The sequence below is a fragment of the Sinohyriopsis cumingii genome, unplaced genomic scaffold (genome assembly GCF_028554795.1).
Source record: "Sinohyriopsis cumingii isolate HCF-2022 unplaced genomic scaffold, ASM2855479v2 utg001182l, whole genome shotgun sequence".
In the NCBI taxonomy this organism is placed as follows: Eukaryota; Metazoa; Mollusca; class Bivalvia; order Unionida; family Unionidae; genus Sinohyriopsis; species Sinohyriopsis cumingii.
In genome coordinates this window covers 210,836-484,920 of record NW_028315970.1, presented here as the reverse complement: position 1 = coordinate 484,920, position 274,085 = coordinate 210,836, and the positions used below count along the sequence as shown (strand labels likewise).

Here is a 274,085-nt window from a genome sequence, read left to right as displayed (position 1 = left end):
TGAAAATTTATTTAAATCGAAGCTCTAAAGATTGTGTCTCTCCGCACCATATTACAGTCACGAGGTGACGAAGTAGTTTGATAACAAGCATCGTTACCTCTGCTTACATATGGAGAGGCTGACGTCTTTTAAGGTGCCTGAGAAGGAGTAGTGAGAAGTTTCGAGGTCTGGCACTGAGAAAACTCGTGTAGCGACATGGAGTGGAAACATTAATTTATAATCGGTCATCGATTAAAGAATCTCTTCTATTGACCAGGGGTTAAGAAACGTCATATGTGGCTTTCGTCGGAAGTTGAGGTACTAAGCTCCGCATCGTAAACAGAGAGTGCATTGAGGCCCTATGTCTATTAGACTGGTTTCAATAAATGTCCGTATACACTAATTCAACAGAATGAACGACACATTGACTTCCGGTAACTTATCGTGTATGTTTTGAAGTCTTTGTTCAATATGATCCCTTGTAACAGGCACAGGTCACTCGAAGCGGAAGTATACCCTCTTTGTAGGAAAGACATCTTCCAAGTCATAATATTGAGACGGGTTACGTAATGTTTAATCCAAGTGACTGTTCCTAGAATTAGCTATGCGAGCAGAGACATTGTTTTTCTTGTTCTCTCGCTGATCATGAAGAGATATAGAGTCGAACCCGTATGAGGCTACGCCTATATTTGTCGCCAACAAACGAGGAGTCCTGTGTTGATGACGTACGTGACGGTGCTGTATCCTATCATGCAGCTATCTGGCGTTTAGCAAATGGGGGTCCATTGATGATTTATCTCCCTTATCCGCCAAATATGTCAGCGCTAAAAACATGTCAGCATGTAGGCCTAATGTGTCTTTGTCCTTAGCCGTTAGATTCAAATGATTTGGGAATATACAATACATTGATGTGGACATAAAAATTAGCAGGACTTTTCTACAATCAAAGTACATTTTATTCAAACGGACTCCTCAGTCTTTTATATGATTTCAGAAGAGTTATTTTTATACAGTCTTAACTTGTCTTCTTCTTAAAGAATTATACATTTAGCCTGAAAGTCTTACTATTTGGAAAAGGAAACGTATTATGCAATGCCACGGTCGTTTTGCTAGACCTGTTTTATTACACCAAAAGAAGCAGTACAAGGTTGTAAAAGAAAAACAACCAGAGGTACATGCAAAATATGCTTTTCATTTTTGTGATTCACTGTCAAGACATAGTTCGGTTAGACGCCGATAGAAAGACATATGTTGGTTCGAAATGTATATATATATATATATTTCTCTTACCCGTCCTTCTTTATGTCGATTCCTACTTTAGGTGCTTGGGTCTCATTTAGTTCTTCCCTTCTGTAATATAAGAGATACGCATGGAAAGGTGAAAGTTATCGATGAATCAAAAATTCGTACCCTTTGGAACAATGAAACGTAGTTTCTACTGTCACAGTTCAAGGTAATAGATTCATTTTATCATACTAGGAGAAGCTATAAAAGGTTTCAAAAATAAACAACCTTTGATACACCCAAACTATGTTTTTATTATTTACTGAACGAACTGCAAAGTTAAATGCTTAGAGAATGACAGCATTTGAGGGATCAATGAAAATGTATGCCTTGAACAAATACTACTTAATTAACATGTATTCCTTTTACCCGTCCGTCTTCGTCTGGATTCCTACGCTTTCAGTTATTCCTGTTTTAGGAGGATGAGGCGCATTTTTGTCGTCTTCTCTGTAATATTGAAATAATTGCGCAGATGGCAAAATATAAATAGAATACTTAAGTCGATTGAAATACACTGCAAAATATGATTGACGTATTATGTGTCATGATACCAACAATATTGTTAACTTGCCTTTATATAAACATAAATATGGGTGAATGCATATGAATTATTCATTGCATTTGACATCAAAAGTAGCAGGACATTTGCACAGTCAAGGTTCATTTTATTGAAAGATGTCTCGTCATTTAAATATATTATTTACGAAGGGTGATTTTGATTTCGTTACAAATGGTCTTCTTGCTTTTTGTTTGAAATTCTTACCCTTTGGAAAAACTATATGGTGTAGTAAAATATATTTTTTTGAAAAGACTTAACCCCTCATAATACCTTATTATAACTACTGCTACCTCACAAATCCTGCCTACTCAGAGAAAACTGTTAAGGGAGCTAAAGATTTTCCGCCCACCGAGATGGCGGTTGAACATATTAATCTCCCCTTAATACTGCGATTGCGTCAAAGCCCGTGTATATCAGTTATTACTGGTGCGTAAGGCACGCTCTCTAAACGGAGTTAACTGTGGGAAGGTTGGGGTTGTGTTTCATGATCGGGTAAATATTCGTGAAGACACATAGTTTGCTAGCAACAAATTAGTTTCTTCTTTATATATGTTACCCAATAATAATACCTTCCGAGTATAAGTAAGAGGTAGAGGCAGGCACATCCCTTTACCCCAAAGAGGATATCTCTGGTCCTCTAACCTATTTGAGACAGCTTCTTGGTAACACACCTGGAGAATATTACATCTATCGTGGAGCCTCTTTGAAAAGTTACTATTTTCCCTTCCGCAAATCCAGCGAAAGTCGTGAAGCCGCGTGTTATGAAAGTGTCAAACGACCTGGAAGGATGACCTGTTGCGCCACCGCAACAGGTTATCCTTCCAGGTCGTATATCCCACTGGATCCAACTGAGCCCTTTGGGAGAGTGTGGACTTCGATCTCAATCCCATGGCATGCGTAATGTCAGTTAGAGAACAGTTCCGGTCAAAGGCTATTCTTTTCGTAACTGTTCTAACCTCATGAGACGAAATGCGTAACAAACTCATCCAAGCTAGAGTTATGTATTGATACGCAGAGCGAATAAAAAACTTAGTCCATAACGAAAGAGTGTGATTTGTTATATCGTTCTTTCGATGTTTGAAAGGAAGAATAGGCGTCATCTACTTGGACGCAACATTTCTGTCTTTTCAAGATTACGTTTTAAAGCGCATACTGGGTCCTGTAGATGACCTTGAATGGAGGTGTCAATAGAAGACAATGCTTTCAGTACAAGGGTTTGGTTACACATGGACGGCAGCTTCTTTTTGGCGATGAAAGAGGGATCCGTCATAAATGAAACTAATTGGTCTTGTCGGAACTACATATTATTCGGGTACATTGATACGGCTTGTATTTCGCTTATCCTGCCTGCCGTCAATAATGTGATGAGGAAGCATGTTTTGTATAAAATTGTGCCAGTTAGTCATTTGAAAGCGGATAAGCGGATGCTTTGTTTAACCAGGCTTGTACCCGTGATATATTCCACTCTGAGCAAAGAGGCAAAACGTTTTAGACCGTGTATAATGAAAGTTGAAGACGAGGTAGGATAAGTCTTTGTTTGACACATAACCTCTTTTTCATGACGATCAATGGTGTCTGCGATCATGTTGCTGTAAAGTTTGACTGTGTTTAATGCTGACATTTCTTCGTCGAAGAGCCAGAGGAGGTAGTTAGCTTTCTCAGGTATAGATGAATGTAGAGGTATAGTGTGTTCCTCTATACTCCAATGTGTAAATAAATTCCATTTGCCTTCCCAAGCTTTCAGAGTCCAGCGCATTCTTGCTTCAGCGATTGTCTCCACGACTGTTTATGTCTAAGGGCCTGTTTAGTATGATCCAGACGTGCAGGTTCAGTAGGTCTGTATTTGGGAGAAACAAGAACCGTTGTGTTTTTTTAAGTAGATGAGAGAAAGTCTTTAGTTTCTGGGAAATTTCCGTTGTAAGATTGATGAAGTGGTTGATATACGAAAACTCCCATCTGAGTGGTGAAATGAAGACGACGAGATACTCCGGTTCTCTTGCATTCTTGTATCACCTGCGTCTTATGATGTGTTGGACGCTAGGTTTATGCGTCCAGGCCGTTGCAACCTATGGATAGCGCGTCGAAAGCCCAGGATTTCGGAAGAGGGACTGGTGAGACATAGGTTGGGAGCTTGGTGTTCCATCATGTCGCAAAGAGGTCCACAAGTGATGGGTACTATCGTGTAAAGATCGGAGGGAAATTCGAGTGATCGAAGGGTCATTCCGTCTGTATAAGTTGGATATACCCGGATACATAATTTTCAGTACTTTATCAGTCAAGGAATATGATGAACTTAGACACGGACTTGTTGTTGAGGTCACCAGCAGAGAAAGTCGCAAAACAATTATATAAAAGTATGTGGACTTTGTTTGGCCTTTCCGTTTGAGATATGTCGCCACCGAAGAGTTGTCGGTTAGAATGAGGACTCCCTTTCCATTTAGAAATTCCGGCCACCAGTGAAAGGGTGTCTACAAGGCCTTCATCTCTAGCATAATGATAAGCATACGTCGGTGCTTGGGAGACCACATCCAACTGACTTTGCCAAAAGACGATAGAAGCTGAGCTCTCAGCCTTCTGTACTTGCATCCGTACCTATTGTAAACTTCTACGGTTGTATTTGCAGACGTATACCCGCTATGAGCCAAATTAGATTAATCTACGTCTGCTTACAAAACCTCACAGTTATACAAATGGCGAGATGTTGGGCCAGCGAGCAAATATTTGCATCCATTGCGATAAACTAAGCATTTATATAGGGCGCAAATGAAGGCTAGCTAGGGTGATGAGGTCTACTGCCGCGTTCAGCAAGCCTAGAAGCGAAAAATTGCACGTGCGGAGAGTTTTTTCCTTGAGAGTAACGAAGCCACCATTGTCCTGAATTTCAGTGTCAGTTCCTGAGGAAGACGTCCTATCTTTATATGGTGTGTTGAACTCCATACCTAGGTGAAGAAATTGCTGAAATGGTGCTCGGTCGGATTTGTCAATGTTGACGAGGAAACCCAGCTTTGTAAGCAGTGTAATAAGGGTTATAAAATCGTCCTCTAATATATAACTCACCTGATGATTTAGTCCAAGTAACATGATGTAGCTGCCTTAGAGCTGGTAAGACATGAGCCAAATTACAGTTGATATGTACAGTTAAGAACCTGGGACTGATGTTGAGTCCAAAATGGGAGTGTGCGGAATTAATATACGATGTTCTTGTAGGGTAATAACTGGAACTTCTTTACGCCTTATCATTAGGGACGTGAAAATGTGTGTCTTTAACGTCTATACTCATTGGGAAGTGTGCCTCTTTGATGGCATTCAAAATGTACCATGGGGTTTTCCTTGAGAACCAAGGAGCGTGAAGGAATTGATTGAGGGCGCTTATGTCGAGGATAGAGTGCTGTTTGCCTTTGGAACCAACAAATTGTTTCTATCGTCCTTTTTTGGAGAGGTCGTTCACTTCGTGCTGCAAGGTGATGGTTTTGTATGGGACCATTTCAATATATTTAGCTGATGGGACTCTTGTCAGAGGAGGACGTGTTTTGAAATCGATACAGAGTCAATTGGAAACCAGTTGTCGGGTCCACTGATAATCGTTCCCTACCTTCTGCCATACGAAAGCAAAGTATTTGTAGCCTCTCTTCTGTCGGGATCATTATTACTGGTGGTTTGGAGATGATGTCATGCATTAAGATATGGTGGCGATCATGTAGAAAAACGGTGGCGTAAGCGATCGATGCCTTCTAATCCTTGGTCCAACTTGGTTCGCGAGAACTCGTCCTCGACGAGAGGAACTAAGATGGGACAGCTTGTCAGAGATTTGTGTTCGAATTGTGCGACTTGGATCCTTTTGTTGATTTCCCGAAATGTTCTGTATCGGTTTTCCGGTTGTGGCGGAGGACCTTTGGTATCCTTAGTAGTTTGTTTGCGTACTTCATCAATCTGGCAGTTCAAAAGTAAATTATAATATAACGAATATTCTCGCAGTTTGCCCGGATGGTGATCCTTAATGAAAGCGGTGGTAGAGTTTAGTGTGTCTAATTCGGCCAATAGTAATTGATCAGCTACATTGACAGCATTAGCTAAGGTATGTTCGGTAGCTCTGTTCAAGATCCCGGCTATTATAGTGATCGACTCCCGTGCATCTAGTGTGGAAATCAGAGTAGAAGAAGATGAGCTCTATTCAACACGTTGGAAAATAGCTGTAGATACCAATATCAACATAAATCCCAAGGCTAATACATTGAGGACCAAGTGTTGAGTGTCTTCAAAATAATGTCAATCCCTCCGAATATAATATGGCTTTGTCAACCCTGTAGCTGCGATGTCAAAGTTAATTGCTGGGGTGTCCAAATGAAAATCTGGTGTATGACAACAGTACAACCGACGATGAAAACTTGATGGAATGCGCTTTTGTGTGAATACAATACGTTTGATGTTGAGATCTTGTAATAGATGAAGTAAACTATTCAACTATCTGTGATTCTGCTAGACCAAGGAGGCAATCTGACGTTGGATGGTTCCGTGTTCATCATAAAATCAACAGATGATGGATCTCTGGTCCAAGTGCTTGATAAGGTAGGAAGAAGAGGGCAGAGCAATATGTTAACAAGCGGAAAATTTATTTAAATCGAAGCTCTAAAGATTGTGTCTCTCCGCACCATATTACAGTCACGAGGTGACGAAGTAGTTTGATAACAAGCATCGTTACCTCTGCTTACATATGGAGAGGCTGACGTCTTTTAAGGTGCCTGAGAAGGAGTAGTGAGAAGTTTCGAGGTCTGGCACTGAGAAAACTCGTGTAGCGACATGGAGTGGAAACATTAATTTATAATCGGTCATCGATTAAAGAATCTCTTCTATTGACCAGGGGTTAAGAAACGTCATATGTGGCTTTCGTCGGAAGTTGAGGTACTAAGCTCCGCATCGTAAACAGAGAGTGCATTGAGGCCCTATGTCTATTAGACTGGTTTCAATAAATGTCCGTATACACTAATTCAACAGAATGAACGACACATTGACTTCCGGTAACTTATCGTGTATGTTTTGAAGTCTTTGTTCAATATGATCCCTTGTAACAGGCACAGGTCACTCGAAGCGGAAGTATACCCTCTTTGTAGGAAAGACGTCTTCCAAGTCATAATATTGAGACGGGTTACGTAATGTTTAATCCAAGTGACTGTTCCTAGAATTAGCTATGCGAGCAGAGACATTGTTTTTCTTGTTCTCTCGCTGATCATGAAGAGATATAGAGTCGAACCCGTATGAGGCTACGCCTATATTTGTCGCCAACAAACGAGGAGTCCTGTGTTGATGACGTACGTGACGGTGCTGTATCCTATCATGCAGCTATCTGGCGTTTAGCAAATGGGGGTCCATTGATGATTTATCTCCCTTATCCGCCAAATATGTCAGCGCTAAAAACATGTCAGCATGTAGGCCTAATGTGTCTTTGTCCTTAGCCGTTAGATTCAAATGATTTGGGAATATACAATACATTGATGTGGACATAAAAATTAGCAGGACTTTTCTACAATCAAAGTACATTTTATTCAAACGGACTCCTCAGTCTTTTATATGATTTCAGAAGAGTTATTTTTATACAGTCTTAACTTGTCTTCTTCTTAAAGAATTATACATTTAGCCTGAAAGTCTTACTATTTGGAAAAGGAAACGTATTATGCAATGCCACGGTCGTTTTGCTAGACCTGTTTTATTACACCAAAAGAAGCAGTACAAGGTTGTAAAAGAAAAACAACCAGAGGTACATGCAAAATATGCTTTTCATTTTTGTGATTCACTGTCAAGACATAGTTCGGTTAGACGCCGATAGAAAGACATATGTTGGTTCGAAATGTATATATATATATATATTTCTCTTACCCGTCCTTCTTTATGTCGATTCCTACTTTAGGTGCTTGGGTCTCATTTAGTTCTTCCCTTCTGTAATATAAGAGATACGCATGGAAAGGTGAAAGTTATCGATGAATCAAAAATTCGTACCCTTTGGAACAATGAAACGTAGTTTCTACTGTCACAGTTCAAGGTAATAGATTCATTTTATCATACTAGGAGAAGCTATAAAAGGTTTCAAAAATAAACAACCTTTGATACACCCAAACTATGTTTTTATTATTTACTGAACGAACTGCAAAGTTAGATGCTTAGAGAATGACAGCATTTGAGGGATCAATGAAAATGTATGCCTTGAACAAATACTACTTAATTAACATGTATTCCTTTTACCCGTCCGTCTTCGTCTGGATTCCTACGCTTTCAGTTATTCCTGTTTTAGGAGGATGAGGCGCATTTTTGTCGTCTTCTCTGTAATATTGAAATAATTGCGCAGATGGCAAAATATAAATAGAATACTTAAGTCGATTGAAATACACTGCAAAATATGATTGACGTATTATGTGTCATGATACCAACAATATTGTTAACTTGCCTTTATATAAACATAAATATGGGTGAATGCATATGAATTATTCATTGCATTTGACATTAAAAGTAGCAGGACATTTGCACAGTCAAGGTTCATTTTATTGAAAGATGTCTCGTCATTTAAATATATTATTTACGAAGGGTGATTTTGATTTCGTTACAAATGGTCTTCTTGCTTTTTGTTTGAAATTCTTACCCTTTGGAAAAACTATATGGTGTAGTAAAATATATTTTTTTGAAAAGACTTAACCCCTCATAATACCTTATTATAACTACTGCTACCTCACAAATCCTGCCTACTCAGAGAAAACTGTTAAGGGAGCTAAAGATTTTCCGCCCACCGAGATGGCGGTTGAACATATTAATCTCCCCTTAATACTGCGATTGCGTCAAAGCCCGTGTATATCAGTTATTACTGGTGCGTAAGGCACGCTCTCTAAACGGAGTTAACTGTGGGAAGGTTGGGGTTGTGTTTCATGATCGGGTAAATATTCGTGAAGACACATAGTTTGCTAGCAACAAATTAGTTTCTTCTTTATATATGTTACCCAATAATAATACCTTCCGAGTATAAGTAAGAGGTAGAGGCAGGCACATCCCTTTACCCCAAAGAGGATATCTCTGGTCCTCTAACCTATTTGAGACAGCTTCTTGGTAACACACCTGGAGAATATTACATCTATCGTGGAGCCTCTTTGAAAAGTTACTATTTTCCCTTCCGCAAATCCAGCGAAAGTCGTGAAGCCGCGTGTTATGAAAGTGTCAAACGACCTGGAAGGATGACCTGTTGCGCCACCGCAACAGGTTATCCTTCCAGGTCGTATATCCCACTGGATCCAACTGAGCCCTTTGGGAGAGTGTGGACTTCGATCTCAATCCCATGGCATGCGTAATGTCAGTTAGAGAACAGTTCCGGTCAAAGGCTATTCTTTTCGTAACTGTTCTAACCTCATGAGACGAAATGCGTAACAAACTCATCCAAGCTAGAGTTATGTATTGATACGCAGAGCGAATAAAAAACTTAGTCCATAACGAAAGAGTGTGATTTGTTATATCGTTCTTTCGATGTTTGAAAGGAAGAATAGGCGTCATCTACTTGGACGCAACATTTCTGTCTTTTCAAGATTACGTTTTAAAGCGCATACTGGGTCCTGTAGATGACCTTGAATGGAGGTGTCAATAGAAGACAATGCTTTCAGTACAAGGGTTTGGTTACACATGGACGGCAGCTTCTTTTTGGCGATGAAAGAGGGATCCGTCATAAATGAAACTAATTGGTCTTGTCGGAACTACATATTATTCGGGTACATTGATACGGCTTGTATTTCGCTTATCCTGCCTGCCGTCAATAATGTGATGAGGAAGCATGTTTTGTATAAAATTGTGCCAGTTAGTCATTTGAAAGCGGATAAGCGGATGCTTTGTTTAACCAGGCTTGTACCCGTGATATATTCCACTCTGAGCAAAGAGGCAAAACGTTTTAGACCGTGTATAATGAAAGTTGAAGACGAGGTAGGATAAGTCTTTGTTTGACACATAACCTCTTTTTCATGACGATCAATGGTGTCTGCGATCATGTTGCTGTAAAGTTTGACTGTGTTTAATGCTGACATTTCTTCGTCGAAGAGCCAGAGGAGGTAGTTAGCTTTCTCAGGTATAGATGAATGTAGAGGTATAGTGTGTTCCTCTATACTCCAATGTGTAAATAAATTCCATTTGCCTTCCCAAGCTTTCAGAGTCCAGCGCATTCTTGCTTCAGCGATTGTCTCCATGACTGTTTATGTCTAAGGGCCTGTTTAGTATGATCCAGACGTGCAGGTTCAGTAGGTCTGTATTTGGGAGAAACAAGAACCGTTGTGTTTTTTTAAGTAGATGAGAGAAAGTCTTTAGTTTCTGGGAAATTTCCGTTGTAAGATTGATGAAGTGGTTGATATACGAAAACTCCCATCTGAGTGGTGAAATGAAGACGACGAGATACTCCGGTTCTCTTGCATTCTTGTATCACCTGCGTCTTATGATGTGTTGGACGCTAGGTTTATGCGTCCAGGCCGTTGCAACCTATGGATAGCGCGTCGAAAGCCCAGGATTTCGGAAGAGGGACTGGTGAGACATAGGTTGGGAGCTTGGTGTTCCATCATGTCGCAAAGAGGTCCACAAGTGATGGGTACTATCGTGTAAAGATCGGAGGGAAATTCGAGTGATCGAAGGGTCATTCCGTCTGTATAAGTTGGATATACCCGGATACATAATTTTCAGTACTTTATCAGTCAAGGAATATGATGAACTTAGACACGGACTTGTTGTTGAGGTCACCAGCAGAGAAAGTCGCAAAACAATTATATAAAAGTATGTGGACTTTGTTTGGCCTTTCCGTTTGAGATATGTCGCCACCGAAGAGTTGTCGGTTAGAATGAGGACTCCCTTTCCATTTAGAAATTCCGGCCACCAGTGAAAGGGTGTCTACAAGGCCTTCATCTCTAGCATAATGATAAGCATACGTCGGTGCTTGGGAGACCACATCCAACTGACTTTGCCAAAAGACGATAGAAGCTGAGCTCTCAGCCTTCTGTACTTGCATCCGTACCTATTGTAAACTTCTACGGTTGTATTTGCAGACGTATACCCGCTATGAGCCAAATTAGATTAATCTACGTCTGCTTACAAAACCTCACAGTTATACAAATGGCGAGATGTTGGGCCAGCGAGCAAATATTTGCATCCATTGCGATAAACTAAGCATTTATATAGGGCGCAAATGAAGGCTAGCTAGGGTGATGAGGTCTACTACCGCGTTCAGCAAGCCTAGAAGCGAAAAATTGCACGTGCGGAGAGTTTTTTCCTTGAGAGTAACGAAGCCACCATTGTCCTGAATTTCAGTGTCAGTTCCTGAGGAAGACGTCCTATCTTTATATGGTGTGTTGAACTCCATACCTAGGTGAAGAAATTGCTGAAATGGTGCTCGGTCGGATTTGTCAATGTTGACGAGGAAACCCAGCTTTGTAAGCAGTGTAATAAGGGTTATAAAATCGTCCTCTAATATATAACTCACCTGATGATTTAGTCCAAGTAACATGATGTAGCTGCCTTAGAGCTGGTAAGACATGAGCCAAATTACAGTTGATATGTACAGTTAAGAACCTGGGACTGATGTTGAGTCCAAAATGGGAGTGTGCGGAATTAATATACGATGTTCTTGTAGGGTAATAACTGGAACTTCTTTACGCCTTATCATTAGGGACGTGAAAATGTGTGTCTTTAACGTCTATACTCATTGGGAAGTGTGCCTCTTTGATGGCATTCAAAATGTACCATGGGGTTTTCCTTGAGAACCAAGGAGCGTGAAGGAATTGATTGAGGGCGCTTATGTCGAGGATAGAGTGCTGTTTGCCTTTGGAACCAACAAATTGTTTCTATCGTCCTTTTTTGGAGAGGTCGTTCACTTCGTGCTGCAAGGTGATGGTTTTGTATGGGACCATTTCAATATATTTAGCTGATGGGACTCTTGTCAGAGGAGGACGTGTTTTGAAATCGATACAGAGTCAATTGGAAACCAGTTGTCGGGTCCACTGATAATCGTTCCCTACCTTCTGCCATACGAAAGCAAAGTATTTGTAGCCTCTCTTCTGTCGGGATCATTATTACTGGTGGTTTGGAGATGATGTCATGCATTAAGATATGGTGGCGATCATGTAGAAAAACGGTGGCGTAAGCGATCGATGCCTTCTAATCCTTGGTCCAACTTGGTTCGCGAGAACTCGTCCTCGACGAGAGGAACTAAGATGGGACAGCTTGTCAGAGATTTGTGTTCGAATTGTGCGACTTGGATCCTTTTGTTGATTTCCCGAAATGTTCTGTATCGGTTTTCCGGTTGTGGCGGAGGACCTTTGGTATCCTTAGTAGTTTGTTTGCGTACTTCATCAATCTGGCAGTTCAAAAGTAAATTATAATATAACGAATATTCTCGCAGTTTGCCCGGATGGTGATCCTTAATGAAAGCGGTGGTAGAGTTTAGTGTGTCTAATTCGGCCAATAGTAATTGATCAGCTACATTGACAGCATTAGCTAAGGTATGTTCGGTAGCTCTGTTCAAGATCCCGGCTATTATAGTGATCGACTCCCGTGCATCTAGTGTGGAAATCAGAGTAGAAGAAGATGAGCTCTATTCAACACGTTGGAAAATAGCTGTAGATACCAATATCAACATAAATCCCAAGGCTAATACATTGAGGACCAAGTGTTGAGTGTCTTCAAAATAATGTCAATCCCTCCGAATATAATATGGCTTTGTCAACCCTGTAGCTGCGATGTCAAAGTTAATTGCTGGGGTGTCCAAATGAAAATCTGGTGTATGACAACAGTACAACCGACGATGAAAACTTGATGGAATGCGCTTTTGTGTGAATACAATACGTTTGATGTTGAGATCTTGTAATAGATGAAGTAAACTATTCAACTATCTGTGATTCTGCTAGACCAAGGAGGCAATCTGACGTTGGATGGTTCCGTGTTCATCATAAAATCAACAGATGATGGATCTCTGGTCCAAGTGCTTGATAAGGTAGGAAGAAGAGGGCAGAGCAATATGTTAACAAGCGGAAAATTTATTTAAATCGAAGCTCTAAAGATTGTGTCTCTCCGCACCATATTACAGTCACGAGGTGACGAAGTAGTTTGATAACAAGCATCGTTACCTCTGCTTACATATGGAGAGGCTGACGTCTTTTAAGGTGCCTGAGAAGGAGTAGTGAGAAGTTTCGAGGTCTGGCACTGAGAAAACTCGTGTAGCGACATGGAGTGGAAACATTAATTTATAATCGGTCATCGATTAAAGAATCTCTTCTATTGACCAGGGGTTAAGAAACGTCATATGTGGCTTTCGTCGGAAGTTGAGGTACTAAGCTCCGCATCGTAAACAGAGAGTGCATTGAGGCCCTATGTCTATTAGACTGGTTTCAATAAATGTCCGTATACACTAATTCAACAGAATGAACGACACATTGACTTCCGGTAACTTATCGTGTATGTTTTGAAGTCTTTGTTCAGTATGATCCCTTGTAACAGGCACAGGTCACTCGAAGCGGAAGTATACCCTCTTTGTAGGAAAGACGTCTTCCAAGTCATAATATTGAGACGGGTTACGTAATGTTTAATCCAAGTGACTGTTCCTAGAATTAGCTATGCGAGCAGAGACATTGTTTTTCTTGTTCTCTCGCTGATCATGAAGAGATATAGAGTCGAACCCGTATGAGGCTACGCCTATATTTGTCGCCAACAAACGAGGAGTCCTGTGTTGATGACGTACGTGACGGTGCTGTATCCTATCATGCAGCTATCTGGCGTTTAGCAAATGGGGGTCCATTGATGATTTATCTCCCTTATCCGCCAAATATGTCAGCGCTAAAAACATGTCAGCATGTAGGCCTAATGTGTCTTTGTCCTTAGCCGTTAGATTCAAATGATTTGGGAATATACAATACATTGATGTGGACATAAAAATTAGCAGGACTTTTCTACAATCAAAGTACATTTTATTCAAACGGACTCCTCAGTCTTTTATATGATTTCAGAAGAGTTATTTTTATACAGTCTTAACTTGTCTTCTTCTTAAAGAATTATACATTTAGCCTGAAAGTCTTACTATTTGGAAAAGGAAACGTATTATGCAATGCCACGGTCGTTTTGCTAGACCTCTTTTATTACACCAAAAGAAGCAGTACAAGGTTGTAAAAGAAAAACAACCAGAGGTACATGCAAAATATGCTTTTCATTTTTGTGATTCACTGTCAAGACATAGTTCGGTTAGACGCCGATAGAAAGACATATGTTGGTTCGAAATGTATATATATATATATATTTCTCTTACCCGTCCTTCTTTATGTCGATTCCTACTTTAGGTGCTTGGGTCTCATTTAGTTCTTCCCTTCTGTAATATAAGAGATACGCATGGAAAGGTGAAAGTTATCGATGAATCAAAAATTCGTACCCTTTGGAACAATGAAACGTAGTTTCTACTGTCACAGTTCAAGGTAATAGATTCATTTTATCATACTAGGAGAAGCTATAAAAGGTTTCAAAAATAAACAACCTTTGATACACCCAAACTATGTTTTTATTATTTACTGAACGAACTGCAAAGTTAGATGCTTAGAGAATGACAGCATTTGAGGGATCAATGAAAATGTATGCCTTGAACAAATACTACTTAATTAACATGTATTCCTTTTACCCGTCCGTCTTCGTCTGGATTCCTACGCTTTCAGTTATTCCTGTTTTAGGAGGATGAGGCGCATTTTTGTCGTCTTCTCTGTAATATTGAAATAATTGCGCAGATGGCAAAATATAAATAGAATACTTAAGTCGATTGAAATACACTGCAAAATATGATTGACGTATTATGTGTCATGATACCAACAATATTGTTAACTTGCCTTTATATAAACATAAATATGGGTGAATGCATATGAATTATTCATTGCATTTGACATTAAAAGTAGCAGGACATTTGCACAGTCAAGGTTCATTTTATTGAAAGATGTCTCGTCATTTAAATATATTATTTACGAAGGGTGATTTTGATTTCGTTACAAATGGTCTCCTTGCTTTTTGTTTGAAATTCTTACCCTTTGGAAAAACTATATGGTGTAGTAAAATATATTTTTTTGAAAAGACTTAACCCCTCATAATACCTTATTATAACTACTGCTACCTCACAAATCCTGCCTACTCAGAGAAAACTGTTAAGGGAGCTAAAGATTTTCCGCCCACCGAGATGGCGGTTGAACATATTAATCTCCCCTTAATACTGCGATTGCGTCAAAGCCCGTGTATATCAGTTATTACTGGTGCGTAAGGCACGCTCTCTAAACGGAGTTAACTGTGGGAAGGTTGGGGTTGTGTTTCATGATCGGGTAAATATTCGTGAAGACACATAGTTTGCTAGCAACAAATTAGTTTCTTCTTTATATATGTTACCCAATAATAATACCTTCCGAGTATAAGTAAGAGGTAGAGGCAGGCACATCCCTTTACCCCAAAGAGGATATCTCTGGTCCTCTAACCTATTTGAGACAGCTTCTTGGTAACACACCTGGAGAATATTACATCTATCGTGGAGCCTCTTTGAAAAGTTACTATTTTCCCTTCCGCAAATCCAGCGAAAGTCGTGAAGCCGCGTGTTATGAAAGTGTCAAACGACCTGGAAGGATGACCTGTTGCGCCACCGCAACAGGTTATCCTTCCAGGTCGTATATCCCACTGGATCCAACTGAGCCCTTTGGGAGAGTGTGGACTTCGATCTCAATCCCATGGCATGCGTAATGTCAGTTAGAGAACAGTTCCGGTCAAAGGCTATTCTTTTCGTAACTGTTCTAACCTCATGAGACGAAATGCGTAACAAACTCATCCAAGCTAGAGTTATGTATTGATACGCAGAGCGAATAAAAAACTTAGTCCATAACGAAAGAGTGTGATTTGTTATATCGTTCTTTCGATGTTTGAAAGGAAGAATAGGCGTCATCTACTTGGACGCAACATTTCTGTCTTTTCAAGATTACGTTTTAAAGCGCATACTGGGTCCTGTAGATGACCTTGAATGGAGGTGTCAATAGAAGACAATGCTTTCAGTACAAGGGTTTGGTTACACATGGACGGCAGCTTCTTTTTGGCGATGAAAGAGGGATCCGTCATAAATGAAACTAATTGGTCTTGTCGGAACTACATATTATTCGGGTACATTGATACGGCTTGTATTTCGCTTATCCTGCCTGCCGTCAATAATGTGATGAGGAAGCATGTTTTGTATAAAATTGTGCCAGTTAGTCATTTGAAAGCGGATAAGCGGATGCTTTGTTTAACCAGGCTTGTACCCGTGATATATTCCACTCTGAGCAAAGAGGCAAAACGTTTTAGACCGTGTATAATGAAAGTTGAAGACGAGGTAGGATAAGTCTTTGTTTGACACATAACCTCTTTTTCATGACGATCAATGGTGTCTGCGATCATGTTGCTGTAAAGTTTGACTGTGTTTAATGCTGACATTTCTTCGTCGAAGAGCCAGAGGAGGTAGTTAGCTTTCTCAGGTATAGATGAATGTAGAGGTATAGTGTGTTCCTCTATACTCCAATGTGTAAATAAATTCCATTTGCCTTCCCAAGCTTTCAGAGTCCAGCGCATTCTTGCTTCAGCGATTGTCTCCACGACTGTTTATGTCTAAGGGCCTGTTTAGTATGATCCAGACGTGCAGGTTCAGTAGGTCTGTATTTGGGAGAAACAAGAACCGTTGTGTTTTTTTAAGTAGATGAGAGAAAGTCTTTAGTTTCTGGGAAATTTCCGTTGTAAGATTGATGAAGTGGTTGATATACGAAAACTCCCATCTGAGTGGTGAAATGAAGACGACGAGATACTCCGGTTCTCTTGCATTCTTGTATCACCTGCGTCTTATGATGTGTTGGACGCTAGGTTTATGCGTCCAGGCCGTTGCAACCTATGGATAGCGCGTCGAAAGCCCAGGATTTCGGAAGAGGGACTGGTGAGACATAGGTTGGGAGCTTGGTGTTCCATCATGTCGCAAAGAGGTCCACAAGTGATGGGTACTATCGTGTAAAGATCGGAGGGAAATTCGAGTGATCGAAGGGTCATTCCGTCTGTATAAGTTGGATATACCCGGATACATAATTTTCAGTACTTTATCAGTCAAGGAATATGATGAACTTAGACACGGACTTGTTGTTGAGGTCACCAGCAGAGAAAGTCGCAAAACAATTATATAAAAGTATGTGGACTTTGTTTGGCCTTTCCGTTTGAGATATGTCGCCACCGAAGAGTTGTCGGTTAGAATGAGGACTCCCTTTCCATTTAGAAATTCCGGCCACCAGTGAAAGGGTGTCTACAAGGCCTTCATCTCTAGCATAATGATAAGCATACGTCGGTGCTTGGGAGACCACATCCAACTGACTTTGCCAAAAGACGATAGAAGCTGAGCTCTCAGCCTTCTGTACTTGCATCCGTACCTATTGTAAACTTCTACGGTTGTATTTGCAGACGTATACCCGCTATGAGCCAAATTAGATTAATCTACGTCTGCTTACAAAACCTCACAGTTATACAAATGGCGAGATGTTGGGCCAGCGAGCAAATATTTGCATCCATTGCGATAAACTAAGCATTTATATAGGGCGCAAATGAAGGCTAGCTAGGGTGATGAGGTCTACTGCCGCGTTCAGCAAGCCTAGAAGCGAAAAATTGCACGTGCGGAGAGTTTTTTCCTTGAGAGTAACGAAGCCACCATTGTCCTGAATTTCAGTGTCAGTTCCTGAGGAAGACGTCCTATCTTTATATGGTGTGTTGAACTCCATACCTAGGTGAAGAAATTGCTGAAATGGTGCTCGGTCGGATTTGTCAATGTTGACGAGGAAACCCAGCTTTGTAAGCAGTGTAATAAGGGTTATAAAATCGTCCTCTAATATATAACTCACCTGATGATTTAGTCCAAGTAACATGATGTAGCTGCCTTAGAGCTGGTAAGACATGAGCCAAATTACAGTTGATATGTACAGTTAAGAACCTGGGACTGATGTTGAGTCCAAAATGGGAGTGTGCGGAATTAATATACGATGTTCTTGTAGGGGAATAACTGGAACTTCTTTACGCCTTATCATTAGGGACGTGAAAATGTGTGTCTTTAACGTCTATACTCATTGGGAAGTGTGCCTCTTTGATGGCATTCAAAATGTACCATGGGGTTTTCCTTGAGAACCAAGGAGCGTGAAGGAATTGATTGAGGGCGCTTATGTCGAGGATAGAGTGCTGTTTGCCTTTGGAACCAACAAATTGTTTCTATCGTCCTTTTTTGGAGAGGTCGTTCACTTCGTGCTGCAAGGTGATGGTTTTGTATGGGACCATTTCAATATATTTAGCTGATGGGACTCTTGTCAGAGGAGGACGTGTTTTGAAATCGATACAGAGTCAATTGGAAACCAGTTGTCGGGTCCACTGATAATCGTTCCCTACCTTCTGCCATACGAAAGCAAAGTATTTGTAGCCTCTCTTCTGTCGGGATCATTATTACTGGTGGTTTGGAGATGATGTCATGCATTAAGATATGGTGGCGATCATGTAGAAAAACGGTGGCGTAAGCGATCGATGCCTTCTAATCCTTGGTCCAACTTGGTTCGCGAGAACTCGTCCTCGACGAGAGGAACTAAGATGGGACAGCTTGTCAGAGATTTGTGTTCGAATTGTGCGACTTGGATCCTTTTGTTGATTTCCCGAAATGTTCTGTATCGGTTTTCCGGTTGTGGCGGAGGACCTTTGGTATCCTTAGTAGTTTGTTTGCGTACTTCATCAATCTGGCAGTTCAAAAGTAGATTATAATATAACGAATATTCTCGCAGTTTGCCCGGATGGTGATCCTTAATGAAAGCGGTGGTAGAGTTTAGTGTGTCTAATTCGGCCAATAGTAATTGATCAGCTACATTGACAGCATTAGCTAAGGTATGTTCGGTAGCTCTGTTCAAGATCCCGGCTATTATAGTGATCGACTCCCGTGCATCTAGTGTGGAAATCAGAGTAGAAGAAGATGAGCTCTATTCAACACGTTGGAAAATAGCTGTAGATACCAATATCAACATAAATCCCAAGGCTAATACATTGAGGACCAAGTGTTGAGTGTCTTCAAAATAATGTCAATCCCTCCGAATATAATATGGCTTTGTCAACCCTGTAGCTGCGATGTCAAAGTTAATTGCTGGGGTGTCCAAATGAAAATCTGGTGTATGACAACAGTACAACCGACGATGAAAACTTGATGGAATGCGCTTTTGTGTGAATACAATACGTTTGATGTTGAGATCTTGTAATAGATGAAGTAAACTATTCAACTATCTGTGATTCTGCTAGACCAAGGAGGCAATCTGACGTTGGATGGTTCCGTGTTCATCATAAAATCAACAGATGATGGATCTCTGGTCCAAGTGCTTGATAAGGTAGGAAGAAGAGGGCAGAGCAATATGTTAACAAGCGGAAAATTTATTTAAATCGAAGCTCTAAAGATTGTGTCTCTCCGCACCATATTACAGTCACGAGGTGACGAAGTAGTTTGATAACAAGCATCGTTACCTCTGCTTACATATGGAGAGGCTGACGTCTTTTAAGGTGCCTGAGAAGGAGTAGTGAGAAGTTTCGAGGTCTGGCACTGAGAAAACTCGTGTAGCGACATGGAGTGGAAACATTAATTTATAATCGGTCATCGATTAAAGAATCTCTTCTATTGACCAGGGGTTAAGAAACGTCATATGTGGCTTTCGTCGGAAGTTGAGGTACTAAGCTCCGCATCGTAAACAGAGAGTGCATTGAGGCCCTATGTCTATTAGACTGGTTTCAATAAATGTCCGTATACACTAATTCAACAGAATGAACGACACATTGACTTCCGGTAACTTATCGTGTATGTTTTGAAGTCTTTGTTCAATATGATCCCTTGTAACAGGCACAGGTCACTCGAAGCGGAAGTATACCCTCTTTGTAGGAAAGACGTCTTCCAAGTCATAATATTGAGACGGGTTACGTAATGTTTAATCCAAGTGACTGTTCCTAGAATTAGCTATGCGAGCAGAGACATTGTTTTTCTTGTTCTCTCGCTGATCATGAAGAGATATAGAGTCGAACCCGTATGAGGCTACGCCTATATTTGTCGCCAACAAACGAGGAGTCCTGTGTTGATGACGTACGTGACGGTGCTGTATCCTATCATGCAGCTATCTGGCGTTTAGCAAATGGGGGTCCATTGATGATTTATCTCCCTTATCCGCCAAATATGTCAGCGCTAAAAACATGTCAGCATGTAGGCCTAATGTGTCTTTGTCCTTAGGCGTTAGATTCAAATGATTTGGGAATATACAATACATTGATGTGGACATAAAAATTAGCAGGACTTTTCTACAATCAAAGTACATTTTATTCAAACGGACTCCTCAGTCTTTTATATGATTTCAGAAGAGTTATTTTTATACAGTCTTAACTTGTCTTCTTCTTAAAGAATTATACATTTAGCCTGAAAGTCTTACTATTTGGAAAAGGAAACGTATTATGCAATGCCACGGTCGTTTTGCTAGACCTGTTTTATTACACCAAAAGAAGCAGTACAAGGTTGTAAAAGAAAAACAACCAGAGGTACATGCAAAATATGCTTTTCATTTTTGTGATTCACTGTCAAGACATAGTTCGGTTAGACGCCGATAGAAAGACATATGTTGGTTCGAAATGTATATATATATATATATTTCTCTTACCCGTCCTTCTTTATGTCGATTCCTACTTTAGGTGCTTGGGTCTCATTTAGTTCTTCCCTTCTGTAATATAAGAGATACGCATGGAAAGGTGAAAGTTATCGATGAATCAAAAATTCGTACCCTTTGGAACAATGAAACGTAGTTTCTACTGTCACAGTTCAAGGTAATAGATTCATTTTATTATACTAGGAGAAGCTATAAAAGGTTTCAAAAATAAACAACCTTTGATACACCCAAACTATGTTTTTATTATTTACTGAACGAACTGCAAAGTTAGATGCTTAGAGAATGACAGCATTTGAGGGATCAATGAAAATGTATGCCTTGAACAAATACTACTTAATTAACATGTATTCCTTTTACCCGTCCGTCTTCGTCTGGATTCCTACGCTTTCAGTTATTCCTGTTTTAGGAGGATGAGGCGCATTTTTGTCGTCTTCTCTGTAATATTGAAATAATTGCGCAGATGGCAAAATATAAATAGAATACTTAAGTCGATTGAAATACACTGCAAAATATGATTGACGTATTATGTGTCATGATACCAACAATATTGTTAACTTGCCTTTATATAAACATAAATATGGGTGAATGCATATGAATTATTCATTGCATTTGACATTAAAAGTAGCAGGACATTTGCACAGTCAAGGTTCATTTTATTGAAAGATGTCTCGTCATTTAAATATATTATTTACGAAGGGTGATTTTGATTTCGTTACAAATGGTCTTCTTGCTTTTTGTTTGAAATTCTTACCCTTTGGAAAAACTATATGGTGTAGTAAAATATATTTTTTTGAAAAGACTTAACCCCTCATAATACCTTATTATAACTACTGCTACCTCACAAATCCTGCCTACTCAGAGAAAACTGTTAAGGGAGCTAAAGATTTTCCGCCCACCGAGATGGCGGTTGAACATATTAATCTCCCCTTAATACTGCGATTGCGTCAAAGCCCGTGTATATCAGTTATTACTGGTGCGTAAGGCACGCTCTCTAAACGGAGTTAACTGTGGGAAGGTTGGGGTTGTGTTTCATGATCGGGTAAATATTCGTGAAGACACATAGTTTGCTAGCAACAAATTAGTTTCTTCTTTATATATGTTACCCAATAATAATACCTTCCGAGTATAAGTAAGAGGTAGAGGCAGGCACATCCCTTTACCCCAAAGAGGATATCTCTGGTCCTCTAACCTATTTGAGACAGCTTCTTGGTAACACACCTGGAGAATATTACATCTATCGTGGAGCCTCTTTGAAAAGTTACTATTTTCCCTTCCGCAAATCCAGCGAAAGTCGTGAAGCCGCGTGTTATGAAAGTGTCAAACGACCTGGAAGGATGACCTGTTGCGCCACCGCTATATATCCCACTGGATCCAACTGAGCCCTTTGGGAGAGTGTGGACTTCGATCTCAATCCCATGGCATGCATAATGTCAGTTAGAGAACAGTTCCGGTCAAAGGCTATTCTTTTCGTAACTGTTCTAACCTCATGAGACGAAATGCGTAACAAACTCATCCAAGCTAGAGTTATGTATTGATACGCAGAGCGAATAAAAAACTTAATCCATAACGAAAGAGTGTGATTTGTTATATCGTTCTTTCGATGTTTGAAAGGAAGAATAGGCGTCATCTACTTGGACGCAACATTTCTGTCTTTTCAAGATTACATTTTAAAGCGCATACTGGGTCCTGTAGATGGCCTTGAATGGAGGTGTCAATAGAAGACAATGCTTTCAGTACAAGGGTTTGGTTACACATGGACGGCAGCTTCTTTTTGGCGATGAAAGAGGGATCCGTCATAAATGAAACTAATTGGTCTTGTCGGAACTACATATTATTCGGGTACATTGATACGGCTTGTATTTCGCTTATCCTGCCTGCCGTCAATAATGTGATGAGGAAGCATGTTTTGTATAAAATTGTGCCAGTTAGTCATTTGAAAGCGGATAAGCGGATGCTTTGTTTAACCAGGCTTGTACCCGTGATATATTCCACTCTGAGCAAAGAGGCAAAACGTTTTAGACCGTGTATAATGAAAGTTGAAGACGAGGTAGGATAAGTCTTTGTTTGACACATAACCTCTTTTTCATGACGATCAATGGTGTCTGCGATCATGTTGCTGTAAAGTTTGACTGTGTTTAATGCTGACATTTCTTCGTCGAAGAGCCAGAGGAGGTAGTTAGCTTTCTCAGGTATAGATGAATGTAGAGGTATAGTGTGTTCCTCTATACTCCAATGTGTAAATAAATTCCATTTGCCTTCCCAAGCTTTCAGAGTCCAGCGCATTCTTGCTTCAGCGATTGTCTCCACGACTGTTTATGTCTAAGGGCCTGTTTAGTATGATCCAGACGTGCAGGTTCAGTAGGTCTGTATTTGGGAGAAACAAGAACCGTTGTGTTTTTTTAAGTAGATGAGAGAAAGTCTTTTGTTTCTGGGAAATTTCCGTTGTAAGATTGATGAAGTGGTTGATATACGAAAACTCCCATCTGAGTGGTGAAATGAAGACGACGAGATACTCCGGTTCTCTTGCATTCTTGTATCACCTGCGTCTTATGATGTGTTGGACGCTAGGTTTATGCGTCCAGGCCGTTGCAACCTATGGATAGCGCGTCGAAAGCCCAGGATTTCGGAAGAGGGACTGGTGAGACATAGGTTGGGAGCTTGGTGTTCCATCATGTCGCAAAGAGGTCCACAAGTGATGGGTACTATCGTGTAAAGATCGAAGGGAAATTCGAGTGATCGAAGGGTCATTCCGTCTGTATAAGTTGGATATACCCGGATACATAATTTTCAGTACTTTATCAGTCAAGGAATATGATGAACTTAGACACGGACTTGTTGTTGAGGTCACCAGCAGAGAAAGTCGCAAAACAATTATATAAAAGTATGTGGACTTTGTTTGGCCTTTCCGTTTGAGATATGTCGCCACCGAAGAGTTGTCGGTTAGAATGAGGACTCCCTTTCCATTTAGAAATTCCGGCCACCAGTGAAAGGGTGTCTACAAGGCCTTCATCTCTAGCATAATGATAAGCATACGTCGGTGCTTGGGAGACCACATCCAACTGACTTTGCCAAAAGACGATAGAAGCTGAGCTCTCAGCCTTCTGTACTTGCATCCGTACCTATTGTAAACTTCTACGGTTGTATTTGCAGACGTATACCCGCTATGAGCCAAATTAGATTAATCTACGTCTGCTTACAAAACCTCACAGTTATACAAATGGCGAGATGTTGGGCCAGCGAGCAAATATTTGCATCCATTGCGATAAACTAAGCATTTATATAGGGCGCAAATGAAGGCTAGCTAGGGTGATGAGGTCTACTGCCGCGTTCAGCAAGCCTAGAAGCGAAAAATTGCACGTGCGGAGAGTTTTTTCCTTGAGAGTAACGAAGCCACCATTGTCCTGAATTTCAGTGTCAGTTCCTGAGGAAGACGTCCTATCTTTATATGGTGTGTTGAACTCCATACCTAGGTGAAGAAATTGCTGAAATGGTGCTCGGTCGGATTTGTCAATGTTGACGAGGAAACCCAGCTTTGTAAGCAGTGTAATAAGGGTTATAAAATCGTCCTCTAATATATAACTCACCTGATGATTTAGTCCAAGTAACATGATGTAGCTGCCTTAGAGCTGGTAAGACATGAGCCAAATTACAGTTGATATGTACAGTTAAGAACCTGGGACTGATGTTGAGTCCAAAATGGGAGTGTGCGGAATTAATATACGATGTTCTTGTAGGGTAATAACTGGAACTTCTTTACGCCTTATCATTAGGGACGTGAAAATGTGTGTCTTTAACGTCTATACTCATTGGGAAGTGTGCCTCTTTGATGGCATTCAAAATGTACCATGGGGTTTTCCTTGAGAACCAAGGAGCGTGAAGGAATTGATTGAGGGCGCTTATGTCGAGGATAGAGTGCTGTTTGCCTTTGGAACCAACAAATTGTTTCTATCGTCCTTTTTTGGAGAGGTCGTTCACTTCGTGCTGCAAGGTGATGGTTTTGTATGGGACCATTTCAATATATTTAGCTGATGGGACTCTTGTCAGAGGAGGACGTGTTTTGAAATCGATACAGAGTCAATTGGAAACCAGTTGTCGGGTCCACTGATAATCGTTCCCTACCTTCTGCCATACGAAAGCAAAGTATTTGTAGCCTCTCTTCTGTCGGGATCATTATTACTGGTGGTTTGGAGATGATGTCATGCATTAAGATATGGTGGCGATCATGTAGAAAAACGGTGGCGTAAGCGATCGATGCCTTCTAATCCTTGGTCCAACTTGGTTCGCGAGAACTCGTCCTCGACGAGAGGAACTAAGATGGGACAGCTTGTCAGAGATTTGTGTTCGAATTGTGCGACTTGGATCCTTTTGTTGATTTCCCGAAATGTTCTGTATCGGTTTTCCGGTTGTGGCGGAGGACCTTTGGTATCCTTAGTAGTTTGTTTGCGTACTTCATCAATCTGGCAGTTCAAAAGTAAATTATAATATAACGAATATTCTCGCAGTTTGCCCGGATGGTGATCCTTAATGAAAGCGGTGGTAGAGTTTAGTGTGTCTAATTCGGCCAATAGTAATTGATCAGCTACATTGACAGCATTAGCTAAGGTATGTTCGGTAGCTCTGTTCAAGATCCCGGCTATTATAGTGATCGACTCCCGTGCATCTAGTGTGGAAATCAGAGTAGAAGAAGATGAGCTCTATTCAACACGTTGGAAAATAGCTGTAGATACCAATATCAACATAAATCCCAAGGCTAATACATTGAGGACCAAGTGTTGAGTGTCTTCAAAATAATGTCAATCCCTCCGAATATAATATGGCTTTGTCAACCCTGTAGCTGCGATGTCAAAGTTAATTGCTGGGGTGTCCAAATGAAAATCTGGTGTATGACAACAGTACAACCGACGATGAAAACTTGATGGAATGCGCTTTTGTGTGAATACAATACGTTTGATGTTGAGATCTTGTAATAGATGAAGTAAACTATTCAACTATCTGTGACTCTGCTAGACCAAGGAGGCAATCTGACGTTGGATGGTTCCGTGTTCATCATAAAATCAACAGATGATGGATCTCTGGTCCAAGTGCTTGATAAGGTAGGAAGAAGAGGGCAGAGCAATATGTTAACAAGCGGAAAATTTATTTAAATCGAAGCTCTAAAGATTGTGTCTCTCCGCACCATATTACAGTCACGAGGTGACGAAGTAGTTTGATAACAAGCATCGTTACCTCTGCTTACATATGGAGAGGCTGACGTCTTTTAAGGTGCCTGAGAAGGAGTAGTGAGAAGTTTCGAGGTCTGGCACTGAGAAAACTCGTGTAGCGACATGGAGTGGAAACATTAATATATAATCGGTCATCGATTAAAGAATCTCTTCTATTGACCAGGGGTTAAGAAACGTCATATGTGGCTTTCGTCGGAAGTTGAGGTACTAAGCTCCGCATCGTAAACAGAGAGTGCATTGAGGCCCTATGTCTATTAGACTGGTTTCAATAAATGTCCGTATACACTAATTCAACAGAATGAACGACACATTGACTTCCGGTAACTTATCGTGTATGTTTTGAAGTCTTTGTTCAATATGATCCCTTGTAACAGGCACAGGTCACTCGAAGCGGAAGTATACCCTCTTTGTAGGAAAGACGTCTTCCAAGTCATAATATTGAGACGGGTTACGTAATGTTTAATCCAAGTGACTGTTCCTAGAATTAGCTATGCGAGCAGAGACATTGTTTTTCTTGTTCTCTCGCTGATCATGAAGAGATATAGAGTCGAACCCGTATGAGGCTACGCCTATATTTGTCGCCAACAAACGAGGAGTCCTGTGTTGATGACGTACGTGACGGTGCTGTATCCTATCATGCAGCTATCTGGCGTTTAGCAAATGGGGGTCCATTGATGATTTATCTCCCTTATCCGCCAAATATGTCAGCGCTAAAAACATGTCAGCATGTAGGCCTAATGTGTCTTTGTCCTTAGGCGTTAGATTCAAATGATTTGGGAATATACAATACATTGATGTGGACATAAAAATTAGCAGGACTTTTCTACAATCAAAGTACATTTTATTCAAACGGACTCCTCAGTCTTTTATATGATTTCAGAAGAGTTATTTTTATACAGTCTTAACTTGTCTTCTTCTTAAAGAATTATACATTTAGCCTGAAAGTCTTACTATTTGGAAAAGGAAACGTATTATGCAATGCCACGGTCGTTTTGCTAGACCTGTTTTATTACACCAAAAGAAGCAGTACAAGGTTGTAAAAGAAAAACAACCAGAGGTACATGCAAAATATGCTTTTCATTTTTGTGATTCACTGTCAAGACATAGTTCGGTTAGACGCCGATAGAAAGACATATGTTGGTTCGAAATGTATATATATATATATATTTCTCTTACCCGTCCTTCTTTATGTCGATTCCTACTTTAGGTGCTTGGGTCTCATTTAGTTCTTCCCTTCTGTAATATAAGAGATACGCATGGAAAGGTGAAAGTTATCGATGAATCAAAAATTCGTACCCTTTGGAACAATGAAACGTAGTTTCTACTGTCACAGTTCAAGGTAATAGATTCATTTTATCATACTAGGAGAAGCTATAAAAGGTTTCAAAAATAAACAACCTTTGATACACCCAAACTATGTTTTTATTATTTACTGAACGAACTGCAAAGTTAAATGCTTAGAGAATGACAGCATTTGAGGGATCAATGAAAATGTATGCCTTGAACAAATACTACTTAATTAACATGTATTCCTTTTACCCGTCCGTCTTCGTCTGGATTCCTACGCTTTCAGTTATTCCTGTTTTAGGAGGATGAGGCGCATTTTTGTCGTCTTCTCTGTAATATTGAAATAATTGCGCAGATGGCAAAATATAAATAGAATACTTAAGTCGATTGAAATACACTGCAAAATATGATTGACGTATTATGTGTCATGATACCAACAATATTGTTAACTTGCCTTTATATAAACATAAATATGGGTGAATGCATATGAATTATTCATTGCATTTGACATCAAAAGTAGCAGGACATTTGCACAGTCAAGGTTCATTTTATTGAAAGATGTCTCGTCATTTAAATATATTATTTACGAAGGGTGATTTTGATTTCGTTACAAATGGTCTTCTTGCTTTTTGTTTGAAATTCTTACCCTTTGGAAAAACTATATGGTGTAGTAAAATATATTTTTTTGAAAAGACTTAACCCCTCATAATACCTTATTATAACTACTGCTACCTCACAAATCCTGCCTACTCAGAGAAAACTGTTAAGGGAGCTAAAGATTTTCCGCCCACCGAGATGGCGGTTGAACATATTAATCTCCCCTTAATACTGCGATTGCGTCAAAGCCCGTGTATATCAGTTATTACTGGTGCGTAAGGCACGCTCTCTAAACGGAGTTAACTGTGGGAAGGTTGGGGTTGTGTTTCATGATCGGGTAAATATTCGTGAAGACACATAGTTTGCTAGCAACAAATTAGTTTCTTCTTTATATATGTTACCCAATAATAATACCTTCCGAGTATAAGTAAGAGGTAGAGGCAGGCACATCCCTTTACCCCAAAGAGGATATCTCTGGTCCTCTAACCTATTTGAGACAGCTTCTTGGTAACACACCTGGAGAATATTACATCTATCGTGGAGCCTCTTTGAAAAGTTACTATTTTCCCTTCCGCAAATCCAGCGAAAGTCGTGAAGCCGCGTGTTATGAAAGTGTCAAACGACCTGGAAGGATGACCTGTTGCGCCACCGCAACAGGTTATCCTTCCAGGTCGTATATCCCACTGGATCCAACTGAGCCCTTTGGGAGAGTGTGGACTTCGATCTCAATCCCATGGCATGCGTAATGTCAGTTAGAGAACAGTTCCGGTCAAAGGCTATTCTTTTCGTAACTGTTCTAACCTCATGAGACGAAATGCGTAACAAACTCATCCAAGCTAGAGTTATGTATTGATACGCAGAGCGAATAAAAAACTTAGTCCATAACGAAAGAGTGTGATTTGTTATATCGTTCTTTCGATGTTTGAAAGGAAGAATAGGCGTCATCTACTTGGACGCAACATTTCTGTCTTTTCAAGATTACGTTTTAAAGCGCATACTGGGTCCTGTAGATGACCTTGAATGGAGGTGTCAATAGAAGACAATGCTTTCAGTACAAGGGTTTGGTTACACATGGACGGCAGCTTCTTTTTGGCGATGAAAGAGGGATCCGTCATAAATGAAACTAATTGGTCTTGTCGGAACTACATATTATTCGGGTACATTGATACGGCTTGTATTTCGCTTATCCTGCCTGCCGTCAATAATGTGATGAGGAAGCATGTTTTGTATAAAATTGTGCCAGTTAGTCATTTGAAAGCGGATAAGCGGATGCTTTGTTTAACCAGGCTTGTACCCGTGATATATTCCACTCTGAGCAAAGAGGCAAAACGTTTTAGACCGTGTATAATGAAAGTTGAAGACGAGGTAGGATAAGTCTTTGTTTGACACATAACCTCTTTTTCATGACGATCAATGGTGTCTGCGATCATGTTGCTGTAAAGTTTGACTGTGTTTAATGCTGACATTTCTTCGTCGAAGAGCCAGAGGAGGTAGTTAGCTTTCTCAGGTATAGATGAATGTAGAGGTATAGTGTGTTCCTCTATACTCCAATGTGTAAATAAATTCCATTTGCCTTCCCAAGCTTTCAGAGTCCAGCGCATTCTTGCTTCAGCGATTGTCTCCACGACTGTTTATGTCTAAGGGCCTGTTTAGTATGATCCAGACGTGCAGGTTCAGTAGGTCTGTATTTGGGAGAAACAAGAACCGTTGTGTTTTTTTAAGTAGATGAGAGAAAGTCTTTAGTTTCTGGGAAATTTCCGTTGTAAGATTGATGAAGTGGTTGATATACGAAAACTCCCATCTGAGTGGTGAAATGAAGACGACGAGATACTCCGGTTCTCTTGCATTCTTGTATCACCTGCGTCTTATGATGTGTTGGACGCTAGGTTTATGCGTCCAGGCCGTTGCAACCTATGGATAGCGCGTCGAAAGCCCAGGATTTCGGAAGAGGGACTGGTGAGACATAGGTTGGGAGCTTGGTGTTCCATCATGTCGCAAAGAGGTCCACAAGTGATGGGTACTATCGTGTAAAGATCGGAGGGAAATTCGAGTGATCGAAGGGTCATTCCGTCTGTATAAGTTGGATATACCCGGATACATAATTTTCAGTACTTTATCAGTCAAGGAATATGATGAACTTAGACACGGACTTGTTGTTGAGGTCACCAGCAGAGAAAGTCGCAAAACAATTATATAAAAGTATGTGGACTTTGTTTGGCCTTTCCGTTTGAGATATGTCGCCACCGAAGAGTTGTCGGTTAGAATGAGGACTCCCTTTCCATTTAGAAATTCCGGCCACCAGTGAAAGGGTGTCTACAAGGCCTTCATCTCTAGCATAATGATAAGCATACGTCGGTGCTTGGGAGACCACATCCAACTGACTTTGCCAAAAGACGATAGAAGCTGAGCTCTCAGCCTTCTGTACTTGCATCCGTACCTATTGTAAACTTCTACGGTTGTATTTGCAGACGTATACCCGCTATGAGCCAAATTAGATTAATCTACGTCTGCTTACAAAACCTCACAGTTATACAAATGGCGAGATGTTGGGCCAGCGAGCAAATATTTGCATCCATTGCGATAAACTAAGCATTTATATAGGGCGCAAATGAAGGCTAGCTAGGGTGATGAGGTCTACTGCCGCGTTCAGCAAGCCTAGAAGCGAAAAATTGCACGTGCGGAGAGTTTTTTCCTTGAGAGTAACGAAGCCACCATTGTCCTGAATTTCAGTGTCAGTTCCTGAGGAAGACGTCCTATCTTTATATGGTGTGTTGAACTCCATACCTAGGTGAAGAAATTGCTGAAATGGTGCTCGGTCGGATTTGTCAATGTTGACGAGGAAACCCAGCTTTGTAAGCAGTGTAATAAGGGTTATAAAATCGTCCTCTAATATATAACTCACCTGATGATTTAGTCCAAGTAACATGATGTAGCTGCCTTAGAGCTGGTAAGACATGAGCCAAATTACAGTTGATATGTACAGTTAAGAACCTGGGACTGATGTTGAGTCCAAAATGGGAGTGTGCGGAATTAATATACGATGTTCTTGTAGGGGAATAACTGGAACTTCTTTACGCCTTATCATTAGGGACGTGAAAATGTGTGTCTTTAACGTCTATACTCATTGGGAAGTGTGCCTCTTTGATGGCATTCAAAATGTACCATGGGGTTTTCCTTGAGAACCAAGGAGCGTGAAGGAATTGATTGAGGGCGCTTATGTCGAGGATAGAGTGCTGTTTGCCTTTGGAACCAACAAATTGTTTCTATCGTCCTTTTTTGGAGAGGTCGTTCACTTCGTGCTGCAAGGTGATGGTTTTGTATGGGACCATTTCAATATATTTAGCTGATGGGACTCTTGTCAGAGGAGGACGTGTTTTGAAATCGATACAGAGTCAATTGGAAACCAGTTGTCGGGTCCACTGATAATCGTTCCCTACCTTCTGCCATACGAAAGCAAAGTATTTGTAGCCTCTCTTCTGTCGGGATCATTATTACTGGTGGTTTGGAGATGATGTCATGCATTAAGATATGGTGGCGATCATGTAGAAAAACGGTGGCGTAAGCGATCGATGCCTTCTAATCCTTGGTCCAACTTGGTTCGCGAGAACTCGTCCTCGACGAGAGGAACTAAGATGGGACAGCTTGTCAGAGATTTGTGTTCGAATTGTGCGACTTGGATCCTTTTGTTGATTTCCCGAAATGTTCTGTATCGGTTTTCCGGTTGTGGCGGAGGACCTTTGGTATCCTTAGTAGTTTGTTTGCGTACTTCATCAATCTGGCAGTTCAAAAGTAGATTATAATATAACGAATATTCTCGCAGTTTGCCCGGATGGTGATCCTTAATGAAAGCGGTGGTAGAGTTTAGTGTGTCTAATTCGGCCAATAGTAATTGATCAGCTACATTGACAGCATTAGCTAAGGTATGTTCGGTAGCTCTGTTCAAGATCCCGGCTATTATAGTGATCGACTCCCGTGCATCTAGTGTGGAAATCAGAGTAGAAGAAGATGAGCTCTATTCAACACGTTGGAAAATAGCTGTAGATACCAATATCAACATAAATCCCAAGGCTAATACATTGAGGACCAAGTGTTGAGTGTCTTCAAAATAATGTCAATCCCTCCGAATATAATATGGCTTTGTCAACCCTGTAGCTGCGATGTCAAAGTTAATTGCTGGGGTGTCCAAATGAAAATCTGGTGTATGACAACAGTACAACCGACGATGAAAACTTGATGGAATGCGCTTTTGTGTGAATACAATACGTTTGATGTTGAGATCTTGTAATAGATGAAGTAAACTATTCAACTATCTGTGATTCTGCTAGACCAAGGAGGCAATCTGACGTTGGATGGTTCCGTGTTCATCATAAAATCAACAGATGATGGATCTCTGGTCCAAGTGCTTGATAAGGTAGGAAGAAGAGGGCAGAGCAATATGTTAACAAGCGGAAAATTTATTTAAATCGAAGCTCTAAAGATTGTGTCTCTCCGCACCATATTACAGTCACGAGGTGACGAAGTAGTTTGATAACAAGCATCGTTACCTCTGCTTACATATGGAGAGGCTGACGTCTTTTAAGGTGCCTGAGAAGGAGTAGTGAGAAGTTTCGAGGTCTGGCACTGAGAAAACTCGTGTAGCGACATGGAGTGGAAACATTAATTTATAATCGGTCATCGATTAAAGAATCTCTTCTATTGACCAGGGGTTAAGAAACGTCATATGTGGCTTTCGTCGGAAGTTGAGGTACTAAGCTCCGCATCGTAAACAGAGAGTGCATTGAGGCCCTATGTCTATTAGACTGGTTTCAATAAATGTCCGTATACACTAATTCAACAGAATGAACGACACATTGACTTCCGGTAACTTATCGTGTATGTTTTGAAGTCTTTGTTCAATATGATCCCTTGTAACAGGCACAGGTCACTCGAAGCGGAAGTATACCCTCTTTGTAGGAAAGACGTCTTCCAAGTCATAATATTGAGACGGGTTACGTAATGTTTAATCCAAGTGACTGTTCCTAGAATTAGCTATGCGAGCAGAGACATTGTTTTTCTTGTTCTCTCGCTGATCATGAAGAGATATAGAGTCGAACCCGTATGAGGCTACGCCTATATTTGTCGCCAACAAACGAGGAGTCCTGTGTTGATGACGTACGTGACGGTGCTGTATCCTATCATGCAGCTATCTGGCGTTTAGCAAATGGGGGTCCATTGATGATTTATCTCCCTTATCCGCCAAATATGTCAGCGCTAAAAACATGTCAGCATGTAGGCCTAATGTGTCTTTGTCCTTAGGCGTTAGATTCAAATGATTTGGGAATATACAATACATTGATGTGGACATAAAAATTAGCAGGACTTTTCTACAATCAAAGTACATTTTATTCAAACGGACTCCTCAGTCTTTTATATGATTTCAGAAGAGTTATTTTTATACAGTCTTAACTTGTCTTCTTCTTAAAGAATTATACATTTAGCCTGAAAGTCTTACTATTTGGAAAAGGAAACGTATTATGCAATGCCACGGTCGTTTTGCTAGACCTGTTTTATTACACCAAAAGAAGCAGTACAAGGTTGTAAAAGAAAAACAACCAGAGGTACATGCAAAATATGCTTTTCATTTTTGTGATTCACTGTCAAGACATAGTTCGGTTAGACGCCGATAGAAAGACATATGTTGGTTCGAAATGTATATATATATATATATTTCTCTTACCCGTCCTTCTTTATGTCGATTCCTACTTTAGGTGCTTGGGTCTCATTTAGTTCTTCCCTTCTGTAATATAAGAGATACGCATGGAAAGGTGAAAGTTATCGATGAATCAAAAATTCGTACCCTTTGGAACAATGAAACGTAGTTTCTACTGTCACAGTTCAAGGTAATAGATTCATTTTATTATACTAGGAGAAGCTATAAAAGGTTTCAAAAATAAACAACCTTTGATACACCCAAACTATGTTTTTATTATTTACTGAACGAACTGCAAAGTTAGATGCTTAGAGAATGACAGCATTTGAGGGATCAATGAAAATGTATGCCTTGAACAAATACTACTTAATTAACATGTATTCCTTTTACCCGTCCGTCTTCGTCTGGATTCCTACGCTTTCAGTTATTCCTGTTTTAGGAGGATGAGGCGCATTTTTGTCGTCTTCTCTGTAATATTGAAATAATTGCGCAGATGGCAAAATATAAATAGAATACTTAAGTCGATTGAAATACACTGCAAAATATGATTGACGTATTATGTGTCATGATACCAACAATATTGTTAACTTGCCTTTATATAAACATAAATATGGGTGAATGCATATGAATTATTCATTGCATTTGACATTAAAAGTAGCAGGACATTTGCACAGTCAAGGTTCATTTTATTGAAAGATGTCTCGTCATTTAAATATATTATTTACGAAGGGTGATTTTGATTTCGTTACAAATGGTCTTCTTGCTTTTTGTTTGAAATTCTTACCCTTTGGAAAAACTATATGGTGTAGTAAAATATATTTTTTTGAAAAGACTTAACCCCTCATAATACCTTATTATAACTACTGCTACCTCACAAATCCTGCCTACTCAGAGAAAACTGTTAAGGGAGCTAAAGATTTTCCGCCCACCGAGATGGCGGTTGAACATATTAATCTCCCCTTAATACTGCGATTGCGTCAAAGCCCGTGTATATCAGTTATTACTGGTGCGTAAGGCACGCTCTCTAAACGGAGTTAACTGTGGGAAGGTTGGGGTTGTGTTTCATGATCGGGTAAATATTCGTGAAGACACATAGTTTGCTAGCAACAAATTAGTTTCTTCTTTATATATGTTACCCAATAATAATACCTTCCGAGTATAAGTAAGAGGTAGAGGCAGGCACATCCCTTTACCCCAAAGAGGATATCTCTGGTCCTCTAACCTATTTGAGACAGCTTCTTGGTAACACACCTGGAGAATATTACATCTATCGTGGAGCCTCTTTGAAAAGTTACTATTTTCCCTTCCGCAAATCCAGCGAAAGTCGTGAAGCCGCGTGTTATGAAAGTGTCAAACGACCTGGAAGGATGACCTGTTGCGCCACCGCTATATATCCCACTGGATCCAACTGAGCCCTTTGGGAGAGTGTGGACTTCGATCTCAATCCCATGGCATGCATAATGTCAGTTAGAGAACAGTTCCGGTCAAAGGCTATTCTTTTCGTAACTGTTCTAACCTCATGAGACGAAATGCGTAACAAACTCATCCAAGCTAGAGTTATGTATTGATACGCAGAGCGAATAAAAAACTTAATCCATAACGAAAGAGTGTGATTTGTTATATCGTTCTTTCGATGTTTGAAAGGAAGAATAGGCGTCATCTACTTGGACGCAACATTTCTGTCTTTTCAAGATTACATTTTAAAGCGCATACTGGGTCCTGTAGATGGCCTTGAATGGAGGTGTCAATAGAAGACAATGCTTTCAGTACAAGGGTTTGGTTACACATGGACGGCAGCTTCTTTTTGGCGATGAAAGAGGGATCCGTCATAAATGAAACTAATTGGTCTTGTCGGAACTACATATTATTCGGGTACATTGATACGGCTTGTATTTCGCTTATCCTGCCTGCCGTCAATAATGTGATGAGGAAGCATGTTTTGTATAAAATTGTGCCAGTTAGTCATTTGAAAGCGGATAAGCGGATGCTTTGTTTAACCAGGCTTGTACCCGTGATATATTCCACTCTGAGCAAAGAGGCAAAACGTTTTAGACCGTGTATAATGAAAGTTGAAGACGAGGTAGGATAAGTCTTTGTTTGACACATAACCTCTTTTTCATGACGATCAATGGTGTCTGCGATCATGTTGCTGTAAAGTTTGACTGTGTTTAATGCTGACATTTCTTCGTCGAAGAGCCAGAGGAGGTAGTTAGCTTTCTCAGGTATAGATGAATGTAGAGGTATAGTGTGTTCCTCTATACTCCAATGTGTAAATAAATTCCATTTGCCTTCCCAAGCTTTCAGAGTCCAGCGCATTCTTGCTTCAGCGATTGTCTCCACGACTGTTTATGTCTAAGGGCCTGTTTAGTATGATCCAGACGTGCAGGTTCAGTAGGTCTGTATTTGGGAGAAACAAGAACCGTTGTGTTTTTTTAAGTAGATGAGAGAAAGTCTTTTGTTTCTGGGAAATTTCCGTTGTAAGATTGATGAAGTGGTTGATATACGAAAACTCCCATCTGAGTGGTGAAATGAAGACGACGAGATACTCCGGTTCTCTTGCATTCTTGTATCACCTGCGTCTTATGATGTGTTGGACGCTAGGTTTATGCGTCCAGGCCGTTGCAACCTATGGATAGCGCGTCGAAAGCCCAGGATTTCGGAAGAGGGACTGGTGAGACATAGGTTGGGAGCTTGGTGTTCCATCATGTCGCAAAGAGGTCCACAAGTGATGGGTACTATCGTGTAAAGATCGGAGGGAAATTCGAGTGATCGAAGGGTCATTCCGTCTGTATAAGTTGGATATACCCGGATACATAATTTTCAGTACTTTATCAGTCAAGGAATATGATGAACTTAGACACGGACTTGTTGTTGAGGTCACCAGCAGAGAAAGTCGCAAAACAATTATATAAAAGTATGTGGACTTTGTTTGGCCTTTCCGTTTGAGATATGTCGCCACCGAAGAGTTGTCGGTTAGAATGAGGACTCCCTTTCCATTTAGAAATTCCGGCCACCAGTGAAAGGGTGTCTACAAGGCCTTCATCTCTAGCATAATGATAAGCATACGTCGGTGCTTGGGAGACCACATCCAACTGACTTTGCCAAAAGACGATAGAAGCTGAGCTCTCAGCCTTCTGTACTTGCATCCGTACCTATTGTAAACTTCTACGGTTGTATTTGCAGACGTATACCCGCTATGAGCCAAATTAGATTAATCTACGTCTGCTTACAAAACCTCACAGTTATACAAATGGCGAGATGTTGGGCCAGCGAGCAAATATTTGCATCCATTGCGATAAACTAAGCATTTATATAGGGCGCAAATGAAGGCTAGCTAGGGTGATGAGGTCTACTGCCGCGTTCAGCAAGCCTAGAAGCGAAAAATTGCACGTGCGGAGAGTTTTTTCCTTGAGAGTAACGAAGCCACCATTGTCCTGAATTTCAGTGTCAGTTCCTGAGGAAGACGTCCTATCTTTATATGGTGTGTTGAACTCCATACCTAGGTGAAGAAATTGCTGAAATGGTGCTCGGTCGGATTTGTCAATGTTGACGAGGAAACCCAGCTTTGTAAGCAGTGTAATAAGGGTTATAAAATCGTCCTCTAATATATAACTCACCTGATGATTTAGTCCAAGTAACATGATGTAGCTGCCTTAGAGCTGGTAAGACATGAGCCAAATTACAGTTGATATGTACAGTTAAGAACCTGGGACTGATGTTGAGTCCAAAATGGGAGTGTGCGGAATTAATATACGATGTTCTTGTAGGGTAATAACTGGAACTTCTTTACGCCTTATCATTAGGGACGTGAAAATGTGTGTCTTTAACGTCTATACTCATTGGGAAGTGTGCCTCTTTGATGGCATTCAAAATGTACCATGGGGTTTTCCTTGAGAACCAAGGAGCGTGAAGGAATTGATTGAGGGCGCTTATGTCGAGGATAGAGTGCTGTTTGCCTTTGGAACCAACAAATTGTTTCTATCGTCCTTTTTTGGAGAGGTCGTTCACTTCGTGCTGCAAGGTGATGGTTTTGTATGGGACCATTTCAATATATTTAGCTGATGGGACTCTTGTCAGAGGAGGACGTGTTTTGAAATCGATACAGAGTCAATTGGAAACCAGTTGTCGGGTCCACTGATAATCGTTCCCTACCTTCTGCCATACGAAAGCAAAGTATTTGTAGCCTCTCTTCTGTCGGGATCATTATTACTGGTGGTTTGGAGATGATGTCATGCATTAAGATATGGTGGCGATCATGTAGAAAAACGGTGGCGTAAGCGATCGATGCCTTCTAATCCTTGGTCCAACTTGGTTCGCGAGAACTCGTCCTCGACGAGAGGAACTAAGATGGGACAGCTTGTCAGAGATTTGTGTTCGAATTGTGCGACTTGGATCCTTTTGTTGATTTCCCGAAATGTTCTGTATCGGTTTTCCGGTTGTGGCGGAGGACCTTTGGTATCCTTAGTAGTTTGTTTGCGTACTTCATCAATCTGGCAGTTCAAAAGTAAATTATAATATAACGAATATTCTCGCAGTTTGCCCGGATGGTGATCCTTAATGAAAGCGGTGGTAGAGTTTAGTGTGTCTAATTCGGCCAATAGTAATTGATCAGCTACATTGACAGCATTAGCTAAGGTATGTTCGGTAGCTCTGTTCAAGATCCCGGCTATTATAGTGATCGACTCCCGTGCATCTAGTGTGGAAATCAGAGTAGAAGAAGATGAGCTCTATTCAACACGTTGGAAAATAGCTGTAGATACCAATATCAACATAAATCCCAAGGCTAATACATTGAGGACCAAGTGTTGAGTGTCTTCAAAATAATGTCAATCCCTCCGAATATAATATGGCTTTGTCAACCCTGTAGCTGCGATGTCAAAGTTAATTGCTGGGGTGTCCAAATGAAAATCTGGTGTATGACAACAGTACAACCGACGATGAAAACTTGATGGAATGCGCTTTTGTGTGAATACAATACGTTTGATGTTGAGATCTTGTAATAGATGAAGTAAACTATTCAACTATCTGTGACTCTGCTAGACCAAGGAGGCAATCTGACGTTGGATGGTTCCGTGTTCATCATAAAATCAACAGATGATGGATCTCTGGTCCAAGTGCTTGATAAGGTAGGAAGAAGAGGGCAGAGCAATATGTTAACAAGCGGAAAATTTATTTAAATCGAAGCTCTAAAGATTGTGTCTCTCCGCACCATATTACAGTCACGAGGTGACGAAGTAGTTTGATAACAAGCATCGTTACCTCTGCTTACATATGGAGAGGCTGACGTCTTTTAAGGTGCCTGAGAAGGAGTAGTGAGAAGTTTCGAGGTCTGGCACTGAGAAAACTCGTGTAGCGACATGGAGTGGAAACATTAATATATAATCGGTCATCGATTAAAGAATCTCTTCTATTGACCAGGGGTTAAGAAACGTCATATGTGGCTTTCGTCGGAAGTTGAGGTACTAAGCTCCGCATCGTAAACAGAGAGTGCATTGAGGCCCTATGTCTATTAGACTGGTTTCAATAAATGTCCGTATACACTAATTCAACAGAATGAACGACACATTGACTTCCGGTAACTTATCGTGTATGTTTTGAAGTCTTTGTTCAATATGATCCCTTGTAACAGGCACAGGTCACTCGAAGCGGAAGTATACCCTCTTTGTAGGAAAGACGTCTTCCAAGTCATAATATTGAGACGGGTTACGTAATGTTTAATCCAAGTGACTGTTCCTAGAATTAGCTATGCGAGCAGAGACATTGTTTTTCTTGTTCTCTCGCTGATCATGAAGAGATATAGAGTCGAACCCGTATGAGGCTACGCCTATATTTGTCGCCAACAAACGAGGAGTCCTGTGTTGATGACGTACGTGACGGTGCTGTATCCTATCATGCAGCTATCTGGCGTTTAGCAAATGGGGGTCCATTGATGATTTATCTCCCTTATCCGCCAAATATGTCAGCGCTAAAAACATGTCAGCATGTAGGCCTAATGTGTCTTTGTCCTTAGGCGTTAGATTCAAATGATTTGGGAATATACAATACATTGATGTGGACATAAAAATTAGCAGGACTTTTCTACAATCAAAGTACATTTTATTCAAACGGACTCCTCAGTCTTTTATATGATTTCAGAAGAGTTATTTTTATACAGTCTTAACTTGTCTTCTTCTTAAAGAATTATACATTTAGCCTGAAAGTCTTACTATTTGGAAAAGGAAACGTATTATGCAATGCCACGGTCGTTTTGCTAGACCTGTTTTATTACACCAAAAGAAGCAGTACAAGGTTGTAAAAGAAAAACAACCAGAGGTACATGCAAAATATGCTTTTCATTTTTGTGATTCACTGTCAAGACATAGTTCGGTTAGACGCCGATAGAAAGACATATGTTGGTTCGAAATGTATATATATATATATATTTCTCTTACCCGTCCTTCTTTATGTCGATTCCTACTTTAGGTGCTTGGGTCTCATTTAGTTCTTCCCTTCTGTAATATAAGAGATACGCATGGAAAGGTGAAAGTTATCGATGAATCAAAAATTCGTACCCTTTGGAACAATGAAACGTAGTTTCTACTGTCACAGTTCAAGGTAATAGATTCATTTTATCATACTAGGAGAAGCTATAAAAGGTTTCAAAAATAAACAACCTTTGATACACCCAAACTATGTTTTTATTATTTACTGAACGAACTGCAAAGTTAAATGCTTAGAGAATGACAGCATTTGAGGGATCAATGAAAATGTATGCCTTGAACAAATACTACTTAATTAACATGTATTCCTTTTACCCGTCCGTCTTCGTCTGGATTCCTACGCTTTCAGTTATTCCTGTTTTAGGAGGATGAGGCGCATTTTTGTCGTCTTCTCTGTAATATTGAAATAATTGCGCAGATGGCAAAATATAAATAGAATACTTAAGTCGATTGAAATACACTGCAAAATATGATTGACGTATTATGTGTCATGATACCAACAATATTGTTAACTTGCCTTTATATAAACATAAATATGGGTGAATGCATATGAATTATTCATTGCATTTGACATCAAAAGTAGCAGGACATTTGCACAGTCAAGGTTCATTTTATTGAAAGATGTCTCGTCATTTAAATATATTATTTACGAAGGGTGATTTTGATTTCGTTACAAATGGTCTTCTTGCTTTTTGTTTGAAATTCTTACCCTTTGGAAAAACTATATGGTGTAGTAAAATATATTTTTTTGAAAAGACTTAACCCCTCATAATACCTTATTATAACTACTGCTACCTCACAAATCCTGCCTACTCAGAGAAAACTGTTAAGGGAGCTAAAGATTTTCCGCCCACCGAGATGGCGGTTGAACATATTAATCTCCCCTTAATACTGCGATTGCGTCAAAGCCCGTGTATATCAGTTATTACTGGTGCGTAAGGCACGCTCTCTAAACGGAGTTAACTGTGGGAAGGTTGGGGTTGTGTTTCATGATCGGGTAAATATTCGTGAAGACACATAGTTTGCTAGCAACAAATTAGTTTCTTCTTTATATATGTTACCCAATAATAATACCTTCCGAGTATAAGTAAGAGGTAGAGGCAGGCACATCCCTTTACCCCAAAGAGGATATCTCTGGTCCTCTAACCTATTTGAGACAGCTTCTTGGTAACACACCTGGAGAATATTACATCTATCGTGGAGCCTCTTTGAAAAGTTACTATTTTCCCTTCCGCAAATCCAGCGAAAGTCGTGAAGCCGCGTGTTATGAAAGTGTCAAACGACCTGGAAGGATGACCTGTTGCGCCACCGCAACAGGTTATCCTTCCAGGTCGTATATCCCACTGGATCCAACTGAGCCCTTTGGGAGAGTGTGGACTTCGATCTCAATCCCATGGCATGCGTAATGTCAGTTAGAGAACAGTTCCGGTCAAAGGCTATTCTTTTCGTAACTGTTCTAACCTCATGAGACGAAATGCGTAACAAACTCATCCAAGCTAGAGTTATGTATTGATACGCAGAGCGAATAAAAAACTTAGTCCATAACGAAAGAGTGTGATTTGTTATATCGTTCTTTCGATGTTTGAAAGGAAGAATAGGCGTCATCTACTTGGACGCAACATTTCTGTCTTTTCAAGATTACGTTTTAAAGCGCATACTGGGTCCTGTAGATGACCTTGAATGGAGGTGTCAATAGAAGACAATGCTTTCAGTACAAGGGTTTGGTTACACATGGACGGCAGCTTCTTTTTGGCGATGAAAGAGGGATCCGTCATAAATGAAACTAATTGGTCTTGTCGGAACTACATATTATTCGGGTACATTGATACGGCTTGTATTTCGCTTATCCTGCCTGCCGTCAATAATGTGATGAGGAAGCATGTTTTGTATAAAATTGTGCCAGTTAGTCATTTGAAAGCGGATAAGCGGATGCTTTGTTTAACCAGGCTTGTACCCGTGATATATTCCACTCTGAGCAAAGAGGCAAAACGTTTTAGACCGTGTATAATGAAAGTTGAAGACGAGGTAGGATAAGTCTTTGTTTGACACATAACCTCTTTTTCATGACGATCAATGGTGTCTGCGATCATGTTGCTGTAAAGTTTGACTGTGTTTAATGCTGACATTTCTTCGTCGAAGAGCCAGAGGAGGTAGTTAGCTTTCTCAGGTATAGATGAATGTAGAGGTATAGTGTGTTCCTCTATACTCCAATGTGTAAATAAATTCCATTTGCCTTCCCAAGCTTTCAGAGTCCAGCGCATTCTTGCTTCAGCGATTGTCTCCACGACTGTTTATGTCTAAGGGCCTGTTTAGTATGATCCAGACGTGCAGGTTCAGTAGGTCTGTATTTGGGAGAAACAAGAACCGTTGTGTTTTTTTAAGTAGATGAGAGAAAGTCTTTAGTTTCTGGGAAATTTCCGTTGTAAGATTGATGAAGTGGTTGATATACGAAAACTCCCATCTGAGTGGTGAAATGAAGACGACGAGATACTCCGGTTCTCTTGCATTCTTGTATCACCTGCGTCTTATGATGTGTTGGACGCTAGGTTTATGCGTCCAGGCCGTTGCAACCTATGGATAGCGCGTCGAAAGCCCAGGATTTCGGAAGAGGGACTGGTGAGACATAGGTTGGGAGCTTGGTGTTCCATCATGTCGCAAAGAGGTCCACAAGTGATGGGTACTATCGTGTAAAGATCGGAGGGAAATTCGAGTGATCGAAGGGTCATTCCGTCTGTATAAGTTGGATATACCCGGATACATAATTTTCAGTACTTTATCAGTCAAGGAATATGATGAACTTAGACACGGACTTGTTGTTGAGGTCACCAGCAGAGAAAGTCGCAAAACAATTATATAAAAGTATGTGGACTTTGTTTGGCCTTTCCGTTTGAGATATGTCGCCACCGAAGAGTTGTCGGTTAGAATGAGGACTCCCTTTCCATTTAGAAATTCCGGCCACCAGTGAAAGGGTGTCTACAAGGCCTTCATCTCTAGCATAATGATAAGCATACGTCGGTGCTTGGGAGACCACATCCAACTGACTTTGCCAAAAGACGATAGAAGCTGAGCTCTCAGCCTTCTGTACTTGCATCCGTACCTATTGTAAACTTCTACGGTTGTATTTGCAGACGTATACCCGCTATGAGCCAAATTAGATTAATCTACGTCTGCTTACAAAACCTCACAGTTATACAAATGGCGAGATGTTGGGCCAGCGAGCAAATATTTGCATCCATTGCGATAAACTAAGCATTTATATAGGGCGCAAATGAAGGCTAGCTAGGGTGATGAGGTCTACTGCCGCGTTCAGCAAGCCTAGAAGCGAAAAATTGCACGTGCGGAGAGTTTTTTCCTTGAGAGTAACGAAGCCACCATTGTCCTGAATTTCAGTGTCAGTTCCTGAGGAAGACGTCCTATCTTTATATGGTGTGTTGAACTCCATACCTAGGTGAAGAAATTGCTGAAATGGTGCTCGGTCGGATTTGTCAATGTTGACGAGGAAACCCAGCTTTGTAAGCAGTGTAATAAGGGTTATAAAATCGTCCTCTAATATATAACTCACCTGATGATTTAGTCCAAGTAACATGATGTAGCTGCCTTAGAGCTGGTAAGACATGAGCCAAATTACAGTTGATATGTACAGTTAAGAACCTGGGACTGATGTTGAGTCCAAAATGGGAGTGTGCGGAATTAATATACGATGTTCTTGTAGGGGAATAACTGGAACTTCTTTACGCCTTATCATTAGGGACGTGAAAATGTGTGTCTTTAACGTCTATACTCATTGGGAAGTGTGCCTCTTTGATGGCATTCAAAATGTACCATGGGGTTTTCCTTGAGAACCAAGGAGCGTGAAGGAATTGATTGAGGGCGCTTATGTCGAGGATAGAGTGCTGTTTGCCTTTGGAACCAACAAATTGTTTCTATCGTCCTTTTTTGGAGAGGTCGTTCACTTCGTGCTGCAAGGTGATGGTTTTGTATGGGACCATTTCAATATATTTAGCTGATGGGACTCTTGTCAGAGGAGGACGTGTTTTGAAATCGATACAGAGTCAATTGGAAACCAGTTGTCGGGTCCACTGATAATCGTTCCCTACCTTCTGCCATACGAAAGCAAAGTATTTGTAGCCTCTCTTCTGTCGGGATCATTATTACTGGTGGTTTGGAGATGATGTCATGCATTAAGATATGGTGGCGATCATGTAGAAAAACGGTGGCGTAAGCGATCGATGCCTTCTAATCCTTGGTCCAACTTGGTTCGCGAGAACTCGTCCTCGACGAGAGGAACTAAGATGGGACAGCTTGTCAGAGATTTGTGTTCGAATTGTGCGACTTGGATCCTTTTGTTGATTTCCCGAAATGTTCTGTATCGGTTTTCCGGTTGTGGCGGAGGACCTTTGGTATCCTTAGTAGTTTGTTTGCGTACTTCATCAATCTGGCAGTTCAAAAGTAAATTATAATATAACGAATATTCTCGCAGTTTGCCCGGATGGTGATCCTTAATGAAAGCGGTGGTAGAGTTTAGTGTGTCTAATTCGGCCAATAGTAATTGATCAGCTACATTGACAGCATTAGCTAAGGTATGTTCGGTAGCTCTGTTCAAGATCCCGGCTATTATAGTGATCGACTCCCGTGCATCTAGTGTGGAAATCAGAGTAGAAGAAGATGAGCTCTATTCAACACGTTGGAAAATAGCTGTAGATACCAATATCAACATAAATCCCAAGGCTAATACATTGAGGACCAAGTGTTGAGTGTCTTCAAAATAATGTCAATCCCTCCGAATATAATATGGCTTTGTCAACCCTGTAGCTGCGATGTCAAAGTTAATTGCTGGGGTGTCCAAATGAAAATCTGGTGTATGACAACAGTACAACCGACGATGAAAACTTGATGGAATGCGCTTTTGTGTGAATACAATACGTTTGATGTTGAGATCTTGTAATAGATGAAGTAAACTATTCAACTATCTGTGATTCTGCTAGACCAAGGAGGCAATCTGACGTTGGATGGTTCCGTGTTCATCATAAAATCAACAGATGATGGATCTCTGGTCCAAGTGCTTGATAAGGTAGGAAGAAGAGGGCAGAGCAATATGTTAACAAGCGGAAAATTTATTTAAATCGAAGCTCTAAAGATTGTGTCTCTCCGCACCATATTACAGTCACGAGGTGACGAAGTAGTTTGATAACAAGCATCGTTACCTCTGCTTACATATGGAGAGGCTGACGTCTTTTAAGGTGCCTGAGAAGGAGTAGTGAGAAGTTTCGAGGTCTGGCACTGAGAAAACTCGTGTAGCGACATGGAGTGGAAACATTAATCTATAATCGGTCATCGATTAAAGAATCTCTTCTATTGACCAGGGGTTAAGAAACGTCATATGTGGCTTTCGTCGGAAGTTGAGGTACTAAGCTCCGCATCGTAAACAGAGAGTGCATTGAGGCCCTATGTCTATTAGACTGGTTTCAATAAATGTCCGTATACACTAATTCAACAGAATGAACGACACATTGACTTCCGGTAACTTATCGTGTATGTTTTGAAGTCTTTGTTCAATATGATCCCTTGTAACAGGCACAGGTCACTCGAAGCGGAAGTATACCCTCTTTGTAGGAAAGACGTCTTCCAAGTCATAATATTGAGACGGGTTACGTAATGTTTAATCCAAGTGACTGTTCCTAGAATTAGCTATGCGAGCAGAGACATTGTTTTTCTTGTTCTCTCGCTGATCATGAAGAGATATAGAGTCGAACCCGTATGAGGCTACGCCTATATTTGTCGCCAACAAACGAGGAGTCCTGTGTTGATGACGTACGTGACGGTGCTGTATCCTATCATGCAGCTATCTGGCGTTTAGCAAATGGGGGTCCATTGATGATTTATCTCCCTTATCCGCCAAATATGTCAGCGCTAAAAACATGTCAGCATGTAGGCCTAATGTGTCTTTGTCCTTAGGCGTTAGATTCAAATGATTTGGGAATATACAATACATTGATGTGGACATAAAAATTAGCAGGACTTTTCTACAATCAAAGTACATTTTATTCAAACGGACTCCTCAGTCTTTTATATGATTTCAGAAGAGTTATTTTTATACAGTCTTAACTTGTCTTCTTCTTAAAGAATTATACATTTAGCCTGAAAGTCTTACTATTTGGAAAAGGAAACGTATTATGCAATGCCACGGTCGTTTTGCTAGACCTCTTTTATTACACCAAAAGAAGCAGTACAAGGTTGTAAAAGAAAAACAACCAGAGGTACATGCAAAATATGCTTTTCATTTTTGTGATTCACTGTCAAGACATAGTTCGGTTAGACGCCGATAGAAAGACATATGTTGGTTCGAAATGTATATATATATATATATTTCTCTTACCCGTCCTTCTTTATGTCGATTCCTACTTTAGGTGCTTGGGTCTCATTTAGTTCTTCCCTTCTGTAATATAAGAGATACGCATGGAAAGGTGAAAGTTATCGATGAATCAAAAATTCGTACCCTTTGGAACAATGAAACGTAGTTTCTACTGTCACAGTTCAAGGTAATAGATTCATTTTATCATACTAGGAGAAGCTATAAAAGGTTTCAAAAATAAACAACCTTTGATACACCCAAACTATGTTTTTATTATTTACTGAACGAACTGCAAAGTTAGATGCTTAGAGAATGACAGCATTTGAGGGATCAATGAAAATGTATGCCTTGAACAAATACTACTTAATTAACATGTATTCCTTTTACCCGTCCGTCTTCGTCTGGATTCCTACGCTTTCAGTTATTCCTGTTTTAGGAGGATGAGGCGCATTTTTGTCGTCTTCTCTGTAATATTGAAATAATTGCGCAGATGGCAAAATATAAATAGAATACTTAAGTCGATTGAAATACACTGCAAAATATGATTGACGTATTATGTGTCATGATACCAACAATATTGTTAACTTGCCTTTATATAAACATAAATATGGGTGAATGCATATGAATTATTCATTGCATTTGACATTAAAAGTAGCAGGACATTTGCACAGTCAAGGTTCATTTTATTGAAAGATGTCTCGTCATTTAAATATATTATTTACGAAGGGTGATTTTGATTTCGTTACAAATGGTCTTCTTGCTTTTTGTTTGAAATTCTTACCCTTTGGAAAAACTATATGGTGTAGTAAAATATATTTTTTTGAAAAGACTTAACCCCTCATAATACCTTATTATAACTACTGCTACCTCACAAATCCTGCCTACTCAGAGAAAACTGTTAAGGGAGCTAAAGATTTTCCGCCCACCGAGATGGCGGTTGAACATATTAATCTCCCCTTAATACTGCGATTGCGTCAAAGCCCGTGTATATCAGTTATTACTGGTGCGTAAGGCACGCTCTCTAAACGGAGTTAACTGTGGGAAGGTTGGGGTTGTGTTTCATGATCGGGTAAATATTCGTGAAGACACATAGTTTGCTAGCAACAAATTAGTTTCTTCTTTATATATGTTACCCAATAATAATACCTTCCGAGTATAAGTAAGAGGTAGAGGCAGGCACATCCCTTTACCCCAAAGAGGATATCTCTGGTCCTCTAACCTATTTGAGACAGCTTCTTGGTAACACACCTGGAGAATATTACATCTATCGTGGAGCCTCTTTGAAAAGTTACTATTTTCCCTTCCGCAAATCCAGCGAAAGTCGTGAAGCCGCGTGTTATGAAAGTGTCAAACGACCTGGAAGGATGACCTGTTGCGCCACCGCAACAGGTTATCCTTCCAGGTCGTATATCCCACTGGATCCAACTGAGCCCTTTGGGAGAGTGTGGACTTCGATCTCAATCCCATGGCATGCGTAATGTCAGTTAGAGAACAGTTCCGGTCAAAGGCTATTCTTTTCGTAACTGTTCTAACCTCATGAGACGAAATGCGTAACAAACTCATCCAAGCTAGAGTTATGTATTGATACGCAGAGCGAATAAAAAACTTAGTCCATAACGAAAGAGTGTGATTTGTTATATCGTTCTTTCGATGTTTGAAAGGAAGAATAGGCGTCATCTACTTGGACGCAACATTTCTGTCTTTTCAAGATTACGTTTTAAAGCGCATACTGGGTCCTGTAGATGACCTTGAATGGAGGTGTCAATAGAAGACAATGCTTTCAGTACAAGGGTTTGGTTACACATGGACGGCAGCTTCTTTTTGGCGATGAAAGAGGGATCCGTCATAAATGAAACTAATTGGTCTTGTCGGAACTACATATTATTCGGGTACATTGATACGGCTTGTATTTCGCTTATCCTGCCTGCCGTCAATAATGTGATGAGGAAGCATGTTTTGTATAAAATTGTGCCAGTTAGTCATTTGAAAGCGGATAAGCGGATGCTTTGTTTAACCAGGCTTGTACCCGTGATATATTCCACTCTGAGCAAAGAGGCAAAACGTTTTAGACCGTGTATAATGAAAGTTGAAGACGAGGTAGGATAAGTCTTTGTTTGACACATAACCTCTTTTTCATGACGATCAATGGTGTCTGCGATCATGTTGCTGTAAAGTTTGACTGTGTTTAATGCTGACATTTCTTCGTCGAAGAGCCAGAGGAGGTAGTTAGCTTTCTCAGGTATAGATGAATGTAGAGGTATAGTGTGTTCCTCTATACTCCAATGTGTAAATAAATTCCATTTGCCTTCCCAAGCTTTCAGAGTCCAGCGCATTCTTGCTTCAGCGATTGTCTCCACGACTGTTTATGTCTAAGGGCCTGTTTAGTATGATCCAGACGTGCAGGTTCAGTAGGTCTGTATTTGGGAGAAACAAGAACCGTTGTGTTTTTTTAAGTAGATGAGAGAAAGTCTTTAGTTTCTGGGAAATTTCCGTTGTAAGATTGATGAAGTGGTTGATATACGAAAACTCCCATCTGAGTGGTGAAATGAAGACGACGAGATACTCCGGTTCTCTTGCATTCTTGTATCACCTGCGTCTTATGATGTGTTGGACGCTAGGTTTATGCGTCCAGGCCGTTGCAACCTATGGATAGCGCGTCGAAAGCCCAGGATTTCGGAAGAGGGACTGGTGAGACATAGGTTGGGAGCTTGGTGTTCCATCATGTCGCAAAGAGGTCCACAAGTGATGGGTACTATCGTGTAAAGATCGGAGGGAAATTCGAGTGATCGAAGGGTCATTCCGTCTGTATAAGTTGGATATACCCGGATACATAATTTTCAGTACTTTATCAGTCAAGGAATATGATGAACTTAGACACGGACTTGTTGTTGAGGTCACCAGCAGAGAAAGTCGCAAAACAATTATATAAAAGTATGTGGACTTTGTTTGGCCTTTCCGTTTGAGATATGTCGCCACCGAAGAGTTGTCGGTTAGAATGAGGACTCCCTTTCCATTTAGAAATTCCGGCCACCAGTGAAAGGGTGTCTACAAGGCCTTCATCTCTAGCATAATGATAAGCATACGTCGGTGCTTGGGAGACCACATCCAACTGACTTTGCCAAAAGACGATAGAAGCTGAGCTCTCAGCCTTCTGTACTTGCATCCGTACCTATTGTAAACTTCTACGGTTGTATTTGCAGACGTATACCCGCTATGAGCCAAATTAGATTAATCTACGTCTGCTTACAAAACCTCACAGTTATACAAATGGCGAGATGTTGGGCCAGCGAGCAAATATTTGCATCCATTGCGATAAACTAAGCATTTATATAGGGCGCAAATGAAGGCTAGCTAGGGTGATGAGGTCTACTGCCGCGTTCAGCAAGCCTAGAAGCGAAAAATTGCACGTGCGGAGAGTTTTTTCCTTGAGAGTAACGAAGCCACCATTGTCCTGAATTTCAGTGTCAGTTCCTGAGGAAGACGTCCTATCTTTATATGGTGTGTTGAACTCCATACCTAGGTGAAGAAATTGCTGAAATGGTGCTCGGTCGGATTTGTCAATGTTGACGAGGAAACCCAGCTTTGTAAGCAGTGTAATAAGGGTTATAAAATCGTCCTCTAATATATAACTCACCTGATGATTTAGTCCAAGTAACATGATGTAGCTGCCTTAGAGCTGGTAAGACATGAGCCAAATTACAGTTGATATGTACAGTTAAGAACCTGGGACTGATGTTGAGTCCAAAATGGGAGTGTGCGGAATTAATATACGATGTTCTTGTAGGGTAATAACTGGAACTTCTTTACGCCTTATCATTAGGGACGTGAAAATGTGTGTCTTTAACGTCTATACTCATTGGGAAGTGTGCCTCTTTGATGGCATTCAAAATGTACCATGGGGTTTTCCTTGAGAACCAAGGAGCGTGAAGGAATTGATTGAGGGCGCTTATGTCGAGGATAGAGTGCTGTTTGCCTTTGGAACCAACAAATTGTTTCTATCGTCCTTTTTTGGAGAGGTCGTTCACTTCGTGCTGCAAGGTGATGGTTTTGTATGGGACCATTTCAATATATTTAGCTGATGGGACTCTTGTCAGAGGAGGACGTGTTTTGAAATCGATACAGAGTCAATTGGAAACCAGTTGTCGGGTCCACTGATAATCGTTCCCTACCTTCTGCCATACGAAAGCAAAGTATTTGTAGCCTCTCTTCTGTCGGGATCATTATTACTGGTGGTTTGGAGATGATGTCATGCATTAAGATATGGTGGCGATCATGTAGAAAAACGGTGGCGTAAGCGATCGATGCCTTCTAATCCTTGGTCCAACTTGGTTCGCGAGAACTCGTCCTCGACGAGAGGAACTAAGATGGGACAGCTTGTCAGAGATTTGTGTTCGAATTGTGCGACTTGGATCCTTTTGTTGATTTCCCGAAATGTTCTGTATCGGTTTTCCGGTTGTGGCGGAGGACCTTTGGTATCCTTAGTAGTTTGTTTGCGTACTTCATCAATCTGGCAGTTCAAAAGTAAATTATAATATAACGAATATTCTCGCAGTTTGCCCGGATGGTGATCCTTAATGAAAGCGGTGGTAGAGTTTAGTGTGTCTAATTCGGCCAATAGTAATTGATCAGCTACATTGACAGCATTAGCTAAGGTATGTTCGGTAGCTCTGTTCAAGATCCCGGCTATTATAGTGATCGACTCCCGTGCATCTAGTGTGGAAATCAGAGTAGAAGAAGATGAGCTCTATTCAATACGTTGGAAAATAGCTGTAGATACCAATATCAACATAAATCCCAAGGCTAATACATTGAGGACCAAGTGTTGAGTGTCTTCAAAATAATGTCAATCCCTCCGAATATAATATGGCTTTGTCAACCCTGTAGCTGCGATGTCAAAGTTAATTGCTGGGGTGTCCAAATGAAAATCTGGTGTATGACAACAGTACAACCGACGATGAAAACTTGATGGAATGCGCTTTTGTGTGAATACAATACGTTTGATGTTGAGATCTTGTAATAGATGAAGTAAACTATTCAACTATCTGTGATTCTGCTAGACCAAGGAGGCAATCTGACGTTGGATGGTTCCGTGTTCATCATAAAATCAACAGATGATGGATCTCTGGTCCAAGTGCTTGATAAGGTAGGAAGAAGAGGGCAGAGCAATATGTTAACAAGCGGAAAATTTATTTAAATCGAAGCTCTAAAGATTGTGTCTCTCCGCACCATATTACAGTCACGAGGTGACGAAGTAGTTTGATAACAAGCATCGTTACCTCTGCTTACATATGGAGAGGCTGACGTCTTTTAAGGTGCCTGAGAAGGAGTAGTGAGAAGTTTCGAGGTCTGGCACTGAGAAAACTCGTGTAGCGACATGGAGTGGAAACATTAATTTATAATCGGTCATCGATTAAAGAATCTCTTCTATTGACCAGGGGTTAAGAAACGTCATATGTGGCTTTCGTCGGAAGTTGAGGTACTAAGCTCCGCATCGTAAACAGAGAGTGCATTGAGGCCCTATGTCTATTAGACTGGTTTCAATAAATGTCCGTATACACTAATTCAACAGAATGAACGACACATTGACTTCCGGTAACTTATCGTGTATGTTTTGAAGTCTTTGTTCAATATGATCCCTTGTAACAGGCACAGGTCACTCGAAGCGGAAGTATACCCTCTTTGTAGGAAAGACGTCTTCCAAGTCATAATATTGAGACGGGTTACGTAATGTTTAATCCAAGTGACTGTTCCTAGAATTAGCTATGCGAGCAGAGACATTGTTTTTCTTGTTCTCTCGCTGATCATGAAGAGATATAGAGTCGAACCCGTATGAGGCTACGCCTATATTTGTCGCCAACAAACGAGGAGTCCTGTGTTGATGACGTACGTGACGGTGCTGTATCCTATCATGCAGCTATCTGGCGTTTAGCAAATGGGGGTCCATTGATGATTTATCTCCCTTATCCGCCAAATATGTCAGCGCTAAAAACATGTCAGCATGTAGGCCTAATGTGTCTTTGTCCTTAGCCGTTAGATTCAAATGATTTGGGAATATACAATACATTGATGTGGACATAAAAATTAGCAGGACTTTTCTACAATCAAAGTACATTTTATTCAAACGGACTCCTCAGTCTTTTATATGATTTCAGAAGAGTTATTTTTATACAGTCTTAACTTGTCTTCTTCTTAAAGAATTATACATTTAGCCTGAAAGTCTTACTATTTGGAAAAGGAAACGTATTATGCAATGCCACGGTCGTTTTGCTAGACCTCTTTTATTACACCAAAAGAAGCAGTACAAGGTTGTAAAAGAAAAACAACCAGAGGTACATGCAAAATATGCTTTTCATTTTTGTGATTCACTGTCAAGACATAGTTCGGTTAGACGCCGATAGAAAGACATATGTTGGTTCGAAATGTATATATATATATATATATATTTCTCTTACCCGTCCTTCTTTATGTCGATTCCTACTTTAGGTGCTTGGGTCTCATTTAGTTCTTCCCTTCTGTAATATAAGAGATACGCATGGAAAGGTGAAAGTTATCGATGAATCAAAAATTCGTACCCTTTGGAACAATGAAACGTAGTTTCTACTGTCACAGTTCAAGGTAATAGATTCATTTTATTATACTAGGAGAAGCTATAAAAGGTTTCAAAAATAAACAACCTTTGATACACTCAAACTATGTTTTTATTATTTACTGAACGAACTGCAAAGTTAGATGCTTAGAGAATGACAGCATTTGAGGGATCAATGAAAATGTATGCCTTGAACAAATACTACTTAATTGACATATATTCCTTTTACCCGTCCGTCTTCGTCTGGATTCCTACGCTTTCAGTTATTCCTGTTTTAGGAGGATGAGGCGCATTTTTGTCGTCTTCTCTGTAATATTGAAATAATTGCGCAGATGGCAAAATATAAATAGAATACTTAAGTCGATTGAAATACACTGCAAAATATGATTGACGTATTATGTGTCATGATACCAACAATATTGTTAACTTGCCTTTATATAAACATAAATATGGGTGAATGCATATGAATTATTCATTGCATTTGACATTAAAAGTAGCAGGACATTTGTACAGTCAAGGTTCATTTTATTGAAAGATGTCTCGTCATTTAAATATATTATTTACGAAGGGTGATTTTGATTTCGTTACAAATGGTCTTCTTGCTTTTTGTTTGAAATTCTTACCCTTTGGAAAAACTATATGGTGTAGTAAAATATATTTTTTTGAAAAGACTTAACCCCTCATAATACCTTATTATAACTACTGCTACCTCACAAATCCTGCCTACTCAGAGAGAACTGTTAAGGGAGCTAAAGATTTTCCGCCCACCGAAATGGCGGTTGAACATATTAATCTCCCCTTAATACTGCGATTGCGTCAAAGCCCGTGTATATCAGTTATTACTGGTGCGTAAGGCACGCTCTCTAAACGGAGTTAACTGTGGAAAGGTTGGGGTTGTTTTTCATGATCGGGTAATGCTTTTCATTTTTGTGATTCACTTTCAAGACATAGTTCGGTTAGACACCGATAGAAAGACATATGTTGGTTCAATATATATATATATATATATATATATATATATATATATATATATATATATATATATATATATATATATATATATATACATACATATATATATATATATATACATATATATATATATATATATATATATATATATATATATATATATATATATATATATATATATATATATATATATATATATATATATATATATATATATATATATATATATATATATATATATATATATATATATATATATATATATATATATATATATATCTTACCCGTCCTTCTTTATTTCGATTCCTACTTTAGGTGCTTGGGTCTCATTTCGCTCTTCCCTTCTGTAATATGAGAGATGCGCATGGAAAGATTAAAGTTATAGATGAATCTAAAATTCCTACCCGTTGGAACAATGAGACGTAGTTTCTACTGACACAGTTCAAGGTAAAAGATCAATTTTATTATACTAGGAGAAGCTATAAAATGTTTCATAAAGAAATAACCTTAGACATACCCAAACTATGTTTTTTTATTTAATGAACGCTCTGCAAAGTTACATGTTTAGGAAATGACAGCATTTGAGGGATCAGAAATGTATGCCTTGAACAAATTCGACTTAATCAACATGTATTTCTCTTACCTGTCCGTTTTCGTCTGGATTCTTACGGTTTCGGTTATTACTGATTTAGGAGGATGAGGCGCATTTTTTTCGTCTTCTCTGTAATATTGAACAAGTTGTACAGATTGCAAAATATAATTGGAATACTTAAATCAATTGTAATACTCTGTAAAATATGATTGACGTATTATGTGTAATGATACCAACATTCGTGGTCAACTTACCTTTGTATAAACATACATATTGGTGAATGGAAATGAAATGTTCATTGCATTTGACATGAAAAGTAGCATGACATTTGTACAGTCAACTTTCATTGTATTGAAACATGTCTCGTCATTTAAATGTATTATTTCATAAGGGTGATTTTGATTTCGTTAGAAATGGTCTTCTTGCTTTCTGTTTGAAATTCTTACCCTTTGGAAAAACTATATGGTGTAGTAAAATATATTTCGTTGAAAATACATACCCCCTCATAATATCTTATAACTACTGCTACCTCACAAATCCTGCCTACTCAGAGAAAACTGTTAAGTAAAGGAAGCTAAAGGGTTTCCTCCAACCAAAATGGCAGTTGGACATATTACTCTCCCCTTAATATTGCGATTGCGTCAAAGCCCGTGCATATCACAGTTATTACTGGTGCGTAAGGCACCCTCTCAAAACGGAGTTAACTGAGGGGAAGTTGGGTATGTGTTTCATGATCGGGTAAATATTCGCGAAGACACATAGTTTACTAGCCAAAAATTAGTTTGTTCTTTATATAAGTTACCCAATAATAATACCTTCCGAACATAGGTAAAAGGTAGAGGCAGGTACATCCCTTTACCCGAAAGAGGATATCTCTGGTCCTCTAACTTATTTGAGACATCGTCTTGGCAACACGATTGGAGATTATTACATATATCGTGGGGTCTCTTTGAAAAGTTACTATTTTCCCTTTCGCAAATTCAGCGAAAGTCGTGAAGCCCGGTGTTATGAAGGTGTTAAACGACCTGGAAAGATGACCCGTTGCGCCACCTCTATAGATCCCACTGGATCCAACTGAGCCCTTTGGGAGAGTGTGGACTTCGATCTCAATCCCATGGCATGCACAATGTCGGTTAGAGAAATGTCCCGGTCAAAGGCTAATCTTTCCGTAACTGCTCTAACCTCATGAGACGATATGCGTAACAAACTCATCTGAGCTAGAGTTATGTATTGATACGCTGAGCGAATAACCATCTTAATCCATAACGAAAGAGTGTGATTTGTTATATCGTTCTTTCCATGCTTGAAAAGGAAGAATAGGCGTCATCATCTTGGACGCAACATTTCTGTCTTTTTAAGATTACATTTTAAAGCGCACATTGGGTCCTGTAGATGGACTTGAATGGAGGCTTCAAAAGAAGACAATGCTTTCAGTACAAAGGTGTAGTTACACATGGACTGGAGCCTCTTTTTGGCAATGAAAGAGTGGAGCCGTCATAAATGAACCTAATCGGTCTTGTCGGAACTACATATTATTCGGGTCCCTTGATATGGCTTGTATTTCGCGTATCCTGCCTGCCGTCAATAATGTGATGAGGACGCATGTTTTGTATAAAATTGTGTCAATCAGTCACTTGAAAGTGGATAAACGGATGCTTTGTTCAACCAAGCATGTAGCTGTGATATATTCCCCTCTGAGCAAAGAGGCAAAACGTTTTAGACCGTGTATAATGAAAGTTGAAGACGAGGTAAGATAAGTCTTTGTTTGACATATAACCTCTTTTTCGTGACGATGAATCGTGTCTATGATCATGTTGCTGTACATTTTGATTGTGTTTAATGCTAACATTTTCTCGTCGAAGACTCAGATGAGGAAGTTAGCTTTCTCAGGTATAGATGCATGTAGAGGTATAGTGTGTTCCTGTATACTCCAATGTGTAAATAAATTCCACTTGACTTCCTAAGGTTTCAGAGTCCAGCGCATTCTTGCTTCAGTGATTGTCTCCACGACTGTATATGTCTAAGGGCCTGTTTAGTATGATCCAGACGTGCAGGTTCAGTAGGTCTGTATTTGGGAGAAACAACAGCCGTCGTGATTGTTTAAGTAGATGAGAGAAAGTCTTTAGTTTCTGGGAAATTTCCGTTGTAAGATTGATGAAGTGGCTGATATACGACAACTCCCATCTGAGTGGAGAAATGAAGGTGACGAGATACTCTGGTTCTCTTGCTTTCTTGTATCACCTGCGGAATATAATGTGTTGGACGGTAGGTCTATGCATCTAGGCCGTTGCAACCTATGGATAGCGCGTCGAAAGCCCAGAATTTCGGAAGAGGGTCTGGTGAGACTGATAAAAAAGATTTATTGCGTATCACCAAGTTGAGTTGGACGCTAGATTATTTTGCGGAGTGTCAAGAAAAAGTTTGAAATTTTGACTAACACATCGACCAAAATCTTCAAAACTGGTAACTACAAAATGCAGACAGCCAAACCAAAATGATATATTGTTTGGAATTCGAATAATACAATTAATGTAGCAATTGAATAACCCCAAATGCTTTTTGATCTTATGCGAGTTGTAGTCGTACAAATTATGCATTATCACCGGAATAAAATTGAGCATCTTCAAATGAAGTTTGTACCGTTTAGGTTCCTCACATCAATATTTGCCCGTAAAATATCAATGATCTCCAGTTTATTCATGACTATGTTTCTCCTCACAGATCCAATGCTACTCTGATTTCATAACACTGTCTCTGTCCTCTGCTGTATAAATGATGTTTGACACAGGAACAGCTCTCACATGTTTAACTTTGCCTTGCAAATGGCGTATGGAATGTTTTAGCAGTCAGCACTGCGATACAATCACATGAGTTTGTTTAGAATGTCCTTTATGCAGATCAACTTTTACGAAAAACCGCAAGGAACGTGATGTTGGTATTTCTGTCGCAACACGAAATGTTGATGCGAAAATTCTCCAAAAATTACTCGCCGTAGACTTAATGATCCTATGTCAGGCATCCATCACACCAGACCACACATTGGGTGTGCGAGCTTGAAGCCTCACAAGGCGAGACGGGACCAGGAGACCACATCCATTGTGTGCAAAGCTCCTCTTTACCTAAATGAACTGCTCAAGTTTTTATTAACAAGGAAGCACTTCTTAGAGATCTGAAGGAAAGATTGATAGTGCGTATTCTTTTTAAAACAATTAAAGAAACTCCGATGCTGGATAACTTCATGCTAGAAATGTCTAACGAGTCTTATTTTGCAACTATTCTGTGAATATAATTCAATGCATACCTATATATTTTAGAGAGATGTAATCAAGCATGCATGCCAACGATTGATACAGTTTCTAGTTCATTCCTATTAACAACAAATAGAGAATATCAGATTAGGACTCGCATCACTTTTGAAACGTCATGGCCGATGTCAGCCGCAAGACAGTTGGTTCTCTGCAGACCGTTATGTATAAAGAAAACAGTTATTCTACACAATATATTTGAATAAATAAGAATCAAATCTATGTCAACGTGCAATTTAAATTAATCCCTCTGCTATATTGCATCAAAGCTGGCCCATAACGCTAACGAGAATATTACTTGAACGTTTCACATGTTAATATCTGTTCCTTATAATTGAAAATTGACCCGAAATAACTAACACTATACCTTATAAACATGCCAAGGCAAGCCATAAAGTGAATTTGTACATATAATCCTGCGACTACTCCTGTGTCAATGCATGTGTTTAGAAACAAAAGAAGAAAACAAAGGTAAAACAAAAATTATGTCACCCCGTAATGCCCAGTAAACATGATGATGCAATTAGGAACAGTTTAGAACTATAGTTAGACATTCCCAGAAAGGTAAACAGCGGCTGAAAAAGTTGTCGACTATGGATTACGTATCTTCTGGAAGAAAACGAATTGTACATGACACTAATATATATCAATAATAACATAAACAGAAAGAAAATGAGAGGAGGTATATATGTGCGTTTGTCTGTGTGTATGTGTGTGCGTGCTTGTGCTTATGTATGTGTGTGTGATTATGTGTGTCTTTGCATCATTAATATTTGGCTTGATATTAATGTGCTGAAAATTTCATCAAAATAAACCAATCGGTTGTGATGTATGTAATATAGATAAGGAATATGATTACAGAGTTTTGGTGCCATTACTGTCACACCAACTTCCCCGACTCAGGTATTAGTGAGTAGGAAAATAAGGGGGATTTCTTAGCCAAGCCCATATTTTGTACTTGGACGACATCATGGTTTTTACCACATCCCAGATCCCCCCAGGTTAGTAAACAAATATGAAAACAACTTTGTTGCGGAAACAGCGTCGATTTCATTATTGATTACCTTACTCGAGAACATATCTAGGAAATCATCATCCACGTCAAACAAAATATGTGTTTGACTCATAAACACCGACTTATCTTTACTACTTCGGTTTCTACATGAAATAAGCAAGCAATTTAACTTACACAGCCACTTCTTGAGACATGTCTAACGTCCCAGTGTTTGCTGTTATGTAACTCTCATCGTCATTACAAAACAAGTACAAATTAATCTTACCACTAATGAGAGAGCCAGGTTCTAGCACCTGGATAAAATTCCCATGTGAGACTATTGATTTAACGACATAAATGTTTTTTTAGCTCGTCATCAAATGTGATCTTTGTGTATTTGTCTTGTGATATTGGATTGTAAAGATTATCAATAGCATCATAAAGCAAATCTGTAACACAGGCAAGCTAACAAAAATAATCTGAATTCTCCTTGCGAACCCGAAAAAACTTTATTTTGTTTCTGCTTTTAAAATATGTACTATATTTCTCACTGTCAGGCATAATTATGATATGCTTATCTCGGAAAAAATTAGTTACATCTTTAGCATATTATCCTCTACTGTAATATCTTCCATTCATTTTCATATTTTACATAAAATGTACCGAGTACTGTTTTTTATATTTCACAGCTCTGTTCGGTATCATATCAACTTGCAAATCGTCTTTAACTCACAGTTCCTGTATCAGATCTGACATCATAAACGTCTCATCTTTGAGATAAGCTCAAAATTGACTACGAATTGTATTATAAGTCGCTATTACTATTTTACAAGATGTATTGTTTTCCTCGTATTATGGCTAGATCTGTTTATTTATTGCTGATAATACAACACCTGCCCAAGACACTATCATGAGTAAAGAATTTGCTGTTCCACATCTGATGCGATTCGAAGTGTTGTGAATACCACTGTATGTAGTTTAACACGCCTCTTATTCCGATATAATATTTCCTGGCAAGTCTGACGCAGGAAAGTTTGTATGGCAATATTTATAGTATTTTACCAGCTCGTCCCTGTCCTTGTCTGTGAGACCTGATGATATATGATTGAAATCCATAATCTTTTTTTATTATTCTCATTTCGAATCTGCTGCAGTTATTATTTCAACTGACGTAGTGAAGGTATTTTCAGCAGCAGCCTTATCAACCAGAGCACTAAAGTTATTATCAACAGAATAAGCAAGAAAATCTCTGTAGTTATCATACACTTCAAATAATATTTGATTATATCTGCTATCTGTTAACACTTTACGATCTGAGGATGAAAACGGAGGATCAAAATTTGTTGGTATTTCAGTAATATCATTGACTCTATCACGATATATATCTTCTGTTTCATCGGTGCAACTAGCAACATAACATAACTGTCCCGGTTTAAAATTTTTAAGTACTAAATACTGCCTGAGAATTTCATATGCTGTTGCAAAACTCAAAAGACCACCAACATCTGCTTGTTCTATATTTATGTCATTGACTGGTAGGATTAGGTATCTAGCAATCAACTTTGTGATACTTTTGTATTATAGTCATGTCAGCAACTTTCCAGCTTCTTTTTATAGTTTTTCAAGGCAATGTCTTTAGAACTATTATATATTTCATAGGTTTCATCAATTCTAAGTTTTCCAGTTGTAATATCGTCAAGCTCCTGATAAAATATGCCTCGTTCAACATCATCATATGACTCAATCCTTTGCTCAGCATTTTACACTGCCTTTAGTGCAGCATTAATTTGATATACGTTATGCATGTTATTGCTTGTGAGAGAGTCTATTAGAACCTGATATGCTGTTGTTGGCAGGTTATTATTAGCAATATTATCTACCATTTCCATCAACGTCTTTTATCACAATAGTCGATTCCAACCACACGAAATACTCGACGTTTAGCAAATGTGCTTCTGAGCTTACGATTTTTTTAAGACTTGTGTTTTCTTGTTTCAACTAGTTTATCAAGCTCATCATGAATCTTTTTCAGTCCTTTTTCTCTCTGGTCGCTTACCACCATGCAATTTCGTTATTACAAGGTTAGATTTATCAATCTTCAAATTGTTTTTTTTATATAGTTCAATCAACGTACCTATTAACAACATTTCAACCTTCATGCTTAACACGGGAGAGCACCATCAGCTAATAATGCAGTGGATAATGTCAGAAATGAGCTAATATCTCTTTGTAATGCTATTGGAATTACCCCACCAGGTGCGGCAGTTGACCCATCTACGATGCTCGCAAAAGCTCAATATATCGTTCCAATGAGTAGAGATCAATCTTACAACGAAGGTTATGCTAAAGGAAGAGCGTTCGTAGACATCTCAAATCGACCGTCAATGATGCTGCCGCTTAGCATAAAATTGGGATTTTGCCGCGACCAGAATAAGATATTTAGTGGGATAAAACATACACTTATACTCGACCGAGCTGATCCAGACGATTGCATAATGACAGTGCTTTGTAACGCTGCCTCTAAATTTGTAATTGTACGATTCTTGAGGATATCACGAGCCGTTATATCTATATATAAATCAAAGTAACTCAGGACAATGCTAACAGCATTCACAAAGAAGGTGTATTTTATGTAGGGCAAAGTTTATCAGATAGCAGGACCACATTCGGCTGATAACACATGGCTAATAACAACAGCGCCAAGCGAACAGTTATCAAGTCATGTACTTATTCAGCGTCAATACCGACTTAATAATCAACTACAAACCAATTCAGATTGTAAAAGTCTTGATGTCCGACGAATAGTTGTCAGGATGAATTCTAAGCAGTATCCCGAACGAGCTATCGAATGTAAATATTCAGATATTGCTATTGGATCAACATCTAATATTGAGGTTATATGGACACTAGGTGTTTCAGCTGTTCAAGCTGTTGCGTATTATGCTTATATATATATATATATATATATATATATATATATATATATATATATATATATATATATATATATATATATATATATATATATATATATATATATATATATATATATCGGAACGCAGAGGGATCCACATCCAGCAAAACTGAAGCTAACACAGACAAATCAATGCAATGCGACTGAAAAAACTTTTCTCATAAGTATGTCAGCAGCTCAGGTTACTGCAATGACTAGAAGTAAAGTAATAAGTGGAGGATTTCTGGGATCAGCACTCGCAACTATTGTAAAAACTGTACTACCAAAATTCGTGCCTCTACTACGAACATTAGGAATAGCTGCTGTGCCAGGTGCAATATCCGGAACAACAAAAAAGACTGTGTCTCGTGATGGAATCACCGGCGATGAATCAAACAGTAATCTAGTGATTTTCTTTAACTATTATAATAAAACGCAAAACAGCAAGGAAACGTAAAACAAATATCAAGAAAAGAGGACGTACAGAGGCCCAAATACGAACAGCAAAGCTGTCCAAGGCGGATTCGTAGGTCTGTTGCTAACCGGAATAGCTGCAAGTCTACTTCCCCAATCTGGTGGGCATAGCACCTGGGAGTGGACCGATGCTACATCGAACCAGTAGATAGCTTCGTTAAACAACTTTGAGATTCTAGATAAACTAAATGATATCAACGGATTAATCGGAGTATTTTCTAGTGAAGGGTTAACATCACAACCTGGAGAACTCCGCTCTCCGCTGACTAATCAAAGTTCTGCTATAAATATTCAAATTTTCAATGACTAATCTGGTAATCATTGGGCAGCGCTTTACAGCAACAACTACCTTGATTTGTTTGGTCAACCTCCGAGTGATCGTATCAAATTGCAATTTGCAAAAAACAACATAATAAACTACTCGTCTAATCAAATTCAGCTAGTTGGTACAGCAGCTTGTGGATATTGTTGTGTTACATTTATCAAACAAAGTCCCAATGCAAGCGCAGAGGTAAAAGACTCCACGGGAGATTTTCTGAAATTTATATTACACTTTACACCTAAACCAAGCCTGGAAAACGAAAACGTAACTATTACAAATTTTATTTCACAAGCAAATATAAAATATAACCACATATTGCCTCAAGTGCAGAAGTAACACATAAATTATAAACGAATCAATGAAAACAACTAAACATAATTAATGCTGAAAAGTGTTTGTCCTACCTGTGGCAGATAAAAAGGTATGTTTCTTAAACGTGACTCACTACCTGAACATTAAGGAATATAATGAATCCTGCTGTTATTGTAGTCGATGAATAAATAATAACAAAAATGCAAAGCATGTATGCAAAGCTGGCCAAGATCTGTGTATAGAAAGTAACTTAATGTCAGTGTTGTAATCAGCTAGCTGTATCCTGCTTAGATATTCACAAGCTTTTTGTGAAATTGCCGAAGTGGATGAGCATTGCCAAATCAGAGGTATATTTGTTCTTGGAAATCTCTCGATAAACAAAGTGATGAAAACGACAACCCAATTCCGGGTCAAAAACCGTATATTCAGGTCAAATCAATTGCAATGTGCCATTACATGTGTTACCTTGGCAACGAAAATGATAAATATGTTTGCGATCGCATTATGCTTGACCAGCTAAGATATATATAAAACCAAACTTAATACTAGAGCACATTGACCGTAAACTAGTGCAAGGTATTTTAGGAACAAAAAATAAACTTGGACTTGGTAAGGCGCATGCCTCAGCCCACGTTCGGAGATGTACATGAAGTTCACAAGCCAAAACAAGTTTCCTCCTAGACGGGTCGTCTTAAATGCAATAGATGACATTTAGGAGGTAGGTCTTGCTAATATGTCAAACAGTACACAGTTCAACGACAACGAAGATACCTAATGAACGCAGTTTATATTTTTAATAAATACGCGTTTAGCGTGCCTGTTGTAGATAAAATATAATAAACTATAACTAACTCGTTAAAAGCTCTTTTTATTAGCACGGAAGAAAACCAAATAAAATCTGGATTCATCACGGAGCGGAGATTTATAATAAATGTTCGAGCAGTTGCTTACGCAGAAGAATATCGTCAAGTACGTCAATGGAAACGAAGGTAAAAGTGTCAAGGTCGCGAGATTTAATCACACGTTAAAATAAAAGATATATAAGTAACTCACAACTAAAACAATAACAGGTATGTTAATGATCTGCCAATGATTGTATCGCATTACAATAACATTAAACATAAAACACTTTTCTTTTTAGCCAGATGTTATTTTACATTATACCGGGATTTTGCTGCGGCATAAACCTGTTGATCTTGAGGTACTATATCTGGTTCATCAGCAAATGTATCCTCGACTACAGGAAATATACACATTTCAAATCAAACCTGAGATTCTTAGAATCTTGACTGCTAGCAGTATTGGATTCCTCAAATCCTGATGTAATTTACACTCGATTGTTTGTACTCTACTGTATCACGATCGAGATCAGAGTAAAGATCTGACAATCTTTTCGCGAACATCTTTTTGAGACATCTCTTACAAGTAAGACTTATATCTAATTACTGTAATACAATGCCGGACAAAATAAGAAGCATCATCAGAGCTAAAATCATAAATATGAATCTGTTTTTCGAAGCTGTCAAGCTATTCATGAGCGACAAAAACAAACGATAAAAAATATGTACATTTTATTGTTAAATATGATCCTTACTCGGCGTTTAATATGTTACTAACATATTCTGAGGTATCAGAAATCAAGAAATACCAACAACTATGTGTTAGATATAACAGGCATACTCTTATGAAATGGGTTCACTGTTGTTTGACAAGGGAAGATCACAGAAACATTCTGAAAATTGATCTTTGAATAAGGTGCTAGCAACAGAGTGCAAATCACTCTAATTTTGTGTTGATTATAAAGACAATTGATAGATTTGTTACTCGAATATGCGCTGTGAGAGCAACGTTGTGAAGCATGATGGGAAATGTTTTTATCTTTCTCAGCAATGCTGTGGTCGATACAGGAAGATCCTAGTCGAATACAATAAAGACACTTTAGCAAATATACTGACTTCTGTCTGATAAACAGGGAGGTAGCAAATATTTTAAACAGCAGGTGATTCATAAGGAAAGGAGATTATATCCCCATTGTTTAGGAGAAGGCAGATTTTGCAATACCATCTGCGACAAATGTGATTGAATACGAATCAATGTTAAAATATTTTGATGCTGTATGAATTGATGGAAAAAAATGTATTTACCTGTAACAGATTTAGTTGCTACAACAGGATGGATTGGTTGTTTAAAATTAAAACCACCTTCCCTACCGGGTCTAGTATTCTCTTGTTGTGTAACATGGTCAAAGTTCTCCAGATGGTTATCGTTTTTAATATTATTAAGATGATCAATAACAAAACCACTTGAAATAATGCCATGCGATAAATCAAATACTAACCTATGACACTAGCATTTAACTTGGTTAGTATTACTTTCGCTAACACCTAGACTCAATTAACCATTATTTTTTAAATAAAAACAACAATTTTGTTTGTGTTAATATTTCGTAAAACAACACTATCATTTTCTTCATAGAGATCGTATATATTATGATGCTAAACCTCGTCTTGCAATGACAAATTATCGATATTATTATCAGTTACGTGATCAATCACATGATAAACACGCATCCCCGGAGGACTGTCATCACATAACAAGGTATAAATAAATTTGTGTAAAAACATTTCAGTGTACAGAGTATTATCAACACCTCTAACTTTTATCGTATAACAAGCTGGACTCCTAATCCCAAATAAAGCATTATTTTTAGGATTAATCACCGCTCCCAGCATATTTCCAGCATAACATTTGTTCTTGTGGTGAACGTAAAATGTCTCATGATTATTAACCGTTAGTTTAAGTTCACTAAGCATAGTTCTGCTCATCTTATAATAATGACAATTTTGCTTCTTTAATTTACATTTTCATATCAAACTCAATTGAAGAAACTTAAAACATTAGATATAGCGATGTTTAAATTGAGTGATATCGCAAGGAAAAGTTCATTCTCGACAGAAATCAATCAATCTAAAGAAATCGCAATTGCATTTTCAGGGTGCGGTAATAGCTGGAAATTTGATAATCAAATTGTTCTAACAAATATTTATGCCAAAAACTCGTACAATCTACTTCTGCCAACAATTAAATCTGAGATTGCCACGCACAACAGTCTGAAAATAATACCACAATTTCAAGTTCCGTTTTCTAAACTAAATATCTATCCAAGACTATCAAAAACAGGAACGAGATGAATTTCCTAATTCTCATATCACATCAAAATCTCGTTGAACGTTATCTGGGACAGATTTAATGTCGTTGTTAGATAATATTATTCAGGAAATATATAACAAAATTGACGATTACACAGAATCGGGAGTTGGTTGGAGAGTTGATAAAACAGCATAAAATTTATTTCACACTATGAATTATAATCCATTGCGCGGTAACCCATATGTCTAGCTGCCACTTAATATATATATATATATATATATATATATATATATATATATATATATATATATATATATATATATATATATATAAAACTCAAATTGTTGTGTGAATGCCAATAACAGTGACAACAAATGTTTTCAGTAGACTATATTATCAGCGTTATTTCCATCAAGAGATCATCCTTATCGAGTATCGAATTATATTAATCATGTTAACAATCTAAATTTTATCGGGCTTGATTTTCATGTTGCTGAGAATCAAACTCCAAAATTGTAAAAACAAAACAAACTCCTATTATCTGGCGGTATTAACAGGACTGGTGTCGATGATGAATCACGAAAGATATATCCCAGAGACATCAGCGATCGAGCATCGCAAACAACGATACATGCAATGTTTCATAAACATTATTACACGTGGATCAGAAAGAGGCTAGTCGGAGGTCAGTACAAAACGCATAAGGAAAAGAAATATGTATGTGTCAAATGCTTGACTGGCTCTAAGTCTCAGCAGGTACTTGATCGACATCTCGAATATTGCTCTGACGCACAGCGGATGTATATACATGCCTTGCAAAGATGAAAAGATATTGCAATTTACAAATTGAAGACACAAGATGACAGTTCATTTTACAATTTACACAGATTTCGAGTCTATTTTACTTCCAGTGCTAACCCTGATAAATCTTCGAGATGAAAATTTCAAGAACATATTCCATGTGGAGTAGCATATAAAGTTTTCTGTGCTGTTGTTAAAAGTTTATCAAAATCTTTAAAAAATGTGTCGTGGGGCAAATCCTGCTGTTTGGCTTCTGAAAATCTTATTAACAAGGCTGATGTCGTCCTGCTGTTACTCGCGAAGACAAAAACGATGAAACCGCTGACAATAAAATAAAAAGCTGATTTTGCTGCATCAGAAATATGTCATATTTGTGAGCAAGAGCTTTCGCCTCAAAATCGTGTAAAATATGACTGTCATATTACTGGTAAGTACCATGGTCCAGCACATGACAAATGTAATTTAAAATATACCGCACCAGATTTGGTTCCTGTTGTCTTTCACAATTTTTGGGGTTATGTTCTCATATTATCTTGAGGCGTTTGGCAACAGGGATACAATAAACCGTCTGAAAAAACCAACAACAATAAAATAAAGTGCATCCCAAATAACACTGAAAAGTATATGTCCGTGACGCTTGGCAAGTTAATATTTATTTACTGTTTGCAGTTTATGGCATCATCGTTGTACCAGCTTGTACAAGGCTGCGGCAAATTTGGTAATTTCGGTGGCAAGACAAACTTGTTGCCACGAAAAGGAATTTTTTCCTTTTAAGTATATTGATGATTGGAGCAGATTTGATGAAACTAATCTATCTGACAAACACAACTTTTATTCTCGGTTAAATTTTGAAAGTGACAGTGATGAAGATTATGCTTATGCCATATTGATAGGTGTGTGCGTGTGTGATTTGGATTTTTGACGTAGTTTTAACAATGTTTCAGTATATCGCTACGATGCCTGTAGTGTGACAGTTTATAGTGATATCTAGCACTGGGGCTATGTAAAATATATTGCTTGCGATTTCATGTAAAAACGCAGTAGTAACGATGATACGGTGTTTCGGAGACAAACCCATATTTCGTTTGATGAGGATGATTTTCTTGAAAGGTCCTTGAGTTAGGTAATCGATAATGAAATCGAATATGTCGCTTCAACAAAGTTGTTTTGATATGTGTTTAGACAAACCTTGGGGGATCGGGGAGCGCTAAAACTCATAATGTCGTCCTAGTACAAAATATGACTTTGGCTAATAAACCACCATGATATTTACTACTTCAATGAAAACGACTCTTCAATTTCAAAATTTGGCCCAAAGAAAAAATAATTAAAATATTCTGCTCCTCAAGTAACTATACGCAAAGTGATTTCATATGTTGAACATAAAATACAAGAAAACAAAATCTTGGCGGGAGGGATATTGTCATATTTGTATTTGTATACCGATTCAGTAGCTCTTCAGGTATTCAAATTAGATATCACTTTAGAAAATAAATACGAAAAAATACAAAACAATCTACATTTTCATGTACGGTCATTTTAGTTTATGTTATCTTTATTATGTGGCTATGTGTTTGCGTGCGTGATGTGCACGAGGTACTTATTATTAATCAAAGCATAACAGATGACGTGGCAAAATCAATCCTTGTAATTCACGGTTCGACGCTGGCATTACCTTTTCAGTAGTTCTGAAACTAGGTTATTTTCTTTAGACATCCTTGGATCCGTATGTTTTACTGACCTTCGTGGATTTTTGTTTTTGTTCTTAAGGTTTTCGTTTGTTCTGTAATAAATAAATAAATCAATAATACATATTAACAGCACATTTTCATAACTGTAATCTAACAAATGTTCGTCGAAAATTATGATACGAACGTGTCGTAATGTTAGATACATGGTAATAAAAACTTTTTTGGCTCAGAAGGAATGCTTATACAGAAAAATAGGCAGCAGGAATTCAGCAAAGAACATACTTCATTTGCAATATATTATTCATTTTATACGACAAATGATATAGACATAATGTGCAAATGAACAAAATAGTGAAAACAAAAAATAAGGAAAATTGTATTGCGCACAAGGATCTGTCATGGAAAACCCACATACCCGTGAAAAAGGTTACCCACATTTAAATAAATCTCTATCAATGCAAAGTCTAGAAACGTACGTGTGACAAATATGTTTTAATGTTACTGCTTCCAAAAACCCACACTCACAGATTAAAATGATGTGCAAAAGATATTGAATTAATTCCAGTTAAATAATTTAAATTACATTGGAACATGTAACTTTGAAAAACGTTGAAGCGAATCTAATAATTAGAGTTTGCGAAGCAAAACGGCGAAGACTAAATATTAATCACTTTATAATCCAATAACGAAACGAGAGGCAAACGATCATCAAAATTTAATATATATTAGGTTTTGAGAGTTTGAACAAACGTATATTCATCCAATGAACAAAATTTGAATTTGAGAATATCAGTGCCGACTATCATCAAGTTTGAAGTGTCATGTACGATGTCTACTTAAACAGTCGGTATTTGCAGACTCCATTGGAACTGACACGCTGACTCAGTACGACATCGTTGAAGAGATCATAAATACGCACATGGCAATGTGCAAGATAGATCACAGTTAGTGGTATTGCGGAGCTTGACAGGTTCATATCTCTAGTTTGAAATTAACAGTAATAGAACTTGCACTTTCAAAATATTCCAACATGTTCTTAATAATTGAACTGTAAATAAGCTGTTTAATTAACATGCTATATGGCATATATCTGGCAGACTTGCCGAGGCAAAATAATAATTTCTATTTCAACTGATATGCTATGACATAAACTTGCGACGAATGTAATAATCGATTCTAAAATCATATATATTACGTTTTAACGAACAAACCATATACTACGTGTCAATCCATGGATCATCCGTTATAGGCACTTCGAAATAGAAGACTACTTAGTACTACGAGTTTCACAAACATAATGTTAACTGCAATTTGTATTGGAGAATTTATTTTTTAAACGGAATATTTCGAAGAGATAAACTAACTATGAGGTACATAAAAGAACAAGATCCACACCAAGAAAAATAAAACAGGAAGTAGTCGTTTACGCTGTATGTGATTGAAATGGTATGTAAAAATGAATAAAGTCCCATAAGGTTTGTATTATGTCTCTTAACGATATATATTAGAACTAGGGAAACCAAGACCGTAATATGAATACTACAGTGAATAACTTATATATAAGTATGAAATCAACACTGAAGCCAGAAAAAAATCAATGTTAGTTTGGATCTTTATGTATTTGTTTCAATTTTGTGAATTATATCATGCCTTCAAATTACTGCCTGCAGACTAGATGTGGACCTACTATGTATTGTGGGCATTACATCGACTTCTCGAAGACATGCTATGTAACTTGAATGGGACTTTCACGTATCACATAGTAACAATGCCATACAACTTTCGACACAGGCTTTTATCAAAAATGGCCTTTCAATCTAATGGTCAAACATATGCTGTACAAGCTATTTAGAAAATTATTACTTCTCTTAATCAGTTTTGACATTGCTAAACAAATAGACGTTATGACTATGTGTTGTTAATATGAGTAACAAGAAATATACAAAGCCAACAAGTTATATAACATGGACAATAATATTTAGTTACTAAAATGCTAAGTGAAATAATCAAATATAACTTGCAGAATGGTGAATGAAACCTAAACGTGATAAATGTTTTATCAATTAAAAATACCGAATAATGCTAATGAACTCAAAATGTTTTCCTAACTATGGTCAATATCACAGAGGAATAACTATTACGTAATCCAAATACGGCGTTGTATAATTTCACCATATTTCCGATACCTCTATACATACAAATGTCTTTGTACAAAATCACAGTAGATCCATGACAGGTACAATTCAGATTATTCAAACATATTTCGAGCACTTTAATCCCAACAAATAATTAAAATTAAATAAATGGATTTCTCTCAATATAACCGACTAGTATCCAAGACTGGCTGTAATACTCACAATGGCTAATTCTACGAAATACTTATATTATATAGATTATTTTAACGCATTAGATAGCGTCTCATATTCATAATATGAACCACAAACAGGGTCACGTGGATAAAACCAAATAATCAAGAATACGTTACCCTAACCTTTTCGAAACACATATAACCACTATTTGCATCAAATGATGTTTACTTGTATCCAACATTGGAACTAATGAACGGACCGACACACTATTAGAACGACAGATACAAACTATTTCATTAAGAACAGCAGGATTTAAAATACTATTAACTGAAAATCCTTTACAAATTATAACCATGTATGATAATGCACATGATACTGGTAAGTATACACCTCCCACACATCGAAACGTTCGTTTCGCATATTATTCAAACATCTACTAATTAATGTTGCATTGGAATAAATTTCATAAATGATACAATCTATATACAAAAATTCAAATATTCTACTTCTAAACAAGGGAAAATTATATACAAATTCATTGTAGTCTCCGCTACATGGCGATAACATAGATTATGAATTATTTTTCTACTATTGTAAATGTAGCGTTTGAAAAAATATGTAATGGAATGCATTTGCTACACAAGCACATACTGGATTATCCCTCAAATGATTAGAATATTAATCACTACAATAATTTCTATTCCAGGTGGAAAGTAGATAATTTCATGTTTCCAACAAAACATGGGATGACATCTATTTTTTTTTTTTTTTGGGGGGGGGGTTATTTATTACGGTGATAGAATATATACTTTCAACTTTAACTGGATCTGGTGGTTCCAAACAGGGATAGAAGAGTGCAGGAATGTGTTTTGGCTTAGTTAGAATCTCGCCTTGATGCAGTTGAAAGTATTTATATTTCTCAGAATTATTCCTGTATGTCTCACCATACAGTGGTGATAGAAGGTCACCAAGATATGAGGGAGAGACTCGGTATACAATTGTATGAAAGTAAGATAGTTTATCAAATTTTCGTCTTTCGAAGATTAAGGTAGATCAATCAGTTTCTTCGTAAATCTTATAACACGAGACACTTCTCGAGTGCAATGTTACAATCCTGCTTCTTCTGATTGTAATGTGTATAATTTGATAGTTTGTGGCAACTAGCATATATAACATCAGCGTTTTCTAGAGAGGGGCTGATCTACGGTACACAAACACACGCACAGCACATACAATATATATATATATATATATATATATATATATATATATATATATATATATATATATATATATATATATATATATATATATATATATATATATACTTTCTAACGTATGTTGGTTAAATGTAAGTGTTTTCAGATATCAGTTTTGAGGTAGACATCAATAAGTTATCAATAGTTTTGGTCCAGTTTACTACGCTACTGAAAGTTACGCTAATATCTTTATGGACTCTAGAAAATAATTGATTTCGTTTAGTTCAGGGTGAACTGGTTGAAGATAACGTGAGATTAACATTGCCACATTTTTGGTTGGATTAATGTCAACTAATCACTGTATTTACCAATCGTCAACAATTTGTAAAACTGTTCAATACATATTCTAGTTCGTCAGTCCCATTAGATGAATGTGTCAGGTACCTATTATCAGTGAAGAAGCTCTTTGCACTCAAGAGGTCATTGCATACATCGTTAAGATACACAATAAGTAATTACTGTGGTACGCCAATCGCAACATATACACTCTTCGATCCGGCACTTTTTGCAAAAACTATTTGAAGTCAATTCGATAGGTAGTCCAAGAATCAATCGATGATGACACTGTCAGTGATATAGCACTGTAATTTATGTACTAAATATGTATGCCAAGATATTCAAAAGACCACACATACAGTATTGTTGTTTTCAGGCACAGCATTTATAGTATAGAATATATCTATATGTTGAAATACTGTATAATAAATGGGAAGAAAACTGGATTAATATTTAAATATAAGATCATTTGAGTGTAGGTGGCTATATATTTGCTTAACATAATTATTTCTATTACTTTTTCAACTTAACCTAAAGATGAAATATTACTAACTGGAACGATCACTACTTCATCCACTTTTAAACACAAGCATTATTAACTTTTGCGGTTTTCCATAAAGATGGGAACACCTTTTAGCAAAGGATATATTGAATATGTCGCAGAGTGGTCTTCCAATGGATGATATGGTTCCTTGGATCATATGATAACTTCATTATCCACGAAATATGTTAAGTGGGTAGGCAAAATGTTGATTTTTCAGGAGTATATCAAAAAGATTGACCGTGGTGTCATCAAATTGCGCTTTATCATAAATAATTAAAAACTTTGCTTTTACGACATCTGAAAACGCCACATGTAGCGATCCATTCGCATTAATGCTTCTTAACTGAGGTATTGATACTGACATCTTTGTCAAAATGACGCACAAGATTTCATTAATATTTAGAGTTTATATACGTATTGTCAATATTCTCCAAGAATGATTTATTTTGAGCTTATTTTAGATTATTGACTTTGTTATGTAATATTTAATATTCCCAACGGCTTGGATTATTACTATTAATAGCTATTTCTTCATGCAGTGGCACTTACAGATTTTTCTTCGCATGGTACTGTTCTGTCAATATTTGTCTTTCATCCGAAAGGTTACTGTGTGAAATTGCATATAATCCATAGCAAATTGAATATATTATGAAACACAGGTAGCATTATTTACAGCACCATAAACTCATAACTTGATTTTACAGTCTATACCTGATTTAAGGTAATAATATTTTTGGAAATCTGTTTTATTATAAAGACACACTTCCCTCTTATGGCTGGTGTTATATTTATATTGCAGTCGAGTAATTAACTAGGTGGCCTTGTGATCACTTGCATTTGCATCAACATAAAAAATTCAAAATGAAGAACATCTATGCCTGGAGTTATAATAATGGGATCTGCAGGTCTAGTCGCCTCAGTTATTATATTTTGCATGTCATTAACCAATGCAATCTCTCTGTGAGCCCTAAATTGAACACTCGTGGAAATCTCCCAGAAAATAGACGATGCATATTGGCTGAGACAGATTGCATGAGACAGTTCACACACTTTACACATATTGATATCCCTATCCATTTAAGGCAACACATCGATAGATCTATACATGGCATAAAAATCAACTTTTTGGAATATCGACCATTACCTATCCTCAACGATTTGTTCACACCAAATAGGTTTACGAAGAGTCTCCGTAATAATGTCAAAATCATCAGATTAGCTAAGAAACGTAATTTATGATGAACTGATCTTTTATATATATATATATATATATATATATATATATATATATATGCATCTACAAAATATAACGTGATATCCGTTGTTGATGTAACTCAAGTACTGTCGTTGCATGAATCGGATCAATCAGGTGTCTATCTTTCGTGTATAAATGTATAATTTTTATTTGCATACAGGGGATATCGATGTTAAATAACTCTTAAGATTATTTTATGGGTGTGTATGTGTATATATATATATATATATATATATATATATATATATATATATATATATATATATATATATATATATATATATATATATATATATATATATATATACCTATGTGTGTGAATAAATAGAGATAAACAATGTTATTAATATTTTATTATGTATCATACTCATTTTAAAAAATATAGAAACTTAAAAAAACTGAAAAAATACAAATAATATATGATATCTTGATATATTATTGACGAGTGTAATAAAAAATTATGGTGTGCATAATACTTATAATCAATTATTTTATAAATAATTAATCATAATATACTGAGAATTAATTTAAAATGCCTTTCATTTTTAAAGAATTAGTAAACTTATGATATTAGTTTATACTTTCACTAGTGACGTTATTCTGTAAATTAGAATAATATAAAAATAATCTTAACTAATTATAAGTATGGGACATAATTTTAATAAAATGATTAACGAATGTCGTATAGTGTTTTGGAATTTAGACCTTTTGTATATACCGTATTAAGACGGTGAATCCAATAGGTTTCCATTAGCAGACGTTCCATCTCAGAATCAGCTATAACAATAGGTTGAAAGGAGAAATCTTGCAAAGTATGGGAACTCTTGTAAAAATGTGCGGCAACATGACATGAAAATGATTGATCGATACAGTTATTTAAATCTGATATATTTTGGTTCATTCATTTAGATATGTATTGACTGGTATGTCCAATACATTGGGTGACACGTTTGTTTTGCATGTTATCAAATAAATAACATTTGATGTTGCACAATTAGTATCAAAACGCATATTAAAGTTTCTTTTGTATTATTACTATATAAAGAAGAATTTTCATTAATACAAGAACGATGCGAACATCTAGGTTTAGCTGATGATCCTTTATTATATGATGTTTTTCTGATTTAGAATTAATTAGGAAATGTTTAAGATTCTTAGTCCTTTAATAACCTTGTGTGGGTTTGCTATTAGTTTGCTATTAGTTAAAATTCGCTTAGAAAGTTTAACACAGTTTCTTTTCCTCTTTCGATTTCATGCTTTCTTTTCTTTTCTTTCATAGCATCTGTTCTTGTTTTGTAATCTAATACATCTCCTATTCTTTCTTCTGTTTGTATTGTGTGCAACAGATCATTTAGGCTTTCCATTAGTCTTTGTATTTTTCATATTACGGTTATGTTGGATTCCTGTGTCAATTTTCTTCGCCCCACTTGTTGTTGCATCGGCATAGGTTGCTTTTTGTGTGCCTGCAGCTCTTAAGATTTTCGCTTGATCATTCTTGGAATTGTTTTGAATGGGTCTATAAGTTTTATCTTCGCCCCACTTTCTTACTGCATCTGCATAGTTTGCCTTTTGTGTGTCTGGGACTATTAAGGTCTTTGCTGGGTCATTTTTGGAATTGTTTTGAATGGGTCTAATAAATTGTTCTGTGTGCTTTGGTTGATAGGTTATTGTTGATGTTGGCGATGCTTGTTCAATTTAATTTTCATTTATTGGTTGTTGTTTATTCCGAGTGTGATTCTTACTTAATGCACGTTTATTCTTGGCATTGATGAAGTTAATTTCGTCTGCTGATTCATTTGGTTGTTGATTATATATTTTTGATTTCTCTCGAGTAGTTTTCGATGATGATGTTTCTCGTTGTCCTAGAAAATTGTTTCTCTCTCTGTGTAAATTCTGTAACTTTTTAAGTTGACTTGACAATAGCTCGTCTTTGTTAGATTCCGTTTTTTTTAAAGAAAAGTTCTTCGTCCAAAATGGCAGTATTGCCTTTCATCAAAGTTTTTATTCCATATCTTTGTTTTTCCATCAATAAAGCAATAAAGCGAAACCGGTCACACATTATACGGGTTGGTGTTTTATATATATATATATATATATATATATATATATATATATATATATATATATATATATATATATATATATATATATATACACACATATATATATACATATATGTATATATGTATATATATATATATATATATATATATATATATATATATATATATATATATATATATATATATATATATATATATATATATATATATACGTATATATACACATATATATATATATATATATATATATATATATATATATATATATATATATATTCGTATAATCCGTTTATCGAAACATTAATCCCTGAGTGGTTCCTGGACCAATTGTCTGCTTTTGCACTTTCAGTAACTAAATCACACATAATATTTCCACAAGCATAAATGAACTAAAGAAGGCAAGGTTTGGTAATGTATTTTAAATGATGTTCCTGATAGATAAATGTATAACAAAGAAATCGAGAAAAAGTCCCATGTATAAATGTGGTTAATATATTATTAATAATGGGTAGGTAGCTACTTTAGTTGTCATGTAAAACTTTCAATAATTAACAAACATGACAAGCTGAGTATCGTGAATATATTGCATTTGGAACTGCCACGAATGTCATTATATTTATATAGCGTGTACTGCTTTATGCATTTATTGTGATCTATGCTCGGTTCGATCCCGCATGTTTCCCGTGTTTGTCTTACGTTTTGCAATTGATACCAATTTTGTCTTCATAGGATTTTAACTCATGATTATTTAAATAATCCCGATAATCAGATATGTAATAATAGGGGTTCCTCTACTTGCAAAGATGGATTTGCATAACTCGACTTACTCGATTTATATTGCAAACGGTACAGTGCATGTTCACTTCAATTCAATAATAATAAGAAATAGGAGGGAGGAGTAACGGGGGATGCCATTAACACAACATTTAGGTTCGAATTCCCGACACTGCCGTTATGCCTTTGAGAATTTGTGCATTTTTCAAGATCTCAGTTCCAACGAACATTGTACTGACCTATGAACTAAGGTGGGAGTGCTGGTAAAGTAGCCAATACATAGGCAAAATGTTCTGCCTCATGGTGAAAGGAATCGAACCACTTCTAAACTAAAATTAATCCCAAGTAAACCGTAGAAATTAGCCTAGTTGATGCTATTTATCCTAAAACGAACAACCGTCTGCTTAGCAGGTTCTGAACATCAGAGCTGGCACTCCATCATCATCTCGCAAATGTAATTAAACTGACGCTGAAAATGTTCATGCAAGAGATCAAGAATCTGCTTTAGTGCCGCTCTAGACGTAAGTCACACTGAATGCCATGTGCAGATTCTTTTGTCCTAAGTGGGTCTGCCTTTAGTTTCTGAACAGAATCTGGCGGACCATGTACACAATATTTTCCAGAAGTCTGAGAATAAAGCCAAATATTTAACTACTCCATGGAGATGTGCTTTAAAACTTAATCTTCGATATCGAAGAAGAACTAAAAGGCAATCCTTGATCAAAGCTATTCAAGCTGAAATTAAGTGCGTCAAGAAAACAAATACAGAGTATTGGGCGCTAGTAGTGAAAGAAAAGTGTTATAACCAAGCGACGATAGAAAGAGACGGCTACGTTGATATATGTACATTATCAAGAAATATGCAAAATATAGAAACAACTCGCATTGATAATGATTGAATAATCACTGCAATAGCATCAAATTAAAATATAGTGGTATGCAATGGTTAGTCTGCGAAGACGTTGGATTACTGGAGCCGTTAGTGATGAAGGATTAACTTTTGATGCTTTTCTATTTTTGGCACAATATCCAATCCATAAAAGACAGGATTTGTCGCCAGTGACACAACTGTGCTCTTTGATAGCGAGAGTCTGGTTATTGCACTGCTTCTGGCACTGGAGGTTCCTGCATACTTGGTCTAGCTCCTGATTTGTCGTCCGATTCCATTCAAACCTGAAGCTACATACACTAGTGAATCCCATTCCATAAGATTCGTCAACTCACGATTACAAACATTTATAAAGTGGCGGTATGGGCTTACTACTGATACGTTGGCATTGATGCCTGTACTGTATATGTAACCTCTCTGTCTTGCGCTGATCTTGATTCCTGTCCTCGTGTCTCTGTTTATGGATATCAAGGATACCACTAGTCTACACTTTTATTGGAGTCATCTGCTTCAGAGATAAAGTGTACTACTTATAATTGAATTTGATGTGCTGAATTATAATATGACAATTATAACAACTGATTGGCTACTGATTGCAAGATATTTAAGTTTTTAGATTTTACGTCTATATATTTTGTGTAGATAGTAGAGTTTTAATAACAAATTGTAAACCTAGGTCTTTGCATATGTGTATAGTTGCATTACTTGATAAGATTTCACCTGTTATGTTTATGAAACACATTAAAACAGCAAAACGGTAAAATAAATCAGCTAAAGGTATCTTTATTGACATGTTACAACCAAGGTTTTGTGTGCCTTGAGAGGGTTTCCCACTAACTCCGTTTTCGGTGTCTGCCTTGTTGTTTTCAAGAAAATCTGTTGCCACTAACTGGATGACTTCCCATCCCGTCATTTCCTTGCCACGCAGTATATGGTGATCATCTCGACGACGTTTACGAATCTGAGGACCCACAAAGACATCTTGCATTATCTTAGCTTCACTTAAGCATGGACATTTTCAACTTCGATACTTGAATGCTGCTTGTGGTTTGTCCATGACCTTGACAAAGTTCTTCATCATGCCCAGTTTGATGTGCAAGGGTGTTAACAAATATTCCGTGATTCAAACAGTGGTGGAAGCTGAACACGCTTTCCTCGCAGGATCCAATGACTGTCGGAGTGGCCAGTCCTTCTTGATGTAATGGGAATCTCTAGCACGACTCTCCCTTTCGCACTGAAAACAGCAGTATTTTGTGTATCCAGCCTGCCGTCCAAACAAGAGAGGAATAACCTTCAAATCGCCGCACAGCTGCTACTGATGTTATCCATAGTTTATGCACCTCAAAAGTTATTACATGTTTTCATAGGTTTCCTTCATCTGGAGTGCATGACCAACTGGAATGGATGACAAAACATTGCTATTATTCAGCACAACAGATTGAGGACTCTTCTTTGAAATCAAATGAACAGTCTCCACTCATCTAGAAAATGAACAAGGTTGAGGGCTGCCATCACACTATCGATGTTGTTGTATTCTACGATATCACCTTCCATGAAGAAGAATGGGACAAGATCCTTTTGACGGACACATAACCTTGAAACCTAACACCAACTACCAGGAGACTTCACTGCTGTAGTCAAAACCCAGCAGCTCTGCCCTACTCTTGGATAGTTCCAAATCCCTGACAATGTCACTGAGTTCACCTTGTGTTATGAGGTATGGTTCAGATGAGGATAGCACAAAATATGTGTCATGTGACATTGATGTTTCAGGAATAGAAGTGTCATCCTCTTCCTCTTTCTCGTCTGCCTCAAGTGAGAATGAATCTGGTGCATCAGACCGGCAGTCCTTCTTCGTGGGGTACTAGACGTATTGTTGATGGAATGTTTGGATAATGCACAGCCTACTTTTTCTACTTTGTCACACCTTTCCCAGCTGGAGGCACCATGCAGAAATAACAAGTCCTGATATGATCCGTTTGCTCTCTCCAAATCATTGGCCATGCAAAAGGCATAAATTTCCTTTTCCTGTTCAACCACTGGCAAAGATGTGGTGCACAAGTGTTTCAGCAGATGTATGAGGGCCACCGCTTGTCCTGATCTCCAATTTTGCAGCCACAATAAAGGTGATAGGCTTTCTTAACCATAGTGCTTATACTGCAAAAGTCACTTCACCACAAACATAGCTGAAGTTATATAAATTGTTTACACATGTACGAGGCATCACTGTCCAATTCGGCTAAACAGAAATGTGTCCCTTTGCAAAATCAAACACTGACAAATAAGACAGCATGACACCCTATGATTTCTACAGCTGATATAGGACAATTTGTTCAGAAGAGTAATATAAACTTAGTTATGAGTGCATCATCCAGGAATTATGGGGATAACATGATGCAATTCATAACATGAATGACGCAATATCAGCTTGAGATTGCATCATTCCTTGTTTTGCCTAAAAAAACAAGTACTGTCCAAACCACTCCAACCAAGGGTGTATATTAGTCATTTCTTGTTTAAATTGAGATCCCTTCCATTTATAACTCACTTATCTTCCGAAATTCACAAGTTAAGGGTCGCATATACTGACCCAGTATCATGTCTTTAAAACAAGACCTAATCAACAATTATTAGAATAATTTTCGTTCTCAGTGACCCAAAACTGGTAAAGTTTGACTACATTTATTTCGGAAGCATTTTGGTCTGGAAATGGAGGTCAGCTTTGGTGACGATTTCCTTCCATGTGCAACGAAAATATGACGCACGCAAAGGAAGTGTAAACTGCTTCGTTTCCTCAGTTGGCGAATACATGTAGTACAATGTAAGTCAGTTGAACAAGACAAACAGTTCAAGACCAATCAACGTAAATATACCGAAAGCACGGATCAAAAGGAGAGACAATTTGCAATGTTATGTGAGAGAAACAGAAGCTAACATATATTGGACCATTGTTGTAGGTAAACCAATGAAACGACAGCGTAGATTGGAGATCAGACATGTTGATTAGCAAAAAAGAACTTAAAATAACAGCATAATCCAAAATGATGCAACTATGATAAACGTTCATTTAGAATGCCCCAGGACTGACGTAATTAGTCAATACTAATTGACAAAAGTCAGCTTAACATATCTGCAATAGTGCATGGTTACATATAGTAAGAATATTTGAATGAATAGAAATTTAAGGCAGCGAGAAATCAGAACCAACGAGGTAAAATTTAGCTTAGTATCATAGGATTTTCTAACTTTAATTAATGCCTACCGTTTTGATCACAAAGGCAATGCTTATATACAGAGGTACAGATAAACTACCTGTGATTGCCAAACACATTAAGCACTGCTGATAAAGAAGATGGTGCTACCACATTGCAGAAGAGGCAACAATGCCTTATTTGTAGTGTGAATGGCCAATAATGACAACGTCACAAAAGTCACACTTATTGATCATCGAGTGTCATGGCTACTGAGAACAAAAAGAAACTTGTGAAAAGTCTTCAGAAAAGCACTGTATCGTGGATAGTACATCTCGTTAATTGATGCCATATAATGGGGCGTATTAAATTTAAAATTTGCATATCTAAGTATATTAAATATCACCACCGCCAGTCACAGTTGCACCTAGTCACCTAAAATGAGTGTTGGGACAGCCTAAGGCAGGACACAAATCAACGATGAACTCCAGAATGCAGGTAGCAATAGGTTTAAACGACTGGAATCTCTTTGTGCAAAATGGCCCAAACAGTGATGTCATCCTCTACAACAACCAAATGGTACTTGGACGTGATCAGTACGTTTCAATAATTACCAAGCGCGACAAACTGTACATACAACTGTACTGATACTCCCGAATGACCAGGAAGAGACACAAGTGGCGGAAAATGAAATATATCAATAAAATCAAAACGCACCCGTATTAGAAGCACTATAGGACTTTAATAAACGTGACCAAAACTTTCATAAAAACGTAATTAATAAGTGTCTCGTGTAAACTTTCATTCGAGTTTGCTCTTGTCGTCTCTACTATCTTTTGGATGATTTGTATATCCTCTAAAACGTATAAAATATAGGATCTTTAGATACTTTATGGAACACTGCCGTGTTGTAATTTTACGTTGTGAACATAACAACCATGTATCTATACTGATTAATTGACGTAATTGTGATTAGAATAATCTTAATCTTTTTCTGTTTCAATGTCAATGTTTTCAAATTTTAAATTGCATTTCCGCGCTTTAAATACAGAAGACTCTAGGTTCTGAATAATATATTTTCAACTTGACCTCTTTTTAATGAATTATACAATCAGTCTGAAATTATTTCTCAGTGGATAGAGAAACGCAGTGTTAATGTATTTTCCTTTCTTCTAGGTCATTTTGTCTACACTAAAAGAAGCTATAAACGTTTCCAAAAGAAATGAACACTCGGCAAGTCTAAACCATGTTGATTTTATTTCTTTGACCATTTGCAAAGACACATTTTAGTTAGATGCGTAGAAAATGACTGCATCTTTTTGATCAACGAATAGATGGTTTGAACCAAAACTATCTATTCACTTTATGCTGCTCTAACGCGTCCTTCATGGTTTGGAATTCTACGGTTTCAATCATTTCTGTATTAGGTAGATGTATCTCATTTTGTCCTTCCTCACTGCAATACATACCAATGACATAATGGCAGTTACTAATCCAATCTGACTTTCGATGGTTCAAACAGTATATTTACACGCAAGTTGCACTGTGTTGCAATAACTAATCAATATATTGAAGGCATGCAATATTAAACAATGCCAGAAACTTTGACCACATCGTCACGAGGCGTGCTTGTTTAAACGAGTACGCAGTTGGTTTGTAATTGGCAATTTTGAAAATTGTATTGGTATTGTTTGGTCCTACTTAATATTTACAACGAGTTCTCACACATTGCAATGTTGAAATCATTACTGCAAATGGAAGTTTATACACGGAGTATTAGGTCGACTAATATATACTGAATAGTAATATTGATGTATCATTGTTAATGATATCAATAATATTGGATAACTTGCATTAATATACATAGACATCGATATCTTTCAAACGATTAGGAAATAACTATAAAATGTCAACTGCGCTTGTCGTGAAACATTAGCATGACTTTGTACAGTCAAGGTTTATTGTAATGATACAGGTCTCGTAATTTAAATAAATAATTTTAGAAGGATGACTTTGATCTAGTATCAGCTTGCCTCTCTTAAATAAATTATATATTTAGTCGGAAATTCTTACACTTTGGAAAAATTATAGTGGTGTTCCATATCACAGTCGTTTTGTTCTAGATTATGTTTACTACACCAAGAGAATCATTACAAGTTTTTAAAAGAAAATAGATCCATGCACACCCAATATGTGCTTAGCTTATATATCCGACGCAGTGCAAAGACATATTTCGGTTAGATGCCGAGAGAATGACAACATCATTAGAGTGCAATTAGCTATCCTTTGAACAAATACTATGTAAGCAATATATATTGAACATACCCGTCGTCCATGGTTTCGAATCATATTGTTTCAGTCATATCTATATTAGGAGGCTGGATCTCAGTTTGTTTATCCTTTCTGTAATATAAAATGTATGTATAAATAATCTAAGTTATTGATCTAACCTGATAATCGATGGCTCAAATTGTACCTTTAAACGAATGTTTCACTACGTTTGATGACTGACCTAGTTATGTACGAAATTTTAAAAAATACTAGGACTGAATGGTATGCAGTGACGCAAAGGTTATCATGTCGTGTCTTAATATATAACTCATCTGGTGTTTTGCAGGATGTTGCACAGGTAACCTGACGTTAATACCGTATACATGATTAGGTTATGCGCCGTTACTCATTTCCTCAGAAGAGTGAAGTCACAGTGGCTGATATTGTGTCCCAATGTGAGTACGTTGAATTTGAATACGATGTTGGCGAATAGCAGACATTTCCTGGCTGGAAACCTTGTGTTTAGGGAAAGACGAGATTTCATCTTTTAATTCCGTACTGATGGCGAGGTCTCCCTTTTGGACGGCATTCAAAGTGAGCCATGGTGTTTCCATTGAGAATTAAAGGGCGTGAATGAATTGATTGATGGCGCTTATGTAAATTACCGGACGCAAAGTGCCGTTTTATCGTTGCGATCATGAAACGTCCGGAATTAAACCCAGAGAATTTATGTTTAGACCGTGCTCTACTGCCCTTTTCTAGAGCGGCTTTTTATTTCTTAGCGAAAGGTGGTTCGAATGGGTTCGTTGGAACATTTATAACTGTTGAGACTCTAGGCAGAAGAAGATCAGTGAGGCAAATGATGCAGAGTCCCTCGAGAACCACTTGTCTAATTATTGGGTCACCGTGGAAAGTCCTGTCCCATTCTTCAGCGAAGAATTGGATCTTTTCTCCGACCGGGATGTGTGGAAAGGTAGGAGTGGAGATGACGTCATTTTTGAGGTGAGGATGCTGTCGGTAAAAGAAACGTTTATACGAACGACAAGACGATAGGAGCCTCACGGTGAGAACAAAACAGCCAATTATCTTGAATAATTATTGGATATAATTATTCGTACACATTGTTTTTAAAATGATTTTAAACTTGTAATTGGAATTTATCAATATCTAGAACATCTAACTCGTATTCGCACGCTTCTTATAATGTAGAGGGGTCAAGTCCCACCTTGCATTTTTCTGAAGGAATTATACGTTAATATGAAATTTTACCCTTTGGAAAACTTGCACGTAGTTTTCAGTGTCACATTTATTCGATAAGATTAGTATTACTACATATTACTTCCTTTTCTAAGATTAAGGAAAATAAAACAGAAACAAAGTCAAACACGTTATTACAAATTCGTCGCACCATCATTTTATACATTAACATCATTTTGTAGCATTAAACTTCTCAATATAAACAAAACAAATGCATTGCTAACGTGTACAGGACTGCATATCGGGTATCACATACCTAATACAATCTATCTTCAATTTATACAATATGGTTTGCGTCAAGAGGTAACTTATATACAATCATAGTATTGATACAAAATGTTTGATTTATGATGAGGATTCTGGATGCATTTAAAAGAATTTAATAAACTGAAAACTTGTGAACCAGATTTAATTCTTATGGTTATTTACGTGTATTTCACTGACCAGTATGATATTAATTTCATAAGGTGGGTATTAAACACATAATGTTTAATTATTTCAAAGCTGAAATTTACGTTGTAAACTATCAAGTGTAATGAAGATATTTTAGCAAAATAATAAATTAAATGCAAAATAGTTTTCAGTTATCAGACATCTAAATAACGATGATGGAAACCTTTTCTCTAAAATATTGTGTGTGCTCATTTCCATCTCTCCCTACCTCCATTAGCCCGATTGTGTGTACGACCGTCAGTTAGTCTGTCCCTCACTCAGTTCACCAAATTTCATGAATTTCCTTTACGCCAAAGTTTGGAGGGTTATTACATTCATTCGGTTATATGAACTCTACATTTTAACCTGATAGTTATCATAGTGGGCATGAATGTAATAAAAATGGGTTGAGTACAACTAATTTTGAACTAAGTTTCAGAAGTAAAAGAAGATAGGGAAGGGAAAGTAAATATCTTTCATTTATGATTTTGTTAATCATGTAACATCATTAATCTAATTTCGCTATGTGAATGTAGTGAATAATAATGCTAAAAATAATCACTGAATTTAGACACCGGATTAAGCTTGACAATTTAAACAGTCCATACAATTCATCAATCCTAACCTTTGTAATTGAAACCATTTATACCCTTAAGCTACCAATTTTCCACCACCTCTCTCTCTCTCTCTCTCTCTCTCTCTCTCTCTCTCTCTCTCAAACACACACATACACATTCACAAACTCTTTTTATCACCTACGTTTGGAACCTCACTTTGTATAGTGTAAATATTAACTCATGGAGTATAGTTTACAACACAGCAGACGGCAAAATTACAGACTAATGAATTGAAGTGTTTCCATTGTTGAATAATTGTCGTCTTAAAACGGTACGAACAGGGTATATAATATTTTGTCATTCACATGCTGACACCTATATCTATGAGATATATAATAATCGGTATTTTCATATTTCCGTCTGTGGGATATATAATAATTATCATTCACGTGTTAACCTATATCCGACATACAAAAATTGTCATTCACATATTGACATCTATGGGATATATAATTGGTGTCATTATCATGTTGACATCAGCAACAGTGAGGGTGAATATACCATTAGCTGGAGAGTCCATTTACGAAAAATAAAGCTTCATACGAAAAATGAAAAATATAAGGTCAATAACATCAAACCGAAGCCTCTTACGAAAACAGAAAGTTTCTTTAATTGGGTTAATTCATTTTATTACTCTATCTTTGTCGTTCATGTCTTTTCAAAAGTTGTCTGTGTTTTGTTTACCTTTCGCAAACTCATTTGTGGTTTCACCCTTCCTGCTGCTGTGTGGGTGTGGAATAATTAAATCATTATTATATCAATAATGGAATCTCACACAGATAGATTAGCTCGAGTCCGACTGGAAGCAATCAAGAAATAGCTTCCAGTCCGTGATTCTGTCAAGCAACAACTACTAGCTCGTCAGAAGTCTTTGGTGGAATTTACCGAAGGAGCAGAATAATTATTTAACTTGTTAGAAAGGCTACCAAAAATCTTCTTCCCTTGTTGATGCAAACACTGCTAAATCAACTGGAAACATAGCAGAAAGAACTAAGAAAACAAAGCTGACATATCTGCAGTTCAACCACAATTACCATAGGATATACAACCATTAATTAAGGTTATTAGCAAAATTCATTAGGAGATCGGCGATGCGAAGGATGTTGTTGCATCAAACCAAAACCAAAACCACCAGCCCGATTTACCGAAGAAGGTCGTAGACTACTTCGAGATATAACTATAGCGGTTTCCGCAACTTGATATCCAGATCGCGACAAATTATTAGATCCAAACATCGCCAGTGGTCTGAAAGAAATTGGGTTCCACTTGCATTTGAAAGTCCCGTGATATATCTAAAATCACTGATAACTATAAAGCTGAACATGCAAATTTTGAGAAACAAATCGGAGAGGTTGAATGAGCGATATTACCTGAGGATACATTATCACAAAGGAATTCGCCATTCAGATCACCTCGTATTGAGGGAGAAGAAACAACCTGAAGTGGTCTTGGTACAGGTACCAGAGATAGCGGTCTTATTACTCCATGTTCTAGCAACGTTGTTGTCGATGTTGAACGATTATAAATTCTGACTGGAGGAAAACGTGTTGGCAATGATTCTCCACACATTATTATTGAAGCAGTTGATATTTGTCAAACATTATTTACAGGCAGTATCATGGACATTAATGATTATCGGTCTCTCATTGATAAAATCATGATGATTGCCACAGTGATTGACGGTATGTAATTAGTTTAGTGACAATAAAATAAGGTGATCGTACATACTGCTCAGCGTGGACCTGTAATGGTCAGGGTGATACATTCACGATTACCAAAGTACATAGCGATATACGGAGATGGACTCGGTGATGTTGTTCAGGGTCTGTTTAGAATGATAGCCCCAAAAGCATTACCGGTTGCAAAGCAATTACCAATAAATGCGATTGACGTTGTTTATGATAAAGTTATTTGCGCATTCTCGACAATCAAGGAAAGACTAGCACAATTAATACAACGAAAACGGCAATCAGTAAAATTACTCAGTGCCGAAGTTATGCCTGCAAACGTCAGTAAAATAATAAATCAAGTTGCAATCAAAATCTAGCAGAGTTGGCTAGTGAAGCAGAACAAAAATATAAATACAAGTTTGATAGCAGGAAGTGGTCTTCGTTTTAGACGATAATAACTATAATAAAATTTTCAAGCGTATATCCGATCAGCGTTTTACATGGACGCACCAGTTCTCAAAGATGGATCTGTGCGTGATTATCAGTATTATTCTTATGAAGCACAACATCCAAATCAGCGTGGTCGAAGTGAACTGCAAATTGAGGATACAAGCAGATATTTCTTACCCGCTGAAGAGTTTATTGAGACAGGAGGATAACTTGCAACAGACCTCGTCACTAATACACCGTAGGGTGTTGATATCAGAGTTGGTTTTCTTAATAATGGCATCATGGCGTTATTCAGAAGTCCTATATACAATTCAAGATAATGCTGACGTTGTCACAATGATATTAGTTATGGCAAGATATTCAGATGATTACACAAGATCAGCTGATCCGTCAATAATGTTTGTCAAGGATAATTTTGACCAACCTGATGAAAAAAAATATCTTAAAGTAGAAGTAACACGGGATAGTGCGACTAATCCACAACCATCTGGAATGATAGACAGACCCGGCGCTGCATTTTCAATGTTACAGAGCACCAACTGAAATCACAACTTATGATTTACAACACGTCGATGAATGCTGAAAGGTGATCGTAAAAGATTTGCATGCTCATTTCCGTTGTCACATATTTTTGGATTTTGAAGAAATGCTAGAAAGGTCATTTCCGGAGCCAAGCATACAATTGTACTTGTGAGAAAGGGTGATGATAATAATGTGATATGGCGTAAAGGTGGTGCAGTTGCTGGTTTTAGAGTAATATTTAAACTTCCGTTGTGGATGCCGGTAATGACTCCATCACTTGCTGAAGAACAGAAATTACTTTCATGTATTGATTCAGGTGGCAAATCATTATTATCGTGGTTGACGATGACTACGGATAGTGTTCAAAGTGTAGTTGACGGTTTTATTACATGGCATATAGCATCACATCAAGGTGTTTCTGCACCACGATATTTATGTATTGCTTTTCAAGATGTTACGAGATTCAACTCTCAAGACCGTAGTCCAATGACATTTGAAAAACTAAGTGAAATTTATTTAAGAATAAATGGACATCAAGATCAATCTGAAGATATATTGTTAAATTTTGATCAAATCATGTAGCGTGTGTATATCATCGTTTTATGACATTCATGGGATGTGACCAAAATGTTGATTCCGGTTTACAAATAATACAGCTGGATTTTACAACGATTTATCCGATTTATTACTTTTCTCTGGAACACCTGGATTTAATTAGACAATCAGTCAGGATATACATTATCGAGCTCCAATGAATAAAGGAAGTCTATATACTTACAGAGCAATCGCAGTTATCCTTTTAGACAAAACAATGTTACTTGAAGGTACTGGCGGACGAGTGAGAGTTAGTGATGCCACAGTAGAAAACATGTAAATTAATCGCTCATGATATTATAATTTTATATGATCTTGTTAGTGTCAGTCTTCCACATGGTGAGATTAAAAAGCTACATTCGAAATCAGCAAAAAACTGTGGAATAAAAATATCACTAAAAATAATGTCAGATCACAAGTGGTCAAAATAATCATTGTCAGAACGTCAACTAAGGCACTTCAATGACGCCAAATAATCAAACACCGGTGGTAAATTTAATTTTGCTGCTGGTGCCATTAAGGACGCAATTAAAACGGGTGGTATATTTTCACTTCTTGCAGCTATACTAGCGTTAATAGCCGCTGCAGCCCCAGCTGTTGCAAACTCTACTGCACTTGGTGCTGTAAGAACTGCTGTTGGAATGGCAATAAAAAAAGAAATAGGAAAGGAATAACGACTTCTAAAAATGGAATGGGTCTAAGTTTACCAGGAACCCATTATTGGCACGGAAAAGGACTGGGATTTCCAGGAACACTTCGCTGAATCTTCCTATGTCCAACTTTTATTTACTTGATGCTGCTAAAAATGAAATATAAAACATTTCAGAGGTGTTTTATGCGTGACCAATTACCAAAACAGCCAAACCTTGTTGAAACAGGCTTCATTAATCTCGATGGAATTTCTGGTCTAGGTACTCATTGGGTTGCATCTCGATTGATCAAAGTGGAATTGTTTATTTTGATTCGTATCTGTTGGTGCCACCAAAAGAATTTTTAAAATATGTCCGCGGCGATAAAGTCGCTGTGCAAAATATTCCAGTCTGATATTCAGCATTAACAACACAAACAGTAACCGATCTGCCAATATGTGGCCGTGAAGTAAGTTCTGTACTCGACGCTGTGTCATCATCAACTATACCACCTCAAAAATTCGTGCACGATTATACAAGTGGACGGTATGACCACCCACCGTCATTTTAAACATATGTTAAAGAATAATGGTTGATATTTACGGAAGATCTTCGTCCAAATAAAAGCAAATATCCGACAGAATAACTCATGAAAATGTAAGTAAACAGATTAGTGATGAAATGTCTCAACTATTTATTCTTGCAAATGTAGATCCAAAATAAGTGGTTATATTTCAAGACAAGCAAAGACAATTAAAAACAAATAATCTTTCATTCCGAGATAGTATCGTTAGAATTAACGGAGTAACTGAAAATAGCGTAGCTGTGTTTGACTGTAATGACATCTTAAACCTGGTATTACTATGTCAACGATATCAGATAATATTCGTGGTCGAGTACAAAAATGCGGTGATAGAATAATTTGTTCTCGCAATATGTCTAATTATAAAATTACTGGTCTTGAGAATCAGAAACAGACAATGTCGCTGTAACGAAGAAATGCATCGATCATAAGAACCTTCCAATGATGAACTCGTTAGTTTAATTTAATGATGCAATAACCACATTTAAATCTGATTATAATTATCATGTACATTTTAACATTTTCACAAAAGGGTAAATGGAGTTATTGATGATTATTTGGGAACACCAGTAGTTGTTGATATTAAGCTCTCTGACATAAAAAAATACAGACAGTGTAGTACATACATTATCGTCTGGACAAGCATTATGGTCACCACTTAATAAATGTATCAAACATCGCGATGAGGTTACTAGTATATACAAGTTCTCAGTACTTGACGTTACAACGTTTATAATATCCACCATAATACCACGGCGTTATCCACTAACTTGATCCTCTGGATCAATGTTACTGATGTTGGAGCCACACGACGATGAAACATATGTAGTGGAACCCCAATAAAAAAACTTGGCTTGATTGACTATTGGTATCTTCAATTAGTAGCTAAATTACAACCTAATTAAAATATAATTAAACTTCCAATCAGCGTACAGCATTTCAGATGCAACCAAGCATGTGAGTGGCAAACAAAACTCAAAAGTATTGTTGACGAGTATACGTAAAAGTAAAAAAACGACGTGTAGTTGTTGCTGACATAATTGTGTATGTGGCGCCTGCTGTTATCGCTTGAACCGGCGTATTTTTATCAAACCATAACCATGACATCACCAGCAATTATAACAATTTGTGTTCCAGCTGCAACAACAATTGCTGGTTTTCTTAATATCACTGAAAAAATATTTACATGTACAAATACAAAATTGCGTGAATATATAACAAACGTACGCTCATCGAGGCTAGCAAACTCCAAAATTATCTTTGATGATATCATCAAGCCTCAATGATGGAAAAATATCAGATCTTGAGTTTATGGAGATAATTAAGATTTACAAAGAAGTAATGACTATGATAGAATCTACGCAAGATTTAAATAATAATAATAATAATAATAATAATAATAATAATAATAATAATGATAATAATAATAATAATAATAATAATAATAATAATAATGTAATACCGAACGATTTACTACAATAGATCGTCGTTAATATAACTCCGTCAAAAACAACGATGATATCAGCAAGTTCGACTAATCCTGAATTTAGCGTCAACTTTCCAACTGCAATTCCAGCGGACGAAATAGCGATAGCACTATTACGAGTATATCATAGGTGGCCAAATATTAGATCAAAATCGTTTGAGGGATTAGCAGCAAATACTTCTTTGGTATTTTCGTATATAAAAAAAAAACAGATGGAACTCCGGATTGGGACGTTGTTGATAATCCCACAGGCAACTATCAAATTGAACAAACCAACGAAGATTTCCAGCTCAGAAGTATATCTATAACAGATAGAGAATCTAAAATACTACTAATGTTCACGAACTAACGTTATCAGCTGCGATATAAATAAATTCGCTAGATTACGCTGTAGATATTTATCAATCGTCGATCCGGAGTGTTTTAGGATGGCCAGAAATTCCACCTGGTTATCAATGATCATCCGAAACAAAGCGAGATGATTTTTACACTAAATATTTTTTTTTTACAGTGATGATATTACTAATCGTATTTATTTCATTATAGTAAATATTGCGATCGATTATTTTATTCCACCTGGTGTTATAAATTAGTTGTTAGCGAAATATTTATCAATTTTTTTTTCTCCGCCGATATGAAATATGAACACGCACGTGTACTCGGTGTTCTACGAAATTTATTTTCTAGTATAACACAATTTTATTCTGAAGATGCAACGCAGCAAATCATTGAAACGATACAACATCTAAACAATGTTACATCGGATCTCTAGTTTATTAATCGGCAAATCATCAAATCTCTACGTCACTCGACAATATTTCTTAATCATTATAAAATAACTAAAGAACAATTGCTACAATTTGTACTGCCAGGATTTAATACTGACGAATAAAGAAATCAGTCAACGATCTCATCAATGAAAATTTTCCTAAAATCATCAAGTCACGGAGAAAAATAGCACCACCAGCAGCTATTCTCAGACATAACCATAAGCCATAATGTGGCATCCATCATATTTTACCAGGAATTGTACATATAACACCAACCATTGCAGTTAATCTTGTATGTGAAGAAATCGATGGCAGTTATCAAATAGATCTTGAAAATTTTGGTCAGGCTCAACAAGGAAATATTTTATATACATGTACACCTCAAGTACCTCAAAATAACGAAAATTGGTTAGATTTTATAATTTCATGCGGTGAATGGTACTCGAAATTGTTAAAATCATTCAGGTTTTATAATTTCATGGAGATATTACCCATAATTGTTTCAGATGATCAAACAATTTCATCAATTTGATGGGAATGTTACCCAAATTAGATCAGATTATTAATCAATTTTATTAACAATTTTATGTTCAATGATTTTATTGCTATTAATATTATCTCAGATTTATGGTTAATTTCATCAAATTGATAGGTATATTACCAAAATTTAATCAGATTCTCAAACTATTTCATCAAATTATGGGTATATTACCCAAATTAAATCAGATTATTAAACAATTTCATCAAATTGATGTGGTAAATAATACTCAAAATAATAAAAATCTCAGCAAAAACAAAAAAGATAAAAAATTACATAATGATAATTATTTTACAAAACAACAAATAACCTTATTGTAACATAATTTATTTTTGCTAATTCTCGTCCCGATTGCATGTATATGGTACATACAATTAAAACATCAGTCAGATGTTATAATTTGATGGGGTATATGGCACTCATAATTATGAAAATCAGTCAGATTTTATAATTTGATGGGGAATATGGTACTCTAAATTGTTAAAATATTACTGAAGACAGAAAATTACATAATACATGTTATAATCTGAATTTGAAAAAAAGCTGAATTCGAATAAATAGTATAATCTGAATATATATATATATATATATATATATATATATATATATATATATATTATCTGAATAAATATTATAATCTGAATGAAGATTATTATCAGAATAAATAATATAATCTTTTTCTTCACTGGTTATTGAATTTGATGGGGTATATGGTACTCGAAATTGTAAAAATCAGTTAGACCTTATAATTCATTGGGGTAAAAAGTACTTAAATTAATAATTATATGACTGATTTTATAATTTGAGAGGGTAAATGATACTTAAAGTTTTAATTATAGGAGTTATTTTATAATTTAATGGGATATATGGTACTCGGAATTGTGAAAATCAGTCAGATTTTATAATTTGATGGGGTTTATCGTACACGAAATTGGTAAAATCTTACTGAAAACAGAAAATTGGATAACAAATACTATAATCTGAATAAAACATATTATTTTCAGAATCAGAATAAATATTATTATAATAAGAATAAATATAAAAATCAGAATAAATATTATAATCTGAATAAATATTATAATCTGAATAAAACTAAAAAAATCATATTTTTCACTGATTATCGAATTTGTTGGGGTAAATGTTACAAAAATAATAATTATAGGACTGATTTTATAATTTGATGGGGTAAATGTTACAAAAATAATAATTATAGGACTAATTTCATGATTAGTTGGGGTAAATGTTACTAAATATAATAATTATAGGACTAATTTCATGATTAGTTGGGGTAAATGTTACTAAAAATAAAATAATTATAGGACTAATTTCATGATTAGTTGGGGTAAATGTTACTAAATATAATAATTATAGGACTAATTTCATGATTAGTTGGGGTAAATGTTACTAAATATAATAATTATAGGACTGATTTCATGATTAGTTGGGGTAAATGTTACTAAATATAATAATTATAGGACTGATTTCATGATTAGTTGGGGTAAATGTTACTAAATATAATAATTATAGGACTGATTTCATGATTAGTTGGGGTAAATGTTACTAAATATAATAATTATAGGACTGATTTCATGATTAGTTGGGGTAAATGTTACTAAATATAATAATTATAGGACCGAATCAGAATAAATATTCATGTCATAAATAAATCAGAATCAGAATAAATATAATCTAAATTTTCAAATAAAAATCTGAATCAGAATAAATATTATCAGAATTTAATAAATCTGAATAAGAATAAATATCATAATCTGAATCATAGTAAATATTGTAATCTGAATCAGACTAAATATTGTAATCTGAATAAAAATAAATATAAATCAGAATAAATTTTATAATCTGAATGCAAGTAAATCTGAATCAGAATAAATATTATAATCATGTTATTATTTGGTGTTAACACTTTTATAATCACTAGTAATTTTGCCATTGTTTTCATTTCACAATCCGTTACACCAGACAAAGTTGCCATAACTTTCACTTTCATAATCAGAACGGTCACTGACACTGCCTTCATTTTCACGATCAGACATAATCTTTCTCAACTGCCTCACACGTGTTTTAAGAATTTTTTCCGTTTCGTATTTGTGAGCTAATTCTGATGTAATTTTTCAATAGCGCGTGAGGGATATACGAATTTTTCAACTTTTGTATCTTTGACTGTCGCCAAGGACTGGAACATAGATTGCTGAATCAGCCTTATGAAAATGTATTCTACTGGTAGTGTATCTCTCTCTTCAAATTTTAGTTGTTGTAGTTATTAAAAATCACAAATAATTTTTTCAGAATTCAGTTCATCAGATATTTTCGCAGTTCATTATTTTATAAATATATACATCATTCCAAATAAAATTCAGTGCAAAATAATGCGTGAGATAATTTCAGAAACATATATAAACAAATTTTAGAATTTATGGAGACGAGATGATTTAATAGTTGCAAGTAGAAATATAGTTCGTGATACACTTCAATAACAATTAGTTTTTTTACATAAAAAAATCAAATCTACCTGTACCATTGTGTTATGGACCAGCAGATACGCGACGACAAAATATTGAAGTTAATATACCAGGATCGTCAGAGAAACAAAATCTTGTGTTAAATGATGTTGTTTTATTTCCTGTCGGTGTTGTTAAGAGTGCGTTAACGATAGACAAAACTCCGTGGACTCTAGAATATGCTATAACGATTCACTCGTCGCAAGGATTAACTTTTCCTGATACTAATATTTCGATTGTTGATGATCGTATCGAATGGTCAAATTAGTTTATCTCACAATGTCTTGAGAACAGAGGAATATCTCAGCTGCGCAGGGTTATCATAGACTTCACAGAAACTGCTGGCAATAGCGATGATGTTATTGATAATGATGTAGTAAGAAAAAAGATTGGTTAATTATAAACAGTGTGACACAAAATATAAACGTGACTTTAATCTCAATGTTGAATTTATCATGACGCTGAAACAACAGCAAAATAATAATAGTGCAATATGTAACACAGTAATGTTGTGGCAGAATTCAAATAATAATCCATGACAATTTACCATAAACAGAATTAATAGTAGTGTTGGTCAAACACGCGAAAATCTGATGGTGACCTGTATTGAATGTAATCTACGTCGAGGTGCTAGTCAGAAGTGAATGCGGTGGTAACTGAGTGTCTTCAGGAATTACTTGCAATTGTTCAAATACAATTCCACGTTGAGGAATAGTTGAATCTAATATGTAGATTATAGGTCTACCCGTGGTTCTTACCACGCTGGAAATTTTATGTGTCGTAATACTCCAAATAGGATCAGTCGCTCTTATTTTACCACCTTCAAGTTCACCAGGTTCATACAAATACCGTACAGTCACATTACCTAGTACTGGTTGTGAAAAGAAATGTTGTTGTATTGGTATATATTTTTTTATAAGTGCATTAATAGTTTTCATAGAAATCGCACGAGTACTTTCATTCTTTAACGCAGCTATCACACTTGGTAATCTAGCATCCCATTCACGAGATCTCTAGTCTTTTTGAATCATTTCCTTCGCATATTGATATCCAAATAACCGGTCAGCTACTGTTCGATTAAATCGTTCAACAATTTGCTGATCACGATGAATTGAAGCATGACCTCTTCTAATTCTGACGTCATGTTTTTCATCAGAGATGAAACTGCACCAAGAAAGTCCTTACCAGGATTAACCTGTAGCAACCGTCGCTATCGCAAGAGTTTTCGTTGATAAATTGGTTCGAAAGCAGACACAACTTCAGCTGCTGTTTTAGTTGATGGTGGTTCCGCTTCTTTATATCTACTTGCAACGTCAACGATATTCAACGCGTATTCGTATGTACGTGATTGACGTTTACCAATTTTAATAATATCATATGGTAAAAACAAAATATCTGCTTGATGAACTTCATTCGGAGTGCTGACATAAAATGTGGGTACTGAATGTGTTTAGGCGGTGGTAGATAAATTAGCTATAATGCCTGTCATGCTAACCAATTTTCAGCAACAGAACGTGTGACATTTGCTGCATCAGCAAGTTTACTAATCGCTGCTCTACCTTTCCAATATCCTCTTGGGCTATAATAAATCGATTCCATTATTTTATTTTAATAATCCTCGATTTCGATATCATATAGGTTTTGCTACAATATTTGGTTGAGAGACTGATATAATAATGATTCAGTTACTCGCTCAATACAGCAGCAGGAAGAGTGTGACCACAAATGAGTTTCCGAAAGGTAAACAAACACACACAAATTTTGAAAAACACGAACAACAAGGATAGAGTAAAAAAAATGAACTAATCCAATTAGAGAAACTCTCGGTTTTTGTTAGAGGTTTTGGCTTGAAGTTATTGGCCTTATATTTTTTATTTTTTGTATGAAGCTTTATTTTCCGTAAATGGACTTTCCAGCAAGTGGTCTGTTCAGCCTTTCTGGCGCTATATCTATGGGGTATATACTAATTAACATGATGTTTATTTTTTATATTGGATATGCATAAATTATGAGTATCATGTTGCCTTCTGTGGGTTATATAATACTTATTCATGTTTCACTATATGGCATATACAATAATTAGTTTTATCATGTTGCCCTCTGAATGGTTTAAAATTATTTTCATCTATGCAAATGCATTGCGTGGAGTGATTCAATGAATATTCTACCTACTGGACGTTTTTAAGTACATATAGGGTGATGATAAGTACATACATGACCCAATACGTTTTGCTACTTGACAAGTCAAAATCGAGTCACCAGATCATATTTGATAGTTATGCACAAATAAGTCAAACAAATAATTTGAACAAGGTTTCTGTTAAAACATATGTGTATCCGCCTTAATATTATTCGTTTAAATTCGTTTAAACATCTTTATAATTTCAAAAAAATCAATACATAATGAATAAACTACGGTGTGTTTTACCACTGAATGCTTTCGCCTCACCTCAAAGTACATGAACATGTCAAGTCCGCCCAGTCGTACTTAGCAGATTATCCAAGAATTCAAACACTCTAATCTATAATTATTTCACGCGTCACAAAATGTGGATATCCCCCTAAAACAGCTTTGATAACTTACCTTGTTAGCTCTAAATCAGTATTTACTATACACGGGTACAAGAAACAGTACATGTTCGATGATATGTTCGTACAAAAAATACAGGTAATGATAATGCATCTTTAAGCGTAGGCCTGTAGCATAAAAAAGAAAAAAATTGAGAAGTATCCTTAACTGAGTGGGACATTGTCCTAAGTTCTTCCTAAATTATACATGTCTAATTGTATTTGTTAAGTTGTGGAATTCGTGGACTTAGATTTACTTCGGGTTAGGTTTTATCGTTTTGTTTACAGTGCCTCCCCCAATCCGTTTTCTACTTGATTTGCGCCTCGGTTAAGCAGAGTAGTATAAGACGCTCGACCTCTCCTCCTAGCCATCATCTCACCTCTGTTCGTGTGTTAAAATCTGTGAAATCTTGCCAGCAGTGTGTTAGAGGCCGACCGAAATTCGGTTTCGGTTTCTTTTTCGGCGCCGAAAGTTGGCAAATGGTCTCTTTCAGCATAGTTTCGATTTCGGCCGAAGCCAAAAAGTTAGCTTTCGGTTAGCTTTCGGTTTCGGTCGAAACTGATATTGACTTTCGGTCATCAGCCAAAGATCTATTTTAACTTTCAGAATGCAACGCTAGTGCTGCGTCTATTACTATGCTTGTCGGCCGGTCAGTCGGCGCTAGGCAATTCTAGGCACTGTTGCATTTCAGTCTACTCGCGTGTTGAATACAGAGATTTCGAAGTCTGACAATATTGATAATTTCAGTTAGTTAAACTGTAGCGAATTAATCTGTGTGAAGTAGAAAATTGAAGTTAATAATAAACGGATTAGTTATTCACCGCAAAGAATGTCGAAAATGCAGTGTGGGATTACTTCACAAAAATCTATTCTGATGCAAGCAAGGCGCAGTGCAAAGAATGCAACAAACTGTTATCACTTGGCAGCGATAAACCAAGACTTCAGACAGTTTCAGGCTTGAAAGGTCATCTGGCTAGCTGTCACAAGGAGCTCCATGGTAGGTATCTCAAGAGGTCCATGACCGACGGAGCAGAGCGTGCCTTGAAAAAGATGATGATGGAAGAGAAAGCGAATAAACATGCATTACCGAATTTTGTGCTTACGTCCTTGACATCAATGGTCGAGAGCAGTATGGTCTGGCCTGATGACCACGTTGTAGTTCAGCGAATTGATAAGTGCGTCATGGGCTTGGACTTGATCGTTGTCGACATGTTACCCTACTCAGTTGTTGAAGTGTAGCATTGCATCATAACCCAGGCCTGTTTAATAAATCTTGTGTTCGGCAACTTCGGTTTATCTTTCGGTTTCGATTTCGGCCGAAGGTGTTGTTAAACTTTCGGTTTCGGCTAAAAGTCAATTTATAACTTTCGGTCTGGTTTCGTTTTCGGCCGAAACCAGAAATTTAGTTTCGGTCGGCCTCTAGTGTCAGTTGTTCCTGTCGAGGTCATCTCGGTTTCTTCCTCCGCTAAATATACTGACGGCCATTCATAGCCTATCGTATACTGATTAAGTGGTGTTTAACCTAAGAACAACAGCTCTTAAATGATATCTGTAACTAAGAATATACAACGTTTGTTCAAGAGGTGAAATGAATATATAATCTAACCATACCTCGAGCGTTATTAATCCCTGTATCCAACCACTGGGTGTCACTACTTTGTGTAAATGCTTGAAAACACTCTACTATGTCCAACAAAGAATCCAGTTTAAACTGGCGCTTCAATTTACTTCCTTGTTTGCCGAGCAGAAGGTAAACATGTGTTTATTATAGTCCTGTCTAATACATCTTTATAATAGAAGACTGGATAAATACTTAGCATTGTGCAATTGCTAGCCGGTTGTGCTAGATACCAGGGATTGTTAATTTTGTCGTATATTTATATTGTACATCAAGTCAAGAATTAATAATAATAATAATAATAATAATAATAATAATATATATATATATATATATATATATATATATATATATATATATATATATATATATATATATATATATATATATATATATATATATATATATATATATATATATATATATATAAATTACCATTCATTAACACATTTTACCTACAGTGACTGCTGCATATAGAACCACATACAAACACAACTTCAAACTGTACATGCGTATTGAAACGCATTTCCATATTATGACCAGGGTTAATCCAGAAGTATAATATAATATTGGTTGTTTGTATTTTAGCCGGGTTGAGGAGGGTCTGAGGAGTTTTTAAGAAGGCGTGGTGTCTGTGGAACATAACACTCGGTGCCGGGCCAAGGATTTAAGTCCCCGAAAGATCATAAGTTTAAAGATTTCCCAAGGCATGATTTAATCATCTAACTGTAAAGAAATCATTACACAAGAAAATATTCCGGTTGTTTCTTGATCATTTAGTTTTCGAGAAGGGTTGAGAGAGCATTTAGACTCGGACCCACCCCCACTCCCACTAGATAAGCTTTGTTAACAATGAACAACTACACACTAAATATTTCATAATTGAAATTATAGTTAAATTGTGTCAGCCATCCCATGCCGGTCGTACAAACAAGTAAGAGAGAGAGAGAGAGAGAGAGAGAGAGAGAGAGAGAGAGAGAGAGAGAGAGAGGGGGGGGGAGAGGTGGCATTAAATGAATGCAATAGCTTAAGGATATTGGATAGACTTTCATTTCAATGGGTACTGATTTATTTAAATTAATGTAATTATGTTATTAATCCGGTATGGCCCGGTATGCTGTTTAATGTATATGGAGACTTTCTAAAATCTGCGCGATTTGTCAACGGTGACGTGATGGTAAATCTGGACACACATTGTCCTTATTTACCCCATTACCTACACCAGTGGGTCATTCTATGTGAATTTCGGTACTGGTGTCTACTTTCTGTTCGCCGCCCGACTTCCGCAGTGCGCATGACATTCAATTTCCCCGTTTAGATCATTTTCGAGAATATCTCCACGTGTCGGCTGAACATATTGATAATAAAATATGCTTAACCTACAATGGAAGTATACTACATAGTATCTTCTCCCATGGCGTGCTTGATCTCATGTCGCCCTTCTTAAAGTGGACTAGCAGCAGACCAGGTGGCCCCACCCTTTTGCCACCAAGAATGGTTCGGTCCACCGATTTTTCCGCCCCTGCTCCATTGTAACGCGGTAAATAAGCGGAAAATACACCATTTTAGTGAGTAAAGAAAACAACATTGATATAGTTTAATTGTAATATTACCCTTACTGAGCCTCACTGTTACTGATCATTAAAAATAAACTGAATAGAATTCCATTCATCAACTAACTTACCTGAATGACGAACCCATTTAGTTTGACCCCAATAAGAGTGTAAGTCAGATCTAAACTTTACTTTTCTTTGTCGAGAAATAAATGTTTGATAGAGTGCCTCATCATCTGTCAAATATGGGAGTCCGTGAAGGGGCGCATTTTATATTCAAAGCACTCTGTTTACTAACCAGAGATATCAATTTACTAATTCCAGATCTCGCATTACTAATCTCGAGTTATTAATCCGAGATCTCGATTTCCTAAGCCGGGACCTCGAATTACAAATACGCGATCTCGATTTACTAATCCCAGATCTTGTTTTATTAATCAGATATATCGATTTACTAATCTGAGATCTTGGTTTCCTATTTTGTTATGTATATTTTTGATTTAATTTATATTTGATTCATTTTAATTGTCTCTTTGCAAGTCTTAAATATTTTTTAAATTTCATTACATGTTCAGTAATGTAATTTTGTTTACTGGAATTATATAATTTACAGAAATTAGTTTGACCTGACTGTTTTATAAAAAACACATAAAGTAGAACTTTGTAGCCCTATGCTGCCCTAGTTCTTGACCTTGATTGAGAATCAAGTAAACAACTTCTTTTTTAATTCATTCTTAATATGTGAATGATAATAGTGAAATCAAGGCTGATTGGGACTACGAGATTTAAGACGTAAATGTTTCTACTCTGTTCTCAAACCTATGGAGGGTTGACCCTCATCCGGGAATCTGTTTAGCGTCTCAAGGTACTGTACAACCATTGTTTATAGAGAAAGTAGTCAGTCGGGCTTCAAAACACTGGGACGTAAGGTGTTTGTTTTGTTATGACCAGTTTGGAGTTATATTTTAATTTATATTCAAATTATTTGGATTCTAAAGATTAATTCTTCTTCCTGGAAATATCTGAGTGCTCATACAGAATTCTTGGACAAAGACATTTCGTTAAATTTTATTTGGAAATTCAAATACCGGGATATTATTTGTGGATCAACAAAGAACTGTAGACACATCTGTACTATAAAGGTTATAGTATAGGACATCGCCTTCTATTTGGGAATTTTTGTCGGGACTCGAACTTGAATTCATTAGAACATTGCATTACTAGGACTTCTAAAATTTAATTCGTGAATTATTCTTGGATTATTTCTCGATTTGTTTTCTTAAAGCTGTAAGTTCTTATGTTTTATTTTTAAAGTGTTTTTCCATGGAAATAAATAAAAATTTTTACAACGCTTTTTGTTTTCACTATTTCTTTGTCATTGTTTATTAGCGTCTAAATAGGGCCCCGAGTGGCCGAGTGGTCTAAAGCGCTCTTCGTTACGGATCACTGCCATCTCACCTCTGTCTGCGTGGCTTCGAATCTCAGATTCGGCCAATGTTGGTATGTGAGAAAGCCTGCCAGTAGCTTCTCGTTGGTCGGTGGTTCTTTCTTCACCATTAATACTGGCCGCCATGTATAGCCTATTTTGTGCTGAAAAATGGCGTTAAACCCTACAACAACAACAACAATTAGAGTCTAAACACGTAACAATTTGGAGATTTAAGTGTATTAATTTGTAATCTGCGTGCCTCATTTTGAATAGATGAGTTTAATGCGAACATACTGACGTAGTTATAACTGTAGATGATAATTCATAAAATAAAAATAAAATCATATTCGTTGAGTGACGAAGCGAAATGGTCGGTGTAAAGAATATTAAAATATACATTGCGGTATCCTGAAAGCGAAATTCTTTCTCTGTCGTTGAAACAGAGTAGGAAAGTGCCACATTATAGCTTTATAGAATATAAATTTCGATGATCAGTACGCCAGCTCTAGGGAACTTATTGTACCTCTATATGGGGAAAAGTGGGTATATTTGTTTTCTTACGCCAACTGAGTGTTACTCGACTAGTCAGTCCATACTTATAACATTCTTTTTAGATTCTTGGAGCCCATTTCCATCCCGTAGGTAGGTTCCCCAGGGCTTGTTAATAGCATGTGGATATCGGGTTCAGGTTTGATTTTGGCCCTTGCTCAGGTTTAAAGATCTTAAGATCACATGTCTTAGTTAATATGGAAAATTCTATGATGTGTACATCGCTTAATCAATTAGACTATGGTTTCCGAGTTGACCTCTTTGGAATTATAGAGAGAAAGTATAAAGATCAAAAGGTCAAACCATATATGCAGAATTTGGATCGAAATTTTTACGATGCCTAAGGCACTTGGAAAAAGAAATCTTCGTGTATTTTCTTCCATTTATTTGTTGGGTTTTTTTGTGTGTTTCGAAAACTGAGTACTTTTGAGTAACAGGGTAAGGATTTTTCTTTAGAAACTTCAGGACTTACCAACGCCTGCAAAATGAATCAGATCTTAAGGGACTTTTTAATATTATAAACTGTTGAAAATGGTTTCAACAGGTATCACTCCACTATGTATGTTACATACAAGTTTCCTTCGTTTACCACATTGTTGATTAAATTTAGTGAATTAGCTAAAGATTAAGATGACCAAGACTATTTAACTTATGTTAGGCACTAATTTGGACGGAGCATGTCCGAAAATAGCTACATCTGACTTAAATCATTGGACTTTTTAGTGCAAGTAACCTTTTCAAAACCGGGTGAAAACGAAAACATTACCGGTACTTTTCATCATATAGACACACACACACAAAAAGACAAGAGCTGGACTAATACAAAAAGTTTTCTTATGTTTAGGCTTCATTACCGCTTTTTATTAAATGCAAATCAAAGTGTTCACTGTTTAGCGAATCTCCAGGGAAAATCAGAAAAGATGCAAACGATCCTCTTCAAGATTACAATAGGATGCAGCACAAACTTAATTGCTCAGTTACTATCGTGATATTTATATAAATAATAACCAAAGACCAATGAATACAGAAAGTGACAGTTGAATTATTAAGTTAGACAATGGAACTTGCCCCAGTGACAACTTTATACAAGTAACCGAGACTACTTTGGCAAAGTTATTGTGAGGCTGATCGGTCTGTACTGATAAAAGACATAAAACATGTAACTGTGATATCCCTCTGCTCCTCTAAGGGCCTGGAGGATGGGAACAAATAAATCATCGGGTATGAATTCTAGTATTATGCGATCGCTCAACATAATCATCGATAAAGTTACTGATTCGTACAGTCTTTCAAGAATTTATTTGAAATTAACTCGTGTTTGTAAACCAATTCCTATTGGGCACTCGTAACAAAAAAATATTTTTTTTTATAATTCAAGCTTCGTGCTAATTGTTATCTGCATTTTCAGTAGGCATTCTTCGATTATACCTCCTGGAAATAAAATTGACTTAATTCGTTTCTAATATTAATGAATTTATGTTCTATAAGTACCGGTACCATTTCTGTCTATTAATGTATCACGAAGAATATGTCTTCAGAAAATTAATACAATTACGACATATCAAACATTTTATTTAAAACATCATTGATATAAAGCAACAAATAAAGAGAGTTCATCTTCCAGATGGCAAGGATAAACATCTAAAACGTGGAATGTTGTGTCCTGGGTGATTCGTCAAAGTATATCATCTCTGATTCCTGAAAGTAGAAATAAAGACAGGAGTGCTCAAGTGCTCAGGCAGTACAAAGGGAATCGATATTACGTCGTTCATGGGATTCAGACCATGACTCTGGGAGATGCAATATATTTAGGCAAAATTTATTTTCATATAACTACAGTTGCACAGCTAGTATTTCTCACAAAACCTGTACAAACAAAATATTGACGTTATGGTGTATCTACATAAATGTGATACATACGTTTATATTTATTTCCATTGCAACCAAGTTAATATTAAAGACGCATTGCAAATATTGGTACTGCAAGCATGATTTACAAACAAATTATGAACATTTAAATATTATGCGAAGAAATAAATGCTGACGTTTTAAAAGAAAGAACCAAAATGAAAATTCTTTTTTAACATGTATGCATTTCGTGCAAAGTATGTGTTAGATCCTCCCCCTTTTATCAGGACTCCATGCCGCGTCCACGCGGTAGGCATTTTCACTGTCAGCCCCAATGACTACTGATCGAGTACGGAAAGTACATTTGAGGCATCAGCTGGTTCTATCGAATGTTCCGAAGTAAAATGTTTGTGGTTAAACAAAACAGTAAACTAGCAACATATATAATATAATATAATATAATATAATATAATATAATATAATAAAATATAATATAGGCCTAATATAATATAATATAATATAATATAATATAATATAATATAATATAATATAATATAATATAATTCAACAATGATACAAAATATATTAATAATCGTGTAGAAATTCTCGTTTGATTACTATTTGGGATTTATAATCAGCCTGTATATCAATCTACATGACCTGTCCGTTCTACCTTTTCATTGCGTCAAATCATCAAGCAGGCCAATAGCGTCTTCCATGTAATGTACATGGATCATATGAACACGATAATTCTGGCATAGTTCACACTCACGATTTATGCACTGCGATAATCACTTCTCAAGTCTATTAATAATATTCCACCGAATACTGAAATAATCATTCAACTCTGGTCGACCTCAAATTACGTGTTTGGCAACCGGTTATAAAAAAGAGGCGAATGCAAAATATCGTTACATAGAAATATTTTAGAAATCATTTCCACGTCTTCTTACTAGATAACATGTCTTATATATGCAGTCTAAAACATATCAGAAAATACCAAACTCATCGGAAGCTTTAACAAAACTACTGTCTCTCTATGGTGAAAGAAAACATCAGAAAAAAGATAAATAAACACATGTTGTTTGGAAGAACAAACATATCCCCTTTATCTAAGAAATATCAATTATAAATATAATATAGCCTCCGCACAAAATGCGGTTACACTTGAATTACATAACTGTATCCCTCTGTACGGCATAAGTGTCGATAGCCCAGTCCAGATAATGGCTTCTTCTAGAAGAAATATATTCAGACTCAACTACTTTGGGTTCAAGTCTACGCGTCGTTTGTGTGGTTTTTACTGCTCAAGCCCCGCTGAGCCATTTAATTCACAGAGCAACAACGTAATACGTGCAGTCGTTGGGTTTCCTAAATACGTGTGTCCTCAGGTAAATATATCTGTCACCCTCATATGCAGTTTCCTTATTTAAAGAATTTCAATTCATACTCTTTCATTTTCCTCTTGTTCATCTGGTTCCAAGATTCTAACTGTTCCTGGTGAGGGTGCAGTGTCTGTAGTATCTTCCCTGCTGCTCACTCTATATGTTCCCTGAAATATACACATTACACATTAATACATGTTCATATATTATGCTCCATCCTTTCTTCAGTGTTTCCTCTTGTTCACTATGTACCATGGAGTACAGTTTAGTCTTGTTTACCCGGCATCGGTTTATTTGACAATCACTTGTACAAGGCGTCACACACTTGAATATTATTTTATTTTATAAAAGTGAATTATTGATTGTATCAGTTTGTCCGACAATTGCCATAATGCGACATTTGACTGGAAAACATGTGCAGGTACAAATAATATTAGTTGATAAAAGATATAAATGATAAATGCTTTCTTTTTAACGGGGAATGCTATATTACGTATCATCCATTCTCGTTTTCTTTACTTCTTAGGCATAGAATAATATTAGGTCTTGTATTAGTATTCATTTTTCAGCTTGATGCTTCGTCTGTACTTTTTTCACTTAAAGTTATCATTCACATTATACCTTGAACAATGACAGCCATGTTGTATATAAACACCCACGTTTGTTGTCTGCGTTTTCCCTCCGTGAAGCCAAATAAGTTTTATCCATTTCTCGTACCTTTTATGTTCATCCTTTATTTTAAACTCGCTCATTCTAATTTATTTTAAAGTTTCTTATAACTTCTTCTTTTAGGTTCAAACTTTCTTTTATGACTCCGTTCTTAGGACGGGCAATTAACCTGGTGTTGGAATAGTGTGGTCATTTTAGTGGAAAGAATCTATAGTAACAACAGAAATTAACAGATCGTGAATGGGTCATCACTTCACTCTCTAACCTATGAGCATACAGATGTGAAGTCGGTGTGCCACCACTGTCCCCGTTCGATCTGACAATACTTTCATATACATTAATATCAGAGACTCCTGTCATTTACAACTGAACATCTATTTGCCAAATATCTAAAGCGTTACACTGGACACAACGTCCATTATTACTGAGGTCTCAATATGTATTTCTAGCACATGCATACGTGATGATAAGATAGCATTTGTAATCGTTTCCAAATTTTGAATGGGGCTCTCTCATCCTGAAGCACTGAGATACAAATACAACGCAATGGCTAGTTTTAGTCACGTGTTTAATCAGTATTATCAGGACCAATCGGTATATACATAAATTGAGAATGGTCGTCTAAAGTATTTACACGTTGTGCCTTAAAGTGCACGACACACGGCGAAGGATTGACAACAGTATTTGTAGCACCTTGTAATGTTAATCTTTCTGAACCATATACTACGGTTTCATGTATTATTTACATACTAGCAAACTACTGGTCACATCCTCACAATCCAGGCCCCTTTTATTTTCCTCTAGCATTACATTTATCAGACCATATTTTTGTGGGGAGATGTGTTTCAACATATATTCTTTCTCGAAAGAAAAATCATTGTCGAATATTAGTCCACTCCCTTACATTTCCTTTTTTGGCTATGAACACATTACAAGGATACAAAAAAAGTAATTACATTTGTTGTTGTTGTAGGGTTTAACGCCATTTTTCAGCACGCGATTTATACATGGCGGCCAGTATTAATGGTGGAGGAAGAATCTGGGAAAACCCCGGAAAGAACCACCGACCCACGAGAAGCTACTGGCAAGCTTTCTCACATAACCCACATTGGCTGAATCCGAGACTCGAACCCACGCAGACAGAGGTGAGATGGCAATGATCCGTAAAGGAGAGCGCTTTAGACCACTCGGCCACTCGGGGCCCCAATTACATTTGTAAAATTAAGACTAATTAATTAGTCACGTATAGAAAACTAAACTCTCAGAAGTGGTCTAGATGATTAACTGTGCTAGACAGACAGATGTACAGCATGTATATCAAGACATATGAGCGGATAATAAAAAAATAACATTTCAGACAGTGAATTTTAGGGAACTTCATAATGTTTATGACACACAATTTATCATTATTACCGTCACCAAAATGCATATTGATTGTCTTGATGATAAATGCTGCTAATTTCCAGTACAATCATTCATACATTTTTAGGAACTAATTTTAAGGCTGTTCAGGACTAATCCAATGTATTTTATTTACAAATAGTATGTACCGAAAAACAGCTTATGCTAGATTTATCCATGTCTTATATAAAACCCACATTTTCACAATAAATGGATTACTCATATCTGTCAGCGACATTTCTTTTTTAGTGCATACATACTTTATATTGATGTACACCGCATCAAAGTCTGTGGGCAAAATAGTATGGATTTTTTGTGTTACATATTTACTGTTGAATGTTACAGAATATGTAAAAGAAGGGAAAGGGACATCACCGTTACCATAAACGTCATCCATTTCTTCTCAGAGTATCATCCCTTACCAACTGAAATGTACATTACAAATAAAGCATAATACACGTGATTATTTTCCTGCACTTAATTAAGAGGAGAGACTTTACAAGACCTTACAACGGTGGATCTTCAATTTTCCTTTTCTTTGCAGTTGGATTTTGAAAAAGATGGTTTATTTGTCCTGAAAACGCTAACTTCCACAATTTTTATTTAGAAAATACGTTCCGCTCTTTAAATCTACCAGTGCATTAATTTTAGAACAAGAAGAACATTAAATTTGGCTTGTTTGCTGTACATTGACTACATATACTATAAACACACATAAAACGGTCAACTCGTACAATTGTAGGACTAAACTGAGTTGAATCATAAATATAACATAGGATATTTTTTAAATATTAAACTTCATTTTTAAAATTGTGTTCTTTGTTATCAATACTTGCATAAACATCAGGTTACTCTGAAAGTTTAACATTGCCCCCCCCCCACTACTGGTACATTGCCTCCCTCTGCTAGAGACGTAGAAAGTCAGATAGTTACATTAAAACAGAGTTTATAAAATTGATGTAATTTATGTTCAGCAATAGATGTTTATATGTAAAGAAAGAATGCACTGTTCATTATTCTTTTAAAAACATGTAGAACATATAGCTCAGGGAACATCTTCAGGTATTTTGCACGCAACATTGACATTGACAGTTGTGCCACGCTTATTTCTGGAAGTTGGATTCGCAATGATTTATTCTGGATTACTTTGGAACTGCCGTCCTTAAAGTTATATCACCATCGCGGATGGATGATGAACATGTATATTTGCTGGCAAGTCATGTTTTATAAGAAACATTTTTTTTTACTGTATTCGAAATAACTGACGAATATTTGTATTTTATCCCCACCAAACGTGGCCATATTTCTATTTCCTCTATTTATTGAAGATATTTTAACATTTTCTCACTACTGTAATCGATTTTCAAAGGACTGTGAATGCATCTTATACAAGTGAATTTCAATAGGGAAGAAACAAATATTAATAGGGATTACACAGTTAAAAAAATAATGACCGTCATTTTTCTATGAGTTAATTTGTGCAATGTCTAGGGCAAGGTCCAGAATCTCATGCGCATCATACCAGAATAATATCATGCGGTATCCAGTCACACATTGCTCTTGTTTTCTAAATGTAATACAAATAACACGTTTAGTAATACACATGGTGCTTTTGTGTACATTACTCAGAGGAAGAGCCAAACAAATCTCAACTATGCCTTGAAAAATTCTGGAAAATTTTATTCAGGAATATGTCAAAGAAAAATTTCAAAATTGAGTTAGCGCATTAAATATGTGAACATAGAAACTCGGGAAAAACTTAATTGGTTGTCCAGTCAAGATGGCAGATATAATGAGTAAGGCTTTCATATTGATGCCGATGAAAACTGAGTTGTTATACGTTTGCAAATACTTTCTGACAAAAAAGCACGATGAAGACACTTCACGTTCACCATATGAAATCACAAAAAGGAGCAAGATATCAGACGAAATAATTCTAAAACAGTATTACGTAAGAGAAGACCAATGTCAGAAATTTAGTAATCGTAAAATATGAGTGCATATACTGAAATCGGCACGTAGATAAACTGTCACGAGAACGGGAATAAATGGACCTACCTGTTTCAATGTGTTTTTAATCTTTTTGTGAAACAGCACACGTGACAGTGATGCGACCAAAGCTAGTGCGAGTCCGCCAATTAAAATATGAAATATACCAGACACGTTGCTCAAATGTAAGGCACGTTTTCCCTTCTCCTGTAGAAGACATCAAAAATGTATTGCTTTCGTGAGTTTGAATAATAATAATAATAATAATAATAATAATAATAATGATAATAATGTGGACTTAGTACAGTGCCTAAATTTTTTGAAGCTCTAAGCTCTATACAATATTAGAAAACATATACAAACACATACAATTACCAGATTACAAAAACAAATGCCACGAGATTATAAAGATAAACATGCTGACAATGATTAAGGGAGTAAGCAGTATTAAGTCTAAACTTCTGCCATTGTAGATGATTTAGACAAGTTTTAAAAGCAGTCATGAATGAGTTCAGGGTGTCGTTGTGTCTAAAAACACTGGGCAATTCGATCCGTGTAGTTGATTCCTGGTACGCCAAAGCTTGTTATATGTCATCCATGAACTCAAATCGAAAATGCACTTCACTAATCCTTGGATGGTGGCTAGGTTTTGTTTATTTGAATCTCATCAGCGTACGATTGGTGAGACTCCAGATGTCTGATTCTGACACTTGAATGTTAATACACTCTTCGTCTGCTTTTTAACAAAAAGTGATAATAACTCATTATACACGATGACCGATGGATGGGTAAGTATTTAGGTAATAGGCGTTTTCAAATAAATAATATCTTCATAATCTACAGATCGTTTTTAAAATGAAATATTATACATCACCAAGGCAAAAACTGGTCAGTCTGGTCACAATGTACATTGTTTCGTTTTGCTGAATAAGCAGTCGGGACATTACATCGAGAGAGTTAATATTTACTCTTCGTTAGATATAGATTGCCATAACCTCCAGTGCTGAGAGTTTGGTGTTTTTTGTTTTTGTTGTTGTTTTCTCAGAACGATTAATGATAGTGCATAGATAAGAAGAAGTTGGAAGGTACCGGCTTTTAAGCATTTACTACTCATTGGTATCTACACAAACGGGCCAATATCTTATATTTTAAAATTAATAACCGACACATGAAATAGAGCATTCTAATATAGGAAGTAAAACATTAAATTGTAAATTGGTATTGTTCTGCAGAGTAGCAGATTCAGCATAATTATGCATGCATTAGCATATATTATTCATTCAGTTACTTAAAACATTTTGCAGCGGTTGTTTCTGACAAACGCTTCTAAACAATTCAAAGTGACATCGACGATTGTGATAATTACTGCCTCGTTTGCTCACTGGTAAATTTGTCACAGTATGATACACTAAAAACGGCATTGTCAGTAAAAGGACTAAATTGTTACATTTACTGTTGATGTTGTTAGCTGTTTGCATGCAGTGTCACCTTTAAAAGCCACTTTTGACATCTATTTCCGTTTGTAAAATTTCCACGCTGCATACACTTTCAATTTTTGTTGAATGTAAATTGTTCTAAATAAAGTGAAGGACTATACTATTACAAAATTAGCGTTATATACGTTATTGCTGTTGTTGGCTTTAACAAGTTTTACTTAAAGTAATAAAGCTATGCTAAATATACACATATTAAGTACAGTTTAAGCACTGAATGTGCCATGGAAGAGATGTGAGTAAAGTGCCTTATAAAGGTTGCATCGAAATAGCCAACCCCGACTGGCCTGCGTGGGTATTGAACCAGCAACGTTTGTATTGTAATTCAGGCGATCTTTCGGATGAGCTACAGCAGCTCCCATAAAGTTAATGAAGTAATAATGTATGTATGTATGTATTAATGTATGTATGTATGCATCCATGGATAGATAGATGGAAGGATGGATGGATGGATGGATGTACATATGCATGAATGTATGTATGTACGTACATACGTATGTATGTATGTATGTATGTATGTATGTATGTATGTATGTATGTATGCATGGATGTATGCATGTATGTATGTATGTATGTATGGTATGGTATGTATGTATGTATGTATATATGTATATATGTATGTATGTATGTATTGTATTAATGTATGAATGTATGCATCCATGGATAGATGGATGGAAGGATGGATGGATGGATGGATGGATGTACATATGCATGAATGTATGTATGTACATACATACGTATGTATGTATGTATGCATGGATGTATGCATGTAGGTATGTATGTATGTATGTATGTATTGTATTAATGTATGTATGTATGTATGTATGTATGCATCCATGCATGCATGCATGTATGCATGCATGCATGTATCCACGCAAGCACGCACGTAAGTACGTATGTATGTATGTATGTATGCATGGATGTATGCATGTATGTATGTATGTATGTATGTATTCATGTATGCATGTATGTATGTATGTATGTATGTATGCATCCATGCACGCACACACGCACGTAAGTACGTATGTATGTATGTATGTATGTATTTATGTGTGCATGCATATATGTATGTATATCTGTATGTATGCATGCATGCATGTATGTATGTATGTATGTATGTATGTATGTATGTATGTAACTGTCAATTTTGTAGATATCATTGCGACAGATGCAAATTTAAGTTGATGTCTTTGATTTTATCTGGATTCAATCCGTGATATGTTTTTTATTCATTGCATCTGTTGAGACCTAATTGAGTATTATTGTTACTGGCTTTCTTTATCGAAATAGTAATGGTGGAAATGTTACAACAACATCATCTGTACATGATGAACTATTTGTCATAAGCTGAAACTTTTCAGAGATTGGTTTAATATTAAGGAAGCAGTACTATAGGTATCTGCAACCATGGCGGGGCACTTGTTAATAATGGCGGTTAGATAAGCCTGAGTTCTGATTGGTTAGGTTATGTGTTTGCTGTGAGTTGCGCAGGCCATGTATCGTGCTTCATAAATTAATTATACCGCTTAATAGTCGAATTTTAGTGCGAGGCGAAATGTATTTACTTCGTTGTGTGGGTGAGATCCTCCTACATATTGTCGAATGCATGCGTAGTTGCGAGTCGTTGAGAGACATATAACATACGGTGTAAGGAGACAGTTCCGCTAAAGGTGAACACAGCGAATCTGGAAGCGAAAGGATATTATCTTCCGCGTCTGAACTGAAGAGACTAGACATCTGAGAAAGGCTACAAATACAGCGACGCATGAACGGGCCAGGGAGAACAAGAGCGTTCGTATCCAAGTTTACCACGACCAACAAACTTTTCTTGTTTCTGGAGGGTGACCAACAAAACAGTATTAGGTTAAGAAGACATGCCCAACAATGAAAGTTCAAACATCTTCTTGTTGAAATGTGTTGTATTTATGTACAAGGATTTGCTAATTGCATTTTAGAACTTTGTGTTAGTTTATGTTCTGGTAGAAGTGCAATCTACAACTTGTCTTGTACAATTTATTTGTTTATCTAAGTTCATTAAATGTCTGTTATTCTATAAAGATGGGCTTGTCCTATTCTATTCTGCATCTCTTCTCATATATAAATTTAGTCGGTTCATTAATTTCTTATTTTACGTGTTTGATCGATATGGCCTACATCACTTTAATCGATCATCCTCTAGAGATCGATAATCACAATCAAAAAGAAAATAAACCGCTCAACGCAATCGGTATGTGTGTTTATGTATGTATGTATGTATGTATGTATGTATGTATGTATGTATGTATGTATTATATGTGGGTGAATGGATACATATGTGAAAAGCAAAAAGGTGTGAGAGAGAAAGAGAGATTTGGACTGTGAGTGTAAAACACTATTATATGAATATTGTCCTATCCACGTACCCCGGAATCCCCAGAGGGACACTGTCCCTTACTAATCCACCATTTCTGTTCCAACTTTAATAGATCTCCGTACTCCCGCAGTTCGAGAATTGCTATGTTGAGCGGCTGCCTGCAAATATAAGACATGCATGCTGAAAAGGGTAGTTACGTGGCTGAAGCTGATAAATACGTCCAAGACATGAAAACGTTTTTTTCAAATTTTGTCCCTCCTAGTCATGTATTGGTTACAGACTAGTTTCGTTGGATCGTATTTAAAAGCAGTGATGTTGACTTCAAATTTAAACTAGAACAATGTTTACAGTGGTTGAATAAAAGATATTGCCCTGAATGGAAAAACAAACGAACACTAAAGACAATATTATCATTCGACATTCGTAACTAAACAGACTAATAAATTATCAATATCTATAATCAATATACGCATTTAAGCTGATGATTAAAGCCATATTTTCGAAACAAGATATTCATTAAGTACCTATACATTTCTTACAATGAATGTTACAACCTCTACGTAAGATTTATTGCTAAGGTTTTCTAACACTCTATGCCATTGTGCGATGAGAACATCATCTCTTTTGTCTCGAGTATAATGGTGTGTGCAATAAGACCATCATCTGTCCACCAAGTTAAGGCATTGTCTATTTTGTGCTGAGCTTATCGCATTATGCGATGGAATCACAAATTATTTTGTCCGGAAATTAACGCATTATAGGATTAGAACATAATCTTTATTCTAATGTTTAACGTACTGTGCATTGAGAACAGCGTCCATTTTGTTATGAGTTGGAAATATTGCGCGAAGTGAACATCATCAGTTATTTTGTCCCTAATTTAAGGCATTTGGAGACAACACCATCATTTGTTTGGTCCAAAGTTCAAATCATTGTGCTATGAAAACGTAATATGTTTGATCCCGGGTTTAATGCATTGGGCGACACATCAGTAGTTGTATCAATCACGTTTGGGTGAATTGACATGTGTAAAGAACATGGGGAATCATGCTAGAATTGTTACGTCAAAGGTGTCCATACATTTAACATAGGGTCTAGTATTATAGAGTCAGAAGTGTTTCTTGGGGAAAATGCTCAATCTGTGATTCCTAAGGTTTGCTTCTATGTCTTATGGCGTCGTACGGGAAACATGATGATAGCATGTATAGATATTATCTAACATGCAAGAACGTTTAGTAACATCAATCACTTACATTTTGAATACAATCCAATTACCCTGTATACAATCCAGTAGCTATTTTTTATATACCATAATGCAGCACACCACATCATTAAGCACATAAGTTGATTGCAAGCCAGTTCACTACATATTCAAATCCAACAATCATAGTTTTTATTAAAATCCAGTAAATCACATATACAATCCAAACCCCACATTTTCTTTACAATCGAATACACCACATACACAACTAGCTTTTAATTGCAACCCAAAACAGCAAACATCGGATCCAGCAAGAGTTAGTGATTACTATCCTAAATGTCTGAAGGTACATCTATCTATCTATCTATCTATCTATCTATCTATCTATCTATATATATATATATCTATATATATATATATATATCTATATATATATATATATATATATATATATATATATATATATATATATATATATATATATATATATATATATATATTAATCCTCACCCTATGAACACTATTCCAAACCGCATTGTGCACTGCCTGAAATCCCCACACATTGCAACAGAAGAAAGTAATCTGATTGTAAACGAAAGGATGAAATCACATAAACATGCTGTACAACACACAACCTGTACAATCCAAAACCCAACATGTACTATCCAAAACGCATTGCGCAGTATCTAAAGTCGCCACATCTACTAGCATGCGAAGATTGTATTGTTTATGTTAGGACTCCATGGTCTTAAAGTAACAGAAAGAGAGAAACTAACAAGTTTTATACAATTCAATACGTATTTTGTTCCCTACGATACACAATAAAAATGTAAAAAGAATTTACATTATTCTGAATACAAATGCCATATAGATCTAAACGTTATATCACAAGTCCAAATGAAGGGTTTTCCAATTATATTCCATTCGTATTTAAAACACGTTCAAATATTGAATATGTTGACGTGCCCGTAGTCTCGAATGTGCTAATGTACCGGTGGCCTGGAATGTGAACGGGTGTCAACAGTCTCTCGATGTATCACAAGATGTCTATGTTTGAATGTAGTCGAATTACAAATTAATGAATCTGTCCAACAATAGTATTGAGCACATTGTAATTCCAGTGAATAATTTAAGTAATTAAAGATACCAAAAACTAAACAGTCAACACAACAAAACGACTGATTCCAATGTGGATGTTAAAATATAATCCTTAATGTTTAGAGCAAGCAACGTTGATATCAAAAGCTGCGACACAATAAAAGATAAAGGGTCAACAGTTCTATAACATTCTAAGTCGTCAACAAAATATGGTCAGTTACTAAAATTATATTAATGAACATGGCACATACAAAACATCAGGTACACCAGGTTTTCCATAGTTGAGCTACAATGTCCTAGACGCAGATTCAGACAAATATCTTTACTTCCATTGATATATATCCTAATAATTAATATATACTAACATAGGAATATTAATTATGTATTATGTTGTTTAGAAAATCAATGCCCCTAGTCATGTACACCATTTACAGGATTTTAGAGTAAGGTCCATTACAAAGAGAAATATACATAACATATAATCATGGAGAAAAAACCCAACAAACAATGCAAATTAAATGTGCATAACATGTAAAAGACTAAGATGAAATCCCACAACTATGCTCTCAATCGCTTCAGCTATAACTATTCAAAAGGCCTTGTATAGTCTTTTTTAAATCCACGCTACTTACAACAGGCGAAACAGGTAGGATGTGAATAAAATGAAATCACACAAACATACTATCTAACACACCACCAACACTATCCTCACCCCATATACACTGTGATTGTATGTGTCTTAAAGTAACGTACGTATAGTATATAAAAATCAAGAGAAAGCAACGATGGGTTGCCATGCAGCCAAACAAATCGAATAAAAACATGACCAAAATCGACAGAGCAAATATGAAATAACATATTCATACAGTTTTAATATGTATATCAGACTACTCTTTCCTTTTTTATTAAATCAATACATTTACTAATAATCAGAAGCTGACAACACAGAGTCAAATGAAAAATCCAACAAATCCTAAACCCGAACATATTTGCAAGGCTGATACTGATGTGCAGTCAAAACTTGATCTGCTAATATACAGAAATGTCACTTTGCCATCGATGCACACACCATTTCTGAGGTAAAGACAAGAAATAGCCACATTGCCCACAAAATCATCCTTTTACTTTATCATCGCTTCCATAGTACTCACGCTCAAAACAAGTCACTAAATGTTATATGAGATATAAACAATATTGTCCACATCCGATGGAATATGTTCATTGTAATCCCACATTATTGAATCGATTTGATACAATAGTTCTCCTTTATAAATAATGATGTCGTCATTAGAGGAGGTGAACCATATGAATCCAAATTGTACACACTATGATTATTGGTAAAATAGACGGATACTAAACGGGTTCCTAGTAGACGTATTTCGTCTATGTTAATATGCTTGAATGTTTTTATGTTTGCGATGGAGAAGATCATCTTTAGCACACACTACATAATTCCACAAAGCGGCGTACGAACTATGTCAGAAGGTAATACAGATCCTAAGTATCTGACCCTTTCCCTGAAAATGTCCGTCAAGTAAGTCGATGAACCATGTCTCATAACCTCTTTTTATGGCTGGGTATGTCAGTTTCTTGGAAATTCTCTTATTGTAGTGGTTTGTGTTTTTCTCATTGTGCGGACTTAAAAGCTACTTAAGAAATATATTGATCGGTTTGACTTAATTATTTGTTTTCGCTGAGGCATTAGGATCCAATTTTAAAAGGAAACAAATACTGGCCCTATCAAAATAACAACTTCTGCCAGGTTTCAAAATACTTTGGGATCTTTTTTGCCTGAAAATCGATTGGATCTATCTTTTGTTACATCGTCACTTTATGTTGATCAAAACCCCGTTTGGTTAGATGAGGGATGTAAATGAAGCTCTTGACTTCTTTATGACTGGTAATCAACAAATAAGCACGGATTTCTGCGCTTTTACTGATGTCCTACAATGCGCAAATAAATTCAGCTTGAATATGAGATTGATAGGAAGTGATATCGACTACTGTTTGAAAGAAACGATATTGTACATAATATTGTCTATTGGTTGCGCAGGGGGACGCCAAAAGAGACTTGTAAATGACTAGCCATCAGTCTTCACACAGGTTGATACAAAATCCCGAATAATCGGGAGTGGTTGATTTAAATCGTTAAATAAATCTTCATGAAGTGTTTGAGTGCATCGTTGTATGCATAATTAAGGGTGTTCAAACTGTTTGGTCAACACTTGGAATTGATACTTATCACTTGAATGTGTACATTAGATCACATAATAGGCAATGGGATTGACCGAACGATGTGTTTTACTTTGTTGAAGTAAAGTTTGTCTACTGAAAAAATGTATTGTCATTACCATGATGTACGTTTCGTGTAAACCAAAGTTTAATTTCTTCCTCACCTTCTCCTAACACATCACCAAAGCTAATACAACAAACATACGTCGATACGCTTGATTTTTGCGCACTGAAAATTGTCCATGTCGTACAAGTCTATGGCATTAGTTGGTCCTCCAAACAACCTGGACTCAAAGGTAGGTTCGTTGTCTACCACTTCCTAACATTCGTTAAAAAAGTCTAAATCTGGGATCCATTTTCAAGCGGTGATCGTACTCGTGCTTTGAGATTTCTAACACCCGGTAGCTTTGATTTTTGTGTAACCCTAGGCATCGTTAGTGTGTTTCCTCGTGTTATTATTCCACGTTGAACTCTGAGAAAGGACTTTCAAGCATTGTTGAGGGAAACTGGCGAGCAATCCGTGAAATAATCATCGATGGAATTCATGAACGATCTAATGATTTTCGATATCCCAACCATCTACCACAAGACTATATCATGCACAGTTTCTAGTACGTTCTATCTATTTGTCTGCATTTTCATGCAAATAATGTACCCAATGCAACACTTTGGACGAATATCGACTGCTGATGGAGAGGTGAAACTGAGGTGATATTCGTTCTAAATTGTTCTCCAGCATGAACCTATTTGTGTATACTTATCCAGACACAACCCCGGATTAGTTTCGTTCTTGAGCACACGTGTGCCTTGGAGACATTGGTTCGAATGTGATCCACAAGTGAAACACAGTCTCAATAATTTCCAAGCACTTTTATGTGTTCAATTAGTTGCATGCGATGCGGTTCGTAATATGTACGACTGACAAATGTTATGTTGAGAAAAGACTAATGAATTAGATCCTTTCCTTCAGTAATACCTGTTTAAACGCAAAACAACACTGGCATCTCACTCTGCAATAAACATCCTGGTCCCAACTGCAAAATTACTTTGCACATTTCTAGCAGCAGTACGTTTATCCTGTGATACTAGTAATGCCATCAAAATGTTCTTGATCATGATACTAGTGAACGTATCCTACATCTAGGAAGTCTGGCTTTTGAAGCACTAAAGGTCAAAAACTACTTGAGGATACACGTCCAATGTATTCCCTGAATTCAATACTCCTTGAAGGTTCCTTTATGCATTTCAAGAATGCCATGTGCAGTCTCTTTAGATATGCCTCAATTTTGTATCCCGAGTTCATCTTAGTTACGTTGTTTGACTCAGTCCTATTGACAAATGCTGTCCCATATTTTTTCAGTTTGATGTCTTGTTCTTGTCAGCACACGTTCGAAAGAAGACGATGGCACAGACGTAGCAGATGTGGTCTTGAGAGTTGTTATTTAAACTTTGGTGCGTCAGCTACCTTAAGGGGGTAAAACGTGGGTCATGCGAAGTGCAGTTTTTCTATCGGTCTTCGATAGGTGTTAAGGTTTGCTGACGACTTTGAAGTGTGTTAATTTTGCCGGTGCAGTAAACTCAATCCAGACAGGATATTACAAACTGACATGATGAATGGGGAGCCTAAAACTTTCGTCATATTTTGCCTGATCAAAGTAGTTGTATCTGACAAGGAATCCCACATATCTTAACAAACATTATATGTGCCTGGGTAAGCCATCAAACCTGAACTATTTTGATTTCACTTTTATTCTTATCTTTCAAAGTTAGATTGTGATATATTTCGGGAGCTACTGATCGTCTATCGTTTTGGATGGATAGAAACTCATTTGATCCTGTTGCAAAAGTAGCGAGTGTTTAGGCCCACGCATTTCTTCTACGTCATCAGTTGCATGTACATAAATTAACACTTCAGTTGGCATATTAGGCGATATGGAAGATCGTCATTGTCACTTCTTTGTTTCTTTAGCTGAGGTTTACACACACATTGTCCCTATATAGGGAATTGGGGGTGCGTTTCTGACCGTAAGAACAAATATCATTTTATTAGCCTTCAAACTGTGATCATGCAAGGGTGAAAACAGATTCACTTTCTGGTCCGATATTTGCACATGGTCATTGTGAATATATAGTTCAGATAAGACGACGGTCTACTCAACCGTACGAGATAAAAGTCATGATATTTGCTGTAACTGCCAGTAGAAAGGACTTCCCGAGAACGTCGAAGCCAAGGAAAAAGAGAAAGAACAAAACAAATTGAAGTTTATCATTGTCTTGGGAAGGGAAATTTGTCTTCATATCGTATAAAGAAAGAAGAATAAACAAAAGAAACACGAGAGATGTAGATTAATCCGAAAGAAAAGGTCCCATCCGGGTAAAGAATTGCAAGAAATCAAAACCACTAGACAGACAGCAGAAAGAGAAATATCCTGACCAGTGAATACATTCAAGAACAAACCGTGAAGCATGGAAAAAAGCCGTAAGGCCGTAAATAAACTGTTTTGATGTGTTTGAGACATTTTACTGGCATTCAGAGAAAACAACATGCCAAAGAAAACGAGAGGGTCTCTTCGTCTAGATTGTATTATACGATGGATCAGTTACGGACTCATTTAAGTAATCTATTTCATCTTGGGGAAAAGAGATTTGGTTAGCGTGTACAGGGTGTTGGAATGTATAAGTGGTTTGATGGATAGTATATTTGTGTGATTGCATCCCTTCTTCTACATCATATACCATTTTTCTGGTAGTAGGTGTGAGAGATTTTAGACACTACGCATTCCATGTTTCATAGTATGTATGTGGTGTTGGATGGTATAGGTGGTGTGATGGATAGTAGTGTGAATATTAGTGTGATTTCATCGCTTTCTTTAGATTATATCACTTTGCTCTTCCACTAGGTGTATGCAATTTAAACAGTAAGGTAGTGTTTATAGGGTGTTGGATATCGTACGTAGTGTGTTGGACAGAATGTTTGTGTGATGTATTCCCTTTTCTTTCATCACAACCTTTTATTCTGGAGAAGATTTTTAGACGCTATTACAAGACGTTTAGGATTGTCTGAAAGGGTGTTAGATAGAGAGCTATTTCCACGTTAATTTCTTATTGAAGACCCTCGTACGTCTATGATAGTGATCAAAATGGGTGCTGAATTTTCATGGTATATTGGATTGTAAAATAAAGCAGGTGTCTAGAAATGTTGACATTAAACCTCCAGTACGGCTCATTATATTTTTCCATAGAGACATTCAGTAAGAATCACAAAGATATAAAATTCCATTCTCTATCTATACAGTTTTGTCTCCATTAATATTTTTGATCGTATAAACATTTTACATCATAACCGCTTTTTACACCATTTTGCCATTTCCTTATTAAACCTATGGACCCGTATAACACAGATTTCCAACATGATCTCATAAACACTTTTGACCACGTAAAATCAATCATTCCCGTGATAAACATATGGACGACTTGACATAAGATTTCCCCTACGTACATATAGTAGCGCTTAGTTATGTGAACTCTAACGATGTCACCATGTCACGCCTATAGAACCCTAATAAAACAAAAATAAACAAGCGTAATGCGGTTAGCCTGTACCTAATATCTGAGCCCTTCGGTGTAGCAACTCCGTATCCCTTCTGATCCAGGTTTCTTCCAACCTTCATTGTTTTGCAAGGCTTTCTTTGGTTGTAATAATTATTCATGGCAGATTCCAAAAGAAATGCATATTTGCCTTTCCCATTCTTAACTTTCTCCCAACCCATATCTGAGTTCGTGACATATACGCTGTCTGCATGCTCCGTCATAAATTTCCACATTTTTTTGTATACCACAACCTGGGAATCCTGAAAATAACAAAAAACAGCAATATAAATGTCATATTAACATACCAAGCCAAACCTCTTAATACGTTAACATCTAAAAGGTTCCAAAATTATTTATCTAATTTGATATTACTTGCTACGTTGAAATGTCAAGAGTCTAGATCGAAACGTGATACAATTTACTTGACAATTGTTGAAGATAGAGTTATACAAGTTTGTGACTCTCACATTAATGTGTCGGAAAGCTTTCCAAATAATGTAATTAGCGAATAACACAGACAGACAAACATGCGGATAGACATACAGACAGAAACGTAATAGGTGGCAGTACTGGTCAAGGAGCTGTTAGAATTTTCAATATTTGTGTGCAAGTGACAATTGAGGATATTTTCTATATGCTACAAGATAGCTGAATCGAAATATGTATAACTTAGTCTGTCATACCGTATCATTTAAGTTTCAAGACAGGATACTGAAAACAAGCGTCTGTTGGCATTTGTCTTGGCTCTTTCATGTGTGTGACGTTAGATATGGAGTAAGGCAAGTCGAGAGCTTTTTACACCATTACCATAGTAACGGTTTCTTTGAAAGTGTTACTACCTTCACGACCCGTTCCCGGGTTTCTGTGGAAAGTTTCTCATGGTATATTTATAAATCCCAACAGACTGTGAACAAAGCCTAAAAGCCGACTTTATTAAAGTCGAATAAAACATCTTTTATTTTGTCATTTCATTTTCCCGCTTTATTATGGCATTCATACAACATATTTTGGGAAAATCAATTTTAAGCGCTAAGGAATGTCTGGAGCAAAATAAGACTTATCAAACCTTGTCGAAATCGAATAAACGTATACTAAATCTAACAACAGTAAAACGGAGAAAAATACAAACAATAAAAACATCAAGATCAATTGATTCCATAAAAAGCCGTGCAATGTCCAAACTGAAAAATTTCCTAGCGTTCTACATGGCAGCAAAGAGTAATGGTTTAGGAGGCTCGATATAAATATCTAAACTTACTCTAAAAAACGTCTCCGTGGTCCCTCCTGTTTGTATTCCATATTTAATATCATGGTTGTTGTCAACAAGGTCATCCACGGAATTTATGGGTACGGTCAACTTCTCAAATGTCAGGAAGGCGGCGAGATTAGCAGTATATGATGATACAATAATAAGGGTAAAAAACCACCACACACTTCCGAGCACGCGACCGGAAAGCGATCTATAAAAGTAAACAAATGGGTTTTAGTCAAGTTACTTATACGAAGGCTGGCATATTTAGAAGATAAAATGAAGAAACCTTGGAGTCAAACAGAGTCTCGGACACAACGCAAGATGATATTGTAGTTTACCAGCTGACCAGGTTTCAAATATCCACAGACTGCTAATTAAAAATTATATAATTTGCACGAGTGCATTATTTGTATTAAATATTAATTCTGCATAGTATTGTCAGGCATTCTCATGCACAGACCAGGGACAACATGTTCTATTACGATTGGTATATACTTGCGATTGTCCATAATTAATAACATATAATTTGAATTGTTTCTTAGGAATCCAGACTGGCTGTATAGGCAGGTGAGATTTAATTACTAGGTCTACATGAGAATGAGTCTGATGCATGTACCACCGACTTTGTAGCATCATTTATTGATGATGTGTGCGTAGTCGTTATAGGATATGGACTCGTGTGTGCAAGCAAGGCGATAGGTGCCGTGTACCCACGAAAGTATGTTCGACTGTCCTTTGAGTATGTATTTTAAATTCTCTAACATGAATAAGATAGGAATAACTAATTGTGATACAACAATCCTTCATATAAAGATATAAATAAGCAACTAAACAATGAGAGGGTTCGCCGTTCATCTCTAGAACGTTCTTAGCTGTCGACAAGATCTGGGCAATCAGTGAACATTTAGTAAACACATGGAATTCCCATGAAGTGGAATCAATGTCCTTTACTCAAATTAAAGAATACTTTCACACAAAAGTAATAATAATATTAAAATATAATCTACAATCATAGAAATAAATTACTTGTTTAATTATATTGTTTACCCAAAAGATATGTGTCAGGTAAGACCAAGTTGCTTCCGTCTATTATGGACAAAGGTAAATCATGCAACACTGCAACACAAACTAAATATACCTAATAATAATAATAATAATATATAGATATAGATAGATATAGATAGATATAGATAGATATAGATATAGATAGATATAGATATAGATAGATATAGATAGATAGATAGATAGATAGAGATAGATAGATAGATAGATAGAGAGAGAGAGAGAGAGAGAGAGAGAGATACAGATAGAAAAGATAGACAAAGTCATACATAAGAATACAGATGCTATTATAGGGTATAACACTATTTGTCAGCACAGGATAGGCTCTGCATGGCTGCCAGTATCAATGGTAGACATATACTCCACAATGAACTATCTAATCATGTACCCACAATGGCCATACCTGACACTCGAACCCAGGTAGACAGGTGAGAAGGCTGCACTCCGTAACGGTGAGCGCTTTAGACCACTCTCAGATCTCCGTTACTTCTACAATCTTGATAGTTATATGATTGATTAGTCTTCCATCAGTGTCTTTTTGTTCCATTTAAATTTGTGAAATTAGATTGAAAGAAATTCTACTTTACTAAGCATACCCTGGGAGTTTTTACAATACTGTCGATCAGCGTGCAAACGTGACATTTGTCAAATTTCACGGGCGGGCAAATGCAAACAAAGGAATAGCCAGCTGGATTTTTAGGCATATTAAATAAATCTAATGTACACATCTCATTGTTTTATCATGTTAAAACAATGTTAAAACATCCTGAAAAAGAAACAATTGTGAATTGTTTCTTATGACCAGAGGTGAATTTGATGCTGTTGACATCCAGCTCCAGCAATCCACTGCGTGAACCCATCTTTCCTCAGACATAATTGTACGAGTACTTTGGATACCATAGCCGCATCTTTGGAGTCGGCGTCTGGTTCTGATAGTGTCATTGATTAAAATCAATGGCTGGGGACCCTAACTCGTATTTCTTGTCTAATTTAGACTATCCATTTCGTTTTAGATTACTATACCCGGCTTATGCATGGATCTGGTTTAGCGAGGCTGTTAACATTATTGCGCGAGTCGGTAAATAGTGGCCATGCTATGCTGAATTTAGCAAATTTAAATAGAGGTGACATATTATATAAATAACGTCTTCTAGGATTGACTTCATGTTCCATGTTTTATTATTTAAATAGCCTTAACAATGATAGGAATTCATGCCAGGCTAGATTTGCCATTGCGTCTTTCACTATATTTTGTCTTCTGTATGATGACATGTAGGTCTTTACTTTTTTACAGCGTGGCTATCGTTGGTATTTTGTATGTGAAGCATATGAGTCTCCTTCGCCTCAGTCTTCACAGATAACACCATTACAATTCAATTTTGTTGTTGGCAGGCTCATATCGCCACAGGCACAAATCATAAACGTTTCGGTGGACACATATAAGAGTGTGTGTGTCCAAAACATAAAGAAAAGTTCTTTTTAATAATGTTTGGATGAGTTACACACTGATGGCAATTATTAGCATTTACTGCATTGACAAAGCAATGTTTGGCAACCTGTTCCATATATTTGTTATGTTTATATTTACAGTCAAAAACGAAAGACAGATGAAGCGCTATTTTATTACATATCAAATTTTGTGCGGTTGCATGTTGTACGATTCAGTCCAAGTATTGGAATATACAACGCAATAGACTTGTTTCTTGGATGAAATAGTGGTGAATGAGCCACATTCCTTTGTCAGTACATCGTCTTCGTCTGCTTTACCAGCTAAGGCGGTTCGAAATTCAATAATAATAATAATGAGGACTTTGTATAGCGCCTAATCTTTAGAAGCTCTAAGCGCTTTACAACATTAGACATCACCTATAAGATAAGAAATATAATAATATTATTACAAAAACAAACAACACGAAATTAGAAAAACATTATAAAAAAACCATGCTGAGAATATTTCAGGTAGAAAACATTATTAGGTCTTTAAGTTTTTTCTAATAGTCGAAATAAGTGAGTTTTGAAAGTCCTCTTGAATGTGATCACTGTGTCTTTGTGTCTAAGTTCAGTGGGCATTCATTCCACGTTGCTGGGCCCTGGTATGCAAAAGAACGCTGTCCATATGACTGTGGTTTCGTAGTGGGAATAATGAGTATACGATTGTCAGAAGAGGAGCGTAAGTATCTCGCCGGTGTATACACATGGGTGAGGTCAGATAGGTATGTTGGACTAGAGTCCGACAGTGCAATATAGCACAGAAAACAAATTTTGTGTTTGATTCTGGATTGAATGGATAGCCAGTATAGGGTACAGAGCTGCGGGGAGGTGTGCTCTGATCGTGCTGCTCTAAGTATGATCTGAGCAGCTGTGTTTTGAACTTTTTGGAGTTTCTGGAGTAGATATTGAGATGAACCAGACAGAACTGAGTTACAATAGTCCAGTCTTGAAAGTACTAATGAACACACAAGTGTTTTAGTGGCATCAACTGAAAGATATTTGCGAATTGAGCTGATGCGTCTCTGCAGCCTTGCATATGTTCATGACATATTGGTGCAATGTGAGAGTGATGTCCAGAGTAACACCTAGGTTTCGTACTGATTGTGCGAATTTAATGTTGGCGTTGCTGATCTTTATTGTTTGAGGTAAAGGATGTGAATGAGAAAGTATTTGTGTTGTGATCAGAATGGCCTCAGTTTTATCATCATTCATCTGCAGCTTGTTACAAGTCATCCATGATTTCACATCAGAAATGCACCTCTCTACACCTTGGATGGTAGCATCAACTTCAGTTGGGTGGTTAGATTTGTATATTTGGGTGTCATCAGCGTACAATTGGTGAGACACTGGATGATGATCTATGACACTTGAGAGCGACTGAGTGTACAGAATGAAGAGAAACGGTCCAAGAACAGACCCCTGTAGAACACCACAACATAGATCAACTGGCCTGGAGTGTATTCTATTTGCAGATACAATTTGTGTCCTGTTGACCAAGTAGGACTTGAACCACAGTAAGGCTGTATCATGAATGCCAAATACATGCTGGAGACGATGAAGTAATATATCATGGTCTATTGTGTCGAATGCTGCAGACAAATCAAGGAGGGTGAGGACTGTAATCTTTCCGCTATCCAACGCAGAAGGAATGTCATTAACTACTTTTAGAAGAGTTGTTTCAGTACTGTGGCAAGGGCGATATGCAGATTGTACATTGCTATAAAGACTATTTGAATTTAGATGAGATACAAGCTGGGATAGAACAACCTTTTCTAAGATTTTTGAAATGAATGGGAGATTAGAAACTGGGCGGTAGTTCTTTAAATGGTTATGGTCTAGTCTTGGTTCCTTCAGCAGAGGCTTTACAATGGCAGTTTTGAAAAATGATGGGAATTCCCCAGATGAGAGAGAGGTATTAATAACATCAGTTAGTGAAGGCAATACTGGATCTAAGCACTCAAGTAGCAGTGATGTTGGAATTGGATTAAGTTCACATGACTTTGGTGCACTCTTCATCACGATTGTACGTACGAAATCCATAGAGACAGGTTCAAATGCTGCTAATGGTTGCCGCTCAAATTCTGTATCCCAACTGTATGGTGACGACGAGACAATTGAAATTGTGGTGTCAAGCTTATCTCTAATGGTTTGTACTTTGTCACGGAAGAAATTTGCAAACATGTGCGGAAGGTCGACTGGAGAGAAGGTAGTTGGAATTGGTGTTGATTTGTTCCTTGACATTAGCTTGTTAGTAATCTGTAAGAGCTCTTTGCAGCTGGAACTTTAAAAGATAAAATTTCTCGATGGTGGAATCAATAATTACAAGCACTTAATGTGCCTTATTGATGTCACTGGCATGTGAAGTTATGCCCGAACAATTATTTAAGAGAATACGCGAGTGCGTTCATAACAATGCATATCACACCCTTTTCGGTCGTTAGTGCGGCACTCTAACCATTGAGCCACCACGTCTCATTTTATGCATTCAAACGTTTATGGTTTGCTCCAGTGGACGAATGACAGCAAACCACCAGCAATATTAAATTTCGATGGTGGTATCTGTGAAGAATGATAGCCAACACATCAAAAGTTTAATAAAAACAAAGTGTTTTTCGGTGAAGCAAGTCCAATCGATTGTCTTGGTATTTTCAGAAAGCAAATAACAGTATCCATTAGCAATTACAAAAAGGGAGGTAAGCAACGAAATCAATTTCAACGAACTATTGAATTGCTACTTATTTGATATATCGTTAAAGAATATGTAAATCTTCATATAAAGAACATATTCATGGTTATATAAAGAAGAAAAAAAGAAGAAATAACCATACTTGCTAACAACAATTTATGACCTTAACATCATCTTTTCAGCAAAGGTTTAGCAGTGTGTTTTTAAAACTCATTCATTAGTTTGGTATATTGATAAATTTCTTCGAAAAGAACTCATTCTCTACCATTTTCATTAAACTAAATTAAATATGAATAAAAAATAGAATTATCTAAATCTCTATCCTGAATTTCTTCTTTCTCAGAGGTGCGCTAAATCTGATGGAAAAATTTCAGTTTAGATTAATTATACTAGAGCCTCATATTTTAATATGTTCAGCATTTGTGCGCATGTTCAACATATGTGCGGTATACGGAACTAGTGACGTGACTAAAACAAACTGCTACAGACATTCCTCTGAGACCCCATGAATTTCTCGGAGAATAAAACTCGGCACCAAAGATAGACCTCTCAAAGAAAGACTATATTTCCAGACACAATAATTTAGAATTTTCTCATAACATTCTTCTAAATTATATGACCAATGGAAAACTCCATCTTTATCACGACGGAGTTACACATGGAGGTTTTATTTTGTTTTCAACTAACCTGGGGAACATATCAGGTCCTTGCTGCATTAGAGCACCAAGTGCAAACCACAAGGTGTTGGGAAGAGAATAGGAGTCGGAGGGCTCGCTATCCGTGTCATGTCGCTGCCATTCATATGGGCTCAAACGGCCCACCATATAAAAAATCAGACTGACCCCTAAAAAACCCAATGTAATGCACAGCCAGACTTTGTAAGAAAGAGGCTGCATGAAAGATAGAAACCCTGGTTTTTCATTTTCAGGTTTCTTGATCATCAAACTGATGCCTGTATTCATGAAGGGTTTGGTGAAGTCTACAACCTTTTCTCGAGCTTCTGTGATTGTCAATGCAGCTACGGCAATATCAGCTTCCTGTAATGAACGCAGAATATCACATATAAATATTTACATTTATGCAACGGGTAGAGCGATAACGACCGTTTTGCCTTTTGCTTACTTTTTAGGGAATCTATCGCCGTGACCTTTCTTCATTGATGTAAGCAAAGCAAACACGCTTTGCAACCCTTGGAATATTAACATTAATTCGTAGACAGCTATTTTAAATCTAGTTGATCCATAATTGTGGAAAAATTAATAGCTAGTACTTTATTACCGATGGTAACAATACTATGTAACTGATTTTCTACTGCACCTCGACCACTATAGAGTTTGGTAGGTCATACGCCTATGGGGATATTATGCTGGCAGGGAACTATTTTATAACAAGATTTTAAAAAATTTAAGAATTGCCAAGACACTCACACGCTTATATATATAAGACTGATAATACGAAAAGTACGATATGTGTTAACGGTGATGTACAAAATTGTTTCATGTTTTGATATAAAATATAGATGTACTATTATGATGCGATAATATACTAAAGGCATACACAATATACAGTCACACTAGTCAACACACAGACATACACCTACCTCTACATACAAGCACACGCAAAAAATGTAATAATATCTCGGCTCATCCTTTACAGTAGGTGTAACGTAATTTAACTAAATGCAATAATTACAATAGCATGGCCATTTTTATTTGAGTGTTTTTTTGTATGACGTTGTATGATTTGAATCTCCTTATAATAGCATATTAAAACAGTATGGTACATTGTCCAATATGTATTTTATTTACTTAATTTATGTTGACTTATAATTGAATATTTATCATCTTTAGAGCAAAGCTTAATTAAAGTATTTCTTTTGCACTAAAACTAGATTATTGTAGGTCATTTTTTGTTTGGCCTCAATTGTGATTTATTTCAAGCTATGAATTTTTGCATTTTGTCATGAAAAATACATATTACTGTTAAGGAAAATATTGTACAAAAATACGTCTATAAAGAGTTTTACTTCCATTATCGACTTGCAAAAGTGATACAGAGAGAGAGACATATACATGCAGACATACAGAAACAGAGGGACAGGCAGAGAGAGGGACAAACAGACAGAAGAACAGAGAGAGAGAGAGAGAGAGAGAGAGAGAGGCGAAACAGACAGACGATACACTTACGTCATTCAGAAGTTCTGCTATAATCCCGTTCCATGCACCATCTACAAATTGGCCATAGTTATGATCTTTTACCAGCTGGATGGTGTACGTGAAGTTGAGTCTTTGAGAGAGTTCTTCAGCTAGATCGATACAATAGCCCTCGTATCTCTCATTTCCCACTAGGGGCTTGCCATTGATCGACCTCCTCTCGATTACAAAGGGGGATTCCTAGAATAGATAAACAATTGAGACAATTAGATTAATGCCATCTGGAAAACAATACTGAAAACCAACTTCTGTATTTCGCAGTATCCCACACTTTTTCTCCATCTTAGTTTGTACAACAAGTAGTTTTCTGGTGGTGTAATTTAGGCAAATGTGATCCCTCAATTCAAGACAGTAATTAGCATGCCACAATAGGTGTACGGTTATTGTTTTGGACAGATGCAGATTTAGGAATTTCAATACACGTTACATTATCTTAAATATTATATTTTCCTGTACAAAGACATAAAGCGAAATATTTCCAAATTATTTCCAAGAAAAGTAGAGTCCGTTAGCTAAAGTTAGGCTACAATAATGTAGTAGTGCACAATTTCAGTGATTGTTTATATCCTATATAACATATTCATTCAGCCTGGTACAAATCTAATTATTCTCCTAGATCCACATTTCTATCATTCATGCGTTTAGATACTCGTGTAATTCTAGCCCCTGATCCATATTTATTTCCTTCCTTAATTTATTATGACACTAGTGTAATTCCTGTCCAATATTAATATTTATTTCATGCATCTGTTACGGGACTAGCGTAATTCTAGTCCTAGATCCATTATTCGTCTGTTATGGTACTAATGTAATCCTAGTACCAGATCCATATGTCATTCATTCAGCTGCTGTGGCACTAGTATAATTATATGCCTAGATACATATTTCATTCATTCATCTGTTGTGGTACTAGTGTACATATTTTCCTAGATCCATTTTTCATTTTTCTATTTATTATTTTTCTATTCATTGATCCACATATCATCCTTTCATTCATTCATAATGGACAATAGTGAAGTTCTATTCACATATTCATATTTGTTTTCTTTAATTCATTCATAATGGATAATAGTACAATTCTAGTCATAGATCCATATTTCATTCGTTCATTCATTCATAATGGGTAATAGTGTAATCTTAGGCACAGATCAGTCTTTCATTCATTCATTCATAGTGGATAAATGTTTAATTGTAGTCAAAGATCCACATTTCATTAATGCATGCATAATGAATAATATTGCAATTCTAGTCACAGATCCATATTTCTTTCATCCAGCCAACAAACGTTGTACGTTGATTACTAGTTACTGATAGCGCAATCGTGTATAAGATGGATATCATACATAGTGATATATCCTGTATATGATCCTTAGGGACAAACGTAAGGTAAAACAAAATTAAATCAAAATGCTTAAATGGTGTCATAGAGGGTAGATTGAATGAAGTGTAACTGACTTCTGTTTAAAAAGAGCGCATACGATTTTAGTGGTAACTATCCTTGTCCTGTTTGGCAACTTCTCTTTGGTATCGTTCCGTGTTCTTGGAAGTTCTATCCTCAAATGTCCGTTCGACCAGTCTCCAACCTAAGGAATGAACAAACCCAACTTGTAGACTGATGACATAACTATTGAGCTACATATAATTATATTAATATCACTCATATGGTATCAACGTTAGGTTTCTCATTATATGCTAAAATATAATATATGGATCAATTTATGATCTATTTTATGAAACTGAAATATGTGCACTTCAACTAAATGTTGATTACATAGTGAGATAGTTCTGTACATTGACTCCATTCCTAGACACAATCCTCGGTGAAGACCTTGTGAAAGAGTCGAAAGCTTAGCAGTCGAAATACAGGTACCTATTCTTAGTTTCATAACCTGCCAATGGCCGTAGCGGGTAATAATATTCATTCTAGTATGGTCTATTTGCATATGATCTTAGGGACCTGGTGCACGATATTGTGCATTGGAAACAAAACCATACCGGGTGTGTAGATAATGAAACACACATAATAGCAGACTTTGATACTAAAATATCACCAATAATTATAACTGTAAAACATGAATATGAATTGTTTGAAGTCATACACTCCACTAGTATGCCTACCCGGGTTACAAAAACCTCTAAGACACGTATAAAACACATTCGGTTACAATTATATATATTAAGTGCCATGAATTGGCCTTGGAACCAGTATAACGTATCAGTACTTGCATCGTGAACGTAACTCTAATGCACCACGAATTAATGCAGATCATAAATGTACTAAGAGATCTGATCCCAACTTGTTCTGTAAGTATGTTGATGCTAACTGATAGATAGGTATGTACGATAATGTTTCCACTAGCTACCAAGTTGACTCTATTATATATGACTGAACAGTACAGGTGACACTTGCTAATGGTGCTGACCACATTTATCCGACCTTATATAGATTATGAATTAATCTGTCAAATGTTGATTCTCTTTCAGATAAATGTGAATCTACTCAATCATGCAGGTCATCAACAAGGGGAAAAATACAACATATCAAATTTAATGTCAATATTTCTTAGTAGTACTGTAGTACCAGTTGGTACTATTCAAAACAAACGATGAACGTAGTACTGTAGGTTTAACAATATTGGAAGACCCATACTGTTAAACATGTTTGTTCTGATAGCGTTTAAGTAATCCATTCCAGAGCACTATAGGAGTTCCCCGATGGAACATTGTGGGACTATTTTCTTTTCACTGTTTAGTAATGACGACTTTTGATATCTGACCATGCTGGTATTTGTATGTATGTGGATTACAAATGCAGTTCAGTCTGCATCAACAATCTTCTACGAAATTAAGAGTAAGCTAATGTGTGTATTTTTCAGCTTCTTGTGCTAACAAGGTTGTGTATATATATATGTATATTAGAGAAAAAAATCTTTGCATGTTGGTACTATTCAGAACAAAGAAGATTGAAACAAGATGTTTGTACACAGCGGCTTTATGTGTCACTCATGATAAACTTTTGGGAGTCAAAGGCAACGATGTAATCATGGAAAATATAAGTCAACTATGCGGATACAAGTTTTTTAGAGGTTTTGTTTTAAAAACAATACGCATCTTAATGGGATAATCAAGAATTGCGTTTTATAATTCCTTCCTTTAGCTTCATTTTTAGGATGATTTCGTAAATCTTTGAGATTGCTCGTCTTATCTTTAAAAACGTTTTTAGAACGCATTGGATAAATTTAAGATGAAAAATAGTCATCACCCAACTAAACTCTTTTTGTGAAACCAATATGTTTACCATCACTTGGGACTGTAAAATACAATGAATAAGTCCATAATTACAAAGTTCAAGATAAATCAACCCTTTAGTTTTTGAAAATAGGGATCTCATGTAAATCATATATTATATTGTCTTACGCCTGGAATGACACGTATCTCATGCAAGTCGTGTATTGTATTGCCTTGAACCAGTACAGATAATTATCTCATACGGTTCATGTATTATATAGTTGTACGCCTGCGATAATAGGCATATCATACCGGTCTTGTATTTAACTGCATTATACCTGTGATAATTTGTATTTAACGTATTGTATTGTACATAATGTGAATACTGCATAATAATAATAATAATAATAATAATAACGACACTAGTACTACTGTTGTTGGCTTGACTTCGCTTGCGAATATTAGGAAGGGATATGTCCATGTTTACTGCAAGCGTGCTGATGGCTGATGAGCCCCATACGTGACAGGCACATCCGTCCACAGAGGCTGCAGGGGAATATCTGGGTTGTGTTGGGTGCTGTTGATGGTTCCCGTTTCTTTCTTCGCCATCATTTGTCTTCCAAGATGGCCCGTCTGTTTTGTTCAAAAGTGTCAGCGGCCTGGTGAACTGTACGTCGCCAGCTTTCACGGTCAGCAGCTCGTGATGACTATTGGCGTTGATCGAAGCCACATGTGGTGAGGGTCTTTTTCAAGTTTTCTTTATATCTCATCTATCACGGTGGCCAGGGGACAGCTCACCATACAGTACCATCTTTGGCAGGCGATGATCCTCCATCATGGACACGTGCCCTACCCAGCGATGCTGCATCTTCATGAATGTGGCCTCAACGCTGGTGATCCCTGCTTGTTTGAGGACTTCAATGTTGGTGACGAAGTCACTCAAGTGTATGTTGAGGATGGTGCGGACGCAGCGCTGATGGAGGCGTTCAAGGGGGCGGAGGTTGTAACAAGATAACCGGGTGGGATATTTCGGATTAACAACAGAACACGTGATGACGACACATATATATGATTTAATGGCGATTTATATGAATAGTGATTTATGAAGATGTGTGCGTATTTATAATCCAAATATTGGATCTATTTAACATAAAAAACGCACAGTTTCAAAGATGGAAAAAATATACAAATAAATTTAGTTCAGTAACCCTAAAATACAGGATAAATGATTTCACAAATGATTCAATAATGGAAAGATGAATATAGTTCACTCAAATAGTAAACAATGTGAGTCTTTACACATAGTAAAAGAAATGTATTCGCTCAGGTAGCGAAATTATGTCACTAAACAAGAACGGATATACAATCTATCCTACCAGTCCTGAATAATACACTGGGTCTTACTAACCCAAAATTAGCATACAGCTAAAAATATATGTGTGGAGATGCACTCCGTCACCCGTGCACCATATCCGCTCCACAGCTCCTCTGAATCAATTTCACAACCAATATAGACTCCGGACCCTCGGAATACTATGATCACTTGAAACATTAGACCCTCCGGACACTTGAAATATTAGACACTCCGGACCCCTTGGTCCTTTGACGGCTCTACAGCTGGGTCACCTTAGTCACTCTGGACCCTCCAGACGCTAGACATTAGACGCTCCGGCACCTTAAACGCTCCGGACACACGGACGTTTCTACCCTCGGACAACACCGGACACCCCGGATATTCCTACCATCAAAACCTCACTCACACTCAGCTGAAAATATACCCGATACAGTGTACTACACTTGATACAGACATAACGTAAGGACGTTATACATGGTAAAAAAGATTATATTATTATGGCAATTACAAAACAGAGGTTCAATAGTAAACCTAACCCTGCTTGATAAGACAATAGTAAACAATTCTTTTAAAAAATGTAGCTTTACATTACCAACATAAATCTACGTCGCAACAAGAATAAAAAATGCACGCATTATGGTATGTAAAGAAAACGATAACAAACATGCAAAGGCAAATATGGTAATACACTAGTTATCACTTAAAACCCAAAACATTACCTACCCCTACAGCTGGAGTTGTGCGAATCCATTAAGCAGGCCGCTTGCTGACAAAACCATTTGTATTGTAAAGGTCCTTTACATGTAGTAATGTATTTATACCTTTAGAATTTTCGTTATCCCTTATCAAAGGCACCTTGCACGTGTGGCACAGGACGAATCGTACTCACGATTTCGAAATACATAGACCATATTATAATCACCCTCGGGTATCGTTGTACAGAGAAAAGAAACGAAACCCGAGTACATGTATTTAATTAACATTTACACCATTCCGTGACAATACCTCCCCCCTAAAAAAAGTGGTATCACTTTTAGAACAATCACGGAATGTGAACAATGAATCATTATTAAAACTTCCAATTTTCAGACCGAACGAAATGATTTGCTAATTACACCCTACTTAAAAAATCAGCTCCCACATTTTCTGACCCTCGAATTGCCTCGATTCGAAAACTCTATGGTTGCAAAGACAACGCCCAACGCATCAATCTTGCATTGGTGACCTTTGCTTTATTCAAATATAACAGCGGCTGATGGTCCGTTTGCAAGGTAAACTCCCTCCCAAAAAGATATGTATGGAATTTTCCTATTCCCCATACTACCCCTAGGCACTCCTTTTCAATCACGGAGTACTTTTCCTCTCTAGGGAGCAATTTCCTACTTGCATAAGCAATGGGCAATTTCATCCCCCCTTGTTCCTGTAGCAAAACAGCCCCAAGACCCGTATCGGACGCATCAGTCCTCAGTACAAAAGGTTTATCTATTTCCGGTAACTTTAAAATTGGTGCACTTACCAGTTTGTGTTTTAGAGTGTTAAACGCTTTTTCCTGGCATACACCCCATGAAACTTTATTCGGTTGCCCCTTCCTAGTCAAATCCGTTAATGGGCTGGCAATAGCAGAAAAGTTGGGGACGAATTTCCTGTAGAACCCGATTAGACCTAGGAAAGACCTTACTTGTTTTTTTGTCTCTGGTTTAGGGGCATCCCTGATTGCTCCTATTTTATCTGGATGAGGTTGCAACTGGCCTAGTCCACTTACCAGATGTCCCAAACATTCCAGACTGGAATACCCTATGCTACACTTAGTAGGCCTAACTGAAAGATTTGCAATGTGAAGTCTATCGAAGAGATCCCGTAATACCTTAACATGTTCATCCCATGTATGCGTGTAAACAAAGATGTCGTCTACGAAGCTGTCGACGTTTTCCGTTCCGTTTAATAATTTGCGCATGAGACGAACGCACGACGCACCAGCGTTGACTAAACCGAAAGGCATAACTTTAAATTGAAACAGTCCTTTGGGAGTCGCGAATGCCGTTAACTCGCGGGTATTATCGGCGATGGGTATCTGCCAATATCCCTTGCTTAGATCTAATTTGGAAATGTATTTATGACCTGCCAATTTTGAAAATACACTTTCCATATCTGGCATTGGTTCTGCGTCAAATACGGTGATCTTGTTTAATTGCCGAAAGTCGATGCAAAACCGGTTGGTCCCGTCTTTCTTTCTGACTAACACCACGGGGGACGAGTATGGGGAGTTTGAAGGTTCGATCACTCCCTGGTCTAACATTTTCATCACTTCTTCGCTGATTGTCTCCCGTGCATTAAAGGGTATCGGATATCCTTTAATCCTGATAGGCTCAGTGGTATTCAATTTGATCTCGTGTCGAATTAGACCCGTACAGCCTGGTCTGTCCGTGAACACATCTGGATATTTGGACAAAACCTCCATAATCTGTGTACGTTGACCCTCCGATAACTCAGGGCATACATTTATCTGGTCAATACTTTCTTTACCAACGTCCATGGGGTATTCAAGGGGCATTTCTGTGCTGGAGACGAATTCCGCTTCGTCACCAGACCTATCCTCTATCACCGCTACGCATGCTACATTTAAAATCCCTTTATCAATCGTTTGTCCAGGTCTCGCTACGTAGAGTTTAAGCATATTGGCGTGAAATGTCTTGGACTTCCCCTCCATATCAATGATATAATCCATTTCGCCTTTCACCTGTCTGACTTCATATGGCCCTTTCCATTGGACTAGCAGCTTGTTGTTATTCGTTGGGAGAAGCACCAACACGTGATCGCCTACGTCAAATTTTTTCCTCCCAGTTCCTCGGTTGTATTACTTGGCGTACCTACGACTAGATTTCGCGAGTTCGTCTTGCGCCATTTGACAAGTACTTTCTAATCTTTCGCGCAAATCAACTACGTAATGGTATGTGGTCTTAACTTCTTCGTCCGCGACCTCGTCTGTCCACAGTTCACGAAGTATGCGCATAGGACCACGAACTGTCCTACCGTACAATAGTTCAAACGGAGAGAAACCCAAGCTTTCCTGAGGAACCTCACGATATGCGAACAGAAGGGCGTTCATATATCTATCCCAATCCTTCGGTTTTTCCGCACACATTCTCCGCAACATTTGCTTCAATGTGCCGTTGAATTTCTCGACCAATCCATTGCACATAGGATGGTAAGGTGTTGTGCGTAACTGTTTAAGGGACAACAACCTACTAATTTCTGCCATAAGATCTGAGGTGAATTGCGCTCCACAATCCGTAAGAACCTCTTCGGGCACTCCGACCCTGCTGAACATGTCTACGAGCGCTTCGGCTACACGTTCGGTTTCAATTGATGGCAAAGCTATGGCTTCTGGATATCTGGTAGCGTAATCTACCAGTGTCAAGATGTATCGGTTTTTCCGATCTGTATGCGGAAATATTGGTCCTACAATGTCGATAGCTACTCGTTTGAACGGAGTATCTATCAAGGGCATCTGACCTAACGGTACTCTAGTTACCCTGCCCTTAGAGATCGTCTTCTGGCAAACGTCGCACGAGCGACAGAACCGCGCTATGTCGCTATTGATGCCAGGCCAATAAAATTCTCTTAATACCCTATCCGTTGTTTTCTTTACGCCTAAATGACCTGCCATACTCGACTCGTGCGCGACCTTTAGTACATGTGCCCTAAATTTCTGGGGAACCACTAATTGCAAGAACTTCCTATCCGATGTAGAGTATTCCCTGTACATTAAACCCTTTCGAACAAGGAATTTAGAGGAACCCCCGTTCTTACACTTTCTCACAGTACCCGTTAATGCCTTCTCAGAGGTTGCACGTAAAGACGCGTCACGTTTTTGCTCATTTTGGAATTCTTCGCGGGATATATCGGTAATGGCTTCCGGTACTTTTAACTTACGCAAAGGTTTATTTTCCTCCTTTACCTGAGCCCTAGTTTGCACTGCCTGGATGATAGGGAATCGGAAATCTGCTGTGGTTGGGAGTCTAGAACCCGGTACGTTGCCAATCGTCAGTTCATAGATCGGGTTGGCTACGCATAAAGCTTCCACAGTCTCGGTCAAAAAAGGTGTATCTATCATTATCCTTGCAACTGGAACGTGGTCGATTGTCTGGTCAAGCAACATGCAAGGTGATTTAAACCCAAGCAATTGATCATCGCGGACTAAGCTCCGTTTCACGACTACAGTAGTGCATCTCGTGTCTCGTAGAACGGTGACTTCTTGTCCGTTAACAGTGCCGTTTGCGGTCGGCACCCGTGCCTCTGGAAAAATACACGTGCCGATTGATTGGATCACATCGCGACTGATCTCTGAACGCACCACCGGTTCACGCACCGCTTTCCGCTTAACTTGCTGGGAAACATTAAGTTTTCCATTTACCGATCTTCTGCCTCTAATGGCTACCGCTACTTTCTGGACTGGTCCCTTCCGCTTAGGACAATAGTGGGAGATATGACCCACTTCCTTGCAAATGAAACATTGCATGTCATTCCGCTTCCCCTGGTTACTCCTACCAGATTTTTCAGGTTCCCTGGGTTTTCTGTCGTTGACCTGATTCCCACCTTTGACATCTCGCGTGATGACATTCTGCGAACCTCCCCGAGCTTCGGCGAACAAATCCGCCTGTGTGGCCATTTCATGTACATTTGTGAAGGATCTTTCCTTCAAGAATAAATATAACTCCTTGCCACAAGTTGTTAACAATTGGTCACGAAGCAAGAAATCGACAAGACCCTCAAATGTCTTGACGACTTTACCACATTCCACCCATCGCTGCAAATAATTGTAAGTCCTACTGACGAACTGTATGAATGTTTCGCCTCTATCTGGTTTACTATACTTAAACTTCTTGCGAAACCCTTGCTCGGTTAGTTCATATTTCTTGAGAAGTGCCTCTTTCAACACGGGGTCATTGAGCGAATCGGCCGTGGATAAACGCGAATACACGTCTAACGCTTTACCTTTCAATAACGCGCTAAGATGGAGCGGCCAATCGTCTTTCTTCCATTTTTGTACCGTAGCATACCTCTCGAACCTATTTAGATAACTATCCATATTATCTTTATCGTCTTCAAATGGGGGCAATTTTGGACCTCTCAGTTTAACATCATGTTCCCCCTCTTTTTTAGCTTGCAATAGCTCAGAATTTCTTAGATGTTCCCTCTGCCGATTTCTATCTTCCATCTCTAAAGTTTCTAACCTTACCTGTTTTTCCCTTTCTAACTTCTCCCTCTTTGCTTCCCTTTCCCATTCTATCCTTTCCCTCTCAGCCTGTTTCTCTAGTTCTATCTTACCCTTCTCTAATTCTATCATTTCCTTCTGGGTTTCCCTTTTTTCCCTTTCTATTTGTTGTTCCCTTTCAAATTTTTCCCTTTCTAATTCCCTCTCAGCCTGTTTCTCTAGTTCGATCATTTCCTTCTGGGTTTCTTTTTTTTCCTTTTCTATTTGTTGTTCCCTTTCAAATTTTTCCCTTTCTAATTCCCTCTCCTTTAATCTTTGGTCCCTCTCCCGGGCTTGTTCTTCACGAACGAAATTTCTAAGGGACTCCCCCTCATAACCAAACTGTTTCCCCAGTTCTACCAGTTCTTTCATAGAAGACATTTCAAAAGTTTGGTGGTGACCAACCTTAAAGTGCAGTTTTATACAAAACACGTAATTACCACAAACCGTATTTTCTTTCACGAAATGCAACAAAAATATTAAATACAAAAAATAAATATTAGGTATCTACCTAACCTTGGTGCTTTGTCAAACGCATCTGAAACACACAGAAAGCATACAAATATAATAAAACAATTTCAGTGCTCTGCTATATCCGAAATGATCCCACTTCTGACACCATTTGTAACAAGATAACCGGGTGGGATATTTCGGATTAACAACAGAACACGTGATGACGACACATATATATGATTTAATGTGGCGATTTATATGAATAGTGATTTATGAAGATGTGTGCGTATTTATAATCCAAATATTGGATCTATTTAACATAAAAAACGCACAGTTTCGAAGATGGAAAAAATATACAAATAAATTTAGTTCAGTAACCCTAAAATACAGGATAAATGATTTCACAAATGATTCAATAATGGAAAGATGAATATAGTTCACTCAAATAGTAAACAATGTGAGTCTTTACACATAGTAAAAGAAATGTATTCGCTCAGGTAGCGAAATTATGTCACTAAATAAGAACGGATATACAATCTATCCTTCCAGTCCTGAATAATACACTGGGTCTTACTAACCCAGAATTAGCATACAGCTAAAAATATATGTGTGGAGATGCACTCCGTCACCCGTGCACCATATCCGCTCCACAGCTCCTCTGAATCAATTTCACAACCAATATAGACTCCGGACCCTCGGAATACTATGATCACTTGAAACATTAGACCCTCCGGACACTTGAAATATTAGACCCTCCGGACCCCTTGGTCCTTTGACGGCTCTACAGCTGGGTCACCTTAGTCACTCTGGACCCTCCGGACGCTAGACATTAGACGCTCCGGCACCTTAAACGCTCCGGACACACGGACGTTTCTACCCTCGGACAACACCGGACACCCCGGATATTCCTACCATCAAAACCTCACTCACACTCAGCTGAAAATATACCCGATACAGTGTACTACCTTTGATACAGACATAACGTAAGGACGTTATACATGGTAAAAAAGATTATATTATTATGGCAATTACAAAACAGAGGTTCAATAGTAAACCTAACCCTGCTTGATAAGACAATAGTAAACAATTCTTTTAAAAAATGTAGCTTTACATTACCAATATAAATCTACGTCGCAACAAGAATAAAAAATGCACGCATTATGGTATGTAAAGAAAACTATAACAAACATGCAAAGGCAAATATGGTAATACACTAGTTATCACTTAAAACCCAAAACATTACCTACCCCTACAGCTGGAGTTGTGCGAATCCATTAAGCAGGCCGCTTGCTGACAAAACCATTTGTGTTGTAAAGGTCCTTTACATGTAGTAATGTATTTATACCTTTAGAATTTTCGTTATTCCTTATCAAAGGCACCTTGCACGTGTGGCACAGGACGAATCGTACTCACGATTTCGAAATACATAGACCATATTATAATCACCCTCGGGTATCGTTGTACAGAGAAAAGAAACGAAACCCGAGTACATGTATTTAATTAACAACATTTACACCATTCCGTGACAGAGGTGGCGGCTGTAGGTAACCTAGGATTCGGCGCTAGATAGTAGGGTGGTCAGTACGACAACTCTGTAGACAATGATCTTTGTATCTGTCTTGGGACTGACGTCCTGCAAGACTCGTTTATAGAGTCTGCCGAAGGCGCTGTTTGCCTTGGCCAGTCTGTTGTCTGTTTCTTTGTCGATATTGACATCAGAAAATATCACACAGCCAAGGTAGGCGAACTGGTGGACTATGTTCAGCATTGTCTGGTCAATGAAGATGCTTGGTGGTTGGTACTCTTTCATGGGAGCAGGCTGGCGACGTACCTCAATTTTCTTTAGGCTGACCTCAAGACCAAATAGCTGACAATCTTCTGCAAAGCAGGATGTTACGCGCTGTAAGGCATCTGCTGTGTGGGCAGTAAGGGCTGCGTCGTCTGCAAAGAGAAGTTCTCTAATCAGTTTTCCAAGGTCTTGGTGTGGGCATTAAGTCACCTTAAGTTGAAGCGGTTGCCATCAGTCTGAAATTGGATATAGATGCCATCTTATTCATCAAGGTCCTCTGTTGCTTTTAGGAGCATCATGCTGAAGAAGATTAAGAACAGTGTCAGGGCTAAAACGCAGCGCTGTTTCACACCATTTGCAATGGGGAAGGTCTGTGACTGGTCCTTATTGTTTCTGACCTGACCAAGCTGGTCTGCATGTAGTTGGATGACCATGGTAAGGAACTTTGGAGGACAGCCGAGCATTTCAAGGATGTTCCACAGTCCATTCTGCTCACCGTATGAAATGCCTTCGTCAGGTCCACAAATGTGATGTACAGTCCTTTGTTTTGTTCTCGGCATGGATCTGTCTCAGGATGAACACCATGTCAGGTGTGCCCCTTATTGGCTCTGTAGCCACATTGCCTCTCTGGAGCATATTCTTCTGCAACGGTGGGCACAGCAAGGATTTTGCCTGCAATGGTGGGCACAGTTATCGCACGGTAGTTTGACCAGTCAGACTTTTCCCCCTTGTTTTTGTACAAGGTGATGATGACTGCATCTCGGAGGTCATGTGGATGTCTCCCAGCAGCAAACGAAGAACTCGTGGAGTTTGGTGTGCAATGCTAGGCCTCCTCTCTTCCATATATCTGGTGGGATAGCATCTTTTCCTGCAGCCTTTCCTGTTATATAACTTGTACAGTCTCTTGCAGTGTGGGTGCCTCATTAAGTTCCATCTTAGGTGGCTGTTTTGGGGTGCGATCAATAGCTGCCTCCTGGATTGTATTGCTAGTGCTGAAGAGAGTGTGGAAGTGCTCTGACCAGCGGTTCAGGATAGATTCCCTGTCACTGAATAGCTCTTGGCCATCTGCACTCCGTAGGGGGCTCTGTATTTGGAAGGAAGGACATACACTTACTTCAGCTCTTCATAGAGCCTCATATAGTCACCAGTGTCAGCGTACAGCTGGTTCCTTCTGCAAGCTTTGTCCACCATTCATTTTGTATGTCTCAGGGAGTGCATTGGAGGGAGTTGCAAGTAAGACGGAAGGCTGCTTTCTTCTGTGGAAAGGATGGTTGTGCTTGTTGGGCATGGTACGCTGTTCTCTTCTTGGCAAGCAGTTCTTGGATTTCGTGGTTGTTTTCATCAAACCAGTCTTTGTTTTTCTTAGTGGTGAATCCAAGGATTTCTTCTGAGGTTTTCAGCCTTGATGTGATTCCAGGTATATCTGGTGGAAAATTAAGTTCTTCAAACCCAGACTGCAGGATCTCTTGAAAATATGCATTGACGTCTTCAGACAATATGTTTTTGATCTGGAGCTTCCTTTTCTGGGTACATCCTTGTTATCTGGGCCTGGGCTTGAAGTGGAAGTCGAGCTTGGATCTGACAAGACGATGATCTGTGTGGCACTCTGCACTGGGCATCACTCTGGTATGATGATTATTTTGTCGCTCTCTGGGACGCTCTTGATAAGTCGGCGCAGGTCAGTGTAGAATATATCCTTTTCAGAAGGATCTTCTTGGAGCGTTGGCGCATATATACTTAAGAGTGTAGCGTGTTGTTGGTTCCCTAACGGGAGACGCATGGACATGATGCGGTTGTTGTGACCAGTGGAAAGATTTGTTAACTTGGTGACGATTCATAAAATAAAATAGCTTAGCTCGTTGAAACATTACTAGCCACCACCACCCGAACATTAAATGGTCATTGATTTGTATTAGATGACTGCTAGTTGTATGTATGGGTTGTAATACAGAAAATGTAGCTAAAGTAAGTTTATTAAACTTAAATTATAGATGTCACCAAGTAAAATACATTGAGCTGATATCTGAGAAATTGCTGATTTACAATAGGACGTGTAGACACAGTAACATACAATTTAATAGTTGTTTTTCATACTTGGCACGAAAACATTGAATGGGATGACAACACTAGGGCGAGATATTTTTCAGAGGGGACCAGTAAACATAACATACAGTGGCATAACAAATGATAAATATGTTAGTACACTTGAGAAATTATGTAATATTCAAACTGAAAACAACTATTCTCCTAAAAGTCTTAGGATGTCAGCAATTCTTTTATTTAAACCATGTTGGCATACATAACACGTGATTCAAGGACCATGACTATAATTATGTGTATCCTGTAACTTCCTTATTGACAGAAATTACCTCAGATGCACAACTAACGGTAAACATCTAATAATGCGCAGCTATATTAATAATGATTGTTTCAGCATTCAATCATATGATATCCTGGTTGCTCAATTTAAACATTCATAAATTAAACAAATCTTCCTTTTGGTTTAAAATGGAATGACTTGTTTCCAATACTTTAAAAGTTCAATAAAGAAATGCATCTGTAAATGACGCGTTTGCGTGCAACACTCTTATACATAGAGCGTGCAATAAAGAGATTCCTAGTTCATTTCATAATTTTCATCAGAAATGAGCACAACTATAAGATTCATTTATTATATCGTAGATAACATGATCTGATCAAGCGGTGGATCCGGTGTTTCCGGGGTTTCAGGATTCCCCCTGGGTTATGACAAAAGCACACACATGGACAATGACATGTCACTTGAAATTTTCCGATCGTTTTATTATTGCGCACGTTAATTGGTTATTATGCACACTTTAAGTAAATATATATATGGCCTCTAGCTTTTTTTAACTCGTGAAGGTAATGAGGTAACTAGTGAAATATTGGACCCCCAACATTTCACTTGATCCGGCCCTGGATAATGTTGTTGAAGGAACGGAAAAACGTGGCGCAAAAATGACTTTCAAGTACATTCGGATATTAATAACCTAATTGAATATTACTACTAAAGGGATATGGGTTTATTAATTTTAATAGTATAGGGGTCATTTCATCAGTAAATATTCTGTGAATAAAAAGCATGACCCCAGAAGAAAGCAGCCGCGCAGATATAAAGCTTGTACGGCAACGTATAAATGTGCTAAAATGTCCATACATCCTCATCCATGTACAATGTCCTTCTTCCATAGCTCCATTTATGTCAATCCAAATTCATCTTTCCGCCATTACTTAAGTTATATATGTGTCAGCTCTAATTTTCCTTACTTTTGTTACGTATATCTGATTTAATTCATATTTATTTTGATTTAATTGTTTGTCAGTTTTAATTCTTTTTGTTCTATTATATGCTATTATAATGTAAATTTATTCACTGGAGATGATATTTTTTCTAGAAAATGAGTTGACCCGAATCATTAGTTTGTAAACACCAGGTCCTGATCAATTTCCTGACCTTGTTTCAGAATTTGTAGTTCTATTTTATATTACAATGGTTGGTTTTCGTCAGGGTCATTTTTGGTGTACGTGATATAAACACGATCACGTGACAGCCCCCTTCGATATCGCAATTCCGATTGTTACATTTGTTAGTTTTAATAGAGATGCAGAGAGAGAGAGAGAGAGAGAGAGAGAGTTCCCAGTTTTGGACTTTTTACACTGATGTCAAGTTATTGTGTTGTAGCCGATTTTCAGTTACAAATTTCCTCGGATCATTTGATTTCAAAAGTAATAATTCTTTTTGCTCTGGAAATAATCTGACGGGTGATCACACATACATTTTGGAAAGATATTGCTTACAAATTTAATTAAGGATTTCCAACACCGGATTGCCATTATTTGTATCTCTAAAAGGAACTGTAGATAAGCACAGTCCTGACTACAGCATACGTCATCGTCATCCATCTTGAATTTTCCATCAGGATTTGAACTTGAAATTATTAGAACATTTATTACTAGGACTTTTGCAATTTAATTCGAGGATTATTCTTTTTTCATTTTACATAATCTTTCCAGCGAAATCAATTATTTGTTAAATTTTAAAAAGCTCGTTGTTGTCACTCGTCCTGTGTTTCTGTTTTTTCGAGCCTAAACACGTAACACTTTATTAAACCAGTAGTAAGTACTGTTATTATGAGACCGTATAGGTCTAAAGAAGGACACCAAGATTGAGAGAGAGAGAGAAAGAGAGAGACAGAGATGTCAGGAACAATATGTAAATGTAAGTGTCTTATCCGCTATCTAGACAAATCAATAAAAAAAGCAGTGTTGATCGATGGTGTTGCCACGATGTAATTTATTTCCATTGATTGTTACCTCGCAATGTCGAATACCGTAGCAAATATGTACAACTTAACGGAACATTTTAGTTCTTACAGTGTGATATAGTAATGTTGAAAATAATGCAAAAAATGAAAAAAAATCGCATTTGGCTATAATATATATGGATATAATAATATGGCCGAGATAGGTCTGAATCATATATTTAGGCACAAAAGTGGCTAAAAACAATTACCTTCTTTAATTTGGTTCTGAAAGATAGATGATAAACATCGAGATGATAATTCCTTCTCCTGCCCCATTTGTCAAACGAGATGTGTTCACCACTGATACCGTTTATATCTACCTGAAAAAAGTAACGAAATCAAGCAAAGAAATTCTTCCATGCGCATACAAAGTGGGATAACAAGAACCTGACAACAACCAAACGACTTAAAACAGCAATTATAATAAGCGATATCTCTAATCGGATGACTCACACAGAGCAGGGTTCCGCTTAAAGATTTGGGCCAGCCGGCCGCCACATGTGTTATTACTATGAAAGTCTGATAAATTCCTCAAGGTGCTATAATGTCAGGGGATTAGCAATGATTCATATATAGGCTATGTTTAGAATATCAAATGGTCAATTAAAAGCTTTATTTTTAAAACGACAGGAATTGTGATCACAGTGAGTGAGGTAAAGGTGAAGTCAAGGCGGGAGTTACTTTTGCAGTATTCCGGTAGGGGAAGCAAAGCCTGTACAAATCTTAGCCATTATACTTCGTGTTCTTTTTTCGTTATCATTTATCTATGCTTAAGGTGGCAAATCATGTATGTTTATGGTGTTAAATCATGTCTACTTATGGTGTTAAATCATGTATCTTCTTTAGTATTATTGTGTAAAGAAATCAGTGGGAAATACATTTCTGCGACGGCTAATAATTCAAAAGCCATTGTTGTAAGAAAATTTGCGTCGACATAATTGTATTGTGCCAATTTCGCTAAAATTATTGATAAGGCCATAACATGAAAATAAACAACACAAATGCACCAAGACCTTATATTTCTATATGTCCGAAACACTCCCTACAACTTTACAATACATTTATTATTTATTTTCCTCTCGTTATATACTAACTGAAAAAATGAAATAGTGGTTATCAATGAAAAATGATCATCATACAGTTAAAACAATCGAACAAGTAAAGAGTAAAGAACTGTGAAGGCATAAGACCTTAAATGTGGACACAAATGGACAATACAGCGGTTTGACATATCAGTATGAGTTGATATGGTACAACTCTGATTTGTGCCGATGAGTTTTAATTTATTTTGTAATATATTCAAACATACCCATTTTAAAGCTGCCAAAACCTCATTCCCCAATCTGAACGGTATTATAGGATCTGCACTGCAGTTTATTCCTTTTGTATGGTTTGTGTTGTGGAACGCACAACGCCTGGTTTCAAATGATACATTCCTCAATGCATTGGTAAGCACATCGATAGCGTCCACGGCAAGCCCTACTTCTAACTATATTTAAAAAAACAACGTGGATTAAAATATGAAATCGTTAATACATTACGTTTATATCGAAACAAATACCTGAAAGAGTACCTAACCAGAATCTTTGCCATATTACTTCACTTAGAAACACTGGCTAATATTAACACAACATTTCCAATACAAAGCCACTGAGAAAAAAAAAACACAATCACAAGTCTCCGGTAATTGCAAATTGTATATAGTACTAAAGTCTGCTCACCCGTATTTTGGTCGGTAGAAGAGTTTCAAAGAGCTGCATGCAAGAAAACATTATTTTCTTCTATTTTTAAGATTTCGCTAGCGTATTTGAGACTTTTGCTGTATCAGTTTCAACACTACTTCACAAAACGAAATACTAGATAGTGTTGGCATGCACTATCCGGTCAGGACAGATGCCTTGAACACTTAGACCTTCACGAATCTCTCTCATTATGTCCTTCGTTATGGGATATGAATCTGTAATACTATAATGTTATACGCTGATAGACGACAGAACAACATTGTAATGCGAGAATGATTTGTCTTGTGTTGGTCTGTGAATTTCCCTATAACCAATTCTTTTCTGATTGTGTTATACATACATTCAATTCATGCATTTTCAGAAAATCGAGACTTTTATAATGTACATGTTGTCCCTATGGAATATTTGATATTCCTGGCAGTTTTTATGTCCTTATTAACGAAGAGATTATTGTCCCACTTGCTCAGAAAAATAAACGTTGTGCAAAAGACCTGTGACCTGGAAAAGTGGCCCGCCTATCCTTTTTTATTTTTCCTCCAAACTTTAATACCCCTCCAAATTGTCGAAATCATTGTGACAAATCATAGGACATTAGACCGCCTATGTTGTATTTGATATTTTGCAACCACAAATCCTCTAAACACCAAAGAAATACAATAAGTGTCACAAAACCATCCTCACCCATCCTCTTATCTTCCATATAAAAATAATACTCAAAATGTTTAAAGAAATAATGGGAAACCAGTCGTCTGATCAGCCCAATTATTAAAAAATAACTTAGCTTAAAATATTCAATATTTGCATTTCAAACTAATTACAAAACATAGGTTGTTTGGAGAAAGCGACCTTAATCTCTAATTCAAATTGTTGGATCAGTTGAAGATCCACCAGCTGCATCAGGAATATACCCGATTGCCGCTTTAAAAATATCATGTGTATGATTTATATAAAATCATTAGTTTGTTTTTATATGTATCTTCAGTTTAAAATTATTTTCATTTTTCTGCAATAGGTCATTGTCGGATGAAATTTCACCAGATACACTGTCCAGTGAGACCATAAGAACCGGTGTAATTTTTTACAGTTTTATCAAACGTGATTCACTGTGCCATAAATCATTTCCTAATGACCTCCATGTCTTGAAACTGTCATAGTTAGGTATTTCAAACATACACTTCCTATAGCTTTTAATCATATCAGAATAATGGAGTTAACTCAACACTGTTAGAGTTACCAGATATTGCTTCTGATCCATGATGCTAATGAACAAAAATAGTTTTATAAGTTTCATGCAAGGTGATTTAATTGAAGTATTTAACATACTTATTCAGTTTATCAATATTTTCAGTACTTAGTTTATTTTGCTGATTTAATGATAAGTGCTTAATTTTAATGCTTTTACATAAATATCGACTCATGATGTAATGTTTCAATACATATATTTCACCTTAATTCCAGAAATTTAAGTTATAATGACCACATACAAGACGTTCAGGGTTATATTTTCGTGTAGGCCTCAATATTTTTGGAAACACACCTGCTGAAGTGATAAAGATTTCCTTGGGATTCAGCGGCACTAATTGTTCTGGAGCTTTCGCGTGAAAAAAAATGCATCTGGATCAGCTGCGTTGGAGTTTTTGCTGAGTTATGTGAAATGGATATCCCTTTTTACATTGTGTTATTTCTCCTCCCCTCTTTTACTTTGCATGATTTTCTGTTTAATTTAGATTTGATTCTATGCAGGTTAAAATCACTAGCAAAGACAAAATTCTCTCTAAATAGCAGCAGATTCGGCAATTATATGTGATAGCCAGTGTGAAAATGTGATGCAAAGGTGACCTTCGTACTGTCCTTAAATATATTATCCATACATATCGTTTTATCAACAGATGGGATGAATCTGGATATAGCATTTCATTGTTTAAATTTTTCAAGTGATGTGGTTCAATTTACAAAGATTGATTCATACATTGTATGTTACCTTATGCGTTGCCTCCCTTACAGTCTACTTAAGATTTCTCTGTTCTAGTTTAGATTTGACCTTCTTCATGAAATCAGTGAGAGAGTTTTGTTCAGTTTATGTATGCTCTGCATCGTTCCTATTTTGTTAAGTACTTAGCATGTCATTTTGCAGTTATTTTACAGGAGAATAAGCATGGTATTTTTAACATCTTTTATTCCTTACAATTTGAGATTTCTTGAAGAGTACTATTTTTGATGTCAGATATCACAGACATCACCAGGCTCTAATATTACATGCTAGATTAGCTATGAAAAATGATCACATTGACTTGTTATAAGGCATTGGATGTTCAAGCGTGGAAAGTAAAGTGAAAGTATGAAGGTGTCTCATAGCGGTTGCTCTATATTTTGGCTCTCGATCATCGACAATTGTTACACATCAGGGTAAACAGACGATTGTGCATTTTACAGATTTCGAGGTTGCGTTTTATTCAGAATTGCCCAAAGGTTTGAAACTGAGAAGCGTTTCCCCAATCCAACTGACATATACATTCCTAAGGTCCCACTGGATAGTGTCGTATTTTAACACCTCCTTATTTTTGAAGGTAGAATGCATGAACCTAATTATCACATGCCTAGCATTTATAAATTCAAACATAAGCTAAATGTGTAATGTGGTTTCGAATTACCTTGCCTTACGCTTGGAAATGGGTTGGCTTGTTGGTGACTGCCTGTCACATTTAGACGAGCATTGAGGTTATAAGTGTAACTTTGGCTGCAAACGAGCAGCCGACGTGGCTTACGTATTTACGTGTGTCTGCTACATAGGTAAATATCTAAAAATCTAGATGGTTGAGGGGTGATGAAAAGTATGCTGATTTGTTATAGTACTAGTGAAATTTATTCATGCTTAAGGAACATCCTGATTCTTTCAACTGCCTTGTCAAAAGAAAATATTCAATCTAGCTCTTTGCCGTCAAAAGTGAATGCGAAATTTAGGCATTGGTGGCAGTGTTGATTCAGTATAAAAGACACCAGTTGCATCAGGAATTAACCTGATTACCGCAGTCAAATTCTCGCATGTATGCTTCTACAAAAATCATTAGTTTATTTCTATTTGTATCTTCAGTGTAAAATTATTCTCATTTTTGTTTTATAAGTCATTGTCGGATGAAAATTCATCGCATACATTGTCCGGTGAAACCTGAATAAAGAACTATTTCGATTTTCCAACAAAGTAAAACTATGTTTGCTCTCTGCTCGTTTCCTATGGTCAAAACGTCAACACGAGGTTTTCCTTCGCTTTAGACAGGTTCAGAAAGGAAAATGGATGTATATCTACCTGAGAGTTATATCACTTGAAGTTCTGAGGTAATTATGCTATTTCTTAATTTAATATAAGTTTAGTGTTTCAGTTACAATTGTTGATCAAAGTCACATTACAGCTGAGCATAGACCAAGCCTACATGTAAGTATCGTATGTACCAGTTAGCAAGTGTGCAGTCATTATTTATATTAATTTGTTGTTGAACAATTCTAACAAAATATATTTATTGCTCATTACATATATGAGGGTGGAGATGTTTTGGCTATATTTGTTAAATATCTGTGCATGTTTTGAAAATGTTCGATATTGTTTCTTCTATGACTCTCTTGCGAATGTTTTTTATTTGAATCGTAAGGTATTGCAAGGTGAATGGCACAATGATTTTGTAGACTCATTATGTTTTAAACAAAACAAAACGACAGGTATGTGGCCTTTGATGATTTGTAAAGTCTGAGGATAGAAAAAGACGTTAGTTCAGGCGTTAGGGAAAATATAATTGAATGGGGAGGGGATGAAAAAAACTGAGTGGCTCGCAAAGTCCAGTGTGAAGAAAGGCACACAGTATTACTACATTCACTTAATGTTTTAATAAATGAATGCTTGCAAGTAATTTCCCAGACTGTTTATTTCATATGTGCCTATTTCTTACGAAGTCCAACAGAGTGTATTTTTTACATGAGAGGCACAACATGTCATTGATTAGTAATAGTGATGGTAAAAATTAATGCTGAAATTTAACTTTCAGTGGAATCAGGATTATTGAACGCGTATTAAAACGAATTTGACATAAGTCTTTTTTGAAATTCAATTGAATTGAATAGATTGAATGTAATTGAACTGAATTGAGTCAATGAAATAATTGTTTTATACTTACTGATATCTCTTTGTCTTCTGACGCATTTAAGCCTTGATTAATTTTCATCTTAACTTTGCGATAGTGGTGGGTCTGTCGGTTGATAAGCTGAAAACCGGTGATATTTACACCTCCGTGACTAAAGGAACCCCAAAGACCTTCGAGATCCAGCATTGCCTGTTAAAAAGGCTAATATATGAAGAGATGACGGTATAGAACATATGAAAATATTTTTCTCTAATGAAGTAACGAATCTGTGTTATTCTCTGTACCAAATCCTATCCGATCTTTGCTTCTTTTCAGCCTATATAATTCAACAGATCCTATCTCATTTTAATATTTTTGCCAGCCAGTGTTCATATTCATCTTTTAGGTACTTACAAATATATATATTTTGCTGGTTCTAAATATTGATACCTATATCGTCACATACATTGTCCATTTTTAAATAAGCTGTTCACGTGGTCTCAAATATAGGTCATGTTCTTAAAAGCTATTCTGTTATAATATCTGATTTGTTTTGAATATTGACCGACCCACATCTTCCCTATTAAATGTATATGCCGATGCCTTTACTGTAGTGCAATATTTTCCGATTAATGCGCATTGTGTTTATGCATATCTTTTTTCTACATAATCAAGGTCAATATGTTTGATAATTTTTATCAACGGTATTTTAGATGTTCCTATAATTAAATTTTCAGAAGCCTTTGTCGGAAGTATTGTCCTCGGATAACCTCGCATCATTATTACGTAGAAAAACTGAACATAATAGTTGATAACACAATAAATGAACTAATTGATGTACACTTCTTTGTGTGATTAAACAATATATGTCAACATCGTTCTCAAAAATGGTTGAGTTATTTATTTTTGTATTTATTTTTATCACTGTTTATAATTATGAGCAAAATTATTTATATTTGACAGAATTCACTAAGATATGAAACTAGAAAATCCTTTACACACTGTGCATGAAAATGCATAGCTTCTCTACAGGTAGCTCATGCAGTGCGGTCAGGTTTAAAGCTGTTCAGTGTTAAAATCAGTGTGTGTGTGTTTGTGTGTGCGCGCGCGTGTGTGTATGTATGTCAGTATAACTCTTACATACGACTGTTCAGTTCAACGTTTGTGTACGATACATGTTATATTCGTACATACCAGAGTTCCCAAGACGTAGTGGTAACCATCCCGATTCATTCCAACATCAATAATCTGTAGAAGAAACATTATTAACAAAACATTGTGATGCATTAAAACTTACCTATTATGACAGGATAATTTTAAGGAAATTGATTTTAAAAACCAACAGTTGCAGAGACTATCTTCTTTAGCTTTACAAAAAGCTAATCCTTACGTAATACAGTCAATGCTAATTGTTTATAATTATTCTTACACAGAAACTGATGTTAAGTCGTGGCGAAATGTTTAAAAACATAATAATGGTGAATTCCACTTTTGTAGGGCAGTTCCTTTTATGGATTTATTCAGAGGTAACTTTACGCAGCTTACACATTAGGAAATACAACTGTTATCATCCGTGTTCACAAGAAAATGTGAGATATCCAAAATTTCTAAACAATTTGTCCTTTTAGACGTAGAGTCATGTACAATTTGGTAACCTCGACGCTTTATTTTGTGCCTATTGTTTGGGTTGTCTGTCCTCATACTGTAATAGCTTTTGACAAAGTATTTGTGAGAGTAGAAAGCTCTAAGGAAGGCTATGTTACAACTAAATAACTAAATTACGCAATTCGTTGTCACCACTTTTCTATTTAACGTATTTAGTCATTACAAACACATACACACCTATCCAACAAGATTTGTATGATATTCCCATAATACAAAAGTGGAAATTTGAAAAGAACTTAAGATATTGTAAACTAAATCCCAAACAGTTTCTGAAAATATTATATATTTAGCTCACATGAATAGAGTTCCAAATGAATTCCAGTCGTGTTCTTAGTAAATTCCAATCTTGAACATGCTGATATGCCAGTAGCTTCGACTGTGCTAATTTGCTAATGTGTCAACAGATTTAGTGCATCAAAATTTATTCCAGAATTTCATTAAACAGTTTCACAAGAATTACACTATATTGATTTAGTCCAGGAAATATTGAGCATTTTATATTTCCAGTGGACAATTTAAATAAATAAATCCACCTAAATCAAATAATGTACAACAAGATAGATTTCGATCAGGGTGAAAAGGTAGGAATGAATATTATTTTAACGTAAACAACATTGCTATAAAACTGTACAACATAATAACAAAACAAGGTTGGTAGCCGGAATTCTTTTTAATGCATTATGTCATATGTGACGTTAGGGTTCTTAAAGTGAATAGCTTATGCCCTAAACTCAGATACAATTAAACATGTTTACCTCCTTTATTAATAATCTGAATATTTATATAATAATAAAGAAATATTAGCTATGTAATATATAATTCATCAGGCGTTGAAATGTTGCCGAATTCCTCATATGATGTTTAATCTTCCGTCCTCCTTAATTGAACTACATACTGCGATTTAAAGTGACATGAGCATTGACATAAAAAGTAGGTTGGTGGTTGCATGTTTTGTTTGTTGATTGTATCAGCCTTTATGGGTTTATACATTTTGTTACAGCTTCAAACCTGGCTCAAAAATGCGTTGTAAGCTTCAGTTGATGACAAGTCTACTATAATCGTCTTCGTTGGAAAATTGTTGTTCCGGTCGAATTTGCGGAGTACTTCACGGCTGTTGCTGACATCCGGTATCCTTATTGCATCAGCGAGGAATTGCGATTGGTTGAATGCTTCGTATATCCTCTGAAGCCTCCACAACGCTGTAAAATGTACAGATGTCTTTACTGAATACCCTAAATACAGAAAACCGTACGCTATATTATCAAAGACTGAACAAATAATTAATGAACTTCATCGCTGATCTTGGTATTTGTCAACAGCGTATCTCTGATGAAACCAAACAATGCATGCATCTTAGAGATATCGATACGTAAATTGCCGGTTATGATTTAGTAAGTACATATTATGCGAAACTTCCATATAATTATTAGCAAACGTAAGTGGACAATCGGCTGAATCCATTTGCAAATGAATTGTCCAAAATGGCATTATTTGTTAGTGTAAAAGCGATACAGTTTAGTTAAATTATTAAAACATTTTGTTTTATAACATTTTAGTAGCATAAACTAGCATAATAGAGTATAAGGTGAGTTGTAAATTTGATATATGGTATTATGTATATTTTATTTGAATTGTGTCTTGAACGTTATCCTTTACTGAGGGCAGGAATCTGGGCCTACCTAATAAACTAGTGCTTTGAAAAAAGATATTCTTGAATTTGAGTTTAACACTTAGGATTAGCCTTACAAGGTACTTGAAGAGTACTTGTTTACAGTTTGGTGTAATGTTCAATTGATATAAATGAGTTTTCATTTTCTCCACAAATTGCTATTGCCAATTAGGACAAGCGGGGAAGTTTATAATAAAATGAGGTAAACAAAATTATTAATTCATGTCAGTCAAAGTCACTGATAGATGTGTCTAAACACATTTTGAGAGTAATTATTGTTTTTGTGAAATTATTGTTTTAACAGAGATATTAGTCGTTGTTATTTATAACTTTGAATAAGACACACAAGACTCCAGAATTCAATACTTCTCCCTATTTGTTAATAATTATCGACAGGTCACACAGGCACGTTAAACACTTGACTTCACCAGGTGGTGCTGCTCGAAGTGCAAAATATATCAAGCAGTTTGATCGTTTGAAAGGATTCTGGCAAATTCTAGTCACGGTAATATCAGAAGCAATAAGGGCATTTGCGACTCCATATTACATGTATAGATATAAAACGATGCCATTCTCTGCGAAAAATTATCGTCAACATAATAACCAGGGCACCATCTGACCTGGGTAATTGTGACGCTTTGGTCGATGACGTAATTATCAACAATGACGTATGGATAGAACAAATGGAAACGATTCGAACATTATTGAAAGACTCAGTGATGCAAATCTGAAAATAGCAAAACGTGAATTATTTTGTGCATGCGTTAAATGTAAACACAAATTATGGGATACAGTCACGTTAAAATTATATAGAAGCTAAACTCAAGAATATCTTTGAATAAATTTGCCTCACAGTGAAAGCAACTGACGCGATTTTTTATACGACTGTATAATATAGGAAACTGTTGAAATGTCAACACTATTACCAAATCGGTTACAAGTTTGATGGGTAAGAAATCAAAATTTCTGTGAATGAGAAATGTCAGTAATCGTTTGGTAACTTATTGGCCATGCCTAATGAGCAATGATACTTTAGTCTCACAAATTCTGTCATTTTTTTAACAAAAATAGAGAATTATTTTGATGTAATGTTCGTGTAATATTGATTCATTTAAACAAATATGGTGTGAAACATTCAGTGTGATATTTTTCTACAAACATTTAAACAAGCACCAACGAAATTATACTACAAAAGAAAAGGAATGCTTAGCTTTTATACTGGCATTGCAAGATCTTGAGTTAGATATTAATTCATCTCCCACTCTGATTAGTGTGTCCAGTTTACATTCCCCATTCCCATGATTAGGTTCATTAACAAAGTCAAAAATAAATTTTGGAGGTTTCTGAAATAGAGGTTGACGTTGCCTGAATGCGATATTGACATTATAAATAATAAGGGAAATGATAATGCAAATGAATACCACCTGTGGTATGTTGTTTTATTTTTGTGTACATGTGTAATCTTTACAAGATAATTTCCTATGTAATTTTATTAATTTTGTATCATATGTACGTTTGATTGCAATTAAACAGAAATCTGTATCAAATGTTGGCTTATGTAATTTTAATCTGAATGTGTGCTTCACCTTTGTATGTAATTAATAAAATGATCCTCTGCCTACCTGATTAAAGTCTTTTTAAATGATCTGGATGTGAATATATTTACCGTTTGATGCATGTTTCCATTAAGATGATTGAGTGTATTCATAAACAGTTATTGCAGCATAGTTCAAGACTAATGTATTTAAGAATGGAACAGACTAAATTACTAGTTCATATCTGTCTCGAATCACGTTCATTGATTGCAATTAAACAGATATTATACCAGAATCATCATTAAGTTAAATTATTCATTATTGATTCAAATGTTAATTGCTTAGTTCATTTATCATATCACTGAGACTAGATAGTTATATTTCATTACCAAACTTGTTCCCCTGATGAAGTTCATCCTGCAACAAAACCGCTCTCGAAATTCATTTGTTTTTGGCGCTTGACTGTATGACTCCTATTTTTACACAAATGCCTCCATTGTTTGCAATCCAGAAGTAAAATATAGTTATGGGCTCTGGTCTGGAAGTATTTTGTGTCGTTGTGGTTGTTTTTATTTTTACATTTCGGGTTTAACGCTACTATTCAGCGTTGTTGCAGTTATATTTAATGGAAGAAGAGCAAAGGACATCCACGGTAAGAACCACCGACCCATCTGAATCTGTTGGAAAACTTTTTCGCATATCTGCAAAGGGGTATGACCGAGACTGGAACCGACGCGGACAGAGATGAAATGGCAGTGATCGTTACTTGGACAAAGACTCTCGTCAGATTATGAATGCTTGTTGAAGCGGTTAGGCGCTTGTACCGCTTTTATTGATCCAGACAATTTAAAACGATAACAACGACTTTGCCACACACACTCTTTCAAAATGAAGTAAATATAATCGTGCTACAACGTGTGAAAAGGCGAATGTATCGGAAAACGGTAGTTATAGCAAGGACTTTTCCACACACATACAAAAATGCATACAAAGACGCACGTGCAAAACACGTTTTTCCACATGCACACACATTTTTACAACATTAAATGATGGTAGAAGGTACGTTATGCTAGTATGGATACTAGTGTTGAGAGAGAGAGAGAGAGAGAGAGAGAGAATTACAATATCTCAAATTCCCAAAAAATTTCATCGTTTCGTGCTATCAAACTCTTCGTTATATAAAAAATACGAACAAAAAAGCCCCAAAGAAACCAATATACCTATAACAAAAAAAAAAAAAACACTTTACGCGTACATTAGAAAAAAGTTTGGATTATTACATGTTCGAACCGCTAGGAATAGTTTACAACAAGTGATATAATACAAGTTGTGCAAAATATTAGACGAGCGTTTTTTTTGTCAATTATATATCAAAATATTATGTTTTGACCTAATTCAATGTTTAGAACAAAAATGACGGAAACAAGTGGTGACGAGAGGTTTAAGCCATCTACCGGATTTATTAAAGATCTTATATCCCAGTATATATACAAATGTTACTTGTGTTACCTGTATCAGTAGCTTTTTTATCTATAATTGCTATAATCTTACATAAATAAACATGAATTCAAAATTAATTCTGTTCTGATTATCTGAACTCTCGAATGTTGTAAATTAAGTTATTGGTAACAGGCCAGGCTGAATTTGTAAAGCAGACAAAAAAGAAGTGGGTCATGTTACCTTAGATAATGACATAACGATTGACCAAATTAATTTCATTTTTTCCATTAACAAGACCAATGCGTCTATTGACGTTTTTGCATAAAGCGATGTCCCTCTACGTTATAATGTATATGATCACTAAAACAGAAGATGTACCAATTGTAATTAGAGAGAATGCTCATTATTACATAAATTGACAAACAGCTTTGATTTACAGTGAAATAAAAACAATTGAGACTATTTTTTGCGTAAAATTTTATTATATACTCATTTTTGCTCAGTTAACATGTCTAAAAATGGTATCATGTATTTAGAACTACCTTGATTGCAAACAATCATTGTACGCATATGAAGGAGACGCTTTAGCGTTCGATTTATTATAGTTGTCCTTGAGTAAAGAGTTAACTAAACGAGCTGTTTCGTCCATTTAAAAGTAGAGAGGATAAAGTTAAAAATGTAGACGATTTAACTGAGTCACAAATTAAACTTTCAAACAAGCAATCAAATAAACCATTCTGATTATTTAACAAATTATTTAGGAGAAATGTTCTTAACATTTCGCAAATATAATGGTTCAGACAATACCCATCGCTCTGTATGGTCTATACCAATAGAATAGTGACATACTAATGCGAACATTGATCAGATCAGACACGTACCATTTTAAATGAAGGGAAAGTATTAAATTTGATAAACAAAATGGAACTGAAGATTTTTGGTAAAATTCTAAGACCATCAGAGTCAATAAGCCAAGACACGACGAAGCCTTATTTCTGCTGGCCAAAAGGAGGGATACAAACAGCTGCGTAACAATTTTCCCTTTTGATATTCTGATACACTGTTAAGCTAGCGATAGAAGCCAGGTAATGTGCATTGGTGGGGTGACTGTGTCCGTCTAACAAAGACCGTGCACGTGACAGGATAGAAACGTTTTTCTTCAACTGGAAATAAGAATCGCAATAAATATATCTTTAATCTTGAATCGCCTCAAAATATGTTTACTTAGCTCTGTAAATCCAAAGTACATACAAGTGCCACAGTTTTCAAAACTTGATACACACCACGAAATGTTATAGGGTAATTTCGGCTACATTTCCAACATATATCACATTTTCCTTACTATACACAGCATGAAATGAATGTTATATTGCATGTAGTCCTTTTAAAAATTTAAATTAAAAGAAGTCTTATGTTTTCACATCATGATTCCAAATAACCAACGACAGAGCAGAAACGCATATCTATCAACACCGACCCCTCCATTGTTCAAATCACATGTGCATTGTACGGAATCGACCCAATACATTCAGTCCAACACAAGAAGAAAAACAGAATTGAGTTAGATCGAAAAAAAAAAAGTTGTTTGATTTCGCATTAATTCAAACCATAACGTTAAATTTAAATTTTAATTGACCAGAATGAGATTTGTTAAAAACTAATATCGAACACGCGCAGAAATGCAATGGTCGCTTGGTCATGTTATGTGCGCATACATATTGTTGCTGTGTATTGACGAATCTATGGTTGTGTATTTGTGTTTTGGAATACAAAATAGATTCAATTACCTTGCTTCTTGTAGTGTATTCTTATAGTATTAACTCTTAGGTAGGAAAACCAAATGAGTGTGTATTTAAAAGGTTACGGCATTTGTGTGGGAAAATGTGAACTCATTGTGTCGGCCTAATACTGCACGCACAAGATCGTACAGTATTAATCATTAAAACACCTTCGTATTATCCCATACAAATGCAGTAAAATATAATTCTTCCTGTTTTTTCACCTGAATGTCCTATTGAGAAAAAAACCTGGCATGACTTCATTCGTTTCCTTACCTAGTTATCATGTCCATAATCAGCCATGTGTCAGGTACAATACAAATTATTTATTGCATTATTTTAAGTTCTATCATTGTAAAGGTCATTTTGCAGAATGTGATAGGGCGGTTAAACATATCATTCAGGATACAATTATGGCAATTTTCCGAAGCATAACAAACAAATTTAAACATATTCAGTTTATCTACGTTTATACATTCAATGGGGTCGATATTTATCATAACAACTACCAGTACAATAGTTTTAACATTGAAACCGATGAAGCAGGTTCTTAAAATATCCACATAAATGAAGAGTTTGCTCGTTTGATTATTGTGAAAATGGACTTTGTATTACTGGCCCTAACAACATTTTTTATTTTAAACTCTCTAATATATTTTGAACACGTTAATCGTCAATCATTAATTCACATTGTCATTTTGCTATCTAGCAGTCAACGATATTTGGATGTTTTCCTTGATATAAACCGAAGAATATACAGAATGCTATTTTTGCATAGCCCTACTGTCAAGTATTGGATTTTTACACATATGATATTTGAATATTTATTAATAATCAGAATGCACAGAGTACACGTTACCCACACAAATATTTTATTTTCTTACCGTCCTCGGAATCAAACAGGTAAAATACTCTTTTCCACTGGAAGTACTTGATGAAGTCAATGACGGGTTCCACAAAAGAGGGATATAGACAAACTTCATAGTTATATGTGTCTTGTTGAGTTCCTCTTGTCAAAAAAGGGGTGATAAACGGCATGTTTAGTGCTTGACTGTATGATTGGATAATATTGTAGGATAAGCTTCGAGTCAATCCGAACAATGCGAAGGGCATTTTCGCCACCAGAGAGCATACTGAAAAACAAGTCAGCATGTATTAACTTATCTTTTCAAGCTTCAAAGGAAATCTAACTCTTCTACCTTATGATATAAATCATTAAAGATTTTGCAACGAAATTGAAATGCAATTGAGTAACACGTAGTCCACGATCAGTTTCATACCATCTCGGGTTTGCTTTCAACTCAAACAATTTTCATATTGTTGTACCTCAGTTTGATCGCTTGCCGTTCCTGACAATATAATGTGGATGTTAAATCCACTAAATATAATCAACGCTTGCTATTTGGTGTCCTTTAAGTACCATTTGTGCATGTCAAGACAGGTCTTTTACCGTTTATTTTGTATCGTTTCACATCTTGCTAAATATGTTACAATACGTTCCAAATTGTTATCTCTCCATTATACTTGGACACATATGAATACTGAAAATCAAATATATTAGACACTTATTCCATTATAATGGTGTGCATAACCTATCTGCACTCAAGAAAACCATTGCATGTGCCCCTAGAGAGAGAGAGAGAGAGAGAGAGAGAGAGAGAGGTAGGGAATAGGCATTATATTGCAATCAATAAAGAACTCACTGGCTTTCCTCAGACGAAAGCTGTCCGATATATTCGTCTTTTCAAATAGCAGTTCTAGTCGGACGGACTGGCTGTTGTTTACGTAAAACATGCTGACGGCCTCCTCCATAGCGTTTCTTACTTCATTTGACATCGGTTCATTGTCTAGTATGACACCTGCATTAATGAAACCGTGGATATATATAAATTAGTAATAATAATAATAATAATAATGAGGACTTTGTATAGCGCCTAATCTTTATAAGCTTTAAGTGCTTTGCAACATTAGACAACACCTATAACATAACAATATATATAGTGATATTATTACAAGAACCAAACACCATTAAATTAGAAAACGAAAAACATGCTGAAAATATTTAAGGTAGGAAACATTATCAGGTCTTCAAGTTTGTTCTTGCTATCGAAATAAGTGCGTGTTAAGAGCACTCTTGAATGAGATCACTGTGTCTTTGTGTCTACGTTCAGTGGGCAATTCAGTCCACGTTGCTCGGTCCTGGTATGCACAATAACGTTGTCCATATGACTTCGTTTTTGTAGTGGAAACAGTGAGAATACGAGTGTCAGAAGAGGAGCGTAAGTAGTATCTTTCTGGTGTACACATGGGTGAGGTCAGACAGGTATGTTGGACTGGAGTCCGTCAGTCAAACGTGTGCTTTCTTCTGGATCGAATGGATAGCCAGTGTATGGTACAGAGCTCTAAGTATGATCGGAGCAGCTGTGGTTTGAACTTTTTGAATTGTCTGAAATAGATATTAAGATGAACCAGACATAACTGAGCTACAGTAGTCCAGTCTTGAAAGTACTAATGAACACAAGTGTTTTATAGTGGCATCAACTGAACGATATTTGCGACTGGAGCTGATGCGTCTCAGCTCAAGATATGCAGCCTTGTAAATGTTCATGACATGTTGGTATAATGTGAGAGAGTACTGTCCAGAGTGATACATAGGTTTCGTAATGGCTGTGTGAATTTAATGTTGCTGTTGCTGATAGCTATTGTTTGAGGTAAAGGACGTGACTGAGAAAGTGTTTGCGTTGTGATCAGAATGCCCTTAGTTTTATCATCATTCATCTGCAGCTTGTTATATGTCACCCATGATTTCACATCAGAAATGCACCTTACTATACCTTGAATGGTAGCATCAACTTCAGTTGGGTGGCTAGATTTGTATATTTGGGTGTCGTCAGCATACACTTAGTGAGACACTGGATGATTATTTACGACACTTTAGATAGACTGAGTGTTTATAATGAAGAGAACAGGTCCAAGAACAGACCCCCGTGCAACACCACAAAATAGATTAACTGATATGTAGTGTATTTCATTTGCAGACACAATTTGTGTCATGTTGACAAAGTAGGCTTGAACCAAAGTAAGGCTGTACCATGAATGTCAAATAGATGCTGCAGACGGTGAAGTCATATATCATGGTCTATTGTGTCAAATGCTCTGCATATAAAGAATACAAATCATATGGCGAATAACAATACACCCTAGTCAATCTGGCCACTGAGGCGATAAAATATGCAAACACTGTCAACATATGATATAGACCAGGCCATTTTCTAGCACAATGACTATAGCAAAACTAAACACACATGATTCAATCAAAGCGTGCAAAACAGAGAATGCCATCCATCTCATCATATGTAAGATTTGTAGCCTTCAGTCTGTCAGAGAAACTGCAAAGCTACACAAAAGGATCAACCTTCATATATATGTTTGGATGACAAAGAAGCTTTACAGACGCTCCGTCGCAAAACACGTATCTTTCCCTGGAAACACTGTCAGTGATAATAACACGTATTGCTGTTGCTCACAACAACAACTGGAGTTCCCAAACCAGTAAAAAATGGAATCTTACTGAATACGCCGCCGTAGAAGATTAAAAACAAGAAGACTAGAAGAAAAAAAAACAACCATTAACAAATTAAAGTATCTTTTGCAGCCGACACATTTTCTTTTAATAATTCTCTAAATTTGCTTAATAGCATATGACTACTATAACGATGAAATAACCGCTTTATAATTGGCGCTTAATAAATTAAGATAAAATAACAGATGTCCTTATGACTCATCGATTATCGGTCAATACAGATATTTTCCAGTATCAACAACAAGCTGAAATTAAGTAGTTGAGACATAATAAAGTTAACGGCTTAATTCCTTTAGAAACAGCCATGTAAAGTTTCGCAAACATAACCGTTTTTCAGATTTATTTGTCCGTCTTGTCCATGATTTGTTTTTGCCTTTGAAACAAACAACTCATTAAAGAGCGAAAAGCGCTCAGGTATATATATATATATATATATATATATATATATATATATATATATATATATATATATATATATATATATATATATATATATATATATATATATATATATATTACGTTATTTTAAATATAAATAAATCTTCAGGGATATGATCGAATTGATCAAAAAACGATTAGACAATAACAATTATGCTGATGAAAATTTTAGTTGAGAAACTATCTGCGCACGAACAAATTTAGTGCACTTACAAATATGTGTATTAAAATAGACTAAATAAAATTCATATGCCAGGAAACACGTTCATTTCACAATGAACATTTCGGTGCATTTAAATAAATGAGTACGCTACAGCATTTTCATACCGTGAGGATGTTAAATTATTGTGGTTATTGAAGCGGATGTAAAATATATTTGATCTATACATTAGTGCCTAGTGAAAACATCACCTTTGACCATAACAGTTATGTGAAATTCAAACTATTTAATTTCCTTTGGGAAGACGCCATTGATGCATTGAACAACAAAATATATTGGGATAAATGTCCATTTCACAATATTAGGTTTCATTGTTTTGCGAATTTTATTATACCAACACATTGACTCTGTTATATGTAATCAAAGGGAAAAGAGATATTATATTGATTGTTGAGTACATTTGAAACAAATTAATTTACAATATTCTCACATTGGATTGTCTGAAATTGATTTAGCTTTGCAACTTTGACACTATTTTAGTAGGCACGTATGCATGGAAACAAATGATTGGCGTTGCGATTGTTTTGACCTATAAGTTTGATCTGTAGGACAGTAACCATGGAAATTGCAAGCTTCGTCAGACAAGATTTTGAATATTGATATAAATAATTTCTGTGAATGAAATAGACAAAGTTCTTTCTGTATTTAGCAAAGCTCTTGTAGGCATGAATTGTGAGGGGCAATCCGAATTGTATCATGTATCGTTATAGTTTTCATTACTTATGTTTTAATCCAAAGTCTTGCATTTATGTAACTGTATCGTTTCCTCTATTTTTAACATAGAGTGTAATATCCCAAATAAAGCACATTTTTCTACGTGCATACGTTAATGGTAGACAAAACTGAATGTACTATAGTTTTCTTCTCTCCTAGGATATGTAGTAAAATATCTCAGTACAACCGTTAGTATCAAATATTTGTCCAAACAATATTTTTTTCTGAATCTTAATATAATATATTAGTCATCTTACCGGAATGCTTAAGACATCTGTTGGTTTAGACTTATGTGAACCAAGATTTAATACATATAATCAAATCGTGTAAATCAGACCACCTCGGTATGTTAGATGAGGTATTGTTTTTCTAACTTGAGGGACGGACTACTAATTTTAAAATCACTTTACACCATTACTACTGATCACCTAACAGCCAAACGTATGATAAATAACGGCTTTCATAATTTATTAGTTCCAAGATAAAATGAATAAAACCTTTTAACATACGTACATTTATTAAATGTAAATAAAGCTTACAGAATATCACTGGATAAGGCAAATAATGAAATATGTTTAACATAGATCCATAGTTCTGATAGTTACAAGGTTAACTTTATCTTTCTTTTCTCAGGTGATTAAACAAAACTTGTCCAATCTTCTAACCGGTACAGATAACTAGTTTTCAATTAACAACATCACGTTGGCTTTCTTTTGTTCTTCCATAATTTGAATTTACTAAATCCCTCATGACAAAGGTGCCCACAAGTTATCCTTCTCCTGTATAAGATAGAATTAGATAGACACAGTTAAATTATATATAGTTATTTTACAGTCTTTGTAATAACCATAAGTATGTCGATAACTACATAGAAAAAGTTATCAACTGGGAAATCATGCATTATAGTTGCCACCATTTGTAAACGTAGTAATCGTGGTCTAAATAGGAATCGTGTTAACAGTTATCATGACCTAAATATCATCATTGTTTACATAGGTATAGTGCTCAAAATACCATCATTATTCACAACAGTATGGTGCTGCTCAAAATACCACCATTGTTAATACAGTTACCTTGATCCAAATTTCAATATTGATACAAAGCTACATCAATTATATTAACACATGTTTTTAGTTAATTATTTTTGTGAGTTTCTATTCGTTTTATGGGTTTAAATGTCGTGGGTTAGCAAAATTGAGGGCAAATTAATTGAAATATACAATCGTGGTTTGGGGAGGAATTCACCGAAGGATCTTGGTGGTTGTCGTCTTGACATGAATTCTAAAGAAATTAGCACCCAGTGACACGTACAGATCGACATATTTTCAACTGAAAGCAAGTTACCGTGATGTGTGTTTGCCTTTGAACTAGCAAAATGTCACTAAGACTTGCTTTTCCACCTAAAGAAATAAATATAGAAATCATATATATGTCATACATGATTTATATGCGGAATGTGCCTTTTAAGTTAATCACTGTCATTGAAGAAGAATAAAAAATATAAATAAAGCGGAATGTCTCAATAATGTTAATATTTGCAGTTTGTCATTCGATACATTTGGCACACACACCAAAATAAGTTAGAAAAAGTAGCGCTAATAGCCCCTTACCAAATACCCCCACTTTTCAACTTCACTATCCTCCACAACACACATCCGTTCACCAGCGTGACCAAAGATTGGTATCCACAATCCGTCACAGATGTTACGTTTCCAGTACATGAGAGCTCCAAACAAGCATAGAAACACAGCTTTTCACATTAAACTGTACAGCAATTTAAAGCTAATGGTTTCAGCAAAAATAAAAATATAGTATTACTTACGCAATGATCGATGTGTTCTTTACAAATTTAGACCTTATAAAATATAACATCGTCAGCTGCTTTTGATACATTATGCGCTGAATAAGCATGTACAGCTCATAAAGTCGAATGGTCTCGCATTTATTTAAAGGCTGGTTCAAATCAGATTTGGGTGTTATGGCCAAACAGATAATATCCAAATAAGAAAGGATTGATCAAAATGTATGCATGAAATTGTTAATGGTGATGAAATATTGATTACCGTTTCTGAACCCAACCCAAGTGAATATAGTTAAGTTAACTCTGTGAAAGGCAACCGAGATCAAAAACAACAAAACAAATACTGTCGAACTGTCCAGGGAGCTTTTATTATTCAATGCCAAAAGGGTTTTGTCATTCATGTACATGTTTGTGACCATGCTACTTATCACCAGACATTATTCTCTGCCTCCAAAGTATTGCCAAAAGTTGTGGAACAGAATCGTATTAGCCACACACATACAAGTACACAAGTTATACATCTGCTGTTGGACAAAGAACCGCTGTGTAAATATACCGTCCTGAAATCCAATATGCCTTTGAAAGTGCAATCTAAAATATGAACAGCAGACCAAAAAGAGACTTCAAATTGATATTTAATAAAAGGATGACACGTCTAGTTATTCAATTTGTGGCATTTACCGCGAATGTAAAAAGATGGATATTTATTTGTTTATTTATTTATATCAATCCAAACGACAATTCTGTATTGAACAAAAGGAAAACGTAATAATTTCCTGTTATCCTTAAACCACGCGGATTTCGGCAGTAGATGAGTTTCACAGCAGTAATTATTAAAGCTATTTTTTATGCCTACAGTCACGTATTAATCACGAAATTTTTCGCACAATTATAATTTAATACAATTATTACATGATCATATACCGATATCGATTAATTTGAAGAAAAGTCGTGATGTGAAGATAACATTTGTTCTTGCAGCAAATCATACGCAATAATGTTTAACTGCCACGGCTGGATTGTGATCTGCATGGAAACAGAAGTTAGTTTCTTGTTCGAAAGGTAGACGTTTTCATATTTTCAGTGATGTTTGTATCGGAACGTATGTTAACTTGTTGCATTTTACAGATAGACTATAAAACGATAACACGACATACTAATACAATTTCAAAAAGAACTATCAAAATCTTAATACTAAATTATTTGGGAGATAACTCAATGTTACAACTGCCGTACTTTAAATTCACAAAAATAATAATTTAAAATTATATTCGCAACAAAAACTATTCAGCAAATGTATGTTGCGAACTCAGCAGTGTTTCCGACAGGTACTATAAATGCAGATAGAGTGTAGTTAGAAACATCGAACAGTAAAGCGGTTTTGTTTACACGCAGTACGGTTTTAAAGTATATGTAAAGGTGAGATTTGCCTATTTCTTGCATGCCATTGCGATGTTGCATGAAGTAGTGTGATTTACACATGAAATTCAATCATGAAAGTGTAGAGATAAACAACATTATTGTTAGATAGCAGGATGGTCAAAACATAATTGAGTTAAGAATGATTAAGATTGCATATCCGTTTTGGATAAATACGTCAATTTGTATGCAGCTAAATTCATAATTCAGCTCTAAATGTATGGGTATTTTACAATTATTCTTATAATGCGTAAATAATAATTCCTATATCTTTAATTAACTGAAAATAAAAGTAACATATACAGACGGATGTTCACGTTGTTATGTTGGTCACTCCAATGTCCAGTCCTAATCAAATCAAGGACAGATGTTTTGAAGACTTGGAGTGACGCAGAAGCAGCGAAGGTCTACAAAGGCATTATCCCTGACGGTTTCTTTGCTAGAGTTGGCATAGATCAGCATATATTACCTAATGTCACAAACACAAATGGCGTTAATACTTGAAGTAATTACCTAATTATATTAAAGAAATGCAATCAACATAACCTTTCTAATTACAAGAATTCTTCCGCTTGTCGAAATGCAAAATGACGTCTTTTAATGCTCCCTATGCTAGCAGCAGAGGGGGCGAATCGGACATTTTGTCCAATCGTTATTTTGCTTAATTATTACTTTCTGCAACTCAACGATCTAGTGTCGTCAGCGCCTGGTAAAAAAAAAACGACGACGTCGTTGGGGGATCGTCCAATCGTCATTTGGTTTAATTAACACCTTCTGCGCGTCGATCCCCAGCGTCGTCAGCGTCCGGTAAGCACATCGACGACCGCGTCGATGTCATTGCCCCCTCTGCTGCTATGATCTTACAAACAGAGTGATCACTAACTCCTCCTCTTGCAGATCAATTAGGTTATTTGACTGATCGGTAAGTCTAAAATTAATTCTCGTTAAAAACCGATCATGGCATCGCATATAGACCGGATTAATCGGACTCTCAATGATCAAAAATCCCGGAGGGGCTGTTGGTGAAAACGAATAAAGGATATACCCCTGTTGAGCTTGATTTGATTGCTTGGTATCCACCTGGTAACTCCCTTCGATAACATCACACACTAGATTAATCGCTATCACCGATGCAATATTTACGTTGTATGGAGCAATATGCCTACCACCATCTCCGTTATCGTGTCTGAGGATAGTTGATGGGGGGGGGGGGGGTGTCCGCGGGTGGATTCTCAGGCCATCCTAGTATGGTTCTTATTGAACTGTTATAAATATCAACCATATACCCCGGTGTGCTTATTTCAATCGTCGACGATAACGTCGGTTCATGAACCGTAATAGCGATTTTTGATTCCTTTCCTGTGATCGATTTTATCCTGCGTTGAAATTCTTTATTGATTTGCTCTATTTGGTATGACCCAGTTGGTATTGTAACCTCCTCCCAGTTTGGGGTCCCATCGGGTTTATTTGTCCGTGCAAAAACCAGCGAGTTATTAGGTTGTTGTCCGTTAAATGCGTCCGCTCGGATATTAGGCCAACTGTGATATACTCGCAATTTTGCCAGCGCTATTTCCTTTACTGGAACCGGTGATGGGAAGTTCACACTGAATTCGGGTTTCGTTGATGTTATCGATATCATACTTGTTTGTACCGGAGTGGTGTTCTCCGCGATCCGCTGAAGTAATTGAGACCCTTCGGGGTTCAGCGACATTATTATTATTCGTTGTTTTTAGTGTCTAATTTTAACAACCAGGTGGTTTCGGCTTCCAGTTGAAAATCCTCGATTTTTGACATCGCGGAGCTATACAACTTGACCATCGTGGAGAATTCAACATCGGATACGAACAAATTATCAATCGATAACGAGATCAACCCGGATAATTTCGAGTATGCGTCGGATACTATTTGATGTTTTACTGTATACTCGTTGAGTTTTTTCTGAAAACACGATGATATCTTCCTAGTGATTGCGTTGGCAACTCCAGCAACTGTTGTCATCGCGGAGATAGCGATTGGAACAGCGATCGGGGTTATCGTGGTCACCGTGGATAAAATAACACCGGCGCCAGCTACTATACCCGATACCGAGTACACGACCGCGTCGATGGCGGTTATTTTTCTGCGGTATTTTTTTATTTTTGCACGGTATTGTTCGGAAAGCGTTTTCAAGTTCGCGGAAAATTCTTTTGCGGTATCGAATCGATATTGATGTGACGTCGGTGATACCTCTGATTCAATTTCCTTGGTGGTCATTTTTATTTTAAAAGCGCTAGTGTTTTTAATTACTTAGATTCGCTGCAAATTCCACATACCATGTAATGTTTGCCCGGGCTAGATTTCTATCAACGGCATAAATTGTAAACTGTTCAGTTGCGTTCCTGTCTATAATTGTTGATATTGTATTGTTAAACCCGGATGAACTCGACGATAATATATTAAACTGCATCATTGAAACCAGTGTCAATCGATAAATACCCTTAACAGTTGCGGTAATATTTACTGTATTCTGTGTAGGAGTCCAATCGAATGATCCATGCCGAATTGTGTATACTGTGTTGATGATGTTCTCATGAGGGATTTTTATTTTTTCGAATTGCTCTGCTACTCTCGGTAGTCCGTCTTTAATCGCTTCAACATCAGTTTTAATCGTTCCTATTTCCTGTATATGCGTGTCCACATCTTTTTTGTTCGCTGCAACCCTAGTAATGAGTGTATTTATTTCCTGTATATGCGTGTCTATACTTTTTTTGTTCGCTATAACATTAATTTTGAGTACTTCTATTTCCCCTTCATGCACGTCTATACTTTTTTTGCTCGCTATAGCATTAGTGTTAATTGTTTCTATTCTCTGTCTATGCGCGTCTACATTATTTATGATCGTTACAACATTAGTTTTGATTGTTCCTATTTCCTGTGTATGCGTGTCCATATTATTTATGATCGTTGTAACATCAGTTTTGATTGTTTCTATTTTCCGTCCATGCGAGTCTACATTATTTATGATCGTTGCAACATTAGCGCCGATTATTTCTATTTCCCGTTCATGCGCGTCTACACTCCTTTTGTTCGTTGCAACATCAGTTTTGATTGTTTCTATTTCCTGTCCATACGCAGTGATATCATTTATAGTTATTGTGATTTCATCCGGTTTGGCATTTTTTTTACCAAGGAATTTATCAAAGTTGTCATCGATCCTGTTAACATTTTTTCGTAACGAGGTAAATTGGCCCGACAGCGTCGTAAACTCCAAAATAGTATTTTTTATTGTTGCAAGATTCGGTTCGGTTACCGTCGGGGTTCCAAAAAAACTAGCGGTAGTGAGTTGTATATCGGTGACAGATTTTTTCACCTCGGTGGCAGATTTTTTCACATGCGCGTCAAGTTCGATCACGGATTCATTCAACCTTATAGTACCGTCTCGGATTAATTCTATTATTCTCTCTATCTCCACTATATGTTTACCTGGTCTGAGTCGTCCGTCGCCGGTATACAACGCGATAGTGTCCTCGGCGGCATCACGCTGTCGTATTAAAACGTCATTCAGTGACACATTACCGGATTTCAATTTACCCTGGCGGTCTTGAAATACAACTATTTCGCCCGGGTCAACACTTGTTAGATTCAACATATCAGCGATTTCATCCTCAATTAGTTTTTTTATGTCGGCGGCGGCCGTTTCCGTGGATTCTTTCAGCGCCGAAACCGGTCGTCCCCAAATATCAATCATTATTATCTAATGTAATTGTCTCTAAATTTCCCACTAGTGTATTCGTTTACAACCACATGAGGTGGTTTTCGCGATGATGAAATCGCCGCAAGTACGTTTAATACTTCACGGCCACATATCGGTGGGTCACTTAACTGCTGTGTTGGCAGCGTGGAATAAAAAACCCGGGCCGAACACGCCCGGGCTGAACACGCCCGGATATACCGCATGAACTCTTTCGGCGGGGCTAACCCGTATGAATCAAAATAGACGATCGCACGCGGATCAATCGCGTATGCAACCCAATGAGTTCCCGCTCCGGAGGACCCATCGAGGTTAATTATGCCTGTTTCAGTATTCCTTGGGGCCGCCGGTAATTGATCCCTCATAAAAACACCTCTGAAGTTTTTTATCGCTAGCGCGTTTGCGGCGTCTATTAAATCAAAATTAGACATTGGAGTCAATGACTCCCGAGTCATTAAACGGTTCCCGGTAGTCTTAGACCCTTTCCCGAGTACCATGAATACGGGGTTCCCGGTAGTCTTAGACCCTTTCCGGCCACGGGTCGTTTTTTTTTGTAGCCTTTCCCGGTTGCCTTCTTCAATGCCATCCCCGCCGCGGTACCAACGGCTCCTAACGCCGCCGCCTTAGCCACTGCTGGTGCGGCCGCGGCAATCAATGCCGGAATCGCAGCTAACAGCGGAAATATCCCACCGGTCTTTTCCATGTTTTTAATTGCTGCGGCTGAAAAATCTATTTGAACACCCTTTTTATTCTTCATCGCATCATTGAAATGTTTTATTTGACGCGCCGTCAACGATATCTTATGATTACCACCCGCCATCTGTGACGGCTTCAGCGTTATTGTGGTCCCGCATTGTTTAGCCGACTTTGATCGTAATTTCTTGACTTGACCATCAGTCAACTCTACACTGACGACACTATACGACATTTTATTGTAAACGCGTTTTGTGCTTTCAATTACATGTTTTCCACTGGCGCATCAACGATTCTCATTCGTCCACCAACGCCTTCTAGCAGCATTGATTTATCGCTGAGAATGACAGCAACCGCTCTATAATTAACACCACCCGGGGCTATACGAGCTCTGAAGTGTATATCAACGACGGATTGTCTCGTTAAATCAAGATGTTCCAACGAAAAGTAATAAATCGGATACAGGTTTTTAAAATCAAGTTGTGATATTTGCAAACCAGTGTCGACGTTTTGATCACGACCCATATATGACAGCAATCGATGATACACACGTGCGATATGGTTGTTGTCGTAATTAAACTGTATATCCTCGGATGGTTCCTGTTGTCCGTTTATTCTCAGCGAAACATCCCTGACTCCTAATTGATCAAATATCATATGGCTGCGTTCTTGACTGCCCAATCGTTCCCTATTCTGCAGCGCTATGAATATATGATGCGGGGCTGAAACACCTTGTTTTGATGCTAGGTGCCATGTAAACGTATCGGCGACGTTATCCTCTTTAGCATCAGTTGTTACCGCTAGCCAACTCAACAGCGATTTCCCTCCCTGTTCCATAAATGCTAACAATCGTGCTTCCGTGGTAACTGATGGAGTCAGCACCGGCATCCACAATGCTATTTTAGTTAAAATGACTTTACCGGCAGCGACGCCAGCAGCATGCCATATTGCATTGTTATCATCGCCCCTTCGCGTCAGCGCGATTGTATGCTTAGCCCCATAGACAACTTTTCTGACATTTTTGCAGAATCCAAATATGTGATGGAGTGGAATCGCGCATGAAAACTTTCGGCGTTGTCCTTGCAACATTCCTACTCGTGCTGCAAACCCTAGATTAAAATTATCATTAGTACTTTTTATAATATTGAAATTAGCGCCTGGTCTTGCTCTGCGGTCTGGGTTATTTGCTTCAGCCTGTGGGTCAGTTGCGGTATCTCTTTCCACCAGCACGTTGATGTACTGAAGATGGTCAGCGTTATTAGTGATATCCTTTGCGAACATCATAGATGGGCCCGCCGATCTTGTATAATCATCCGAGTATCTCGCCAACCCAATTATCGTTGTTGCAACATCAACCTCGCGTTCTATTGATTCAATTTCTCGCCCGTCAATAAGATATCTGGCGCTCTCAAATAACGCCATGATACCGTTGTTGACGAAGCCAACTCGAACACGATGGTCATCTGCGTATGGTGCATTATCGGCGGCATTTGTCACGAGTTCTCCCTCGATTTCGATAAACGCTTCACACGGCAAAAAATATTTACTGGTATCTTGGACTTGAAGTTCAATTCGCGATCGTAGGTCAGGTTGCGCTGCATGATAAGAATAATATTGATAATCACGGACAGAATCATCCCTGTGCACTGGGGCGTCCATATCAAACGCGGGATCAGCGGTACGCGCAAACATTTTATTATTTATCATGTTGATGTTTTCAATTGCGATTTTTTCGTCGTAAATTCTTTGAATTTAAACCACTTCCCGCTATCGCGTTCATGAGCGCGTTGGTTGCCGCATCGGCGGATGGCTCAGCCATTGATGGCTTCGTCGCCAACGACTCTAATTTTTCTTCCACGGCGTTATTTATTACTTTACTGACATTTGCAGGCATCACTGTCGTTGATGGCATTACCGGTGGTTTCTGTTTTTTTCTCTTGGATTTCACCAATGACATTAGTTTGTCCCGCGCGGCTGAAAGCGCCTTTCCGGCAACATCTCCAATAGCACTAATTCCCTTATCACGAATAACATCAATAGCCTTCATCCCTAATTGTTTGGCTAACGGCGCTACTTTTGGAGCCATTCTTGTAAATAACCCCGCAATGGTGCTACCGAGACCATCTCCATAGTACGCGCGGTAAACAGACAATCGCGAGTTTACCACGTAGACGAGTACTGGTTTATCATGGTTGTAGTGTATGATCATCCTTATTAAAAACACCAGTTTTCCAATTAATCATCCACGAGTTCGTCTATGAGCGTTCGATATGCATTAATGTCCATAATACCGCCTGCAAATAACCGCTTGCAAATATCAGCGGCTTCATTGATTATTTCCGGAGAGTTATTTCCGGCTCGTTTTCCTCCAATTAGTACCTCTAGCCGTGATATATCACTGAGAACACTACCAGGACAGGTAACGCCGTAGGATTCTTTACCAACAGGGTATCCTTTTCCTTTTTTTGGTGTTATACTCTTAACTTCCTTGTGGAATTCATCGTAATCGGGATCACCACGATGTGGTAATGCTTCTTTATGTTTACTCGCTAAATACACTATTCTTGCCCAGTCCTTTAACGACTTTATATTTTTCTCGTAACCGCTATTGATATGCTTCTTATCTCGTATGCTCTTAGCAAAATTGTTGGCAGCAAAATTAATTAATTCTTCCCTGCTGCTGAAGCCTCTAATTTCATCTATTGTGCTCTTCTTGAGTACAATACGGGGTATATTCCCCTCTTTTTCTTCCGGTATTTCTTCTTCTGGTATTTCCTCTTCTGGTATTTCTTCTTCCGGTTCTTTCGCAGTAGCACCTAGTTCTTCTTCATCGGCCATTGTAACATAGGGTTCTTGTGGTTCGGTTATAGCGAGTGGTGGCGGCCTCCGTGTTGTAGCAGCCGCTATTTTTGCAGGAAGTGTTTCTAAAGACCTTTTTGTTTGTTCGGTCTGAGCCGCTATCTTTTCAAGCGCACCAAGAACGGGTACAGTTGCCGCCGTAACATCTTTGGTCGCTTTAGTTACCGGGGCAAAGAGTTGTTCGCTTCCAACAGTAAAATCGGTTTGTAGTTGCTGCCGCGTTTGAAGTTGTTCTCGGACCCTGTCTCGTAACGGTATAAACTTTTTAAGCGCTGCTAGCCGCTCTCTGGCTAGCCGAGTAGTAAGTGATTCGCCTACCATTATTGCAATTGCGAAGCAATTTCTAATTTCTCGCCGGAGTTTTCGTCTATAATCCTTCTAATGTTTTTGATCTTACTAGAAATCTCCCGGCGTCGTTCATAAACACGTCCGAGTTTTTTTCGTATTATTTCAACGGCAGTAAATAATCCAATGAATGCATTTGCGTCATTGTGGTACAAGTTTTCATTAATCGTATGTTGTAATCGTTTTATAAAAAAGTACTCGCGGGCCAGGGTAAAACGCCCCCGTTTCGACTGTTCGTTAATGATCTCATAATCGGATAATATTTTTTCACTGTCGAGACCATCAGATAATTCAATTCCTTGATTTTTTAATTTTGAAATCTCAGTTAATATATTATTGATGTCTTCGATATTCATTATTCTTATAAAACATCTTGTTTTTAAATAAAAAAAAATGAAAACCCCGTGTATCAATTCCGAGGTGTTCATACTTTGTTTTCTTCCGGAACGGACAATTTATTGTCAGCGCCGGTGGCCTTGTCAGCGCCATAGGCGCCGGTGACTTCGTCACTCGCTGATATTTACATATGAAAATCGAATTCTGTGTCCGGTCCTTTTTGAGATCGCTGTTTGATATACTCGTTCTGCAACAAATCGTACTGAGGCCCTACAAATGTCGAAATATTTTCCTGCCGCATGCATGGAGTGAAATGTTTTTTCCTCGTGCGTTGATGTATTAAACGATTTGACACCTCTTGCTTGATTTGAACACTTACCAGTTTGGCCTTTTTTAATATTTTCGCTCTGAGAGATAGCTTGCAGATTACACAGTCTGTTATCTTGACAATTAGAATTAATGTGATCAATAACGAGGCCATCTTTGATCAATCCGTTAAACGCTTCATATACCACCCTGTGAACAAAATACGTCTTCTTTCCAGCACTAAATTGCAAATACCCCCGATTATTCACGGTACCAACCGGCTTCTTCAGTTTGCGGTTTCTAACAATGCCGTCGCGAGATGCCTCGTAACTGACGAGCACAGGATGCGGCTGAAATTCTTGGTCCATTTGTATAATAATACTATTTGTCTAATTTATTATTTGGTTTAATTATAAATCTTTCAACGTAGTCTTGGGGGGTTTTGATGACGAAGTCTGCGGTAGGGTCAATGACGGCGTTATTAATTCGCTTGTCATAATAGCGTTTTAGTTCCCTGTATCGCTTTCCGCCACAATTAATACATAACTGTGATTTTCCTCTTACACCGACGTGGCAAACCAAGCACGGGAGAGGGCCAAGAGAACCATTACGAACGCTTTGTAAATGGTATCCGCAGAATTCACCTCTACATGATTTATTGCACGGGGTTGTCGACCCAATCATCAACCATTTGCAGTGATTCATTATACTATATTCTTTCATTTAAATACTTGTTTTAATTATATGGATGAGTTCGAGAGATTGGCAGCAATTAAGCCCCGGAAAAATATTAAGTTCAATATCGATAGAGTCCTCAAGGACGTACCAAAAGCGTTAATAAACGATAGAACCCTGTTGAATAAAATACGCGATTGTATCAATGAATTCAAGCGTGATGGTGCATCTCATAGTTGGTCAACATTTCGAATTGATGGTGTTGTTGATGCTACCATGAACGACAACCGCGCAGCAACGATAATATCACAACTTGACGGTAAAAGATATTTCTTCAGAGTAAAATTCATTGTCCGGGTGAAATCAGGCGATTGGATCATACGTGATAAATTTGAACCGGTTCTCAGCGACAAGAAAACAGTCATTGTCAGCCGCGACTCCAAGCCGGGGTTGTTAACCGGAATTGACAGACCATACTATGAACGAGCGTATCCTGAAACAGCAGTTGTTTATGGAATATACCCGTTAAATAAGAAACCTGATATCGGAAAACTGAAACCGATGAAACAGTCAACCGGGATAAATTGTGTAGCAGAACGAGTAATAGAGCATTTTACAAATGCGTGTCGAGGAAACAAATTGACTGATTTACGACGTAGCAAAATCAACCAGTGGGAACTAACCATAAAAGAGCGTGGAGCAACCATCAGCGACATAGCGAGATTAGAAACATCGCTGAGATTTCCAATAACCGTTACAACGATAACCGGTGAAGTATTATACGAATCAAAGTACAAATCGAAGGGAGCCCCAATCAAAATTATTGATCATAACGAACACGCATGGACGCCCGCGATCACAATATTTCCACGGGATAGAACAGTAAAGTATATACCCGAAGAATTCTCCAAGGACGGTTTTCTCGCGGAGAGGAAACTATTTGATGCTATTGCTTGTTTGTGTAAAAACGACCCTGTATCAGTGTGGTTACTTCGCAGCGCTGAAAACGATGCGGATACCTTTGATCAGTTTGTAAGACCAAACGGCGAATTATATCGCACTGAAGCATTTCACAACAGGATGAAAAAAACCGCCATGGAATTTGAAGAGCATGATGAACAACTGCTAACAAATTGTTTTACGATTCCATCGGTTGCGGCTCATGTTGCAGCAAGGAAAAATGCGTGGAGACCAACGCGCAAGGAATTTCTACCAGATGTACAATCCAGTTGTTTGGAATACTATCACGGTGGACTATGGAACACTGAATACAACCGCGACGCTATGATTTCCGTTGATATGGTTGCCTGTTATCCAGCGAGTTTTCTCGGGTATGGATCCGCCGCTGAGTATTTCAAACGATTTGGACACCCCAGTCATGAAATGACTCGTGTTGCTATTAATGGACCACTGCCTGATTTTGATTTAACCGGATTCGCTCGCATAGTATCATTTGAATTCGCGGCAGGACTCCATCGCTGTTGCTATATTTGGATCGGTAGACACATGGCTGAAAAGAAGTGGCTGCCAATAGCGCTGCTACGGTATATGATTGATTGTAGCATGCTAGTTTCGTTGATTGTCAGTGACGCGATTATATCATACCGGGCGCAGACTGAAGTCTGGTTACCAGAACCGGAGCGTCTAGATAGCATAATTGACGAGTCCAGAAAAAACATTGATGCCGACGAGGAATATATCATCGAATGGTCCAGGAGGATATTTAACCAACGAAACCGCGAGGCAAAAGATCTCGGTAGAAGAATAATTGGTAAGTTCACACAAGGTGGAAAAAACTGCGACTACAAACGATATTGCTCACGGCTGATTACAGATGACGCAGAATATGATTTCGTAATCAAGGACGCAGTGGCAAAAAATAGATACGTGAACTGCAAAACAGCTTTCTTGTCCAATGGAACAAGGTTGGGTACAGTTGTTACCTACAGCGATGGAGACAGCCCGGCATATCCACATTTGAGGGCGTCTATGCTGGGTTACGCCGCTATCAATTTATTCTCGATGATAAATAGATTCCCCGATACCGCGGTTAGAGTAGCCGTTGATTCATTTTATATTGACGTAAAGTATAAGAAAAACGTAACCGAGTTTACTAGTCCGGACGAGAGTTGGGGTACATGGAGAATTAAAGAAGAAATACGACGCGATTATTCCCCGTCAGCAAATGTCATCGTTGAGAACAATTACCTACGCGGTAATAATTTATCAGAATGGTCTAATGCACCATCGTGTTCTGATCCAATTTGTAGACACAAAACAGTTTATTTAAGCGGCTGTGGCGGGTCAGGAAAGACGACTCGGGCAATTGAATTATTTCGAACGCGGGCAAGTATAATCGTGCTTACACCGACCCATAGACTAGCGCGAGAGATAAAACAACGAAATGTTGACTCCGTTACTTATCACAGCTTTTTTCGATACAGCGGCGGTGAGTGGACTCCTGATCGAATGGGTGAAAAATTTATTCCCGACATTATCATCTGGGATGAGATATGTACTGTTTCGTTAGATACTTTACAAATGTTTCTTGAGTGGTTGCTGCGCGCGAATACAGCAGTAATCATGTGTGGGGACCATGGCCAACCACCACCATTTGTCGGCGAGGGTCCACATGATTGGTTAAAGGGTTTTGTGGACTATTATGAAGAAACCGATACTGATTACCGAGCACTTGATGAACAACTGCGCGAGGTTAAAAAACTAATCAGATTACAGCCGGATAGAATTCAATGTGAAATAATCCGCGAGGTGATTCCGGAAACGCCGTTAAATGAATTCTGGGAAACATGGAGACCAAACGATTTAATTGTAGCGAGCAGAAAGATAGTCAGAGACACACTTCAGCGGAGGTTGTTTGCGTTGCATAAGGAAAAGTTTCCAACGCGCCCAGTGCCGTTGTGTTATAGACCCGCTGACACACGGCGGCAGAACATTGAAGTTGAAATCCCGGGCCCGACAGCGTCAGGGACAAAAAAACAAATTCTCGTGCTGAATGATATCGTGCTCGTTGATATCGGTGTCGTCGAGGACGCGCTACGTGCTGATAAATCCCCGTGGACGCTAGGATACGCAACAACAATACATTCCTCGCAGGGACTGACCATCACGGACACAATTGTTTGGATGGTTGATAATCGCATCGAATGGTCAAATCTAGTCTATCTTGCAGTGTCCCGAGTACGAAGGATAAATCAGCTTCGAAGAATTGTTGTTGACGGAGCCGGTGACGGAGTCACTGACGAAGCCGGCGACAAAGTCACCATCGATGCAAGCGTCATTGATAGAAAACTCTCGGGTTACCGCCAACAGGATAAAAAAAAACAGCGGCGTTTTGATATTGATGCCGAATTAATAATCTCGCTACGACAACAACAGAATAATCACTGCGCGAGTTGCAATTGTGTAATGCGCTGGCGTTATTCGGATAAAGACGCTCGCCAATTTACCGTGGACAGGATCGATAACAGTCTCGGTCATGTCAAAAACAATGTGAGGTTGACCTGTCTTGAGTGCAATAGACGCAACGGCGCTAGTTAAGACCACGCGGGGGCAATTGAGTATCGTCAGGTATCACTTGTAGTTGCTCGCGTGTAAACCCCCGCTGCGGGGCAGTTGAATCCAGTCTATAGATCGGTGATCTACCAGTTGATCGTGTTATCGTTGATATGTTATGTGTGGTAACACTCCAAATAGGATCAGTAGCCCTTTTTTTACCGCCTTCAAGCTCTCCTGGTTCATACAGATATCTCACGGTGACATTGCCGAGAATCGGCTTGAAAACGCTATTTATTTTTGATTTTCCGGGTATATACTCGTATTTAATCGCGTCGCTGGGCTTCATGTTGATTGCTCGGGTAATCTCGTTATTTAACGCTGCAATTACACCTGGCAACCTTTTAACCCATTCACGAGATCGTTTTTCTTGGATGAATTCCTTCGCGTATTGATATCCAAATAACCGTTCAGCAAGAGTCCGATTGAATCGTTCAACAATTGCCTGATCACGATGTAGCGCAGTATGACCTCGTCGTATCGCGACGCTATGATGTTTCAGCGTTGATAAAACAGCGCCGCGAAATTCACTACCAGGATCAACTTGTAATAGATTTGGCCAGCGCAGAGGGCCTCTTCGATAAATTCGCCCAAACGCATCGGCTACTTCAGTTGCTGACTTTGTTTTTAACGGCTCCGCTTGTTTGTATCGACTCGCAACATCAACTACGGTTAGCGCGTATTTGTAACCGTTGTCATGCGGCAAAAATAGTATATCAGCCTGATGAACTTCATTAGGTACGCTGACATCAAAGCGCGAGAAGTTGATTTGTTTAGGCGGTGGTAGATAGATTTGCCATATAGCCTGTTTGGATAACCAATTAGCCGCAGTGGCCTTTGTTACCTTTGCAGCGCTTGCAAGCTTACCAATTGCGGCCTTCCCCTTCCAGTATCCTCTCGGAGAATAATAGATGGATTCCATGTTGTTATTATAAACACTAGCGTATTCAATTACCAGCGCGAGAAGCTCCGCTTCCAATCATTAATTTACCTTTCATAGCCGATTTTACCAACCATGAAGCCAATTTTTCTTTGACGGATTTATCAGGAATAGCATTTAACGCGTGAATTAATTTTACGTCCGCGATATGACGCTGTTGCAGATCGCTACTTTTGTAAGCAACATCATGAGCATGACACGCCTTATCGATAGCGTTTATTGGATACTCACCGGGTTTGGGCTGATTTTGATCATCGAGTCTAATATCTAATCGTGTTCCGGGGCCACAGTAGTTATATCCTGGGAGGTGTTTTTCTCCTGGATACTTTGCCCACGGTGTTCCGGGGAGTTTTGATAACTTGGCTGCGATGTCACCTCCTCGCTTTTTTTTAAAACATCCCCGGGTTTAATAGAAATAAATCTAAATTTCTTTGTACCGCATTGTACACACTTGCCAGTAAGGGCCGATCTGTTATTTCTTGTTGTAGCGGTTGTCATATCATTTGTGCCAGTACGTACTCTACACTTCACACAATATAGATCCATAATTTATGTATAGAGATATGAATATAATTGATTTTTCGGCGACTAAAACAAGAGAACCAGTTAAGCATGTTGCAGCGTTACCAAACTCGATCCGGATGATTATCATCGGACCATCTGGATCCGGCAAGACGCAATTGTTACTCAATTTAATAATGAGATGGATGAAGTGGGATAAGTTGTATTTGGTTGCTCCTAGCGTAGATGATCAACGATGCTACGAGGTGTTGAAAGATTTCAACGAGAATGCATCAGCGATCGCTAAAAAAAATGTTATTGAGTTTATTACGGATATCAATGATGCACCGGGTATTGATGATATTGATGGCGACGTTAACAATCTAGTCGTGTACGATGATGTTATGTTAGACAATCAAAAAAACCCAGCTAGGATATTTTCCAGAGGCAGGCATAAAAACACTGACGTGATATATGTCACTCAACGATACACTCAGATTCCAAAAGTAATTAGAGACAACTGTAATATTCTTGCTGTGTTCAACGGCGTTGATACACACACGCTACGAAATATTTGGCAGACATGGTGCGGCGGTGACATGGACTTTAATGTTTTTCGAAACTTTTTTAGTCATGCTCAGTCGACCCCACATGGATTCGTAACGATAAATTTACATGATCCTCGGACACGATATCGTATCGGACTTGACCAAATATTCGGTTAGTTGCAAATAATTTTCATTGTAAATAACCACTTAGCAGCAGAGGGGGCAATGACATCGACGCGGTCGTCGATGTGCTTACCGGACGCTGACGACGCTGGGGATCGACGCGCAGAAGGTGTTAATTAAACCAAATGACGATTGGACGATCCCCCAACGACGACGTCGTTTTTTTTTTACCAGGCGCTGACGACACTAGATCGTTGAGTTGCAGAAAGTAATAATTAAGCAAAATAACGATTGGACAAAATGTCCGATTCGCCCCCTCTGCTGCTATGCTACAGACAATGGCAAATCGTTGATTAAATAATCATTATGAGAGAAGATAGGTAGGCTGTCCACTTAACGAAAACCGTGAGAAATAAATGTATGCTTAAGTGACAACAGGTTAATAAATCCCATGCTCCATATTCAAGCTAAGCCTTGACGGCGACCACAAGGCAAACATCTGCATCAAAATCCCAATGTCTAAAAATTGAAGCAAGGGGATATTGAACAGATATTTGTCGACGAACCGTCCAGACAACCAGAAAAATGATGTTAACTTCGATAGTGGCTACAAAAATTGAGCATCATTCAGCAACATCCGCTTGATGATTAAAACCCTTCCTAATATATTTGTAATATTATTTTGTGTTATGTTTTTCAAACCAGTGAAACGTAAGTTTCACGAGTACATTTTGTTCATCTCACAATCTTCGACAGATTGTAGAAATACATTTAATTCCTTAATGTCGGAACCTATTAGTTCATGATTTTGGTTGTATGAAGTTGCTGATGTTATTTGAGTTCTACGTCATTTCTCACCGCAATATATGCCATACATTTAGGTCAGTATAACCAGTGCCGGTATTTCCAAATAGGCATAATAGGCACCAGCCTATGGGCCCCATGCCTTTCAGGGGCCCGCGACAACGTGTGCTTAATTATATTTAATCATTTTTGCTTAATAAAATAAAATGTCAATTCGTTTAATAACATTAATTATTGTAAATATTTGCTTTGTGTAATAAAATGGGTTTATGAAAAGTGTTGGTTGGTAAATGTAAAAACGTATTAGTAGATAATTTACGAGGGAGGCCCAAAATTTCGACTGCCCAACGGCCTGCACAGGGTTGTATGCTGTGATAAGGTAGCTAACCTCATAATCACATATACCCATTTTGCACTGTCTCGGTAGTGGGCATTATATGAGATCACGATGGGCAGTAATTTTAACTAACCGATGAATCATTAGTTGGCTACTTGAGCATCTTTTCAAACTTTCAGCCATATGTTACCTACTAGAATCCGCCCACATATGACAGACATATCAAACACGCAATAATTTCTTGCCACCGATACTACTTTCTATAGGTAAATCAACCCCAACTCCATTTTTATATTTCATCTAGAATGCTAGCAGGTTTTATTTCTTTGCTTAAAATATTCCAGTGATACTAGTATTGTTTTAGGGATATGGTAAGTTATATCAACTCTGTGACACATTATATATCTTGAAAAGGCGCTCTCTTGTTGACAACGTATTGAAGCGTCGCGTAATATCATTCACTGGGATGTTATGGCATTATAATCTAATACTATTTAGCTACTCCCATCTATATTTTGTAATTGAACTTAGTCGAACTTCGAATTAACGGTCTGCGTAAGTGACGACAATTATTTTGCGTGTGTATGTGCATATATGTGTGATTTGGTTTTGTAAAGTAGCTTTAAGGATTATTCAGTCATATTGCTAGAACGTCTGCAATTTAGCAGTTTGCAGTGATATCGAGGACTGTGGGATCACGCCGCGGACTTGTAGCATCATGTCCCACCCAGTCAAATAATCGTGACAAGAGACCGACCATTTCTAGCAAAAACTTCTTAATATTACGCTCCTGGTGAGGCAGCAGCTAGTACCATTTTTATAAGTATATGGTATGGCTCGTCCGGGTATCGAACTCTCGATTTCGCGCATCCTCGGTGGACACTCTAACCACTCAAGTCACCGGAACAGTGTCATTTATTTTTTAAGTAATATTTGTAGGGCTAACGCGATTATTTCAGCATATTGCGGTGAGTATGTATAGTTGCAGAAGAATCATCCGCAACATCGCTAGCTTTGAGCGCAAGGCAAGCTTCGACTTGATGTTAAGGTGAGATTTTAATCACGAACCAATTGAGCTTTTAAGTGTCAACAATGTAATAAATTCTAGTAATACTGAAAATAAACTGCATGTTTGTGAGAATGAACTACGAATATACCATTCCAATCGACATTCGCTAGAAATATATCAAAATAGCCACTGAATGTATAATTGATGTATCGTGAGGAAAGAGTACAAAGATATATTAAAATATTTAACATATGGGCCATATGATACCGCCCTTGTGTGTATTCCAATGTGTATAGCACTTTTTATGTTCCACGACGAAGCGATAAAGAATAAATTTTAGAATAATTTTCCTTATAGCTTACCAAGGTCACTGCTGCAAAGTAATATATAGATAATGAATGTTCGATATATATATATATATATATATATATATATATATATATATATATATATATATATATATATATATATAATGATGTTGTTGCTGTGGGGTTTGACGCCATTTTTCAGCACACGATAGGCTATACATGGCGGCCAGTATTAATGGTGGCGGAAGAACCCGGGAAAACCCCAGACGGAACTACCGACCCACAATAAGCTACTGGCATGCTTTCTCACATACCTACATTGGCCGAATCCAGGACTCGAACCCACGCAGACGGAGGTGGGATGACAGTGATCCGTAACGGAGAGCGCTTTAGACCACTAGGCCACTCCGGGTCCCCTATATATATAATGAATGCTCGTATTATACACATTTGTCTATTACCATAACACAATACTGACACTGTAGTATACTTCACTATTTGACTTTCCTTATATAGTAATATATAATGCATTATTGCTTTGTCAATGCAGATATATACAACCAGTTAAAAAATTATGAAGCTGGAACAGTAAAGTTAAGTATGCGGGAGCAGAAAACGTCTCCAACACTGAAGAATATATTTAGTTTTTATCTTTTGCAATATTATGCAGTGATGAATGCTTTTTTTTCGTAGCTCTGTACTATGATCTTCTTAGTAAGAATACCGCGGTCCTAATTGATAGGCTACCGCAAGTGTTTATTCATTTTTGTTCAGAATGCGTCTGCCAGAACACTGCATAAGGCTGGTATTTATGCCCTCGAATAACACTGATTTCATAGAGATTGAAAGGGACAAATCTAGACATAAGCGCTCGATGTAAACACAAATGGTTGGAATAATACTTATGTTTGTGAGATGAACACATATTTCAGTCATATCGCTACAATGTATGTAGTATGGCAAGTGTATTGTCATGTATATCACTGGTGCATCATGCCGAAGAGATGTAGCATGATGTCCCACCCAGTCACATTATACGACACCAGGCCGACCAGACTTGACATTAACATCTTAGTGCAGTGAGCCTAGCGAGGCATCTGTTTGTACCATTTTCATAAGTCTTTGGTATGACTCGACCGTGGTTCAACCCCGCAACCGTCCTCATCAGAGACGGACGCTCTGACCACTAGGCCATAGGTGTGGTCGAATAATACTTAACAAACTTGGTAACCGTAATAGCAACGGCGGCTGGTCCATCTGCAATGCGACAATGGAATTACTATATATCTGGAGTCTATTTACGAAGATACTTGCAACAAAGTTTAACTATGTATCTCAGAAAATGAAAGTAATATTCTAACTAGTGTAGGAGAACCTAAAAAGGGTGAAAGCACAATGGCCAAAAAAGAAATATCGCGCACACATGTAAGGAAAACTATGTTGTTATGAGAAGAAGTAAATATTTTAAGATACAGTAAATAAGCACAATTTGATATGTACTTTTATGTTTGTCCATAATCGTTTATTGCTGAGCATTGGAGCAATTTGTTTTAGTCCTCCAATATATTCTCTTTACTCCGGATCTTTAGTTGTCTTCTTGATTCAATCTCCTCTCTCTGTCTCTCTCTCTCTCTAAAACTTGAATATTGTCTGATTATTAAGTAGCCATGTAACATGGAAAAAGGAAATTCAAAATTTATGTAATACATAAGTTTTAAAAAATTTCAAAATGCACTGGATGAAGATCATAAAATCCGGTTTTTGAATGCATTGAAATCGTTATTTTCGTCATTTACTTTTACTATGATCCACTTGATAAAATCCCAGTGTGCTCAAAACTAGCAAATCTACGATGCTGATTTAATGAAGATTGTAAACATAGTTGATTTCCCAAGGTATTGTTCACTGTCTATTAAACAGCATTACAATGTTCATCATTTAAGCCGCAGAAGACTATTCAATAGCAAAATTTGAAAATAGTCCATCAACGCCTCCAATCCCTCCAAATATCACGAGGTGATAGACGGAAACAACACACTACGTAGTAACAATATCTAAAATGTAATAACTATTATCATTTGGAGCTACGCAGACAAGGCATTTCGACAACAGCTAGCATATGAGATATAAAAGGTGATATGGTTCTTAATTACAAGTATCATATAGATAATAGCGAATCTCAAGAATGAGATAGTACACTTTTTTTCTCTCACTGTATTTAAATAGTTTTATTGTCCACAACATAGTTCCGCCTGACAACATTTTCCATTTTGGGTGTTCAGAGCTAATAACGTCCCCGTAACATGATAATAGTTTTAAAAGGCTTGGCAAAATTATGAATGTATTCGTATACGCACGTTTAGTAGCAGCCAAACGTTTCAATTTAAAATTTCACAACAATATCATAATAACATTTTTTCCAGCGTCAGGCAAAATATTTCTTTCTTTATAAAGCCTTAATACATCGAAATGCAAGATGTGAACTTACTATATAATCCTTGTGAGCTTGTAGCACATATTTGAAAAGTAGCAGTACATTCATAGACTTCGTTGGTCACTTTAAATTATGTGAAATGGCTAGAAATTGCGAATTAGTGTCTAGCATGTTCAACGATCAGTGTCAGTCTAAATTATACTGAATCATTTTATTATTGGATTTGTCAGAAATTGGACGAGAATATTGTGTGGAAATACTAATGTATTACTTCTCATGAGAGAAGGAAGTTAGGACAAAATAACAATGGTCAGTGTCGCCACTACATAGATTAGTAAACATATTGATACGTATAAAAAGCATTTTGCCTGACATTGATTAGATTTTAAATTGAAGTTATAATTTATACGATCAGGTCGATGTTTCGATTATTAATAGTGAGATAAATACATTATATATGTTATAAAATCCCCAACAAAATTACCATAAAGTCACCTTGCAGGCAGTCATTCAATTTACGTATAATGTAAATCCTTGTGATTTATTTATGGTGCTGTATTAATTGGTTCCTAAAGGCGTCATTTTGCAAGAGTAAATGGATTCCAAAAGAGACCATTCTTTATATTTCAAGTCAACTTATATCATCAGCAAGTGTTGAAGTTTACTTTGTGCTCATAAATCTCCCTATATAAACGCTCTCAAGAGAATTAGCCGAAATAAAATCAACTTTGTTGAGTTCCATGTGTTAGACGGGTTGTGTCCTATTCTAAACCTCATCTTCATCACAGTTAGTCACGTCAAACTTGAATCGTTTTCTCGCACTGGTTCTGGTTATATTTCGAAGTAGATATTGAAGAAGCCAGATTTGTAACTCTACACTCCAAGAACATTTAATTGCATTAGTCTTTCCGAGTAACAGCTAGTAAAAAATCTTTTTAGTTTCAAATATATTTACTCTTGGTCGATGTTCACGATCAGCATAAGATCTCTCAACTTCACCCTTCTACAAGAAACATATCTGGCATCTGATGACATGAACTAAAGGTGGCCACAAAATACATTAAGCTTGGGCTAAACCCAATCCTGTGTGCTTTGGCCAGAGTGTGCGTACTATATTCTGTGAATTGACTGATATTCGGACATGATATGTTACTTTAAAATGTGGATGTACGCAAAAACTAAGCAAAACGAATTCCAGAACGTGCGTTCTGTCGCAATATCGGCCAAGCATTTAGACACTGTACTGCTTTGTTCAGGAAGAGTTACACATACAACCATTAGATTATGCAGTAAACTCCCTGTGGATAATGTTACCTTATCATCTGTAATTATATTTTGTCACGACGAAAATCACATATTCTCTAACATTCGTCCAAATTATCAGTGCAACATACAATTCACCGTATTGTTATCCACACTCGTGCAATAATGCACAGGAGGCAGCAAAACTAAAACTGAAAAATTTCCCGTTTTTTTAAGGGTAAGTGAAATCACCACAACGCACAAGTCAGACAGTCAAAACCTACTATCTCAGGCAAAAATATGTTTTAGAGCATTATAATATCACACTGATATGTTATGTTTCCTAATTACTAGAATGACTGAGGAATGACAATCTTCTGTGAGCTGGCCCGTTGCTTGAGAAACACGTGCACTTGAAAATAAAGCTTTTATCAGATATTAATAAAGATTGTAGTCAGTCGCGTTAATTGTCATTCAAAAGACAGATGTGTATCATTATGTGTGACATAAAATCAGATACTCACTTTTAATATATATATATATATATATATATATATATATATATATATATATATATATATATATATATATATATATTAGGTATATCATTCACAATACACAACAGAGTTACGCAATTTATGTAAATAAAATTATTTTTGCCACAAAAATTGTGTTTAAAGGTATTTTTTTATTTTGTATAAGCTTGGAATACATAATATTTGATGAGCTAATACATTTTGAATATACAAAAATAAAAACCATCCCTTGTTATGTTCAATAAAACTGGTTTAACACTTGAAGCTAAAGTGATTTGGGTTTCATGGAAGACGTTGGTCTCATCTTCCTATATCCAAGCAAACAAGGCACAATTTAAGACATCGGGTTCGTCTGTTATCAACTTGTTTTCCTTGGACTAGAATTATTGAAGTGTAGACAGAAAAATATATAGGACGGTATAAAAACTTTCAAGGATTAGGAGAACTTAAACGTCGCGAAAAGATTAAAAATTATCTAAACTTAAATCTCATTTGAAAAAATTACTTTTGATTTGTGTCTATGCACAGTCCGTAGTCTTTTGCTTCCCGATATATCTCCTTTTACAGATTTCACTGGCTTTTTCTAATATTTCATCGATTTTCAACCAAATGAATTACTTTATATGTTGTAACACCTATTGCTGAAATGTTCTTCAAGGTATATGTCCTAATTGCTTTCTTAATGAAAAGCAACATTAGGTGTAAATAGATTGAAACACAAAACAGATATGCATGATTCTGATGTATTAAATGAATGGAAGATCCACTCATATGTGGCATTATTCTGTTGTAGGAAATAATTATGTTTGATTGACTAAGGTCCAATTATTATAATTTGTATTCATATCATTATATCTTCGTCCAAAATATCTGAAATAACTCCATAATGAGGGTCTAAATCACCTAAGACATCGAACCATGAGATGGCAAACATTAATCGATGCAGGAATGTGTTCTGGTCTTCAATCACGCTTTCGGTTTTGAAATAGACCAATTGACGTAGTGTTTCCGTTTATTACTCAGTTATATCAATGCCCATATTTATTTCAATTGTCAAATTAGATAGTTGAATATGTATACAGTTTGCTGCTAAGATGAATATGTTTTCTATTCTTTATCAGTCGAGAACAGTTAACGTGTGTGTGTGTGTGTGTGTGTGTGTGTTATGTATTCTTGTTTGTTTTTCTAAACGAATTATATTAGTAAAGTTTTAATGCAGAAATTGATCTGAGGCACCAAGAAAGAGCTTTTGGAGGTATCAATAACAGCTGAGTTCATCGCCTATTTCTATAAAGGAAATTTCATTTGTTTCTTCAGTAAACACATTTATCACATTGTTTCAGTGCAATATACTGTTGAGTGAGGAGTGAAGACGTAGTAAAGACAGTTAAAAAACTATAACTGTTGATAACTGCTAAAATTTCGTAAAATCATTATCCTTTATGTGCCACATCAATGCAAACAAAGTTCATAAAAAAATAAACTTAGTAACAAGAACAAAATAGAAGACCATATATCACATTCCAAATATTTACATGAAAATAGTATACGAAGTCTTCAAAATCGCGTACTCTTCCCATTAATTTGCCACAACAAAAGCGCATGCCAAGAATAAAAGTCCTCAGATATATTATTGCTATTAAATATTTTTTTCCTTAAAACTAAATGTATATAGTAAGCTGGTCCAGGAATCTTATATATAGAGGTTACTCTTTAGTAAAATAAGTTGTATACTCTTTTGAAATGCTTAATGTCGACGTCCATGCTTAAATAATGACAAAATCACAATATGATGGTGACGCTCAAGGAGGTGTTACAGAGAATCGCAAAAATTTCACTTTTACCCCAAAAGTGCCCGTTTCAGATGGGAAATACTACGTATATAATCATAGACTAGAACACAAAGCAGACCACTTGGTGATAATGTCATGCTAGTTGATGGTCAAAACGGCTAGGTCCTTTTAATGCTACAAATCACACCATAACTATACAAGATATTTCATATATGTTGTCGACCGCTCCGTTGACATAGTGGTTACAGAGACCGCCAAGGATGCGGGATGTCGCGGGTTTGAACACCAGTGAAGACATACCAAAGACTTAAAAAAATGGTACTAACAGCTGCCTAGCTTGGCGCTCAGCATTAAGAGGTTAGTGTTAGGGCTAGTCGGCCTGGTGTCAGAATAATGTGACTGGATGAGACATCATGCTACATCTCTGCGACATCATGCCGCTTTGCTATATATCACTATAAACTGCCACACTGCTGACATCGTAGCACAATGAGTGAACATTTGTCAAGGCTACGTTACAAATCCAAACTAAACACACGCACACACACGCACACACAGGCATATATGTTGTCAACTCCAGATTTAATTGCAGTCGTGTGGTTCACGTATAATGCCCAGAAATAAATTAAGTGTTCTTCATTTTTTGTACGATTCCTTTGAAGAAATTGAAACAACTGTATTACTGAGAACGCACATGTGCGTGATAAATCCACGCGGCTGAGAAATACTGTTTGGCACGGAGTCGCACGAGAAAGGATACGTGTGGGCGGGTCTCAATGGAATTTATTTTTTCCAACCATCAAGCTGCCATCAAAAGCTGGCCTGGCTTTAGCCGCTTTAATTAACAGTGTGTCGTCGCACAAGAAGACAAACAAGACAAGAAATTTTCAGTGTCAAAGCTGTCTGGTGCGAATGTGTATTAATCAGTTATACCTCATGGACCTTGACGGCCCCCTGTTCGACATCCACCGAAAGCCCTATACGATACAGCTGTACATTAGAGATTAACTTGATATTTATTACCATGACAATCGCACCTGCACGTTTGAGCAATGTTAGTGTCATCAACGCCTATATACAGGTTTACGCGAGATCGACCACAACAAAGATCTGCGCAGCAACGGAAGTCGGTTGCGCTGCCCTCCACGGCAACAATACCAACCCCGTTTAGTAAAATCATCAGGCTTGCTCAACCATGTCTGCCCGACATAACGTAAGCCAGAAGCAATTCAATAATTCAGTGATGGAAAATACATTAGCAGGTTGCATAAAAAGTATTTAGCGAAACCGATACTATGGAAAATTTTCACCAAGTATCTGAAGCCGCGTTTGACATTCAGCCGGATGTGATACAGATCAAACAATTAAAATATTTGGACACATTTCGGATTACCCCCCCACCCCGCCCCAAATAAATGCAGTTTAGTCTATTCCGAGCGTATCTTAAAGCGTTATAGAAAAAATATTCATGTTGTAATTTGTAGGTAACGTTTAAAACCTAATAAATAGTTTTTCATTTATCGGGCCAGTATGTTTTTGCATTTATTTGACCTCTTTGATAATTATCTTGGCCGGTGATAGCATAGCATTCAAAGTTTCCCAACCTAATATATTATTACTGGTTAGTAAATTGTAATCTTTGGTGTCAACACTTGGTCAAATATTTAACAACAAGATCTCTTATATCAGCACAGTGCTATTGATATGGTAGTAGTGTAAGGTTAAACGATGGTAGTAGTGTAAGGTTAAACGATGGTAGTAGTGTAAGGTTAAACGATGGTAGTAGTGTAAGGTTAAACGATGGTAGTAGTGTAAGGGTAAACGATGGTAGTAGTGTAAGGTTAAACGACGGTAGTAGTGTAAGGTTAAACGACTCACTTTTGTTCCAGCATTGTACATCGCACCTTATACACTATTTAACATACGTACTAAGTAGTGACATTTAGTTTGTTCTAGGGGGCCATCGATCTTTTCTCTTAAGTCGAGATATTAGTTCCCCATAATCTTCAGATTAATAATTTTCTTAACATAATATAATTGATCATGTACTTAAGAGGGTCATCGAGAGAATTATTTGCGAACTATTTTCTGTTTTTTCATTCTTATATATTCACAGATAAAACAATATCCTTATCATTAAACATTAGAAATATTTATTTGCGAATTATTTTCTTTTTTTCATTCTTATATATTCACAAGTAAAACTATATCCTTATAATTTAACATGAGAAAATATTTGATTTCCCATCATGTCATGCGACGCTTGATTGTGACAGGCTACAAAAGTTGCACCTGCAACAATACAAAGGAGTACTTTATGAGATATAATAAATACGTAGAAACTCCCTTTAATTTCAGACATAACAACACATCTTTGATAATTAAATCTGACCAGACGCCGTTAGCCTCTGTGCGGAGTTATGTCCCCTTACTCTATTGTCAACATCGACAAACCTGCTGTGATGCATCGCTGAATCGGACTTTCATTCTTTACAGATAGGGTCAGATAGTTAAGAAGACGACAAACCATAATTTACTGCGACAGATTGGGCCTAGCCATTTATATTGCTTTCGTAAAAGTCACGGGTCACCTATACTGTACACACGTGTGATATTAGTATAGTCATAAACAAACGCATTTGTTATGAATGCACGCTGTACAAATGTTCATTTATACTTTTTTTTAAAAAAATATTCGGCATGCTCCGTAAATAATCGGTAGATTCCGCGTGCCAAAAACGGATATGAAGTTCGTTTATCGCTTCTATTCAACATAGGCATTCATATGTTAAATTTCTCCACGTAAATGTCTATGTGATATTGATTACAATCGTGCATTTTTATAGCAAGTATGCTGCCCTGTGTTGCATATAGATGTAATCAAAAGAGTTATGACGGGACAAAATGGTTCTTTCTTTTTCCGACCGAAAGAGGATTGAAACTGTTGAATTGAATAGGGCGAGGGCGGGAAAGTCCTAAATCCTCCTAAATCTCGTAGAAAGCTCTATGGTACATATGAAAAGAAGGATAGAAAGAGCGTAAGTAAAATACATCGAATAAAGATAGTTATGTTTAAAATAATCATGATTTGTTTTTAACGTGTAAAGTGTAGACTTTGATCAAACTCTGTTATTAGTATTACCATAACCAATATGAACTAAAAATAATGATGTATTACTCTTGGACGTTTATCATGTTTAGGTGTACAAGTTTATATAATCAGTGATATATATATATATATATATAAATAAGGGCGAAAATCCATGAAAAGACGAGAATAGATGATTTTCGCTTATGTAATACCAGGCCGTCTTTGGACCTATGAAGGATGATAGTAAATGTTAAGTCGAACAGATCAAGGGAATAAACAGAGATGATGATGATGATGATGATGATGATGATATTCTTTTATTCCTCCATTTTCTGAAGATTTTAAGACAAAGTATAGAAATGCAATGAAATACACAGAATCACAAAAATGGTGGATTCGTTACAGATGAAGTCCTCTGAATTATTTCCAATAGCAAACGAATAAATAAATTAATCTCATTACTAAACTATGTGTATATATATATATATATATATATATATATATATATATATATATATATATATATATATATATATATATATATATATATATGAAAGAACATTTGAAAATGTATCCTCACAACAAAAATAGTTTCCTAATCGGTTTGTAATCCAGTATAAGTATTTCTTTCTTTATATTCTGTGTGAGTTCTCTATTGAATCGAATATATACTATCCTTTATCTTAATGAAATACTTGGTAGATAGTCTGATCACATTTATCCATGCCTCAAGTTCTAAACGTTCTGATATGTCATTTAAACCACCAAGTAGTATAATTAGTATAACATCATCGATCTGATCACAGAAATCGCGGTAAGTCACTGCAGGCATATACGAAAATAGACTTTCCATTAAGTGGTTTCTGTCGTCTAAGGTTAAGGCACAATTCATCGAAATGGATTATTTTAAATGTGACGATTTCTTTTGCTTTCTACAAAGTTGGCCCACATAGGGAAGCCAGCATTGATTCATTTTTACCTGTATTAACGTTAATTTTAAATAAATTGAAACAATGGAACACTTTTGAAAGCGACACAATCTAGCTGGTCGTACACGCATATCGATATAATGCTGAACAGTAAATTAGTTTTCATTAATTTCATCTAAATGTTCTCTATTCACTGTTTATAGCATTTTCTTATTAGACAACAAGAAGCATGTACTTCTTCTTGTGGGGATGCAAGTACGTCAGTTCCTGGTGGCATCCTCTTTAGGTGGGAAATCGTAGCTAAGGGGAATAACCGAGCTGTATACTTCTATTTCGAGTAATTAAATTATTATTTCTTCTTTACATTTGATGTTTTATTCTTTTTATGCGAATATAACTATTTTTAATCATGTAAAGCAAATCTGATGTAAAATGAATAAAAAATGTTAGAATATGGCCGGTGACCTTTAAATCACTTTATTTAAATGATCAGACTATAGAGGGAGGAGGTATTATGAAAGTCGATAGGGTTGAGGATGTGCCGACCAGTGAGTTTCGTCTAATAAGCTTTGATTCTTGAGTTAGTTTCGTATATAATCAAAAGAACATTTTCTTTTCGTAAATTAATACCGGATATATTTCAGCTTAAGGTACTAAAATCTATATATTGTAACTCGTGGCTTCTCCACTCGTTATATAATTATGTTTTGGTACCACAGGATGAAATATGTCCGGTATTAACGCAGAAAAAGAAAATATCCTCTGTGTGAATACCATCATGCATATATGTTCCTATAAGTCAGAGACAAAAATTGTTTCCATTTATTGACCTTAGATTTTATCTTGAAGATAGCGCTAGTAGAATTCTCCAAAACAATATATGGTTGGTATCAATATATTACAACTAACAATTAATTTATGCTTAGCGTGTCTAAAACTAAAGGGTTGTTTGTGGACGTTAATGTCACGAACATTGAAAATAATTATATCACTGCTACGACAAATGTTTAAAACATAAATTTCATTAATATGCTGAATATTCCTCGTGTCCTCCAAAATCAATAAATATAGGAATTTGTTAGAATTATCCTGCAATAGATGTGTTCAATCCATACACAAAATCAGGCACACGCTCGCTCACAAAAGGACTACGAATCTTACAGATTTCCTAATTAATTCTAACACCAAAAAAAAATATTCATTTAAAAGGCTCATCAAATAAATATAATATTTCTTGATATTCGGACTGTTCTTACATAATTGAAAATACTTATTTCAATTTTAGCAAAACATAAGAAACATTCACAATGCATCATGATTCAAAATGTGCCAGATAAAATGATATTTATTGAACCACCTTACCATTTGTAGAATATCATATATTGGACAAACAAGTCAACCAGTATTTAAACGAATGAATCAACATAGCTTTGATATAACTAATTATCTAAATAAATCGTTTTTATTTCATGTCGACGCACACTTTAATGACAGTTTCCACACTTTACAAGATTTTTCATTTCAGCCGATTCATAATTCGGTGATGGAAAGTCTTTTGAAGAAAACATATTAGATTCACCGTCTGGATAAAATATATCCAAAGGGTCTAAATTCAAGTTTTATATGACATTCATTGAAATGTAATTCGAAGTATATTTCGCATTTTCTTTATATATGGGTCAGTCGCCATCTTCCAGATATATAAACTTGTAACCATTGAAGAGTCCCCTATATTTCCGAAATAATTTTTTTATATATGTTGGTGTTTCCCTCCTCAGATCTATGATGTTTAATGTTAGTAAAAATTCGAAGAGAATTTTGAATAAAAATAATTTTGATTAAAAATAATTATTTAAACATTGCATTTTATTCAGGGTTGACTGTCCTAAGATACAGTACTGATCATGGATCCCGAGCTGGTTCCCAAACGTTGCCATGTTTGTGATTATGGGGTGCGTACTCCATGATTTTTTAAGTGAGGACTGCACATATGGTATATCCAAGTTCCCATAAGTCATTTAAAACTTGTTTATTTTTAAAATAAGTATTAAAAAAGGGAAGTAATTTCCAATTTACCCTTTTCACATATGTCTCGATTTAAAGCAAACTGGATCTACCTATCATTTGAGAGGCATGTCTTGTTTGTTTGCCAAAACAACCAAAAACAAATGGAACCGAAAATAAAGACTTATTAAATGTGTATCTGGTGCTGTGTATGCTATTTTTTTATGTCTTATGTCTCTCATGTCTCATGTCACAGGTCTCATTAAAATCGTTTGGATTTTCTATCTGTTTTATCCCTTTTATCAGAATGACTTGTTTGTTTTCCTTAACGTCAAATCTGACTATAGCATACACTCTGTCGACGAATCTGCGACCATGCGACTATGCCACCAAATTATACGGCCCAGTCGGAGACTCTGCGACACATTCAACGACAATGCAACTCTCTCAGCGAAGCAGTCGGCTAACCTGTGACCAAGTCAGCAACACAGTCCATGGCGCTGAGACCCAGTCTGTGACACTGCGACCAAGTCCACGATTCAGTGCGCGAATCTGCGACCAAGTCAGCAACCCAGTGGTCGACACGTTGACCAAGACAACGATTCAGTCCTCGACCAGAGCGACTCAGTCGGCTACAACATCACAAACATTCGACGACACAGCGACCCAGCGACTCATTCGGCGCACAAGTCGGCGACAAAAAGCCAGAATAAGACGGTATGCCACTGGCGTAGAAATCTGTCGCACTCTGGAGCGCCAGACCTCAGACAGATTCAGCGGGGTATAACTCCAAATACAATGTCCTATCCTAAGGAACCCAAGATAGAGACTCGGGGTAGTATAGCCGAGGGAAAAATGTGGCTCTGGTCTTGTAATCCTCAAACAAATATATATATATATATATATATATATATATATATATATATATATATATATATATATATATATATATATATATATATATATATATATCTATATCCATATCTATATATATAAATAGTAGAAAATATAAATATCTTTTCTTTTTATAGTTTGACCTAAATTATAATAGTACTTTTAAAAACATTAAAACAAGATTCTAAATGGCTGATGTGTAATAATCTCTCTTTCTCTTTGTCTCTCTCTATCTTTATTTATTACTTTATGCACACACACACACACACACACACACACACACACACACACACATATATATATATATATATATATATATATATATATATATATATATATATATATATATATATGTTACAAAATATATTAATCTTTACATTATAAAGTTTGACATAAATAATTCTTTTACAAACATTAAAACAATGTTCTAAATGGATGAAGCCAGATAATATCTGTTGTTTTTTTTTTTTTGCGGTTAAACGAAACATCATTAACTAAAACTTGTCACGTTGAACATTTCATGATTGTTTAATAAGATTATGTGACGTGGTTATGAAGAAAGTTGAACAATTATGTTTTTGATCTTTTTGTCCTGTGGACCAATATGTGTAACATTTGTTTGTAGATTACAACAAAATGAATATGTTCATCCACCACGTTTATCATTAATTCACAAATGTATTTAGAGATCGGGAGGGTGGAGACAGAGCGGCGCCAGACCCGGCCAGACTATCTGGCCCTATAGGTAAGGTTAGATTCTGGCGTCCCCCCCCCCCCGGAAAATATCAATTTCCAAATTTATAAACAATTAAAAAAAATAAAAAATGCGCCCCCCACGCCGAAATCAGCGCCCTAGGCGGCTGCCTAGTTTGCCTATATAGTAGCGCCGGCCCTGGGTGGAGATGAAAACAGTTTGATCAGAATGGTATGGATACTATCAAAATGTAACTTCGTTAAGTATGATATTCAAATGTTCAACCCATTATAGATATTTATTTAGATGTCAACGTGTGTTGTAATATTTGTCAGGTCAAGATGGATAGATGGCTGGATGGGTGACGGAAGGGGGGCCAGACGTGTAATTAGGGGAGTTATTAACTGGGTAATGAGGGTGAATTCACATGGGTATAATATATAACTTAAGTATAGGGAAAGCAAAACTGATAAAGACATGTCCTAAATTTGTATTGAATTTATTACATTCAATCTATATGTCAGAGCATGATTTGGAGAATAGTAATCAATCTAATAGTCTGAAGAAACAGTTACCTCTCTTTGTTACATTTACTCATACAGCCTAATAAAAAACTAGGCAGGATTCAACTGTTTCTAACATGGTGAATCAGAGCGTATTCGTTGTTCTAGATATATTTATTACGCAATGCAATCTACACTTTTCTTGAATTTTTAGAAACAGTTTTAAGACTTCAATAATAAAAAAATCTGTTTATTTCTCCTGTTCAGGCTACCAATCAATATTAAATAAAATCTTCTCTCTCTCTCTCTCTCTCTCTCTCTCTCTCTCTCTATATATATATATATATATATATATATATATATATATATATATATATATATATATATATATATATATATATATATATCTTAATCTTTGTAAATATTAATGTTTTTGCTTTGCAATTAATTTTTATACTCACACCAGACGTGTTAGAATCTATAGGCAACCTCCATTAAAAGGATATTGGTAACGTATAATTCAACATAGGTGGGAGAGCTTGGTAGTGAGACGAAATGGCTAAAACTTATGGCGATAGTATGTCCTATTTCATTCAGTTAAATATCATGCGCCATACCGGTGACACTTAAGAATAATTCACTTAGTGACAAGGAGAAGTGGCTGTCAATCACATTGGATGAAATCGAACATGAACTGCGTTTCTAGGAATACTGTGGGCAAGTGAAAGGGATTCTAGTCAGTTATGAACAGCCTTGAAAGTAGTTCCTAAAACAAGGTAGAAAAGCCTCTGTTAGCTTTATACAGAGTTTGATGATAAAGAAAAATAAAATAATAATAATAATAATAATAATAATAATAATAATAATAATAATGATAATAATAATAATGATAATAATATATTAAAACAAATAATAATAATAATAATAATAATAATAATAATAATATACTACAAATACTACTACTACTACTACTAATAATAATAATAAAAATACTACTACTACTACTAATAATAATAATAATGATAATAATAATAATAATAATAAGAATGATAATAAAAATTCCAGATATGATGTGATACCTGATAAAACATAATAAAGTATAATACCCTGCTGAATGCATCTGCAGTCCATACAATGTTCAGCAAGGAAATGTGGAGAAAAGCATCCGACTTTTCGTGAAATTCTAACAGTTATATGAATTTAGCAATATGTATGACATCAAATCTGTTGATATTGATAGCAAACGCTGCAGTAGAACGTTCATTGTAAGGTCAATATGAATAAATTATCTAATTAAGGCTACATTTTTGTTATATTGATTTAATTTCTATCTTGTGATTAACCTTTGTCCATAATTTGTGGTAGGATGTTTGGCATGGATGCATACTGTCATGATGGATGCATATGTGTACTGGATTTAGAGTTCCAAATACAATCTTTTTCGTTACCTTTAAATATTCCTGGAAGAATTTTGTTGACAGTTTGACGTAAAGAAATTTGTATCGTGGAGGAGCCCCAATGTTTATTTATAACTCCATGGTCTTAAGACGAGTAACAGAATATAGTGAAAATCATCGTCCTTTGTAAAATTCAAAAACTAATGATTCACATAGAGTTCAAAGTGAAAAGTTTTAAAGAACTTGCGGTATTGAGAAATGAATCTAAAATAGTCGAAAAGTATAATGTTCCAATGGTGGTTCGAATGAATTCCTATCTTGAAGGTATTGGCGTACCAATATTATGGAATGTGACCATTTGATGATTGTTTTAATGTATAATAAATGAATAATACAAAATATCCTTGAATAAATTCACAATAGTCCAAGAATTGTGAATTATTCCGTAATTATTACTGATCACTTTGTAATAACAAAGTAATTTACATATTTAAATCTGAAACACGAATTAAATTCATTGCATTGATCTTAAAATATTATATGAGTAATTCTAAATAACCATAATATTAAAACCTGATTTATAACAAGAGGACAAAAAATATCACGTCATCTTAATGGTACAATCTTTAGGAAAACTTCAATTTGTGTTTAAGCTCTGACTTCACTTTGTTTTTGAACGTTTCGTCTTTTGTATGTTAATTTCTCATACTTGAGAAAATTGTAATGAATCCTCAAGCTATCACAATATATGAAGATGGGTTCGAATCGTTTAAAAAGGATGTATTGCTTCAGTTTATCCCAAACTATGATCTTCCAGAAGAGAAGCTTTTTAATTTAGCAAGAAACAGAAAAGTATCTTGGTCTATAATTTGTTGGAAAAAATGTTTGTGATAAAAATTGCTTTGGATTTGATTTATAAGCCTCTGTGCTGTTCTGAAATGACATTAATATGATTGAAAATTAAGAATACAGTTTGAATTAGAGTTACTACAGTTCCAGCTTCAGAAACAAATGATTGAAATTTAATATCAGAAAGTGAAAACATTTTTAATTGTAGAAAGAGGAAACGGAGAGAAAACAGAAAGAAGAAAGCCAAATACAATTGCAAAAAGAGGAAAGAGAGAGAAAGAATGGGAAGGTTGGCAAATACAAATATGAATGCCAAGAGGAAATATACAGAGGAAACAAAGAAGTGCAATTGAAATTAAAACAATTAGAACTGGCCTGCATACACCCCACCCCCCGTTTGCAAACAAGTTCAGAGCTTGATATTACCAGAGCTATTAGGTTAGTACTCTTTTTTAAAAAAAGTGGCTGAACATGTTGAGAACATTTCTAAAATGATAAAGTGCATTGGAATATATTATTGCAAAGTGCAGCTGCCTCGTTTGGCGCTCATCGTTATGAGGCTAATGTTAGTACTGTTCTGCCTCGTGTCGGGAAATCGAACTGGGTGGAGGCATTATGTTATGTGTCGCCGGCATGACACCCTATTCCTAGACGTCACTATAAATGCCAAGCTGCGGAGATCGTAGCGATTTGACTAAACTTGATAAAGCTACGTTAAAAAACAATATTACACAAACACACCAGTATACACTTCACTGTCAGTAAGAATGTAGTAATCATACCCTAATTAAGGCAACATCTTGAAGGGTGATGAGTTGATACAAAATGCACATCGACACATATTTCGTAACTGTACAAACGAAACTGGACAGACTCCTGTCGCATTTGCAAAGGAAAAAGAGCATCTGTTTGATATGTGGTATTCAGCCAAAAGGTTAATTAAGATTACAATAATCTCAGACAACTCAGATTAGTTGAAGATTTTGAGAATTGCGTATACGTAGTTGTCAAAACTACCATGGTGAGCAAAAGGGTAGAAACTTCAGAATATTCTGCTCGTACGTTATTGACGATTGATACAGATTGAAAACGTAGCGAGACAATAAATACAGAGCTATTTCAAACGATCTTTCTTCGAAGTGGCCGAGGTCTCCAATATGTAGTGAATGCAATATATATATATATATATATATATATATATATATATATATATATATATATATATATATATATATATATATATATATATATATATATATATATTGCATTGTGGAGGGTTGGGCGTGGGGCTAGCAACACCACCCCGTTAAAACAACTCTTGCTACGGAAACGACAACAAGGAAACAAACGACAACCGGCGCGGGGAGAGAAGCATACCAGGCAACTGGCTCTATGACGGATGGAGAACAAAACAGCAAGGACGTCCCCATCCCGATAGCGGAACTCCTGACGACAAAAGCATAGATCAGAGTTGGATACTGGAACGTGCGAACGCTCAACCAGACTGGAAAACTGGCACAAGCAGTGATCGAGTTGAATCACTACAACTTGACCCTCATGGGTGTAACGGAAGCACGATGGACTGGTGCCGGCAAGCAGAAGTTGAACTCCGGAGAAGTCATCATCTGGTCCGGAAGGAAGGACAATGACCACCGGGAGCGGGTCGCCATCATTATCAGCAAGGACAAGAACAATACCGTTCTACAGTGGAGGCCAGTGAACAAGCGCCTGCTGTACGTCAGGATGAACTCCAAGTACGCCAAGCTGTCTGTTGTTGTGGCCTATGCACCAATAGACGACGCGGAAGAAGAGGACAAAGACACCTTCTACGACGCTCTTCAAACCGTTTTAGAGGACATCCCTCGACATGACATGCTGTTGCTACTTGGTGACTTCAACGCTAGGGTCGGCTGCGACAATAAAGACAGAGAGAGGACCATGGGGCGCCATGGAGTAGGTGTGATGACCGACAACGGGGAAAGACTGGTCAACTTTTGTGAAGAGAATGACTTGGTCATAGGAGGGGCCCTGTTCGAGCACAAGGACATCAACAAGCTTACATGGACGTCACCAGACGGCAGAACTCAGAACCAGATCGACCACACCGTCATCAACGGCCGATGGAAACACTCCCTGCAGGACGTGCGAGTGATGTGGCACGCTGACATCGGCAGCGACTATAGTCTTCTGGTGGCCAAGGTGACTTTAAAGCTTAGGAAAGTTAGAATAGGGGTCTCCAGGAATCAGCGCTTCGATGTGGCCAAGCTGAAAGATCCAAAAGTGAAGGAAGAATTTAGGCTGGCCCTAAGGAATAGGTTTAGTGTTCTAGAAGATGAGACAGCGCTGACCATCGACAATTTAAACAGAGTAATGAGGGAAGCAGGAGAAATAGTTTTAGGTTATAGGAATAGTAAGAAGACAGAGTAGATATCAGGAGAGACCTGGACTCGCATAGACGAGAGAAGACAGATTAAGAAGAGACTTTTGGACTCCAAGTCGCCAAGACTGAAAGAGAGAATTTCAAAGGAGTACAGAGGAAAAGACAAGGAGGTGAAGAAATCAGCAAGGAGAGACAGGAGAGAATACACAGAGAGACTGGCAAAGGAGGCGGAGGCAGCAGCAGAGCAGAAAGACATGAAGACGGTGTACCAGAACACCAAGAAGCTGAAGGGCGACTACGGCCAGCACCACGACCTTCCAGTGAGAGATGCAGATGGAACTCATGTCACAGTGGAGGAGGAGAAGCTGAAGAGATGGAAGCAACACTTTTGAGTCCATACTGAGTCGTCCAGACCCACCAGTACTCGCTGACATTCTTGAAGCAGAGGAGGACCTTGACATGAACTGCGACGACATCACTGTTGAGGAGGTCAAGCAGGCCATCCACAAGCTGAAGAATGGGAAGGCACCTGGCGATGATGGTGTATGTCCCGATATGCTGAAGGCAGAAAACACAAAGACACCGCAGCTTCTTTGCCAGAGTCTCCAAAAGATCTGGGATAGTGAAGAAGTACCAAATGACTGGAAAACAGGAATCATCGTCAAACTTCCCAAGAAAGGAGATCTGGGGAACTGCAACAACTGGCGAGGAATCACACTTACTATCCATCTCCAGTAAGATTTTCAGTCGCATCATTCTCCAACGCATCACAACAGCTGTGGACGACATCCTACACCAGGAACAGGCAGGCTTTAGGAAGGGCAAATCCTGCATCGACCACATCTTCGTTCTGAGACAGATCCTTGAGCAGTCCCATGAGTGGAATGGATCCCTTTATGTGGTCTTTGTGGACTTTGAGAAGGCCTTCGACAACCTGCACCAAGCCTCTCTGTGGAATATCTTACGACACTACGGCATCCCCCAGAAACTTGTCAACGTCATCAGGCCCCTGTACGAAAACTTTGAGTGCAGAGTCATCTACAACAACCTACTCACTGAACCATTCAAGGTGGAAACCGGAGTGAAGCAAGGATGCATTCTCTCGCCGATCCTCTTCTCACTGGCCATTGACTGGATCAAGCCCCGCACCACAGAGGGCAGGGGCAAGGAATACAGTGGACGCTGACCTTAATGCTGGATAACTTGGATTATGCCGACGACATCGGGTTGCTAGCAAGCAGACACCAGAATATCCAACAGAAGACACAACAGTTGGAACAGACAGCAAGCACCATAGGTCTTCGAGTCAACATAGGGAAGACACAAATCTTGAGGAAGAACACTAGAGTGGGCGACCCAATCACCATCAACGACCAGCCTCTGCAAGAAGTAGACGAATTCACGTACCTGGGCAGCTAGGTCGCCACGGATGGAGATTGCACAAGGGAAGTCACCACAAGAATCAGCAAGGCCAACCAGGCCTTCGCAATTCTGAAGCCCATCTGGAAGACAACAAACCGCAGCGCCCACACGAAGATTCGTATCTTCAAGAGCAACGTGCTGAGCATCCTTTTGGAAGACCACTGCTAAGATAGAATGCAAGCTCGAAGTCTTCCAGACCAAGTGCCTGCGACGGATCATGAAGATCTTTTGGCCAAACATGATCTCGAACGAGGAACTCCGGCACAGAGCGGGCGCAAGCACCATCACTGAGACCATTGCAACTCGTCAATGGAGATGGCTCGATCACGTCTGCAGAATGCCACACGACTCACTACCAAGGATGACACTGAGATGGACTCCACAGGGGAAAAGGAACCGTGGCAGATCCAAAGAGATCTGGCGCCGGACCGTGGAGCGAGAACTCAAGACTAGAGGCCTCACCATGCAGACTGCCCCCATAACAGCAGCCGACAGACCAAAATGGTGCTCCCTTGCTGTCGCCTTAAGCACCAGACGGCGCAGAGAGGATTGCTATATATATATATATATATATATATATATATATATATATATATATATATATATATATATATATATATATATATTGTCAAACAAACAACAAACCACAGCCTTATTTCATTACGGAGAATTATGACCCATTTACTTATAAAGGTTCTAAAGTAATTGCTGATGATTCTGCAAATCTTATCCGTGTTAAAACAGTAAAGGACACAGTAACAATTCAGAGCCTCTTTGAGCATTTTGAGCTGTTACATTGCCTGTATGTTAGACATCGTCTTCAAGTGAAAGTGTTCTTATGAAGTGCATATAGAGCAGTTTAAGATATTGATCACAGTGATCCTCTTTTTACTACCAAGTCACTATATGTTAATGAGGGTGACAAAATACAATTACTCATTGTCGAACAGGAACATGATCCTATGAATTTTTTGTTTGACAGGGATATTAGCAAACGTGTAGTCACACAAGTACCCGCTTCTTATATTGCGAAAGTGGGGTCCTTGTAACACAATGTAGATTACCTGATGACCCTGCTGGTTACGATTCGTCAATGCACCGTCACATGTTTTATCCGAAGTCATAAAAAAGAGGATTCCTTATTTATATGGTTAGTCAGGTGTCAGTAAGACTTACAAGGAAAATCTTGAGTCATTTGTGTTGGCCTTTGTCTGAGGAGTCTTCTTCTAACGCACTTGTTTTTATGCAGGGTGTGGGGTGCGGCTTGATTAATGTTACATTCCAGTCTAATGGCTCATTTGAAATTTCAAGCATGCAATTCGTTCGTAACACCACTGGAATTCATTCGGAATTCTACCTGCGGACTTAGCATACGTTTAAGACTATATGGAATTTCATTCACAATACTTCATGTACTTTTTATATTTGCACTTTGTATTCCAGGTAAATAAATTGTTGGTTGAATATTACAAAATTTACTGGTTCTTGCTTAATTTTGTTCCTTAGCCTCAGTTCATAGATTCTTAACAATATCCACCTTAATTTCCACTACCGATAGCTTTATTCATTAAATCGTATGCACGTCAATTCCTGTACCATTACTATACAATACCATTATGGCCAAATTTGATTAAAACATTGACTAGAAATTTTGTAACCATCTAGAATTCTAGATAATTAATAATCCACCTCTTATATAATGCTTTTAAGATGCACTTCGTCCACTTTTATCATCTTACTCTGGGATATATTCCATTAATATTATTTGCGTCTTGTTCCATTATATATTTTGTACTGTTTTTTATATCTTCTTTTGTCCTCTTTTCGATCAAACTAATTCCATTTACACAGACAGGCATGGCATGAAACACATTTCTTACGATGGGATGTGGCTGTCCGATATTCTCAATGCTCACTGCGACATCATCACCTTCTACAGTAATATCCATAGCTGTTCGAATATAACAGCCTGAATCCAGTGAGCTATTTATATAAACTAAAGCCACAATCGCCCCTTTCAGCTCTTTAAGTTTGAAATAGATAATTTGTCTAATTCCAAATGTTTGACATGTAACTGGACATTGTATTTTTACAAGAACAGCACTTCTTTGAAGTTCATGAAATGCTATGTTTCATATTATGGAGTAATGCTCACGTAAGAACACATTATTTCTTGAAGTTTAATGCATGATTTAAATAAGCAACATGATACTAATAGATTGGTTTCAATTAATTAGTCACAGTATACGAATATCTTTGATTGTCATTGCATCACGTAAATAAACTATTTTATGCAGTATGTCGTTGTGTTAAGTTCTTATGAATATTATTATTTTAAAACAAATTGATAATTGTTCTTAGTTATGTATGGATAGGCTGCCCTAATACACTCGAGGGAGAGATCGTTTGATTTGTGTAGTGACTTAGACTGTGTCCAGGTGTAATATCTTTTTAATGGGGTTGGGTGCAAGGCTCAGCAATGAATGATGACAGTAAACTGATCAATGGGCCTTCGGAATTCACAAAAATATAAACGAGGCTAAATCAAACGTCGTAGGACACATTAAAAAGATTTTTAGAAAAATGGTTGTTGGGTTAGAGTATTATGATTAGCCTTGCATTATATAAAGTTTTCTTTGAGTGAAATGTTGATCACCAATTACCTATCGTATCGAAAGAATCAAAGTCGGTTCAGAGCGAAAGAATGCTTCTCTCTGGATTTATGTATCTGGAAAGATGTTCAGTTGTGTTACATTGCTCATGTTTACTGCTGTAGCAAACAAAACGTTACAGCTGACCATGGTAGGCAGAAAGAAAACTAAATCAACAAAAACATGCAAAAATAACCTTAATTTCAACATCTATCAAAGAAATGTTTGCAGACTTTTGAATTTTAATTAAATAATGAATTACATAATTCATTCATTCATTCATTAATTAATTCATAAATTCTTTCATTAAATTTGAATTTAATTAATGTTATAATAATATTTTGGATACATTTTGTAAAAGCGGCCAGTGTTTTAGATGTCTTGTAGGGAAACTTAGGTACTGAAGACCAGTTTCCTTTTTCGAATTCCAAATTATATCATTTTGTAATTCTTTTGATCAGTGCCACCCTCTTTTCACGTTTGAGGAAGTTCAAACATTAAATAATTTTTTTAATCAATAATAATAACCATTTCGGTCTTCGCTGGCAACAGAACTTATTGCTCTGTATTTTATTGTATTTTTAACATTCACCGGGTATACATCTCATATGGTATGTGCTCTTTCAAAGACGTAGTAATTTGACTCGTTTAAAATATCGGTATCTGACTGGTCTGAACTAATGTTAGAAAATGAAAAGGCTCATAATTCCATGTGAGTACTGCATGAATTTAGGAGATGGATGGGCACCAGATGCTTGTGCTCGAATAATAGCTTAAGGTGAAAATTATCTGGAACATTTTATAATTATACGATTTAGATGGACGATTTACGGCCATGGAATGCTGCTCTCTCGTGTTAAAACCTGTTATGTACATGTTTCACCGATTATGACTGACACGTATTTTTTGAGCTAGACACTGATGCCTTAATGTCACGAAAGTTGTTGAGAAAATAGTGTTTCATTAAAACGGCCTACGCTAGGATATAAGAATATTTAAGGTTATAAGTTTAATTAAAAAAATTCAATCTGTTCTATGGGTGAGCGGGGTGGGGGTGGGGGGAAACAATGGTAAGATGAAATTAATATATATTTCTACTCACCATCAGGATGACGCGCAGCTTTACAATTTTCTCCCTAATGAATATATTTGTTACATTATATATTCCACGAGATCACCTCCGCGTCATGTGCCATCTCTACATATCGGTCCCTAACCCCCAATATATGTTTGCTAATAAGAGACATTCCATATGTCAAATAGAACTCAAATACCAACATTAAATTTACAGTCAATACGAAACCTTGATCACTTCGTTTCGGTTTATACCACTTAAAGGCTTTTGTGTTCTTTAGGATATACACGACTAAATTATTATAATTCCTGGTCTTTGTGTCAACCACACCAAGTTGAAAATAATTCAAAAACATGTCATCCTAAGAGTATACAAGCTGAGCATTACAACTCCCTGCTCTGTAATGCTCACTGGCTACCAATTCGACCTAAACGTATGCACAAAAGGTGTTCACTGCGGTACATTTCGTTGACTGCCTCCAGTCTAATATACCTATCTGACTTGACCAGTATACATTTGCATAGAGAACCTAAATCAGGTTCCATCGCAGGCCCCTTATAAAAACATTATATTGGGTTCTGGATGTCTGCATCTAAAGAATATAGTCTATTATTAGAGACGGCTTCTAATGAAGAATATATCGAGTTATCAAAGGCTGCCTCTAACAAATCTGTTTTGTTAACAAAGGCTGCCCATACAGAATAGATTGTATTGACAAAGGCTTGATGTAACAAACCAAGCAATTATTCTAACTTGTCCTCGTTATTTCTGCATGCTATGATATGTAGCAAACACATTGTGTTTATATTATGATATTGTCAACACATTGACACATTCCATACAAGATAAATACTAATTCGTCTATAAACGGGTTTTCTGTAACAAAGAATTCAAGGAATCTACTCAAAGAGTAAAAGCTTTTATTCTCTGTCTCTCTCTTTCTCTCTCTATTATTTTTTCGAGAAACACACACACACACTATACATATATGCACCTTCCTTCGCCTGTAATTTAAAAAGTGATATTTGATATGGTTACCATTGTAATTCGATCAACTGACAGAAAAATCATGCATTAGATTATGGTGTAAAAATACAGCTTGAACATTAGTATGAAGAGTATAATGATATTGGTATATAAACCATTTTCGTCTTTCGTCTTTCATATACTTTACGGCTTTTTTATTTGAGAGAATGTGAGAGTCGTGAATATGCTAACAAAACAAGGTAATATATGCGTTCAGAAAAACAAAATTATTAGGCGAACATTTTTATTAAGGTAATATCGTGTTTCCCTGATATCAAAATTAGAAACAGTGCTACTAGTCTAATGTTACGCTATATGCTTATGACTGGATGCTAGCATTTGCGATGATTCAAACATGCACGTAACTTTGATCAATCGAGAGAGAGAGAGAGAGAGAGAGAGAGAGAGAGAGATAGGTTAACAGGTCGATAAAGACAGTGATATATATTTCCTCCATACGAGTTTCATAAAAAGCATGATATACAATAAATGTTATAAAACTTGTAAAACTTGTAAAACATGTAAAACTAAAGACACAAGGATTATCATTCTGAAAATAATAATTAGTTTCTTTTATTCAATAATACATTTATCGTTTGCCATAACAGGGAACTACCAACTGTGACCATATTTCTTTTTTCCAATCTGCAAAGTATCCAAAATACTCTCCATGCATACACTTTCACAGGGATGGATAAATCAGCTCATCAAGATGAAATTATTGTATTTGAATAAATAATTGTTGGAATAAAAGAATCTGTGAATTTCATCTTGTTCAATGACAGTCATATACTACAAATCCTCTAAGTGCAAAATAAAATTATTTTCTTGCCTAACGGAACTAAACACCATATCTTGAACATACAAAGTAATAGTAGAACTATAATGACAAACTATGGAACTTACACAGTAATTACCTATATAAAGATCGCGTCAATATTTGGTTATTTCAAAAAAGCACGTGGCAGTGGATTATTGTTAGATTATATAGAATATTGCAACAAAATTCATCTTGAGAAATGACAGTATGGTTAAAACAATATGTATGTAGTCAAAATTGACCAAGTATGGGCTCACGTTTTGAAACAGATTGTTTTAATGTTCATCTCTCCCAACATGCAAAACAATACAATTACAAAATTTTAAAAAAGCAAATGCAGACACACAAAAATAAAACATTTTGAGAAAAACTTTAAAAAGTACGCAAGTCGCTATGTGACATGAAGTGAAATAGAAATCTAAACTCAATCGAGAGGTTTATTTGTCACGAAAACTAGTCTTTAGATTTACAGGATAAGAAAAGTGTAAACATCCGGTCTCCTCCAAATCAATGCTTAATCGGTGTTTGACGAGACATAGTCTAATCTTAATTGGGTCATTTCAGTGAAAACATAACATAGAAAATAAAAAAGATAAAATGAAACACGTCCACGAGCAATTCTGAAATGTGATGTACAATCTTGTAAAACAAAAAGTGAAGTAGTCGTTAACAAAAAATATCACGTGATATAAAAATACATATCGTTCTGTTTGAAACAGTACATTCTGAACATAGAAAAATAAATGAAAAATAATAGGACTTCGTGTTTCGAATAGTGATTAGGTGGGCCATTATAAATTATGTTCATATTTGCCAAACTTGCAGCACGATGCATCATTGTAAGATCTTCATCAAAGGTGTTAACTTGCAAAGAAACATTCGTCTGAATGGACCTGTAAACTACCACGCAGAACGAAATGCAACGAGTGTAGCTATACCACCTTTGTTGTTGCATCAATCATTAGAAAAAATACCGTCTTTATTAAACTTCTCAAACAAAAGAGCTTCAACGTAGAAAGTACATTCTTGATAAAGTACTTTTTTGAATGTAAACGTCAGTCGGGGAATGCATTATATATTTGTAGTTGTGCTATGCTACCTAAGCACAGGGCACGTGGAAACTCATAATAAAACTACGCTTATTGGATTATAAAAAAGTAAATGAAGTAATATTACCAACATATTGGTATTCATTTTTAAAAAAATTATAATGAGAAATATTCAGGCAATACCAGATATAATTTTGTATCTAGAAAATACAATGACTTGAACTGGATGGGTTAATGCGAAAAAGAGGAAGAATAGTAAGCTTTTACATGAGATTCGAACTGGAGACCGCTGTCATATAATTTTCAAAAAGGTTCTTATGGCATATGACTTTACCAAGTACCCCCTGAAATGGTCATTAACGATGATAGCGTATTGTCTAATTATTATGTGCAGCAAATAGTAATCACTATCGGTATAGGCTAAATATTATTTTTAAACGTAAGTATCCTTCAATATGTTCGGAACAAGCCAGTAACTTAGTTTCTTTGGAAATTAAACAAAAAATGTGTTTATTGTTCAATATATCAAAATTGTTTAAATTTGTTAAAATATAATGCATAGATAATCATTACTATACACAATTTTATCTATGTCTGCAGTAATTTTAGCTGAAAAACGATAGGTGAGAGACAAGCATATAGATAATACCTATTTTGACAGTCCTGCACCATTTGTCTGCGATGACACCGTCTAATAGCAAAATCAGCACTAGTGAGGTACACCCGAAATAGAAAAGTACAGGTCTGTGGATCAGCATTATTCTTGTAATGTCAAACAAATTTAGCGTCCCGGAACAGTCTAGTCTAAGTAGCACGTGCGTACATGTTAGCTTTCGTTTCATTCACAAGCATGTATTTAGTTTCAGTTCTTTACTGCCTTAATAGTTTGAGTAGACGTTGTCTCTGTAATAGCACACAGTTCGTCAGATACTCCAAAACTGCGGTAGACACATTCAAATGCAATAATCAAGCTCGCAGCCCGTTCATGTATTTTGACTCCCCAGTCACCGGCAATATCCTACAGCGCGCTTTTCTAAAAATCATCAGACGGGTACGGTACTACGTCTCGTATATTGTATTATATGATATTTACATTGATATTGATCCTGGCAGTCAGCCACTGTTGTCCAAAGGCACACAATATTTCAATGACAAGGGCGTTACTAGCACACTGCAAATTGCAAATTACTGATGCAGCAAATAGTTATTGAATTACGAATACAATATGGTGACATTTGAAAAGGAAGGATGATGGATAGAGATTCAATAAAATTAACAGTGTTATACGTTGTTTGTAATAATGTTCAGCATACGTCATTGATTCATGCTATTAGGGCGAACATATTCAGAAAGGTGGAGAACCGATCTTCGAGTTGATGTGAATGTCAAAGAACTGCTCTTAGAAGCTGCTATTCATTGAGGCAGAATTCGTGGAATATGTTTATCACAGACAATTATGTCGCCCATCTTTACCTGAAACACAGACATCAATTATTTGATAAAACGATAATGTTACATATTCAGATTCTCGCCTCCCTAATGGCCATTGCACATCATTATATTTATTGATATTTTTATTTGTATTTGTGAATTTGTGCTTGAATACTGTAATTTGTTCCAGGAGAGAGAGAGAGAGAGAGAGAGAGAGAGAGTTATGGGTCGGTATTATCCGGCATATATTCCATTGTCACTGATGTTGTTCGTAATCTTCAGACTATGGCTCTTAATTAATAGCCGGTTTTTATCACCATGGTTACTATGAATTATAAAACATTGTGTATTTCTAGCGTGATTAAATTATTATTTTATGCCGAATATTATTAATTCAAACATTACGATGCTATCTGACAGCTGTTGGGGATTTGGAGTTTCTGAAAAATGTAAAGATGTTTTTGATTATATTTAAAACAGGAGTGTCATATATATTGCTTACAGGATACATATAATAGAGAGCACAGTGGGGTCATGAGTTGTTGTGTTTATTAACAACTTTGAGTATAATATATAATATAAAACCGATAATGATGGTAATTTAATTGCATTAGATATTCAAATTACAGAAAACGTCTGTTTAAATGATGCATATTTGACATATAATGACTGTCCAAAATTTTTCAAGAATATAAACGATCTTATATAGAAATATGAAAATTAGTCGGGTATTATATGGTTGTACTTGGTTCGAGATCCATAAGCACATTCATATAATTCTAATTTTGCTCTCCTTGATCCATTTAGAAGATTAAATAAGCCACAAAAAAACATGAAAGTATTAGCAAAGAAAAGCTTCGAATAGAGCAATTTTAAGTACAAAGTAAATTGAAAAGAAGAGATTGAGAAACCAACAAGATATTTTGTCAACTAGAATGAGAACCTATGTGAATAAAACAGTAAAATAAACATACGTTCGAAAACGAAATTATTACTGGTCAGTTTAATATTCAGTTCGTGGTAAAATTGTAGTAATGTAATCTGTATACTGAAGAAAACCTCGTATTGATATAGACTTCTAAGACTTTCTCAAAAACGATAAAATCCCAACTGTTGACCAAGAGCAGTCTTTAGGATAAGAGAGCAAGGGTACCAAAAAGATGTATTTGATTGTATAACTATTATGAAAGTCCAGAAACAGAATGGCTTGCAGTTGAATTTAAGTAAGTCGTTTGAATTGGCATTGGGAATTGTGTAGTCAGAAAAGTTAATGAAGTTTATTGAACTGGATCATACTAAACTGTTTTGAATACGACATTATTAACTGCATACCCAAGGAGGATAATCCAATGCAGTACCATAGGAACTGGCATCGAGTTTCTCTACTTAATGTTGTATACAAATAAGCTACTGAATATAATGCCAGAAGAATTTCGCCAGTACAAAATTAAATAATATCGGACAATCCAATTGGTTTTGTAAATGAAAGACAAATTGGTAAAAATACAAGGATCGTATATGACATTATTCAAACTAGAGAAGAATTACAAATTTCGTGTGCATTATTAATAATCGATTTTGAAAAAGCATTTGATATTTTCTCATGGAAATTTATTCGTAATGTTCTGAGTTTTCAAAATTGTGGATCAAGCATAAGACAGTGGGCCAAAATCTTTTATTATAATATATAATCGGCAGTTTTACAAACTGTGTTCCTTTCAGAATTTTCCAAATGTTCAGCGGATGTAGACGGGCTGTTCCAATATCCACATACATCTTCTTAGTATATGCATACACGATGGCTGCACTATTAAAGAATAATAAAAATATAAAAGCTATCGAGTTAAAAGAAACATAATATGCACTGTTACAGTTTGAAGAGGATACAAATTTAATTCTTAATGGTTCGTTTGAATCGTACGAAAGCTATATTGAAACATTGAACATCCTTACAAAGATACTAGTACTGTAAATGAGACAAAACGAGAGCGGTTTGGACAAGAAGCAAGACGTACAGAGCCTTAGAATTTCAACAAAAGTTAAAATTACAGTGGGTGACGAAATTTACATAATTGGTCTTATGGTTTTCAGTGGATTTTATATAACAATGTATACAAGTATTTTGAAAATAAAATAAAAGTTATTAAAAGTTAATTAGGCTACTGGGAAAATTGACCCTTAACACCATTTGGTATAATAACAATTCTGAAAACACTATGTCAAAGCTTAATCACTTGTTTATCTCGCTGCAAAATTGAATCAAGGAATTAAATAGAGTATAATTCACCTCTATATATAAAGGTCAAAAGTATACTAGCTTTTAAAATAACATGGATTCGTTTAGGTCTTCCACTGCAAATTGGTCAACGAATGTGTGTGTGTGTTATTTGGATTTTTAACGTTGCTGTAACAATGTTTCAGTCATATTGCTACGATGTCTGCAGTGTGGCAGTTTATAATGATGTCTAGCACTGGGGCATCATGCCGCAAACATGTAGCATGATGTCCCACCCAGTCACATTATTCTGACACCAGGCCGACGAGTCCTAACACTGACCTCTTAATGCTACGCGCCAAGCGAGGCAGCTGTTAGTACCATTTTTGTAAGTCTTTGGTATGACTCGGTCGAGGATCGAACCCACGACCTCTCGCATCCGAGGCGGACGCTCTAACCACTAGTTTTGAGTTTTTGTTAGGTCATAAAAATGGGATGTTTTACTTGCTTTCAAAATGTTAAGATAGAAAAGTATATTGTGGACAGCAGGAGCTCTAATGGAAACAAATGTATGCATGTACGCCTTATAAACGTGAACAAGGTACCAATTTTCCATAGTCCCTTTCGGTAACTTCATTATTGGTCCCTTCTATCCGAGCTCTATAGCGTATGCTGGTTATGCTAGCAGTATTTCCGGTAGGTATTGCCGCCGGTCAACATTCATTGATTGCAAAACAGACAGAAGTGAATGAAATTATAGATCTAGCCATGGGTAAACTTTCAAATGAAATATTTGTATTGACTTAGAAATCCATAATCCATAACGACATCTGTTATGTTATGTAAATCTACGCAATCCCAAATTATATCCCGGATATTTCATTGTTATAGTAGTAGTAGTTATAGGCTATTAAACAAAATTAGGAAAATATTTAAATGAAAATGTGTTGGGTGCAAAAGATAATTTTATTTGTGCATCTCAATGCAAATATTTTTCATCATGCTCAACATGTTGAAATAAACTAGTTGAAACATAATAAATGTAAAGGTCTAATTACTGTAGAAACAGCCATGTAAAGTTTTGCAAACACAACAGTGTTTCTGTTTTATTTGTTTCTCCTGTCGATGTTTGGTATTTGCCTTTGAAAAAGACTCATGAAGAGTCGAATCCGCTCAAAATAGTTAGATACTAGTTTTGCACTGTGTGGTGTCAGTGTAATGAATATATATATATATATATATATATATATATATATATATATATATATATATATTAGTTTAGGGACAAAATATGTTTGCTTATAGAAGGAGTCAACACAGAAATATTTGCGAAGGGACACTTGCAGAATAAATTTAAACCCTAAATATAAATACAAGTATACTGCAGTAAAATACAAAAAATTAAAGTTGATGGAATAATAACGTGCATATTTTGATTGTCTTGCGCTGCTGGTCTGCAACAACGGCGTGGTAAAGTCAAATGACCACAAGTAATGCACATCCAAGCAATGATTAAATAATACTAAGATCCGAGTCAAAATTGTATCTTATATAGCTATTGTGTCCAGTTTAGCCTATCGAGTGCATCTTAGTAAAGAAACCAATGCCAGTTTACCACCTACAAGTGACTTCATTATGCAATATGTCTCTATTATTTGTAATATGTCACCATGATCATACTATTATTTCATTGTTTCTTTGATAAACTCTTTTTGTCTATTTATAATTATAGACTCCTTCCGTGACAATGCATATTCCAGGAATCTAGCTTGAAATGTAATTGTCAAGCTGACAAAAAATCGATAAACGTTAACCGCTGTCGCTGACTTTGTGCTTCTGGACAAAAATAATGCACTCCGATCTAATCTAATTGATCAACTTCCTGCTTCAATTATAGATACTTCACATAAATGAGTTTCCTATTAGCCGCGTAAATCTCAAGTCAAAACCTGCTATGAGGCGATCCTTTGAATTCGATAAGTTTTGTGCAGTTACCAGAACAGCATGTACATTCCTCAGATTCGATGATATAGTACAGCTTCGAAAGTTAATATCATCCTATTTATACCAGTCTCAATGAACAATCCATTCTTCCTATTTATACCAGTCTCAATTTACAAGCCATTCTATAATTGAACGACACTCGTGTTTACCGGTAACACTTAGATTGATGTTGACCCGAATGACAGCATATTATTTAGACTAGCAATATCATTACATTCTCACAACATAAAATTCCAGGAAATATTCTTGACCTTCGACTCAAAACAACAGTAAATTAAAACGCGACATTTATCATTTTCCACGAACTGAATGATTGGATGATGAAGAAAATTGTGCATAACTTATGAGGAAAAGATTAGAAAGATTTCGTGATGGAAAGTATGAGCAGCCTAGGATTCAAAACACACAAAAAAATGAATTAGCATATCCTGTGTCCCAAATAACTCTGATAATATATTTCCTAGATTGAAACGATAAAGGGGAATGCATACTGTTTTCATGATGGTTTGAAACTATTTTGAACGATTATATTATTGTTTTCTATACCGACGCGAAGCACATTTGCATATTATGTAACAAATTTCAAAATTCCGTTGGGGATTGAACATTGTAATGAATGAATGTAAACTAACTTACCAATATAATCAGTATTGATAACCGTAGAAATAAAGTAAAATTGTTGAATTTCATGTCTCATGTTACATATGTGCTTCATGATATTTTCCTGTAGAAATAAAATTGTGTTGACTTAAGAACTTAAATGATTTATTGATCTGACATCTTGGATGTGTAAAATACAGACTGAAAGAACAACAATTACTAATAATATTACTGCCGCTACTACTATTTCTATTACTAGTAGTAGTAGTAGTGGCAGTAGTGGTAAGAAACCTTATGCAATTAGGCAACTGACTCAGGAAAATAATGTTTGTTAATGATGCAGTTGCCGTAGCAGATTAATAGGTTCTAAGACGGAATCTTTTATTTTACATGGAAGTCTCAACAGTGGCATTTAGACCAATTTCAATATGATAAAATGGTACTGGAGTTTCACGTAGGAGGAAACTTATTTCAAAAGAGAGCAATATTAAATAAATTTACCCCACGCCATCTTAGTGGATCAGAATGGACTTCGTGCCATTTATGAGGAGCTATTTCTCTTTCCCGCCATATTTAGGAATGCAAAAGATATCGTGTCATGTTATGGGAGCATTTCTTACCCCCACCCGTTTTGTGCCATTTCTTTCCTGACTATCTTTTGGGCGCTATCTGGCTGGGGACAAATAGATTTCTCGCTATTTCTAATGAATATTTTGATACCACCTTCATAACAAATTTGCAAACAGTCATGGTTATAGTGAGTATTTATAAATATATAACGTGTATACCTTCTCTGCAAATTAACATAGGTATAGAGTAAAGTAATTTTAATGGTTTTATGAAAACTTCTAGCCTTGAGAAGATTGCGCATGAGAATTTTAAAATAATATGTGTGAATGTTTATTTGAACGGCCTCAAGGAAGGCATCAATACACAAAGATGTTTCATTCATGATTAACAGTGCTAGATTAGCAGCATAGATGACGATACTGCCCGTCATGCTTCATTTTTGAGGCAACTTTATGTATTAATATGGCGATACTTTTGTTGTACAACGGATATTTCTGTTACATTTTGGTTGGAACAATGATCTCATGCTAACACAGCAGGGATGAATATAACGGCCTTCCAATAACTGGCCTGAAAAATGTCTCTGCTGAGACTGGTGACAAAATACATCACAGATGGTCCAATTATATAATTTCTCAATTTTTCAGCATAATCATTTACCTGTTATAACCGCGTGAAACGAACCTCCATAGTTCAGTAGATTTTAAGGAAAATAATTGTATTGTATCACTTCCTCTTATCAAACGTGGCTTGTACTACTAATTGTATGCCATATATAGAATGACTCAAGAGAACTTTGCTTGCTCTTATATAAGTTTTGAATGTCTACCTCGTCTTACAAACAACTTCTACTGAATAATGTCTGAGTTTCTCTGATTTTCTAACTTGGGACAAAACTTATATAATTATCTTGAATGGTTCAATGATAGATATATCGAGACATTTGATACTGAATGCCTAATGTGTTTTTATTGCATGTGATAGAATTAATTAGTTTGAAAAGAATAGCCTTCAAGGAAAAAAGCATTTGAGATGAACGATTTCATGAAATAGTGAGAAGGAGCGAATATTTTGAATATATAAACTTGCACACCATTTACAACAGTGTGGGCAAATTCATATAGATGAATTACCATTGACACAAGGTCCAATATTATACTTATGACAGTACAAGAGAGAGATTAATCAAAATATATAAAAAAAACTGAGCTACAGTCTATTTTTGTATGTCCATTTTTGGTCATTGATTAAGAAGCTCATACTTTCCGAGATGGTGTGCGTGTTTGAAATTCACGCGAATATGTATCCATGGTTTTCTAATCAAGTAGATATTGATCGCATTATATGCCTCTCAGAAAAAAACTGCATGAAGCGAACTGAAAAAGAGAACTGTGAAAAATGAATGTTTCTGATATATCTAACTGCATCTACTTAAAATAACTGAAACATTTCTCAAAATTACTGCTCATACACCACATTTTGAGAACGTATAACATAGCTACTTCCGGTAAATAATGATCCCTATCCCATCTATACGTGGTCAGTAAATGTTCTTGAAAGTGACATTTTTGCAAACGACCTGTTTAAAACAAAATCGTTTTGACACATAAAACAACTCTTTTTGAATGTTTCCCCAAATTGTTTGTTTGAAACTAATTTTTTTTTCAATAATACGTTAATCGTACTTTGGTCTACTATATTCATCTGTTAAGTTGGGGAATGAATCTTTCTTCTACATAATCACATGGCTTCCATCAATGAATGATATAAACTGAAAACAAGGTATGACAACGTTTTATTAAACAAGCTATGAAAAAGGTAAATATGTAAGAGATGCTTCCTTGATTGTCCATTCTAACGTAACAACTTGTCTAGAGAATAGTACGAAAAATGTAACTAAAGTGGCTGGTATTATGCGAGTAGATTCAAAGTTAAGATATTATTGGTACATTTACCTCCTTGTATCAGTAAGGACGGAAACTTTTTGTGGTCACACAACAGTGTTGGAATAAAAGAAGTACAACAACTGCAAACGACAGTGACATTCTTGAGCACCGTAGAGACGAATAGAAATGGGCAGAAAATAGCATTCGTGTGCAATGAAAATTTTACTGTAATCCTTGATATACTATCTCATGCATGAAATTTGGTTCGCTTATTGTCAACAAAATGCTGATAAACCACAGTAACTCTCTTCGTAGGAGGACGGAAATTAAATAATATTCCTGTGGGAATAGTTTAACGACCTTTACCAATATTTCCAGGCTTTGGGTTTTTGCTGCTGATAATCATGTTAAATTTGTAAGAACTACGTTTCTATATGTCCTCTCTACAATTACATTACACAAACTTGATTGGTATAGAAGACATTGTGTCGTTGTCATCTAGTATCCTCAAGGTATTACATTTCAGCTGTTTTTTTAATCGCTTTTTCGCGTCCAAAACGACGAGTATTACTCACTCCAAACGTGCACATTATGTGGCTATTACGCAAATCAGCTATCGGAGTTAGGCATGCTAATCCTTTATTTTCAATTAGATATGAATAAACCAAGTTACATTGTAATGAAAGGGAAAACAGTAAAGTTAGTACAGTTTCTGCCAAATATGACTGATGTCTAGAGGTTAAATCTAAATGTTTTCTCTAGTTGTCAGTTGTGACCTCTATGTTGGCTGATGTCCATTCAAGTTTAAGCAACAACGTCACGGATATATAAAAGTCGACGTAGGTTCTTTTTCCTCCAGCTTACCCAATGTTTAATATGGCTATCATCCTGCAAAAGCACACTTGCCTATTTGTGTAATCAGTCGAAAATGCAAACCGTTTCATGGAAACACTCACTATTTCTAAAACAAGTTGTCGTTTACTATTGGACTCAGTTGCAATCGTGATGTAATTACATATCAGAGTACAACAAAACTGTACGTTAATGTCTTATATACTCCAAAACGTTTCTCATCATTCCTATGTAATTATAAAAACAGAACATTGAAACAAAACATTGTGATGATATATTTCTTCGACAGATGACACGAAAACAAAATAACGATGAACAACGGCACCTGCGTCTCAGGAGACAAATGATAGACCCGGCTATGGATTTTTCTGATACAATAATGTGATATAAAATATATCGTAATTTAATACTTCTAAATTCTCCCAGAGTTTAGCACATATGGTATCTGCCGAGGTGTTACGCAATATTTTATGAATGCTTAATACATTAGTTGGCGCCCATATAATGACTCAACAGTTTCAATTCTGTTTTCTTATCTCAGAAACGTGTAAATTCCCAAATCCCACATCGCAATTTAAACCAATACTATAGTGTTTTGTGCCATACTAAACGTATAATACATTATTATTGAGTGCAGAGTAAAGTGGAAAGTGACATGCTTTTAACACAAACTGCGATACATTTCCAGGCATTTTAGGTTTTCGAAAATATATCGCGTTTATACAGGAGGCACCATTGGCATCTTATAGTTGAACATGGCTGAAACTATAGTCATCTCGCAAGAGACATTCATCATACTCGTCAGTATAATCAAACTTTAAAGACATTACATAAATCAATAAACGACTGAGTATGCAATGCATGCATGTAAGTATATACAATGATGAAACATAATTGAGCAAATTACAGCTAATATAATACAAGTGGAATACAATGTTGTCATGACATTAAATATAGTAATATTTTTCTCAGGTGTTAAAGCATAATTGCAAACAGTAATTCAAAATTTAAAATCTTAATATAATTCACGATTCATGGATTTGTTGTTATTTTCTATCCTTGTGACACGATTGCGTGTTGGTTGCATGTTTTCCGTCGTCGCTTGCGGTTAGAAGTTGAAGCTTGAATTTGTTCCCTAAGACAATAATTCAAAACATTAATCGACGTGCAAGATTGGGAACATTGTAATAGACCAATTTGACCTCTTGTATGTCCGTTAGAGACTACTAATGGGTACAGTGTCTCTGGCATGGAATGCGTTCAGAAGTGATGTTCAACTGAGAATGTCGTGGACCTTTAAAATAATTAGGATCGTATAATAAAGAGTGCTGTATTTTCTAAAAGATTTCATACATGCATACATACATGCATGCATACATACATGCATGCACACATTCCTATATACGGGCCCCGAGTGGCCTAGTGGTCTAAAGCGCTCACCGTTCCGGATCACTGCCACCTCACCAATGGGTTGGTTCGATTAACAGGCTAGGCTAACGTAAGTACGTGAGAAAGCTTGCCTGTAGCTAATCGTGCTTCGGTGGTTCTCCTCAGAGTTATCCAGTGTTCTTCCTCCTCCAGTTATACTGGCCTTCACGTATAGCCTATCTTGTGCTGAAAAATGGCGTTAAACTCTACAAAAACAACAACATACTTTCATAATAAATACCTACATAAATACCTACGTACCTAAATACCTACCTACCTAAATACCTACCTACGTTCCTACCTACGCACGTACGTACGTACGTACCTACCAAATTACCTACATACCTACAAACCTACATACATACATACACATGTATTGTAGCATTGTAATTTATTACCATTGTCACTGTAACACACGGCAGTTTTAAATTGATGTTTATGGTTTTGCGCCGCGTTAAATCTTTAACATGTTTAACGAAGCTCACTCATAAAGGAAACCAGAAATGAAACTTTTCCTTGTATGTGTGGAATTCTCTGCAAATTTTAATTCGACTGTAATGTTTTTAAATTAAATATGGTAGGTGGGTAGTGATTATATTGCGCGGAAGATACCACGAAAACTGCTGAGATTTTTTAGAGTTTTAATGAGACGACATATCACGTGGTCCCGTGACAAAATACTAGCCAGTCCTCGAAAACAAACAGAAACATGGCGTGCGAGACGGACATGAGGAGACACGATTTGGTTTGCACATTCAAAAGTTGAATCTGCTTCCGAGATACGCTCATAACTATACATGTTGAACTGTGTGCTAACAATATGTTTAAAACCTGAAAGCAGAAAAGTACAACAGTAAGAAGGTGCTCATATTTCATATTTTGGAATTTGAAAACAGCAATGTAATTTTAAAATAAATACTTCTATATTGTGTGCTTTGCAAACATGTAATAAAGACTGAGTGATAGCGCCCGATGCAAACATTTAAAATTTATCACCATGCAACAAATTCATTTAAGAAGGCTGGGGTTCAATTGTTTTATATGTAAATGATATATTCATTAAATACCCCCAACACGCACAAACAAATACCTCATAGTGATTATTATCTTGAAAATAGACATCCAACACTGAAACACCGAGAAGCAATACTGAATTCTGGGCGAATAGACTAGAACAGGGACCAACATGTGTGTGAAACAACATCCATTACCGGGGAGGAGTAAAAGGCATTGAGAATGGTTTTCATCGGTCGTAACATAATCATTAGTTTTTCACACCCCCCCCCCCACAAATCTGCAAAGCAGAAATCATAAGTAATTAATTCAAACATTAAGAAGCTTCCTTCTTATGATTCAATTACATGTTATTTTACACACAAGCTACAGTTAGCGTATTTGCAAATCTGATAATATATTCAGTGTTTCAGTGTCGGATTACCAAATAGGCAGAGTAGGCACCGGCCTATGGTCCCCGCGACAACGGATCAAAATAATATTGATAAAACATATTAGAAGATCATTGTTGAGGGGATCCCCAAGATTTAGACTGCCTAAGGGCCTAAGGGACTCCATAGGGTTTAATCGGCCACTGAATGTATATGTCTGGTATAATAGTTTATGTACTGTACTGGTCAGTGCTCATATAAATGTATTTAGGCACAGGCCCCGGGCTGGTAGCTTAAATAAACTCACAATCCCTGACTGAAATGTCACAAGCCCGGACAGTTCATACCTGTCAACTGTCAAGCTGGGAGAAAAACATACCGACTTTGGGGTTATTTCCACACCTACCTCCCGAGCTCGTAATACGTCTCGATGTTTCGCAGAGAACTCCCGATTATTATATTGTCTGTCAATTTTAATGTCTCAGAAGAAAAAATATACATAAATATATATAACGTCTACAATCCACATATGCCATATTCTATTTTATCACTTGTGAATATTGTAGTGACGAAATCAATGCCGGAGTTAGTCGTAAGATAAACGATCTAGAGCTTATGACCTCTCAGTCTGAACTCACAGTCTGAAGGAATGCTTGGCAACATTGGCAACCAAGGCAGCTCGTAAGAGCGCACCACAAGAGAGAGAAAGAATATATTAGTATTACACCATATTTTCACTTCACCTTTTAATTTTTTGCTTGTTAGATCACATTTGTGATCTTTTTTCATTTAAATACCTTTACATTTATTTATTTACATTGATTTTCGTATGTTTTGTTTAGCAATTAGCAAGTTACATTCCATTTGAAGCAATCTGTATTTTCGTTACAGAGTGTTTTTGCCTAGATGATACATAGTTTTACGCAGCAGCGTGAAACCAAATGAGCGAAAATCACATTGCTCACTAGGATTAACTGACAAATATTTTGATCACCGTCTTGATCCATTCCATCAATTAATCCTTTTCTAATATTTAATTTTGTATTTTGTATTGTTGTCTGCAGTATAGCGGTCTGTATTTTCTGCTACAGTGCGCTGTATTTTGATAACACTTTGGAAATTTTTCCCAATTAGTAACATGGCCCAGGGACAAAAAACAATGTATAAAGGGGCTAGACTAGACCAATACTTTGACGTAAAAGTAGAGAAAGGGAACGGTAGAGATATTCTAATAGCCCCCGCCCTAAAGGATGTCAGTTGATGGATTTCGGGGCAGTAGCAGAATGCCCCCGACAATCAGACATTGTCACCGCTTTTAAAGCGAAGGGAGTACCAATCAAAGAGATAGAGGGGATACAAAATGGATGGCGAAATAGGTTCATTATCTACCCCACACATTTTGATACTCCTATATTAGTCGTGATTCAAATAGAAATAAAGGGGCTGGGTAGAGGACGAAATTGACAGAACGACTGACCTAACAACTAGCGACAAAATATACATGACTGAAATGATAAACTTAATAAATAAACACAAATTGCATGACATTTATAGAAAACTTAATATACTAAAGAGAGAATTCACTTTTAATTATAAACAAAATCAATCAAGCAGAATTGACAGATTTTACGGGAACTTTTATGATTCATTAACTTATATAAACACAACCAAAAACTATGGACCTAAAATTAAAAAAAGAGAAAAATGAGGGTCAGGACAATGGAAACTAAAATACAAAATTTTAAATGAAAAAAAATATATAGAAATAAAAAAAAGAAATCGAGACTTTTAAAACTGAAGAAACTATAAATATAATAAATGAATGGGATGGTTTAAGAAAATAATAAAAAGAAAATCAATTCAATACTCCAACAGAAGGGCAGAAAAACAAAGAAAGAAGAAAGACAAAAACGAACTCAAATTAACTTTAAGTAAGACAACAAACAACGACGAAAAAAGCAACTGACATATAAAATCAAAATCACTGAAGAAGACGAAAATCAGGAGAGAATAATAAGGGCGGGAAAATTCACAGAGATCTACAACAAAGCAAATAACTTATATAAAAGAGAAGAATTTAGAAAAAGGACTGATACATTCTTAAATAAAATAAAAATAAACAATGTAACCCACACGACAAAAGAAGACATTTTAAATAGTATTTTTCTATATTACAAAGAACTATACACTACACAGAATATAGAATTCAACACAATCGACAGCTATTTAAAAAATGTTGACTGTGAGATGACATCACCAGAACATAGAGACCAATGTGACGATGTCGTCTCAGATGAAGAAATCATAAAGAACATAGCTACACTCACTAAGAGAAAATCGTTATTGAAAGATGGATTCACCGTGGAATTCTACCAAACATTCCACGGTGAACTAACGCCGATCTTGAACGCTTTTTTACAGTAATATAATTTTAAGTAAAAGGAAAATGACTAAATTTATGATAGTGGGGGTTATTACAATTTTACATAAAGGGAAAGGGGATAGAGACGAGATTGAAAACTGGAGACCTATATCACTTCTAAATACGGATTATAACATTTTAAGTGGGATACTAACAAATAGAGTAAAGGGTGGGATAAACAAAATAATTAATGCAAACCAAATCTGTGGGGGAAAAGGGAGAGATATAAAAATAATATTTTAAACATTAAAACCATAATAGACTACATATATGAAACAGGTACGAAGGGTGCTATGGTACTCTTTGACCAGGAGAAAGCTTTTGACCGATTAGAACAAAACTATATACAGAATGTACTAAAAAAAATGGCTTCGGACCGAATTTCCGAAAATGGACTGACGTCCTATACACATGGATAACTTAATGTGTACAGGGAAACGGAAAATGCACGAAAGAATTTGAAATACAACAATCAGTGAGACAAGGATGTCCACTATCAATGATATTATACGTAATGCCAATAGAAATCCTAAGTCATAAGATAAGAAACAACTCAGAAATACAAGGCAAACAAATACCAAACCTACAAAAAGAAGTAAAAATGCTCCAACATGCAGATGATTGCACCAACTTTATAAGAGAGGGAAAATGCTATAGACATCTAGAAGAAGAATTCGAAAAATATGGTAAAGCGTCGGGTTAAAAAATAAATCACAACAAGACTGAAATCTTAAAAATAGGTAACTGGAGAGGCAACCATCCTGGGTTTATCCCACCCACCCACCTACTGAGAGATACGGTGAAGGCTTTGGGGGTTTACTTTGGCAAAAAGGAAACTGTAGAAAACTATAAACATATTATCAGCAAAATAAGAGAAAATGTGAAAATCTGGGCCATGGCGCCAGTATGTATCATGGAGCGGGCAAAAGTGGCCAAGACATATTTTGTATTCCAATATCAACTATATAATTAAATCAATAGACATGGATACCAACATTTTAAATAAGATGGACAACGAAATAATAAGACTACATTTGGAATCACTAAAAGCATTATATAAAAAAGAGACTATATAGAGCCAAAAGTAGAGGGGGCTTGGGTCTGCCGAGCCCCCCACTACTAAAATTAACAAACATAATTAATAGATTAAAAATGTGCAACCAGACCCTGTTACAGCGTGGGAAGCACTGTACATCTACTAGTTCGGCTTCACTCTGAGACGCCGACCAGAGATATACAAAAATAATAAATTAAAAAAAAAATTCGAAGTGCCGCGTAAATTCAAATATATAAGAGAAATACTTTAAATTATAGGGACAAAACAGAGCATTCGAAATTAAAAATAAGTAAAAGCAATGCTTGGATTTGAGAGGAAGTAACCAAAAAAGATAAAATGCAGTGTAGAGCAGGACAACTGGGGGATAAACTGGACACAAACTTGGAAAAACTGGGAAAAAATAAGATCCGTAAAAACACAAAGCATTATTTTTAAATATCTGCATAACGCCCGGATTACAGGCGAAGAAGCAATCAAACGTCGTATGATTAGAATAATACCGAAATGCCCTTTATGCAAAACAGCAAACTTCACCAAACTACATACGATTGCCCAATGCGATAAAACAAAAAACAATAGGATAATGCTAATAATGGAAATTTGTAAAAAGTATAAGTATAATAAAAACAATATTTTATATATAGATGTAGACTATGAAAACAAAATCGTCTTAAAAATAATAGACTACATAGTAACAACAATGATATCCTATGGACAGGTGATACAGATCTTCAAATAATAAATATATTACACAAAATTTGAATATAAATTGCAATATGAAACCAATACGTCTTACTACAAACATATGCTTACATTTAGTTTGATATAACACATTCTTAGTTGGTTTCTTTTTGTGGGGGGGGGGGAGATGGGGGAGGGACTCGGTAATACCGACCAATGTGGGGACGGGTAACGCAAATGCGAGCTGAAGCCCTGCCCCCATCTCTCACCCCTCAGCATCCATATTTCAAAGAATAAAAGGAATTTTTTTTTAAAAATTAAATCTTTTCTTTGAAGTTTAAATTTTAAAATTAATTTTTTTTTTCTTCTTCTCATTAAGCCATACAGAGTAAGGGATACAGGGAACCCCTTTGTGGGTGAAGTAAGTTGCATAGACGTCGCAGGTCTAAGTCACAAGGCGCTACGCGAAGTGGACAGGCCTGCGAAATAGCAACAGAAAAACCCACACGGATGAAATGGACAAACAGAACAGAAACAACGGAAAATATAATTACAAATAAAGAAGTAACAATACTCATATAGAACTAACACCAAATATACAAAGAAAAACGTTTTGGAAATTGTATTTATACTTTTAATAAATAAAGGAGAGAGCTTTATTTCGCTAAAGGCGAAACATTCAGAAATAAAGAAAATTGTGGATCCTTCCCCGGATAAAGCCTCTCATTCTAAATTAAAGAAATAGCGAGAAAACGACACACAATGATCACTCAATTAAAACAATAAGTTTCTTTTTAAAACTATTATATATCACACCGTTTTCTCGACCAAAACTCAAACAACTCAATTATAATATTTAAATAAATAAAAATGAATTATTACTAAACAACCATTTTATAAGTATACGAGAAGACAACTGGGGAAAAAATTTGATTATGGCTGCCGTCCCAACATAGAAACATATAACACACATACATATAGCAAACACATATAGCATACAAGGGACTTAGGGATCTCTGGCAAAGATCACCAAGCAAACAAGGGAAGGAATTTCGACACTGGGGTTATAACCAAGTGTCGGATGAACAACCCTATAGCTCACACTAGGGATTAAATACCGCATAAAAAATGTTATGTAAATATATATATATATATATATATATATATATATATATATATATATATATATATATATATATATTTGATAAAAATTCTATTATAAATAATACAAACAAATACACCTTTAGGGGATACAAAAACACAAAACAACTTTTAATTTTTTTTAAACGGGGGGGGGGGGCGGGAGGGCATCTGTCTGGTGACCCCCCCAAAGAAAAGTAATATGTCCTAATGTTTCGCAGAGACCTCCCGATTATTATATTTTCTGTCAATTTTAATGTCTCAGAAGAAGAAAAATAAACGTACATATATATATATATATATATATATATATATATATATATATATATATATATATATATATATATATATATATATATATATATATATATATAACGTATGCAATCCACATATGCCATATTTTATCACTTGTGAATATTGTAGTGACGAAATCAATGCCGGATTTAGTCATAAGATAAACGACCAAGAACTTACGGCCTCACAGTCTGAACTCTCAGTCTGATGGGGTCTCTCAGATTTATTTTATACCAAGTAGGGTATCTACAGCTTCCCATAGCTTAGGGCCTCGCTATGTCTGAATCCGGCACTGGACGGAATAATTAATATCACGTGACAGTTGTTTCTTCGTTAAATAGAATGATAAGATCAAATATTATTCACGTACATTTCAGATCTTTTTTAAACACTACAACAGTACTATAGTAAAAAAGAAATTAAAAAATAAAATTGTTACCAATTAGCTTAAATCTCATGAATGATCACTGTGAATGCTGTGTAATTTTCTCTGCAAACAAATTCGGATATCCATTTCCGCCAAAGAAAGTCGGCCAGTTAACACCCGACTTTCCATTATCGTATATGTAGAGTTTAATTGCCATCATTAAATTAAAAGAAGGAATAAAACAGAATATACCATGAAGTATTTGTGCCCCCTCCCACTCCGAACTAATTTGGAATAAATATTTTATTCAGTAAACAGTGTTACGTGCCTTAAGACTTAAATCTAAGGAAATAAGGTCGGACATAAAACGTGGGAAAAACACTTGCCACGTGTACGGTAATTTGTGACTGCAGATTTGAACTGTTAATATGAAATCCTAGGCATCGCAAGTTACATCAAAAAGGGGCATCGTTTATTGCCAGTCAATTGTTGTTACTTACATACACACACTGGCGAACATGGGTTCTTTAAAGTACCTCCGTAGGGCAGTCCATCTCACAACATAAATGCAAGGATACGGATTAAGGGGCCATCCATTTAGTACGTACGCAAAAATCTGGCAAAGCTTATCCCGTCCACCCGCCATTTACACCTGTGTACTTTTTTTTTACACACAACCCACCGGCTTATTTACGCTTGATGCACCCCCTCCTGAATTCTATAGAACGGCATATATTTAATCCACGTATAAACGATCAAGGATTAATAATATTAACGTGTTTAATAAAACCCATAGTCCACCGACATTGAATGTCTGGCTGCATCAAATATAAATGTTGCGTAACTGTGGCTCATTTGAAAGCAAATATTGACAAATTATTATCGAGGTTTCATCCCCCGTTTCCTATGCGTACGTACATTATCAGTAGACACCCCCCATACGCAAGCGTATGCATTTAGATTACCCCCTCCCCCTCCATGCGTACGTACTAACTGGACGGCCCCTAACTGATAATTAGTTACACTGGCTTTATTGCTTGTGTATTTAAGTACAAAATCAGATATTGTGCAGTTTAGACACAGCTGACCAAAATAGGACAACGGGAATTGTCCTGGGGGATAATAAGGCGTATAACAGGGAGAAATAGTGAGTCCCATGGGCGCTTTGACACTGGCGCAAGGTGGACGGGTCAGTAGTCGCCTCCCCCAAATTTATAGTCAGCCAATTAATATGAAACTTTGATTTTGTACCTGACCTCTTTTCTTTTAATCACTGCTATTTAAACTGCCCGAGGGAAAATTTGATATCAGTTCCAATCATTACAGATTACTGTTTATACATACTACATGTAACAGCCATATACTGAAAGGGGCTTTTTTAACTTTTAAAAATTGTTTTTTTATTTTTAAGATTACTAAAAACTGTGTTTTCTCGAAACATGATCGTGTCAGGGGTTCAGAATCTTATTTTTAGCAAAGCTTCGGTTTGATTAAAATGAGATCTCAATTTAAGCCAGGACAGTGGTGATTTGATTTAGAGTGTGCTCTGTTAAGGCATGTATGTTAGCATCTTGAAAATACATTTACTCATTTCATCAGTGCGATCAAAGTTGCCTCATGCAAGCAATTATTTTTTTTCTTTTTTTTCTACAAGCCCGACGAGCATATTATTTTGAATATAGGATAGGCCCGAGCTAAAATCAGAGGGGCCCCGGGTCTCGGGCTATTGGATTTATTTAGCACTGCTGGTGTAGAAAAATATATGTGAATGAATTGATGCATTTTGTGGTCACTTACCCATTTTTTTGTCTTGTTTCGGATCTCACACGTTTAACACTCTTTCCAGGATTTAAAATCTCTAACGGTATGTCTGGAACAGCGCCAACTTTTAGTCTAGGCCTAGCATGTGCGTATCCTTGAAGATATGCCAATATTTAAATATTGGCATACGGTCGCAGATGATACTTCAAAATAAGATTATTTTATAGTGTATTTATTATTATTTTATATTTCCACTGATTTCTGGTCTCATTTAAATACGTCAGGTGGAAACATGATGGAATATTAAATATTAATTAATGCGGTTCCTTTTTATATGTAGGTCATGAGAAACTAGACAGCACCTGGGTTGAAAAAAATGAAAAGAACTGAAATGTTGTAGAAACAGCATTTGTAATTGTTGAAATATGTCTCATAATAAGTCGACACTTAAAGAAAACGGGAATGTAAAAATATTCAACGACTTGCGTTAATACTATGTGTCAGATACAATTGGGTATTGATTCGATACGTTAACTATTTTGGATGTGTTTCATATCTGAAGTCTGGTGCATTAAGATTGAATTACAAAGTAGTACAGGCATTAAAATGTTTGCAGCCTGTGCAACCCCGAACCCAAATATTTTCTAATCTCCATTTTCTAGTATGCATACTTATTTTACTAGGCTAGCATATGCTTTTAATCTCTGCTAGTGAGTAAAATAAAATATTTCTTGTAATGAAGGTAAGTACATTTTGCTGTTGTAGCAAAGTAGAACATATCAGATATGTATATGTCAAGCTTTCGGTTGCTTGCTATGGACAAAAGATCAATACTCTGCTGGGAGATATAAAATAAACGCAAGTTATAATATAATTCCATAATAAGAAACGTGAGTGTAATATACATATGCACTTCCATTCGGAAAGCACCTCGATACGATCGAAAAGAACAAAAATACCTAAACCCAACTTCAGCCCAACCATAAGTGGAATATTTCATTTATTTATTACCGTTATTGCCTGTTAGCTCGGCAACGTATCCTATTCAACCTCATATTGGATTAAGGGCATCTCATGAAGCATAATCAAGAAGAATATTGTTAACATTATCTCTTGAAGCATATTATTTTAAAGTAGAACTCAGCAACTATTTCGTATTACTGTATGTTGTCTCGCTTACAGCCAGCCATTGGTCTGGGAAGCTGTTATAACCAACCAGGGTATGATAATTGACAAGAACCTGAAAACTATGGCTATCCCTTTCAGTTCGTTAATAAAAGGAGAGTGTTCTTTTGTAAAATTTATTTTGAAAATCGCTCGAAGATTGTACAGGCCATCTTAAAGTTCAATTTAAAACATCCGGCAAATATGCAAGCTGTTCAGTCATGGTAAAATTGTTTGCATGCATAATAAGGTTTTATCAAGTGTTTCCCAAGTTCAGACATTCGCATACGAATGTTTGGTGTAATGTATTTAATAAAGTGTACGTTATTCATTTAAGACATCAAAACTCAATGGCTACAAGGCGACAAAGAATATATGTAGTTGCATCAAACGTCCATATCGTCGTGAAATAATTACTACAACATCATGCTTTTGATGTATACATATTAACCCATTTTACGGTAGCTCTGAATTCCGATGATCTTGCCAAAACATGAACTCATAAAACGTAAATTGTCTCGATCAGTGCATGTATGATACATCTATTAAGTCAGAAACCAATAACCAACAAGTATGTAATCTATTTAATTTTTAATATTTAATTCAGTAAAATATGTCTCACACAAAAAAGATTGCTGCGATTCAAAACAAAAAGTTACAGAGAACCTCGAAAGGAACGTCAATCTTTAACTTTTTAAATATAAAACGCAAACTTAACCCATCGTATTAGTTGGAATTCCTGTATTTTGCTACTGGAAAAATATCGAGTGCATTTAGTAAAGTAATATTTATTTACAAAGCTTTTCCTAAAATCGTATTTTTACGCTTTCCATGTCATTTTTTTGGATAGGCATACACTAAAGCTTATACAAATTACAGGCTCTGCTTACACAGTTCACTGCCCCTGAGAAGTATAATTTACTTAATTTTGAAGTGCATAATTGGAATGCTCAGTTGAGTTTTCGTGTTGCTTTCAAAAGTCTACACAAAATAATTAGTTATTAACTTTAGTCTCAATGTATGTTCCTGAGCTTGGTTTGCTAAATATTTTGATACATATTTTGCAGTATTTTATTCAAAATATTGAGTTAGTAGTTACAGCACTGCTGCAAAGATTCCGAGTCATTATGTGATGTTTGTAATCTGTTGTGCAATTTATAATTGTAGGCGAGGATTTTACCAACATAGATTGATCCTGGGATATGATGGACCGAACTTTGGCTAGCAGCTGAGAGGGGATCAGACAGTGGACTCCAGATTCAACTGCTGACCATCCAGTTGTTCTTGATTTGCCGTTAGCTAATCAGATGTTAGATGCGACCAAGTTTGTATATATGAGAATATTATTTTATTTTTGATGAGCCATCTTATAAAACTTAGACCTACTTAAAAATATTCAGGAATACATAAAGCAAAACATAAGCATAAATGGAAAGGAACCAATCAAGCATTTAGAAAGTAGTATTCACCACTACAAGATAAACAAGATAAACAAGATGGCCGCTATCGCTTAACCGGCTTGAAGCAGCTGTTCCGTATTTTAGTGCCTTTTTCATGATATTTGTGCTTGTTGCCTGTTTTCATCTTCGTTATTGTGTTCATTATATATTGGATGTTAAGTTCGTATGTGTTTCTTCATCTCCTTGTTTTGGAAAAGAGAACAATTAGACTTTGTCTCGGCTGTCTTGCTCCACTGTTTTTGAACAAACCGCCATCACGTGATACTCGCCAGTCAACCGGTTTATGCTACGATGGACCCTCATTAATTGCTTTAAATGATCAGTTCTTGGCTCTCCACACTACATTGTGCTCTAGACTAAACGAACTGGGACTACATTCATCATTACCTAAATGTAAACAGAAGCGAAAAAAGAAACGTTGTTTCAAATCTGGCCGGCGTAGAACAGGGAGAAGAATCACAATTGTCTCCCTTATTTCGGCACAACCATTTAAAAAAAATCGACCATTAATTTAGATAACCTAATTCAAATCCCTATTAATTCGGCAACCTTTGTGTCAACTATCCAAGAAATACCTCTGCGCATTGCATTAGTCAATGCCCAGTCAGTAGGACCACCGGAAAAGCGCACAGAAATAGTTAATTTTATCAGAGCCCAGAATGTTGACATATTTTTCCTGACAGAAACATGGCTAAAAACATCAGGCGATGAGCCCAAGTGTGAGGATCTAACACCCACTGGTTACTCCATCAAGTCGTTCCTCCCTAATTCTCGCGGATGTGGAATTGCTGTCATCACAAAGAACTCCATGATAAAACGTCTTAACTACACCACAACATTCAATTTCGACCACACATCGTTTGAACTAGTACAAACCACACTCACACTGGAGCAAATGTCAGTCCATTTTGTCTGCCTATACCGCCTTCCTCCTAGTAGAAAAAACAAGCTGGCTGACTCTCTCTTTTTGGATCAGTTTCCGATTCTCCTGGACTATGGAAATTCGATAGGTGGCAACCTGATTATTCTTGAAGATTTCAGCTTTCACTTTGACTGTCCCGGAAACTCAAATACATCAAAACTCATAGATTCATATAATGTTTTCAGCCTCAGACAGTCAGTTAACCAACCCACCCATAAACATGGTCACATTTTAGACTGAATTTTTCATAGACCTGATGATAACATTCTACGGTCCTTCCTGGTATCCCATGACCTTGCATCAGATCACCTCTGCATTATATGCCATCTTGACATATCAGTCCATAACCATTCACCATTATCTGCTACTAAGAGAAACCTCCGTATGATAAATAGAACCAAACTAATGCACGACATCCAAGCTAACCTAACAACTTTCTTACATCCTACCGCAGAACAACTCGATAACTGTCTGTATTCATTGCTTGACAAACATGCCCCAGCTACCAAGTGCAGAGCATCAATTCAAAAGTGTTCTCCATGGTATTGCAGTGTTAGGGAACAGCTTCACACTGCTAAAAGAGACCGCCGTAAAGCTGAGAGGCTCTGCCTTTCCACCAGACTCACTATTCATAAGCAAATCTTTGAAGTCGCTAAGAAGAATGTCACAAATATAGTACATGCAGCGAAATCAGCCCACTACACTACTAAGATCGTGGAAAGTTCCAGTTGCAAAGAGCTCTTCGAGATTACTAACAAGCTAATGTCAAGGAACAAATCAACACCAATTCCAACTACCTTCTCTCCAGTCGACCTTCCGCACATGTTTGCAGATTTCTTCCGTGACAACGTACAAACCATTAGAGATAAGCTTGACATCACAAATTCAATTGACTCGTCGTCATCATACAGTTGGGATACAGAATTCGAGCGGCAACCATTAGCAGCATTTGAACCTGTCTCTATGGATTTCGTACGTACAATCCTGATGAAGAGTGCACCAAAGTCATGTGAATTTAATCCAATTCCAACATCACTGCTGCTTGACTGCTTAGATGCAGTATTACCTTCACTAACTGATGTTATAAATACCTCTTTCTCATCCGTGGAATTCCCATCATTTTTCAAAACTGCCATTGTAAAGCCTCTGCTGAAGAAACCAACACTAGACCATAACGATTTAAAGAACTACCGCCCAGTTTCTAATCTCCCATTCATTTCAAAAATCTTAGAAAAGGTTGTTCTATCCCAGCTTGTATCTCATCTAAATTCAAGCAGTCTTTTTAGCAATGTACAATCTGCATATCGCCCATGCCACAGTACTGAAACAACTCTTCTAAAAGTAGTTAATGACATTCTCTCTGAGTTGGATAGCGGACAGATTACAGTCCTCACCCTCCTTGATTTGTCTGCAGCATTTGACATAATATACATTGATATATTACTTTACCGTCTCCAGCATGTATTTGGCATTCATGATACAACTTTACTGTGGTTCAAGTCCTACTTGGTCAACAGGACACAAATTGTATCTGCAAATGGAATACACTCCAGCCCAATTGATCTATTTTGTGGTGTTCTACAGGGGTCTGTTCTTGGACCTGTTCTTTTCATTCTGTACACTCAGTCGCTCTCAACTGTCATAGATCATCATCCACTGTCTCACCAATTGTACGCTGATGACACCCAAATATACAAATCTAGCCACCTAACCGAAGTGGAATCTACCATTCAAGTTGTAGAGAGGTGCATTTCTGATGTGAAATCGTGGATGACATGTAACAAGCTGCAGATGAATCATGATCAAACTGAGGCCATTCTGATCACAACACAAATACTTTTTCATTCACATCCTTTACCTCAAACAATAAATATCAGCAACGCCAACATTAAATTCACACAATCAGTACGAAACCTAGTTGTTACTCTGGACAGTACTCTCGCATTGCACCAACATGTCATGAACATATGCAAGGCTGCATATCTTGAGCTGAGACGCATCAGCTCAATTCGCAAATATCTTTCAGCTGATGCCACTAAAACACTTGTGTGTTCATTAGTACATTCAAGACTGGACTATTGTAACTCAATTCTGTCTGGTTCATCTCAATATCTACTCCAGAAAGTTCAAAAAGTTCAAAACACAGCTGCTCGGATCATACTTAGAGTACCACGATCAGAGCACACCTCCCCGCTGCTATGTTCCCTACACTGGCTATCCATTCGATCCAGAATCAAACACAAAATTTATTTTCTGTGCTACGTTTCACTGTCGGACTCTAGTCCAACATACCTATCTGACCTCACCCGTGTGTACACACCAGCAGGATACTTACGCTCCTCTTCTGACAATCGTATACTCGTTATTCCCACAATGAAAACAAAGTCATATGGACAGCGTTCTTTTGCATATCAGCGGCCAGCAACGTGGAATGAATTGCCCTCTAAATTTAAGACACAAACACACAGTGATTACATTCAAGAAGACTCTCAAATCTCAAATCTCAAATCTCACTTATTTCGACTGCAAGAACAAACTTAAAAACCTATTAATGTTTCCTACCTGAAATATCCTCAACATGTTTTTTATTTTGTAATGTTTTTCTAATTTCATGATGTTTGTTTTTGTAATAATATTATTATATTTTTTTATCTTATAGGTATTGTCTAATGTTGTAAAGCGCTTAGAGCTTCTAGAGATTAGGCGCTATACAAAGTCCTCATTATTATTATTATTATTATTATTATTACCTTAGGAAGACGCTTTGATCGCCTAAATGCGATGTGCCAACGACGTATTTACTCTTTGAGATCGTTAGTCAGATGAACCATTTTTGTTTCTTTCAAATCCGAATGTAAATGATATTTAGTTGCCTTCTAGGCCCGTTATATTATTCAGTGAATGGACCCATATAAGCAAAGTGTGATATTCTAGAAATGTCAAGAAAGACAGTATTGTAGCTAAGCTGCCCTTTAGATTATTTCAGGTTGAAGCTTCGTACCTTTTGACAACATGCAACATCGTTCGATGCCATATTCGGAATTAAGACGTCAAAGCAGAGAGTCCTTCCAAAAAGATGCTGACTACGACTTTGTACTATTTACCATTATCATAAATTCTGTACGGAAAGCAATCATCATTGTTCTTTACTATAACGGGAACAGGGTTATCTTTCAAATGTGCTCGTTTGAAAAAAAAAATATCGACCTTGATTTCTGCAGGAACGTTTGCAACTACAATATTGCCACAAGATATATTCATGTCACAAGGATCGGCTACTTTGGACGCCGTTGAGTATTCGTTTACTGAGCGGAAAACCGACGAAGAAGGTGACGTTGATGATAATGAACAGGATAAAAGTGAAAAGCGTTTGTTTATGCCAGATTCACAAGATTGTATCAGACCGAGATAGCTTGTCTCAACGATAGCGTTCGTACGTGTTAGCCTGGCTATTAGGATTACTAAAATTATTTGATTCTGCTTCGTCCACACAGTCGAGATGCTACAAGCAAAATGCTTTTCATTCGATGTTTCTATTCCAAGCAATAGGCCCCTCTTTCACTTTAAGCGTGTATCATAAAATACCTCTCGCAAAATGTTTTCGAATGCGAATTTGTAAATGAGATTAGCCCAGAAGGTTAACAAGTCATTCGGCCTGCCCATTTTTAGATTTTTATCGTTGTTGCTTAACAATAGTTTTATTGTGTACCCGCTTTTAAGCTGTCGTGCCACGATTACTTTTGAAAACTGTCCACTCTATGTATTTTATCATTACTTCTCCCGATTTATGTAAAAATAAAATGCTACGAGCTCAGCCAATCAACACATTGTATTTCGTATTTCGATCACTCTTTTTAATGAGTGAATTAACCTATATTATGCAAGGCATTAAATTTGGACCTTTTCTTGTGAGAGTCCAAATAGGGCAACTGACTTTTTGCATCAAGAGATTTTAAAGAAAATGAATGAGGTTTCATATTTATTACATACCAACTTTACCACTCTTTCTAAATATCTTTAGCTTTAGGGTATAATGAAATCCAAATGAACTCGTACACTCACTGCTCCTACAACTATTCGAGCGGACTTTAATTAAGGCACCTAAGTAGTTATAACCTGGGTGTATGTTAAGAATAAACCCATCTAACAAGCAATATCAATCACCAGATTTAGCATGTAAGATTAAATGTGAAGTAAAAAAACCTAGAAAATATGGCATGAAAATGCAATTTGTCCTACTGCGTTGATTAAAAAACATTTAAGAAAAAACTGTTACGGTACTGCGTAACGTCGTCAATAACTTCTGCTTTGCTTTTCATTTATCCATCTCCAATCTCACAATAACACAGCCACTCTCTCATTCGTTCATTTTCTGACAAATATGGTTACTTCATGCTAATGCATGCGTTTGTTTTAACGATTTGCATGGTACCAAACTTGTTTTTATTTCCAGTCATTCCGATCTACATTTTATTTCACAGGTACACATACGTATTGATGTATATTTTCCTATATCCATTTTTGCTGGTAATGTATGTATTGAAGCTAATATATTAAGCACAGAGATTTAGTTTGATGTATGGTGATTAACTTGGTTAGCTATGAAAAAAAAAACAGCCTTAGTAGCAGTTTTACAATCAATCAGTTTTGTGACGATATTTGGCCATTGCACAAAGTAATTTTCCAGGTCTTTCCAGCAAAATATATGTCATATTGCAATGTATATGGATAGCAATCAGAATGTTTAATGACAAATTATTTTAGAGCGTACGCTGTAAATTAGTAGTATTTGTAGCAATAGTAGTATAGTAGTAGTGGTAGTATTAGTAGCAATAATTATAATATTATTATCATTATTAGTAATAGTAGAAGTAGAATGAAAACATGATAATGAAGACATTTAAAAGTTTGTAGATAAAGGTGATAAATACAACTGCATTCCTATCCTAAATGCACTGAAGTAATGGTAAAAACAGTCTCTAAAATAAATACAAATGTTTGCTTCAACGGGAAAATTTATATTGATATTTACATTTACAGTTGCTTTTTGTTTATTTCTTTTTGCTGGACAGTACATAAATATTGTGATGAAATTAGATTACTGGGGAGTGTTATGCTTTAATGATAACTGTAGCTGCGTTCTCTCTGCAGCACTCGCGTGAACAGTTAGATCTGTCAGTCATAACAGGATGGTCTGGCTGAGGGCAGTGCTCATAGGGAGTGAGATAACCCTTATCTGATTTCGTGTGTCAATTATCAGGTTTCAACTAGACTGAATAATGGACTGGGAAAGTGGTTTTAATAAGCTTCACAGACTTGATATAGGAGAGGAGTTTGTAGCTTTCAGTGTGATATGATTAATTGCATTTTCTCTCTCTGTTCTAACGGATAGTTATATTTTTTTTTAATTCTACAAGGAATCAGGAGTTTTCTTGTTTAACGCACTAATCCTGGCGCCTCGTTTACGCGTCAGGAGTTAGTAGCCTACTTCCGAGGTCGTTTAAGGTACACTCAAGTGGGTGGTATTGTAGGAAAAATACAGATGTAGCTCTACAATGATATCAAATAAGCTGCACTATCTAGTTGCACTACAAAACACAGAGGGGAAAACATGTTTTGGACCCAGACATCTTTATAATTAAGATATGCCTTCTTTCAAATCTCTTTTTATGTCTTATGTTTGTCTCAGAGTTTCATCTCAGTATTAATCTGATGAATACCCTTACAACTTTGGTAAGATGATCCTTGGACCCGACTTAAAATAAACTAGCTCTGTATACTTTTTTAGCAGCCATTGCATTGCATATACTATTGTATTTTTCAAGACTTCTGACATATGTATGGTCTGATATGGAACAAGGTAAGTCAAATATACTTAAGTGTTTTTCTCATGGGTTATTTGAATACATTTTACCATTGATTTATTAGTTTTACCTTTGCCTGTCTCTTGTTACAAATACAGAGGCTTTATAGTATGATTTATGAATATCTGGCGAGTCCTATATTGTAAATAATCTAGAATAGTAGCGATCAAATGTCTACCTTAATTAAGTCCCACTGATGATTTTTATGCAGATTGTGATGGGTCTGGATATATATTCAACACCTCTTTCGTCACATCGACAATCAAGGCTGTTGGTCGTATACTGCATGTGGAATTGTAATTATCGAGTAAGATGGTGGATGCAGTGTTATAACCAGACCACGCATCTGAGTGTGATGGGATGATCTTGCATCAGATATTGGTTGGTTGCATGCATGTCCGATTGAGGAATACTAGGTTTGTGTTGAGCTGATCTTGATGAGGTAAATTTCCATTTAATATGGGATTAGCGTTTTGAAAATCAGGGTCTGAAACATCATTTGAACGATCACATTCAATCTGAACGTAGCGATTCATAGCAACACTACATTTGTTTTTTAAAAGAGTTTTAGTTGTGTCTTTTTAGTTTGGACTCAACATAGCATCCTTATTTTGCAGTACTTCTGAGAGTCTCATCCGCATGGTATCATTGCATAGCAAGAATAGTCTGACGGTTATATAAAAATACATTAATTATTTTAAAACAAAATTTGTCTTTCTATAGTGTTTACAAATTGACATCATATTTCTTAATTATAGTATATACTTTATACAAAATCATAATTAGGAGCAAATAAGGTACCAATCACCATTAGTCACGCTTTAATTAATTAACAGTCCAGTTTATTTGTATTTTTAAACTGAACGTCATATGCTTGAAAGTGAATAAATCACTTTCGAAACTGTTGTATCTTCACTGCGTGTTTTGCACGGTTGATTTCGAGTGTCACTGCTAAGATATGCTTCCAATTTACGTGATTCAAAATGTTTGTGTTTGTAGTCATCCTGTTATTCAACTGCTGACTGAGCTAGTGTTGGCTCCTTCAAATTGCTTGATAAACCATTTTTGGACAGATATTTCAAGGTTAGGGGCTTGGAAAATATTGAAGGTCAATAGTTGTTGGATATATCTCTGATAAGGCACGTTTAGTGAAAAGTCTTCAGGTTGTGACATATCGGGTACAGCAGTTAAGGAGCTGTATTACAGACCTTGACCTAGCTCGCTTGTAGCGTTTTTCATTGCGATTTTCACACGTATTTTGACAAATGAAAACAGTTGTTTTTTTGCGACAAGACTATAGAGATGTGTTTATTTTGTCTTTGAGGATTGTAAGAGCTCTCTTTTGCTTTGAAGTGTACGTCGTGTCTGACTTCACGTGACTCAATTTTACATAAGTGGGTATTTTTCGAAAAATGTTTTGTTTTATTGTCTATAGGTGAATGCATATAACTCAGCTTGATTACGTGGTGACATTCTGGCCAATGCAAATTTTAACTTCTATTACAATCTAAATGTCTTCGATTACTGGTTTTAGTTCCTGTTCAGCATCAGCAAATGTTGCTCCACCATTTTGTCGTCTAACATGTTGATGGTGATACATGGGTTGGATTTAGGCATTCCTGGTATTGATGTAAATGTAATTGTTGATTCTGTAGAATTTGACCATTTTAAAGAATAACGCGGCATTGATGCCGATCCGGATGTAAAATATCTGACCCAGTGTATTGTGCTGTATTTCCATTCCAGCTTCTCAAACAAAATGTCGGATAACCTATGATAGTAACTTCACGGAAAGTTCATCTTTTGACGATGCTTTAGAATACGATTTTTATGAGACGAACACAACGGAATGTTACTTATCTGGAAACGAATTTAGAACATATATAGAACATTTAATTATGACCTAGGTCATAATACCGTTGCCAATATACTCCGATGGTTTCATGCAAATATTTGTGTCTTTTCAATGAGGGGTATTTATGCAATAACATAAGACGGAATATGCCGCTTATTTCTTGATTGATTATAATGGTAATTATACTTAAATTGGGAAACAACTGCACATTTCTTATTAAGGAAAGTGCCAACGCTAACGTGATTAAATTTTCATGAAATATAATTGTCACTGTTTCAGATCAATAAAATCAGATGAATGGAAATATTTTCTCTTCTCTCGCCTTTATAACTAAACAAATCTAAACGTCTGTGCTACGAAGAAACCAACATGAAATTCCGTAAAATACGTGTCGCTTCTTTTGTTGGTGTCATATTCCAAACATAAATTGGCTCTAGCAAAGCCTAAGGCGACAGGGCTGAATGTAATTATCACGTTTTACTACGGTTATATAACCGAGCATATGAATCTGTGCTGCATGTGAATGCAAAAACAATACAGAAAATAGCTAGTACAGACTGAAAAGCACATTCAAGTCGCCTCCTCCTTCTGTTTGTGTTGATTTCAAAGGAGACAGCGTCGATTATATTGCACAACTGTACACACAAATATGTATTTGATTACTGTAAACTACTTAGTCGGCATTTATTATTAACTTATGTAATGATCGTACCATTTATCGTCATACAGTAAAGAGTATCACTGATGATTCAATAGGCAATATGGAGATGTTTACAAGCGAATCATTGAGGTTCGATTTACCTGTCCATGTTAGATCTTCTTGCATTCTTGTGAACAAAATCATGATTGCCGATAATACAAGTGAAATGTGTTGGAAAACTCATTTTTGCCTCCAAAAATCAGATTTTTGGTGGATTCTTTCCAGTTAAACCTTTATTATATGTTCGATCTATCTCAGAAAGATGTTCATGGAGCAGACAAGATAAAATAATTTGAATCAAATTATTGTGTTTATTATTGTAGACCACACATTTTGCCATTAAATTGTTGTTTTCGCGTTTTAGTAGGTGAGCTCTACTATTCAAAGGAATATATGTGCAGAAGGCACAAATGAGACAGATATAAAGTGTCGTTACAAAGTTTCTTGTCGGGTACACTGTTCTCATTACAGTGCGCTTGCCGTTGACAATCGTTGTCCATTTCCGTATATAAGGAAATATAACAAACTTCTCCATATATGACATCATAAACACAATCACTTCTCCCCATATGGCGTCATAACGAAACTCACTGCCTTGTTCTGTTATTTAGCGGTCCTTTTGTACGCTATGCTAGCGATGATCTCCTGTTTTATCGCGTCTATGTTTAGCTATTTGCTTTTGTCAGTGATCCTGGTATTATCCCATGATACCATGACATATGCCAGGAAGTATGGATTAAACAGCTTGCTGGAAATGATGGTCGACGTTCACTTGTCATTTTTTGTTGATAATAGATGACACTGGTAGCTAATTGAGCCGCTGAGGGTAGCATAATTCAAGTCGGGTTTTGTCCATCTATCAATCGGAATTCAGCGGAAGTGTGATACTACTTTCAATATATGTATGAGTGACTGTACTATATATTGTTACTGTTGTAGTATGTAAGCCACCAGACAATAATGACTTTAATTTGAATAAGCGCTATTTCTTATCTTTTGAGCATAATTTTCTGTCGGCTACTGTCCACTACCATCTCCTTCTTCATTACCAATATAAGGGTTGCAACGGTTTTTTTAATGTGAGAAAGTAGAAGACGAAGTAAAAGAAGAAATAAAAAGAAGAAAAGTTTTAACATTGAGAAGAAGGAAAGGAGCGGAATAAATATGTTACAATACATTTTGGTTGAGTTAATATACCTAAGAGAAATGTTTTCAACTTTTTTTCCTAGCCAAATCAGAGAGAAGAAGAGCTTCACGAGTCGGGTGTCTAAACCTTCTATGATTAAATCCAAGCTTACGCCCAAATATAGAGGCCTGCATCATCAATAGCAGTTATTAACACAGTTACAACATCAGGATGAGCTTTATTTTGATTTTGAACAGTAGATACTCATTTCAGAATTCCAAGGACTATTTTGACGTATCTCAGAAAAGAGATAATATTCAGCATTTGCCATATCAAGGAAAACTCAGATAGCTCCTGTATGTATGTATGTATGTATGTATGTATGTATGCATGCATGCATGCATGCATCTATGTATGTATCTATTTATGTATGTATCTATGTATGTATGTATGTATCTATGTATGCATGTATGCATGTACATGTGTATGTAACAAGACTATGATCATAAAAGTAAGGTATGTTTCTATATGAACTTCACTATCCTAAATCTCCACCATAGTATCTCTTGAACATCAATACATGACGCATTCTATAGCTGATTCTACTACTACATTCCCTAGCATCCATGTTGACCAATTATTGTTTTTAATTAGCGTATAGGAGGCCAACTGACGCTCAATCTAAATTTTGTTTTTCTTTTGATATTTCTTCTTACCAAAAACGACCACTCAATGCAAACGGCGACTATACACTTGAAATCAAACTATAAACTGGCAGTTAGGTTCATTTGAGTTGACGAAATAACACTTAGTTCATGAATGGCAAATTATATTAAGTTCTTAAAAGACAGGCATTGTTTGAAATTATGACTCTCGATAATCACTATTACTCCTGAAAATGTGATGGAAATATTATATTTCACTTTACCCAACTTGCTACAATTGTACTGATTATGTTTCAACCTTGTATAGACTTCCCAGCATACTCAGTAGATATAGATTTATGCCATTTGTGTAAAATTTGATTTCACTGACAAGCATGCCAGTTTTTGCAATACAAAAGACTATTGGTGCATGCGGCATAAACATGATAATCTTTTGAAATTAAAAAAAACTAGAAATATTGCGCTGTTTGTGTTAAAATCACGTAAATTTGCACTTATCCTGCACCCAGTACTATTGTATTCTACATTCATTGTGGTACAATAATAATATATTATTTAACTTGCTACATGGGATTTGAGAAGTCTCAAGTTTTTGAGATACGAATCAGGGAGGTGACAACTAATGGGTCATTCAGTGGACGCCAACATATATATTCCTCACTCATAAAACATTAAGTAATACCTCGGCAGATACTACACGTTTTAGCACTCTTAGACCATCTAGGGGAATTAAACTGCGACACCATTACATTATTGCATCAGAAAAATCCATAACCGGGTCATGCATTTGTCTGTAGCGAAATAAATGCCAACATTCATAGTTAATTATGTTTTCTCTTTATCTCTTGATCATCACAATGGGGTTTTGTAAATATTTTGTGTTCTTTCAATTACATTAGAATGATGAGAAACATTAGGAGTTTATAAAGTCGTAATTTACAATTTTGTTGCACTCTGATGCATAATTATAGCAAGACTGTAGCTGAATCTAATCGTAAACGACCACTTGTTTTAGAAATAGGTTGTGTTTCTATACAAAATTGTACCGTTTCCTCTGGTGACACATAAGGGCTATTATGACGTTAAATGCCGTTTGGACGGCCACATTGCAAATTAGGTACGATGGGTAGCAAATTACGTTTCTAAAATCGCCTTTCCGTTACATGCGGTGAAAGATGGTAGCGTGGGTAACATATTCCCTTGGCATTTTTGAGGAAAATCGAATGAAGATCAACATAAATATAAAAACTGACAAATCTAAACAGAACTTCTACTTACCGTGAAGGCATGCGTCATGTATGTATGCATGCATGCATGCATGCATGTATGTATGTATGTATGTATGTATGTATGTGTATGTGTGTATGTATGTATGCATGTATTGATGTATTTATGTATGTATTTATGTATGTATGTATATATGTATGTATGCATGCATGTATGTATGTGGGGCCCCGAGTGGCCGAGTGGTCTAAAGCGCTCTTCGTTACGGATCACTGCCATCTCACCTCTTTCTGCGGCGGTTCGAGTCTAGGATTCAGCCAATGTGGGTATGTGAGAAAGCTTGCCAGTAGCTTCTCGTGGGTCGGTGGTTCTTTCCGGTGTTTTCCCGGGTTCTTCCTCCACCATTAATACTGGCCGCCATGTATAGCCTATCGTGTGCTGAAAAATGGCGTGAAACCCCACAACAACAACAACAACATGTATGTATGCATGTATGTATGTATGTATGGGGAGCTAGTGTGTATCGTAGTCAAATAACATTTTGAATTAACATGTTAAGATCAAACATTTCCAGCGTAAAAACGTAGGACGTCATGTATCGCTGACTATTTCGTGTCACCCGTCATATGATTTATAAACGTCATTGATGTTTATTTCCTGAATGCCCTGCTTATATTTCTATACACGACCTGAAAATTATTTCTTACAATTCGCTATGAAATAGGCCTTATACTTCATTTTCGCCAGAGGACAGAACGTAACAGAAAGTCACATATACTAGGTGACACACTGTGTGATCAATTTTTCAGAACGTATATATAATTTACAAGTACCGCGAAGATTACAGTTTCTTGGATGTCAGACCTTTGAATTTTGTTTGCTTGGGAGACGAACCAGTGCTTACATGGCTGTTTTGCGCTATGGACCGCTCACAAGGAAAGCAACTAATTCACACCGATGTGTGATCCTTGTAGTCTTGGGCTGTGAATAAGCTCAATTCCCCATCGGTCATTCTGACATTTTGACAGAACTCACCAAAGTGGAGCACAGTCTATCAATAAAAATGCAACACTTTGCCTCAGACGAATATGTACCATCGCGTCGTACATCATCATTGCCACGAAAACGTTTTTTTTCTTTATGTCCTGCATGTACTAAAACTTGTAATAAGGAACAATATGTTTGAATGTTGGATCTAGAAAGAGCCTTGATAGGACTGTATGTGAGTGACGAATGGTGTGATGTTCTCGGTCGCAGATACCAGTTGTTCACACTTAGCTCCCATATAATCAATACCAACAGGACGGTGACTACAGTCTAAGATTTGCTTTCGGGCTACTGCAACGAATCTAAATTCTTTATGGGGAATATTGGCCCAAGAAACTATATTGCTAAATACGGAATAATACGTCTATCCCATTCTATACTTTGAATGCATTGAAAGCGCATTATTTCGTAGAGATAATGAAAGAATAATATACTTTGGAAGCTTAAAAAAAAACACCGTTTGTACGATCTGACGAGATGTTTTGGAATAAAACTTTTCTGCCAATAATAATAATAATAATAACAATACTAATAATAATAACAATAATAATAACAATACTACTACTACAACTATTCCTAATAAAAATAATAATAATAAGAATAAAAATAAAAATAGTAATATTGTACACTTGATACAGCGTCAGATCTTTCAAGGTCTGTGCGCATTAAAATATTAAATAACACATACTTTTTAATTTGGGAATTTAAGGTTGATATTGCTGATACTTCCTTTTTAAAATAAAGGATGGAATTGTGAAAGTGATCAGCGTGGCTTCAGCCTTACCATCGTTCATATACATCTTGTTGCACATCATCATGACTTCACGTCGGAAATGCACCGTATTATGCCACGGATGGTAGCCTCAACTTCCATTGGATAACTAAATTTATGTATTTGGGTGTCATCAGCATATACTTGTTGACATATCGGATGTCGATCTATGACTAGCGTGAGCAGCTGAGTGTATATAACGAAGATAAATGGGCCGAGAACAGAGCCAGGTGGAACATCAAATCTGAGATCAAATGGGCTGGAATGTGTTCCATTTATTGATACAGTTTGTGTCCTGTTTACAAAGTTAGATTTGAACCATAGTAAGGTGGAATCGTGAGTACCAATTCCACGCTGGAGAAAATGAAGCATCACATTTTGTTCTCTTTTGTCAAATGTCATGGGAAAGGTCAAGGCAGAGAAAATGTAGTCTCAGACGGGCAGTTTCAGTACTATGGCGAGGACGATGTGCAGACTGAACACTGCTAAATGACAATTTTAATTGTGATGAGATGCAAGGTCGGATGGAACAACTTTGCCTACGATTTTGTAAATGAATGAGACAGAGTTATATTTCTTTAAATAGTTAGGATAAATATCGGTTTCTTCAACAGAGGCTTTGCAATGGCAGTTTGGAGCAATGATTGTAATTCCTCATATAATACGAATTATTGATAATATCATTTATTGTCGACAATGTTGAATCTAAGCACTAAAGCAGCAGTGATGTCCAAACAAGATCGAAATCACATGAGTTTGGAGCGCTCTTAATCACAATCATATTACCAATTACACAGAGACATGTTCAAATGTTAGTAGCGGTTTATATCAAATACCACAAATACATGTTTACAACGAATCAAATGAAATTGTGTGGTCAAACCTATCTCTAATGTATTGAATATTGCCATAGAGGAAATTTGCAAGCATATAAGAAGGTCCACCAAAGAGAAAGTCGTTGGAAATGGTGTTCAGTTGTTCATTTACAGTAGCTTGTCCGTATTTCCAAAGTAATCATTGTATTTTAAACTTTCAGGGACCTTATTACTGTAATACTCTGATTCTGTTGTTTGAACTATGTTTGTGACATTCGTTTTATCAGCTTTATTAATATGCTTATGAATAGCGCGGCTGGTAGAATGATAAATACTTCAGCGTTTCAACATTTTATTTAAGCAGTGAGAATATATTGCCTAAAACTACTGAACCTATGGGGAACTCTCTTAATTGATACGCTGCAGTTGGTACCTGGGACATGTTTTTCAAGCAATACTGGCACACACTTGTCACGTTGTACTGCTGTAGGAGGCAACGAAGCTGTTACGTTTTCTTGAAAGTCATCCGTTATACGAGTTATATTTATCATACTAAGACACTAATATCGGTCTAAAATTGCATTATGTTATGGAACTTTTAATGGATCGAATCTGTTACAATGACATATATAGTTGCACTTACGGTGATCACCCGCGCACATTAATGACAACCGTTTAGGATCTTATAATGATGGACATCCCGGAGCCACTGCTCTGCGATTTGCGTATCGTGGACCAAAACATCACGGATAATAGGACCAAGACACAAAAGGAGAATTTAATACTAAATGTGAAATAAAATGACTTTATTAAACTATCAGCAAATCAAATAGTCAACATTGAGGTCTTAATAGAAGTCTTACATTACGGTCAAAATGAATACTTTTTGTCTGGAAACGTTGAGTCTTTAAATAATTATGTTTGCTGAATCACCATGCACTCTCAAAAACACTGATACCATTAAATCATCGGAATTTACAAGTCAAAGAAGAATACATGATTTGTAGTATACGGCTATTCCTATCTAATGTGACTTTGAAAAATGAGCGAACACGTTACAAATAAGGCTCATGATATTTTGACGGATCATCAACTTTCGCCATAGCAAGATTTGGAAACTTGGGGCAATGAAACTAAGTACGTCGTTTCACTTCTACCTTTGTCACTTTTTTCCTTAGGACAAAGTACAACAAATACGTAAAACCTTTCCAAATATAAATCATATTCTTTAAAAGAAGTGTCACCTCAAGACGAAACAACTACACGACGAGGGATATTTGTTGAGATAGTACTCAATTTCTTTAACATGCATTACCGGTAGATTCCATTTAGCAAACGTGAGAATATTATATCCGATAAAACATTCCGGTAAATACGAAGCTACAAGGCTACTTTCGGAATCTAACACTGGTGCATTGACAGCGAGCATGTGAAGATTCAAATGACAAAGAACAATTGCATCTTAAATGTCATATACGTTTTAATCACTGGTATCTGAATGCGATAGCAAGATTGATTATTTTGAAAACGTTTAAATAGTGATATTGAGAACTGCATAAACATTATAAAGTTTACCGTTCCCTGTAGTTTGGCAATAGTATTACACCAAAGGGTATTATGGGACGTCAATAGTAAGGCTTACAAATTTATCAATTACCAAACATTTTGAAACAACTTTCTCGAGTTTTAATGCTTGCCAAGCAGTAAATTTAGCTTATAAGGGACACCGACAGATTTGCGGCTGGAAGGATGTCTGCGATAGAAAAAGCCTTATATTTGATGCGTGGAAACAGGATTTGCTGCGCTATACCAGCATATCCCAGCGCACAGATTTGCGGCTGGAAGGATGTCTGCGATAGAAAAAGCCTTATATTTGATGCGTGGAAACAGGATTTGCTGCGCTATACCAGCATATCCCAGCGCACACCAAACCCCCTATAAACAAGTGAAGATCACCTAAACCTGTGTTCAATGTATATGTCTTTGATTGAATCTTATAATTAAAGACGCAGATTAATTTTCAGATCTCAAAGTAATTTTATATGAGCAGATTTGTGAGGCATGCATGTTGGCTATCTCTTTAAAATGTTGATTGCTGGACGTAGTGGTTCAGGGAAAGCAACGTTTCAAAACATGTGATTCAAAACAAATCATACTTGTTCTACTTGTTCTATTGTCCTCCGCACCATATCATAATCTCTTGCAACGATTGTTGATCGATTTGCACATTCCTGATTGAAGGGCGCTAAAATTTCATTTCGTTTTATAATAAATTCCTCACGACGTCATCGAGATATTGTCAGATTTTTTCATTTTCAAATACATCTTTTTATGTTCAATGACATGGTAAGAGAAACAAGAAGACGTTCCAAAATAAAGTGAGGCGACATAATACACTCTAATAAGAAGACTCGAACGAAAAAAAAATGTCTCCTTTAAGTAAGAAAATGAATTCGACTAGAATATGTGCGTAGCAAGAAAACATCACTCGATAACTATCTCATTTTTCATTTTCTTTACTTCTCCTTCGTTAATGACGATGCCCGAAAACCCCGATTTAAAGTCAGTATTTCCAAATTTGATAAAAGATGGAACTTTATTTCCAAAGAAACCTGCATTCTGTCGATATATTATACTGTTGCTGCTTGTCCTAAGCAAAGATTATAGAACAAAACAGGTATGTTACAAAGTTTAGCGGATTTGTCCAATCAAAATATGTGCGCTGAGAACACCAGTAGTACCTAAAAACGAGTTGCGTTGGTTAGTTTTCCCGACAATCCTTTTTCCAAACATTATAAAAGGCATACACTTGGGATGATTTGTCAGTCCTTATAAGTCATTGATCCGATGACAAAAAATTCACCCAAACAGCTGCAAAATATATAATCGAAACTGTTTCTGGAATGTTGTGGACCATTGTTAAAGGAGCAATTTCTTTGACCAAGATGGCATGATGAAATACTTTCGTTCAGTGAGGAGGATTTATATCGATCCTAAGATTATCTTTACTGAACATGACCTCACCATTGATTGCTGGATGAGTGATGATCTGACGAAGAAGGTTAATACAATACGCACTTTGCAAGATATAATTTACACTTCTACTATTGCATCTACTGGAATTGCAAAATGAAATCAAGCCCCAAACAAACAATGGACCAAACTCCATCGTTCTTGTGAACAGCACATTCCACATTCAGGTGTTTGTATTTGGGGATACGTGAAAGGCTCTTGTTGTCTCTATACTCCGATTATAATACTACTCACTGAGAGAGGTCAGTTAAGTGATTTATTGTTGTGGAATTTGAGTTGATTATCAAATAATGTCATTAGGCACACAATGTTTGACGCATACATATGAAATAATTCGCGAATGTATATAATGTTGGAATTAAATTAAACTTGAATCACATCCATATGTCATAGAGGCCAACATACGTTCAACGTTTCAAGTATGGACCCGGATCGGCTTGAAAATTTAAACGAGTTAGGTATCGTGTTGGAGCAATTGCGATGTAAACATGGAGAAGAATTTAACACATTCAAATTACTAAAGACATTCAAATTTATGTCACCAACTCTCAGGAACCGATTGACTAACAGTCTACATCATTAGCGACCACATTTCCGAAATATTTTGATTCTTATGGCTTACCTAATCGAAAAGCTGATAAAATTGAGCTGATGCCATGCCATGATGTGTACACTCAATCATATGTGATTACAAGTATCAGATCCACCTGTGTGACAACATTATTGTGTTGATATTTGTTCATCAACCTAGACCTGGATTCCAATCATGTGTTTATATTTTAGTGTACGTATTTGTCGTTCACAAGAAAAACAAATTGAAACCGCATTTTACTCGAGCATGATTGTGTCTGGGTAAAATTTGTACATAAGTTCTACCTACTCCTTGTGAATATCAAACCCTATTTCATTATCAATGATGATAGGTAGTCTGATCTAACACGAATGAAAGTTACTTTTAGGTCTTCCCAATTTATCTTGACTTGAATTCATTGCCACACCCACACCTATTTTCCTTCATAGCCTCTGCTTTAAAATGGACGGATAAATCCTTCACTCACGTGTGCTAACATCACGTAAAGCTGTGTAGTCGCCAATTTTGCATGTCATCGACGAACATGCAAAGTGTCAAGAAGAAAGAGGAATAGTGGCTAATCATTCTTGCCTTGTCGGATATTTAACAAACCGCCATGTTCTGTGATGGGAGTAGTGCACCTCCTGGATCTGGTGGAAGAACTGAAGTCGAATACCCACCAGAAGTCATATATTGGGGTAGACAACCATGCTACGTATATATAAGAATAGTTATTACAACATGGGCTTATGAGAAGAGAGAAAAGTAGCACCATACGATGGAAAAGGAATTCCAGTTCCTCAATGAAAGATGGATGAGGGTGTAAAAGACTCTTGGACTTAATAAAGAAGCTGAAGAGCGGCAGCAGCAGTTACAACATCAACTGCAAGAACAGTCTGCCATTACTCCATAAATAGATAAATGGGTAATGGGTCCAAACTTGCTCTGATTATAGTTTCAATCATTTGGATGGAAATGGTACAAACGAAATTGTGCTAAATTTGCAACCGTGCCTGGAGGTGTTACAATCACTAACGTAGAGTGATGACCGGAAAGAGAAAGTAGCCCCTGTTGACTGCCAAATTAAACCTTTCGCAACCCTACTCAAAATCGATTCTACTATATGTACATTCAGTTTATATATTTATTAATGCGTATATATGTACGTTCACAACTACCAAACTTATAAGCCCCTTATCCGTTTTTGTCTTTTCCATGTGCAGTATTTATTATAGACATTACTACCCTTTATTTTTTGTATGATAGTTGTGTGTATATAAATAACGCGTATGTGTATAACAATATCCTGCACTTGCTTAAATGCAAAATATATGATTTTATCCTCCTTCTTTTATATCTTACATATTTCGTCGTTGAAGATGTAGGGTCTTTTTTCACTACACACGGCATGTTGGCCTGTAATTAAAAAATGCCCTTGAGACAGTTTTCAAAATTGTGTTGGATAGTAGTCAAAACGTAGGTGTATGTGTTACATAGTTATCAAAGATAGTAGGTGGATAGTACTCAGAAGTGGGTATTGAATAGCAATTAAAGACTGATGTTAGAAAGTAATCAAAGCGTGGGATCGCATAAGAATAAAACATATCTTTTACAGTATTGAAACATTTTAGCATTATATATTCAATTGTCCACAGACAATTCCATTTGTAGTCAGGATCGTGTTAATATATTTTCCATTGATCTTGGTTATTGCGGTCAACAACTTTAACAATGTCACAATATACTCCCATACGCCTATACCGCCCTGCCCACTCCTCCGTGTAACATACGGCAGGAACTAAATTCCAGCTAAAGCATCAAGTGGTACATATTATTACTGAGCCCGGCGAGAGTCTGAGCTAGATGTACTTCCTTAGTCAGTATGCCTTTGTTATTTCATCATATTTATGTTAAAGTTTGACGAGAAAAATAATGAGTTAACAATAATAGGGCCAGGCCATGTGGCTTTTGACTTAAACTGTAGACTTTCGGGTACTTGTTTATAATTCATTACAATTGAGTTAGAAATAATTATGAGCGGTAAAACGATATTACCAGCTGGTAAACAGCTTCAATAACGTTCGGATGCCTTAAATATTTCAAAAGGAACACTAGAGAATATGTATAGATTGACATATATTAAGCGCAATAATAAGATTATCTCTTTGCGAGCATATAAATAGCGTATAGCGTCAGTGACATAATCAATCATGAAAATATTAAAGAATGACTTATTTGCTTAAACTGATGAAAGAAATTGTATTCCTATATAAGACCAATTTTGCATAGAAATAGCTGTTTTAGATGACGGATTAGGTCAGTTATTAATACATTTTTGTAATGTAAATTTTAACATATAATTAAGTTTTATATATATATATATATATATATATATATATATATATATATATATATATATATATATATATATACAATTACGGGAAAATGTTTTTGAAGGGTGGACTCGTATATAAGTGTAACTTGCAAATGCTAATGGGGCCTCTGATAGCCGCGGCATGACTAGCATCTCATTGTTGTCCGTTTGGTTACGAGTCGCTGCATCGGCAAACGTGGGTATATGGGAAAGATTGTCGGTGGCTTCGCATGGGTTCATGGTTTTTTCCAGAATTTCCTGGATTATTCCTCCATCAAATACCCTGGTGGCCATGTCAACTGCTGACAAATTACGTTAAATCCATAACAACAACAACATATTTTAATATTTCTGCTTCTGTCAATTAAAATTTAATTGAGAGTTACTCCAACTCCGAATCGGTGGAAACAGGAGAGATGGTATAAAACAATAATGCACCCTCCAGTCATATATTAAATAATTGATCAAAACGGGTATATATGATCAAAGGGCATATTATTATGAATGTGAAAAATATTATTAATTTTCTGTGATTTCCTGTGATTCAAATCAATCATCAATTAAAATACGTAATGCTGATTGTATTCATCTCAACAATATTAGAACCATGTATTTGACATCATATGAAGCTTATGCTTGTACGTTTGGAGTCACAAAATGTGTTCTCTTTTGTTACAGTTATATGTAATTCAAAACATATGCTGCACTTCGCTGGCGCATAGCACTGTCTCTCATCTTTAAACAATATTATCAATGCAGACTTCATTAAACTTTATCAGCCTGAGAACGTATTGGACTCAAACAGTTGTACATTTTATATTTCTTATGGAGATAAAATTAAGACTCGTAATGCATTGCCAAAATGTATCAGTTTGCTATTTTAAAATATGTTTGTATACAATTGTCCTTCAAAGTTAACCAATTCTTAACATTGAACCTTTTAATTGAGACTTTGGTGGAGACGAAGATGTTATGGTCTGGTCCCCCAATGCAAATTTATTTTAAATCACCACCGTCGTTGTCTTGTGAACATATTGTTAATTCAATTTAAAACAGCCGTTATGCACACAATAAGTAAAGCACGTCTGATTACGAAAACTTCTATGTTCAAATATGTGCATGCATTATTTTAGTAGAATTCTAATTTATGGCATGAGATGGTGATGCCAGTGTTTAATTTAAGTCTAGCATTAGACACATGCGCGAATTATTTTATATTGTTGTATGCGTCAAACATTGTGTGTCTAATGACATTCTTTAATAATCCATTGATGTAATTAAATTTTATATTTCCTTTCATTACACCTGAGTGTTTGTTTTGCTTTAGGTAAAACTAACCCCACCGACCATTTGTTTAGGGCAAGTGTCGTTATTCTGAAAATTATGAAATAAAAATAAACCAAGGTCTTATTATTCATAATCATCATGATCATCGTCATTATTATCACGTGATGATGACGATTATTTCGGAAGGCATTTTAAGCATATCATGAAATCATTTCTGTGTAATTCAGTATGAAAAATAATGTTATTTGCTAATGATATTACTTGAACAAGACAAGCCATAAATCTCATTCGCTCTTGAATATGACCGTTTATTAAGGTAATAGCGAATATGCAAATTATTCATTTAAATAATTATTTCCAATATGCCGTTACATTTTGAATCCGAAACACATACATATATTTTTATATATATTTTGTTACCATTCTATGCTCCTACAAAACGCAACAAGAAAAAAGTGAAGACAACAAGTTTTGTAAAATTTAACAGATAATTTATTTCCCTAGAGAACTAAGGAAAAATGAGAAAAAGATCTTACGGTTTTACGAATCATATCCAAACTTAATGAAAGAATTAAAATATAGAAGTCCTTTTGTTAAAACGTCCTAAATGAAACTGAGTTCGAATCCCGATGAAAGCCAAAATCGAAGACGATGACGTCTGTTGCAACCTGTGAAGTGCTGCAGTGTCAACAGTCTCTTGTCTGATCACAAAAAATATTCCAGCTTTTGAATTCTGTATAAATTTCGATAAATATCCTTGTCCAACAATTAATTCCGAGCAGTATTATTTCAAGGTAAAACAATTACTTTTAATCCAAAACTTTTGAAGAAAATAAAATAGTTAGCCCGAACTGAATACAACATAAAATACATGGACGTGTCAAGTGTTTAGGTACGAATGTTTTTTTTTATGTAAAGATAAAAATAAATCTAACTAAAAAGCAAAAGAGATATCCGAATGGAAGTCAGGAGTTCATCTTTATGGGAAAACCAAATGTTTGTAACAATAAACACATGTTATTTGTCACGTACTCCAAGTATGGCCTTTATTCTACGTAATGAATCTTACTCTCAGCTTTGTAAAATTTAAGAGATAATTTATTTCCCTAGAGAACAAAGGAAAAAAAAACTTACGGCTTTAGGAATCTAATCCGAAATAAATCAATGAATTGGAAAATAGAACTCTTATTATTAAAAAGTCCTAATGAAACTGAGTTCCAATGCCGATGACATCTAAAATTGAAGACGATGACGTCTGTTGTAACCTGTGAAGTGCTGCAGTGTCAACAGTCTCTTGTCCAATCACAAAAAAATAATCCGGTTTTTTTAATTCTGTATAAATTTCAATAAATATCAAAGCACAGGAAATAATTTAGAGCACTAGTATATCCAGGGAAAAGAATTACTTGAAAACCAAACAATTTGAAGAAAATAAAATAGTTCGCCCATACTTGACACAGCATAAAACACCGGGACGTCTCAAGTGTTAAGACACGAATGACTATTCTGTCTTAAATCATCAATAATAAGTATAACTACAACGAAAAACAGATATTCGGGTGGAGGTCGAGAGTTAATCTTTCTGGGAAAACCAAAAGTTTTTAAAAATAAGCACATGTTATTCGTCACGTACTCCCAGTATGACCATAATTCCACTTAATGAATCTTACTCTGATAAAGAATACAATTGTTTCTAAAATAGTTGTTTACCAAAAACTATCACTAGCTCTGAATCAAGGTCGTTAACTATGTCAGCATTAGATACAAAGTCTTTATGAAGGTGTTTACGTCAACAACAGAAACAACAACAACAACAACAACAACAAAATCAGTCAGAACTGAACTATATTATAGACAATATCAAATCAAGCAAATAAGGTTACGTTACAATATGATGTAAAGGAATAAAACAATTAAAACTAACCTAACAGAAAAGATACTAAAATTAAATCAAATATACATAACAATATATATATATATATATATATATATATATATATATATATATATATATATATATATATATATATATATATATATATATATATATATATGCCTGGTTTAGGGCTTCTATTTATATGATGTAAAGCTTATAGAAAACTCATCAATTGCCTGACACAGAGCAGTTCTGATGTCAAATATTATGATGATATTCAAACTTTCTTTCACCTAAAATGTTCACCATCTGTTGAACAATTGTCGTTAATATGTTTTTCATTGCTTCATGTATTTACATTTTTGGCTCAAGTAAATTTGTGTACAGCAATAACAGATGTTTGATTAAACGTTTGTAGCAAACGTTACTGTTGTTGCAGCGATTGCAATGACTAAATCATTAAGCGTTCATTTTAAAGCAAACGTGGCAAAATCTTATTATGGCTTACTCCATATATACCTCTAATATTATCACCACACTGAAGGCCTATAACTGCTTGATGTGATCAACAAATGCGTACGGAATGTTTCCTGCCAATGCAATTGAGTGACTCACAAGAATAGCAGCAGTAACGGCTTTACTGTCAAATGGTAATTTCTGTTTCTTTCTTTTTGTACCCCAACTGTTTATTTCTTCTATACTAATGTAAGGTTCTTCTTCGATGCAATATTTGCGTCTCAGATGTTTATTATTTTATTTTTACAGTGTCCCACAGAATGCTATTTTTGGCATTTGCAACATTTTACATGTTTGTCCAATGGTTAATACCTCTCTGTTGGAGTGGGTCTCAGGAGATACAACAGATGATGACATCCATTTATGTATCTAAATTTCACTGACTGGTCTATGTGGTAGCTCGATGTTTTAATCAACAAAGTCACACACTATGAGATCCGTGCTGATTTTGCTTCACACAAAAGTCATCCAGACTGCTCCCAAATCAATATAATTTGGTTAGAAAGATGTTAGTTTATCCTAAATGAAGATTTAATGGACCTACCTAAACTGTTCACGATTCAACTTTGTTCGGGAAGAGTGTATAGTTCACGGAGCAGATGTATGGTTCCCTATAGCACATACTTATAATTCAATTTCAGAGCAGCCAATATATCCTTGACCGTATCAATGTCAATGCAACCCCTCACAGTATCTGCTTTATTTAAAATATTTATCGGCGAACTTGTATTATTTTATACTGGGTTTGTTTTTCATCGTTTATGAAGTGTTCTTTGAGAATGTTGCTTTTCCTTCTATTTCTTCTGTGATATCACGCATTTCCCACTTCGGAGATACTAGAAATTACAAACACCTTATCACGTGTTCCATGTGCAATATTTTATTCGTCAACCGTGATGACATGATTTAGTTTATTTTTCCTTTCTGGTCTTGTTATCAGTATAATTACGCATATTGTCCATGATTTATCTCCCTTTAATGAGACTTTTAAAACGTATGCTCCTTTCTAGATTGTTTCCACCAGAACAAACGTTTATTGAAAACCATTTATTTTATTTCTACTCTTTGCTAGTACCACAAGTTCGCAGTCTACCCGTTTATTTTGCATTTTTTACCAGATTTTGTTAACAAGATAGCTTTTTGAATTTTGTTTTGCATTTTGAAATTCTAATCATTTCACGAACTTAGAATTTGTATGTTCCGTGTCCACCACTTGTCCTCTACACGAATATATTATCCTAGCCTTTGACAAGTTTTGTTGATCCATGTCTATAACTCTACTCGAATCATTTATATGAATGGACGATGAGAGAAGTCTGCAAAAGGTCACATTTACTTTAGCAATTCTGGTGTTGGTTTTATCCTCGATGTTTACTGCAGATGAATGACAGTATCCTGCTAAGATAGAGGAGCTTGTAATTTGATGCTTGGAAATGGGTCAGATGAGCATGCCATCGTGGAACTGCCAAACCATTAGTCTGCTTCCCTGCTTCGTATGTTCCCTGCGTTGCACTCTGCTATACAAAGTCAGGAGAACGCCGACGCCATATTATCACGTGATCAAAAGAAATGGCCTCGTATGGAGAGATCTAGTTAACCTAACTGAGGCACATTAATTCCTTTGATATTCTCTTTGTTAGTGACATGATGTGAACGTTATGAATACGTTCGTTTGAACGAGTGCAGTCGTTATCTTGCAGTCGTTATTCAAGCTTAACCATCAATTCGTTCATATAATTATTTTGACAAATAGTTTTACTGTTAGACAAAGATAACGAAAAAGGGTACACACAACGACATTTGATTAATATTGTACATTTTGCACAGGCTCGTCTAAAACATTCCTTCTCCAATTAATTTCGTGATACATTTTACGTCGAAATTGATATGAAGTGATGTACGACAGCCTCAATATGACCAAAGGTTAAGACGAAATTATTAACTATCGTTTACGAGGTGGTGAGGTTAATGATTGTTTTGCAAATATTGCACACTTCGCACCACGTCATCTAAGATATTCATATTGCAATAAATTCCTTGAAACATCTGGTTGGCGGATGGTTGCAGTGTCATTACTGGGAGTATGTGATTGAGTTGGCTTTAAGTGAACGAAGGCTGCTGAGAGTCGCTCTCACTCACTTGTCCGGGCTAATCTGAATCAAGTGGCACGCGGATGTCGAGAGAAATGGAGGCACGGATTTAGATATGTGTATATTTATTTCTACGTGAGTTGATATACAAGGCTTATGGTAAAACTATTTCATACAAAGACAATATGAATACAGCATATTTGATATCAAGCGTTTAAGTCTTCACTTTTTTGAATTTGTATATGATTTTATGTGACGTTTTATAAGACATCATTTTTTATGTTTGTTCACGTTTATGCAGTGACGATGTGTTACACCTGCGTGTTTATTAAGTGCCTTCCATCATACATCCGTCGCCAATCCTATCTGAAAATTGGTAATGTACATAACTGTATCATAACCTTTAGCCTTGGAACTATGCAAAATATCGTGCCAGTGTAAGAGAAAATAGCCAAAAGTACATGTGTACTTAACAATTCTAAAATATTAATATATTAAAATAATTGGCATTTAGTTCTAAAGAGGAGGGTCACTTTCAATTCAGCTCAGCTAATTTGGCAAAATGCGACTGAATAGTTTTCGTAAAATCATTCAAATATATCGCTTGATTCAGAATTTACTTACATGTCAATCCCCCATAATATATGGTGATCTCGTAGCTGGATTAAGCAAAGTCAAACGACACTTACGTACAAATCTGACGTTCTTAAAGAATATACGTATCATAATTAGGTGAAATATACGCTTTGTACAACTTGCTACATTGTAACTTTTAATTTATAACTAGCTGCATTTATTCGTTTTATTTGCTACAGTTACTTTGTTGTAAAGTTTGTCGGGCAATCACTATATAATGGTATACAAAATATTGACATTTACTAGCTTTGATACAAGATGACAGGTAGGATAATAAATCGATTTCTTCACATTACACTATTTTTTTGTTATTTTTGGCCTTTCTTAAATAAGATAAAATAAATTTATTCTTGAAGTGGATGGAGTAAAACATAATATTTATACTTGTTTGAAAGTTTCCTCAAATGTATAGATTTTTACATTTTTGCTACTAAATCTCATCCACTTGCATCACATATTCTTAAAATAAAATAAATTTATTCATGAAGCGGATGGAGTAAAACATAATATTTATACTTGTTTGAAAATTTCCTCAAATGTATAGAATTTTACATTTTTACCACTAAATCTCATCCACTTGCATCACATATTCTCTTGCTACTATTTTGTCAGATACCTGCTCATAGGTTTATAGCACACGCACTTGCGGTAGGATGAATGTCTTTTGAGTAATTCTCAAGTTACCAATACCAGAGGGGCTCCTGATTGGTCACCTTGCAATGATTTGGACTGTTAAAGAGCTGTATGTATGAACCAAAACTCTGAACCTCTCAAGTCTAAAGGCAAGAAAAAGCATAGTAACTCTAAAGGTGATAGAGTGGGAGAGAGGAAGCGGGAGGTTTTGCTGATGAATATATATATATATATATATATATATATATATATATATATATATATATATATATATATATATATATATATATATATATATGAATGTATATATATATATATATGAATGTATATATATATATATATATATATATATATATATATATATATATATATATATATATATATATATATATATATATGTGTTTACGTTTTCCAGTATTAGTGTTACTATTCTTCAGCTGCCTTGTAACTACAGGCTATTTTCTCAGATTAAACAGTGCTAAATATGCATTTGAGTACAAAACTCTCTGCTTAAACTATTTTAAATGTATTCAATCCACCCAGTTTGACTGAAGTTATCGAATTACTGTTACTGAAAACAGACTGTAAAAAGACAAATCAACACCACTTCAACCGCTTTAATGGATTTCGTTTACAGGTAATTTTGAGCGTCTTATATTTCAAGCAGTAACATAGTATTTCTTTGACGGAATCCATTTTGACCGCTTTATCGATCATCTAAGATCACCACAGTTACACTGTTCATATAGTTATAAGTGGTATACATGTACGTTCACGCTTCACTGAGTGCTAGCATTATATTGTAACTGCGTACAGCACAGTTTCATAGACACTTGCAAACTAACACCATCATAGCTAAATTACATACAACAGCACCAAAAAGCCATCCAAGCTGAACCACATTATTCTTGTTGTTTACCTTCTCCCACCACTACTAGCCCACTCCTCAAATTCCAGGACCCTTAATACAGAACCACCGTTCTTAATACAGATTATAAAATAAATACATAAAATATGAAAAACAAAATTTATAAACATAAAGCCGAGCTCAATCCACAAAAATATACTGTTACTAATTGGGCACGATTCTTACCACTACATAGTAGTATAACTTTCATTGCTACTACACAGAAAAACAATATAACTATCACATTTTAACTCTCCCATATCCAAATGTGTCATGCCTATGGATCAGCCACTATCAAGGTACTACACCTTACAGCTGGACAACTCCCTTACTATTACATTTCAGTGGTATGGAACAGAACTTACATGTACCATGCTACCAAACACTATAATACTAATATGATTTGGAATATGATATATTACTTAAATTGAGTTGATGTCCTAGTATAATTGTGGTACTTGCAAATTACACCACACAATAATCTAAACTATCATTGAATAATATCATCCATGGAGGAAATATACATTCTGATAAACTAGATTAAGGAGACCATATTTGTATTGAAAAACATCGACATAAAGCAAATTCGATATTAACAGATATTGCTGCTGTTGTTGTGGCTTTAATGTCATTTCTCAGCACATTATAGGTTATCCACGGCAGCCTTAATAACTGGTGGAAGTAGAACTCGATAGAAAACCTTGGAAGAGCCATGATTCACGGGAAGCTACTGGCAAACTTTAACACAGATCTTCGTTTGTCAGGTCTGACACACGAACCAGAGCGGACAGACGTGATATTGAAGTGATAAGTAAACACAAACGCTTTAGACCGCACGGTCAGCAAGGACCCTTTGTCAAGAGGGACAATTTGCAGTTTTTTTGAGTGGCATCAGTGTGCAAATACGAGTTTTATAGAAAGGGGAATACGATCATCAATAATGTGCAGTATGAAGAGAGATTAAATTACGTAATGACAGAAATGTGCGGTAACAAAATTTGCAAAATTTGCAAAACAGCATGAACCTCTCACCTCATTAGATGTTTTACTCTTTGAAAACAGATCGCGCTTACTTGGAGAACTGTTAAGTAAAAGAAAAACAGCACATGGTTACGTATTGTGTGGTACTGCTACGTACCTTTTTTTCAACCACTGGAGTGACATAAAAAGCAGTATTGACTTGAAATACTTCGTACCTTTTACAAAACTGGAAAATATGAAATATAGAAGTGCCATCTGTAACAAGATGCTATACCAACTAATTAAGCATACGCTCTGGATCTCACTAAGCTGCTTTAAAATCTATAGAAAGAGTTGTAATTATCGCACATATGCTATGGTGATAAAAGTATTATCGGTTCCAAAAACACCAATCAATTCTTGGAAAACAAAAATAAAAGCAACGTAAAGAGAAATAATTAATATGCTGACTCTATCTAGACCTCGCAACAGATAAATAAAACTTGCGTTAGCCACGTGGATGGCGAGAGCCAAAACGGAACTATTGTCAAAATGCAATCATAAAAAGTATATAGCAATAGATAAAACAAAACACCGTGATAGAGATTGAACTGTTATCAAACCCCTGGGTAGAAAAATAACAGATTAAACAGAGATTTGATGAAAACAAAGGTTTCACATCATCGGTTAGCTAATGAAAGCCATAAAATATACAGCTTGATCAGCGGAAAGAGTTTCACATTTTGAAAGCCGGTGATATAATGCAAAATTAAAAATTGAATGTTGTTCACGCTTGTCCGAAAAACATGATTAATTGAAAAAGTTTAGCAAACCCCTGGATACTCCAGTGCAAAATTGGTTGTCACAAAATGAGTCAACCGTATTTGTTCATGTTGACGTTTAAATAAAATTAATTTATTTAAATTAAACTAATAAATTCAAACTGGTGGCCAAATTATCTCCGGTGATGAGATTTACCATAATAAATAATTCGTATTATTTGCTGTTTTCTTCATGTTCTTCACTGGGCAGCATTTTATGACTTATTGATATGTTTTAGCTAGCTTATATACAATTTTGTTTGACCAGTAAAACACTTCCTTTGAGATAATATAGGTTGAAACAGTGCGTGTTATCATCACTAAGCATATGCCTAAATATCTCTGTAGAGGTGAGCTTGAAACAGAGCCTTGGAAACAGTCAATAATACAAAAAAAAATTTGAACGTTTAAACAAGGCAACATTTCACGACCTGAATAAAATAAAAGGATTTGAAAGACAGTAATCTACTTACAGTGCAGTAGAGTGTTGGTTTTGAAGATTGTTTGTTTGGTAGAAAAAGAAAATTTGATTCGTAATGCAAGAAATATAAAATCTTAAAAATAACAGCGAACAAGACAATTAATATAAAATGTCCTATCTTATTTCATAAATGTTTGATGTATATCTCCAGTTAGGTTAATTGTTATGCTTGATAAATTATAATATGCCCAATTAAATTACAATACACAACATTGCACATTTTATGATGTAGCGCGTCAAGCTGCTCTTATCAACTGACATCGCAATGATGAAAATTCTACTGAAGATCTCAATATATATATACCATCAAACATTGATATTAGAGCGATTGCAAAATTAAATATTCCCTTTTCAATTTAGTGAGCGCATAATTAGCAGAGCCAAAAGGTTAGTGGCAAGAATGGTTTGAGTATTTCAACTGTTGCACAGTATTTATTAGAGAATAGCTATTGGGATAGTTTTTGTTACACTAAATTTAACCAGATTTGGCAGAGTAATCATTGGAATTTTTCAAAAAGACCTTGAAAATAAAACAAGTTATATATATATATATATATATATATATATATATATATATATATATATATATATATGACACACGAAATAAGCACAATAAAACAAAATCAAATTTGAAATGATCCATATGTATGCAATTGGCATCTTAGATATAGATAAATATATTTCCTCGATGAAAATAAATATATTGTTCCAACCAAATTGACAACAAGGCTGATTCCCTATTCACCTAATCATACACAAGTCAGTTTTTTATATCAAGTACAGCATTTATGTTAACTAATAAGGAACATATATATTTAAGCAAATTAAAAAATGTAACTGGAACATTTTCACTTTGAAATGTGTGCAAATAAGATGGAGACGGAATTGCTACAAACCATCGCCTCTGTAAAGTTTATGGTGAATGCTTGAAACGAAAGTCATAAATTAAAACCTATTCAGATAACATTTACACCGTATTCAAGCATCTGCAATGCTAAATTGCCAGTATTAAATACTTAGTCTACTGTATCTTCCTGTTTTATTCACTACATTTGGTCCAGGAATATCACAGAAAGAGTAGCTGAAGTGATAGAGCATGGTAACGAGAAGAAAAATGTATAATATAAGCATGAATAAATTGTTCTATAGGTGAATGACAACTCTGTGTTAAACGAGTCCAGAAGAAACGTCACGTTTTTCGTGGTATTTCACAGCGTGAATAACATACCTTTATACCATCGGTGTTTGAAGAGAACCACATTTTAAATGAAATAAGAATCTGTAGGTGCCTTGAACTGCAATATAACAATAGGGATGCAACAATACTCAAGATCCCATTTAAATTCTAGGATTTACTATTACCGTAGAGCAATCTGATTTTAAGAAAAAACAACCTCCCAAACGACGAAAACCAACACCAAAATAGAGGCTTCATTCTTGTGCAGGGACCGGTTTCACCAAATATCTTAAATGTATTTGTCGGCACAAATTTTGAGATTTTACCTTACTATTTGAGATTTTTCCCAAATCCGGTTTCACAACAAACACATGAGAAAAATCTCAACTCAGATTTGAGAACCGTCCTCAATTATCTGATTTTATTGTTACACTTCCTCATAAGGACAAGCTCAATATGGCGCTTGACCAACTTTGTCTTCGATGTCATCAAATAAATCGTTTAGCAAGGAGAATCTTTAGGCACAGAGGTAACCCCATGGACGTCGATACCACTGTTTTATTCGCTCGCTATATATGGACCAGACTTACTATTTTATTCATCGTAATTACTGTCACTGAAACACTTGATTCGGTCTTTTTGAAGTGGAGCATGCCGTTGCCACTCCTCCGCAAGGTACTTGTGGCTTTACGATTTTTCGGCCACTGGCGCTCACTTCATGCTCATCGGAGAGACCACGGGTGTGAGTGTAGCCATTGTAAGGAGATAAGTCCTTGGGTGTGAGTGTGGCCAGTGTAAGGGGATGAGTCCTTGGGTGTGAGTGTAGCCAGTGTAAGCAGATGAGTCATTGGGTGTGAATGTAGCCAGTGTAAACATATGAGTCCTTGGGTGTGAGTGTAGCTAGTGTAAACTTATGTATATTTGATCTGCAAGAGCCTTAGTGAGACAGGAAAAGAACTTCATAAAATTTCCACGACAAGAGGCAACATCAGCTGTCAAGCAGGGCTTTTACATGATTTCCGGTAAGATATTTTCTAGTTATTTTATTCTACCCATTTCATTTATTTATGATAATTATTTGAATCCATTATTATCAACATCCGCTCCTCGTATGTGATATGGCAATGACCAACTTCCAACGTATGGAGTATTCCGGTATAGTTGCTTAAGAGTGTAATAAAGTATCTCAAACATCGTCTTTAGTTAAGGATCTAAACGGTACATGAGAAAAATCTCAGCTCACGGATCTGAGGTTGAGAATGTCCTCAAACTTAAGATGTTTAGTGAAACAATGGCCCAGCTGCGATATGTTGAAAGCGCTACAGTTGTTGAACTTGGCCGTACTCTTTGTGACACTGACACGCTGTCCGTATCAACACGAAAACGTATTGAACATGTATCAGTCCTCTAAATTTTGTATATTATATCTCGTGCATCAATTACTTGGAGATGAATAGAGCAGTCAATGCTTTAGTTTTACTATTTTCATGCGGCTCTCTCAGCGAGTCGTACATGCTCACAATTCTTTTCCAGATCCTACATGGTTGACCTGGACTGCTCATTTGTTCAATTGGTGGCTCATTCGGCCATTGTTTGAATACCACTGTATATCAGGGCTCTTAATGAATGTACACTGCACAAAACAAACTCCCGCATAGCGTCCGTCTGATTGTCTAGCATCCTGAAAAAATATTGGTATCGAGTTGTGTTCTCTCTATTTCTTTTTATTAGATCAAGCCTATTATTTAGTGCATGATTGAGCACGAGTATAGGATGAATCTAACTCTTTTATTGAATGCTTTTGTCACTATTGTTTAAAAACTGTATATGTATATTTTCATAAATGGTTTTGCAAAACATTTTTTAAGGGCGCAATCCCTGTATGATATTCCTTTCAACAATCGGTAGCTTTTTTAATATCCCATATCGTATTTTGTGGTATTGGATTGTTTCAAACTTGTGTGAAAGCTGAAGACAGGAATTGTCAAATACAGTTGATAAGGGACGTAACTCGTGCAATGATAACATTACAATAAAATGTATCTCCCTTGATGATGTGTGACCTCGACAATACTGTCTTCCCTAAATTATATTTCAAAAACATGATATGATGGTACAAAGATCATTCTCTTACGCCAGTTAGATTATAGACTATAATGAATTTGGTCTCAGTGCATCGACGACTTGTTTGTATGGGTTTGAAGAGAATGGTATTTACCTCTTTCCGGCTTTATTTGTTTTTATCTTACTTTGAATGTATATATTTCAAAAGTGTTCTTAGTGCGCCACTCTTATTGTCTTGTGAATATGTATGTATGCATTTATAGACAGAATTGTATCATTATGGCGGTTTTTGCCGTTTTTCTCACAGCCACTGTTCTCCATGAGTTTTGCTCATTTTTGCAAGCAAGCCACTCGGCTGTACAACGTGTGGATTATTAGGAATAATAGTTCATAATACGCGAGGAAGCCCAATGGAGCAGCTGAAGCCGTAACTCGACACACAGCAGTGCTTCTTCTAGTCTAGGTTGCTACTTTCGCCACTTTTGATGTTTGCATTCTTTAGCACGTTGTTTTTGTTCTGGAGATTTTGCAGGTGGAAGTACAGCTGACTCTTCTGGTTTGAGAAGAACTTGTTAGGGTGGGTGGGGGTACACGTGCTGTGCTTTTTTATTGCTGTTGCTCTTGTTCCCATAACTCCCGCTTGTAATAGTCTATGGAGATGTTCTTGTTGTTTTCGTGATATTCTTGGTGTGTGAAGCTATTTTACTAATTGGATCCGGTTAACGGTTGCGCGTGTTGCCATTTTAGTTTGGACATGTTTGGCAGTCTCTGTTCGTGGTTAATCAGCGGTACAAAAGTTTGCTCATAGCTCTCTCTGAGGTCTTCCCGAGCACTTGTGGTGAAAGTGAGATATCTTTGACACCTTTTCGACCTGCAAAAAAAGTTCTTATAAATTTGCGCTGTTTACGAGAGGTTTAAAGGCGTGGCTCTTCTTACTCCTTTATGACATCACTGTCAAATAATATCATTGTTATGATTATTAAATTATTTTGTGAGACAGTTTTGTGGTTAACGTTTGTTTCCACTGTATTTATCCCAGCGAATGCAAGTTCCAGTCGAAGCAATAGTGAGAAAAGTTCACGGATCACTTGTGACATATCACGAAATTCATTCCAGGTGTGGTCAGAGGCACACCAATTCAAACGAATGTCTGCTCGACCAAGCACATTAATAACACGAAATATTACATGTTACATTTGTCACGAATTACCTTTGATAAATGTGCTGATCGTGGAGTCAAGTAAATCACGTCAGTGTTTTTATGCAGACCTCGTGACAATATTTGCAAAGAGTTGCTTAAATGATCAAGCATCACATCGTATAAAACTAAATTACTGTTTTTACTTGAATCCGAACCGATCATTAATGGTAGGTGATTCAACGGTTTTGGAAAATATATCGATGGTGAAGGTGTCGCCACTCAACCGCTTTAAAAAGTTTTGAAAACATAATAACATGATTGATCATCAGCCGATGGAGTTTAACCGATTCAACCAATTCAACCACTGTAAAATCTTATTCAACAACAACTGAGTTGTTCTTGATCCAGCCGTGATGATGTTCAATGTAGGAACTGAGTTTGGAAATATTTCACCATTGTTGCATGGTCTAGGTTTTGTTTGCGCGGAGAACTCAATGACTGTAAATTTTGAACATCTTCAGATCGTGTCCTGAATAGTTTATTCACAGTGTGACTTACTACAGTGAATTTCCGCAACAAACATGTCTATATGCATACTATGTTAGGGCACAGACAAACATTATTATGTACGACATCAACGTAGCGGTGCTATAATAAGTTCATTGAAAGCAGAAATTTATATAAAATATTTTTCATAAGCTTGACTGTCGTGTTATTATAAGCCACGCTTTACTGGGTGAAAGTAGACCATGCTAAAAAAAACTTCGATTCACCACTAGTACTGCAAAGATTGGTCATGCATTAGCAACTACTTTGATTAATCACTACATGCGATGCAACACATGAATAAAAGCAGTCCTCTGATCTTACCTCTATAGTAATTTGCGTGCACACAACATACGCAAACTATTCGGGTTAAGCCGTCACAATATACAATGCATAGCCATCGATAATGGATATCAATAATCAATAAATATAGTAGTTACATTGTCAAAAGAGTGTAACGAATGTATTGCCCCTCGGAGAAGTTTGCATACTTCCCCCGCGTTGCAGGAAATAAAGATATTTCTCTTCTGAATGAGAGATAACAATTTTGTAGCCATGCTGACAAACAAACATGTATTTCAGTTACATAATAAAATTATTGCAAACATTTTGGATAACATTTAATACAGAAAGATATATCCTATACCTATATATCTAATCAAGTTATCAAATTCGAACCGACCGAATGAAGCAGGACCTTTTAAATAATTACGACGTTGACATTGACACTATTCGGACACTCGGTGAATATGTGAAGTAGGTTTCGTGCATGGTATCTAACATTATGTATACTTCTTGAGAACTGTAAATACTGTCGTTGTTACATTGGCTATTAACAAATAATATACACAGCAATTTGCCTAACTTGTACTTATCATACTTTTCATATTAGCAACTGCGCTTGTCAAACAGAACCTTCATTGTAGGTTATGATGTATATAGATCGAACAAAATATCTAGCAATAAGCTATATAAATACACTTCATCGATTTCGGGAAGGCATAAAATGTCCGTGAAAGTGAAGTCGTAGGGCGTGTGACTCTAATAATCAAATGTTTTATTTTAATATAAACAACACCATATTCATACTTGTTGCACACATTGTATATAAAATGCAAAAGTATGGCTTGTCATGATCGAAACGCTAAAGTAAAATTCAAAATGCAATTCACAGAGTTTTTTCTTGTCGCCGTATATTATGGAACGAGATGTATGCAGTCTGTTAGTTTAATAATTCGATCATGAATACTTAAATGAACATAACGGAACATAAATCAATGATACATGAAATTTGAGTCACGATAACTTACTTTTCTGATGAGGATATACAAGAGCAAAACACATCCCCTCGCCATATTTCACACTTCTATGTTTAACCGTGTTTGAACTTATTGAAATATATTGTCATGAGCTTAACGCAAAAGTTTAAACAAGTTAGTAATATCTAAATTGCAAGTCATGGTGACCTTCGTTGTTTTAATGGTGTTGTTGTTAATAAATATGGAGACAATAATCTTATTTGATGCCTTTAGCATGAGCAGTGTTTCTGACTGCACTGAAGTAGGTGCAACAAGTGTTATTGGCCAATGAAACCCATGCGTGTGTTCAGTACACATCACGATAAGGATGTAATACTCACAGGATGCATCCACGAGGATCATTGTATTATTCATGGCAGAAAATTATTCATTCAGTGTACAAAATACCGATTTTGCATTAGCCAAATGGAAAAACGTAACCAAATCAGTAGAACGTGAAATATAGGTCACATTAATCTTTTAATGTAAGGCTGTGGTACTAAATGAGATGCATACACTCGTGTAACTTGAAGATTATATAACGAACATAGCTTTATAACAAAACACTACATAATATTTAAATTAATTCAGTGAGGTTAGACCTACGTTTATAATGAAGTTATTATAGTCTTCAACACTCAACACCTCTCAAAACTTTTATCTAAGCCAGCTA

The 274,085-nt window shown here is 36.5% G+C and overlaps 2 protein-coding genes across 18 annotated transcripts; both read right to left on the bottom strand.

Annotated features, from left to right (window-relative positions):
- Nucleotides 1-1,192: 1,192 nt before the first annotated feature.
- Nucleotides 1,193-99,511, bottom strand: LOC149772736 (uncharacterized). 17 transcript variants are annotated; one of them, XM_089947406.1, is made up of 23 exons: nt 99,401-99,511; nt 83,211-83,288; nt 68,310-68,417; nt 54,375-54,452; nt 54,016-54,075; nt 52,989-53,066; nt 52,626-52,685; nt 46,561-46,638; nt 46,198-46,257; nt 40,137-40,214; nt 39,774-39,833; nt 33,733-33,810; nt 33,370-33,429; nt 27,309-27,386; nt 26,946-27,005; nt 20,905-20,982; nt 20,542-20,601; nt 14,481-14,558; nt 14,118-14,177; nt 8,057-8,134; nt 7,694-7,753; nt 1,633-1,710; nt 1,193-1,329 (listed from the first exon to the last, which is right to left on the bottom strand). In XM_089947406.1, exons 2-23 carry the CDS (start codon nt 83,219-83,221, stop codon nt 1,266-1,268), a joined length of 1,503 nt encoding a protein of 500 aa, XP_089803532.1. In that variant the 5' UTR covers nt 83,222-83,288; nt 99,401-99,511; the 3' UTR covers nt 1,193-1,265. The 17 variants fall into 17 exon arrangements, with proteins under 17 accessions (XP_089803532.1, XP_089803534.1, XP_089803533.1 ...); XM_089947408.1 differs by lacking the exon at nt 99,401-99,511 and adding an exon at nt 98,877-99,111; XM_089947407.1 differs by lacking the exon at nt 99,401-99,511 and adding an exon at nt 98,893-99,111.
- A 4,859-nt stretch (nt 99,512-104,370) lies between these two features.
- LOC149772735 (glutamate receptor 3-like) lies at nt 104,371-214,322 on the bottom strand. The gene is made up of 17 exons (XM_089947405.1): nt 213,944-214,322; nt 162,947-163,102; nt 162,128-162,376; nt 155,830-156,020; nt 154,351-154,404; nt 153,211-153,366; nt 148,615-148,794; nt 147,515-147,625; nt 132,381-132,485; nt 130,876-131,082; nt 129,377-129,726; nt 123,457-123,658; nt 122,211-122,458; nt 114,126-114,234; nt 110,300-110,437; nt 106,237-106,338; nt 104,371-104,636 (listed from the first exon to the last, which is right to left on the bottom strand). Exons 1-17 carry the CDS (start codon nt 214,134-214,136, stop codon nt 104,580-104,582), a joined length of 2,808 nt encoding a protein of 935 aa, XP_089803531.1. The 5' UTR covers nt 214,137-214,322; the 3' UTR covers nt 104,371-104,579.
- Nucleotides 214,323-274,085: the final 59,763 nt, after the last annotated feature.

What these genes read in the sequence shown, in the direction of transcription:
- LOC149772735 (XM_089947405.1), bottom strand. Translation starts at nt 214,136, where the DNA reads ATGAAACGAAAGCTAACATGTACGCACGTGCTACTTAGACTAGACTGT. An exon ending in GTGCAGGACTGTCAAAATAG is followed by an intron (nt 163,103 to 213,943) that starts GTATTATCTATA and finishes TCATTAATGCAG; the next exon opens with GTGTCATACTAGACAATGAA. An exon ending in CAGAAGACAAAGAGATATCA is followed by an intron (nt 148,795 to 153,210) that starts GTAAGTATAAAA and finishes TTTTAAATATAG; the next exon opens with TTAGAAGTAGGGCTTGCCGT.
- LOC149772736 (XM_089947406.1), bottom strand. An exon ending in ATCGACATAAAGAAGGACGG is followed by an intron (nt 27,387 to 33,369) that starts GTAAGAGAAATA and finishes TCAATATTACAG; the next exon opens with AGAAGACGACAAAAATGCGC. An exon ending in ATCCAGACGAAGACGGACGG is followed by an intron (nt 14,178 to 14,480) that starts GTAAAAGGAATA and finishes CTTATATTACAG; the next exon opens with AAGGGAAGAACTAAATGAGA.